Source organism: Cnephaeus nilssonii, assembly GCF_951640355.1.
Source record: "Cnephaeus nilssonii genome assembly, chromosome: 16".
Taxonomy (NCBI): domain Eukaryota; kingdom Metazoa; phylum Chordata; class Mammalia; order Chiroptera; family Vespertilionidae; genus Cnephaeus; species Cnephaeus nilssonii.
Window position 1 is genome coordinate 42,029,451 of NC_137087.1, and position 242,438 is coordinate 42,271,888.

The 242,438-nt window shown below is 49.7% G+C and overlaps 2 protein-coding genes across 3 annotated transcripts; one reads left to right on the forward strand and one right to left on the reverse strand.

The window, feature by feature from the left end:
- Positions 1-3,070: 3,070 nt before the first annotated feature.
- On the forward strand, positions 3,071-15,473 carry GOLGA7B (golgin A7 family member B; the record flags this gene model as incomplete). The annotated part of the gene is made up of 5 exons (XM_079793266.1): positions 3,071-3,082; positions 10,024-10,149; positions 12,687-12,839; positions 12,922-13,023; positions 15,360-15,473. The coding sequence occupies 5 exons, from the start codon at positions 3,071-3,073 to the stop codon at positions 15,471-15,473; spliced, it is 507 nt and encodes a 168-aa protein (XP_079649392.1).
- A 13,232-nt stretch (positions 15,474-28,705) lies between these two features.
- Positions 28,706-161,773, reverse strand: CRTAC1 (cartilage acidic protein 1; the record flags this gene model as incomplete). Of its 2 annotated transcripts, XM_079794201.1 has the most annotated exons (15): positions 161,636-161,773; positions 145,790-145,989; positions 80,501-80,697; positions 67,307-67,443; positions 62,110-62,266; positions 53,033-53,167; positions 49,682-49,827; positions 47,014-47,150; positions 42,767-42,849; positions 41,928-42,028; positions 41,318-41,486; positions 33,116-33,261; positions 31,727-31,769; positions 29,286-29,429; positions 28,706-28,824 (listed from the first exon to the last, which is right to left on the reverse strand). In XM_079794201.1, exons 1-15 carry the CDS (start codon positions 161,657-161,659, stop codon positions 28,706-28,708), a joined length of 1,938 nt encoding a protein of 645 aa, XP_079650327.1. In that variant the 5' UTR covers positions 161,660-161,773. The 2 variants fall into 2 exon arrangements, with proteins under 2 accessions (XP_079650327.1, XP_079650326.1); XM_079794200.1 differs by lacking the exon at positions 28,706-28,824 and having other exon boundaries at positions 29,117-29,429.
- Positions 161,774-242,438: the final 80,665 nt, after the last annotated feature.

Here is a 242,438-nt window from a genome sequence, read left to right on the forward strand (position 1 = left end):
AAGCCACCACCATATCTGGCCTGGATGATGCTATCAGTCTCCTAATTGGTCTCACTGCTTCCATCCTTGCCTTCCCCAACACTAGTATCCAGACTAATCTTTTAAGAAACTGCAATTAGATAAGGCCTTGCCTCCACTTTAAATCTTCTAAGGCTTGCCACCTCACTTGCTGAATGAAATCCTAAGACCTTATCAGAGCCGACAAGCCCTCTAAGACCTGGTTTCAGCTACCTTTGTGATCTCAGCTCCCGCCTCTCTCTCCTCCCCTTTCCCACACACCAGTCTAGATGCTGGTTTCCCTGATAGTCTTTGAAGATGCTAAACCCATTCCTGCCTCAGGGCCCTGGCACTCTGTCCTCTAGTCCTGATCACTCTTCCCTCTGTATCTGCAGGGTAAGTTCTCTCACTTCCTTCAGGCCTCACCACATTGCACCTTCTCAAAAAAAAAGCTGTGGCTGTTCTTTCTAAAAGAACCCCTCCTCTGTCATACACATACTCTTTCTCATTACTATGCTTTATTTTTCTTCCTACCCATGATCATACCTGGACATATTTTATTACTATTTGCTAATGTGTTATTGATTGTTAACCACATTAATATGTAAGTTCAAAAGAACAGAGTCTTTGTGCATTTAGCCATCGTTGTATCCCAAGCTCCTAGAAGAGTGTCCGACAAACATATGTTGAATGAATGGATTTACTGAATAAACTCATCTAGGTCTCTTGTCATCAGGTGAAGAGCGTGGTTTCCAGACATTGTCTAATTAATATGATCAAAATCAAGTGTGAGGAACCGGGAGCGTTATATGTAGAGATCATCAGATTATGCATTTATTTAGTACCCGTGACCACCATGGGATTCACAGTTATTTTCAGGGTGTTCCTTGATGTTAACTCATTCGTCAAATTCTAAGGCAGAACAAAACACCTGCCTGTAACTACTTTGGCATGTCACTTATCCTCGGGGACTCAGTGTGTTCATCTGTGAAATAGGCAGTTGGAGACGTGGTTACTGCTCGGCTAGTTTATGGTCTACAAGGTGCTGGAGGGAGGCAGTACCACCACACAGGCCCTGGAGCTTGACTGCCCATCTTTGAAGCTTGCCTCCATTCCTCACAAGCCACACGACTTTGGGCAGCTTACTCAGTCTCCTCCTTTGTAAAGTGGGAATAAGAAAAGAATATTAAGTCACTTAATTATTTATTGTTAAATAATTCAATAATTTTTAATTCAAATAATAATTGTGAGGATTACATATATGGTAATACATGTAAAGTACATAGCATATGGTCTGGCACATAGTCAGTGCTCAATGCATGTTAGCTACTAAAAATGAAAAGTTCTGGGGGAAGTTTTGAGGGGATCATCACTATGAATGTGTTTTAGGAGCAATAAGCTAGGATATTAGATGATGCGAAATCTTTAAAGGTGTGTTAGTAATGTTGTGCTTGTGTAGGAGAATGCCCTTATTCTTAGGAGACACATGGTGAAGTACTTAAGAATAAAGCCTCATAATGTCAGTCACTTTCTAGTAATCTAGTGGAATGTACCTCCATGTTCCTATACATGTCTATTCAGCAAATATGGTGCGATGTTCACAACTATTGAAGCTAGATAGAGAGTACAGCTTATCGTATTATTCTTTCAGCTTCCCTGTATGTTTGAAAATTTCAAAACACAAGGTTGAAGGGAGAAATAAAACCACTAGAAGTAGTCTAGCGAAGTCCCACACGTTTTACAGAAATATGCTCAGAGGGGAAGCATTTGCCTCAGGTCACACAGCTGGTGAGGCCTGAGTCAGAGCCTGGTTCTCCTTTGTTTGCTGCTCTTGACCCTCAGGCAGCAGCGCGCAGCAGAGGAACAGGCCCAGCTTCCCCGCAGAGGGACAAGGAGTAGTATGGGTGGGTGAAAAGGCACCTGGGTCGGTGTTTCCTTTTTGTTCATTAAGCCAATAGCTCATCTGGTTGGAAAGTGTGATGTCGAAAATGCGAAGGCAACAGGGGAGCCAGACCTGCCATCCTTGGAGAGTGGGCCTACCAGTTTGGCACCACCAGCTTGTGGTTTTTGAGTGGGGTGTGTGTGTGTGTGTGTGTGTAAACTCTGGGGGTTCAGGGGCCAGAGGAAAGCGGGGCGGGGCCAGGGCCAGGAAGAGTGGCAGGAAAAGACCGGCTTCAATGCTGGAGCTCCTTGACAAAAAGGGACCAGGGTATCAGGGGAGGAAACTCGGGAACGTATTTAAAGAAAAGAAATGATTCTCTGCGGCCTGCAGTATCCTCCGCTAGCTAATAGGGTTCACGGCAGTGAAAAGGAGAGAAAGGGGGGAGAGGGAGGGGAGCACAGAGAAGGAACCGGAAAGGAAGAAGAAAAATATACAGGAGAGGCAGCCTGGACCACAGAGGGGGAGGGCTGGAGAGGAAAGGGTGTAGGAGAGGAAGGGAGCCGCGGACGAACGAGCCGAGGACCCTTAGCCTCTGCAAGGGGAGTGCCTTGCCCCAGAACTGTCCTGCCTCTCTCTCCTCCGTGTCTGTTGGTCCCGGGAGGCCTGAGCGAGCGCGGAGCTCCAGGCGCTTTACTAGGGGGAAGGGCAGGAGAGGCGGAGCCTCCGCGCCGGGGCGGGAGCCGAGCCGCTGGCCGCGGGCGGGCGGGACTCCTCTCCGGCGGGCGGGCGCCGGAGCCTGGGGGCCGCCGCTTCCCCCTCCCGGTCGGCGGAGGCGCCTGCCCCCTCCTCCCCCCGCCGTCCCCACTCGCACCCCCGCCGCTGTCAAACCTAAACCCAGCCGTTGCCTGCAGGAGTGGCAGCAGCCGGCGGGCCGGCGAGGAATAGCCTGGGGCGCGGCCTCGCCTCGCCTCGCCCGCATCAGCACCGCGGACAGCACAGCGGCCAGACCCAGGACCCAGGAGCCTGCGGGGCCACCTGCCCACCGGCGCCCGGGACCCCGGCGCCCGCATCAGCACCACGGACAGCGCCCAGGACCCCATTTCGCCGCCGCCAGCCCACCTGCGGACGGCGCCGCGGACAGCCGCCTTGCCCAACCCCTCAGTAGGCTCGAGCGGTCAGCACCCCCGGAACATGGCCACCGAGGTAGGGGGGCGAGCACATGGCAGTGCCCGACTGCTGCGGGAACAGATCCCCTCTAGGGGCGTACTGGGCGGGAAAGGAGGCGGGGGTGGGGTGGGAGGGTAGCGGGTGAGGTGGGGTGAGGTGGTTTCCAGGGTCGGTGGGGGCGGAAGGGGTGGATGGTGCAGTGGCCGAGTGGAAGGAAGAGCGGGGCTCAGCTCACCCCTGGCTTGTCAGTCTGCCCCATTTGAGTCCCGGAGCTGTCCGTGACACTTGTTGGCACTAGCGCCAGGGCTGCTCCAGCACTTCAGCTGGGGGTTCCCCTTCCCCTCGACTGCAAGTCCCGAAACCGCTTCGCTACCCTAGAGGGTTGGAACTGAGCCTAGGAGAGGGAATGCGGCTGGGTGCTGTTGCTATGCGGTGCAGCCATCCAGCTTCTGAGCCAATAAAACCTGGCTAAGGCATGGCAGACCTACCTCCACATCAGCATTTCCTTCGGGGGCCAGAGGAAGACAAGGAATCTCCAAGCCAAAACCCCAAATGGTTGGTGTTAATGAGCTGCCCTTGCTTGCTTTTTTTCTCCCCACTGGAGTTTCCTGTACCAGGGTGTCCACATTTCTCCTGGGTCTGATGGGAGGAGCTTGCCTTCCTCGAGGTGTGCCTATAGGTGTGTTACTTTCAAGGGACTTGAAAGTTGAACCAAGGGACCTGTTGGCTGAGGTCAGAATCTATGTGCAATGCTTAAGAGGTCAGGAATGACCTCCTCTACCCCTCATTTCATCAGGGAAATGGGGCTCTTTATGTTCCCCTTGTAAGTGGTGAAGGCAACCCATAGAGAAGGGGAGGGTCTGCTTGAAACTCACACAGCATGTCAGCAGTAGAGCTGAAAGTTTCTTTCTTTGGATTTTTGGAGTGGAACCCAGGACACCCCGTTCCGACGTTGACTTCTTTTGTGGTGTTTTCCCCATTTCCGACACAGCTGGGCCCTAAGCCATGGGGACAGCAGACGCTTTTGAATGGCTCTGTGCGGTGCCTCCGGGCATCCTGGTGAGCAGCCTGACATCAATACTAAGTGTCATTGTTATTCTGCTGTTGTCACCACCACAGAACCAGTGCAGTTGCTCAGCATCACTCCGGTTTCTGACCAGGCTCAGGCTTCGCTAGAGGAGCTTGCCCCCAGGACCCTGTGAGGGGCAAGCCCTGAGCAGGCCCACGGAGCTTGATTTCTAGGGCGGAGGGATGCAGGATGCTCAGAAGGTGCCACAGACACCGGGAAGAGCAGGAAGGACAAGGAGAAATGGCCACGGAGCAGGTCACCTTCCAGATAGGGCTGTCAGACTGCAGCGGAGGCTGCAGGTGTTAGGCAGGAAGGAAACGTCAGCCACACGGGCACCATTGGGCCAGGGGCGTGGGCAGAGGAGACAGCTGCATCGGTGATGCCATCTGACAGATTCCAAGAGGCCCACCTGCCCCAGCTTATCTTCCTCTCAGGTCTAAGCTTCCCAGACTCCAAACAGCAGGCTCACGTCTCCAGGTCGAGGCCCTCTTTCCAAGAGGCTGCTGGTAGGCATGTGTGACTCTCCCCATCACACTTCTCGAGTCTAGCACGTTCCTGTGTTCAAAGCACTATCACATGCATGCTTTCCTCTGAGTCTTAGAGCAACCCTGTGAAGTGGGCAAGAATGGTGTTATTATTCCCAATTAACTGGATGAGACAGTGGAGACTCAGCAGCTTGCCTGGTCCCTGTGAAGGAGCCAAGGAAGGCATCATTATCTCATTTTACAGATGATGCAACTGGAGAGCTGAGACTTATTCAAGAAAATATGGCTAAAAATGAGCAGGGCCAGGACTAGAACTTGAGTCTTCTGCCTCCCTGGCCAGTGGGTTTTTGGCTGTATCCAGGTGTATCAGTTGGCCAGCCTTGTTGCCCAATAGAGAGGTGGGCACTAGGGGGTCTTGACGTGAAGCTTTGATGGGTGCAAAGGACTTCCGGAGTGTGGGAACCGGTCTGGCTGGGTCAGCTTGAGGGCAGAGGGACAGAGGAATGCCCAGAAGGGAGGGGGAGCGGAGGGCAAACATTGCTCATTGCCCAGCTTGGCCTTGGGTGGACTCTGATGGAGCACCAAGGGAGGAAGCCTTCGCCCTGCCAAGGCACAGGACGCACACATTATCTGGGCTGCAGAGTGAGTCATCCTCCCCAGGCTGTTTTTAACGTGAGGAATGAGTGAAGATCACCAGGAAAAACCTGTTGGGAGAAGGAGACCTCATGCCAACCTCCTGTGGCCATTCCCTTAGGATTCTGAAGGGGGAGTCCTTGGCTCCAGCAGAAGGTGTTTTGAGGGGAAGAGAAGGGAAAGAGAGAGAAGGAGGGAGGAAAATAGAGAAGGAGGGAGAGGACAGTGAGGAAGAGCAAGTAAGAGAGAGATGTAAGGAAGATGGGCTGTCCCTGGATCCCTGGAAGAAAGGCATGGAAACAGGACCCTTTTGCTCCCCAATTTCTGCTTAGGAGTCAGCTTTAAGGGAGGGGTGTGTGTAAGGAACGCAGAGGAGGGAGACGCCTCCTGAGTGATACACTGACCTCATTTGGAAACTGAGCCCGTATCCTGAGCGACAAATCTCTGTGAATGTGTGTCACTGGGAGCAGGGACTGCCCAGGTGGCCCGGGCAGCGAGGAAATGCCTGGCTGAAAGGGGCTTCGCCAAGAGGTGGAGTTTGGCTCCTGGGAGACTTTAAAACGTGTCCAAATAGCACTGCCCAAGGTTTGATCTCTGAGGCATGGAATCAACGACCAGCGGACAATGGGCTGGGCTTGGGCTCTGAGACGCAGGGAGGCCTTGTGCCCAGGTTTCCATCCTGAGGCCCCACTTGGCTGCCTGTGACTCATGGTCCTCACTCCCCGACAGCCTGGCCAGGGAGCACGATGTTGGCTCATCAGCTGCATTTCCTGATTCCGGAGTTGAGTCTCAAAAGCATCCTCAGCATTAGCTGTTTTTTAATGAGGATAGAGAGGTGGGCCAGAAGGGGCCTCCGGTGTGTCTAGGGCAGCCCAGGCCTGGGAGTGCTTATCTGTACTCCGTGCTTGCTCCTTCCCACCTCCACCAGGTTGACTCGATTGGGAACAGTGATGGGAGAGAGGGGAGGGTTGAGGAAGATAAGAAGTGGATGAGAAGCCCAGGTCTCTGGGTCAGTGTCCAGGGGGACCGCCCAGGGGAGACACAGCAGCTGTGACCCCCGGGGAGAGGTGTGTGCATGTTCTGGGACCCTCTTGTGGGGTTTCAGAGCATCACGATCTTGGCTAAAAACCTTGGCCAGCCTCCTGAGAGCTGGCAAGTGGCTGGACACCTGGCTCTTGCTCCGGTCCCAGGGCCCTCTGCCATGGAATGGTGCTGGTTCACAGGTATGCCTTATTTGGTCTGCTTAGTGCGTATAAATGTAAAACATTTATTTGAAATATTTAAAAATCATGCTATTTGATGTTAAGGATATCTGGATTTATGGCTTTTAAAAATCAGAATCACAACCCCGGCACACCTCAGAATCAGGTGAGACCTGAAGACATGAGTTCTCTAATTAGCCACAGTCCCCACCTGGCCCAGTTACATGCTTAGTCCCCGTAAACATTTGCATTCATAATCCCTGATGAGGCGTCTAGAATGTCAGAGTTCCAACCTTGTCAGTTTCTAGTTGAAGAAGTGGAGGCCTGGAGAAGGAAAGACTTTCTAGATTCATGTGGCCAAGACGAGCACCTGGTTTCCTGCTCCTAGACCAGTGGCCCATCTTTCCATCAGAGCTTTTTGGTATTTCACAACCGAGCCACCAGGGCTGGAGAGGGCCAGGAGACACTGCCTTGCCTTGAATCCTGCTCTTCACCAACTACAGATGAGTGTGTGATGTGTGTGCTTTAAGTAGATCTTGGAAATGAAGGCTCTGCCACATAAAGTGTATCTGATACTGTCCTCAAGCAACTCCTCAAGACCCCACAAACACTCTCCAGGGAGGGAAGGGGATCCCTGGTCCCCCAAAGCCAGGACAGTGTCCTAAAGCTCAGGATATTGTTAGGGCTGGAAAGGGTGTTGGCCCCTCCCACTGTGGCAACTTTGAGAACCTGTGGGTAAAAGCCAAGAGTAAATGGGACTGCATTATGTAAGGTAGCACCCTAAAATCTTAATGGCGTGATACAATAGAAGTTTATTTCCCATCACGTGCTCCCGATCAGCAAGCAGGTGGATCTCCTCTGGGCTGGGATTCAGGGACTCAAGCTCTTTCCAACTGTGGTTCCACCATCTTCATTTCCAAATGAGTCTCCCTTGGTTTCTGTGGAAGGGGAAAGATTGCAGAGGAGTGGCTGGTCTTTATTAGCCAAGCCTATAAATGATATTTATCACTTCCACTCACATTTCATTCAGTCCCATGGCCACACCTAACTAGCTGCAAGGGTGGCTGGGACTTAATCTAGCTGTGTGCCTAGAAGGAAGAAGAGGTGGCTGTGGTCAACAGCAAGCCAGTCCTTGGAGACACATACCTTCCTGGTAGCTCACAGGGCATGTGTGTGAATTCAGACAAAGGAGGATGTTGGAGGGGAGGAAGCTGAGTCCATGTCAGAATGGCTGAAGCACTGGTATTTCCTTTTCTTTCCATTTTCACCACATTTTTCTGGAATTGGACCCACTTTAGTCAACCTTCCAAGTGGCCCCCTACCCCAGTGATGCCCACTTCCTGTGCACCACTCACAAAGTTGCCAGAATGATCCTTCCGGGGAGGGGAATCCATCCTCAAGATGGACTGGCTCGTGTCAGTGCGTTAGGAAGGTGGAAAAAGGCCACCACCCTTTTCTTTAAAAAATAAAACAGTATAAAAACCTTAACCAGCTAGAGCAGACACCATGATGAGTAACTTATTTATATAAGCAAAGCATTCTTTATTTTTCAAAGTCATCATAGGATCCTAGTAGATGTCAAGGAGACATCTCAATGGAAACCTTGATTAGAGGAATCAAGAACTATTTTTTTTAATATATTTTATTGATTTTTTACAGAGAGGAAGAGAAAGGGATAGAGAGTTAGAAACATCGATGAGAGAGAAACATCGATCAGCCGCCTCTTGCACACCCCCTACTGGGGATGTGCCCGCAACCAAGGTACATGCCCTTGACCGGAATCGAACCTGGGACCCTTGAGTCCGCAGGCCGACGCTCTATCCACTGAGCCAAACCGGTTTCGGCGGAATCAAGAACTATTAAGACTAGAGGAGTATTTATACATTATTTAATCTAATCCCAATCCTTTGGGATCGCGTCTCTTTTGCAAAACAAGGCTCACCTGGAGTTAGGAAGGTCTTAAATAATGGTCAGTCTCTGATTTGTACCTTTCAGGACCTTGATCTACCAATTATTTGCTCCTACTACCATATTGACAATCTTTTTCACGTTACTTATTCTTTCCCCCGCTTTTAAGCAACTCTTTTCCATCTTAAATCCTCCCCTCCAAAACCCCCTCCAGTAATTTTTTTAATCTGATTCTCCTCTATATTATTCCCATTGTTCTTGTCTGATTTGCAAACCAACTCCATACTTGCTGAAATCTGCCTCCAGTGAAGTCTACTCATTGGAGTAGACTACCTTCTCTGCTATCTTCATTACTTTGCACAAGCTTCTCCCTCTGTCTGGGTTGCCTCTTCCTTCCTATTATTCCCCGCTCCCCTGCCCCTGCCCCTGCCCCTGCCCCTGTCCCTGCCACTGGTAACTCCCGGCCTTCCTTTATGACTCAACAGGATTCCAGGAAGCCTTTCTGAGTCTGTGCTTCTGGGTAAGAGGTTGCTTCTCCGTAGCATTTATCACAGTCGAATTCATTATATATTTACCTGTCTCCCTCACTGTAGCTCACAGACTGTCTTCTGCTCGGCATCCCTGGAGCCTGGCAATAAGTAAGGACTCAATAAATGAAAGCTGAGTGACTGAGTGGATTCACTTTAATTACACTGGATGAACTGGTCGTGTGTTCACTCTGCCTTTGGGGCTTGGTCTCCACGTGGCTCTAATGTCTGGCATATTTCACCCAGTGGGTTGCTTGTCTGGGACGTGGATGGGAGGCTGGGAGTGGAAGAAAGAGGCCCTGTTCGGTGGAGTTGAGTCCACTTCCCACAAATGCTAGTCTGTGTCGATGTCAAGTCTACAGGTGTGGACAGGGGACGGAAGTCACCCCCTCCTTCCCACCAGGGCAAGGAATTGCTTCTATTTCTGGCTTCAGCCCACTTTACCCACAGTTTTCTCTGGGGCCTTGGACATTTGTGGGACTCCCCTTTCCTATGGTGAGAGGTGCTGGACCTGAAAACCACTCATGGTGCTCTCCTCCCCAGGCCATAACTTGACTTGGCCTGAACCCGAATCTCCCTGAGTTCAAGGGCACATCAGGTACCTCTCTGCCCCACACACGCCCCTCTCCCAGACCTGCTGTAAGCTCCACTCAGAGTTTGACACTTCAATCTGGTTCAGTACTGGGCCCCCTAAGCCAAGGCCTGACAAGTTGTGACCATTTGATGCTTGCTGAATGAATGGAAGTATGGAAGGCCTCACCAGGTGTGTGTATGTGTGTGTGTGTGTGTGTAGGGGTGGGGGGGTGGGGGGTGGGGGAGGATTTGGGCCAGCCACCAGGAAGTCTTTCCCTCTATTTAAAATTTGTTTCTGGCTCTGTTGATGGTTCCAGAACCTCTCATTTTGGCTCAGTTTTGGCTCTGCTTCAGGCTTTTTCTAGATTTTCCTGGGCTTGCTGGGGGCATCTCCTGGGGTGAACTCTACAGTCCTGCTTCCCCGTGACCTTCCTGGAGCACATGTAGGAGCCAACTTGTCCCAGTTTCCCAGAAACGTTCCAGAATTTAGCGCTGAAAGACCCACATCCCCAAACGCCCTCCGTCTCGGACAGACCTGGAAGGGTGGTCACCCTGGATGGTCTTCTCTCCGTCTGCTCAGGTGCACAATCTGCAGGAGCTGCGGCGGAGCGCGTCCCTGGCCACCAAGATCTTTATCCAGAGAGACTACAGCGACGGCACCATCTGTCAGTTCCAGACCAAGTTCCCCCCGGAGCTGGACGGCCGGGTAAGGACGTCTGTTTCTAAGCTGGGAACACAGGCCGGGATGGACCTGAGGGGCTTATTCAAGTGTATTTTTTTTTCCAGGATAAAAGTAGTGTCTGACACATCACTGATTCAGCCACTTCACACGGCAGAATTAAAAAACACATTCTTAACACGGTCTTGCTGTCGCCTCATTGAAAGTCAGCGCCGGAGAAACCTCAGTTTCTAGTCCAGCAGCTCTCAGATTTCGGTAGCAGGAGAGCCACCCGGAGAGCTAGTTAAATGTAAACTTCCCAGTCCTGGTGGATGGTATCAGGTGTCGTCAGAGAGGCCGGCTCCGGTTTTGGACTGGGTTCAGGAATCTCCACTTTTTAGCAGCATTTCTCACCCACACTAGTATTTTCTGGGGAGCCCTCAAAGATCCTGAAGCCCGGGCTGTTCCCCGCAGCCCTCCCTGCAGACTCAGCTTCTGGGTGTCTCATGGACCGCCGGCCCCTGACAAGGCATCAGCTCTTTCGGCGGAGTTTTGCTCCTGGTTCTGGGGGCGTGTGTAGCCTCCATCCCAGGCTGCTTTGAATGCCCTGGGTTTGGGGGAGGGCAGAGGGCAGAGGGCAGACCATGACCCTTTCATTCAGCAGCCAGGCAGATCTAAACGGGGTTGGGAAGGTGGGACAGGCCTGGCTTTTGCTGATTTGACCCCCTAACCGGCTTTTGGGGAGCCATGTGGGTCTCCTTATCTTAGCATGCCTGTTCTTTGGGGTGGGGTGACCCTGGGGTAGAGCAGTAGGCCTTAGGTCAGGGGCCAGATGGACAGAATTTTATCTGTGTTCACTCCGGGTCTGTGTAGGGAAAGTGGCTGGGAACCCCAAAGCTTCTCTTTGTGGGAGGTTCCTAACCTGTGTGATGGGCAGTTCTGGTCCTGTGGGGGTGCGTGGGGAACAGGGTACTTTGAAGAGTATAAAAATGGGGTGACAGACTCTTGGACATCTGCGGGGTTTGGAGCATAACCTTCCAATCCAGGTGTCCAGTGCAAGGTGGCACAGTGAAGGGCCAGACTTGGGTCAGAGCTGTGTAACCTTGGACAAGTCCACTCAGCATTCAGCAGGTATTTATGGAGCATCTATGAAACGGGCACTGGGGATATAGGAGCAAACTGATGGAGCTTATTTTCTATCAGAGGGTACAAAAATAAAAAACAAACAAGTAAATATATAGTAGCTCAGGTGATCACAAATACTGGAAAAATAAGTGGGGGGGGGGGCAAGCTGGATGGAGAGAGCTAGAGATAGGGAACCGTCGGGGGTGGCCTGTGGGGTAAGGTGAGACCTGAGGTAAGTAAGGGAGGAGGGGGCAGGGGACAGTGGGGTCTGGTGGGAGAGGTTTGCGGCGGAGTGTTCAGGAAACAGCAGCATGGTGGTCAGTGTGGCGGCGTGGGGCCGGAGTGAGGGGCAGAGTGGGAGATGGGCTCAGCGGGACCCAGGGCCAGGCCTTGTAGGACTCCCTGGATCCTGCTTGGAAATAGATGGAAGGCTCGGGAAGCTCTTGCTCAGAGCTGTACTGGCTGGGCTGGGGGCTAAGAAACCAGTTGGGAGGCTGGAGGGCCAAGCAGTGCTCCCCTGTGGAAGCGGATGACAGTCCTGCTTCCCCGATAGAAGTATGAGGGTTAAGTGGAAGAATGCATTAAGAAAGCCGGGCACAGAGGGAGTGCTGAGTACATGTTAGCTATGATGATTACCGATGAGGGTGGGACAGCTTCCAGTGGTCCAAACACACAGGACTGTCGAGTTCTGCGTGAACTCTCGTCTAGAAGGAAGTGCCCCTTCCTGGGAAGACACTTCTGAGGTCTCACCCAATGCTCTCATGCCGTTGAAGTCCCTTCCAAACATGGGGAGCCCCTACCCATTAGGTCCCGAGCTCTCACAGCCATCAAAACGGGGGAGGGGAGTGACAAAGTCAATGAAATTCCTGCCTAATGCATTCACATTTAGGATATTGTAGGAGTTTCCTGTTTCCAAGGGAAGCCAAGTAGGATTTAAAAAAAGAATCTTTATTTATTTGTTTTAAATACTATTTATTTATTTATACTGATTTCAGAGAGGAAGGGAGAGAGAGAGAGAGAGAGATAGAAACATCAATGATGAGAGAGAATCATTGATTGGCTGCGTCGTGCTGAGAATCAAGTCTGCAACCCGGGCATGTGCCCTTGACCGGAATTGAACCTGGGACCCTTCAGTCCGCAGACAGACACTCCATCCATTGAGACAAAGCAGCTAGGGCCCACGTAGCATTTTTATTCCCATTTTATAGATGTGGAAACTGAGGCTAGAGTAGTTAGTCCAAGGTCACATAGCTAGTTGATGGCCAGGTCTGAACCCCAGCTCTCCTGACTTCCAGTCCAGTGCTCTTTCTGCTCCACCGGCGCCTGCAGCCCCTTGGTCTTGCCTGTGTGCTGCCCCCACCCCTGGTGAGGTCCTACTACTCCCCCCACCTCAGCTGGTGACTGTTCACACCCCAGGGAGGCTGACCTTGGCCTGGCTCTCTGACCCTCTCTCCCTCCAGATTGAGCGGCAGCTCTTTGAGGAGACTGTGAAGACGCTCAACGGCTTCTACGCAGAAGCGGAGAAGATCGGGGGCAGCTCCTACCTGGAGGGCTGCCTGGCCTGCGCCACGGCCTACTTCATCTTCCTCTGCATGGAGACCCACTACGAGAAGGTGCTCCCTCCCTGACCACCTTGCACCCCCTTCCCAGGGCTCCCTGCTGCACCTCATCCTCAATCGGCCCCTCTCCTTGCAGGTTCTCAAGAAGATCACACGCTACATCCAGGAGCAGAATGAGAAGATCTTTGCCCCTCGAGGCCTCCTGCTCACGGACCCCGTTGAGCGTGGGATGAGGGTTGTATCCTTTCTGTCTGTTCTGAGTGTGTGTGTGTGTGTGTGTGTGTGTGTGTGTGTGTGTGTGTATGTGTGTGTATGGGGAGCACAGAGCTGCCAACCAGTGGGGTCTGTGGTGAGGCTGCCAGGAAATGGGACCACATTAGGGTTTTTAGGGAGCCCCACATGTCTGGTCACCAACCCTCTCCCTTCACCGTAAGTTATTGGTGCTGTTTGTGAATTTCAGGGTTTGCTTTTATTTTTTGAGCTGCATTTACTCAGTGCTTAGTACATGCCAGGTAGCAGAGTAAGTGCCTTGAAACTATGGGTCCATGTAATTCTCACAACACCCCTATAATTTGGGTAACTTATTATGTCCCTTTATAGATGAGCACACTGGAGTTAAGTCACTGGCTCATGGATTTGAGCCCAGGCCCAGTCTTAACTGCAAGGCTGTACTGCCCCTCAGGGAATATGCAAATCGCCACCACATTTACATGTTTACAATCTATCTATATAAAAGGCTAATATGTTAAGTGTCCCTCCGCCTGTCTGACTGGTCGCTATGATGCACACTGACCACCAGGGGGCAGATGCTCAATGCAGAAGCTGCCGAGCTGCAGTGACTTGGCAGTGGCAGTTCTCAGGGTGACGCACCCCGAAACCAGAGAGGAGGGAGCCTGATTCCGCCCAGGGCCATGTGATTCCACCTTTGGCCGTGGGTTATGTTGTTGCTGGGGCACTGTCCGCCCCGAATCTGGTTTACTGCACACTTGAGTTTGAGTTCCATACCCTGTACGACATGCACTCTGGGACCCCTCAGGGGATGTTGGAGAGCTGGTTTTGGCCCGATCCCCGCAGGCCAGGCCGAGGGACCCCACCTGCTGGAGGGACCCCGCTCACTCTGCAGACGCTGGGGAGGGACCACGGAAGGTTGGCTCCAGGGCGTGTCTGGCCCGTCTCACCCAGTCCTGCCCCACCGGCCACCTGCTAATTAATTTCCTTTCAATGTGCACAAATCCATGCACGGGGCCACTAGAATCAGATAAACCTCCTTAATCCCGCATGTCCCCCTTTCACAGATGAGAAAAATGAGGCCGTGGTGGCTGCCTGGCCGAGGGGTGGGTTATAGGTCTGCTCACTCCACCTGGTCAAGTGTGCACACTTCCCTCCCCAGTCAGCAGCAGCAAGAATAGAATGGTTAAAAAATAAATTTTAATAGAAAATTGAAAGAGCAAAGAAAACGCAAATACCAGAGTCTCACGTTTACAAAGCCCAGCGAGAGGTGTTTGTTATTACTGAGCCTGTACTACGTGCCAGGTGCTGGAGCATTTTACTTCATTTAAGCCTCACAACAATCCCAAGATTCTATTATTATACCCATTTTACAGACATGAAAACGGACAGGCAACAAATGATTGGTTTAGAGTGAGAGAGGTGGAATTTGAACTCAGGACACCAAAGACCTTCCTTGTACATCCTATCTAATAAAGAGGGAATATGCTAATTGACCCTCATGCCATCGCAAAGATGGCAGCGCCCACAGCCAATAAGGAGGGAATATGCTAATTGACTGTCCCGCCCTCAAAGATGGTGGCACCCACAGCCAATAAGGAGGGAATATGCTAATTGACTGCCCTGCCCTCAAAGATGGCGGTGCCCACAGCCAATAAGGAGGGAATATGCTAATTGACTGCCCCGCCCTCAAAGATGGCAGCGCCCACAGCCACAAGATGGCAGCACCCAGTCCCCTCAGCCCTGCCGGGCACCTGCCTCCCGAGTCCCCCATTCCTCTCAGCCCCCCAGCCACCCAAGGCCGGCCCGAGGCGCAGGCAAGCCTCAGATGGTGGCTGCCCAGCTGCCCAGTGCCGCCTGAGGCTCAGGTAACCAGGGCCGGCCGAGGCTTGCGCTGTCGGCAGTGGCAGCAGCAGAGGTGCGATGGGGCATCACCTTCCCCTGATCGCCGGGTTGCCTCCCGCCCCTGAGGGCTCCCGGACTGTGAGAGGGGGCAGGCTGGGCTGAGGGACCCCCCCCCCCCCCCGCTCCAGTGCATGAATTTTCATGCACCGGGCCTCTGGTCCTGTATAATAACACCGCATCCCCGGCACGGGCTGTCCTGGGATTCAGTAATTAGAACTAGAACGTGAGCTCCAGGTCCTGTGCACCCTCACAGTGCCCGGCCCTGCGAGTCTCCATAACCGAGCTGAGTGTGCCGATGGGCTTGGGGTCTAGCTCCCCAGACTTCAGGTTCTTACTGTCTAGGCAGCAGGACCAGCCGTGCCTCCTGCTCCCCAGCTGGCCTCCACCAAAGGTTCCTGCCTCCCTGCGGGCAGCCGGCAGCCCTCCTTAACGCGGCCCCAGATAGAGATCTCCATCTACGAGGACCGGTGCAGCAGCGGCAGCTCCAGCAGCGGCAGCAGCAGCAGTGCCAGCGGCAGCAGCAGTGGTGGGGGCGGCGGGGCGGGGTCCCGGTGACTGGCCGAGACTCCCTGCAGGGAGGTGTATGGCCGGACCGAGGGCCTTGCAGACCTGCGGCGGCTGCGCTACCAGAGCACCCGCTTCTGAGTCATTCTGCGGGCCCACCTGCTGCCCAGGGCGGGCGGGAGGGTGACTGGCCAGTGTTGGCTGCAGGCCACCAGCCGCGCACCCCGCCATGGCCCCGGGAAGGACGGTCCTCTTCCCGACCGGGCTCTTCCCCGTAAGGCTGGTCCGGGTCACACGGACGCTGGGGTGGGGACAACACAATCTGGACAACCCATTTCTTCTGCAGTAGCTCTCTCAATGCCCCGGGAGGGCTCAGGTGTGTTCCATAGAGAATTCCCACCCTGCATGATTCCTCTCCCCACGTCCCACGTCCCCAGGACACTCTCCCCTGGGGGCCCTGTGCCCCACGGCTGACTCCCCGTGTCTGTGCTTCCTGATGCCACGCCAGGCCTCTGCCTGTCTGTGATCCTGCCTCCACCTAACTTGAGGTCTGGGGAGATGGGAGTGGTCAGACCATGGGCGCCGTGGTGGAGAGCTAGCCGTTCAGTCCCCTTCTGAACTCCTTCAGACCTGTGGCTCCCTGTCCTCCACCCAAAGCCTGATGCCACGTTGGCCTTGCCAAGAAGCATCCAACTCCCCAGACTCTGTAGGCAGCCAGGTGTTGGTCCTGGGACACAGCCTGGGCTCTGGGAGGGTATGTGGGGACTGGAGAAAGGCTCCATGGAGAGATGCAGCCTTGGGGGCTCGAACCTCCAGAACCGAAGCCAACTTCCAGAGGCTAGAACCCGCATGTATGTGAGTGTGAGTGGGGGCGCATGGTGGATGAATGTGAGTGCACTCTGTGCGGGAATGCATGTGTGTGCAGGTGTGTGACTGCATGTGAGTGCACCTGTGTGAGTGTGTGTGTGCCCACATGTGAGTGCACGTGTGTGTGAGAGTGCACTGTACGTTCCCCCTGGCTGCGAGGCCGATGACTGCCCCTCTGCATCCTGTCTTACCTTCCAGCGCGACGGTCTGTGGCTGCTGCTCTGTGTGGGCCCAACCTGTCCCCTGTAAATACATGTCCTCAAGCCCCTGCCCCTGCCCCTGCCCCTGCCCCGTGGCTGCTAGCTTGGCTCTTCTTCCAGGCCTTTTCCCTACCTGCAAGGTTCTCCTCACCTTCTGACTCCACTGTGTACATTCTAGCAGAAGGGAAGTCGGGGTTCTAGGAGAGCAGAGCCCACCGGGGGCCTTCCGTGCCCCTGTCCCAGCCCCCATGACAAAGCAACAGGGCCACAGACGCTGCATGCTCAGCCCGCCCACGCTTCGGGATTCTCTAAGGCCAAGTGAGGCTTCCTCGGACATTCAAAGGAGCCGGCCACCTGCAGGGGAAAAGGCAAACCTCTTTCTTGAAAGGAAAGAGGGACATCCAGCCCATACGTCCCTGCGGCCAAGGCTCAGGGGTGCCCGTGGGGAGGAAGCTGCCTGCTCTGGTGCCCTGAAGGTGGTGGACACTGGAGGCTGCCTGCCTCGGGTGGCAGGAGGTGCTAGGAGGAGAGAGGAGAGACCAGCCACCGCAGGCAGCTTTCTGAAACCGGAGAGGGGCCTGATTTCCTTGGACACAGGAGCAACATGTGGGAAGGAGATGCCCACCCAGAGGGATAGAGAGGGTGTCCCAGCTCCTGAGCCCAAGTGGGTTCTGATCCAAGAGTCACCTGAGAGAGCTGCAGTCCAGTGGGCTCCTCCTCAGCCCCCGGACCCCGGACCCCGGCCTGAGCCCACCCCGGCCCACTGTGTGACTGGGCCTTGCGCTCGCCTGTGCCTCTCCATGGGATGGCTGGGCACAGGTGATGCGGTGGCCTTTTGTTATTTCTTTTTCCAATAAAAGGACTTGCTGAGCTTGAGGCTCTGTGCTGCTTCTCTCCTTGCTGTGAGGGAGGACAGTTCTCTGCCCCAGGATCGCGGGGAGGGGAGGGGAGGGGAGGTGCCCGCCCACCGCACGCCGAGCAGGTGGGCTGAGTGTGGCCTGACGCTGCAGGATGGACCCTGTCTTCTTAAGCTTGTGGTCTAGTGGGGAGGCCGCATTCCAGATCCTCTAATCCAGGCGTCCTCAAACTACGGCCCGCGGGCCACATGCGGGTGTTTTTGCCGTTTTGTTTTTTTACTTCAAAATAAGATATGTGCAGTGTGCATAGGAATTTGTTCATAGTTTTTTTTTAAACTATAGTCTGGCCCTCCAACGGTCTGAGGGACAGTGAACTGGCCCCCTGTTTAAAAAGTTTGAGGACCCCTGCTCTAATCTGTAGCTTATATGGGGCACTGCGGTCTCAGGTGGGGATCAGGTTAGACTGAAAGCCAGGTCAAAAGTAAGAAGTGAATTAATTCAATAGATACCCATTCCTTGATCTCTTACCTTGGGTTGGGCCGTTAGGTGTTGGATCACACAATTCATTTAGTTTTAAAGACTAACAAAGTATGTGGGTGTTGAAACCCAGCAGAGTTGTGTCTTGGATTTCATAAAATAACATTTATTGAACACCTACTGTGTGCTACACACTTAGCTAAAACCATATGCTAAAGCCGGGAGGGGATTTCAGGATCATCTAGATGAGGTAGAATAGAGGCCCAGAGAGGGTGAGTGAGTGGCTCCAGGTCACACAGCTGGTTGATGATGATGCTGCCAAGTTTAGAACCAAGGTCTCCTACCCAGTGCTCACTCTCACACTGAGGGTGGCACCCAGGTGGAAGTTGCCTGAGGATGCAGGGAGGCGGGGTCACACACAAGTGTTTGGGCCGGAGAGGCTCTCACCCAAGGTTGGGAACAACAGCTCCGGCCTCTGGGTAGAGGTTTGGGAGGGGGGGGGAGGGTTCCCCTCAGGGTTGTGCTGAACAATGCTCTGGGTGGCTTTCATACTTACTCTTCCTGAGGGGCAGCTGGGCCTTTGCCTGAGCCATGGGCAAGCTGGACTCACGGCCTCTGCTCAGACCTGGGGTGTGTGGGGATTGTTACAATGGAGGCCGTTCCTCTAGGTCCGTGGTCGGCAAACCACATGCGGCTCTTTGGCCCCTTGAGTGTTCTAACGCCACTTCTTCAAAATAGACTCACCCAGGCCGAAAACCGACTTCTGCGCCTGGGCCACGAAGTTTCAATCGCACCGTACGTGCCCGCCCGTATTTTGTGGGAGAGCCACACTCAAGGGGCCAAAGAGCCGCCTGTGGCTCGCGAGCCGCGGTTTGCCAACCACTGTTCTGGGTTCATTGTGTCTGTTCTGTTTGCAACCACATTCTTTATATTGTTAGTAATGATAAAGTAATAGTAGCTAACATTTATTTAGCACTTACTGTGTGCTAGGCACTAGGCTAAGACCCTACATATTTCATCGTTCAACCCTCACAACAACCCTCTATGTTGTGGACTAGTACAGTATTCCCATTTTACAGATGAGGAGACTGAGGCTCACAGAAGTTAAGCAACTTGCCCAAAGTTACACAGCTAGGAAGTGCTTGGCATGGAATCTAGACAGTCTGGTTCCAGACTGTGGGGAAGATGATAGATCCAGCTTCAGAGACTCCCTGCCTGCCCCCCCCCCCACCCCGCCACCTGCCCCCCAGCAGCTTGAGATCCTCAGCCACCCTAAGGTTGGGGTTTCCCAGGTTCCCAGGGAAGGACTTGGAGCTGTGCCTGGACTCTGAGGCAGGTCTGGTACCTCCAAGCCCAGGCATCCCAGGAGTGTGGGCGGACTGTACTCCTCATGGACCCCCCACGGGGCAGCCTGGTGAAGGGCAGTGTCGGGAGCCGCCACACCTGGTGTGCTTTCTTTCCGCCTGGCGTTCCCTCTGCTGGCTTCGTTATGGGGGAGTGGCCTCTCTCCTGGGTCTGGTTGCAGCCTTGTGCCTGCATCCTCCCAGTCAGCCAGAGACAGGCTTCATCAGGCCCCAGGAGCAGAGACACCCCCCTGCCCCGGCCGCCTTCCCCCTCAGTATCCCGCGACTCCACTTTCTGACTTACTTTGGCCAAAGGCGGAAGGGGGTGTGTTGAAAAAAAATCAGTTTACAGAAGCTCGTGGTGCCCCCAAGTGGCGGAATCGTGCACTGCACCCGGAAATAGGGCTGGGTCAGAGCTAGTCCTCAGCTGTGGGTAACTTCCCCTCATATGACCCCCAACCAGCAGCTTCTCCCACCTGCAAAGACTGTACTGTGGCTTCCAGAGGTTCCCGGCAAAGGTGGAGTCTGGACGCCCTGAGGTGAGTCTCCCACAGCCAGCCCCTGGGGTGCTGCCTTTCTCCTGGAGGTGTGTGTAGCCTGGGAAACGCCGCCTCCCTGTGCCCCAGCTGCAGAGGGTCGTACGGGTGAGGAGGGTCTCTGCAGGGGCACCCCCACCTGGCTTTGGCCTGACTGCTCACGAAGGATGAAGGCAGTGCACGCTGGGTCGGATCTGAATGGGATCTGGCTTCATAGCTGCAGCATGCGGTGGAGACTCCTGGGGCCTCAGTTTCCCCAGTTGCAAACAGGGATACCGATGCTTCACAAAATTGCTTAGACCCGTGCTTCTCATGCTTGGCTGCGATGGGTGTCATCCGAGGAGCAAGAGAAACTGCTGATGCCTCGTCCTATCCCCAGATTTCATGGTTGTGTGGGTGCAGCCTGGGCATTAGGGTTTTTCAAAGCTCCCCTGGAGGTTCTGGCGCCAGATGGGTACTACATGTATTGGGGCGGTCACTTAGTAAGTTATATATAATGTCCAACCACTGGGTTATACACCTGGAAGGAATATAATATGGTTTGTCACGTGTAATGGAAAAATAAAAAATCATTAAAAAAAAAAAATAAAGGCACGGCCGAGAGCCCCTGGTTTGAGCAGCACCTGGAACCCACGAGCTTTTCACAGGCCTCTGACGATGTCTGACACCTGAATGTGGTCCCATGAAAGCAGCCAGACTCAGAATGAGTGTGAACTCGGCAATCCCACTCACAAAAACATTAGGGCACAGGCAAAACTAATCTACGGTGTTAGAAGGCAGGATAGCGGCTGCCCTGGGCGGGGTAGGGGGGGTGCAGTGAGGGGAAGGGGACCTGGTGGGCTTCTGGGTGCTGTACCGGGGTGCTCGTGAGAATCCACTGAGCTGTACATTTAGGATCTGTGTCTTTTTCTGAAGTCTGATACATTTCAAGGACATTTACTGAAAAATGTTTATTGGCTCCAAAATAGAAAAAGAAAGCACAAAATTGAAAATGTTTTATTACATATCTGCTGGTACAAAAGACAGCATTGTGCCAGTCAACTACAATTCAACAGACTCGTGTATGTGTGTGTGTGTACGCGCGTGGCTGTGGATAGATAGGAAAGTATTTGATATGATGAGGGGTGGGATGTCCAAGAGAGAAGGTCCCTAGTGTTTTAAGAAAATCTTAAAACAGCCCAGGCTTATACCAGGAGCGCCTAACCTTGACCCTCCTCTCCTGCGCTTATATGCAGAATGATGTAGCCTTATCTGGGGAAGAGCATCCACAGCTTTCAGGAGGTTCTCAGGGGTATGTAACCTCCCACCCCCATCCCAGCAAAAGGCTGAACACAACTGGTTTGGAGAGGTGGTGAGACGCTGGCTGCGGATGTGCCTGGCATGAAACAGGTGTTCGGTAACGTCAGATTCTTCCCTTCCCCGCAGGGTCCAGCCTTCTGAGGTGCCCACAGGACCCTGCTCAGGCGACTGCGGGAGGATTTGTTCCCTTGGCAGCGCCCGGGGCCGACTGTGCCGAGCTCACAGCTCTTCCTCTGAGGGGCCGGACCAGGGCCTGTCTCTTCAGCACCTCTGGGTGGCTGAGCCTGGCGGGCAGCGTCCTGGAGCAGTGCTGGGACTTGGGCTTCCGAGTCAGGGATGACGGAGGAGGTGGGCGAGCGTGAAGGCGATCAGGGGGCTGCACCCGTTCGCAGACCCCCCGGTACTTCCCGTAACCATCCTGGGCCTCAGCTTTGCCATTTGTAAAGTGAGAGCATTATGCCAATGCATCTTCACAAATGGGAGTGTTTCTCCAGCGTAAGATATTATTGTTATTGCTGAAGTTATACTAGGACCTCATTATGCAGTGGCCTCATAATATAGATTTATGCCAGGTTTCGGATTCTTACATAGAATAAACAGGCATTTATCCAAGGGCTTGCTGGTTCCCTAATATGTGCCAGGAATATTTGGGCACATTAGTATTCCATTTAATTCTCTAACACTCTGATGGGCGGTCCAGTCCCTATTTTATAGAGGAGGACGCTGATGCTCCAGGTGGTTAGGCAGCTTGACAAGCGCCACAGCTAAGAGCAAAGACTTGGACCTAAGTGTCTGACCCGGGTCCACTCTCCTTCTTCCAGGGTCTCAGTCAGACGGAAGACTCTGTTCTGCCCGGACTGACTCCTAAGGACAGATTTCACACCCAAAGAGAAGCATGTGGGCAAATGCCGACACAGAAAAATTAGCTTTGCAGGGCCACGAAGGGGCTCATTTTTTGGAGTAATTCAAGTTATCGATTTCTGTAATGGAAAAGCGATCGGGGACCAGTTAGCACCTGAGAGCAGTGCTGAGCGAGGCCCTGGAGTGGAGATGGGATACGCAGCCTACAAGACGGCGTGAATGTGACAGCCTTCTTCTCTCTGCGCCCAGGTCCTCAGTAAACGCTTGCAGGTTGGGGAGCTTGTCTTACTCATTTCCACCGCCGCCCTCGCCCTGTGCCCACGCCTGTCACAGTGCCTCGCCCTCGGCAGGGGGGTGGGAAAGGCAGCCCATCGCAGGCTGGCAGGAAGAGATAAGCATGTTCAGGTGTGTGATCCTCAGGCTCCGGGGCAATCAAGAACAGCCTTAGCAGGTGCAGACAAGTGAGTGGTCACTGAATATGATTCATCGGCAGGTGGTCACCAAACGCCTCAATTAAAGGGTAGCAGCAGTGACCTGGGCCGTCCCCTGTGCCGGAAGCTGCTTCCAGTACCGTTGCCGTGGCTGTGATCTGGCGGCTCTGCTCATGATCTCACCTGTCCTGGGAGGGCAGGGAGGAAGTGTGTCCCACCCACTCGGCCCCTGCCCGTGATCCCTGAACACCATGATTCTGGGGTGGGTACATCCTTGTGGGGCTGAGTGTTATGCCTGGGAAGTCTGGGCCTGGAGTCCTAGAGAGTGACGTACCGTAAGTGGATGCATGGACAGGCAGACGGATGGATGGATGGATGGGTGGATAAGTGGATGGATACAGAAGATGACTGATGGGTCACAGGTGATCGAGAGGGCTGCCTGGCATGAGATGGATGCTCGCAGGCCCTGGAGCGGCAGGTGAATGGATGGGTACTGACGGGCCCTGTGCGCCCCAGCGCAGATCCAAAGACAGGGCCGCAGCTCTCCACAGGGAAGGTGCTGTGTAAGCCGGTCCCCAAATGAACCCCACATTTGTAACTCTGAGTGATAGATGTGTCTTGTTGGGAAGGATTCTTATCGGTCCAACATTGCCCCAGTGAGTGACTTATGGGTTCTTGTCAAAGCAGGCACTGCTAGAAGTGGAACCAGGAGGTCCTAGGGCCTGGAACCGATTTTACAACATCACCTGCATTTTATCAATCCCGGCGCCGCACTGAGCACCCGACAGGGTTTACCTCACAACAGCTCTGTGAGGGTGTCGGGGCCCTGTGTTTTGGGGAAAGAAACTGAGGGTCAGAGAAGTGAAACAGCTTCTGCGGAGTCCCTTACAGAGCGTGTGGGCAGTGTGTCTGGGATTCAGTGTGTCTGGGATTCAATCCCAGAGATCAGCTGGACTCGGGCTTGAAGAGAGAGAGGGAGAGAGAGAAGCATCAATTGGTTGCCTGCAACCTGGACATGTGCCCGGATGGGGAACTGAACCGGCCACCTTTTGGTGCATGGGATGACACTCAACCAACACACTGGCCAGAGTGGGAAGAGATGATTTTAAGGAGAGAGGACGGAGGGTAGGGGGGAGGGAGAGAGGGAGGGCGCAGGGTTTCTGGCTGTGCTCCGCGGCCCAGGCATGGTTCCTCCGGCCACGTGGTGGGCACGGACCCTGACTCTGATTCTGGGAAGAACAGGTGCTGCCCCATGTACCTGAAGCTGTGATACAACTGTGCTTCTGAGACACCTGAGCTTTCTGGCCAGGAGGCAGGGCGGGCCAGGAGGTGCCCGGGGCAGGAAGGAGTCAGATTCCCAGCGAGGCTGTGTTCTCGGGAAGTCACTACTCCTTTGGGGGGGCTCAGTCTCCTCATCTGAAAAGGACGGGGCAGGAGTAGAAGCCTTCTCAGGTGCCTCTGGATTTAGTGATGGCCCAGGGCTGGGTCCCCAGGGCACTTGACTAGTTCCCTGCAGTGACTCCTGCTCCGTGCAGCCGTCGAGGCCACGCCCTCCCTGCCCCGTGTACCTTGTTTTATGATTATTCTCCCTGGGAACGGCACGGCATGAGAACTGAGCTGAGCACACACAATAACTCTGCGAGGTGGGTGTTATCCTCATTTTACAGAGGAGAAAACAGGTTCAAGGTCAGCTCATCCACTCCAAGTCTTTGCTCAAAGGCCTCCTTCTCAGGGCCCTGACCCACCCTATTTAAAACGGCATTTGCGCCTCTATCCCATCACCCCCAATTTGCCTTAATGCTGCCTCCCTGACCCCCGGTAGCACGTATCTCCTTCTGATACACTACAGACTTATTGTGCTGGTCAGGGCCTGCCACCAGTCATCAGAGGCATCAGGAAGCTTTGCCCACGTTGCTCACAGATGTCTATTCCCAGCCAGCCAGTGCGTGCCCAGTGACAGCTGGTTAAATAATTTGCTCAGGTGCCCGTTACCTGGAGGTGGCTGCCCATAAGGCTTAAGAACACAGGCTTTGGAGCCAGACAGTTGTGGGCTTGAAGCACAGCTTTTGCCACTCAGAGAGTCATGCGACCTTTGCAACCTATTTGTTTCGGATCCTTATTTTCTTTGGCAGTAACATAGACTCATAACAGTTCTCTCCTAGGATGGATGTGAGGATTAGTGGAGAGACAGACGGAAGGTTCTTAGCATATGGTAGGCGTTCCATGAATGTTAGCTTCTTTCCCCGAGGAAGGTTGCTTTTTCTCTTCTTGCTTCTCATTTTTCTCTGACGGTTGACCCTTTTGACCAGTTTGCTGTTCAGCAGTAGTTCCTTAAGAGGACAAGCCGCTGCAGGAGGGGCTGGCGTTATCTGTGGAATTAACCGGCCCATGCTCCCCCGCCCTCCCTCTTCCTCCTTTCACGAGGTGCCTGTTGCCAAGGAGACGCAGCATCAGCCCTGACAGAATGTGGCTGGGGTCTGGCCCACACCGAAGGAGAGGGACAATGGCTGACCCTGGGGAGGTTTGCCTCCTGGGCTGACACAGTGTGGGTGGGGGCATCGTTCTGGAATCTGCTGGAAAAACCCAGCTGGCTCCCTGAGGAAATAAAGTTCATTCACCCGCCTCCATGCGGCTCTGGGGGGGCTGCAGTCCAGTGGTGCTGGGAGGGTGTGATGCCCAGACCCCGGGAGGGGTCCATAGCAGCCAGAGTGACCATAACCAAACTCCTGGCCCTCAGAGTGGCGCCTCCCCAGAGCAGGGCTGGCCACCGAGTAGGTGAGTCACACTTCTGTGTCCTCGAAGGCTGGCCCCGTGGGCCCAGCGAGAGAACTCAACACGGGCACTGCCATCTCTTCTTGCAGCTTGAACGAGACCGTGGGGAGACTGTCTCAGACCCCAGGTCCTCCAGGGGCTCCATTCCTTCCTTCCTTCCTTCCTTCGCAACCCATCCCATGATCCTGGGCAGCCTGAGAGATGGTGGCTTTTGCCGAACCAGTTAGCCACCCCACATGGAGAAGGGAGAAGCAGAGGTCCGAGCACAGGCTGGGGCTGGACTGCCGGGATCAAGCCTTGCCGCTGCCTGTCCCAGCTGTGTGACTCGGGAAGAACCATGCAGCGTCTGCAAAATCAGGGCGATGAAAGCACCTGCCTCTTGGGGTTGTGGTGAGGATGAAACGGGTTGACTCTTGTAAAGCGTTTAGAACCGGTACAGACACTCCGAGCTCATTAATGTAAGCTGTTGTTGTCATTTTACAGGGTGCATTCCCGGGAAGAGGAGTATTCTTGGGCAGAATGAAAATGGAATTATTTTTATTATTTGGTTTTTCTTGGAAAGAAAAAAAAGAAAAGGGACGTTCTGGCAATGCTGGCACCTCCCGGCTCTGCTGGAGTGAGTCCTGGCTGCCCCCTTCAGAGAGGCTCAGCTCCTGCATCCGCATGGGCCCTCCCAGGCCCATTCCATTGCTTGTCAGCCCCAAGGCATTCAATATTTCTGTTACAAACTCAAATCCAGCGTAAGCCAATAAAGATGTCAGGAGTGGGGCTAGCGGGTAAAGGAAAGACTGAATTGTCTGTGTTTAGAAGGGGAAGGCAAGAGTTTGCCCCCACCCAGGGCCTCAGAGGAGGGGGTTGTTAGAAGCCCGAGCCTGATAGCTTGGATGCCGTTCTGCGCCCACCCATCTGTGACTGGTTCAGCACAGCACAGTCCATGTCCCGGACTGGGGCGCTGGGCTCCTGGACCACTGGGGAGGCCTGTTATTTCAGAGCAGATAATGTTGAGTTGGTTCACTACCCACTTGTCCTCTGTATCTTTTAGCCTCATATTTCTTCCAACACAAACATCTTGGGGTCAGGGGACTTGGCCACGCATTGGAGGGACCCTGTCATATTCCTTGTTGTGTGTATGTGTGTGTGGGGGAGGAACTGATGATTTCACACAGGAGGTTCTCAATGAATGCTTGTGAAATAAATATATGAACGAATGCAGAGAGCTTGCTTTCTGGTATACTGGTAGCAACCCCTAAATTTAGCTAGAGCTTTTATTTATTTTATTTATTTTTAATATATTTTATTAATTTTTTACAGAGAGGAAGGGAGAGGGATAGAGAGCTAGAAACATCGATGAGAGAGAAACATCGATCAGCTGCCTCCTGCACACCCCCTACTGGGGATGTGCCCGCAACCAAGGTACATGCCCTTGACTGGAATCAAACCTGGGACCCTTCAGTCCGCAGGCCGACGCTCTATCCACTGAGTCAAACCGGTTAGGGCTAGCTAGAACTTTTAGAAAGCCCCGCTGAGTCCCATTCCTATCCCATGCACTGGGCTATGGTTGGAGGAAGGCAGGGTGGAGACAGCAACTTACCACCGTATGCCAGAGCCTAGCTCAGTACCTGGCACATAGTAGGTGTTCAACAAACATTTGATGAATAAGTGAGTGAATGAATGAATCTAACGAAGAGCCTTCAGGATACTGTAGTTGTGCTCTTAAAAGCTGGAGGGATTTTGAACTCCCCTTAGTAACTCATCTGGCCTCACTGACCAAGTAGGATAAAACAGCACACATATGCCCTCTCGTAAGAAACTCCAAGTGCGGGGATCCGTGGTTACTGCCGATAAGCCATCCTAGGAAGTTTGCTGTCACCCTGGATCTCGGACGTCCTTGGCAGGCCGCCTCCCCAGCTGTCCTGTCCCTTTTACTGGTGTTGTGTGTGCGGCCGGTCAATGGACACTATTGTCTTGTCATTTACCATTGCATTTGGAGCCATCACCTGTGTGTTTTGGGTTTTACTTATCTTATATCTTAGGTCCATTTGTTTGTTTCTAAAAAGGCTGCATCTTCCGGAATATCTAGGGAATAGTCTGAACGGTGACAGTGCTGTCTGATACCTGCCCTGACAAGACGGTGTGTGGGAGAGCGCTCCGGTCCTGGCTCGGAGACCAGCCTGCTGTGACCTTGGGCAGAGCACTTCGTCTCGCCGAGCCCCATCTCTGGGCTCTTTGAGATCTTTAATTCTCTCTCAACACACAGGAGTGGACTTCCCGAAAGTGGAGTGATTTTTAAGTTGACGTACGCTTTTCTGTGAAATTGTAGCTATTTTTATTGGAAAACTTTTCATTTAAGCTCCTGTGCTGAGTGTAAAAACAGCACTAGCTACAAGGCATTCGTATTTTGTGATTTATTTGGAGTATTAATATTATATCAGAAAACGGTAGTTTTTTGGTTAAATATATTTTAAAAAGGCTTCTGCATTCTTAAGCGTGATTTTATTGTAACTTGGGGTGACGTTTTTTCCCCCCATGAAGAGTAGATCTGTGATTTACAATGAACTTTCACCCCGAGGCCGGCCATGAGACTACTCTGTGGCTTTACGTCCTTCCCAAAGCCACAGGAGCTTCTAGTTTCCAAGCATGTTGCAGAGGAGACCAGGTTGCAAGGTTCTTTCTAGAACTCCGGGTAACCTGAGACTAGCCATGCCTACGTCCAGCCACACACTGGGGTGTCTCAGGGAGACACCAGCCCAATTCTTCTTTTGATGAGGAAAACCGAGGCTCCGAGTGGAGAACTGACTTTCCCCAGGTGAAAGGCCTCGAGTCCTCCCTCTGTGTCTAGACCTTGATTATCCCACGTTCCTTACCTGGTGCACACCCCGTCGCCCAAATGCGATCATCGATGCACATACCCAATCCATTGTTCATGCCCAGGGACACGGTCCCTTTCCAAGCACCACCGGATGGAAGGGCCGCTGCTAACTGGGCACTCCAACCAGCATCTACTTTGCCCTGGACACATTTCTTCCCCCCGCCAGCGAGGCAGAGAGTTTATTGGCATCATTTCTCCAGAAAGAGGCTGGAAGACTTAGTAAATTCAAACTTCAACATTTTTATCAAGAATCCCAAAGGGCCTCCCTTTTCTCCTCCCACTGTCACCGCCAACCCCCCTCAGGCTTCCTCTACCGTAGGAAGCCAGGGCGCACAGCGCAGAACAGCACAGGCCAAACCAGCAGGCGCATGATGCATTATCGAATCAACTGAGCAACAACCACCTGAGAGCCATCTTTGTGAAGGGCAAAATGAGCCGCTCATGACACAGGAGGGCACAGGAAAGACAGGACTATCTGGATTCTTCTGGAGTGAGGGAGGCTGGATTGGGGTTGAGACGGGGGGGGGGGGGCTTTCCTTTCCTGTTTTCTCAGAAAACATGCAAAGACAGGCTTCACACGCAACTAAGGTTACACACAATATTTCCAAATTTCCAAATTTCCCTTTTCAAAGATGGCCGCCCCTGCTGTCCATTCAGAGGGAGCTTGCAGCAGAATCTCTGGGCGTGGAGAGAGAGACAGGCGGCAGGAGAAATTTAGTTTTCCACAAAGGTTGTTGGTTTTTTGTTTTTTTTTTCCTTTATTGTTGGGATTTAAAATGCATATAACTGAAGGCAAAGTCCAAGGCCTAGAGAAAGATATGAGGCCCGAGAGAGAGGCTCTGAGATTCTAAAGGCGGCAGAAGGATACCCACCTAAAAAGGCCACTTGAGCTGCAAAAAGGACGGAGCAGAGATAAGAAAACGGGAAAAAGAGAAAAGGGGTGGGGGTCGGGTCGGGGAGGGGGAAAGTGTTTGGGAGGAAGAAGACAAATAAGTACCAGTTCAGAAATTCAGACCAAGATATGGAGCAGGAGCTAGTTCACACCCCAGGTAAGAATAGAGGGGCTGGCCTCCAGGGAAGAGCATTTGTTTCAGAAAACGTGAGAAGGGAGACGTAAGAAGAGCAATGGCCGGAGAACACAGCACCCTAGGGGCCCTTCAGTGGGTGGCAGTAGTGGTTGAGCTTCTCCAAGCCTCTCTCATGTCTTCCTGGAGACTCAACGGGGGTCTAAGGAGACTCCATCCGGCCAGGAGAAGGCAGGGACTGGGGACCTTGATCTGGGGCCTCCCCAGAGCTCCCCAGCAGATGGCAAAGTCTTTTTGCTACTGAACTGCGGCCAGGGCTGACTCACCCACACAGGCTGTGCCATCTTCGTTGGGCTCGTAACCCCGACTGCACTTCTTGTTGGTCCGACATCTGTAGCTTCCATATGTGTTGACACACACGGGCTTGTCTCGAGGGCACACGAATGGGAACTGGATGCATTCGTTGGTGTCTGAGAGGGAAGGGAATCATTCACTCAGGAGGGCGTAGGTCCCTGCTCAGGCTCTGCTGTCCCACCCACTCTGGGACTGGGACCTGTCCCTTATCTCTGGGCCTCAACTTCTTCACGTCAGTCCCCTTGGCTGACTCCTGCTGTGCTTGACCTCTCCGTGTTAGGGGTGCTCAGGCTCAGTCCTGGGTCTTCTATCTACCATCTTTTATCGAGGTGGTCTCTTCATACAGGAATGATTCCAGACTTCCCATCTCCAGCCACAACCTCTCCCTGGGGCTCCCGACTTGTGAATCTGTCTAACACACATCTTAAACCTAGTAGGTCCCAGATGGAACTTTAGATTACCTCCAGTCCTCAAACCTCTCCTGCCCCCTTTTCCCATCTTCCCTAACTCAATCAATAATCAAGCAGAAACCAGTGATACCCAATTCTTCCTTTTTCCTTATCAATGTAACAACAGATCCCATCAGTTCTGCCCCTACGGTATCCCCCTTGTCTGTCCACCTGCTTCTCAGTCTCGTTCTTCTGCCACCAGCCATTCCCAGCCCGCACCGTCTCTTGCCTGGATTTCTGCAGCTGCCTCCTGACTGGCCTCTTGGCTGCCACGCCTCCCTCCAATCCCATCTGCAGTTCGGCAGCCAACGTGATCTTGTGAACATGTGACCACGTCACGCGACTCTCCTGCTCCACTGTGCAGGGCCCTAAGAACAAACCCAGACACCTTTCCGGGGCTCCAAGACTCTCCCGGACTTGGATCTGGCTCCTCTGTCCTCTCTGGGCGAATCGGCCTCCTTCCTGTACCTCTGACATTCCAGGCCTTTCTCCTGCCTCGTGGTCTTCACTTCCCTCAGGTATTTCCATGGCCAGACCCTTCTCATCCTTTAGGTCTCAGCTCAAAGGTCCCCTCCTCTGAGACCCTTCCTGACCACTCTGTCTAGAACAGTCTCCAGAGAGCACCTTGCTTAACGGGTTCTTAACTCATCTAGTCCAGCTGTTGGGTCACGTGTGATGGCCTGTCTCCCCCCACGAGGATGAGCACCCGCCATGGGGAGGTGTTTGGCCTGCATTCCCAGCTCCACACATAGGGCCCGGTGTGTGGGAGGCACACATATGTCCACTGGAAAAGGAAAAGGAAGAGGCGGCTGGATTGGGGATCTCACAGGGACCTTCCAGGGCACAAGGAAGATGCTGGAATTTCTGTGTGTGTGCACCGTCTGTTTGCAGTGGCTAGAGTGGGGACATGGAGAGTGGAGGGGACTCATTTTCTTCTCAAGCCTCTTAGAGCCATCCTCCTCCACTTTCTCACCTGTGGTCCTTGGTCCACACAGTGCCCTCCACCGGAACACTGTCTCCCTGTTCTTGGCCTGGCAAACTCCTCATCACCCCTCAGGTCTCAGCTTAGACCGTGATCTCTCTGGGGTGTCTTCTTGAACCCTCCTTAGACTGGTTTGGGCCCCTCCTCTTTGCTACCTCACAGCCCCTTCCCTCCCCCACCCCAGCCTCTCACACTCACTGTTAACTTGTGTGCCTCTCCCCTGAGCTCTAAGCCCTGGAGAGGGACTGTCTGTCTTGTTTACTCTTGTGTCTCAGTTGCAAACACATTTGCCTGGGGCGGACGGACATCTGCAGAGTGAACTCGGGAAGAATGCTTCCTGTGGGCTGAAAGGCCGGAGGCATCCTTGATCTGACCCCTTATTGTCAGCCAATGGGATGGAAGACATTTGTGAGCCCTCTGGATGCCGAGCCTCCAGGCTGCCCGCCTCCCACTCGTCCTTGGGGGACCTTCCCAGAGCTGCCTTCCTGGCAGTGCCCCAGCTCCCTGCCCACCTCCCCCCATACTGCTCAAGGCTGCCACCTCCTTGTACTGAGACCATACCCCACACCCTGGTTTGCTCCGATGCCCTTGCAGTTCCACCGGCTGGCCAGGCTGAAAATGCCAGCTCTCCATGGGGCCCTGTGCCTACCCAGCCTCCACAGCCCCCAGCAGTCAGGCCTCCCTGTGAACACTGTCCAGGCCGTGGTGCGCCTCGTGGCCACTCTCTCTGTATTCATGGCACGGAAGCTCTGCCAGTTCCCAGAACCCTGGTGATTCAGCCTGCCGGTCGCTCATGTCACTCCCACCTTAGTGAGTCACATGGCGGTTGTCTTGGCATCTGGAGCCCCAGGGACAAACAACAGGCTCCCCTCCCCACTTTCGACCCCTTGTCTGCAACCTGAGCCCTGCCAGGACGCAGGCTGACTGTCCCCAGGGAGATCCTGGCCTCTGCTCCATCCCCCGGTGCCTGCAGGCAACTCACCCATGCAATGGCCATTTTCCTGCTGGGAGAATCCTTGGCCGCACTGCAAAGTGGGCAGAAGCAGAGACACTAGTGAGTTGAGAAGATGGCATCTCAGGCCCTATCACAGCCACAGAGCAGCTGTCACCCCGGCCCCAGAATGAGGGATGCTCTTAGCTCTGGGCCTGGAGGGGCCCCTCCCTGCCAGGACGCCTTGCCTTGCACTGAGAATAGGACACTGGGGGGAAGGCCAAGAACAGATTCAGTCCAAACTCCTGCTCATTCCCCTCACGCGGGACCCACATGTCTGAGCGGGACGGGTAACAGAAACTGGCCCTCCCGTGGCCTTGCCCTGAGCCCGAGGCTGGGTCTCAGCTGGGGCAAAGGGTAATGAGGGGTGGGTGAAGCTTTCTGAGGTGTCTGCTCACTCCCCACACCCTCTTCTCTGAGAACCTTCCCCACTCCCAGGGGTGGCGCCTGCCAGCCAGGCTACCCCCCATCTCTCTGGGCAAGGCCAGCTGGACCAGGGGTGGGCATCCCAGCAGGAGGATGAGTCAAAGACGTGGCGGCTAGAATTTGAACTGAGGCTGAGACAGATTTGGAAACCTGGTGACTCCAGGCTGTGGGGGCTTTGCTATGTCTATATGGGGGTTTCGGGGACAGCAGACTGCTGGCAGGCCAGGGAGACTCAAAACAACACTTTACACAAGACAGAAAATGTCAGCTGTCAGTACCGAGCATGGGGCGGTGGGGATTATTAGGGAAGGGTAATGACCTCCTCACCCCCAGGCCAGTGCACGAATGACAAAGGTCCTTGAGCTCCTGGGGCTGAGGCCACTGAGCTGCATGGTTCCTGCGCATCCTTAGCTTTCCATTGGACGTTGTGAGCTCCCCTACAAGTTTCCTTAGAGGTCCCCCCTTCGGTGTGAATTTAGGTGGGTTCCTGTTATTTGCAACCAAGTGACCCCCATCAGAGTTAGAATCTAGAGCTCTTTCTCCAGAGCTCCCAGGGGCCTGGCCCCACCCTCAGAACTAACACAAGGCTTGCCAGAGGTTTGGAAAGAGCTGGGAGGGAAGCAGGAGACCTGGGGTCAATTCTTAACTCTGCTCCCAATGGGCTGCACAGCCCGGTGGGGTCTCCCACTTGGTCTCGGTTTTCCTCCTCTGTAGAATGGGTGCAAAAATACTTGTCCTGCCAATACCCCCGGATTTCTGTGAGGAGCAGAAGAGATGTGCACGTGGTACTATTGTGCAAACTACAGATGGTGGGGTCATCAGGAAGCCTGCCCTTTGCTAGGATTTCCATCACTCTAGAGGCAAAGTCTGCAGATTCCCGGGAACCCAGCTTCAGCCCATGGGTCTGTGGATGAGGCCTCTTTTCTGGCCATCAGGCCCAGGTGCCTTTCTCACCTCCAGTGGGGCTGGGTCCTGAAGTCTGTCCTCCTCCCGGGGGTAGGGGATCTCTAGCACCGAGTTCATCTCTCCGCTGGCCACGTTCCGGCTCGCCACCTTGCCATCCGGCCATGTCACCTCCACGCTGCTGGCTTCATCCTTCCCTGAGGGGCAGACGGAGAAAAGGTCAGCAGCGGAGGAGGGCGGGAGGGGGTTCTCGTTCACTTCCTCACTCACGGAATAAAAAAGACACGAGTTGAGCATTGTTCTAAGAGCTGGGGGAGCAGCGAGCGAGCAGAGTCCAGCGGAACTGCCACGATGGTGGTGTCCGTCTGTGCTGTCCAGCACGGCGGCCGCTCGCACATGTGGCCGTGGAGCAGGGAAGCGGGGCTGGTGTAAGAAGGAACTGAACTTTACATTCGATTTAGTTTTAATTAAGTTACACTGAAATAGCCACCCCGGCTAGTGGCTACCAGATTGGACCGTGGCACTCTAGAACTTTCAGTGGACAGGCCAGTTAGCATGAAGCTGTTTTTGGGAGAGGGTAAAGCCTGGTGATGAACAGCTGACGGTGGAGTCCTGGGTTCGAATCCTGGCTGTACCCCTTCTCTGGGAGGTTGGAAAGAACATGGTGGGGGTGGCTATCTGGGAGACCTGGGGACACGTCCCAGCTCTGCAGCCGGCTTGCTGCATCATCAGGAGCATGTCCCATATTTATGTTTATATTTGTATTTATATTTATGTTTATATTTATGTTTATAGCCTGCTACGGGCAAGGCTCTGTTTGTCACTGGGAATGTCCTGGTTTTCAGGGAGCTTCCACTCTAGTTGGGATAGACAGGCAAACAGATGAACAAATAAGTAATGTCAGCTATTGACAGGTTCTATGAAGAAAATGAAAACGGAAATGGAGTGAAGGGGCACTGGGGTTGGCTGGGGTCAGGGCAGTCGGGGATGGGCTCCTGGGGAGAAGGCGTCTGAGCTGAGCTCTAAGTGAGAGCTGAGGCGCTTAAGACCGAGAAGGCGGCGGGCGCAGGAGCAAGCCCGCTCTGCGAAGCTGAGGTGTGGACAGAAGCGGGCAGAGAGGCTCAGAGAATATTCCCGCTGCCTCCGTCGCACACGTCCACGGAGCCCTGCATTACATCATTGGCAGAAAACAAGCTGGAGAGATTTGTCAGGTGTTTAGGCATTGTCAGAACCGGCCCGGCTCCCTGCTGAAGGCACCGTGGCAAGGTCAGGCTAATGGTGATGGATTGGGGTGGAGAGGAGAGGGAGCTGGGCCTCGCCTGCGGAGAGAAGCTGTTCTAGTCAGTTCCCTGGGGAGGAGGGAGCGCTCGGCGGGGAGGGGAGAGGGTGCAGCCCCGTGTCATCACCCAGCCGAGCTGACCGAGCTGACCGGATGTGGGCGGCTGCTCAGGAGTCCACACACACACACTCCCCCGGCATCACTCGTGGGCGGAATAGATAACATCTCACGTGGAAGTGCTCCTTTCCCCTTAATGCCTGCAGACACTGCGAGGAAGCAAGGGGGACCGAGAAGTGCCTTTGAATTTAGAGTAGCTTTTGGCCATCCTTGTCCACCCGTGGATCTTACAGGGACAGACACTCTGGGGCAGAGGGTCGTTGGTGAAACATCTTCATGTGTAAAAGGGTTCCCATAGTTCAGAAAAGGCGTGGAAGCCACACCCAGCCTTTGGGGAGGAATGCTGTGTAGACTCCTGTGCTGCGTGGCTCTGGGGGTGGGGCTGAGGCAGCGTGGGGTGCAGGGAGGCCCAGTCTCCTTGGACCCTTCCAGCAGCCCTGCTTCCAGTAAGCGAGGGCAGGACCAGCTGTCACTCCGGAGGGTCAACCTGAGCGGCCCCTCCTCCGTGGGCAGGTGGGCGGCAGTGCCCGCGGGAAGCGCCCGAGGGAGCAGGGACCCCCACGTGCAGCGCAGCCCTCCTTCCCACAGAGACCCTCCCTCGCAGGCCGGCCGCCTTCTGGTTCCGGGGTTTGCTTCATTCAGCTAGAAGACATTTCTCAGAACGCCTCGGCGGCCGCACCCCCTCATTCTGTGATAACTCCTTTGGGGAAGGGGGCAGAATTGGGATTGGGTGGCAGCTGCAGACTTCTTTTGGTTTTGAAGTAGGTTCTGGAGGCTCTGGCATTTGTAGGGTGTGCAGTGTCCTTATGTAAAAAGTAAACATTTTTCCATAAAAAAAAAAAAAGGAGACAAAGAGAAGCAACTGTTTGTCACCTACGCCAAGAGAACAGCTCCATGAATACATTCCCAGCCTGGCTGAAGTGCCACAAATAACTCAAAAGAGTCGCCGAATATTCATGGATGATCACAAATTTACATCCTGGGTTTGCCACACACATTTCTGAGTCCCGCTTCCTTCCTTCCTCCAGACCCAGGGAGGGGCCGGGCCTCTGAGGTAAGAAAGCCGGGCGAGCACATCTCAGCGGGACTTGCTCCCCTGCCGGTGATTATTTTGCTGACTTGGGCACTCTCTGGGGGCCTCAGTTTTTCCATCTGTACGATGGGGCTATGACCTGAGCTCTAGCACTTCTGGGAAGCACCGTTCTTCCCTGGAATGTGAGCCCTGCCCCGGCTGTCACCGTCAGCATCTCCACCCTCATCGTCTCAGACATGGGGGCACCCTGCAGTTCCCAAAGGGCTTCCACTTGTTGGCAACAATACAAGAAAATATGTTCACCAAACTCTACCAGGGGACTCTCCGAGATAGCACATCAGATCCTCTGGCAGCTCCATGAGGAAGGAAGGAGATTCAGCAGGAAGGAGACAGACCCCGGCCCGTCCTGCAGGAGCAGAGTCCTGGGCGGGCAGGGGTTATGTTATAGGCAGCTGGGAAAGTGCAGCCAGAGCATGGGGACCACTGGGCGAGAGAGGCGGGTGTTAGCAGTCATTTCAGTTGGGTGTGGTGGAAGTGTGAGAGTCTGTGAGGCAGCAAAGGAGAGGAAGGAGCGCGCCAGGTGGAGGGTGCAGCCTGGGCGAAGACATGAGCTGTGGCGAGGGCCCGTGTGCTTGACGATCAGAAGAAGTGCAAACTGGGGGAGCAGAGCCTGAGAATGTGTATTGGGAGGGGTGGGTGGGAGAGGAGATGGGGAGGGACTCTGGAGCCTTAGCACGTGTGGCCCACTTGCACCCTCCCAGCGACTCTGCAGGGGGGCGTTTTATCCCCACTCCTCAGATGCAGACACTGAGGCTTGGCGAGGCAAAGCGAGCTGCAGGGGTTCGCGCGAGGACTGGAAACGCAGGCTCCGGCCCCCAGGCCCGGCTGTTCCCTCTGCCCCAGACACTGCCGACCTTCATGCGGCTGCACAGCCAGGGTTCCCCCAACCCCCAGACGCTGCACAGGGCGGCCTTTAAGTGGCCTGCGTGCCAGGCCTGTGGGTCTGTGAGCAGAGGTGGCCCCATTAACCAGCCACCGCCCTCTGGCAGCTTTGAAAGGACAAAGGCCAAGGAGGCAGGCACAGAGAACTGTGCTTTTCAGAAGAATTACAAGCGAAGCAGATGGTGGGGATACAGTTGGCGGAATATTTTTGCACTTTAATAAAGCAATTTTCATGTGGGCCACTGAATTTTCCTTCCCTAAATGAGCACCAGCCGCATGAAGGCAGCTCTGAGTCACTGGCAAACAACTAGCTGAAAGGAAGGCGGTGTGTGTGTGTGTGGGGGGGGAGGGCGGGGGGGTACCCTCAATGCCTGAGGTGGGCTGGCCGAGTCGGGGAGCCCCTGATGGAGGCTGGCGGGGGGGCAAGTAGATTACTGGTATTTGTTTTCATATTTTGGGTTTTGTTGAGCCGCCTCAGCCCTCTGCTGGCTAGGAAATGAAGACCCAGAGTGTGGGATACGCAGGAGTGGGTGTGCAGAAGAAACCGGGGGCACTCAACAAGGGCTGCGAGTGGAAACACTTATTTATGAGCCTGGCGGGCCCTCTGCACCAGGAGGAGCAGGGAGAGGCCAGGGCAGGGTGGAGAGGGGAGGAGGAACAGGCCAGGGGCCCCCTGAGCAGGGGTGGCTGGGGTGGAGGCTAATGCCTCCAGGAGGGACAGTTCTGCAGGATGAAGCTGAGAGCGCTGTGTGCAAGCGTGGGCCCTCTGGGAACCCTCCGGACAATGAAAGACCCAGCGAGGTACCTGAATTTGTATGGTGTGATTCCACTCAGCCCAGATCCCCTGGATTTGGGAGCACATGGGAGGGTCCGAGAAGCTGAGTCCTCTAACCACACACAGCTCAGGGCTGACTGAGCAAGGCCTGCCGCTCCTGCCAGTGCAGAGATGAGCTGGAGAATGTGCTGGGGGGTGGGGAGAGGGGGTGTGAGGAGAAAGAAGCACCTAGGAGGCTGTCTGCTGAGAGGCTCACGTATGCACCCACGTACATGTCCACATGCTCATCGCCCCTGGCTGCAAAGTCAGGAGGAGGCCGGGGTGACCCATGGAGGGAGGAAGGAAGCAGGGGCAGGTGGGGTGCGCAGGCGTGCTGTGAGTGCTGGATGGGGAACTCCCTGCAGGCCTCTCCCCGAGAGACCTCTGCCTTCAGCACAGCTTCGGGCCCCACATCCACTGCTCGGTAATTCGCACCTTTAAGGCAGGACTGTCGTGCCTTCATGCTCTGGACATGCCCCTTCTTACCCAAAACGTCCCAAAACAAACTGCTCAGGACTGAGAAACATCAAACTATCCATCAAGAGGGGACTTGCTAGATAAATTATGAATGCTTCCACACAATGAAATACTGTGCAGCAAAAAATTAAAAATAGAGCTGCCATACGATCCAGAAATCCCACTCCTGGGTATTTAACCGAGGAAAACAAAAACACTGACTCGGAAAGGTATATACATATGCACCCCTATGTTCACTGCACATTATTTACAATAGCCAAGAGATGGAAGCAAACTAGATGTCCATCAATCGCTAATAAATGAAGATGACGTGTCACACACACCCCATGGAATATTACTCTGCAGCATAAAAGAATGAAGCCTTGCCATCTGTGACAACAGGGAGGGGCCTAGAGGGTATTACGCTAAGTGAACTAAGTCAGACAGAGAATGACAAATGCTGTACCTGGGACCCCTGCTAGTGGCCCTGGGCGCCTTCGAAGCCCCCCCCCCCCCCCAGGTGCACAGCAGAGCTTGGCTTTGGCTTTCCCAGTTCCCCAGACCTGCTCCATTCCACCTGCCCTCAGCCTGGCCCAGGTGCTCCGACAGTCTGACCCTGGCCTCCCTCTCCAGGCTCTGCTCCCGCCAGACCATTCCCTTTCTGTGGACACACTGAGCACCCTCCTTTCTGGGCCTTAGTTCAAGCCAGCGCTGCCCCCGGAATGCTCTCCTCAGCCCCCTATCCACACCTTCTAAACGCCCACCATCCTTCTGGACCTAGTTCTGGGCCCACGTTCTTGGGAAAACTTCCCAGAGCAAAACGAATGTCTCCTTCCCGGGTCCTCTCGCAGCCACTGGGCCAGGATGATGGCACATGCAAGTCTGCTTTGCACCGAGTCCCTGTGTCCATCTGCTTCTCTCACTGGGCTGTGAGCTTGGAGGGCAGGGAGACTTTCCTCTTTGCCTAATCTGCCTCTTTCCCCGTCTCTGTGTCTCTTGGTCTCCCCCAGGCCCTGTCTCAGTCTATCTCCACCCTGTTCTCTTTCCTCAACCCTTCCTTCCGCCCAGCCTTCCCCACGGGCCCCCTCTTGTCCTGCCCCAATCGCTGGCCCCTCCATCAACCAGGAGGGCCTGCGCTATGCTGGGCCCATGTAGAGCCTCATGAATGTGGGAGTCTTGGGGCTGCAGGGATGGAGCCTGTTTTCCCCTCGCTGTGTCCCAGGCTGCTGGCCCTGCTGCCTGCTGAGCTGCCTTGGGGAGTCTCACTGCCAAGCCCAAGGCTGACCCAAAGGGCCAGTCTCAAAGAGCAGCCTTCCTTTCATTGCCTCTCTGGCCATGGATCCGGGCAATAGAGAGGAGTGTGCAGGGGGCCCGTGGAGCAGTTTGAGCCAGAGTTCAGACCCGGAACAAATCCCATGGCTTGCAAGATGCAAAGATTGGCAGTCAGGAGGGGCTCCCACTAGGTGCATCATTCATAATCCTGAGCATGGGAGGCAGATGGTCATGAAGGGGCACAGAGGCTCTTGGGCCCCCAGGATCCCACCAAATGACCTGGCCCGGGCTGCCCAGGTAAAGAGCAGGATTGTTATCTTGAAAGGGTCCCCTCAGCCCAGCCTGCACCCTCTCCAATCCAGGACCCCTAGGGGGATGTCCGACTGCCAGTTTAGGCCCGATCCCGGCAGTCGGACATCCCTCTCACAATCCTGGACCGCTGGCTCCTAACTGCTCCCCTGCCTGCCTGCCTGATCGCCCCTAACTGCCCCCCCCTGACAGCCTGATCACCCCTAACCACCTCTGCCTGCTAGCCTGATCGCCCCTCACTGCCCCCCTGCTGGCCTGGTCACCCCTAACTGCCCCCTGCCGGCCTGATCACCCCTAACTGTCTCTGCCTGCCGGCCTGATCGCCCCCAACTGCCCCCCCCTGGCCTGGTTGCCCCCAAATCCCCCCCCGCTGGCCTGGTTGCCCCACGCAGCCTGCTGTTGGGTCGTTTGGTCGCCTCTCACTGCCCCCCCCCCCGAGGGTGGCCCCACGTGGCCTGCTGCTCGGTCACCCCTCACTAACCCCCCTGCCGGCCTGGTCGCCCCATGCAGCCTGCTGCTGGGTCGTTTGGTCGTCCCTCACTAATCCCCCTGCTGGCCTGGTCGCCCCACGTGGCCTGTTCGGTCGTCTGTTCTGTTGCGATGGCCGCTTAGGCTTTTATATAGATAGATTATAGCGCCTCATGAGGTGCTAACACAGGTGAGAGGATGTCTGATTTTGAACCTAGGTACACTGGACTCAAATGCTTTTCTTAACCATTGTGTTTCAGTAAAGACACTCTTGGATTCCCACCTCCACCCTCAGTGTTTCTCAACATTTTTTCCATGATTGCCCCTCCTCCTCAAGAAGCCTTTCTAGAGTTATATTTTCCTAATTCCCTTCCTCAATTGTGTTTCTTTAAAAATGTTGTATTTTGAAGTAATTATAGAGCTACAGGCAGTTGCAAAGACACTACAGAGAGATCCCGTGTAACTATCGCACAAGCTCAACACCAGAAAGTGGATGTTGGCACAAGGTGTGTGGGTAGTTCCATGTCATTTTATCACGTGTGCAGATGCGTGCAACCGCAACCACAGTCCAGAGACTGGACCGCCCATCACCACGAAGACCTCCTGGGGCTACCCCCGTACAGTCCTACCCACCCCTCTCCTTTTCACCATTTCCACCCCCCAGCAACCACTGATCTATGTTCCATCTCTACAATTTTGTCGTTTCGAGAATGTTGTATAAATGGGATCAACAGTATGTGACTTTCTGAGAATGGCCTCCCCCCACCGCCCCTCACTCACCATATCGCCCTTGAGAGCCATCTAGGTTGTTGTGTGTGTCAATAGTTCATTCCTCTTTGTTGCTGAGTAATAGTCCATAGGGTGGGTAGACCACAGTTTGTTGAACCGTTAACCTATTGCAGGGCATCTAGGTTGTTTCTAGTTTGGCCCATTACAGATAAAGCTATTATAAACCATCTTGTATAGATTTTTTTGTGGACATAAATTTTCACTCATCTGGGAGAAATACCCAGGAGTGCAATTGTTGGATCTGATAGTAGTTGTGTGTTTAGGTTTTTGTTTTTAAAAGAACTGGCAACGTGTTTTCCAGAATAGCTGTGCCATTTTACATTCCCACCGGCAATGTGTGAGATCCAGTTTCTCTGCGTCCTGGCCAGTGTGTGCTGTTGTCACCAGGGGTTTGGTGAGGCACTTTAGTCACCGAGCCAACTCTCAAGAGGCCCAGGAAAGAAATAGTCTTGTGGAGGCCAGTGTTTGAAGCACAAGGCCACAGCCTGGACAGATGGAGAATTAAACACTTTGACCCCCGGGTGAATAACCTGACAGAGGCACTGGGGTGAGGACCTCTGTAAGAGGCGGGGCACTCCCTCTTGAGCTCATGTTCCCCTCAGAGCAGGGCTGCCTCCCATAGCTGGTGTCTCCACCGCTGTCTCAGCACCGTGGTGCCTGGAAGATGCTCGAGCTGTGAGTCCCGCATCACTCAGCATGATGCGGGGTGCCGTTTCAGGACCCGCTGTCCCGTCAACTGCTCATTGCCCACCCTCCCCCCTGGCCCTGACTCACCCAAGCCGAAGTGTGCCACGGGCTCCATCTCGCACAGGTAGCCTGAGCCCCCATCGATGATCCTCAGGTGGGCCCCGCTCTTCTTGGTGTAGAGCACGACCTTCGCCCCCCTGGCGAAGGCCCCAAACCGGGTCCGTGGGACCACTCGGAGCCAGTTGTTGTTGAAGCCCTGTAGGGAGGCAGGAAGGCAGGCCAGGCATCAGCGGGGTGGGCGGCGGAGCAGGGACCTAGGGCAGGAGAGGGAGAGAGGGAGGAAGAGAAAGAGAAGAGAGGGGGCCGAGGAAAGAGAGAGGAGGAGGCCGGCAGGAAGGTGAGCGAGGCAGACAGGTTGCTAAAGTTTGGAAAGAGAAACAGCGGCAAAGAGGGGGGAAAGCCAATAGCCCCAGGAAAAACCGTGTGTGAAGGGCCGTGGAAGGCAGAGGGGCAGAGGGCTTCTCCCGGGAGGCAGCCCTTCCGGGGGTTTATGATGTTGCTGGGAATATTTTTTGCCTCCTCCAGGCCCCAGCTGTCCATTTCCTGCCATGAATCCCCGGCTCCTCTGCCCTCATCCACCCTAGGCCCAGGGGACCACCCCAGGCTGGGCTCCGTGGGTCCCCACGTCCATGCACACCTGATTCCCGCGGAAGACAGACAGCGGCTGAGCCATGGATTCCCCGTGGGACAAGATGAGGTCCAGCATTCCATCTCCATCGAAGTCTGTCACCACACCCCCTGCAATAACACGGATTGCGCTCTGGCCACCAGCCAGGAGACCCCGGGGCAGCCCCGAGTGGGGAGGTGCTGGGCCCGAGACTGTGGCTGCCACCCCCGCCCTCCCCTTCCTAACAGCCACCTCGTGCTAGGAATCCACGGAAGAGGGTTCCCTTGCCTGCCCTGGGACTTCTGCACGGGCACGGGGGCACTAATGATTCAGACCATGAGGACTTCTTTCTGGCCTTTGCATTATACACGCCTGTTATATTGGCACAGTTTTCGTCAGTCTACTAAGTCTTGGCATACACACGGTCTCCTTGGGTCCTCACTACACTCCAGAGAGGTGAGAAGGGCAGCTGTAATCACCCCCATTTTATGGATGTGGAGAACAAGACCCGGACCTAGTACCTTTTCCAAGACCACTCTTTCTCTGACACCAGGCTGAGCGCCAAGAGGGGAGGGGTTAGACTTCAGGACGCCAGCCTCTCCTTCCTATCCCCACCCGGCAAGGCATCGCCAGAGAACCCACTGCCCACAGATTCTCCGCCCGGCCCCGCCCCCAGCTGCCCTGGGACTGGGAGAATGGACCACCCCCTGCCTGACACTCTCAGGGGGTCCCCCTTCTCCTCTCACCCCTCTGCTCTAGGGTGTTAGCCCTCAGAGTGGGATTGGCTGCCCCAGCCCTCCCTCCCTCATCCCAGACAACGGGAAGCACTGAGACAGGGGAGTGCAGGCCGAGCCCTTGGGTGCCCTCACCTGTGCCCCGGCCCTCAGGCTCCAAGGCATCGCCAGGATTGAGCTCCTCAATGAGGGGGTCACCGTGTTCCCTGCGGATGACGCTGTAGGAGAAGAGACAGGCTGTTCATGGACGAGTACCTGGCTGCTGAGGCCTGAGTCGGCACCTGGACCTAGAGACCTACTTCTTACTCCAGTCTGAGCATCCCCTGGTCCCACTGTGCGTGGGCTGCCACCTGCATGCCTACGGAGCCACTCCTGGTTCACAGACCCTGTCCACACCCCGCCTGTTCTCTTCCTGGGTGTGAATTCACGTTGGTAAAAATGGACTTCTCCTTTTCGAATGGATGACTTACAGACAGCCTGGGGAAGGGCAGTTGATGGATGGAGAAGGGACAAGGACACAGCTACCTTCAAATGACCTTCACTTTCCTTCAGGTGGCTCTGGACTTTCAAGTTCCGGATGGTACCCAGGGTTCAAACCCCACTCAAATGCCACCCCCACCCCCCCAAGTTCTCCCTGGTCGTCCCGCTAGAGGCAATGCCTTTCTGCTCTGCCTTTATCGCTTGCCTGGCCTTTATCACTTCCTGCCTTGTGTTAAAGCTTTGTATGAATGCGTCTTATCTCCCCAGTTAGACTGCGAGCCCTTTGCAGGCTGGGACCATGTATTATTCATCTCTGCATCTCCCACAGCATCTAACATCGTGTCTGGCTCTCCGAGCGCTCCAAGCACACGGCTGTGGGATACACAGATGAATTCCGGAGGCAAAGGGAGGGAACGGGGCCCTTGGGCTGCAGGGGTTCTGCCTATTTTGACTGTGAACCACAGTAATATTTGTTCCAGAAAAGTCCACTGTGGAAGTCCTGCTCTTTCTCCACACCGAGCTGACTGCTGCCGATGGCCGTGAGCTCTCCTCTCTAATTTTACTCACTCGTTAGATTCTCCCAGCCTTGGGTGCTCTACATGTATGGAACAAATCTGGGGGCAAACCAGGGCCTAGGGGGGTTCTTAATTCCCCCCCCCTCCACACTGCCACACACATTGCAGGTGACTGTTGTCCGCCCAAATCACAGAGTCACCAGAGGGCTGCGATGTGGCCAGTGCTTTCAGGAGGGGACTGCGTCCCCTGAGCTGGAGCCGATGGGGTTTGGGTGGCAGAGAGTGTTGGTACAACTGCAGGGTGTCTGCAGGGTTAGCAGATGCCCTGAGTGATGTCCTCCACCCACACGGGGCGTCTGTGCTGACGTCCTGTGAGCAGTGTGCCGGGTGCACTTGGCTGTGTGCACACCTGCTGGAGGTGTGTATGCCTCAGCCTGCTCCCACCCACTGTCCCTTTGACTACCTGGGTCCTGCAGACGCTGCCACATCTGGGCAGAGACACCCCTGGGTTCAGGCGACCAGGCAGCTAAGGGTTCCTAAGGATGAAACCCAGCAGTTCCATTGCATTTATGTATTCGCCGAACAAGTTCTTCTGCAGCAATTAGTGTGTGCGGGGCACGGCGCGGGGGCCTGCGGCTATGCTGTGCATTGGGGAGGAAGGAGCCCAGGACCCATGACGACAGGAAACCTCATGCAGAACGCCGAAGGCCAAATGGGAGAGGGGCTGAGGGGGAGGGCAGAGCTGGGCAAGCTCATCCAGGTTCGGGTAACCAGGGCAGGCTTCCTGGGGGAAGGGCTAACGAAGCTGAGACAAGCATCCTGAGTGAGTCCATGTCATCCAGACGTAGAGGCAGGAGCGAAGTAGAGGGTGTGGGCAGCATGAGGGCCCAGGGCTGGCACAGCCCAGAACTGAGAGAAACTGGGGGTGCCTAGTGCCTCGTGGTAAATGGGGAAGTGAGAGTGTGGAGGCCGGGGACCAAACTGGTTAGGTGTGGGATGTGCCAAAGAGGAGGCTTCTCAAAGGTTTCCAGTGGAAGAGGGGTGTGGCCAGATTTGCATTTTCAGCTGCTTGCTCTGCAGGACTAGACACAGGGAGAAGGCTGGAGGTGGGTACAGGAATCCCCTGGAGAGAGAGTGGGGGTGGCAGAGGGTGGGGAGATGAGAACAGATCGGAGGCGTGTTTAGAGGGATAAGGGGTGTGAGCACGTACGTCCCAGTGGGTGCCTGTGGTCCTGCCGTTAGTAACAGGGCCCCTTGTGCTCTCATTAAGCCTCCAGTTTGGGTGCTGCATTCGTGGTCACCCTGAGCGTTGCTGGAGGACGTGCAGACGGTGACGCTTTGAGGCTCCAGTGCCTCCTATACGGAGACCATGTTCCATTCACGACAGGGACAGGTCGGGCTAGATTTCCAGTTTCCAGCTGTGCGGGGGCCTCAGATGGGTGCTCAAGACCCAACCATCTGCCACAGGGATTTGGGGCATAGCCATGTCCCTGGGAAGTGACTTCCATTGCTGCTATATAGAAGTAAACACACTAATTCATGGGGCAACTGCGTGTCTAAGGACAGCCCTGTGCCAGCCGGCCCTTGGGGTTGCCCAGAGGGAGGGTGGGAGTGGGGCCGGGCAGGCAGGCCAGTGGGGAGAGGAGGTGTCTGGGTTCTTGGGCCTCAGAGATGAGAGCACTGGACTCCTTGGTGATCAGGGGCCCTGGCAAGTGACACTTTATTAGCCAGAGAAGGAAAGCAGTGTCTCTGTTAACGAGTAATTGATCTTCCGCAATTAATCTGGAAGTTGTGAATAAGCTTTTTGCAAGGCACCTAATTAGTAAATCTGGTGCCTCTAGGGGGTGATTACATCCAGTCAAAGATTGATGCTTTGTTAATACTTATATTTTAAATGCACTTAGTCACAGCTCTCACCTTTTATTAATAGTTGGGACCCTCCTGGAGGAGGGGATGGGACCTTGGGGAGCCCAGCAGGTGATCTGGCCCATTTCCCGAATCCAAGGCCCCAGGCCTACCCTTTTCTCCCCACCTGGTCCTGAGCCCCATTAGCATGTTCTATACCAGGGACAGGGCCATCTCAGGCCACATGGGTTCTGAGGCTTGTTCGCCAACAGTGGTTCTCAAACTTTATGCCTGATGCCTAATGCGCTTGTTAAAACTAGAGATTCCACCTGGCTGGTGTGGTTCAGTGGTTGAGCATCGACCTATGAACCAGGAAGTCATGGTTTGATTCGGGTCAGGGCACATCCAGTCAAGGTTGCAGGCTCGATCCCCTGTGTGGGGCGTGCAGGAGGCAGCCGATTGGTGATTCTCTCTCATCACTGATGTTTCTATCTCTCCCTCTCCCTCTCTGAAATCAATAAAAAATATATATTTTTTAAAAAAAGAGCTTCCTGGGCCTCACATCCTGAGATTCTGATTCAGGAGATCGAGGTGGGCCCTGGGCTTCTACTTTAAGTAAGAACTCTGGGTGATCTGATGCCAACCGCCTCCGGACCCCTCTTAGACAAGTGTCCCCTCCAAAAAGCCAGTCCTGCCTGCCTAGGCACATGCCCAGATGCTTGCAGATCCCTTTCACTCAGTTACTTCATTTACTTGTCTACCATTAAGGTCTCATCGGGCATTTCCCAAAGGATGTCTTGCAGAGCACCAATCCCAATAGAAAAATCTTTGGAAAAAAAAATGTCTTGTGGTCAAATCTATTTGGAATATTCCATCCACCTTTTGGGAAGTAAACATATTTATGGTCATGTTAAAGGCTTTGAGAAGTCCTGCAGTAAAAAAAAACACCTGCCTGGCCAAAACCGGTTTGGCTCAGTGGATAGAGCGTCGGCCTGCAGACTCAAGGGTCCCAGGTTCGATTCGGTCAAGGGCATGTACCTTGGTTGCGGGCACATCCCCAGTAGGGGGTGTACAAGAGGCAGCTGATCGATGTTTCTCTCTCATCGATGTTTCTAACTCTCTATCCCTCTCTCTTCCTCTCTGTAAAAAAATCAATAAAATATATTAAAAAAACAAACAAACAAACAAACAAAAAACCTGCCTGTATTTGCTTGACTCAAGCGTACTTAAACAGATTTGACTTTGTAACCGCTTTTTGTGTGTTTTTCTGGGCACACTTTGGGCCATATCCCTCTGCCCACTATCCCCGCCCTCCAACCCCCCCCCCCCCCCGCAACACCAGGAGGCCCGCTTGTTACCCAGAATTCACCCTCCCTGCCTGCACCCTCTTGCTCAATCTCTGTTCTTCCCTCCTCTCCGTTCCTTTATCAGGGTACCATCTTCCACCTCAGCCCTCGGAACGCCCCTTCTGAGTCCTGCACCTCCCTCCTGACCCCCCAGCTGCCAAAGGTGAGTGGGCAGGAGCCTAGCTGAAGCGTCTACCGGAAGAGGCGGTTGGCTGAGGAGCTTCGGTGGGCGAAGTTGTTGAAGAAGATCTCTAGCTCCTGGTCATTGTCAAAGTCGGCGGCGATGACTGTGCGGACAGGGGAGGGCATGGAGAACTTGGGCGAGGCGATGTCCTGGGAGGAGAGAGGGCTTCAGGTCAGCAGACAGATACGTGGGAGGATGGGAGTGGGTGAGAGGCCGGCTGTCCCACTGGGTGGGTGTGCATGCACAAAGGTAAGGCAGCTCGACCTAGCACCTCCTCTCTCACCTCCCAGGTAAGGGACCTGGGGGGCTGTGTTGAGGACCACAGAAATCTCAGGCTGCTTGTAGAACATGGAGGTAAGAGGGATAGTTCCAATTCACATCAGCGAAGCACTTGGCTTTTCCTAATGGTTATCACCTGTAGCCTTCTCCTCCTCACCTGAGGAAGCACCGACATTAGCATTCCCATTGTACAGGTGAGGTAACTGAGTCCTGGAGAGCCCATAGCTGTAGCTAGTAAGTAGGGCCATGGCCCAGGCTTCCGATTCCAGATGCTATGCCCTTTCTGGTACACATCCTTCCTTCTCCTTAGTGAGGGTCAGAAGCTGGGTGGATACAGAAAAGGGCTGTGCGTCTGAATCCAGACTTCTCTGCTGATGAGCTGTGTGATCTTAAGGCAAGTTACTAAACCCGTCGGATGCCACTTTCCTATAAGCGAATAGTAACAGTGGCCCAGGTTCCAGGGCTGCGTGTAAAATGGCTGGCACGGAGTGGGCAGGGATAGATCTCCGGCAGCCTGGCCTGGCCTTGCTCCTGCTCCCAGCCTCATGGAAGGGGGCAGAGGCTGCCTTCGGCTGTATTTTTGCTGCCTCTGTTGGATTATGTTGTTTCTTGGGCGTCTTTTGATGTTTGTAAAAAGACATTTGCTTTGGAAGGTTGCAGAGATGCTTGTCCCTGGCTCAGGGGGACCCCAGGCTCTGGATAGCCCAGCCAGGACCCCAAAGTGTGGACAGGGCCTGGAAAAGGGTCCCAGGTGGGGGACTTGCCTTTGAAATAGAAGGAGTGCTGTCTAAATCCCAGGGCCCAGGTGGAGAGGGCTGGGAAGGGCACAGTGGTGTTTCTGGGGGTGCCCCTCTCCCCCTCGCCTGGGCCTGCCCCTAGGCCTCGTACCGCAGGCCCTACCCGTTGGCTGCAGGAGCGAGCGGCCTGGGACTGCTGGCGAGCTGCCTGTGGTGGGGAGGCCAAGGAGGGAGGCTGTCCCCATCAGCTCAGTAATGAGGCTGGTTAAGAGCCCGGCCAGCTGGCCAGGGAGGGCTGAGCAGGGCCTTAAGAGCTGGGGAACAAAGAGGACTCAGTATCTCCAACTCGTTATTATGCTATCGATCCTGTAAAGATGGAAACCTGCATGGCCCCCATGGGGCTGACCCACTGGACGCCTGGCTTCCAAGATAATGTATGTAAAGTGCTTTGTGCAGTTCCTGGCCCATGGAAGGCACTTGATAAACGTGGCACCTGTATTATTTATTATTATTATTATTATTATTATTATTATTGCTCCTGTGAGCTCTGGGGAGGAGCCACCAGAGGGTTAGCAGGGTTCGTCACACTGACACTGGGGCTGGAGCGTTCTTCGCTGGGGGGGCTGTCCTGTGCATTGTAGGCTATTTAGCAGCATCCCTGGCCTCTGCAGACTAGATGCCCGCAGCACGCTCTGTCCGTTGGTGACAACCAAGAAGACATCGCTCAGTGTCTTTGCCTGGGGTCACAACTGCTACTGGTTGTGAACCTGAGCTAGAACAAAACGCTGAACAAAGGCGGAAATCATCCACATCCCAGGGTCCGTGGCCCCGAGCTCGGGGCACACCTCCTCCCCCCGCAGAGAGCTGGCTCTCCAGCCTCTGCAGGGAGCGAGCAGCTGGGCCTGAGCACCCCAGGGCGGCTGCCGACGGGTAGGGAGCTGGTGGAAGTCACCCAGACACAGGTGCCTAGAGACGTCCCTGGGACCATGGAACCTCAGGCTAACGCTGAACTTTCTCACTCCCTTAGGGGTTTTTGGCAAGACCCAGGTACCTCCAGGGCAACCCTGACTCCCCAAGACCGGCTTCAGCCATCCACTGCCATTCTCGAGAACGCCCCAAACCCCAGCTCCTCAGGCTGGTGGCACCTCCATGACCTTCAAAGGATTCTTGGCAGCCCAGTCTGTTTGACAGCTCGGAGAGGGCGCACAGAGTAGAGGGCTTGCCCACCCTCTGCCATTTGTCCTGAGGGGGCAGCTGTTGGGTCTGTGGTCTCACCCTCCTCCACCCCTACTCCCCACTGCACCCTGGGCCGGAACCTCATTTTGCAAAGCTCAGGCAGGGGCTACAGATGGGGTTTTCTGCCGCACCCAGAGAACCAAGTGCCCCTCAGAACCTCCGCTGCTCTGCCCACCTTGGGGGGCTGCTCTCCCTCCTCTGCTACCGGCTCTCTCTGCTCCGGCCCCTGGAGCTGCTACAGCAGCCAGGGCCCGAGTCCATCGCTGTCCCCCAGATGCTGCCTCCCTTGTGGCTCCCCACCCCCACTCCCAGGCACTGCAGAGCCACACGCTCCTTCTCAGCCTGGTGGGAGGCACAGGCGGGGCTGCCATCCCAGGACCTGCAGGGCCACTCGGTGCTGGGGGGCGGAGAGAAAGACCCCTTCTTACCCGGAAGCGGACCTTCCCGTGGGCGCTCATCTGCAGATAGAGGCGGTGGGGGCCGTTCCAGTTGCCGTAGACAATGTCCACTTTGCCGTCGCGGTTGAAGTCCGCCAGGGCCACCCCTCGCCCGTGCTGGTGGGGGTCGTCCACACCTGGGAGGAAGGGCAGGAACCCTCAGGGCAGCGCCCCTGTGGCTCCAGAGACACCCACCTCGCAGGGGCTCTGTGATGAGCCACAAGGGAGGTGGCCCCCTGCTGTCCCCGCCCCCACGGGATGGGGAGACGCAGTGGCAAGTCTCAGAATTGTTCCACAGGGGTGGGAGGCGGGACAGCCGTCCGTCCGGCTGCAAAGGAATCAGAACCTTGTCTTCAAGCACCGTTTGCCCAGCAGGCACATTATTTTTACTCAGTTTGGGGGCAGCCTGGAGGAGACTAGGGACAATTCTGGAACACTGAAGCTCTCCCCAGCCACCCCCATACTGCCGCTGGGACACATTAAGTGGACCAGCACTCTTCCGCTTAAGTCTCTCCGTGGCTCCCCAGTACGTTTGGGTCAAGTTCAGATTGCTGCGGGGAGGACAGGTCCCTGCCCACCCTAGCTGGTCTGTATCTGGTGCTCCTCTCCCTTCGACTCCTAAGCACTGGCCATGCCCTGTTCCTGTAGTTCCTCAAATGAGCCAAGCTCTGTCTAGCTGGTGGGTCTTTGCTCAAGCTGGTCTCTCCTCCTGGGATGCTCTCTTCCTGGCTCTTGGGCCCCTGGCTCCTTGTTTTTCTTCTGCTCTCAGCCACCACGTCACCTCCTCAGGGGAGCCTTCCCCGGTCACTCCCATGAAAACAGCCCTTCCACCCACTCTGTCATTCTCCCCGACAGCCCCCTCCCCCATTCTTTTCCTGCACGGTGCAGGTCACCCGCATAATCACGTCCCTCTGGGGTTTGCTTGTGTAGGGTCAGTTTTCCTCCTAGTCCTCAGACACCGTCTTCGTACTCACCTGTGTTCACCCGGCATCTGTCTCAGTGCCTGTGGTGACTTAGTCGTTTTCAGTAAATACTTACTGAATAAATAAAGAGGCATAAATAATTTACCAGAAGGCAACTGGGGATGTTGGTGACAGCAGAGGAAATACCGCACCCTGACAGAAACCCACAGCGTGCCCTGTGAGGTCTGGGGAGCGGAAGCTGGTGTGTCCAATGTCGCCTGCTCATGTTGACCTTGAATCTGCCAGTGGCCAGCGGGACAGAACTGATCCTGGGGGAGGATGGAGGGTGGCTTTGCCCAGGCGGCCTGACCTGGCTTGCTCAAGGCAGACACGTTCCCTCGGGCCAAGCACGGAGCTGAGAGATGGTGGATGCGGCTCTAAATACCCACACTGACTCTTTCAGGGGGCAAACTGCTGTTGATCATCAGGCCGTCAGAGAGGGCAGGCGACAGGACAATACAATGGGGAGTGGGAATCCCAGACCCTAGGACACAGGGAGCTCTTGCCAGCTGCAAACATAGAGAAACTGAGGACGGGAGCCAGGAGAAGGGGGTGCCGCCCACCCAAGGGCCTTGGAGGCTGAGCACCCTCTGGGAGAAAGGATCTGAAGGATGGGGGTGGGAGATGCGGGCGAAGAGGCAGGGAGAGCTTGAGAAAGGGGGTTTGCAAAGAAATGGGGGTGGCCTCCAGCCTCTAGGATTAATAACCCATTAATTCTCTGCAAAACTCCCCAGCCCTAACGTCAGTGGCCTTTTGTGTTGGCCCATTTCTCTCCTACCTACGAGGCACCTTGACAAGGAGCTGGTTCCCTTTCACGGGAATAATCGGTACCGGCTGCATTTCACAGCAGCATCTGTTTGGGTGATGAATGCCCTCTTGACATGTCTTGTTAAACCCCTGCAATCATTCTGACTTTCAATTACGGGGCCTCGCACCTTTCCTCTCTCCTCCCGCCTGATACCTTCTCCCACTCCAACTCGCTGGCTCACCTCTGCTTCCATCTCTTTAACACCTTATCAAATCCTCTAGGTTTTCTCCACCACCACCTCGCTTTCATCTTATGATTTCCAGCAATGAGAAAATTTGCTGCCAGAGTATACAGCTCTAGGAGGGGCGAGCTGATGGGAAAGACAGGCCAGGGGAGCTGCCTCCAACTTTAGCTTTGCCTGGAAGGAGAGGGAGAGGCAGGATGGGGAGCTGACCAGCTACCAGGGTGTGTGTGTGAGGGGGTGGGGGGCGGGGCGGGGCGGGGATGGGGCAGTGGTCAAAACGGGGACTCTGAGCAGAGACCTGGGGGAGAGGTACTCATATGGATTGGCGCAGGCGCAGGGATCTGATGCTCCTGCAGGCGCTGGAGCTTGTAAGACCTTTGATCTATGACTCTAGGTCCCTGCTCACCCCTTCTTCTGGAGGCCAGAGATCGTCCCTAAGCTACCGAGAAGGAGGTGCAGGCAAATCTTTCATTCATGGGCAAGGCAGGAGGGCCTGAGCAGGGAGAAGTGGTTGGAGGGCAGACTGATTATATCCATCGACTGTTACCGTGTCCATTCTATCATTCAGCAAAACGTACTGGGTGACCACTGCAGGCCGAGCGTCGTGTCAAGAATGAACAGTACAGAGCCCGGTCCTCGTGGACAGAGCTCATTACAGCACCCGAGGGAGAGGTACATGCCAGGGCAGTGGGAACACAGAGGAGGGAGTGCCAAGCCCTGCCGTGCGGCACAGAGAGGCTTCCCCCATAACACGTGAGCGGAGTTCTGCAGATACCGAAGGGAGAGAGGACGGCAGGTGCAAAGGCCCTGGGGGAGAAAGGGAAGCAGAACTAACTGGAAGCCTGGAGTCTTATCTTGAGTGGATTTTATCCTGTTTCTTATTACAGCTGTTTGTTTCTTTGTCTGTGTCCCCAGCTAGAATGGCAGTGCCTGGTGTGAGTGTGTAAGATAGGGTGGGGTATGGTGGTCTTCGCCTCATTCAGGTCAGCATCCCCAGCTCTCAGCACCAGCCTGGCAGTGAGCAGGAGCTCAATAAGTGGTTATTGGATTGAACTGAATGCTTAAGGTAAACGTGGGGAGGGGACCTGGAGAGAGGGGAATTGATGCTGAGACTCAATCAGGGCCCAGAGGGACATGGGCCAATTCAAGCTGCTGGAAAATGGAGAGTGATCAGGGGTTCCAGCAGCAAACACCTGCTGTGGCCTGAACCATGGCCAGGGGGTAGGGGGTGCAATTGGAGATGACAAGCAACGTTCCCCTGTGTGGGGCAGAGGATGACTGTCCCGCTCGCTCTCCCTGAGGCCTGTGGGTCATGCTGGAGGGGGCGGGGCAGCCCAGAGTCCCTGTGGGTCGGGGGGCTGAGGACACAGGGCAGCGGCTACACTTACCAGCGCTGGCAGCTGCGTCCACGAAGGTGCCGTCGCCCCGGTTGTGGAAGAGGAAGTTGGGCCCATTCTCGTTGTCACAGAAGATATCTGAGGCACTGCTGCTGAGGATGGGGCCCACGCTGACACCCCGGCCCCCTGGGGAGGACATGGACCACAGTGAGTGGCAGAAGCAGAGCCCCAGGTCTGGGTGGAGGACTGGCTGCCCGTGAGGCCTGCAAAAAGCTGGGCTTCCCTGAGCCCAGATCGGGGCTTGAGGTTCCCCAAACCCATGTGGAGGGGACCACACGGATGTTGAGACAAGTGAGGAGCAAGACCAAGTCACTCTGTGCTAAAGGAATGAGTCCATGGACAGAGAGATGCTGACTGACCATCACCCCTAAACCCAGCTCTCACCATGCCTGACACCCCACCCACACCCCAAGTCACAGAGATGCGGGGTGAGTTCCTGCTCTAAGAATTCACAGGCATCGGCTCCAGCTATAGGTGCAAGATGCTGGCCTTGCTTTGTTCGACATTGGGAGCAACTGGGAGCAACCTGCATGTCCGTCAACAGCAGCTGGCTGTTGGATTATGGTACACCCAGATGGCGAACCCTTCGGTAGCTACTAAAAAGACGGTGTAGATCCATATGTATTGACTTGGAGGAGTGCCCTGGACACATTTTTAAGTAAAAAGCATTTCAGCCCTGGCCGGATGGCTCAGTTGGTTAGAGCTGTGGTCGGCAAACTATGGCTTGCGAGCCACATGCGGCTCTTTGGCCCCTTGATGCGGCTCTTCCACAAAATACCACAGCCTGGGCAAGTCTATTTTGAAGAAGTGGCGTTAGAAGAAGTTTAAGTTTAAAAAATTTGGCTCTCAAAAGAAATTTCAATCGTTGTACTGTTGATATTTGGCTCTGTTGACGAATGAGTTTGCCGACCACTGGGTTAAAGCATCGTTCTGTACACCAAAAGGTTACAGGTTTAACACCCAGCAGGCAATTGATCGATGTTTCTTTCTCATCTCTCTCTCTCCCTTCCTCTCTAAAAATCCATGGAAACATGTCCTTGGGTAAGGATTAAAAGGGACAAAAAGCAATTCACCAAGTAATTGTATTGTGTGATCTTACTTTTCTTAAAACTAAAAAAAGTAAAACACATGATTTTTCTGAACATGTGTGTGCAAACTTGTTCTTGAGTGTGGGAAAAGTGGGAAAAGCTGCACCCTGAGCCACCTTGGCTACTGGCTGGGATCAAATTTGGGGAAGGAAGAAAAAAATGATAGTTGGCCCTTTTTGTGAATGTCTTTATATTGTTTAGCTTGTTCTAACAAGAACTGTTTCTTTAGTTTAAAAGGAAAACATCCAATGAAGTATATTAAAAAAGAAAAAAAGAAATCAAGCCAGCCAACATTAGGATCTGAAGTCTCCAAGATCAAATTTGAGCTACCCATGTCAACAAGTCCAATCTTAAGACATCTTGAACAAACCACCCCAACTGGTGGAGTTCAAATAAAGCCTGAAAACCACACCCCAAAAATAGGAAATACCATGCAGGAAACAGCCTGACCAGGACCAGGACATGGATTCTAGCCCCAGCGTGGCTTTTTACAAGACTTTGGGCCATTTGCGTTACACTTTTAGCCTCAGTTCCCTCATCTGCAAAATGGGAATAGCGTGACCTGCTTTGGTTTCGTCTGGGTTTTTTAGGGGATCAGGTGAGATGAGCTACGTGGAAGGTCTTTGTGAGTCCTACCGCCTTGCTACTCAGAGTCAGGCGCTTGGACCCGCCGCGGGGCATCACCTGGAGCTTGTTGGAACGCAGATTTCAGAACGGTCAGGCCTTGCATTCCAACAGGACCCAGGGTGGTGTCTGCACACAGTGAAGTCAGAAGTGCTTGGACTTTTCAGTGCAGAATAATTACAGGGGGATCAGAAGAACTTGACTTGTTTTGAATAACAGAGCGCTCAGGCAGACGCGAGCGATGCGGAGCCAGGCGCTCCCTGCCTGCTGCCTCTGGGTGCAGCAGAAGTTTCCACAAAGGGACCGTGCCAACTTAGGATGTAGGTTTTCTTGGTCTCGGGGCTCCTCCAGTTCTCCGCGAGATGCCCCTGAAGGAAATCAGTGGGCCTTTCTAATCTGTGCACACACGTGGAACCTAACCACCAGGCCAGTGTGTGGGGACACTGGGCCCGGTGCCTCCCATTCCTCCCAGGTAATCTAATGAGCTCTCAAAGAGAGCCCGAGCCTCATAAAAATTAAGCCACTAAGTCCACGACGCTGCTGGGGAACATCATTCGAGATGCGGCCAGTGCTTTTCATTAGGAGAGCCCCAGTGCGGGGCGGGAAGCTTTCAGGCACCTTTCCTAAAGCCAGCGGGAGGGGTGCTGGGCCACAACCTGGGCACCACGGCCGCCCGTTCCGAGGAGCTGCTGAGTGGCTGTTGGCAGCTGTCCCTGCCCGGGTCCTGCCAGCCTCCGGCCCAGCCGCAGGCCCCGCCGGGGCCCCTGGAAATTCCAGGTGGGGCTCCGGGACTTGCCGCCATAACTGCATCCTTCTTCCCCCAGCACCGTCCAATTTCCTCTCCGCCTCTGGCTCCCAAGCGGTGACACATTCCCTTCATTTTCTACAGAGCAGGTTATTTCCCTCTTGGACAAATTTCTAAATCTTTCTAATTAACTAATTGGGTTGGGTTGAAGCCTTCCACCATTTGTAACCTGTAATTACTAGAAAATTGCCATGGTAACCACACTACTAATTAGTGACAATTTATTGCCATGGCAATCAGACCATAACAGAGATGTTACCCACAACTCCTCCTTGGCAAGTTTGCTGCACAGTTGGGAGCAGGTGAGTGGACCGTTGGGGAGCTGGCCTCTTGGGCACTGGCTCCAGCAGCCTCAGGTGGTGGGGGGCGCGGGGGGCAACTTGGGGTCTGAGGCAGGGGCAGCCAGATGTCTGCACCCCTCACTGGTGCCGCAGGGGAAACTCTTCTCCCAGGTCGATCATGTAAATCTCTTTTAAACCAATAAAATCTATCCATCCTAAGTACAGCCTGACACCCCTACTCCCAGCCCGGTCAATGCCAGAGGCCCTTACTCAGCAAGTATCTTCTTCCTGGACCTTCCCTCCTCCCCAGCCTTCCCCCTCTCTCTCATGCCTCCCTGTCCCCCTCCCTAAGGTTTAGCACACACCTTATGGGGCTGCCAGAGGGCAGCTAGGAGCATCTTTCTCTGGCCTAGGAGAATGTGCCCCAGTAGTGATGTCTACTTGACATCATGAATTCGTATCTACCGGAGGCAGGGTGTCCTCTTGGGGACAAGCAGTTCCCCGTTGGGGCTGGAGAGGCAGCACTGCTGGTGGGAAAGACGGAGGGTCAGAGAGTTCAAGCTGTGTGACCTTGGGCACGTCCCTGGGCCTTTCTGGGCATCTCCTTTTCTCACAAGAGAAAGGCTGATGATAATAGTCTTTGTCAGGGCTGTCATAGCTGGTTTTCGGAAGGTACCTGGGAAAATGTCAGGTGGCACACAGTCATTAGCTGGGACTATTTCCCACCTGCTGGGTGAATAATATCCCTTCCAAGTTCTCCGGGTTCTGCTGTGGGGTGTGAATGCTGCTCCCTGCCCATCCCTTCCTGAAGGCTTCTCCGCCCACCAGACTGCGTGAGAGAGGTGGAGTCACAGGGGAAAATGTGTCCCTATCGCTCCCTCTCTCTCCTGCCACATTCTGGCACCCCCTTTGATGATTTGCTCATTGGGCCTGAGATCCATTCACCCTCAAGAACTGCACCCCTCAACCTCTGAACCCTGTACGTGGGTGATGCTGACTCAAGTCCAATTGGGGTATAGGTCATCCACCTCTCAGACCACATCTGGGTCAGCACACAGGGGTCCAGTGTGTAGGGTTGTGGGGTGAGGAAGGGAAAGAGGTTTGGGGAAGAGGGTGTAAATATGCTGCTGAACCACCCCATACTACGGGACTGAGAGGCAGGGGGACTCTCGTGCTAAGGGAAAGCCTCTAGGTTCTTGCCCCGCCTCCGCACCCTCTCTGGCCACAGGAACTTGGAAGTGTGTTCTCCAGACCTTGGTCCCACTCCCTGGGAAAGGGTGGGGGAATGAGATCCCCAAGGCTCCTTCCACCTCCCTCCTCAGTGCATCATCCTTCAGGCTGGGCTGCAGGATAAACATGGTTGGGAGTAGAATCCTGGGCCCATCTAGACTGGGCACCGTGGGGCTCGGGCGAGGCCTGTCAGGAACTTGGACCTGTGAGAGCGGTCTGCTGAGACCTTGACAGAAATATGATGCTGGTGGACGCCAAGGCCTACAGGCTGCCAAGCACATCCAAGATATTGTGAAAGAGTAGCAAAGATGCTAGAAATGTAGGCGTGGAGGAATGGGCAGTGTGTGTGTATGTGTGTTGGGAAGGGGGTGTGAGGGTAAGGACAGAGTCTCTCACCCTAAATTTCCTGAAAGTTCTAACACGTAAATACACTGTGTTGGCGCTAGAGTTGTCTATCTCTCCCCCGGAGCCTCTGTGAGCTATCAGATGCTGGGCAGGGTTCTGAGTGTACAAGTGAACAGGGCATTAGACAGGGACATTCCCATTGCTTCCCCAGTCCCCCCTGCCCATTCCTGCAGGATGCTGAGGGGCAGGTGGGCAGGAGGACAGGCTCCAGCATTTGTCTGCTGGGATCCCCACACTGGGGGCACCCGGCGGCTACAGGAGGGGCGCTGATCCTCACTGTGCACTGCCCCCCTCCACCCCAGGCAGTGAGGGGGCTGGAAGAAGCTGCTTCAGGAGAGAGGACAGGTAAAGGAGTGGCAGGATTAGCTCCGCTGGCAACCTGTTGGTCAGTCCTGTGTACCAGGCACTGTACACGTTTCATCTCACCTCACCATTTCTGAGGTGAGGAAACCGAGGCCCGGGGAGGCATGAGAGCAGCCAGCAGGCAAGAGATCACAGTGCAAACCCGTGTCTGCGTGCCCCCAGGGCCTAGCTATCCCCACAGTGCTCTCTCCAACACTTTTACTGAGTTCCCCCTTGGCAGGGGAGCCATCTGTATTTCGGGAGGGACCCAGAGTAGCCAGGCTTGACATTTCTTGAAAGTCTCTTATTTTAGCTAAAGAAAACGTGTACCAAGTTACATTTGTATTGTGTAACATCTCTGTGTTTGTTTCGAAAAAAAAAAAAAAAAAGTGATGTCCCTTCTTGTCAATCATCTAATGCATCTGATAGCCTGTGTATCTCAGGGCTTTGGGTACCCCTGGCAGGGTTCCCGGGCCCTGGCTGAGGGGCCTGTCACTCCAGCCCAGACTGTCCCTGGTTGTCAGATCTGGCTGCACTCCCGCTGCAAGGCCAGTCCCCCCTCCCCGCCCCCGGGAAGCTGGGAGGCTCAGCAGCCCCCGCTCTGCTGCCCCTGGTCACCTCTCCAGAGCCGGCTGGTGGGGATCCGCCAGAAGGCCTCAGCTGGGCTTTAGGCATCTCCGTCTCCTCCAATAATGACTTCCTATAAATCAGATCTGCCCTCGCTTTGTTCTGCACTGCTCCCAGCCAACAGCGAGATTCCCCACCCAACATCATAAATCCACCTTCATTTTCTTTCCAAATTTCTTTTAAGGCTTCTTTAATCACCACCTTGCAGCCCAGACAGATGCTCCCTTAAAGGGTGGGGCCAAAATGCAGAGTTCCTGGGGAGGGGTAGAGTGTGGAGGGAGGAGGGGAGGCAGGGTCAGGGAAGAGGGAAGAGATGGATTCAGGTGGAGACAGGGATGAAGAGGCCCATGTCTGTGCCCAGGGCTGGCCATCTCATTTTCTCACAGCAGGGGCTGCAGGGTAGAGTTGGGGGGCTTGGGCACACATGGAGAATGCCCCCAGGGCAGGGGCTTGGCCTGCTTGCTTTGTGCTTCACCCTGTGCCCAGCATAGCGCTCCTTACACCCAGGAGATGCCCAGCAGAGGGCCCTGGCATCACTGTCGGAACTTCAGGGGAGCAGCGTGTTGCTGTTTGCTACACTTGGCGGGCACGGCCTGTGTGCTAGGCCAGGTGCCTGGCACGTCCCATGTTTACCTCCTTTCATTCTCACAACACCCCCATTTTGCAGGGGAGAAAACTGAGGCCCACAGAGGGTAAAATCCTGCCTCCACTGTCGGCTGGAGAGGACATGGTGGAGGCAGGATCTGCACCTGGGGCTCTGGCTCCAGACGTTGTCCTAGCAGCTGTTAGATGGCTAGTTCAGCGTGCTCACAGGGGCTAAGAGACTTGCCCAAGGTCACCTGACCCCAGAGGCAGTGCAGACCTCTTGGTCCCCACCTCCCCGCTCCTTGAATTCCATGCCAGCCTCTGCGATGGGGAGCACTAACTCAGGATTCCCATGAAGGGTAGTTCCCCGCACTGTCCAGGCTCCAAGAGGCTGTGAGCAGCTGAGGAAGCCAGGGCTTGGGATTCTCATTGAACCGGAAGCCATGGGGTGTACTCTTGGCTCTCCCAATGTCCCTCCAGGGACCCTCGAGTCCCCCAAATCCCCCGAGAGGGCACGCTGGCCACTAGATGGCACTGTGACCCAGCAGAGCAGCAGCCGCCCGCAGAATAGACAGTCTGGAGAGGTCTCCCCGCCCCCTCCGGAGGAGCCGGACAGCTAGTGCGGGCAGTGCCATCACCCGGCCTGCTGACCTGGTTGCTGGGCCTCCCCCTGCTGCCCTGGGCACCCCAGGCCAGGCGGCTGCTTCAGCCACAAAAATCAGGGACCATATGAAAGTCTGAGTGGCAGTCCCTGGGGCTGTGTTCCCCGAGTCTTGCAGGCTTGAGCAGGATTCTCAAGCTGGAGGTCATCGGAAAGGTCAGCCAGCGGGGGCGGGGCTCTAGCTGCTAGTTTCTCTACACCCTCCTGGGTGACCTTGGGCAAGTCCCTTCTGTCCATGGACTCCGTTTGCTCTTTTGTAAAATGGGAAGTTCTCTGAGGTCTGCCCAGCAGATGGGCGTTGTGTGGCTTGGCTCCTGGGACCTGCGGCTCCCTGACTGCACGTCTGGCTGTGGCTTGCGACCCTCCCGGCCCACTCAGGGCCCTGCACCTACTGCCTGCTTCCTCACCCCTTCCAAGCCCCATGGCACTGGCCATGTGCCAGAGCCTCGGCAATCAGGCTGGGCTGCGGTGGTGGACCTTACATGTGGGGTCCATTCCTGGGACTCGGGGAGGTGGGGTGTGCTCAGGGCTAGTGTTCTAGCCAGATGTCCACGAGTTGTTAACGGAATGACCACAGGGGCTGCAGGGTAGAGTTGTTGGGGGGCTTGGCAGACAGGGAAAGGGTGGGCTGCGGAAGGCGGGCAGACATCGTAGTAACTTGGTGGGCCAAATGCGTTCTCGTCAGCCAAATGGCTTTTGGAGGTCTGCAGAGCTGCTCTAACGTGTCCTCTGGGCATGCCAGCTGCCCCGGCCTGCCTGTGTGCTCCACAGAAGCTGCCGTCCCTTCCCCGAGCTGCCCGGTCCTTCCAGCACAGCCCGGTACAGTTGGCTGGTGCTCCCATCCCCACCCGTGCTCCTCAGCTGTCTCTTCTTGGTCCCCCCCCGCCCCTTCTCCTCGGTTCCTGCCAGCCTCTGCCAGCCCAGCCAGCGTGAACAACGTCCCCTTCATGCTCAAACCCAGCGACCACCTCCTGAATTCTTTCCTTCTGTGCAGAACCCTCTCTCCCAGACCTTGCCTCCCTTCCATCTCATCATTTTCAAGTGCTACATCTCCCCGGCCCACCCTCCTCCTCCTGCAGATCAAGGCACTTAATTGCCAAGCCAGCCCAGTGCGCAGAACTGGGACCTATTCAGGAAAACAGATTGTACAAATCTAGGCTGGAGCTCCTGCATGTTTATTCCTTTTCCCGGGAAAACATAGTTTATTACTGACACGCAGCCTTTCCTCTGCACATGCACGTGTGGAGCTCTGGAGGGCTCTGACGGCTTGAGCGGTGCAGACTAGTTTATTGTCTAGTCATATGTTCCCACAAACTTTGTCAGACAGGCCGCCATCCATCTCCCCCTTTCACCGAGGTGGAAAGCTGGCTAGAGGAAGGCATCATAAACTCAGGGGAGGCTGTGACAACCCTTTCTGGGTAGGAGTCTGGGATTATGCCACCACACCAGTGTCTGGAAGCGGGGGGTGGGGGGGGGCAGCCCAAATGACCCCTCCAGGGTCTTCCCAGGCCCAGGATTCGGACTCAGGCAGGCTGCCGCCTTGGATGTCTGTGGTGCAGACTGGGATGGCTATATTGGGAAGGTCGACCAATGAGAGAATGTCTCCGTCCAGAGGGCGGATGCGGTGTGAGTGAGGCTGGAGTTCACGTGAGAAGCTGTTGTGCACAGCTCTGGCTTCCTGATTTCTGGCACCCAAAACAGGAAACTGGATCGCTCTGCCATCAGCAGTCTATTGGCAGATTGTCAGAGTTTAGTCAGCAGCCGTGATGGAATTAGAAAAACAGCCTTCCCTAGAAAGATCTCCCTGTCAGAGACTCTGACAATAGGTCCCCCATCCAGAAAGATGTGGGGTTGAGGGGGCGGGGGGGGGGGGAGCGGGCGGGGAGAGCTTGCCTTCCAAAAAAGTGCTGGAGAGGTTTTGGAACAAGAACACAATTCTTTGAGCCCAGTTATCCGAGACGGGACCCAGCTGAAGCTCAGGGATTTAGCTAGCACTCAATTCCTGGCTGTTTATGTGCGAGTAAATAATTTCATCTGCTGCTTGGCAATAAAGAATGCTTTAAACCTCAGCCTTTGTGACTTGTCCGTTTTCTCCTGCAGAACCTGTGCACCCGTCATGTGGGTCACAGCAGGGAATGGGGCAAAGGTTCCAAGGGCAGGATGATGTTACGGTATTCACACCTTATGTCCTCGGTGCCCCAACGGGCCCCCTAAAGCCCTCACCTGCCAGGCATCTCATCAGCCCTTGGAGAGGCACCGCTGGAGGAGCCCTCTGTGGGTGGAGGGATGGCGTCAAGTCTTCATCCCCCCTCCCCAGGGACACCCACTCATCCTCTCCTGTGGTCTCTGATGACCTAGCCCCTCCCCGGCCCCAGCCCCCGACCCCTCCAGCTCGCAGCCTCCCATGTCACTCTGCATACCTGTATACTTGCTGACCCCAGCCTCAGTAGCCACATCTCTGAGCGCCAGAATGCCCCGGGAGAGGTCACTGGCCTCGGGGTCCATTTCAATGAGGGCATCAGGGCCCACGTTACCGTAGGCATAATTGGCGATGTAGATAGAATAGCGTCCGGAGCCCTGAGGAGGAAGGGAAGGAGGTGAGCAGGCCCATCTGGGCTCATCGAGGTCCCCCAGAAAGCAGCTCTCCCCCTCCTCTCGCAGGACCACAGCTCTTTTACGGGGTGGGGTTCTTCCCCTGGGTGTGGTGTGTGCCCTGCCCAACTCCAGAGTGTTTCTCACGGAGGCTACGGAGGGCATGATGCCCCTGGAGTCCCACAGAAAAGCCACCCTCCTTCTCTTTCTATCCTGTTCCAGAAGAACACATCCCTCCCTCTCCCCCAAACCACCTTTTTATAGACAATTTTCTAATGTGCCTCCCTCCAGCTGAGCTCTCTCCAGCTGCCAGCCAGGGTAGCTGCTCAATAAATATTTGCTGATTGATTGATCTACCAGTTCCCATTATTCTCAGTCTCTCTCTCCCTCTCATTCAGGCTCACTCCAGCCAAGATGACAAGCAAATTCCTGAGACATCTCCCTCCCCCTGCCCACCCTATACTTCTTCATTCCTCTATCTTGGTAGCTCGGGAGGCTCGGATATGCAGGGGGCCTCCTTCCCTCCTCCATGCCTTTGTTTTCCCCACATTATACAGAAAGACATATTATACTGCTTCTGCCTTTATAACGCCGTCTCAAATGTTTTCCCTTTGCATGCTCCTTGTTGCCGTAGTCATTCTCGTCTGTAGTCCGCACCACTGCTGATGAGCCGGTCTGTTCTGCCCGTCATTATAATGGTGTTATTTCTTCACTGGATGCCTCCTCTCCCCCAAGAGACCCACACGATTGCTAAATCAGTTTTCTAGCTTTCCTCTCACCCCTTTCAACAGTTCCCTCCAATTAATCAGATAGTAGGTATTTCTTGAGCTCTAACTACGTGCAAGGCGCTCTGCTCTATGCACTTCAAGTCTTCAGTCTTCGGTTGCTTATCGTCGGGTTTAAAGGCAAGCCATACACACAAAACAATGCCAGGGAAGCTGCTGAGTTCAAGACAAGAGCGTGCTCTGTCAGCCCCTCTTTTCAACTCTCCCGCCTACTTCTATTTCTTACCCACTGACCCCATGGGCAGAACCCCATTCCAACTAACTGGTCACTGACGTTATCTCTTCTCTGGGACCACTTTCTTCGGGAAAGCTAATGAAGAGCCACTTGGTGGGTGAGGCCAACAAAGGACCTCAGGGTGTCCTGGGGGATGCGGACACATCAAGAATCAGACAATTATATATACATTTTATTTATATGTAAACATAGGAATACCTGGTATTGCATACTTGCTGACCCCAGCCTCAGCAGCCACATCTCTGAGCGCCAGAATGCCCCAGGAGAGGTCACTGGCCTCGGGGTCCATTTCAATGAGGGCATCAGGGCCCACGTTACCACAGGCATAATCATATCTATACTAGTATGATTGAGAATGTGTGTACAAGATTTCCTGGGTACACAGAAGCGGGGATCCTACCCCAGAGGAGGGTACCTAGTCGTTGGAAATTCAGAAAAGGTTTTCTAAGAGGAGCATCAGCCAGGTGAAGTGCAGGGGAAAGGACCTTCCAGGCAGAGACGAGACAGAGAATGGTGTATGTAGGGAAACCACGGCAGTTGGTTGAGTGGTGCTGGAATGTAAGATGTAAGGCAGGGCATGCCAGGGGACAGCGCTGGAGGAGGTAGCGATGCTGTTCCCTAGGGGCGTGGACACCCTCGCGTTTTTGGTTTTCTGAGCCTCTCTCCTGCTCCCTGGGCATCGATGCTTTACAAGCCTCTTTACTCAAAGGGGCCCCTGGAACAGCAGCATGGGCGTCATCTGAGATCACACCAACGTTAGAGCTCTCAGGCCCCACCCAGATCTGCTGAAGCGAGACCCTCAGGTGATCCTATGCACACGGGAGTTTGAAATGCACGGCTTTACAACATGGCTTCGTGGTGAGGGGAGAACTGGGAGGAGCTTGGCATACGGGGGTGGAATGACTGGGTAAACAGTGAATGAACGGGGCCAAAGGGGGGAGTCACCATCACTGTCACGGCTCCTGACCCTACCAGCTGTTAGCAATTTCATGCAGAAATGTGCAATTAGAGCCTAAATAAATTGAGATGCACTCTGCTAGAAATTAGGATATTTATAAAATTCACTTATACCTACTTCCCGGCTTCAATGTATTGGGGTGACTAAGCTGGCAAACATAGGTGCGTGACAGCTGCAGGAGACGGCAGAAATTCACGTGTGGACTCGAACACAGTCATTCTGGGAAGCTGAGATGGAGGTCATCCCAGGAAAAGGAAGATGTTTCTAGAGCTTTGGGTCTAGGACAGTAGGCCTCACCATTTAGCCTAACACGTGGAGGGCTTGTTAAAATGTGGATGTAGGGCTCCGTCCTAAGAGTTTCTGATTCAGGGCGTCCAGAGTGGGCTCCGAGAATTTGCGTTTCTAACAGGTTCCCAGGTGAAGCTGATGCTCTTGGTCCAGGAACCACACTTTGAGAACCGCTGGTCCAGGGCTATTAGCCTGGGTCCTAGTCCAGGCTCTCCCCCTAACTGGCTCCTGGTTGGTCCTGGGGCAGATTCCTCACCCGCTTCAACTGCATCCCCTCACACGTTAAACGGGGATCATATTCTCCCTGCTTCCTGGCAGGGCTGTTGAGAAGATAAAATGAGACAATGTATCTGAAAGGTCTTTGAAAGATAAAAATGCTATATAAACATGAGGCATAATCATTATCGATCAGGGAACGCTTCTTGTAAGAGATTGGCTTTGAGTTGGATCCAGAAAGGTGGGTGAGTGACGAGGCAGCTGAAGATGAAGGGCAGGCAGTGTTCCAGGTTTGGGGCTGAGAACAAGTGAGGGCTGGGAGGGGAGAGGGAGGGAACGGCAGATGGGAGGGTTGAGGCATGTATCTGGTGAGATGGCCCTCAAACTTGAGCCTGCATCACATTCACCTGCAGAGCTAGCTGAAACCCAGATGGCTGGGCCCTACCCCAGGGTTTCTGATGCGGCAGGGCTGGAGGGTGGACTGGGTTGGGGCCTAGACATTGCGTCTAATAATGCTGATTCTGCTGGTTGGGGACCACACTTTGAAAAACCCTGACCAGGTAGACTGAAAGGCTGCAGCTAGGGTCTGGGGGACTGAGGAGAGCGCAGGGTGAATGCCATAATAGGACTCGTGGTTAGAAATTTGTGCCTGATCCTGGTTCACTCCGAGGCAGGGTAGCTGAGGAGTGAAAGGGTACCCGATTCACTTTCAGGCAGGCAGGACTCAATTCTTGGCTTTGCCGGCCACTCACTATGCGACCAAGGTCAAGTTGCTTAATTGTTCCCAGGGTTAGTTTCCATATCTGTAAAATGGGGATACTGAGAGTATCTACCTCATAGGCTTATTAGAAGGATTTAATAAGATGATGCTTATAAACCACTCAGCACAGGGCTGGGCATGTTGTTAGTTTAATAAATGGTAGCTATTATTGTTATGATTGCTCTCGCATTTTTCTACACCACGCTGCATTCCTGTCTCTCAACTTCCAGGCTGGCGTTGACCTCTCCCTCTCCCCCCTTCCACAGATCCCAGGCCCCAGGGACTGCACGGTGGTGGCGGACTCAGAAAGCAACCCCTCTGCTGGCGGCAGATGGGCTGAGGCCTGGGCTGAGCAGGGACTGAGTGAGCAGCTAAGTGCCCCCTATTGTGCTGCGTGCCAATGCTTTTTTTTTTTTTTTTTTGCATTTCGCACGGTGCCTTTGTCCTGTGGTTAAATGTGTGGGTGTGCAGATGACCTTGTTAGGACAGAGAGTGCATCTCTTTGTGATTAACCTTCAGGCCCTCCCACCAGCTCTGAGAAGGTTCCCACCTTAGCAGAGTGTGGAAAACCTTGTTCCTGAAAGACCGAGACAGGAAGCCAGCAGGAGACGGAGTACAGGTCCCCAGCAGCAGCCGGCCTGGCACCTCTTAGACCCTCCCCACTCTCTGGGGCCCGCTCACAGAGCTGCCTCCCCTTCCCTCCCACCAGGCAGGAGTCCAGGTGGCACTGATTCAGGTCAGGGCTAAATGTGGCTTCACAGCCCAGCTTGGATCCTCTTCTCAGCACCAGCTTGTTAAGAAATAAATATTTATACCTGGCACCTGCCTTCTCCCAGGTCCTGGAGCCCCTGCTGTGAAGGTTCACGCTGAATTCCCAATCCCCTCTGTGCCATCTCATTCCTGAAATGAGCCAGCCCCCTTGCCCCTGCCCAGCCCCTGCCCGCTCCGTGGAAGCTGGGCAGCAGCTGGGTCCCTGATTTAGAGACGACTGTTTTGTAAAGTCAAGGAGGGGGCGGCAGGGGAGCAGGTGACAGGAGGGATAAATCACCTCCACAGGATGCCTCCAGCTCTGGCCGGGGCTACTGGGATGCATGCCCAGTGGGGGTGGTCGCCCAGGGCAGATGGCTGCAGCTGCTCCTCCTCCTGCTCCCCACTCGGCCTTTCTTCCCAGGTCCTTCTTGTAGGGTGGACCAGCAGGGCAGAAAAGTATTGACAGAGCTATTGATTCACGGAGGTACTTGTGCTCTGTGGCAACCTCCCACTCACCCACCCGGGAGCCCCTTTGTCATGCTTTCATTTGTTGGATAACTATTTCCTGGGGGCCCTATGGCTCAACGCTTGGCACATAGTAGGCACTTAACAAATGTTAGTTGAATGAATGAATAAGCACAAGGTTTAGAGCTAGGAGATTCCAGTTCAGGTCCTGGCCACACCACCAATCCAATCTGGGTCCTCAGGCCAGTCGCTGCCCTAAGCTGGGCCTTGGCAACACTGTCCAGCGGATGACAGCACCTAGCCAGTTGCCTCACTGGTTGCTGGGAGGGCCTCATGGGAGAAAGGCTGTGAAAATATAGTGTCACTCATCCTGCAAGTCTCGGTTGTTACTCTATAGCACCTACTACGTGCAAGACACTGGGAGCGCTGAGATGGTCCAGCCTTTGGCTCTGCTCTTGAGAGCCACCCTCTGTCTGGGGACATCTGCCTATTGGCTCCCCTCCAGCTCTCACATTGCTGGGTCTCCCCCACCCCCCGGCCCAGGTCCTCCATGCACCCCTGAACTCACCGTCCTGTCCACACAGGCCACAGAGCGCCCGGCAAAGAGGCTGGCCACGCCGCGGGCCACGTTGACCTCGTCGCTCAGGATGTCTTCCCACCTGCTATTGCGGAACTTGAACAACTTGTCTGTGTACGTGGCCACCCCTGGAGAGAGGGAGGAAAGGGAGGTCGGTGGGCCAGGGCCCAGCTACGTCTCGGAGTACCTGCCACAGGGTTGGGGCCACTAGTGGAGGGGTCGTCTGCTCAAGGTGAACACTCTTGCCGTACTCACTCAGGCAGGGAAGACTCCTTCCTGTGTCTGGGGGCACTCAGGTATTTTCAGTTGAGAGCAGAGACTCTGAGTCTATGAAAATGGCCAGCCCGGCCTCAGAAACTATGGAAGTGACGTTGCTGCTACTATGTGTCTGAGGTGAGCCTCAACATTGGGATGTCACTGTCTGCACATGCTCCTACATCATCAGCAGGGAGAGCCGGGATTGCCACTATTTCAGGACCCAAACTCAACCCAGAATGTGTCTTTCTCCAGGAGCTGTTCCCTACATTCTCTGCTGGATTGCAGGACCTGATTGGGGTCTCAGAAGAAACTGGGTGTGTCTCCAGGTTCTGATCAAGGAAGGGGCTGGAAGTTTATCTCTGACAGGTCTGTCACCTCCACCCTCAGGGAACCAGGTGGCCGTAGGGTCAGCACTCAGGCAGCCCTGGGAGGCCCCTGCTCCCAGGACTGGGGAGTCCTAGAGGGTAGTGGTCTCCATCTCTTTGGGATCTTGATCCCCTCAAGAGCTGGATGGAGGCTAAGGCCCCTGAGCTCAGGGAGTCTGCACCACACAACATGCCATATACTGTTGGAGGTCCGTGGCCTCCTGAAGCTCCTCCTGGGGACATGGTGAGGGACTTCTGGTGGTGGGAGCTCAAGTCCCTCTGAGACCATGAAAGCAGAGCTCTCCCCTCTGCCCTCACCCTTAGCTTATTTCTTGCAAACGTGAGGCCCAGAGCATTCCCATTTTAGGAGGGATCATATTCTACCCTTAAGGACTTGCACGGGAAACACAGGAGAGGAACAGCTAAAGGAATCGGGAAGGGAGCTTGGGGAAGAGTGGACTTGGGGACAGAGCTCCTGGACTTGACTCTCTGGCTGGCCCGGGGGAGAGGCAACGGGCTTAACATAAAGGGAGAAGTGTGGTGCAGTGGTTAAGACCTCAGGGTCTAGAATGAACCAGCCCAAGGCTCAGTCTCCGTTCCATCCAGATTCTACTTCTAGGTTTTAGTTGTTGACTTTGAGGAAGATGCTTAGTGACTCTGAGCCTCAGTTTTCTTGTTGGTAATTGGGGATGACAAAAACTGCATTCAAGCCCTAGCTGGTTTGGCTCAGTGGATAGAGTGTTGGCCTGCGGATTGATGGGTTCCAGGTTCAATTTTGGTCAAGGGCACATGTGTGCAGGAGGCAGCCAATCAATGATCTCTCTCATCATTGATGTTTCTATCTCTCTCCCTCTCCCTTCCTCTCTGAAATCGATAAAAAAATATTTAAGACAATGAAGCAACTGCATTCAAGTTTACCATGAGGAATAAATGTGATGATGCACATTAAAAGTTTAGCCTAGCACCCCCCAAAGTGGTATGTATTAGCCAGAAATAATGATTCCAATTTCATAAATGAGATGTTCTTAAGGTCCTTTAGGGACATAAGGCCTGCACTGCAGGGGTTTGTGAGAATCTGAGTGGGAATGAATGAATGAATGAATGAATGAGAATGAGTATGTGAGAGTAACCAAGTGAGAGTGGGAGAGTGACTGTGTGAAGTTGAGGAGAGAGTAAGAGTGAGTGTATGTGAAGGGAGTGTGAGTGTGACAATGAGTGGATGTGTGAAAGTGAGTGTGAGTGTGAGTGTGTGTGGGTGAGGGCAGTGTATAAAGGTCCCCACCAGTGGCTCTGCCCAGGAGAGGACAATAGGATTTGCTCTCTGGGTGGCCTAACACCACAGGAGCCCATGGAGGCTGGTGCATAGGCTGCGGGGTCTGGAGTTGCTCTCAGGGATGCTCTCCAGATACCGGGAGGGAAAGGCCCTTTGTGAGCAGAGCGGGAAGCAGGTCCAGGAGGCCGGCAGGTGTTTGTTCAGGTGGAGGCTTGGGCTGGGAGCTGCAGCGGGCTCTGCGCAGAGCTGCTGTGGGTTGGGCGGGATGCTCCTGGGGCAACTGCGGAGCCGAGTCCTGACAGAAGCTCAGGTGCAACTCTGACTGGGGAGCCCAGGGGCCCGGGCCGGTTCTTTCTTTCCTCCCAGCCTTGGCTTCCTCTGTGAGAGTCGGGGGTGACAGCTGTGCACCCTCCCCACAGTGTTGCTATGGGAATTACAGGAGAAATCGCACTGAAGTCTGGCCCCAGGTCCGGCACCCCGAATTGCTCACCAGAAGCTCTGCACCCCCAGGTTCACAGCCCCTCATTATAATCCCTGGGGGTCAGTCAGAGGCATTTAGAAATTTAGATTTTTCCTTCCTGGTTTAGAAATGTAACCGTGCACACACCGTTTATTACATAACACGCCCAGCAGGGACCAGGGTGGCACCCCATAATTAAACACATTAATATTTTTGCAGTGAAATATATGAATATTCACACCAAGTGGGATAAATAAAGCCATAAATAGCTCACGTCAGCTCAGGACAGGTTTTGCTATCAACTCTCATTTTCCTGCAAACTTACAAAAAAAGCACTTGAGGCTTTCAGAGCGGTCTGGATTTCAGGACTGCGGACAGGGACTGGGGACCCAGACTGCCATCCTCGCGGCTCTACCGGAGGCAGTGGCAGCCTTGTCATCGCTTCCTGGTGCCTGGGGGACCTCCAGTGGCCCTGCAGGCTGCCGCTCTCCAGCCTCCCCCAACACTCAGTGACCCTTGCCCTTCTCTGTCAAACCAGGGCCCCTATAGACTCGTCCTTCCAGCTAGTCTAGTCCCCCTGAAGCACTGAGGTTCCGTTTGACCAAAGCCTGGGCCAGGTGAGAGAGCAGCTGCCGGCAGCCGGGGCTCCGCATGGCTCTGATGGGCACCTCTGCGTTCCGTGGCTGAGCTCCCGCCTCAGCTAGACGAGTGGAGAAAACGGGCCCAGGGTGGCTCTAACCCGCTCTGTTTGCCTCATCGCTCCAAAGACAACATTTCCCAAAGTGTGCTTTGTGGAACCCTGTTTTCTGTGAGCTGCCTGTAGAAAAGACCTCGTGATCATTGGAGTTCGGCGAAGACCATACCTACCATCCCCCCACTTGGAGTTTTCACAATGGACGTGAGTCTATTAAAGCTTTGAAAAGTCCTGCCATAAATTACCTGCATCATTTTATTGAATCCAGCCTTTCCCAAGTGAGCTTGGTCACGGAACCCCTTTGTGCAGCTCACCTATCAGCATCCTGTGGAACGAGGGCTGTTCTCAGCAAACTGCTGTCCTAGGGTGTTGCTGTCTGGCCAGAGGGGTAGGGCGTCCAGTGCTGTTAGCCTCTTCCTCCGTTCCAGCCCCCTGGCTTCCGGGCTGACCGGGGACGCCCAGAAGAATAAACTAATTAAGGTAAAATGTGCAGCAGCGATGCGGAGCCTTGTAGATCATAAATGGGAACGGCAAAATCAATGGCAGCCCTTCTGCAGGCAGAGGCCCGAGGCCTGGGCGACGGGAGGGATGGGAGCCCGTGATTTAGGAAGAGCAAACGCTCTGGCAGCTGCAACCTGGGTAATTAGGTGTGTCAGGAAGACAGATAAACAGCGAGCTGTGCGGGTCGATGGCACTGGCAATAAACACCCAGCACTGGCCCCCCGGCCCATGTCAGCACCTAATCCTGCCTCTGGCTCCTTGTAGCTGCACTCTGCCCTGGGTCCCTCACTGAGTCGGGGTGGGGGGCAGCTGCTTGGGAGAGGAGAGGCTGCTAGCTGCATAAGAGAGGCATTCTCCTGAGTCCCTGGGGGAGATGCTGAGAGGGCAGAGGCCTGAGAGAAACAGGAAGGTATTCAAGGGCAGGGCAGGAGGCTCTGGAGGTCATAGCCCTTGTGAGAGCCACATCTGGGGACTTCCATTCCCCCCCTGACTTTGGCATCCTGGCATTAAAGGAGGCTTGAAGGTCTCAGAGTCCAGTGGAACTGCCAGTGGCTGTAGGCAGCCAGTTGGGAAGGCCCAGTGGGTGAGGCTCAGGTGCCCACCAGGCACTGCTGAGCACCGGCTGCTGTGAGAGGCCCCGGGGAAGTAGGAGTCTCTGCCCAGGACCCAGGGCACTTATGGTTCATTTGACAGCACGAGGGACAGACAGGTAGAGGAGATGCCATGGGATCGTAGTAAAACTACTACTACCTAACATTTCTACAGCACTGTCTATATGCTAGGCATGTCACATATTAACCCTCACTCAACCCTAACACAACCCACAAAAGATGGGTACTATTTTCATGCCCATTTTACAGATGAAGGACCTGAGGCACAAGAGACAACGGGACTTGCCTAAGATTCCACAGCTAGCAGAACCCCTCAGGGCAGGGCAGGACAGCACATCCTGGAATTTCGGTGAAATCAGGATGAAATAGGCTACAGTGATCAGGGAGGGCTTTGTGACGGAGGAGGCACCTGAACGGGGACTTGAAGGGCCAGAGTAACAACAGCAATGACTCGTTTATGGAGCACTTAGGATAGCCAGGCTTTACAGGAAGCATTCCTTTTTTACAACCATCATCTTGACTACATCCTGTGGCCACCCTGAGAGACAGTGTACTTCATTTTACAGGTGGAAAAATGGAGGGGCAGAGAGGTTAATTGCCCAAGGTCACAGAGCTAGTAAATGGTTGAGACAGATTCAAACCCGGGTCTGACCCCAAAGCCTACGCTTCTGAGTCTTGCACTGTATGGCTTACCCAGGCAGAGGAGGCAGGCAGGTAGCACAGACAAAGGCACAAAGGGGCACCGAGTCTGCCTAGAGAGGAGGGTTTGTGCATGGCAGGGCAGCGAGACCCCCTACTTCTAGTCCTGAGGGCGGACGGGTCATTGGTGGTTTCCGATCTGGGGAAGACAGTGTTTCCAGAAGATTACCCTGGCAGTGGAATGAGTGGTGGGCAAGCAAGGGAGCAAATGATGGGGTGGTCACTTTTGTAGTAGCTCATGCCTGATCCAGGGTGATGACAATGGGAGTGGAAGCGGTGCTGGGAGCAGGTAGGGCGGAGCTGGGTGTGGTGGGGCAGAGCAAGGGAGTGGTCCACAATGTGGTGGCAGGAACAGAAGCAGGGGCCTTGGGCCAGCTGGGGGTGGCAGGAGCTCGCCTTCAGACAGTGTGCATTTCAGGTGGCCGTAGGGTGGCTGCGGAAGGGATGGTGAAGAGGTCACTGGCCATGAAGGATGGCAAAGTGCAGAGTGGTGAGGCTGGAGCTGGGGCAGAAGGGAAAGACCAGAGCCACAGACTGAGTCCCAGGGAGCAGCTGCCTTGGAGTGTAGGAGGAAGAAGAAGGGGCAGAAATGGAGGAGTCATCAAACATATACAAAAGGAGAAGGTTCTGCACTGAGGGCAGTGGTGTCAATCAAGCAAATGGCACTCAATTCACCATCCCTTTATCCCCTCCACACCCAGCTCTGCCCCCAGAGGGCAACTTGGAGCTACTGGGAGAGTAAGGTTGGGCCATAAAAGGCTCTTCCTAAGGATCACTGGTCTGAGTGCCTCCTCCCCCAGAAGCTGCCCAACCTCAGGGAGATGTCCTGACTCATGGCCTGGTATCGGTGAGTAAATGTGTGTGGCAGGGCAGAGGCTCAGCCTCCAACCTCGTTCATAAGGCAAAGGGATTACTGTCAAACAGTAGGGTTAGGGAGGCAGCCTAGGTTGACCTTAGGCCAGTGATGGGCAACCTTTTGAGCTTGGTGTGTCAAACTTCGCCAAAAAACTGAGCATAACTCGGGTAGTGTGTCACTTTGAGGAAAAAACATTATTTCGCAAATGTTTCATCCTCCGCATGCGGCCGCCTCAGCGGCCGCGTGTCATCAGAAATGGCTACACGTGTCAGTGTGACACGCGTGTCATAGGTTCGCCATCACTGCCTTAGGCAATTCATGAACTTGTATTTTTCTTCTTTGTAACATGGGATAATGAGAATGGCCACCTATTCATCAGGTTGTTGTAAGGATTAACTTAGATAATGTAAGTAAAATATTTAGATCGGTATCTGGCACGTGGTAAGTTCAATAAATAACAACAACAATACTATTATCATCATCAGCATCCTTATCCTCACAATCATTACCTTCTTCATCCTCTTCCTCACCACCATCATCGTCGAGGGAATTACAGGGCATGACCACTGAAGGTCCTCATGAGTCACATCCCAGGAGGCAACTGTGACATTAAGTGTAAAATGCTTTACATGACGTAGTCAATGAAAAGTAAGCAGTGATGGCCCCGGGGAAGGAAGAATGAATTCAGGCAAAGGACAGTTTTGAAAAGAATGAACCCAGCCTTCCCTGGGTCCCCCGATATAATTTCTGAGCCCTGTCTTCCTTTCCACCCCAGGATGAGGAGGCAAATCTGACCAACCCCTGCCAGGTGCTTCGCTCACATGAGCTTATTTAACCCTCTCCACTGCCATGTCAGGAAGATAGAGTCTTCGTTTTCCAGAGAGGAATTGAGGCTCAGAGGGTAAAATCATTTGCCTAAGGTTGCACAGCTGTCAAGTGGCAATGCTGAACTTCAAATTGTGGTCTGACTGCAAGGTCCCCCGTTTGCTCCCCTTCCCCCATATTAAAGACCTGGGGTGGGGGCTGGTGGAGGGAAGTCCTCAGTTTCCTAGGATCTTAGTTCTGTGTTATGACTGAGGAAATGTCCTCTGGGGCCCCAGATTCTTTATGGTGCTGCTTTGACGGCCTCACCCATTCTTGCTGCGTATGGGGCCCTGTGTGAATGAGGCACAGTAGGGGTGGGGGCAGGGAGCCTGAGTTGTTCATGAGCTCATCTCCCCCAGTGGGCCATGCTGGGCGAGCTGGAAATCAAGATTGTGCATTTAAGGGAAACATCACTGGGGGAACAGGGGACCCTAGAACCTAGAGGATTCTAGGGAAAGAGGGCAGAGACACAGGGCCGTGTATCCGAGGCCTTCCCAGGCACAGGGAGTCCTGGACATCCTGTTAAAATGCAGGATGGTTCAGTGGGTCTGGGGCGGGGCCTGAGATTCTGCGTACACATGAGCTTCCAGCTGTTGCCAGTGCTGCTCAGAACACACTCTGAGTAGCAAGGGTACCTGGATGCAGCTGGACCTGGGTCTAGGTGAAGGAGCTGCTGGACAATGGGTGTGCTCGCTCTCCAGAGCAGATGGCTCGTCTGCTGTGTAGGCAGAGGCGGCTGGAAGTGCATGCCGCCCCCAACTCCCTTTCTTCTCTCTGGCACAGTGACTGACGCCTCCTCTCTGAGAGGCTACAAAAGCCCCTGCTGAAGGCCTAAGTATAACACAGAGCGCAGAAGCCATCAAAGAAAAGGGTGATAAATCCAAGTCCATAAAAATAAAAATTTTCCGCATTGCAAAACCCACCATGAGCGGAGACAAAAGAAAAATGACAAACAAGGGGGAACTATTTGCAACTTGTATTGCAGACGGAGAGCGAATTTTCCTAATTTATAAAGAAGTGTTACAAATCAATAAGAAAAAAATGGGCAAAGGCTATGAGCAGACAAGAGATTCAACTGTACAAAAATATGTTCAGCCTCATTCATTTTAAGAACGATGAAAATTAAAGCTACACATAGGTACCAATATTTGCTATCAGATGGGCAAACATTTTAAAAAGCGGTGACACACTGTGCTGGTGAGAATGTGGGGAAATGCTCGCTTGCATCAGGGCTGATGGAATGTAATTAGGAATGTCCCTTTGAAGCACAATTTGGCAATGACTATCAAAACTGCACACGTATATGGCTTTGATGCAGCAATTTCATTTCTACGAACTTACAGAGAAACACCTGCAATTGTGGAAAATGGCCCGTTATACAAACTTATTGATTTGGTGGCACTGTTTGTAAGGGCAAAAGATGGCAAGGAATCTAAGTGTTCATCAATAAAGGACCCATTCAATGAGTGGAAAATCTATACAATGGAGTACTCTACAGCCACAAAAAATGAGACATCTCTTTGTGTGCTGCCACGAAATAATATCCAAAATTTATGTGAAATGAAAATAAAAAAAAAGAGGGGCAGCACTGAGTAGAGCATCCTACTATTTGTGTAGAAAAGGAGGGAGGTCTGTGTAGATTGAAGACAGCAGATTGGCAGGGACCATCTTCCTCAATGGGATGAGTAAAAATGGATGAGGCAAGTGATGGGGCTCACAGCTCATGCCAACTCATCCAGTACCCACACTCCTGTAACCCCCAGATCACATGAGCAGGAGAGCTCAGGGCCGGGCAGGGCAGCAGCTGGGGGCCAATGCAGGCCTCCTGGGGGATGGGCTCTGACTGGGAACTGTAGGAGGCCCTGGGTTCCCGGATGTGGAAGGAGGTGCTGGGACCAGCCTTTTCTCCCCCTTGGTCCTGCACGCTCTTCTGCGTGGTGTTCACCAAGTTAGGGTTGCCTACAACAAACTGGCTTGTATTTTTCCAGGTCAGTTCAGCCATAGCTGGTTTTCGGGCCCAGGCCTTCCTGGGATTGTGGTCAACCTTTCTCTGTTCCCTCCCTCTCACCCACTCTCCAACTCTTAACCCTTGACCCATGCCCATCTGGAACCACCATCTGGGCGGCCAGTTGTTTACACTATGGCCCTTTTCTCTTTCTGCTCCTAGAGACTCTCTTCCCAAGGGCCAGGAGGGAGGCCTATGGAACCTCTGCCCAGGACACTGCTAGAGGCTCTGGCTTTCTTCATGCCACAGAGTTAGAACAACCACTGCTTAGAGAGCATTTCTTCAGTCCTAGACGCTGTAAGTGCCTTTCCTTCATTATCTCATTTGTTCATTCAAATATATGTATTAAATGTTTACTAAGTGACATAAGAACATTGGTCCTGGAGATACAGCAGCAAACACGACAAAGTTTCCATACCCGTGGAGTTGAGCAGAGGTGAACCGCAAACAAATGCATCACATGCTTTCGGACAATGGTAAGGGCCATGAAGAGAAATAAAGCAAGGAAGGGTATAAGGAGTGATAAGGGTATGATTTTAAGGTGCTCATCTGAGGAGGGGCCTGAGTGAAGGGAAGGAGTGAGCCCTGAGAACAGTGGTGGGAAAAGCAAGTAAAGGGAACAGCATGCTCGAAAGCCTCAGGTGGGAATGCAATGAGTAAAAGGAGGAGTGGAGGAAACAAGGTCAGAAAGGCAACCTGGCTCACGGCAGGAGGGGTTTTGTAGGCCAAGGTCAAGGCCTTGGAGAGAGTCTATGGAGCCATTGTAGTTGAGCTTATGAAAAACAATTTTAATGTATATTTTTTATTGTTCATAGTATTATAGATGTCTCCCGTTTATCCCCTTTGCCCCTGTCCTCCCAGCCCCTATCCACCCCTGCCAGGTCTTCACCACCCTATTGCCTGTGTCCATGGGCTATGCATATCTACATATATAAAAGGCTAATATGCAAAGTGTCCCCTCGGGAGTTTGACTGGGAGACTGGGAGTTTGATCGCTTGCTATGACATGCGCTGACCACCAGGGGGCGGCACGGAATGAAGGAAGGCCCTGGCCAGCAGCCAGAAGGCCCCCGATTGGCCCAGATTGCCGGCCAAGCCTAGGGACCCTACCCGTGCATGAATTTTGTGTACCGGGCCTCTAGTAAGTATATAAGTTCTTTGGTTTATCTCTTCTTGTCCCCCAAACCTCACATCAAAGCTTATGATATTGATATGATTTTTCCTGTTCTACAGATGAAGGGTTTGAGACTGAGAGAGATCAAATATCCTGACCAAGGTGCCCAGTAAGTAAAGGGAGGATCCCAGGTGGTACAAACTGACCCCCTCGTGGCACTGCCAGGATGCAGGTCTCGGCCCTCTTCCAGGCACTCCAGTGCTGACATTCCAAGGGCTGGCTGAGCGAGAGGACAGGGACTGTCCTGCCACAGGTCCTTCTGATGCTCTGCCACAGCCTAAAGGAGCCCCCAGTCATATGCCAGGGCAGGCGGGGGCTGCTGGAGAGGATCTCAGGTTACCGCGGTGGGTAGGGTGGCAATGGCTGAGTGTCATGCCAGCTGGACCCTGGGAAGTGCTGACACAGCACAAATGTCCGGAGTCCACACCCCGCCCACTGTCGATGAATCAATTGAATCACTCAACTGAAAAATTAACTCAAACCCACAGACATCCCTCAAACCCACAGAAGGTCACTAGGAGGTGCACGCCTGAGGCTGGGGCTGCGGGGCACCATCTTCCTCACCCCAGCCCTGGGGGCCCAGCCCCAGCCCCAGCCCCAGCCTCTTTAAAGAACACTTGTGACCTCAAACCCAGGAAGCCCAGGACCTTGGCGGGGGGAGGGAGGACTCCATTTTGCCTGTCTCCCCTATTTTGCCCTCTGTTGGCAAAACCATCTCTCAGGCCTAGGCCTAATGTCTGTTCTTCTGGATTCACTTATCAAGTTTTAATTGTGCTGTTAGGATGCTCAAGGTCTGGCTGGGCCAGAGGAATGCACAAAATGACCAAGACAGGGATTTTGCCCTCAAGGAGCTGAGAGTCCAAGGGGCAGGGAAAGGGGAGTCAGGTACCTAGAGAAATGTAAGGTCATGTTGGGGATAGAGTGTAAACTTCATAAGGGCAGGATTTTTCTGTTTCATTCACTGGGGCATTCTCAGTGTCTAGAATAGTGCCTAGCACACAGTAGGTGCTTAATAAATATCTGTCCAATGAATGAATGCATTAGTGAAGGAAAGGGGCTACGGTTAGGCTGAGCATGGAACTAAGGTGATTCTGGGACAGTGGCCCCCCTTCTCCAATACACATGGAAATCTGATAACTGAGTCCCATCCCCAGAGGTTTGGATTGGGCTGGACCGGGGTACACACTGGGCACTGCGAGTGATAAAAGCTCCCCAGGGGTTCCTAATGTACAGCCTTGGCCTTGCACCACTGCTCTAGGATTCACAATGGAAGACTCTAAGGGAGTGGGAGGGGCTGCTGCTTGAGAGACATCTGACAGGTCCCATCCCAGGTGCTGTGCTTGGTGAGTAGGGAGGAGAGCCCGCCCCTTCCTCTGGCGTCCTGCCTGCAGAGCCCGTGTTGAACACCCCCTCCCAGAGTTCTCCGTTTCTGTTTCCCTGCCCTCCAGCATCTTCCCGCGGACTCACCCTTTCCTCAGCCGTCCCTTGCTGCTGCTCCCCTCCTGACATTGTCCCACATTAAAGGGTTGATCAGCCCATCAATTAATTGTGTCCTAATCCAATCTTGGCTTGGTTGGAGAGAGGGCAGTAAATCCAGCTGGGTAATCATGCCCTGATATTTGTGTAGGGATAATTACTATCTCTCAGGCCTCACTTGGTGGCAAGATGAGATGAAAACCCATAAAACACCACGAGGGGCTGTGGCTCATTGTTTCTTGGCTGCACAAGGCTGGCTGTCAGCCAGCCAGCCCTGCCCGCCCCTGCCCCTGGCACCAGCCCCAACCTCATCTCCAACCTCGTCCCCTCCCATTCATGCAATTGGCAGGGCTCAACATCAGAGGCAGTCTGGGGTCTGGATCCTGGCTTGGGCTCAACAACAGGGCTCAACATAGGAGGCAGTCTAGGGTCTGGATCCTGGCTTGGGCTCAACAACCAGCAGGGGCCACATCATGGGCCCTGGGAACAGCCAGTGTGGGGGTGGGGGAGAGGAAGAGAAGGTGGTTCTCATAGCCAGGCAATCACCTGCCCCCAGGAGGTTAGGGCCGTGAATACACAGCTATGAAGCGTATGGTATCATTCAGACCAACCCAAGAGCCTGCTGCCATCTGGAAGAATCCAGTGCCTCACAGGGACATGAGGTCCTGCATTCTTCAGAAGGACGCCCTGGCCTGGGACTCCCCTGCAGATGTGATGGCCCCACAGGAGAAGACTTCATCCTAGTGGATCCAGGGCAGCCCTAGAGAGTGTGAGCGTTAGGGGCTGGGAACCACCTGCAGCCCAAAAACACAGCCCCGCAACTCGAGACATACTGAGTACCCAAATGAGCCAGGCTCTCTGCTAGGCCCTGAAGATACAGGGTTTAGTAAGGCCATAGAGTGTCTTGGTTAAAAGGATAAAGCTGGAGTCAGACCCCTGGGTTTGAGTCCTGGTATTTACAAGTTGTGTGGCCTTGGGAAAGTCATGTGATTTCTTTGTGCCTCAGTTTCCTCAACTAAAAAGCAAGATACACCAGTACCTAACCTAATCAAGCTACTGTGAGGCTTAAGTGAGATAATTATTATAGAGTGCTTAGATCAGGGCCTGCTTCAGTAGTTGCTATTTAAGTACTACCTGTTATCATCATTGTTACTATTATTGAGCCTTCTGTGCATCAGTTTCCTTCCTCCATTCCTTAGGACCTTGCTACTCAAAGTGTGGTCCCTGGACCGTCAGCATCATCAAAGCCCAAGAGTATGTGAGCAGTGAAGGATCTTGGACCCTATTTGACTGCTGAGTCAGAATCCACATTTATACACAAGACCCCCAGGTGACTAGGATGGACGCTCTGGGCTACAAGAGGCTCCATGAACTCAAGGTCTGTCTTCCTTAAAGTTGTACCCCCATTGCCCAGCACCTCTGGCATGGAGTAGGTGCTCAGCAGGAATTTGTGGTGTGAATAAACGAGCTACGCGCGGAAAGAAATGAGCTACGCCGAAAGCCGTGGGGTCAGTGAAGGATTTCAAAGCATTTTAGAAAGGCCCCCTTGAAACAGCATGGAGGGCAATTACGGGGACCATTTGTTGCTATTGTGGCCACCTGGGTGAGAAGTGCTGCGTGGTTGAGCCTGGCCGGAGCAGTGGGGAGGGAGGGGGAAGGAGGGGCCAGGAGGACTGGAGGCCGCTCCTACAGGGAGGCCAGAGGACAAAGCCTGAAGGTAAGGACCAGGCTTTTGCTCAAGGCCCTCCATTTCCAGGCCCAGCAGCCAGGAGATGAGGGCCAGCTTCATGCCCAAGAGGAGAAGGGGCTCGCCTGCTGGGACAGAGCGAGGTCCTGGAGGCAGCAGGGGACGATGTCTAGGGGGGCCAGGGTCCCCAAGGCCCTGCCCCAGTTGGTGCTGGGAGGAAGAAGGTGGGAAGCAGGAAGAGGCCCGAGGCCCCAAACCCTTACCTGAGAAGGCATTATTGGTGTTGAGGAAGTAGATCTCCTCACGGCCATCCCCGTCGATGTCACAGGCTGTGACCCCGATGGCGTTGCCCTGCCGGTCCCGCAGAGCATAGTAGGGGGAGCTGCGCTTGTCCACTGCGATGTTCACCAGCCGCTTCTGGGCCCGGTCGTACTTCAGAACCAGATTGGGGCCGTTGTACCTGGATGGGGGAGGGGAAGGGGACATTGGGGAGGAGCAGTTGGGCCACCTGCCTCCACCTGACCAGCAAAGGGCTCGGAGGCCTCCCGGAGAGGTCAATGTGGGCCAATTCAGCCCCACAGAATCCCTGGGGAACCCTCAGCAGCTTGCCTGGGGGTCCCTGGGTGTTTGATGAGCGTCCGTGCATCAGATATGGGCCCTGGCCAAGTGAGAGTCAACTGGGCCCACAGGGAACACAATATAAGAAGCAGGGGAGTGGAGGGGAGTGGGAAACCAGTGACAAGCCTTTTACCAGAGGCTACCCTGAAGAAAACAAGAACCTCCCAGACATTTAGCTTGCCCGTTTCAATGTAAAAGCCACTTTCATACTTAGGATCTCATTCTTTTAAATCTAGCAACAATTAGGGGAGGGAGGGGAGGAAGGCTGTATAATGAACCCATTTTACAGATGAGGCAACGGGTGAGCTTCATCAGGGAAACCAAGGCTCAGGGAAGTTCAGTGCCCTTCCCAAGGTAACACAGCTAATAGGCGTCAGGTGCTGGGGCTCGAACCCGGGCCCTTTCTGCTATCCCAAGAGCCCTTGTGTGACTGAGCCGAGGAGGAGCAGAGGCTTTGTGGGTGAGGTTTGGAATGACTCTCCCCTGACAGAAGTCCCAGCATTTAAACAGTATGTATGAAATCCGCATCTCAGACGGGAGATTACGAATACATCTAAAGGCATTAGCTGAACCTGCCAGGCTTCTTTTTCTATGAAACTCAAAACCAAAAGATTAAAGTTCTCATCAGTCCTCATCGCTCCCGTTTCACTCCGGCAGCCCCATGGCCCCAGGCATGGTCTTGCCTCAGGGCCTGGGCTCTTGCCGCTCCCTCCGCCCAGGATGCTTTTCCCGCAGATGTCCACATGGCTGCCTCCTTCCTTCACCTCCCTCAGGCCCTGGCTCAACTGTTGCTTCTCAGTGAGGCCCTCCTGCCCACATTCCTGAAACTTGCAACCACCTCCACCCTGCCATCCTATTCTTCCCCCTGCCTTTCCCCATGGCCGTTACCACCAGCTGACCATCTGTCTCTTCTTGGTCACCTGTTCCTTCTCTGTCTGATCCCACTGGAATGTCAGCTCCATGAGGGCAGAACTTCCTGTCTGTTTTGTTCCCCAGGGCCTACAACAGTGCCTGGCACACAGAGGTGCTCGATAAATATTTGTTGAATGACTGAATGAGTGAAACCTCAGAGCTCACTGCTAAGTCATAAGGGTTTCGGTACCCCATGGTTGATTTCTTTCCCTCATGTTTCCACCTGGAGAAAGTGGCATGCCCCAAGGTCACCCCCCCCCCCCCCGGGACAGCACAGCCATGAATGTGTGAAGGCCTCTTACTGCTCCTGGAAAACCAGCTTGCCAGGCTCTCCAAAGGAACCTGGCCAGCCTCCATTCACTAGTGCGTGGTCTCCTGCCTTTGTTTTAACCTGAGCATGAGCATCCTGAGTTCAGCTGCCAGGCTCTGGATGGTCCGGGGCGGAGAACACGTAGAGGGCGGGAAGAACTCCCCAAGGTCTTTGAGAGAAATCACTTCTTGCTTTCTTGAAACAGATCCAACTTGGCCCTCTCCTTCATCACCAAGTGCAGAGCCAGTAAAATTTGGGGGATGCTGAGCAACTGGCCGGGAGCCTTCTGGCACCCACAGTGTGTGAAAGGGGAGACAGAGCTCACAGGGGGCTGAGTCAGCACCAGTGATGGAAGGTCGCACATTAGATGTCGTGACAAAGATTGTCTGAGGGCTGTGTGAAGGACATGACATGACCTAGGGGCCGCTTCTAGGCAGGAGAGACAGTACCCTTGGGTCCCAGCACTGTCAGCAGCTGGCTCCAGCCCCCAGGGACAGGAAGTGCCTTCTGGGTGCTCAACACTAGTCCTCCAAGCCTCTGGGTCTTCTGTTTGCCACTATCCCTACTGCTCCTCACAAGACACTTAGTCCTAGGGTTCTGGGCCACGTTAAAAGCACTTTCACAAGCATTGTCTCACCCGAACCCCACATAATCCCAGAAAGAAGGTAGGTAAGGCATTTTTCTAGAAAAAGAAACAGAGAGGCCAAGTGAGCTGTCCAAGGTTACACAGCTCATACGGCAGTGCTGGGCCTCTAACCATCTCCAGGGTCCAAATCCTCTTTCTTTCCATGTTGCCTATGATGCCAACACTCTTAGTCCTCTGCATTTTAAAACATATATTTCAGATGGGAAGGGAGAGGGAGAGAGAGAGAGAGAGAGGAACGGAGAGGGAGAGAGAGAGAGAGAAATATCAATGATGACAGAGAATCATTGATCAGCTGCCTCCTGCATGCCCTCTACTGGGGATCAAGCCTACAACCCTGGTATGTGCCCTTGACCAGAATCGAACCCGGAACCCTTCAGTCTGCAGGCTGATGCTCTATCCACTGAGCCAAACCAGCTAGGGTTGCATTAAAAAAATTAAATATATATATATATTTATTGATTTTAGAGAGGTAGAGAGAGATAGAAACATCACTGATGAGAGAGAATCATTGATCAACAGCCTCTCACGCTCCCAACTAGGGATCGAGCCCACAACCCAGGCATATGCTCTGATGAGGAATTGAACCGTGACCTCCTGGTTCATAGGTCAACGCTCAACCACTGAGCCACATTGGTCGGGCAGTTCTGTGCATTTTTAAATTTTTTTCTGACAGCCTCCCCCTGAGTAGTGATGGTGATAAATGCCTGAGGATTTCATGTAAACAGCAGCAATAATAACCCTACATTTCTACAGCACTTTACAATTTACAAAGAACCTTCTCATCCTTGATTTCATTTGTTTCTCGCAGGTCTTGACTCTGCCAGAGATTAGTTTTGTGACTTTGGCTGGTCAGAAACCCATGTTCTGGCTTCTCTTCCACAAAACAAGAGATTTGGACTAAATCAGAGAGTCACAAAAAGGATGTCAGTTCCCACATCGATCGGCCTGGGGAGCTGGATGTACGGTATGTGAGATTTCATGCTTCTTCTCTGTGACACCTGCCAGAAATTGTGGGGCAACTCTAGAAGTTCGGGAGGCTTTGAACCTCGGTGAAATGAGCTTAGGCAATGGGACAGGGTCCATCCTCTTAAAAAGCAGATGTGACTTCATAATCTCCAAGGCTGGGCCAGCAGGCAGAAGTGATGGGCTTGGAGGCAATTGGAAAGTCTGCTTGAGAGGCACCAGCAGGGCACAACCCACAGTTATGTGAGTGCCATCCAATGTTGGTGCCAGTCTGCTGGGACAGGAATGCTATGGGCAGGGAGGGGCCTGGGAGTTGGGTCCAGAGCAGCCTGGATGGGCTTCTGGCCCTGCCACTTTCTGGCGCTGACCTTGAGCTTGACACTCATTTCTCCAAGCGTCAGCTTCCTCATTACTTCTACTACATCTATTGCTACATAACTCACAGGATGGCTGTGAGGATAAGAGTGTGTGACAACACTTGGTAAACTGTGAAGAGTTACACAGTTGTATGTTCTCATCATTATTACAAAAACAACCAAAGCACAATCTCGAGAACTCTCCAGTGATCATTTTGAGAGTTTCCAAACACAATCCAGTATTTCTCTTCCAAAAACATCCCACCCTGATTGCTCATCCTCTGTGGGTATATTTCTTTATTGCCCTTTATAACTCAAGTTCTCAGAGTTGTCTTCACAGGCTGTCTCCAGGGTCTCTCTACCCATTTACCCCACCCCAATCCACATCCTCCTCCCCCCAGTTCCAGCCAAGCCACTCTAGTTACTGTCATTGGGAGCTTTTGTGTGGCCACATCCAAGGACGCCCTTTCCAGTCTCCCGCAGTCTCCACCACACCACTTCCCTCTTAAAACACTGCTCTCTTGCCCCCGAGGTTGCCACCCTCCTCTGGTTTTCCTTCTCTCTCCTTGCTTCCCCCTCCTTTTCCCTGTGTAGGTTCTTCCTCCTCTCTCTGCCCTCTTGATGTTGGAGTCCCAGGCTTGGTCCTGGGTCCCCTTCTCCCCTCCCTGTCCCCTTTCACTAGGGCAGTGGTTGGCAAACCGCGGCTCGCGAGCCACAGGCGGCTCTTTGGCCCCTTGAGTGTGGCTCTTCCACAAAATACCACGTGCGGGCGCGCACGTACAGTGCGATCGAAACTTCGTGGCCCATGCGCAGAAGTCGGTTTTCGGCCTGGGCGAGTCTATTTTGAAGAAGTGGCGTTAGAACACTCAAGGGGCCAAAGAGCCGCATGTGGCTCGCGAGCCGCGGTTTGCCGACCACTGCACTAGGGGATAATATTCGTTCTCAAGACTGACAACTCCCAAATTTATATCTCCTACCCAAATCCCCAGTCCAAGCTCAGACTCATATATCTGACTGCCTACCTGACATCTCTCCTTGCACCCGCACAGGCATCTCTGATGGAACTATCGATCGCTCATCCCCCCTGCCCTGCATTGCACAACCAAGTACTGAAGCCAGAACCCTGGTGCCAGCCTTGGTTTTCCCATCCTCTTGTCTTCATATCTAATTCATCAGTCAATCCTGCCATTTCTACCTCTTCAAATCTTTCAAATCTTTCTCTTTTTTCTTCTCCCTCTGCCACCATCTCTGAAGAGGCTTCTTTCTCTCTTTCATCAATCTAATACCCCCATACCATAGCCTCAGTCATCTTTTTAACACACAAATCGGGCCAGCCACTCTCCTGCCTTAAACCCTTTGGTGGCTCCCCATTATGTTGGGATGGAACCCAGACCCCTTATCATGCCTGGACTGGGAGTCCAGCTTGGTTGGTTGCCTGCTTTGCTGACCTCCTCCAGCCACACTGACCCCAGCCCCTGGCCTCTCACAGAACTGCTCCCTCTGACTAGGACACTCTCTGCACTTCCTTCTGGCTTCTTCTCATCCTTTAGTTCTCACCATCAAAAGCAGCTCAGAAAAGTCTTCCCCTCCGGGTATCCACTGTCCCACTCTTGTTTGGTTATCTATGTATTGCCCATGTCTCCCAGTAAACAATAAGCTTCATGAGGGCATGGTCTGTGTTTGCCTTGTTCATTGCAATCTTCTCATTATCCAGTGCATAATGAGTGCTCAATAAATACTTGTAGAGTGAACAGAAGAGAAATAGCCTATAGAAGGTACCAGTTCACCACGGGGTGGCTGAGCAAAAGGCTGACTGAGCCAACAGTCTCTGGATTGGTGTTTCGACCTACACTTTTATTGTTCCTCAAAGATATACATATTGACAGAGAGGAGGCCAACACCTGGTGTCCTGGATAAGAGTGAGAAAGAATAACAAAATGTTATAGATTCAAAGAATCAACCTTTTTTTTTCTGTTCAGAATCATTGACCCATGTGAAAAAATAATCTTAGACAGTTACATAAAGAGAAGCCAGATAATAGGGTGTAATAATTATTGGGTACCTACTATATATGTTTGATACTGTGCTAAGTATTATGCATGAATAAAAATTTCTAAATTTGAAAGATATATAAACTATGTTATTTTGAAAAGTAAGAATTGGAAACTTTTTTCATTTAAAAAGGAAAATAATGAAAAATATATAGCTATTCAACATTATAGTCATGAGAGAGAGGCAGGGCAGAAAGAAGAAACAGATGTATGTATACACAAAGAATGAAAGATACACATAAAATAAAAAAAGTGGAAATTGAATGAAACCCTGAGCAGAGAGAGAAAAACACATGCAGAAACATAGACAGACTGGCTCATACAGACACAGAGACACAGAAAAGGGGACATAAAGACCTGTAGAGACAAACGGAGAGACCCCTGGGAATATCAACAGGAACCCAAGATATTGTCATAGAGAAACAACCCATCTCTGTGGCCATTTTCAGCATTTCCTCTAAAGGCATAAGGAGGTATTTTATTCTTGGTCACTTCAATACCCTTATTTTATAGATGAAGAAAGTGAGTTTCAGAAAAAATGACTTTCTGAAAGTCAAATACTTCATCGTTAGACAAAATAAACCAAAGGCAAACTTATCCCTTAGCAGGGATCAACAAAAGTATGGTCTTTGGACCAAATCTGGCCTGCTGCCTATTTTTGTAAATGAAGTTTTATTGGAACACTGATATGTTCATTTATTTGTATGTTAAGTATGGCTGCTTTTGCTATACTGTAGAGTTCAGTAGTTATGATAGAATGTATGGCCCAAGAGTTGAAAATATTTACCATGTGGCTCTTTGCAGAAAAAGATTTCCTATCCCTGACTTAAAGGGTATCAGCCTTATATGAGAGGTATATTAAAAGTTCTAAGTGATCATTATCAGAACAGAATTCAAAATTAGAATAGTGTTAGTAAAAATTAGAATAGTGGTAGATACAGAGAATCAACCTTTTAGTGGGAGTCAGCACTTGGAAATACACCGTTTTTTTGAGACAAGTATTTCAGGGAGAGTATAGGTTGAATGCAAGGAAGACGTTAGGTCTTAGGATGGAGACTGTGAATCAAAATAATCTGCAGATAAAAGAGACAGAAAAGTTGCTTTAAGAAAGAACAGTGTTCTCTACATGGGGCTTATCTAAGGCTTAGAAGTAAGAGCGTGTTCCTTCCCTCGCAATGAATAAAGTGGTTAAAGGGGTGTGGTAGAGGATCTCCACAGAGGGCTGCCATCTTCTCTTTTCTCTGTGGGCACTTCTTACTCCGAGCAGAAAAAGGTGGAAGCTATTTTGCCTCCCCTTGAATGAATCTGGACTTGCCTCAATTAGCAGCATATAGTAGAAGTGATGTTGGGCCAGTTCTGGATCTAGCTTAAGAGACCTACTTTGTGTTTGGTAAAAGCAGGATTCTTTCGTTGCAAGTGGCAATCACTCCACCATGATAGAAACTTCACTACCTTGAGATCACCATGCTCTGACACAGCCCAATCTAGCCACACGGAGAGGCCCTGGGCAAGAGCACCGAGGCACCAGATCTGGGAGCGAAGACTTCGCCAACAGTTGAATGCAGCTGAGTGAGTGATACCAGCAGGTGTCACGTGGAGCAGAAGAACCATCCATGTGAATTTGCTCAAATTTTTGACCCACAGAATTGTGAAAAATGACAAATTCTTTTTAAGCCACTACATTTTTGGAAAAGAAAGTACATAATGATGACCTATGATTTCAGACCTAAGGGGAAAAGGAATTTTACTACTGGAAAGTAAGAAAAAGTATTGTTCATAAGCCAGTGAAATTCTCTAGGATAGCCATTTGAATTTCCAGTAGGCAGGTCTCCCCAAGGGATGCCTGGATCTGTTAAGTTGATACTTGCATCTCAGAATATCTGAGAATCTGTGCAGAGCCTGAGGGTAGAAGGGTAATAAGAAATACAAGGATTCCAGATACCTGTTTTCTTACTCCCCATTCTCATTCTTCATTCCTTTTTAGCCACATCCATTTCCCATTTTGAATGTACAGCCTTTAATATAGATGATTTTTTGGAGATGTGTGTCATGCTCTTTTTTCTTTGCTTACATATTTAATTCAATGAAAGCCATCGAAGTTAAATAGGACCAGAACACACATGGGAAAGCATTCAAACAAAAGATTCACGTATTGTATCCTAGGATAGGATATATCCAGAGGCCAGTTTAAAGGAATGGAGATTTTGGTAATGGGAAGGTTCTAGGTGTGGTGAAAACTCTGGGGGTAGGGATTTTAAAGGGGAGTAAATTGGGTAAGTCTGGAAAGGGCATCCATCCAGAAAACAAACAAACAAACAATCAAACAAACAAACAAATTTGACTCTGAATTAGGCATAAGGATCTAAAGCAGTGATGGGCAACCTTTTGAGCTTGGTCTGTCAAACTTCGCCAAAAAAACTGAGCATAACTCGGGTAGTGTGTCACTTTGAGGAAAAAACATTATTTCGCAAATGTTTCATCCTCAGGAGCAGCAAATGTTTCATCCTCGGCATGCGGCCGCCTCAGCGGACGCGTGTCATCAGAAATGGCTACGCGTGTCAGTGCTGACACGCGTGTCATAGGTTCGCCATCACTGATCTAAAGGCATAAGGAGCTAACCAGGGTGGAGAAGACCTCACAAATAGAGGGAAAAGAAGGAGAAAGTAACTTTAAGGTGAACGATAAAAACCTTTTGTCCTAAGGGGAGGGTGGTTTTTTAAGAAAGGAATGTTTGGCATCAAAAGGTCAGAATAATCTACAGTGATGAGTGTCTGTAAAAACTCCGTGCAGGCTGACTGATTTATACCTTGTTCTAAAAGAGATCTGTGCTCAGCATGAGCTCTGTGCTCTTGGAATTTCTTATATGTTGATGAGCATGGAAGCACCCAGACGACCATTTGCCGTTCTATCCCCCACCATACCTGGACAATGCCAGAAAAAACAGGTGCTCTGGTCGTGATGTTGTTGATGATGATGATAAAGACCATAACTCCATTCCTCAATACATGTTTATCTCAATCAACGAGGAAGTCAAGGAGGCAGGAGTTCCATAAAATATCAAAGGAGGAATTCAGGTGACAGATGGAGGCCATGGAAAGCAGGATTCTTTCGTTGCAAGTGGCAATCACTCCACCTGCACTAGTTGAATAATTTATTGGCTCATATGTCCAAATGACCAGAACATCAAGGGTACAAGTAGGCTTCTGGGTACAGGGAGATTGGAACCAGGGTTCTGACCAGAAGGTTTCAGGACCTCATTTCTCTTCCCCTCTTCCTCTTTTCTCTGTCTCTTGACCTCATTCTCTCCCACCATCCCGCTTCACAAGGCTTGACCTGGATTAACACTCTCAGCCTCGTACTTCAGCTTCAGCATGGAGTGGAGATGCTATCTTTCCTCAGTTCCAATGGGAAAAACTCCAGGGAAGGGCTATGATTGGCCCAGGTTGGGTCAAGTGTCCATCCTCAGAGCTGGGAGTCTATGATTGACAGCCTTCAACTAGTACCAAACCTAGTGAAAGCAGCATCTCAGGAGCCACGTGTTTTCAGAAAGAGACGAGGAATGTTTCTCTAGATAGACATTCATCTGGGTCTGTACATTCTGGAGACAAACTTGCCAGGGCCTACTGATGGAAGGCAAGGACTCCCTGGAACCACCGAGTACCTGTGTCCTGGAGATACATCTCAAGATCCTCCCATCCCCCTGTAGAGCCCCAGAAAGAAGCAAACACAGAAAGTGGATGCACAAAGGGTTCTTGGCCTCCTGCCTGCTCCTGAAGCCTCTGTTCCAGGCAGCATTGCTGGCTGTGGGGAGGCAGGAGGGCACTGCGAGTTGGCAGCGACAAGCCCCATGTGGGGCATGAGGGGACACAAGGTGAGCTCTGGCCCAACTCTGTGATCAACTCTCCACGGACTCAGGCAAATCACTTAACTGCCTGGTCACAAAATACTTTAAATCTCTATTCAAACTTTCTTCCTTCATGCTATCACTATCTAGAAGCTTTAGCTAAAAAGCCATTGGTCTTTCTCTCTCTTTTGTTTGAAGAAGTGGGCCAGTTTAGTGGGGCAAATAGCCAATGGATACTTCAGTCTTCTTTAAGAGTCAAAAAGATAAACCAATCATTCTGCACTGAGTTCATTCTACCCTCTGGAATCCTATTTCCAGTCTGGACATGCTGTATGGCACAGGACGTAATTCTCCATTCACAGATCCTCCAGCCTAATGTGGCAAATAACGAGTGTCCCCAATCCCAGACTTTCAGAAGAGGGATAGGTGATCACTTCTCCTGGGGTAAAGTCTTTATAAAAAAGATGCATTTGATCTAGAACTTGAAGGATGCTTAGGACTTTAATACAAGATATAGGAATTAGGCATTTACAAAAGAAATAATGTGAGCTATGAAGCAGATCAGGGAACAGAAAAATATGCTTAGGGAGTAGACTAGGTGGAGAATACAGAGATGAGTGTTGGACAATAGTGGAAATGAGTGGAAGGCAGACTGGAAAGTACATGACATCCAAGGCTGTGGAAGATGTGGCATGTAAACCAGGACTTTAGAGTTTATCTGGTAGGAAATGGGGAGCCACTGAAGGATTCTGAACAGGGTACACCATTATATCAAAAGTACTGTTTTGGAGGGCATTGTTTGGTGGCTGTGTGGTGAGAGAATTGAAACAATAGTGCAGAAGAATGAACATTTCTCTGAATTTTTCCAAAAACTTCTGAGCTAATTTGAGGAGGTTTATGTTCCTTGCAATCCAATGACTCCTAAAGCCAGGCAGAGGCAAGAAAGTACAGAAATCAGGAAATCAGGGGTTAAAAAGAAGGGCATGGCCAGCAGTGCTAAATGCTTTCCAGAGATAAAAAAGTTGAAACAAGCACGTGGAGTTGGTCATTTGGAAGCCACTGATGACCTATAAGGAAGCTGTTTCCTTATGGAGGAAAGAGGAACTAGATTGAGGGCATAAGATAGTGGATGCACAACAATGGATGCACAAGTGTAGATGACTCAATGAGAAAAAGAAGGGCTCAGGAAGGCGTAGGTCTAGGATACTGGCCCTGGGACACGGAGTTAAGTGATGATTTCGTTAAGCTCTGAGGCCTTTGCATGTTTGCAGGCAAGAGGAAAAGACCCAGGAGGGCAGTGGATTTAGAGTGCACCTAGGCAAGATGTGTAGAAGGTGGATGGAAACTACCAGCAGGTGGGTTAGGCCTGAAGTCAAGAGAAGAGGAGAGGAAGCCAGGATAGGGTAAGAAGACAGGATGAGGTGGAAGACAGTGACTATGAAGTTGATGCCCAAAGACCTTGGTCTGCTCATAGGGAAATAAGAGGTGAGGTTCTTAGCTGAGAGGAGGGTGCAGAAGTCACAGCTTGAGGAATGAGGAAGTTAGAATAGCAACTGAGGGGCTAATACATGGCCCCTTTCCATGGTAAATGGGGCATGCAGAGTGCACACCATGAGGCTGAATTTGAGAAATGCAGAGGGCAGGTGGTGGGACAGGATTAGTCTTACAGGTTGCACAGAAGATACAGGAATGAAGCAATCACAGCAGGGAGGCCGGAACAGGGCCCAGGGAGTCAACCTGGACCAGAAGGCACAGGGTAAGGTGGAGTAGAGGCAGGGCTGCCTCAGGGAGCCGAGTTCCGGGTGGAAGCAGGTGAGGGCAGGTGTTCAGGGCCTCAGATCTGAAATGGGAGCTGCCTGCTCTTGGCCCTGGAGAGTGGCTGAGTAAAGGAAGCGGGAGCATCTACTCTTGGGAGTGAGGCGGATTCTGTGGGGGCAGCACAGGGCAGCAGAAAGTGCCCTGGACTTGGAGTTAGAACAGAAAGGCTGAGAGGCAGTAGAGCTCCGTGGTGAGGAAGTTAGCTCAAGAGTCAAGGGCAGACCCCTACTCTGCAACTCTCCAGCTGTGTAGGTTTTCTTGGACAAGTCACCCAGCTTTTCCAAGCCTCAGTTTCCTGATATCAGCTCCCCTGCCATAGGGTTTTGCTGAGAATTAAGATAATTCCTATAAAGTCGTTAATACAGTACTGGGCACAGAGAAAACACTCAATAAGCACTAGTTAGTATGTCTGTCTTCTTCTCCCATATACACTCAGTCAATGGAAACTCGATAAATATTTTTGAAAGAATGAGTTATTATGATTATTACCTGTGTAGCCTTGAGCACAGGAGACTGTGAGCTTTATGGAGATCTGGACTATATTTTATTCTTCTAGCTCCTAACACAATGTTTGATAAAGGAACCTGATTACATTCACTAGAATTCAGTTTCCTCATCTATAAAGTGGGGCTAATAATATTTGCTCTACCTCAAGGTCAAATGAGATAACGCATGCAAACCGTGACAGAGCTGTAGGTTTTGCACGCATGCATATACATACACACATGCGCATGCGCGTGCCCACACGATATATGACTGCTGTCTGCAGCAGAGGCAGTGCCTGCCCCCCCTACCCCCCGGGAGCCCAAGCTCTTCTACCCCATTTGACAGGAGCTGAATGATAGGCCCATTGAGCTGCAGGAATGCCCTGTGAAAGGAAGATGCGTGGAGTTTGTTGAGGACCTCGTCAGAAGGCGGCTGTGGTTTTCTCCAGCAGGGAAGAAGTCTGGAGCTGGGCACTGGGCTGGACATGAGGTATGCAGGAGCCTGCTTTAAGTCAGCCTGGTCTGATGCCTGGGTTGGACAAGCAAGGAGATAGAGGTCACCAGACAGGTCACAGGCCCTGGGGAGGGAGCGAAAACAGACAAGTCTTGCCTGGGGAAGGGCAGGGCTGTTGTGTGAAAACAAGGACCAGGTGGACTCTTGCTGGTCCAGCTCATGGGGGAATAGAGATGGCCATCGTTAGCTTAGAAAAGGCCCATCCTTCTAGCCCAGGATTGTGTCCAATTAGAGTCTTAGCTCAGACTCTCTAGCTGGGTAGCAGGCCCCTCTTTGTGACAATGAGCTTCCCCTATGATGACTATCTGCTTGGAATTTCTTATAAAAGTTATTGTTGGAGCCCCCCGTCCCTTGTGCCTATCAGGATACACGGGCCAGGCTGTCTTGGCCACTGTCTGGATCTCCGTACACTCTCTCCAGACCCTGTGGATATGCTGTCCTGATTGCTGGCCTCCACTCCCTGTTCACCCTGGGATCCCACCCCAATGGGAAAATCAAGTTCCTCTGGTTCCCCCTCATGCTGCAGCTCCTGGGGGCATGCCTGGCTGTGTCTTGTGAAATAATGGTTGGAGAAAGCAGCAAAAGCCTCCCAGTGGCTATGAAGTGTTAACTGATGAATTAAACTCTTCATTTTGATTTGAAGGAAATAGTCCTAGAAGACACTCTTGCTTTAAAAAAATATTAAGCTGCCAACTATGAAAGGCATTCATTCACAGGGGTCTTTGTTGCCAAGCTGGCTTGAATTCCCTTAGCCACGCATTAATACTAATCAGAATCTGGCTGTGCGAGCAAATGTGCACTCGAGTTTAGGGGCAGAAAATGTGTGCAAAATATTAGTGAGAAAGTACCAAACATACCTATTTATTCTTTAAAGTGCTTGTAGTATAAAAATGACCTATCTGACTGGCAGTTAAAATAAAGTTATTTTAATTACAAATGAAAGGTACATGACTATAATCTAAGATATTAGGTATCACAGACAATTTATATTTGAACCATCCATCTAGATTAAAGCCCCGCTAGAGCTGGTGCATCCTGATTACACAAGACTAGCAGGCAAATCCTTGCTACTCACAGTGGGGGTGGGGACATGTGGCACTGACAACACTGGAGAGCAGGTTAAAAATGCAAAATCTCAGGCACCAGATCTCTGAGTCAGAATCTGCATTTTAACAGATGACAAGGTGATATACATGCACATTCAAGTGTGAGAAAGGCTGGTCTGGGTCAGTGTTTCTCTAAGAGTAGCCTGTAGACCATTTACATTAGAAGTACCTGGAGAGCTTATTAAAAATGCGAATTCCTGAGCCCCACCCAGACCCACTGAACAGAAATGTCCAGACACAGAGCCCAGGAATCAGCATTTCAAACAAACTCCCAGGTGGTTTTTATTTTCACGTAACTGTGAGACCTACCCCTAGTCCTTCCTATCTTATCGAGATCCATTAAGGACCAGTTGACATTCGATGTTCTGAGTCCAGTGCAAAAGGGTTTGGATGGATATCATGTCTGCCATTTAGGGGTTTAACCTTTTGCACTCGGATGTCGAGATTAAAATTACTCTTTGAATGTATCAATAATTTGAAATATAAAAAAATCCAAATAATTAAGTTTGTATGAAAAGAAACTCGTTTTTTATTCTACTGCCGTGCTTTGTAAAATCTGGGGTATTTAAAAAATTAAATCCCGAGTAGAATAAAGGAATCGAGAAAAAAAGCAAGCGAGTGCAAAGGGTTAAAGCAACATTGCTATAGCTGAACATGTAGAGGACAAGCTATGGCATAAATACTGAGAAGGATTATGATATTGACTAATTCACAATGCATTTGAGTCTCCCTTCTGCACTGAATACATGGTCTTCCTGAGGGGGAGAAAAACAGACGTATTGTCCTCATCCTTCCTAGTTCTCCTGGAGCCAGGTGGGCTTCCACCTAAGGGACCACTCATTCTTTTGGGCTACTGGGCAGAGCCCAGCCCATGGCTCAGCATTTTGTTCCTTCAGAAAGAGAGAGACACGAACCATAACATTCTCTCTTAGAGATAAGAGAAAAACAGCCAACATCTTTTGGAATTCAATGTATGACAAGTGGAGATGGGGAACATGTGATAGGAGCCTAGCTGGAGGCCTCTGTTGACTCAGAGCTTAAATGGCACGAAGACTGGCCCTTAACCTTGGTCCTTTAGTGAAAGAGTGTCTAAGTTGGGCTAACCTGGCCCAGATCTTGGGACTCATATTCAGTTACATAGTGCCTTCTGGTTCACCAACATTATGACTTTACTAGAGGCCCAGTGCATGATTGAATCATGCACGTGTAGGGTCCCCTACACGCTTTCGCTTTTCACGGTGGGGCTGGGTGCCTGTCCGCTGGTGCCGGAGCAGACAGGCACCCAGCTCCCCCACTTTTGATGGTCCGCGGCCGCTGAGGGGGGCTACCCTGCTGTTGAGAGGCGCAGGGGGCGGGACTCCCGCCCCCTGCGCCTCTCAACGGCCTATGAGGGGGGCTGCCGCGGACACCTGGCTACCCTGCCGTTGAGAGGCGCAGCTGGGTGTCCGCGGCAGGCCCCCTCAGCGGCCGCGGATCTGGCTGTTGAGAGGCACAGGGGGCGGGAGTCCCGCCCCCTGCACCTCTCAACAGCAGGGTAGCCCCCCTCAGTGGCAGCGGATCGGTGCCTCTCAATGGCCGGATAGGCCACCCCGAGTCCCGCCCGCCGCCCAATCGTGGGCGTAGCGGAGTGATGGTAATTTACATGTTACTCTATTATTAGATAGGATTCCCTCATCCATCCAATCTGGTGGGGTCATTACTTATCTCCCCTCCCCCTTTAATGCAAAACCAGAGGTTAGTCATGTGCCCATCACACAGCTGGAGAGTGGCAGGGCTGAGCCTTGAATTTGCTTCTTCTAACTCCAACCACAAGCCTTATTTGTCTTCTATTCGTGAACTAACATATTATTTTAACTAGACCAGGGACTCCTTTTGGCAAAGCTCTCTCCATATTATACCAGCAAGTGCAGCATGAGCACGTGATCACCCTCAGCAGGTTTAGTGGCCAAAAAAGAGTTACTGCTTCTTTACTTTGCAGCTCTGGCAAATTCTCAGAGGTGTAGGTGAAAAATCAATGCCAGATGGCTCTCGTGGAGAAGACTCCACGGCTTGGCTGCTGTGGAATCAATCGCCTTGGGAGGAACATCATTGCAGCTGAAGGATATGGCAAGATCAGGCTGGACTCTGGACCACAGGAGCCCAGTGTGGCAGCCCAGCCCTAACGCGGCTCAGCTCCACTCTCCATGTTCACGGCGAACAGTGAGGTGAAATGAGGGAGGAGGAGCTTCAGAGAGAGCAGCATCCAGGAGGCATTACTGCTCGCCCTGAGAGACCCCTCCAGGCCTGGATGTGGATGGTGATGAAGCTCCACGGTGACAGCACAAATAAGGCTCCTGTCCACACCATCATTGGGCTCAATAGATAAATGCAGACCTGTTGTCAGAAATGACAATCTGGGTGTCACAAATAACTGACTCAACGTTGTGATCGCTGGAGCTGAGGTTCAGGAGCCAAGTGGAAACCTGAGTGGAAATCCACAGTGACCAGGAGGGATCTTGAAAGAGCTGCGAGGACTTTTCCAAAGCCTGCTTGCCCGCGTCCAGGAATGATGTGTGCACCTCTGATGTATTATTATCCTCAGGATTCCAGCATGGGCTCCTGCATCTTTGTAGGAAACAATTCCCATACTCACAGCTTGGGCTGGGGCCCAGCTGGGGCAGTGCGCCCCGTATTCGTTTCCTAAGGCGCCATAGCAAATTAGCAGGAACTGGGTGGTTTACAACAGAAATTGATTCTCCCACAGCTCTGGAGGCCAGAAGTTCAAAATCAAGGTATGGGCAGGGCCGAGTTCCTTCCAGATGTTCTAGGACAGAACCTCCTCCAGCTTCTCGTGGCTACAGGCGTTGCTTGGCCTGTGGCCGTCTCACTCCACCTTTGTCTCCGTGGTCACATTGCTTCCTCCTCTCTCAAAACCCTCTCTGCCTGTGTCTTTTAAGGCAATACGTGATTGCATTTAGGGCCTATCCAGATAATCCAGGATAAGCTCTTTTCCCCAAGATCATTGATTTAATCTCATCTTTTGTCATATAAGGTAATGTTCACAGGATCCAGGGATTAGGGCATGGATGCATTTGGGGGGCGGGGGGAGGTTTTGCACCATTCAACCCACTACAGGCCCCTCTGAATTAACTCTTATTTTCCCAATAAACTATCAGTTAGGATCACAATAACAGTACCCGAGAAGTATGCTAGGTGCTTCATATACTCATTTAATCTTCCCAACAACTCAGGAAAGCCAGTATTTGTATTCCCATCACAAAGAAAGAACAAAGCTCTGAAGTCCACACTCCTTCAGATTCTCCAAAGGTTTTTGGTTTGTGTGTTTGGGGAAGAGGAGAGGATGAGCCCCTCACCTTCTTCAAACACAGCATGTCCACTCTGATCTTATTTAGATGGTAGGAGGTTGCAGATTTCCTTTATCTTCCAAAGGGTTACACCGAGAGAAAGTTTGCAAGACACAGCTCTGCACTTCACAGCCTTGCATGGTTTGGGCAGGGACCCAGGTTCAGGAGCCCCACCTCTGGAGGCAGACACACCTGGGCTCATATCTCTTCTCTATCCTAACCTTGTTCTCTGTCCTTGGGCAAGCTACCTAACCTCGCTGAGCATCATGTTTCTCACCTGTGCAGTGGAAATGATAGTAGAATCTACCTCAAAGGGTTGTCGTGAGAACTGAATGAGAAAATGCACCTGTAATGTTTGGATAGTGCTCCATAAAGAATAGTTATTAATTTCATTGTTATCTTCATTGGCTTATGCATTTCTTCTACTGATCAGTCCCCCTTGATCTTCAATCTGGGATCTCTTGAAGGTGAAAATGTTTATCCAGAATAGGTGGGTCCAGCTGTTTTCCCCTCACTTTCAGAGGAGGGGTGGCATCAGTCCAGGGCAGTGATATGCAATGTCACTCTTCCGGTTCATGTAAGAGGGCGCTGCCATCCATGGTCTGAGTCACATGCATGGTGATGAATTCCCGGTGCAGCCACAGACTCACACAGGAGTCCCCAGAGAGGCTGTGATGACAAAACTTACAAAGGCTGGGCCCTGGAGCGAGGTGTGGGACTTTATTGACATCTGTAATAATTGCAAAGACTTATTTATCAACATCTGTGGGTTTCCAGATGACCTTAGGCAACTGCTGCCGCAGTGGCCAAGCGCAACTCACCGTGAGGCGCTACATAAGTGGCAAAGGGACGCTTATATGCCTCTGTGAAGGGCTTATGATTACATTTCCTTCCAGATGAATGAAACATGTGAGTTCCAGGAGGCAGGCTGACTGACACCAATCTCTTCAACATATTCCAAAACAGCTGCTTTAAGTACAGGTTCTGATTGAATTTTGGAATGTGTCATAATGAGAGCTTAGCATTTATTGACTGCTTACCACCTGCCAGGCACTGGGCTGAGGGCTTTATCTGCATGTTCTCACGTTCCCCCAAATGAACCTATTATCCCTTTGTACAGTCGAGGCACAGGAGGTCAAGGGACTCCTTGAAGGTCACTTAATTGTAAAGTCGAGGTGCATGGTGCAGACTGGGCTCTGCGGGGGTCTCTGGAGACTCCACTCCAAGACCCGGGCGGAGAGAATGCACACTGCCTGCTCTTGTGCATCTTCATGTTGGACGGGATCTTATCCTGATCATTAAAAATGAATGTTCTATTCAGTAGCTGTGGTAATTAAGCAAAACAAAACAAACAAGAAAACACCGCCACCATCAACAAAACCCAAACTAACAAAAATTTGCCTTGGGCCAGTCTTCTCTAAATCACATAAATCTACAACTCTAGGCTCCCAAAAGGAACAAGCACTAGCACAGACCTAACCCGTTTCTCTGAAGGCACATTTGAGTGCCAGGGTGACAGATATGCTCTCAGATGAAGGAGAACTTTCTAGAAAGTGCATTCTGGGAAGCAGGGCACTCATTGTAAGAAAAGAGGCACCACTCTGAGAAAGAGAAGGAAATTTCCAAAAAGACGTTGGGACGAGGGTGTGCCGGGCATTGGCGGGCCCTCTGCAGGGGGCAATGGTAGACATCTTAGAATGAGGACAAGGGGGTAACAGAATTGAGATGTGGCGAAATGCAGTGAGTGAGAACAGAAGGACTATGTTTTGACTGTGGCCCTCGGAAGGTGGGCTTGTTCTTAACAGCATCAGTGCTATCTGTCAACAGTAGAAGCAGCAGTTGTTATTCACTGAATGCTTATTGATGAGTGACGTGCACATCAATGATCTTGTTTAATCTTCACAACAACTCTATAAGGTAGGAACTATTATTAGTCCCATTTTACTGATGATGAAACTAAGGCTCAGCAAGGTTAGGCAGCTTGGCAGAGGTTGCACAGCTGGAAAGCAACAGAAGCCCATACAATGAACCTGGGCCTGTGGGACCCTAGAGCTCATGTTCTTACACAGCTTTCTTCTTTGCCTTTCACCTGGCTAGTCGCTGGACTTAGTCTCCTGAAGGTGGTACGTTTTTGATGCAGTGGGGACTGTCTCCTTGCACTGACTACGTCAATTGCATTATAGCGTGATGGGCTCTCCACACACAGGAAGTGGGTTTAAAGTGCGTGAGAGACTCACTGAGTAGGGGGTGGGTTAGGAGGTGATGGGGGACAGGCTTAGAAACAGGAAGTGACAATGACATTCATTAATATGCATCATAACCTCTCACCACTTTCTGTGTCAATCAGAAGTGGATTTGAATTTGGGGGGACTGGGGCAGGCCCTATGAGGCTCTCTTCCCTCCCATCCCTGTACCATCACCAAGGCTGCATAGGGGAAGCTCTCCCTTCTTTGTCTCCTCTAACCCCTGCAAGGGGCCTGTGACAGCCCTAGCAGACATGTGGGGGCTACTGGAAACAGGGTACTAATACAAGTGGTAATTCCATGGTAAACCTCTGGCTCCCTCAGCCCAGGGAACCTTAGGGGAAGGATGCGTTTTAAAGACAGAGAACTGGGCATGCTGTGCCTTCTCGGGCTAGAGGAGAAGATGGGCACATCACATGCCAATTGGCAAAAGAAAGGGGACAATTTCTTCTCTTTCAAAGTCATTTCAGTGCCTTTATTGGAGATAGCAGTGGGGGACATTAGAAATTAGTCACCCTTTTAAGTAAGCAGCGGTCCCTTGCTGCCCTAATCCACATCCTAAATTACACTTGGAGAGCTAGAGCGTGTCATTTTTTAAAAAAAATTAATAAATTTTATTTTTTAGAGCAATTTTAGATTCACAGCAAAATTGAGCAGAAAGTACAGAGAGTTCCGATATACCCTCTGTCCCCAAACACCGACAACCTCCCCCATTACCGACATCTGGCACCACAGCGGTGCATTTGTTACAATCGATGGACCTACACTGGCGCATCATCATCACCCAGAGTCCATAGTTTACATCAGGGTTCACTCTTGGTGGCACGTTCTACGGTTTTGGAGCATGTCCCTTTTTTATCTGATAGGAAAACGCATAAAATGACTGGCTCGTGGCCACCTAGTAGGGAGAAGCTGCAGCTCTCATGAGCCCCTAACCCCTCATTGGTGCTCACACTCACACCTTCTTTGCCAGAAAATACAATCAACCTCCTCCCAGGGACCATATAATGAGAAGAGAGGCAGAGAGAATCCACAGGGATGAAACTAACAAGAATCAATTCCACGGCTTGAAAAAAAAAAGGGACCACTCCCCACTCCTGCTGCTTCAAGGTGGACTGTTCAGTGGTTTATTCTCACCCCAGAAGACACTGCAGATGAGACTGGAAGACTGGAAATCCGGCAACAGCAGGACTGTCCATTCAAATCTCAGGGCCTGTATTAGCAGCGAGTGTAAAGAGCATCGGGTTACTCTGCGAGTCTGCAGATCAAGGGAGCCTGGGCCTCTTCTAGGTTCAAGCCTTGGATCTGCAAGTTACCAGCAGTAAGTGTAGGATTGCTATCAGAATGACATGATGTAATAAGCACCAAGCCTGTGGATCAGGGGTCCCCAAGACCACCCCCAGTTCAATGATTCCCTAGGAGGAGTCTCAGAACTCAGCATACAGAACGCATGGCTAAGATTTATGACAGTGAAACAATATAAAGTGAAATAAACAAAGGGAAAAGGTGCCCAGGTCGAAGTCTGGAGGAACAAGCTTCCAACAGTCCCCTCCCAGTAGAATCACGCCGAATGTGCTCAATTCCCCTAGCAACAGGCTGTGACAACATGTGTAAAGTGCTGTCTGCTCAGGAAGCTCATTAGAGACTCGGCGCCCAGGATTTTTATTGGAGGCTGGTCACGTCGGCACACTCTGCCTAGCACATACCAATACTCCAGACTCCCAGAAGGAAAGCAAGTACTTGGCATAAAGCACAGTTTGTGTAGATAGTTTAGGCACAGTGAGCTACTCGTATCAATCCTGGGGATAGTGGGAACTCTCCCCAATTCCAAGTTCCCATCCACGGGCCAAAGACCAACCTTGAAAGTGGGGTTTACTAAGGATAAGGGCCTGCTCTGTTAACTCTTTTCTGCACAGCCTGCTTCACTGTTTGACACGTGGTAGATGTTCAATAAATTGCAATTATCATTACCAGCAGCAGTGCAGTTTTGCACCTTTCTCTACAGGAAGGAGAGCTCAGCATACCAACACTAGTGCCCTCCAAGTCCAACCAGGTACCACTTAGGAAATGAAGAACACGTGCACACACATATCTGTACACGCAAGTGTGTATCTAAGATAAAGTAACTGCTTACATAATAAACCTTTTTCTCTTCAACTGTCGAATCATTCTTCTTTCATCTCTGGTCTTAGTCTGCCATTTACAATTCTGATTAACATGTTTTGTTTTGTATCTTCAACTGAGTCATTGGTAAAAAACACACAAAAAACGGTTCATCAAGTCAGGACCAAGGACAGAGCCCTGGGCACTTGACTTAAAGCCTCCTTTTACTTGAAACTCTTGAATCCTCCTTTAGGATGATTCTGCTAAGAGAATGATCATCTGCCTCATGGTAGCTACAATAGTGTGTGAGGAGGCCATTAACTGCTTCATTAAAATAAAAATAAACTTTGTCTCCAGCATTCTGCCAGTCCACCAGGAAACAAGGTTCGTTGTGTCTGCAGCCAGTGCTGGCTCCTGGTGATCACACACTGTGTCTTAAAAATTTATAAGCCATTTGTTTGAACTTAATGTTCTTTAATTGACAGATACACTCTTTTTAAATTTTCTCTGTTTGAAACAAGCTGCCTGTTCTCGTCTTCGACCGTGGATTCCCCAGCCTCTGGGATGCACCTTGTCTTGAGACTTAATGCAGATGATCAGATGTGCACCTCACCTGCCTTTGGCTGCAGTTCCCTTAGTAGGTTATGGGTGCTACCTGTTCAGGTTTGAAGGCCCCCTTCATGGAGAAGATGGAAGTCAACAGAAGTTCTAAGTTCTACCTCCTTTCTATCACTTGAACATTATACTCTACACCCCCAACAACCTATCCTTTGTATGTCAAAGAAGAAATATAACAACATGCAACACTGCATTCCAGGACATCAGTAATTAGGAAGCACAGTAATTAAAACCCACCAAAACTGCAGGGGGGTCATCATACCATTCTGCCTACTTTTGCATATGTTTAAAATTCTTCAGTATAATTTTTTTTCCCCCAAAAAAACAAAACCCAACAACAATGAAAATGGCCCTAGTCAGTTTGGTTAGTAGACCGAAGTGTCCTGGGTTTGATTCCAGCCAGGGCATGTACCTTGGTTGCTGGCTCAATCCCCAGCCCTAGTCGGGATGCATGCGGAGGCAACCAATTGATGTGTCTCTCACATCCATGTTTCTCTGTCTCCGCCCCTCCCTTCCACTCTCTCTAAAAGTCAAGGGAAAAACATCTTGGGGTGAGGATTAATAACAACAACAACAACAACACAATGAAAATGATTTCAGCAATATTAGAAAACATAAGTTATCAGTCTGGATCTTGGGTCAGAGGGACAGGAGGGGAGAGACTAGGCATGTAATGAGGAAGTAAATAAACCAAGTAGACACGAGATCTTGGGAAAATGATCAACTTCTCTAGGGCTTTACAATCCTAAACCCCAAAGCCGAAATGCACTTTTTCCTAACACTCCCTTCCCTTAGGGGGGTGATGACCTGAGGAATAGAATTCTGACCCCGTTTAAGCAACAAACACCTCTCTGCTCACAGGTATTGATCTTATGCCTTCCCCTACAATATAAGCACCGACCCCAGGCTTGCATCTAATTTTAATAGGAACTGGTTCATCTCCATAGGTACCTAGTGCTCCTGTCTCCTTTGTGTCTACCCTTGGTGCTGGTATTCTTTTTAGCATACAAGATCCAAGAAGACAGTTCCCATGCCTTTAACTTTCTTCGGAAAGCCCTGGAACTAAGCATCCCTATCCTGGCCAGGCAGGCTCCACGCCTGCGGCTCTCCTTCACCCAGGGCCCGTCTGCAGTTGGGCCTCAGGTCACAAGGGCTGGGGCTCTCTGCCCAATTTCCTGGTCGACACCCCAGACAAGAGAAAGGAGAGAGACGGAGAAGATCAGAAGCAGCCTTCCCGAACAAGACCAGGAGGGGTGGGTCACAGCCAGCCTCCCAGGGGAAGTCTCTGATCCACGGAAAACAGGACACTCTGTATCGGTAAGAAACACTCAGAACCATTTTTCAAAATTAGCAGCTGTAAAGGAATGAAAGCCGATCACCGTCCAGTGCGCACAGACTCATTCCACCCTCAGAGAGCCTCACAGTCATTATTAAAGAACACATTTCAGAACATAATATTACGCTATTGATTGCTGTTTGTTTCGATGTTTAATTCAGTAACAGCTCGGGTTGTGGAGAGTTTTAAACGGAACGGATGCTCTGAAGACCTGCACGAATGTTCCAATTTTCCACGGGGTTTCGCAAGGAGCTTTGGTGATGCTGTGGGGACCAGGGGCTCCTGGTGCCCCCAGGTTCTTACAGGCGGGGAAGTCAGGGGCGGCTGCTGAGCAGGGCTCTGCGGTCTTTCTACAGAAAATGGAAAAGGTGGAGAGTTTCACATGAATCCAAGCAACATCCACTCCCTCTGCCACCACGCATTAAATGATCTGGGACCGAAATTCAATACACACCTCAGGCACTCTTGCGGAACGTTACCAGCGCATCTCACCAGCATTAACATCCCAGGAGGAATAGAAAAGAAAGAAAGAAAGAAAAAAAGGCTCTCCTCTGAACATACACAGAGATAAAGGGAGACCACAGTGGGAAACCCCACTTGGATGACAGGTCTGAGGGTTCCAAAGGTACAGCCAGGCCCACACGGCAGCTGCTCCTCCTTGCCCTGAAGCTGGTAGATAGGGAGGACCCCAAGGGTGTGCAGAAAATCCAGGGACAAGCAGACCCTGAGGCCAGACTTAGAGGTGGCCCAGTCCTGGTGTCCCCGGGGCCCTGTCATCACCACTTCCTGTCCTCTCCACCCCTAAAACCTGCCTCGAACCAATCCCCCAACGACTCTAGTTCGCATCTTCTTTATGTTTCCGTGTTCTCTTATTTGCTGGACCCATGGTTCTCCTATTGTGGTCCCCTGACCAGTGGCATCACCATCATCTGGGGACTGGTTGAAAATGCAAATTCCTCAAACTCCACCCCAGACTTCCCCCATCAAAACTCTGAGGATGAGGCCTGGCCATCTGTGCTTTTAAAAAGGCCTCCAGGTGATTCTGATGCACATTCAAGTTTGAGAACCACTGACGTGGACTATTGCAACAGTTTGTAAGTCTCCCGCTTCCAATCCATTTCCCACTCTGCCACCAGAGCCGCCTTCTAAAACGCAAACCTAATCAGCGTAGGTGCCTGGCACAGCCCAACACATAGTAGGTGCACAATAAATTCTTACTGACTGAGTAAATGAAATATCACCTCTGCTTTTAAAACCTGGATGGCTACTGATGGGCTATACAAAATAACCTAGAAACTCCTCAGTAAGGTAGATTAATATTTATCTGATTGTTATTTCTTGTTAATCCTATTTTTCTTAGTAGTTGTCATTTGTGGAGCAATCGACTCACAATTTAGTAAGTACCCTGTATTATGCTACCCTTTTTCTTTCTTGTTTTAACCTGTCCACCCTGACAGAGCTGGGCAGGTGCCTTTCATAGATGAGGAACCATCAGAGAGGTTATGGAACTTGCCTAAGGACCTCCAGGCACCAAGTGGTGGGCTGGAGTTCAGTGCAGGTTTGTTTATCTCCAAGGCTCATGCTTTCAACGTATTTCCTTTCAAAATCAGACCTCAATGACCCTTCTAGGCTCTTCCCACCTCTCTCAGGCTTTGGCTTGTGCTCTAAGTGTTTCGAAGTCTCACCCAATACTCTTTGAAAACAGAATGAACTACTTGCTAATTATGCTAATGGGCCAGTGCATTATGGTGGGTGGCTGCTGGGAGCCTAAAAACCCTGCAATGTGTATCTCCTGAAATGTGGTCCTCAGGTCACCTGCATCAGTATAACCTGGAGGCATGCTAGAAATGCAGAGCCCCAGGCCATGCACCCCCAACCCCAATTCTAACACAAGGGACTTGGGGGACAGTCTGGAAATAAGTGTATCCTAAGCGTCCTGCTCCCCCATAGTTATTCTGCACAGTGATGTCTGAGACCCACTGCCCTGGAGTGTGAGCTCATCTTGCCCACACTGGTCCCTGCAGCAAATCCACAGGCTGCTGCGTGACAGGCCATCAGAGAATGAATGAGTGAGCCCTTTTCTATGGAAAGGATTGAGGTGGGGTAGGGTGTCCCATAAAACACTCACAGCAGAGAAAGGAAGCCATGGCAGAGACAGGCTTACCAGATGTGGCACCAGCTGTTGGCACACAAGAAACAAGCCTGAGTGTGAAGAGAAGACAGAAGTTTCGAGCCACAAAAACCTGACATATCGACTTTGGCAAGGCTTGCCGACCACGCAGTGCCGATAACGTTATTAACACTGAATGTATTTGCCTGACCTTATCAGGCCGTCTAAAGAGCACAGGAGTCTAATTAAGTTCAGATGCCAGCACCTCTAACTTCTTTCTCGATAGCTACCGAGCCCATCATTTACCCTGATGTTCCTGAAATGATTGGTCTTTAAAACCAAAGGAAGTTGGTCATTAGCATGTATAAGGTGCTTGTCATGATTTGTGGTGAGACCAGTCTGGCAGGCAGACATGGAGGGTATTTCATTCTGCTTGGCACAGCACCAGCCGGCTGGTAGGAGACCCAGCCTTATCACCCCATCACGCTCACCGCAGGGCGCTGTGCCTCCATCGCCTTCTATTCAACATGCACACAGATGGATTGAAAGGGGACACTGATGGGCCTGCTGATCAAATGGGCAGATGACATAAGCTGGGGAGGAAGCCAGGATCCAAAAGGGATCTGTGAGTCAGGAGTAATTTACAGGGGCTGATGGCAGATCTTACATTTGGGCCGTCTCCATCCTCAAAACAAATATTAAATAGTAACTTAAAATAACTGCAAACACTTACAGAGGGCTGTGGCCAGAAACTGTTCTAAGAAACTTTGAACACACTAATTCATTTACTTCTCAACACCCTGTTCAGTAGGTTCTGTTGTTATCCTCATTTTTAAGACGAGGAAACTGAGGCAAGAGCAATTAAGGAACTTGTCCAAGGGACTGTAAATATCATTACTATTTTTTTTGGTTATAGTAATGATTGTTTATTTTCATTTTTTAAATATATTTTATTGATTTCTTACAGAGAGGAAGAGAGAGGGATAGAGAGTTAGAAACATCGATGAGAGAGAAACATCGATCAGCTGCCTCTTGCACACCCCCTACTGGGGATGTGCCCGCAACCAAGGTACATGCCCTTGACCGGAATCGAACCTGGGACCCTTGAGTCTGCAGGCCGACGCTCTATCCACTGAGCCAAACCGGTTTCGGCTATTTATTTTCATTTTTATTTGCTTTGCTGGTTGAAGATGCACTGGGGTCTGGACTGGGTGAGAATGGGATTGGATCAAATGTGTCAATGTTGCATTAAAAGTCAGGGAACCCTAAGGAGTACTTTCCTCTGCTTAGGAGCCTCCTGGCGTGAGGAGGAGACGAGGCCTTTCCCACATTTAGGCTTAATCATACATGGGAGAGTCTGATGGATAGTAGGGTGGGTTGCAGGACAGGTGCCAGAGCCCCTGAGACAGAATTCACCCAAAGGAAAGGAGTCTTTCCAGGAAAACCAGACCCAGCAACAGAGCCCAAGGGTTGGAGGAGGGTGGGCCTTTGGTGCTTCCCCAGCCTCTGGGTTTTGATCCTGTCGCAGGATACTCGTGTGACATCTCTTTTCCAAATCCTATGTAATAAAAGGCTAATATGCAAATTGACCAAATGGTGGAACAACCGGTTGCTATGACATGCACTGACTACCAGGAGGCAGACGCTCAATGCAGGAGCTTCCCCCTGGTGGTCAGTGTGCTCCCACAGGGGGAGCACCGCTCAGCCAGAAGCTGGACTCACGGCTGGCGAGCTCAGCGGCAGTGGCAGGACCCTCTCCCGCCTCTGCAGCAATGCTAAGAATGTCCGACTGATGGCTTAGAGGAGTGGGCCTAAGCCATCAGTCGGTCATCCCCCGAGGACTCCCAGACTGCGAGAGGGCACAGGCCGGGCTGAGGGGACCCCGCCCCCCCGCCCTGAGTGCACAAATTTCGTGCACCGGGCCTCTAGTATATCTATATATTAGAAGTTTTTCTTTTATTTATTCATGCAGACATTTCTCTATAACAGTAAGCCTTAGAGAATAATCCATGAAAGTACTGCAGTTCTGGAAGCTGGAGTCCTAGATCAAGGTGCCCGCACACTGGTGTCTGATGAGAGCCCTTTTCCTGGCTTACAGATGCCATCTTCCTGTGGTACCCTCACAAGGCAGAGGGCACAGAGTGGGAAACTTATTGCTTGAACTTCCTTCTTCAGTTCCACCCACCAACTCTCCCCTTTCTTTGTAGCTGCCAAGGGTGCTTGACAAAGACTCCATCGATGGAGCATTCACTACTGCCCCCAGAGGCAACACCCCTACCCTCATTTTTTTTTGGGTAGGCTTCAACTTTAAAGGAAGTTATTTCTTATGTCGATTGTAGTAAAGCTGTATTTTAAAAAGGGGTAGTGGAGTTGGAGATATTAATGTAAGGTGCCTGCTCCCCAAAGTGCCAGTCATTGAAATCACTGTGGGCTATACTAACAGAGATATAGTGTATGAATTGAAGGAGGTGACAGAGCCCTGTTCTCCCCTGGGCTGTGCATCCACATCATGCTATGTTCAGTTCTGGGCAAGTCAATGAACTTGGGAGGCAATTGTCTAGCTGAGATTTTTTTGGAGAAGGGTGATCTGGTCAATGAGAGACACTGCAACCAGGACTCAGAAGATCTGATGAAGGAGATGAAGATATCTGACTTGGAAATGAGGAGACAGAGGGTGTGTGTGTGTGTGTGTGTGTGTGTGTGTGTGTGTGTGTGTGTGAAGGGTGAATAAGATGGCTGTGCTGGAGAATGGATTCAGGCCAAGGGCAGAGCCAAGGTGAATAGGTGGGCAGGAAAGGCTGATTTTCTTTTTTAAGTCAACTTTTTAGTTTGAGATAGTTTTAGATATACAGAAAAATTACAAATACAGTACAGAGAGTTCCCATATACCCTACACCCAATTTCCTCTACCACTAACATCCTATATTAGCATGTTACATTCGTTATAAGTAATGAACCAGGATCAATACATTTTCAACTAAAGTCTATTCTTTATTCAGATTTCCTTATTTTTCACCTTGGACCCCTTTCCTATTTTAGACCCAATTCAGGTTACCACATTACATTTAGTTGTCATGTCTCTACAAAGACATGAAGCTCCTCTTGGCTGTTTTTTACTTTCCTTGGTTTTGATGACGTGGACAGTTATACTGGTCAGTTATTTTGTTGAATGTCCCTCAATTGGGATTTTCCTGATGTTTTTCTTGTGGTTAGACTGGGGTTATTGGTTTTTCGAAGGAAGAGCACAGAGATAAAGAGCCACTTTCATCCCATCTTATCAAAGGTATGTACTCTCGACGTGACTTGCCCCTGTGGGTGTTGACCTTGATAACCTGGCTGAGGCAGTGTCTGCCAATCTCCCTTCCCCCCTTTCCATGCTGCATCCTTTGGAAGGAGGTCACCACGCAGTGCCCACACTTAAGGAGCAGGAAGTTATACTTCACCTACTTGAGGATGAAGTATCTACATCTACTATTTGGAATTCTTCTACCTGGGAGATTTGTCGACTCTCCCTCATTTATGTATTTGCTCAATCTTTATTTCTATCATATAGATTCATTGAGATTTATACTTTGGCTTATAATCTAATGCTACTTTATGTTGTTCAAATTGCTCTAGCTTTGGCCATTGGAAAGAAGTTCTTCCAGTTGGTTCCTGACCTCTTTGACATACTCCATCATTATGGGTTTTTTGACCACTTCCTCAAGTTCTACCACTACCTGATGCTCTGGGTTCATCTTATACTTTCCCCGCCCTAGTCCCAGAATCAGCCATTTCTCCTGGAAGCCCTGGTTCCCTGTATTGGAGAATGGTTTTAGAAACCAAGATCTGGGGGCTAGGTGTGCTTGTTGCTATTGGGGTGTCCACTGCTTCTAGGCCCTTTCAGATGGCAGAGCAAGAAAGTATTCTAACATATATATATATATGTATATATGTATATGTATATATGTGTATATCATATATCTATACATACTAGAGGCCTGGTGCATGAAATTTGTGCATGGGGGGGTGTCGTCCCTCAGCCCAGCCTGCACCCTCTCCAATCTGGGACCCCTGGGGGATGTCCGACTGCCCAATCCCAGGGATCAGGCCTAAACCGGCAGTTGGACATCCCTCTCACAATCTGGGACTGCTGGCTCCTAATTGCTCACCTGCATGCCTGCCTGATTGCCCCTAACTGCTCCCCCTGCCAGCCTGATCACCCCTAACTGCCTCTGCCTGCCGGCCTGATTGCCTCTAACTGCCCCCACTGTTGGCCTGATCACCCACAACTGCCCACCCCTGCCTGCCTGGTTGCCCCTTACTGCCCCCCGCCAGCCTGGTTGCCCTCAACTGACCCCCCCGCGGCCAGCCTGGCTGCCCCTCATGGCCCCCCCTGCTCGCCTGATCACCCCACTCAGCCTGCTGTTCAGTCATTTGGTCATCCCTCACTAACCCCCCTGCCGGCCTGGTCGCCCCATGCAGCCTGCTGTTCAGTTGTTTGGTTGTCCCTCACTAACCCCCCTGCCAGCCTGGTCACGCCACGCAGCCTGCTGTTCGATCGTTATTGTGAGGGTGTCCTGACCAATTTGCATATTACCCTTTTATTAGTATAGATGTGTGTGTGTGTGTGTGTGTGTGTGTGTGTGTGTGTGTGTATACATATACATATATATATGCACACTAGAGGCTCGGTGCATGAAATTTGTACACTGGGGGGGGTGTCCCTCAGCCCAGCCTGCACCCTCTCCAATCCCCTGCAGGCCCAGTCGCCCCCAACTGCCCTCCCCTGCCAGCATGGTCACCCCTAATTACCCTCCCCTGCCACCTGGTCACCCACAACTGCCCTCCCCTACAGGCCTGATCCCCCCAACTGCCCTTCCCTGCAGGCCTGGTTTCCCCCAATTGCCCTCCCCTGCTGGCCATCTTGTGGCAGCCATCTTTGACCACACGGGGGTGGCCATCTTGTGCGAGGGCATGAGGGCCAATTTGCATATTAGCCTTTTATTAGATATGTTAATCATATGTATCTATATTAAGCTAAACATGAGTTTACACTGATGTCTACAACTCAAATGCATTACCACATGAATCATTTTATCCCAGGGGAGGCAGATTGTTAAGCAACAACAACAATTCTGTAAGGTGATGAAACTAACTTTATTATGGTAATCATTTCACAATATACACATATGTCAAATCATCATGTTGTGTACCTTAAAATCACACAATGTTATATGCCAATTATATCTCAGTAAAGCTGGGGGGAAACTACATTAAAAATAACATTTTGCAAAAGTGGAACGGGTTGCTTCTGGGGGTGGTGGGTATTCCGCCACTGAGTGCATTCAAGCAGACTGGGCAGCTACAAGGAAAGGGGAAATCTGGTGGTTGGAACTGGAAAAGTTAGTTCAAACTTGACTATATTCAAGGTCCCTCCCAGTGCTATGGCTGTTGAAACAGAAGGAGAGGGTATGTATGGCTTCCTAGACAAATTTACTGTTTTCTAGCTTCCAGAAGTCTAAGATTTGGGCAAGGAGAAAGAGCTGGCATGCATGACAAATAAAGGAGGCACTATTCAACAGGTAGGAAATTTATGGCATTTGTAATCCAAAGAAGAGAAAACAGTCTTAAAATATAAATGAAACTCAAAGAGATTTTAAATTCACAGATGTCAGCCAGAATGGATTGTGAAAGGGGAGTGATGCTGGCTACACGTGCCAGGGGACTGACATCTAAGGAGTTAATCCTTCTGTTTCCTTAAGAGTCTTGGGTGTCCATAGTCAGAGGGAGGATTCCTTATATTTTATGACCGCAGCCCAGGGAAAATGCGTAGCCCAGAGTCCAAGAGAAAGAAACAAGTGATTGACAGTCCTGAACACACAGAGAGGGCTGAATTTCTCAGCAAGGTGCCGCACGCTGCCCCATTTTAGGGTGACAAAAATGGGATGGCTACCCCACTGTGTGAAAGAGGAACCCCTCCTCAACTAGCAGGTCTTCCTTCCAGCCACAGCCTTGTCCAAAAAGACCATAAATCACCTCTGGAGGAAAGAAGAGAGATGAAGGGATAGAGAGGGGCGATTGGGAGCTCAACCGTCCCACCCCCAAAGATTCTGAACCAGTACAACTGGAAACAGGCTCAGAGATTTATTTTTAAAATAATCTCTCTTAGGTGATGCTGATACTGGGATTTCTCAACCACATTTGGAGCTACACTGGTGCTTAGTTCTAGGGTTTGTCCAGGACAGCCCCCCCCCCTCCTCCCATGTCAAAAGTGACCTGGTTTGAGTGACAAATTATATGGTCACCCTTCTTAATACGGATGAGTCCCTGAACCACACAGGGAAGAAATCATATATCTGCAAGGTATCCTTCTGGCCAAGCATTGCTATTCCATCCCTGCTCCAATGGGAGAGCATATTCACCACTGAACAGGAGGGTTCTCCACGGGGGATGGGGAGAGGTTCAGATTGGGGCAGGGAGAGGGTCCTAGAATCTTCTGGGGCCAGGGGCTTGGGGGGGGGTAAGGAAAGATAGATGGATAAAGCTCCCCAGGTGCTCTTCCCTTTCCTCAGGCCTTTAAGAATCACTGCTTAGGGAGGGAGCTTGCGCATAGCGGCACTGCTGCCATGCCAGCCCAAGCCTCCCTCTGGGCCCCGTGCCCTTCCTTTCTATTTCCTCCTTTCTCTTTTTTCTCCTACATTTTCCTGTGTCGATATCAAAGGGCTGTCGATGTGAATCGCCCTGTTGATGATGGCTCTCGAGATTAAAGAGTTAGCTGATCTTTGGTCAAAAGTAACCATGGAAATCTGAGACATTAACCGTTGCCTGCTGGGGACCTCTGATGGGAAGCTCTCAGATTCTCTCCACGCTCAAGAGAGATGGGATAAACTGCAGGCCCACTCTGCATAGCCACTGATCTGAAACACAGACGTGATCACATCTTTGTCCCCACCCCTGCCCGCTCCCAGACTTGTAACCCTTGAGATGCCAACACCACGCTGGAAGGTGCAAATCTCGCCTGACTCTGGAAGCAGCAGGCACAGTCACTGGGCTTCTCCTTTCTCTTCCGTCCACTTCCCACTCCTTGGTGACCTCACACAGTATCAGGGCTTTAAATACCATCTCTACGCTGACAACTCCCAAATTTATATCATCTCCACCCAGGACCTCTTCCCCTGAACTTCAGACTCATATATCCAACTGCCTGCTCGACATTGCTCTTGAATGTTTAATAGACATTTCAAATGTTACTTGTCAAAAACTGAGCTTCCAATCGCCCCTCTAGATTCACTCCTACTGTCTTTCTTTTTTCAACTCCCGACCTCCAGGGGCTCAGGCCCAAAGCTTGAAGTCTTGCTTGACTCCTCTCACATGCTACATCCCACTCATTAGCCAATCCCACTACCTCCACCTTCAAATGTATACAGATTCTGGTCCTTTCTCATGTTCAAGGAGGGACCTGGAACATAGTCAAGTTTGAATTAACCTCTCCTGCTCTGGTCTAACCCCCGTCGTCTTTCATATGGAGTAATGGAGGAACTTCCCAACGGTTCTTACGGTTTCCCTCCTTTCCTTCCTTCAGTCTATTTGCAACATAGAATTAGAGCTAGCCTCTCAAGTGTGGGTCACATCACCCCTCTGCTCAAAATTCATCTCTCGGGCTCCTTCTCATTAGGAGAAAGAAGCAAGCAGCCCTCAGGGCTGGCACAGTCTGCCGCTCTGGCCACACTCAGACCTGACTCCTCACTCCGCTCCCCTTCCTCACTCTGCGCCAATCCCACAGCCCCTGTGTTCCCGCCTCAGGGCCTTTGTGCGAACTGAACCCTTTGCCTGATGACCACGGCTCCCTCCCTCACCTCCCCCACAGCTGGCCTCAGACTCCTCAGTGAGGTTTCCCTGACACCCAGCCCCAGCACTTTACCTCTCTTCCCAATTTATCTTTATCCCTTAGCACTTACACCATCTAACCTATGACATCACTGGCTTATTATCTTGTTTAATGTCTCATTCCCTCACTGGGATGTCAACGCCACGAGGGCAGGGGGTTTTGTCTGATGGTTCACAGCAGTATCTCTAATGCCTACACAGTGGCTGATGCAAGATAGGTTTTCCAACAATACTGGTGGTTGTTCAAAGGAACCATTCATCTGTGAGGAGCACATATAAAGTAATAAGTAAAACACTACATCTTTAATAGGAAAATGATCAAGGACACAAAAAGACAACTTATGAAGAGGAATCACATCTGGCTAATGAAAGTGTAAGAAGAAGTTCATCTTCATTAAGAATACTCCAGAAACTGCATACTAAAACAACGATGTTGTTTTTCTAGTATCAAAAATATACCAAATAACAATATCCAATGCTGACATGCACGCCTATACACTGATAGAGGGAGTCTACATTTGTATAAAGTTTTTGGAAAGCACTTCACATATGTATCAAGAGCTTAAATTTTTTCATATCTTTTGATCGATGGACTAGAGAAATCTAATCTAGACACAGAGTCCAAAACTCAGATAAAAGCTTATTATGCACACCGATGGATGAATGGATAAACAAAATGTGTTCTATATTCATACAACATAATATTATTCAGCCTTAAAAAGTAAAGAAGTTCTGACACATGCTACAACATGGATGAGCCTTGAGGACTTACACTGATGAAATAAGCCAGACACAAAACAAATATTGTATGACTCCTCTTTTTTTTTTTTTTTAGAAAGCGATTTCTTTCTTTTTTAAATATATTTTATTGATTTTAGAGAGGAAGGGAGAGAGGGATAGAAACATCAATGAGAGAGAATCATTGATTGGCTGCCTCTTGCATGCCCTCTACTGGGGATCAAGCCCACAACCCAGGCATGTGTCCTTGGCCGGAATCAAACCTGGGACCTTTCAGTCCGCAGACTGAAGCTTATCCATTGAGCCAAACCAGCTAGGGCTGTATGACTCCTCTTATATGAGGTACCTAGAGTAGCCAAATTCATAGAGACAGAACAGTGATTAGTAGAACAGTGATTACCAGGGGCTGGAGGAAGGGAAGTTGGTAGTTACTGTTTAGTAGGCAGAGTTTTAGTTTTGCAGGATGAAAAGAGTTCTGTGGGTGGTCAGAGGTGATGGTAGCACAACACTGTGAGTGTTCAAATGCCACTGAACTGTACACTTAAAAAGGGTTAATGGTTTAGATGCTAAGTTTTATGTGATGTGCATTTACCACAATTAGAAAAAAAGCTGCAGGACTGAACACAGAGCTACTGCTAAGTTCACCAATAGTTTATTTATATCTCTCGGAGAGAGAAAGGGTCACATTTTTGTCAAAGATCAGTCTTAAACCATTACAGTGTTTAGCGCACAGTGTACACTTATCTCTGATAAAAATATAAAAATCAAAATAGTAAAAACTTAACGCACACTGGTTTTCACTGAGGTAGTGAAAGAAATCAACATAATACCTATTGGTAGGGTAAGGACTGCAGGAACTGTGAAACATTCACACAATGGAATATTATGCAGTTGGTAAAAAAATCATCTTTACAAATACTTTTACAACCTGAGGAATTCTGAAGAAGTAGGATACAAAATTTGAAATACAATGAGAACTTAACTGGGAAAAAAAGACAGCCTCATTTCATCGATTCCAAGGCACAGATTCATTTCCCCCCACATTTTTACTCTCTGAAATGGAACGAGTCTCACTCTCTCTGAAAAGCAGCATTGTATCAAATGTAATTGCACATTCTTAGTGGCACATCAAGTAACAGCATGCTCCCCAATGATGGTGTCTCGGATTTTAACGCAACGCAGTGCACGGGAAGAGGACTGAAAGTACTGTGCCAAACGCTAACAGGGATCTTGTGTGTGTGTGTGTCTCAATAGTTTCCCTTTTTTAAAGGAAGTTTATAATGAGCTTGTATAGCTTTTGGAATCAGAAGGGAGGGACGTTTGTTAAAAATATCTCTTCAATGACTGCTCACTGCCAGACAGGATGGAGCACAAACTCCTCGGCCCCAGTGCCCTCTGGCTTCTGCCTGCTTCTCGGTGATTTCACCCTCCCACGCTCTAGCACCAACACATTATCCCTGGATCTCCAACACAGCCAGGTCTTCCATGCTGCCGTCGCAGTGAAAATGATCTTCCTCCTGCCTGAAATGCCCTCCCCAGGCCCCCTTTCGGCCTGATGAATTCCTGCTCATATTTCAATGACCCAACTAAAAAAAAAAAAAAAAAATCCCTCTTTTCATCTTCTCGTTACTCCCCACCCAGAAAGGAATAGTTCCCTCCTCTGTGTTTTCAAAATGCTCGTTGCTGTTTCTTCCCCCTCTGGCCCAGGAGTGTGAAGGCGGAGTCTACACGTCCCTTCCCCACCATCTTGCTGGTGGGCCACACCTTGACCATGTGAATATCGACTCTCTCCCCATGGAATTCTTCGTTCTGATGAACACGGCTCAGTCCTCTGAGCATTCCGAGGCGTCGCCTGGGCACCATTTGTAGCCCCTGTTGGCCTGTGGCTTCAGTGACACCTCACTCTTTAGAAGGTTCTTTCTTCTCCACGTAACTTCTCCTTCCTGACCACTGTCCCTGCATCTCCTTTGTAGACCGTCACAGCAGTGCCGGTGTCCCCGGCCTCCCACGGCTGGCCCCACGCTTCTTGCTTGGAGGTGCAGCGGCGAGTCTAAGGACAGGCGCGATAGGGGTTCATGGACCCCTCCAAAAAACGAAACTATGCAGGATTTTGTGATTGTGACAGAATTGGGGAGGCAGCCACAGCATTCTTTGTCTCGTAAAAGACCCGTGACTGAGAAAAAAATAAAAGGTTAAAAATGACTGCCCTACACATTCTCCCATGACCTCATCTACCTCTGATTTGAAGATAAAATGCCACTTACATTTTTATCTGCCCTCAAAGAACTTCTAAACGGTGGGCTCTGCATGGTGTGTGCGGGAGATATTTTTGCTTGGGGAGGAGGCGTTTCTCTTAACTCACAACTCAGCCTGCTCTGCCTACACACTCGAGGAGGAGGGGGAGAAGTCGCAGACTCCCAGGAAGGGGGTGTCTGTGTGTAGTAGGGAGGATCGGATCTAGGGAGGAACCGCCGTGAAACCGTGACCCAGGAGGAGGGAGCGGCCAGGGATCACCCCGCTGTGCAGCACGCATGCTAACTTGGCGGTACATTCCCTCTCATCTCCACACTGAAGTCTGGCGGTTCACCCCCGGTTACTGCTCAGGCAGCAAGGTCATCTGCTTACAACGCAGACAAATATCGGAGACAACAGCGCGTAGGGCATCCCAGTACAAGCCCTTCTCCCTGACTGGCAAGTCAGCCTCTTCTAACACTTCCCATCTCCTCAAAAATAAAGAGAAATGATCTAGAGGGAGAAATAGCTCTGGTGGAAATGATCTCCAGAGCTGTTCAACACTGGAAGATAGAAAATAGACTTCATCTCCAATTCTCGGCATCTCCCCGGCATCCCCTGCACCCCGCCCTGCTTCACCTCTGGCCCTCTTCCGGGGGTGGGGGTCTCCCCCTTCCCTGTGGGTGGAGGGCTGGGGCGGCTCTGGACTCCTCCTGTTAGGGATCAGGGAGGACCAGCTCGGATCCCGAGGCCAGCATTATGCTCCCTGCTCCGAGATAGGAAAAAAGACCCCTTTCTTCTGCTTGATATATTTAGTAACGACCTTAAAGAGTCTGCGAGGCTGAATGAATTGGTGCATCTCGCTGCATTGGAAGCAGCTGCCACGCGCAGACAGGAGGAGGGAGAGACTGAAGAGGGGCGGGCGGGCCGGAGACGCTGGGAGGAAGGAGCGGGAGGCAGGAGAGGAGAGAGGGAGAATGCGGAGAGTGGTGGGGAGGAAGAAGCCAAGAGGATGCGCTGGCAGCGGCAGAGAAGGGCTGGAGTGTGCCTGAGCCCGGGCTGTCTCCTGCGCTGGCCTGGGATCCATTTGGGGTGATTCTGGAGGGGGTCGGCCTAGGGAGGGGTGGCAGTGGGGGCTGGGGGGCGCACAGCCTCCTGTTACATCCGGCTAAATGGCAGCACTTAAGGGCTGTGTGAAGGAATCCTATTTGCTCACCAGCAACGTCTACAAATTTGGATGTCGGCACTTAACACAAAATGCTCCTGGACCAATCCCAGGACAGACAGGGACCTGGGGCCTGGCAGGCTGGCTGGCTCTGGGCTGGCCCTTGCTCTCCTCTCAGAGACTGTGGGGTGGGGGAGGGGGCAGCTCCTGTGCCTGACCTGCCTCCTGGCTGGAAGGTTCAAAAGCCTTCAGGCCTCCCAGCTCCTGGGTACAGAGATGCTGGCTTGTGGGGGGCCAGAGGGGTGGGCATGGGGAGCTTGCAGACACTGCTTTCTTCCTTTTCTTCAGGGAAGCAGCAGAGAGATTCAACATCACTTGGCATCCGAGAGGAGGAAGAGGCCCAGGTCAGAACTGAGCCACCTCTTCTTCTTGAAGGACAGAGGTTTGTCAGTGGCACCATTTCTGTTCAGCCTGCCGGCCACATCTCTGTAGAGTCCCAATGGACCCTCGTGCCAGTGACGGAAAGGTGCTCCTTCCAGGCCAAGCCGGCACAGCCTCACACAGGGGGCGGGGCGGGGAGGATTTGAGCCCCAACACACATGCAGAGGCCCTTCTGAAAAGCTGCTTTCTCCTCTGCACCAAATGGCTCCCCCAATCCTCTGAGGGAAACAGGGGGGCACCCGGCTGAGTGTCCTGGGTCCATGTGGTGAGGAACCTCCTCGCGGCTGCCTCCTGGGCCATGAACAGCCCCAAACCATAAAACCAAGGAATAAAGAGCAATCACCTCCCTCGGTGTGCCTCCCCCCACCCCACCCCAACCACATCTTACAGCCCCAGAGAAAGAGAGACGGGCTTAGCTGGCCTCTAGGACTGGAAAGACTCTCCAGGGTGGAGGAGTGGCCGGCTGGGAGAGCCCATCCTTGGTTTTCTGGAGCTCAGAAAGGTGGGCTGCCCTCAAAGAACCTCTAAACGGTGGGCTCTGCGTGGTGTGTGCGGGAGCTATGTTTGCATGGGGAGGAGGTGTTCTCTTAAGCTGAGCTCCCCTGGAGGGCCTTGCTGATTAGTTGGCTGAGAAGCCCACAGCGAGGGAGTAAACAAACATTTTCAGTAGGTCCTCAGTGCTTACTCTGCTCCTAACAAAGCTCAACAGAGTTGATTAGTGATTTTAAAATGAGGGAAATAAAAAGGAAAACCAAACGTCTTGTACTTAAGAGGCAACAGACTTCGGTAGTTTCCAACCTGGCCACGGGTTCCAGGCTGCCTAGGTTGATTCCACTCCTCCTCTCCCCACAACACCCTCCACTAGGACTTGGCCCAGGGCAGGTTACCTGACCTGTCTGTGCTTCACCTGTCTCACCTGTGATATGGGGGTGATAATATAGGTCCCTTCCTCATGGGGTTAATGAGATGATCAAATGAGCCAACACATTTAAAGCACGTAGAACAGCATCTGCTACGTGGTAACAGCTTAATAAATAGCAGATATTGTTCATTTCACGAAAAATGTTTATCTCCAGGTTGAAATTCTGTCTATCCTATGGGCAAACCGGATTCAGGGCCACCCCTTCCATAAAATCTTTCCAGACTTCTCCAATTAGAATTAATCTCCTTATCCACCCAGCTCCCAACCACACTCTGTTCCTGCCTCGAATCCTTAATTTATCGCATTCTCCGTTGCATGCCAGATATTTGTGGATGTGTCTATGGGCTCAACTCTAATAGATTGCAATCTTCTTGACAATAGGGACTGCACCTTATACATCTTTATTTCTCCTCAAGTGATTAGCAAGGTTCCTTCATACCGCTCAATAAGTATTTGCTGAATGGAATGAAATGTAGACAAATACAGGTCAGCCCAGTCATTTTTGCTAATTTAAGCCTATGGATCATCTCAGCGAAAGGTGTGAAATAGATAATTCCCTGAGTGGCTCAAGAGTCTTTGCCAGACCTTCAGGGATGTCTCTGGAGAAGTGGGAGTATTTGCCAAGCGTTATTCCGCAGTTAGTATTCACTTGCAGTTTCCTGCCGAATTAGTATTGGTTTGCCTGGAATTTATGGGTAAGTTGGAAACAGCTGGGCCAGGTGGGCCCATGACAGCTGAACGGGCCCAGGGTGACTGACAAAGGGACCTCCTCTGAGGCATCTTTTATGACAAGTTCTAGAAGTCTTTTGGCAAGTTACTCATCAGGGCTGGAGCTGAATTGCGATGTCTGGAATGCTATGGTCGGGGAGGAGGTCAGCAGTTCCAGGAACACTGTCGGGCACGTGAGTGAGACGGGAGCAAGGCTTAGGAGCTGCTAATGCATCTCCATGGTTCCTTTTTAGGTTCGGCCCTGCTCACCCAAGGGGGCAGGCCACTGTGAGGTCTCCCAGATCAAATCTTGTCACTTCCCCCCTCTCTGGATAAGAGTAGCTGGTTAGTGCAATGCCATTCCTGCGGTTAAAAAGAAAGCCAGATGTTGACCATCTATACAAACCCTTTTCCTGGGAGAATTTAGTGGGGACTCTCCAGAGTACTGATCCAAATTTAAGCCTGAAGAACCCTGGGGAGGGACATCCGCTCTGAGGTCCTGACAGAAACCAGATCTGGTTAGCAAGGCAACCAGAGAACTAGAGGCAGCTATGCCATCCTGGGAAACCTAACCGCGAAATGTTGGCTTTCTGGAGCTGATTTTTGCTATCACAACTGAAAACCTAAAATAACTCAAGAAGTTGCCTATGGGAATTGATGAGCACTTCATGAGTGTAAATCAGAGTGGCAGGGAGCCAATATGCTGCGGTCATCAGTATGTATGGCCTGACACAGAGGCTTTGCCTGAGACAAAGGGCGGGTTTCACAGCAGCCAGGACTCTGGCCTTTCTGGTGCTCCTGAGGCGGCAAGGCGGCCCCCAGCTGTTTCCTACGTGATCCATCCGTGTCTGGGAGAAATTCATCCTCTGACACTGGACCTCTGGGTAGGTGGGCGGTGGAATTCCAGGGACACAGTCCACCTGATCAAATAGCCGGAATACAGAATAATGCCCTAAGGCCTTGCTACTCCCCAAGTGTGGTCCACGGGCCAGCAGGAGTGACATCATCTGGGAGCTTGTCAGAAATGCAGAATCTCAACCCTGCTCTAGACATACCAGTAAGACTGCATTTTAAGTGGGTTCCCAGGGATCTGAGGTGCACTGCCTGAAGCTCCATTTCTTACCTGGCCCGTCACCTGGGGAGTAACCCTTGACCTCAGTTTTCTTTTTATATATAAAAATGGGGATATAGCCCTAGCTGGTTTGGCTCAGTGGATAGAGCATCAGACTGCGGACTAGTGGGTCCTGGGTTTGATTCTGGTCAAGGGCACATGCCTGGGTTGTGGGCTTGATTCCCCAGTAGGGGACGTGTAGGAGGCAGCCAATCAATGGTTCTCTCTCATCATTAATGTTTCTATCTCCCTTTCCTCTCCCTTCCTCTCTGGAATCAATGGAGATATATTAAAAAAAAAAAGGGGGGGGGGAATATATATATATATATATATATATATATATATATATATATATATATTAGCATTCCCGTTGCAGGAAAAATCCTGCAATAGGATTTCCTGCTGCACTCTATCCCGCCTCCGCTCCTCCCTTGTCGCCCACCCCGCCTTCTCGGCCAGCCCGCCTGCTTTTCCCTTCGCCCCCGGCCCTGCCTTCGCTCCTCCCTTCTCCTCCCCCCGGCTTGCTTGCTTCTCCGAAGCTTTACTCCCTTCTGCAGCTCTTGGGTTCTTTGACGCTGTCTTGATATGCAAATTAGCCGCCATCTTTGTTGGGATAATTTGCATACTTGCCCTGATTGGTTGGTGGGCGTGGCTTGGCTGGTGGGCGTGGCTTGGGCATAGCAAAGGTGTGGTCAATTTGCATATTTGTCTATTATTAGATTATATATATATATGTGTGTGTGTGTGTGTGTGTATATATATATATATATATATATATATATATATATATATATATACACACTAGCAGCCCGTTTGCACGAAGATTCGTGCAATAGACCTTCATTCACCTGGCTGCCTGCACCAGTTTTCTGCCAGCACCTGGGACCCAGGCCTTGGCTGTGGCCACCGCCTTCTGCCTTCTTTCAGGGTCGGGGCTTGGCCCCAGGCGGCGGCCTTGGCTCTGCTGCACCCCAGCCTCCCTGCTACGGATCGTAGGAGCCGACCCCCGTGGTTGCCTGCGATCCGTGCAGGCTCCCTGCTGGTGCCCAAGGCCGGGAAAGCCTCCACCCGAGGCTTTCCTGGCCTTGGGCTCCGCCACACCCCAAAGTCCCTGCAACGGTTTCCTGGTGGGCGTGGCTTGTGGGTGTAGCGAAGATACGGTCAATTTGCATATTACTCTATTATTAGGTAGGATACACTCTTATTCCTCTTACATCACAGGGCTGTTGTGAGGCTCCCATAAGAACGGATGTGAAGAGCTTCAGAGTGCGGGGAAATGCAGTGGTGCTGTGCACACATCAACCACAGCTGCTTGCTGTTCTTCACATGCACCAAGTCCTCCTGCCCCAGGCACTTCTGTACACACTGCTTCCTCTGCCCTATGACACTTGGATTTGGGGTTCTTCTGTGCCCTCATTATTCTTAAGCACCCAGGTGTGACATTCTTGGTACAGAGACTCTTCTCTCTGATCCTTAAAACACTAGGTCCTCTTGTCATTCAAGTCTCAGCTCAAACGTCCTCCCTTCAGAAAGGCCTTCCTACTCCTTCCAATCTCTAGCTACAGTCTCTATCACATCACCCTGATTTGCTTGCTCCATCTCTTACCATGCTCTGAAATTTAGTTTCTACCTATAACTATACCTATACCTATACCTATACCTATACCTATACCTATACCTATACCTATACCTATACCTATACCTATACCTACACCTACACCTACATCTGGTGGTTCACTACAAGAGCTCCATGAAGGTAAGAATCTGGTCTGACTTGTCTACCATTCCCCCAGCTATTGGAACACTGCCTGGAATTGAGTTTGTCGAATAATTTCATGAATGAACATTTGTCTCTGGAAGTGTGTGTAATAACCAACTGATGACTGAGGGCAGGATGGGGGGATGAGGCTGGTCCTGACTCATCTGTGTGGATGCCTCAGTGATGTCTCCTGCAGAAGTCACGGTCCAAGGGGCTAAGACCCAACAGAAAGCTCCCTCAGAGAAATTCTTCCTCTAAAGCACAGTCTCATACTGGCCAGGGAGCAGGGCTGGGTCATCCTTATGTCCACGTGGCACGTGGATTCAGTGACAACCAAAATGCTAAAGCAGTAGTCCGAAAAGGGTGATCTCCTGACTAGCTCACCAGCCCCACCTGGGCCTGCTGCATCAGAAACTGTGGGACAGGGTCCTGCAACCGCTTCAGCGCACCCTCCTCGCGACCGCCTCACACCAGCTGGAACCCCACGGCCGGCCGTAAAGGAGGGAGGCTTCCCCTCTCTGTCTGCGCTCTGGCCTAGGAAGCACCTTCAGGGCATCACATTTTGGTGTTCAATCAGGAGCTGGGGAGCAAATGGCTGAAAGGACCCATGCCATACCCTGCTGGGTATTTTGCTTTTCTTCTTTCAGGCCTCACATGACTTCCTCGGGTTGCTGGGCTAAAGTGGAAGCCGGTTGGTGAGTGATTCTTCCTTTACCAGTGATTTTTTAGAGCAATGGTTTTCAACCTTTTTCATCTCATGGTATGCAAAAACTAATTACTCAAATTCTGTAGCACACCAAATATATATATATATATATATATATATATATATATATATATATATATATATATATATATATATATTTTTTTTGCCGATCTGACAAAAAATAGGTACAACTTTGGTTTGTTCATATTGGATGGCTACTGTTGTGTCATTTTTTTTACTTGACAATATAAGGGAAAAGAGGTCACTGCCCCTGACTAAATAGTCAAGGTATTGCATGTTTTAAAAATCCTTGCAGCGCACCGGTTGAAAATCGCTGTTTTAGAGAGTCAGACTGATTTAATGTTAATCAGCGAAGGCGGCAGAGCAGTGGTTCTCAGCCCGGGCTTCACTTTAGAATCACCTGAAGTGAGTGCTTTAAACTGCTGACGCCTGGGTCCCACCCCAGTCCGATTAAATCAGAATGTCTCCGGTGGAGCCAAGCACCGGGATATTTTTTTATAAGCTCCCCAGGTAATTCTAACTTGCAGCCAGGCCTGAGAACCACTGCAGTGTTCTTTGATAAGAATCACCGGGGGCACTTGTTAAAACTACCAATTTCCAGATCTCTTCCCAGACCATCCTATTAGAGAAGCTCAAGGGACTGGGGCCGTCTCTTTAACAAAAACTCTGGGTGCTTCTTCTAAGCAAGCTCGGGACCAACTGATCAAACTGCTTTGCAATTCAAATCAACCTCAGGAAAGTTCTTAGACCTCAGTTTCCTCATCTTTAAAATGGGAGGGGGATAGTTTTAATCTCGGAGGATTGCTGAGGAGTACACGAGAAGATTCATGCGAAGTGCTCAGCACCAGGCACACAGTAGGTGCTCAGTAAATATTACTTGCCACCTTCACCCTCATATAAGGTAGGTTTTGGGAATCTGTATCTAGCAAGGCACTTGCTTCCATTTCAGTTGTGGGCAAATGTTTGGGTCCTGCCTTCCCTTTAAGTCAGAAACCTTGTCTACCATTGCTTCTAAGCACTCAGGACCTCCAATGCTATAGTCTACACCCCAAGTTCCATTCTTGCCGATTGAAGGGTGGGCTTTAATCCACTATCAGTAGTGCCTGGGAGGAAGTCCTGGGATTCACTTCCACAAAACATCACACTTTCTTAAGAAAAATGAGGGGCTAGAGGAAGCGGCCGACTCAAGTGTCATAAAAACAAATCAGGTTGGAATTGGAAGACACCTTAGATCATGTAGTCCAACCTCCTCACGCCACAGCCAGGAGGGAGAAAGCTTTTAATTTCCAGCACACTGACACCAACTCAGAGGGAGAGAAATTGAGACATCTATAAACCAGGGCAGAAGCTCAAAGAGATTTGGCACAACGAGATGAAAAAATGACTCCATGGAAACATCTAGCATTCCTCCAACATTTTATAACACATGTAGATTTAAGTGTCAGACACACGCGCGAAGCCCATGGAGTAGCCACCAGCCCCCTTGTTGTTCCTGGGCTCAGAGCTGCTAAATAAGAATGAAGCTGTCACCTGGCTCCGGAATGAGCCTTTTGGAGACCTTCTCAGTTAAGACAATTATTGAGGAACACATTTTTAACTCTATCCTGCAACAGCAGACAAAAGAAATCCGCAAAAGCCCTCTGATTCTTGACAAGGTGCAGAAAATCATCAAGCAGCTGCAAAAACAAGTAAGGCATCATGAGCCCATAGAATTTCTCCTAAAATTTTCCAAATTAGGTAAAGAGAAACACGTAATTGCTCTCCCCATTCTCATCTTGAGGATCTAAAAAGCTGAAAAAAAATTCTTGGGTGACCCCACGGATGCTGTGATTGTGATTGTGATCATTACAAGTTTTTCCTGCTTATAAAAAAAATATGTGCTTTGTGCAAATTGTACAAAAATGGAAAATACAGAAAAGCTTAAAGAAGAAAATTAAAACCACCTCTAACTCAACCACCTAGAATAATTAATAGTTTTGTCTATTTCCTTCTAATATTTTTTTCTGTGCATATTTCAATGTTTTACAAAGCTACGACCATACTGTATGAAGTCTTATATTATGCTTCTTTCTCTTAATTGTGATATCATGAATATTTCCCTCATGTCCTTAGATATTCTTTGAATATAATTTTTAATGATCACATAGTATTTCATCATATTGGTGTTCTGCAATTAACAACCATTTTGTTATTAATGGGTAATAAATTTGCTTCTCTTTTGCTATTATTAAAAGGTGAAACAAATAGCCTTACACATAAATTTTTGATCATATATTTCTGATTATTTACCTAGGACAGAGTTATAGAAGTAGAATTATAGAGTTAAAGGGTCTGTGTATTTTTAAGGATCTTAGTACCTTTTGACAAATTTATCTTCAGACTTTTGAACTCCCACTAGCAGCAGTTCATGAAAATATCCATCTCTTAACATCTTTGCCCACACTGAGTAGTATAATCTGCCTAATGTTTTACCAGTTTTGTTACTGAAAAATTACAGTCTGATTTTATTCCCATCTTAAAAATTCTTAGTAAGATTGCATATTATTCTCTTGTCTCTTGTTCATTTGCGTCTATTCTTTTGTGAATTACTGGTTATGATTATATTAAAAATTCTTATATAGAGTGAAATTACACATATCACCTTATAGGAAATTCCTATACAGGACTGCTCATGAGCTTTCTCCTAGCATCTGTGGCTTTAAGTCACGTAGTCTCAGACTTATAAATGGTTACTTTTACCTCTAGCCAGTGGCAAGAAAAATCCAGAACACATAATCCTATTCTTTTTCACCTTATCTGATTTCACAAAAGCCTCTGACTCACTCAAATGATAGCTACTGTTGGAAGATGCCCATCAATACAAAGGTCCACCAACATGTCAACATTTATTTTCTCCATGACGCTCTACGGGCAGAAATCTTTGATCAAAGGTACATTTTCAGCCCCTTCAAGGTCATCTCACTAAAGTCAAAAAGGTTGGGTTTTCGCCTCAATGCTCCCTGACATTTCTCTTTCTGATGGTAAGTTGTGTCACTAACCATCTTCTAGCATGAAGTTGAATCAGTCGGTGGGCAGTAAATCTGTGCTGATTCTGAGGGGAGAAGTAAAACCCACTCCGATCTAATCAAATTTAATCATCAAGCTCAACAATGCTGCTGCTACTGCTGCTTTAATTTCAGTAACAGATCTTCACCCAACTGTCAACATCATTACCAAAACATATCAGAAAATTGGATGAAAGTGCAACACGTAGACAATCATAATCCCCCATCATCAATCTCTAGCTGTCCCCAGTTGACAATTCAGATTAGGGGTGAGCCTCTAGGGGACACACTTTGTAATTCAACTTTACACAAGAACAATATTAACCCCAGAAACACCTCAATTGTATACATTCAGGCACTGGCCAACTGAGAAATAGGAAAACAAAGAACGACTCTACATTTGAACAAAGTTTACTGTCTTGCCTATCTGTTATGGATGACATGACATAGCTAAGAATTGAAGGAAGTTAGCTAATCTACATCAAAAGTTTTTCAAATATATAGAATAAATGAGCAAACAACTTTTGACAATCAAAAGCAGGGGCATTGAGCAATAGTGGTCAATAGCAATTCTGCTCATAAACCAGGTGGACTTTCAATTCTAGACTCCTAGGATGAACTATATATGCGTAGAGCAGTACTGAGCATGCTCAGGAGGATGGTAGGATAATGCTTTCAAGAATAAATGTCAAATGACTATGAAACATGTCAAGGAGCAATGGTGCTGTTCACCGTGGGGAGGGAGCCCATCACTAGACTCCACTAAAAAACCACAGGGTGTTAGAGCTGAAAGGGACCTCAGAAATAATCTCATTCACCCACAAACACTTATTGAGCATCTACGTCGTGTCAGACACTGTGCCTACACTCAAGTAAACAGGTCCATGGAGGTTAAATAATTTGTGCAAGGTCAGACAGATACTTAAAGCCAAGACATCCACTGAGAAACTAGCATTTCAATTTTTTATGACAAGAGATAGAAAAAGAATGTTTGACAGAAATGAGTTGCAGAACAAATAAATAATCCAAGACGGTCTTGGAGCCTGCTGAAAGTAGAGATTCCCTCTCTGTCCCTTTGTTGGCTGTGATCTTTGATCACAAAAAAATGGAAATTGCCAGATACCAAGATCCAAAAGTCAATTCACCCTTCCCTTTTTTTTTTTTTCTCCTATCAAAGGAAACTTCAAGAATGACCACATTTCTCCTGCCGCCTGCCTGAAAGTGTCAGGGTGCTCTAGGACCCTGGACCTGGCAATGGCGTGGGGCTGGGTGACAGCGGACTTATCCATTCCTCGTGTTTGAATGAGTCTGGACACAACCAGGTGACCACATCAAAGTGGGAGTGGGGGTGGGGGCGTGTTCTACCTATTCTAATGTTTCAATTTGGGGCCCATAGTGTCATCCAAACATACGTGCACGCGCATACACACACACACACACACACACACACACACATTTTTATTTTGGGGAATGTAAGGACAAGCCTTTCCCCAATCTAAGAGAAATTTACAAAGCAAGGAAGCATGACGCCTCTACAAGAGGCACTAAAGCAGGATTTGCTGATGGATGTTATGCGTTCTCTTGTTTTAGATTTGCAGCCCATCCTCCGCCCAAGGACACACATCCTCTTTAAGAATAACAGGTAAGAGTTACTGCCTGTTAAACCTCACCTCCTTCCTATGTGAAGGGTGAAAAACCTTACCTGGCCATGTCTACGGGATGAACTTGAGGGGAGAGTATTCTCAGGTTGTATGTAGTGGATTTTCCGAAGGGTTTTTAAAAGGAAGTCTAATTTTTAGGCTTAGAAACGTGTTTCCACCATGGAGTGTGACTTTTAGATAATGAGATGGGCTACTTAAAAAACATACCAGAATATAGCCATGCAAATGAGTATCTTCCCCCTTCTAAGCAGTCATCCAGAGATGCCAGATATTATATCAAGGCTGCTGCCATTGTCCCAGAGACTTTGGGAACTCCCAGGAGGATTTTCTCCAAATCAATGCCACGTTATTTGGGATAAGCACAATGGTGGCAGAGCCTCATCCTGTGAGGCTGGATTTTATTTTTGGAAACAGTCAAAAGGCTTTTTTGGCATTTGTAGCCAAGTCTAGTGAATAACCGGCTGATTGAGCTTGTCATGTTGTTTTGGGTCCAAATCGAGGCATAGTTATAAGGTCACGTGTTGTTGTGTGGCATAAACAGCCCCCCAAGGCCACTTCAGATGAGGAGGCTCAGCTCTGTTGGAGTGATGGCAGCGCCAGGTGTCTGACCTTCCAGAGGGCTACCGAGAAGAGGAAAGCACTGATTTGGGCAGGTGATGCTCAGTAACAGAAACGGACTCTGCCTAACTTATGTGAAAAGGAAACGGATTGGTAGACAATGGAGAAGCTTGCTGATTCAAAGGGAAGGGTAGGTCCAGGCTCAGAACAGTCAGGTCCAGAAGGAGCCAGAAACCTCTGACAGCCTAGCTCAGGTGCTACCGCAAAAATGACTAAATTTCAAACGTTTGTTCCATCCTTGCTTTGCTCTTCCTAAAATGACAGTGTCGGGGGATGTTCCAACTGCATGTGCTTAGGGCTGGTGCCCACCACTTGGCTCTACTCCTTGGCATCTGCTGGAAGGACCTCCAGGGATCTTTTTGTCTTCTGTAGAGTGAGGGCAGGATTCCCTGGTTACCTTTTCCCAAAAACTGCCCACAAAAGGGGAGAAACAATTTCTCACGAGGCAGTGTGAGTGTTTTTGGGAAGAGAGAGTAAATACTAGGCACCAGAAAATGACAAACAGGTACCATAGTCAAGTCCTGCTATTATTATTAACTAGAGGCCGGGTGCACAGATTCATGCACCAGTGGGGTCTCCCGGCCTGGCCTGCGGGGATTGGCCGAAACCAGCAGTCCTACATCCCCGAGGGATATAGTAGTACGTGAAGCAGCAGGTGGCTGGGGAGGAGTCCGAGCCCAGGCCGGGCGCCACACCACTCCTGCTGATCCGGCCCCGCACCACTCCTGCTGGCGCCACCGCTCGGTAGGCTTGCTGCCCCTCCTCTGCAGTCTCCGCGTGCCCATGCTAGGGTGATACCGGCATGCCCATGACCAAGAAGCGGCACTGGGCTTGCGTCCAGTCAGTCCTGATGCTGGTCCCAATCCCAGTCCTGGTCCAGAAACGGGGGGGGGGGGGGGGGGGGGTTGCGCAGGGGGAGTGTCTGAGGGAGAGGCTCACCAGCCATGAGCCAGGTGTCTGGCGCCCGTTGGCCAGTTGAGTGGCTGTCCTGCTGTGGGAGCGCACTGACTACTTGGGGGCAGCTCCTGCATTGAGTGTCTGCCCCCTGGTGGTCAGTGCATGTCATAGCTACCAGTCAATTGGTCACTTAGGCTTTTATATATATAGATACTTCTGCATAACGTTATGTATAAGATTAAGCTTTGCTCTATTTGTCAACATTTTTATCGTTTTGTAAATTACAATGGCCTCCTTAGCCATCTCCAGTTTTATAAGCTGATGGAGACTTTCCCCTCTGTCCTTTATTGCATAAAAACTCCATGGGTCTGCGGTCTGAGCCAGACTCTGTCCCTCTCCCTTGAGCACTCACGAGTCCAGGGGACAAGCTCGGTTCTTCTCCTCTTCCCAGTGAAGAGAACAGGCGCTCTCCTGTCTGCGTGTATGGCTGCCACAGCTGCATCTGGCAGTCACATGAAGCCACACTACGAGGCTGTGACGATGGATGAGCTGGGGCAGGAGTGAGAACAGCCTTTGGTCAACCCAAAGGCACATTTGTCTCTGCAAAGTGCCAAGGTCCCCTGTGCAGACCGAGTGCACAGCTGGTAAGAAAGCCAGCCCCAGCCTGTACGTGGGCAAACCATCCTGTAAGCCCTGCACATGGGGGACAGCCATGTGCATGCACCAAGACCATTGTGAACATGCAAGGCCCTCTGGGCAGTGGCTGACCCTGCGTGAAAATAAGACGTCATCGTGAACTGCCAAGAGCTCTGGGGAACTCATTTGACCTCAAAGTTCCTGGCCTATAACTCACTATCTCCCTGTTGGGTTTCTCCACGAAGTTCTTCCAAGCCAGAGTACCAGCAGAGTCACAAAGCTGGCCTCCGTCTCTAAAATGCTGTCTACGGAGGCCCTGAAAGCAATCAAAGCTTCAGCGCATGGGGAAGAGATGGGCCCTGGGCGAGAGGAAGTGTGAGGGAAGATGCAGCTGTACCCCAGTTAGGAACATTAGGGCCTCATGCAGGGGCTCAGGAGTGGGAAGAGGGCTGCTTGGGGGTGAGCTGCACAGAGGGCAGGGAGACCCGGTACACAAGCAGCCTGCCACTATACAAGAGAGAGCGAAGGCGGAGGGCTGGAGCCGGAGGTCTCGGCAGGGACGTCACCTCTCTCAGCCTCAGTTTCCTAATCTGTAAAATCAGGGCAAGACTTCCCTTTAGTGGTTTGATCAGAGGTAATGTATGAAAACCATCCAGCCCAGTGGGCACGCATGGCAGGCACCCGATGGAGGGCAGCTCTGCCTTCTGAGATGCCAACGTTATACAGAGCAGTGCTTTCCAAACTTTGAGATTTCATGGCACAGTAAAATTTCAGAACACAAACTTTGCCACACTCACATGGGATTGCCAGTGTTTTATTTTGCCAACTCAGGACAATAAAAAAATCAACAACTACCACCTACAACGCGATAACCATAAAAATATTTTTAATACAAGAAAATCTTAGAATTAAAGACATTAGTCCTGTAGATGGAATATTTTTAGCTTATGAAAAAAAAATTACATCATCTTTATTTAGTTAATTTTGCTACAAAGTGAAAACTGCTTTGTTCTAGACTGGCCAGGCTCAGGAACCAGTGGCAGGGAGGAAAGAGTTTGGGTCTTGGAGCCAAATAGGCCGTAATCTCCTCCCAGCTCCGTCCTTAATAACTGCGTGACCTTTAGCGAGGGACCAGCCCTCTGGGTCTCACTTTCCTCCTTTATAAATACGAAACAATAGCACCTCTGCAGATGAGAATACATGGAAAGGACAAAGCATAGCGTTTGGTACATAGTAGGTGCTCATTAAATGCTAATGCCAGGCCCTCCCAAAATTTGAGATGACTGGGCCACTTCCAGTTTTTGAGACTCTTAGTATATTAAAAAATGAAGGAAAAAAAAAAGCTCAAACAGGATTGGCAAAATCATTCACATACTTTAAACAATATTTACATTAGAAAGACATATTTGGAACACACCCACACACAAATACACATCCAACGCATCCAATATGAATACACGAATCTCACATTTGTGAGGTGGAGGCCCTGTCGCCCTTTAGGCCCTAGTTACCTCCCTTCTAAACCACAGTTCTCGTGAATGTCACACTCCAAGAACTCTGACACACCAACTTTACTCATCCCCTTTCTCTTTTGTTCTTCTTCCCTGGCTGGAGTTCATCTGGAACATTTCTCCGGACCTCTCTACCATTAGTTCATAATTCTGAGCATGCAAATTTTCTTGGAACTCTAGCTGGTGTCTTTTTTTTGCATCACTGGATCTCAATAGGTTTTTTTTATATGTTAAAAAAAAAAAACCCCAGCTGAAATTGAGGGTTAGAAAGGAAGATAAATGGCTGCTAACGTGGATGGTTTAACTGAGGGATTATCGGGTGACCTGGAAAGGGGAAGGGGTCTGTGCCCGGGGCCTCTGGGGGCGGTGAGGTGATGAAGGCTTCAGTTTTTAATATACTAAGAGTCTCAAAAACTAGAAGTGACCTAGTCCTCTCAAATTTTGGCAAAGCTGTGTGAGATTTTTCCCAAGTGGTGTTTGTGTGTGTGGGCGTGTGGGCGTGTGCATGTGTGTGCACTTTGTTTCTCAATAGAAATTCTAATTTCCTGTTTCTTTGTTTATTGCTGAGTGCCCCGTGAGAATGTCAGCTCCATAAGAGCAGGGACCGTGAATAGGTTGCCCACTTCTGTGTCACTAGTGTTGAATACAAGCGTGGTCACACAGTAGGTGTTCAATGACTGCCAAGTAAGTGACTGTATCGTTGCTGTGTGTATGTGCTCAGCAGTTTGCCCTCTTGGATCTATGAACAGAAGCTATTATATTTGGAGGATCAGCATTCTCCCTTTCCCATCCAGACAGTTTCCTTGAACCACAGGGATGGGCACATACCATTCAGAATCCTTCTCTTATAATTAATTGGAACTTTCTCTCTGGTGGTCAGGCTGGGAAGACACATGCCCAGAAGCTGCTGGTGGTTTTGACTCCAGACTTAGGGAAGAAAAATGCTCTGAAATAATTAAGCTGACAGGCCGAGATACAGAGGCAGGAATGAGAGGCAGAATGTCAGAAGAAAGAGAATCAGCCATGTCTGGACTCTGTCTCCTGTCAGTCCTGACACCCCCGTGCTGCCCTCGGGCCTCAGTTGATCAGATTGTCTTTGTTATGGGAGTTACCTCAACATATCTCCACTAGATCCTCTCTGTTTTCATGGGGGAGGAGGAGAAGTTAACAAGTGTTAGTGTCTATTGCAATCAAAAGAGTTCTGACTGCCCTGGCCAGTGTGGCTCGGTTGGCTGGAGCGTTGTCCCCTGCACCAAAGGGTCGTGGGTCTGATTCCCAGTCAGGAATTCTGTAGCACTTCATGAGCTACAGGTTTGATCCCTAGTTGAGACACGTATGGAAGGCAACTGATGGATGTTTCTCTCTTACATCCGTGTCTCTCTTTTCTCCCTTCCTTTCTCTAGAATCAATGAAAAATATGTCCTCGGGTGAGGATTAAGAAAAAAAAGAGTTCTGACGAATCCAGTTTGTTAAAGATGAGAACTGACCAGAAAGTAGTACTCAGGTGTTTGCTGAAAGGTAAGACTGAAAGATCTCCTGGGTGGATGTGAGGTGAGAAGATAAGAAATAATGACGATGGTAATGGTAGCTAATATTTGAGCACTTTCCATGTTTCAGACACAGGACCAAGCACTTGGTGCCATTATTTTGCTTAATGAAGTTAATGAGGTTACTGTTATGACCTCTATAGATGAGGAAACCAAAACGCAGAGACGCCAGGGAACTTGTTCTAAGGCCCCACAGCTAGGAAGAGAAGGAGCTGGAGTTTTAATGCAGGTTTGCATGACTCCATAATTTCCCTCTCTGTCCTAATTTTCCTGTCTTTCTTCTCCCACTTCCCTGCTCTCTCATCCTTTCTCTTTCTCTTGTCTGAAGTCTCTCATACGCTCTTCTTTTAATGACCTTTCTCTGGCTTCTTTTAACCCCATTTTTTCAACAGTAAATGAGCACATATTTTAAGACTGTGGTTTTCAACTCCTGTCAAGTATGAAGATACCTTCTTAATGTTAAAAAATGTCCATATAATAGCAGCTATGTTTTATTGCCTATTGATAAAACGTCCATGCACAGATGAATTCTCAGATGCCTTGTAATAACTCTGTGATCTCTAGTTTGGCACTCGCTACTTTAAAATATATGGAAGAATCCATATAACCATCCCTCTTACTGCTACCTGGTTGGTTTATTATAATATAGAAAAGGCTTATAAATGCTACCACAGAGCTCTTTTTTTTTGCCCACTCTCTGCCTTAAGGCTACTAATTTCTTCAGAAATGTGGTCTTTTTATCCCTCTTTTAATATGTTTAATTATTTAAGAAGGCATGAACTATGGTACTTACATTTTATATATCACCTCTTGATTATTCAGGGGCTGATTAATTCATAGGTTGCCCCAGTCATGTCCTTTTTTTTTCTATCTCATTTGTTTTATTATTCCATTTCTTATTAGCGTCTTTTGGCACGAATGGACAGTGGGAATGAGAAATGATCCTGGTTACAAATTCTGAATTCTGAAAAAAGATTTGGTTGGAGGAAGTTGAATTCTTTCCCAAAGTATGAATTTCTTTAATTCATCAGGCATATTGATTCTCTCTGAGCACCGTGAAGGCAGGATTTGCTGTTGTTCACTACTGACCTCCAGGGCTCAGCAAGGTGCCTGGCACATGTTAGCTTAATAAAAAATTGTAGAGTGAATGAATAAGAGCTGACTAACATAATAGGGGTAAATAAACTTCCTCTGAGGTGGGACATTGATTTATAGGAAGCCAAGTAAAATACAAGACAACTTATTTTAGAATTGCATGCCCGCAGACAATACAATATAAAAATGTTTAAATGACTGTGCTAAAAATTAACAACAGATGATATGTAGTTCTAATTAAAAAACAAAAAATGTTTCACAGTGCCATATTATTTCATTGATGGAAAAGTGGGATAGATACTGGTTTTTCTAAGATGAGGGTTGGTCTAGATAAATTGTTACTGTTACGTTAGGCATTACATAAATATAATCACCTTCAACAAACTAATAAATGAGCATTTAGTATATGCCACGTGCTGTGATAAACAATTTATGTGCCTAATCTCATTTGTTTTCACCACAATCTAGAAAGTATTATCCTTTCATCAGCATTGGAAAGTAACTACTGTCCCTGAAAATTTCTTTAATGTTCTAGGTTAAAAGAAAAATGTTAGGTGCTTTTTAAAAATTATTGATTTTTTAAAGAGAGAGAAACATTGATGTGAGAGAGAAACATGAATCTGTTGCCTCCCGTACACACCCAGACTGGTATTGAACCCACAACCTAGGTATGTGTCCTGACCAGGAATCAAACCTGCAACCTTTTGGTGCACAGACAATGCACAAACCAACTGAGCAACCTGGCCAGGGCTAGCTCTCTAGATTTTTGAACCATGCATAAACTTGTCTTTTTTCCCTTAATTCCTACTTTTTAAATTAAAGATTTATTTTCCCATAAAATGTCAGATATGTTTGAAAAACTGACTTAGATTTTAAATAATTTTAAAACATTTGATTTTAGGGAGGAAGGGGAAGAGAGACAGAGAGATAAACATCCATCAGTTGCCTCCTCCCCAACACACCCTGACTGACGGGGATTGAACCCGCAACCTGGGTATGTGCCCTGACCGGGAATCCAAACCATGACCTTTCCATGTATGGGAAGACGTTCCAAACAACAGAGCTACACCAGCCAGGGCTGACGTAGATTTTAAATATGTCCTTGGAAATTGGAGATATCTGTTATGTCACTAGCTCTTGCCTTTTGACGTTAACAAACTGTCTGGAAAGGAAACTTTTATAATGATACTTGCCATACTTTTCAAAGTCGTCGTAATTTGTGGAAGCAGAATGGTTTGCATGTTGGTATTCAAGGTGGGAAGGACAGGGTTCAGCCTCTGTGCCTATTCCATAGATCTGGTGCTGTCCAGGAATCAGGTGCTGAAATGTCTTTAACCAAGGCCCTCCGGGGCCAGCCAGATGGAGTAGTGGCCCATGGGAATTGGGGGAGTGCAGCCACTCTATAGGCTGGGGCAGCTGCAGCTTCCCAGACTCGGGAAGCAACTTGCAAAGATTCTGGAGTGACTGGAATTATGGCCTATCTTATTTGGAGGGGGTTGGAGGAAATGGCTAGATTTCTTCACCCTCCTTCTTCCATACTTTGCTTTAGCTTGGAGGGAAGGATATGAACAATAGATGACAGATGGAAAAGTATAATTTTTAAAATGCTGGCATTTGTACAACTGGGTAGTGGTGCATTGTGGAGCATTTCACTGCCTCTCTGAGGTGTTTAACAGGAACCAGGAAGAACCAGGACTGGGGGCTCAATGATGGCAGTTCCTTGGGACTACTCAGTCAACAAACAATGATTGTGGTTTCATGAAAGGGAAATGAACACAGAGATAAGTAAGAGAAGATCAAACCTGTAACCTCATAGAGAAATTCCATACAAGGCAAAAAAAGGCCTATTGCCACAATCTCAGATGCAATGCAGTGTTTATAAGAAACTGGAATATTCACTGGGTAATGAACCTGATAAGTGTGCTGACCGTGAAGTGAGCATCTCCTCTATAGCTCTATGCCATTCTGCTCTGTTATTTCCACACATGCCTTATCTCTCTCCTGACTAAGATGGCTTGAAGGAAGGGAATGTATTCTTGTATCTGCCAAAGCACTGAGCACGTAGCTATGCACATGCAGGTAGGAATGTAGGATTTATTTATTGAATTGATTGATGCTGCTCTCAAACCTAAGGCTCTTGAAACAATCTCTTCTGAGCATAGCTAATGCTTAATTTTTTTTAAAATAACCTAAGATCCTCCATCCATCCATAAGACTCTGGCCTATTTAATTTCATTCATTCACTGAATACTGACTCCGTGCACAGGTGAGGAGAAAGTTCCTACCTTTAGGAGTCTGCAAGCTAATGTGAGAGGGGGAAATTTTGAAATAATTCTTAGTCAATGTGTGTATATAGAAAGTTTACTGTTTAATTAAATAACATTGCGACATTTCTTTGGTTTGAGGTCCAATAGTATCTAGCTAGCAAAACTCCTCCAGAAACATAGGTTAACACTAATCACAGATCATCAACTGCTCTTACATATTCTTAAGAATCTTTCATCTGACTAGGTAGCCACAGAATCTCCTTTGGGGCTAGTGTAGTTATACTCTTGTCTGCAACACACACCAGATAGGGTGGTTGCTCTGGCCTGCAAAGGGTCTGCCCTTGCCCACATTTACAAGTCATTAATTGGGGCATTAGATGAGAAAAGTAGCTCTAGGAAAATGAGGGGATGGGAGGATTTTTTAGACTTTAGAGTATGCAAAGTGCTCCCAGAACTAAAGAAAGGTTGCAGGAGACCTGTAGGTCTGGGGACTTCAGGGACAGGAACCATGGCTTTGATGCCCCCAGGATTCCCTCCTCCTCTTATTTATGGATGTCATTTCCATTCTCTCAGGTTCCTCCTGGGTAAAGGACATGAATATACCCATGGTGGCTTTGTGATATATCCTTACAAATAACGATTTAAGAACAAAGATAGAGGCAAAAAGTGGGATTTAGAAAACAAGAATCTTCCCCCAACCCCCCCCCTTAAAAAAGCCCCTCAACCAATCAATTTCTTAAAAAGCAAGAATGCACTACCACAGTAGGGTATTGCAAAACAAGTCTCTTAGTTATTTATAGGAAGAAAAATATTAACAAAGATCGTGGCCTGAACAACACAATTAACAAACTTAGCAGGCATATACGGAATAACAGTTACTTCTCACCATCTCTAGGACCCTCAGCGGGTCTCTGGGCCTCAATTTCCCCAACTGCAAAATGGGGACAACACTATCTACAATGTTTTCATCAAATCTGAGGTGTCATCAGTGATAAGACGCACCATTATTTTTCATACCTCTAAGGAAAAAAAACACAATTAAATGCAAGCTGCCAAGTGTAGGTCACATCTCGATTTTAGTGATGTGAAAAAAAGTATAACTTAGATTTAACTAAATGCTACATACCATATGGGCTGCTGTGATAGTGTAAAATTAGATGATGTAAGTAAAATACAAGACATATGTTCTTCTGCCCTCTGTCCCTTTATCACTTTAGTCTGCAAACAGGTACACGAGGGAGTGCATGGTAAAAACCTGAAGTGGGGAAGGTTTGTTTTAGCTTCTTCACATCATTGGATGTTTTCCTAGATACCTGCACCACAAAAGTCACCTCTTCCTCAGAGGGAAAATTGTTGTAACTACAGCATTCTTGAAAGAAAGTGACTCACCAGGTCAGGAGGAGACAGGAAAGAAGGGGTATGTGAGGGAAAATGCAAGAAAGGGAGGCAGGGTCAGATTGGCCACCCAAAGCAGAAGTGATCCGCCTGGCCGGTATATCCATGTCCTTTACGCATGAGGAACCTGACAGAATGAACCAGGAGGTCACGGTTCGATTCCTGGTCAGGGCACATGCCAGGGTTATAGACTCTATCCCCAGTTGGGGATGTGCAGGAGGCAGCCCATCAATGATTCCCTCTCTTCATTGATGTTTCTCTCTCTCTCTCCCTCCCTCTCCCTTCCTCTCTGAAATCAATAATATTGAAGTGATCCTGGGAGTGGAAATGGCATGTGCTCCAAAGAGAGCTATGAGGTGTGCTTGCAGTGGGGCAGGAGGTGGTGGGGGAAAGAGGTGGGAGAAGGCCTGTGGGCTATAAGACTATGAGGTGGGGAAGGTCGCCCTATTCTCCAGCCTACTGTGTGCCTGTGCCTTCTTTGGGAGCCTGAAGAGGGACTCAGGGGACAAGGAAGGTCTTCCAGCCAGCCCACGACTTTAAAAAAAAAATGAGGAGAAGAGAGACTTAAAGGAAAGTGACTGGAGACAGGGCATGCATCCACGTTCTGAATGGATGACAAAATCAGACTACCCAAAGTAGCTTTGCGTTTTCAGCAGAGGTAATTTTAGTCTTAATTGTATTACTATTTTGGAATGGCTTTTTATAAATACTCTTCATTACTTTGTGAAAATCCGTTTTTTAAAATGTTATCTAAAAAAAATAATTTAAAACAAACACAAAACCCAAATAAGCCTAAAGGTCTCCCTGACCTGGAGAGAGGCCTCTGCCCCCGTGAGACAGAGCTCAGGCCACCTGTCCCTCCAAGGCCGCACTCCTGCTTCTCATCCGACGTGGCTGTGTTTTCCCCACCAAGGGCAGGAGAGCTTTAAGAGCTCTGAATCACTGTCCCCACCTCCAACCATCCACCACATCGGGTGTCACAGTGAGCGGCAGGGTGAATTGATACAGGTGGCCAGCAAGGAATAAAGTGTGGTTTTAGGGATTCTTCCCCAAACTTCACATGCTCCTAAGACAGGGGATTGTCATTGGTTAAAAATAACACTTTAGTTGGTGGTTTATTAATCTTAAATATATTCTTTTAAATAATATGCTGTGGGTGGCTTATTTATGTTACCGCTGCGAAGTTATTAAAATACTATTATTAAATTCTCTGAGGTAATGGCCATCACCTCTCTGAAAAATGACACCAAGCACCCAACCTTTCCCTACTATATTAGTTTATTATTGCTGCTGTAACAAATTACCCTGGGCTTAGTGGCATAAAATGATACCAATTGATTATTTTACAGTTCTGTATATTAGAAGGCCAACCTTGGCTTCACTGTGCTGAGATCGAGGTCTGGTGTTCTAGAGGCTCTAGGCTATAGGAGTAAATCTGTTTCTTTACCTTTTTTAGTTTTTAAAGGTCGCCCACATTCCCTGGCTTGTGGCCCCTTCCTCCACCTTTACAGCCAGGAATGGTGGGTTGAGTCTTCCTCACATTGCATCACTATGACCTCCTTTTCCACTTCCCCTTCTCCACTTTAAGGATCCTGTGATTACATTGGTCCCACTGGGCTAATCCAGGATAATCTCCCCATCTCCATCTCAAGGTCCTTAACTTAATTATGTCTGCAAAGTCTCTTTTGCCATGTAAGATAACATATTCATTGGTTCTGGGATCAGGACATGGCATCTTTGGAAGACCAATATTCTGACTACCACACCTTGCTCTGAGCATGCGTGTGTGGCCAGGGTAATCACATAGAGGCCTCAGACCTTTGAGCTGTCTGTGACTTGGGGTGGGGGTGGAATTTTTGTCCATTGCTTATGGTTGCCCAGGGCTGGAGAAAGGGTGGAAAACCAGCCATGCTTTGTTTAGTAACCTTTTTAGAAGTTTTAAAAATGGGATAAAAAGCCCTGGCTCCTGCTCCAGCTCATGTCTTATTAGTATTTAGAATCAGGGGCAGTCCCTGCCTAACCAAGCAGAAGAACTGGCACCCCCCACCCAACATCATTCTTCCATGATACCGACAACAATAAATTCCAGGGTTAAAGGTGACTGATTTAAGAAATATATTTTTGCAGAGGCGGCTTTAGAGGAAGTTTTTCTAACAGTTTAAATTAGAAAGTATTGAAGTTCCTCAATCCAGTTAACAGAAGCAGCTCCTTTTGCAGATGAAGAATGGGGTCCTCGTCCCTACCCGCTTCTTGAACTATTGGATCTAAACAGATGAAGTTCAGACACTGGCACATATGTGGCTGTACACACAGTATGTGCTTGAGCAGCAGTTGAGTTCAATAATCCCAAAGCTCACCTTTTATTTCTAGGTTATGACTAAATAGAAAAAGATTAAGATTGGAAAAAAATTGGTCATATGTATTAAGATTTGAAACATACATGTCATTCCCAGCATTTCCACTTATTGGTATTGATCCCAGAGAAATAGTTGCATATGTGTGTAAGGATGGACATACAGCCATGTTTGTAATGGTCACAGATTAGAGACAGTTTAAAGGTTACTGGAGGAGGGGTAAAACGAATGTGGTACATTCACACAGAGCAACTTAAAAAAATAAGCCACAGCTATATGTTTGAATCATGAACATATTATACAGTGAAAAAGGCAAGTTTGGAACAATATACATCAGTTTGATTCCTCCAAAATTATTATATATTTTATAAATATATATGTTACATAGAAATTTCTAGAAGTATAAACACCAAACTGAAAACAGTTGTTATTCTGGAAGAGGACAGGGATAGGCTTAGAGTAGGGGTCGGGGCCAGTAAAGGTAGATTTTTACTTTTATCTATACTGTGTGCATTTTTTTGCAATAAAATGTATTTAAGTGCTATCAAAATATAAAACATATTTTAAATTAAAAAAGAAAGATAAATAAAATAATATAACATCTTAAGCTGTAGAAACTGGTGTGAAATCTATTAAAATGTTATATTTCACAAAGCAGCAGTTAGAACTGGAAGTTCAAAACTATTTTTCCTATTTCGTTAGAAGTGTGTGTATATATGTGTATATATACATCTATACTACATATATCTAAATATATTTATATGGATGTTACATCTATCTACTACATACATACTATATATGTTATATTTATATATGTTTCATCTACCTATATATACTTATAATAAAATGTATAAATGCTGCTTTGGTTAAATCACAGGCAAATATCTTATTCTTTATCATTGTTTTTATTATTTATCATGAAAAATATCTCCTAAGTAATTATGATTAATCTAGTAATTGAGTACAATTTTCCTTTTAAATAATTCAATTAACTTCAGTAAATTAAAAAAGTTTTCTGACATAGCTGCAAAATTAAGAAAAAAATGAAACACAGCTTTCCGATACGAAGCATCCCTTTAAATGAAATCCTTCCAAGTGTGAAGAATGCATTAAGATTTTATCAAATGAATGCTCTTTGTGGAAAAAAAAAAAAAAGATCTAAATTGTGATTTAAAGTTTACTACCACGACAACCTCTCCATTTGAGCAAAACTCCTGCTGGAAACTGAGAGGGCAGGGAGGGTTAGGGGGGGCACCTCAGACCTCTGGGGATACCCCAGGAAACAAAAGCTGCTCTAAAGGAATTATGCAAGGTTGACACCAACAGGAATTCCTTTCCAGACTACAGGAGACTGAAGATCGGGCGTTTAGTTCCACTGAGAAAAGGGGAACCAGTCCTGAAGATCCTCCACGGTCTGTGCATGCGCACATTTCTCTGGGGGTGATCAAACCCTCCCCTGACTCTGCAGGGTGGAGACTGTAAGCAGATTGAAATCACGCACCTGCTGGTCAATGGATAAGCTCTCCACATGCGGTGACACTCGCCCAGCTGAGGTGCGGGGAGCAGAGCTGGCCCATTCCCTCTCCCTCTCCCCTGCCGCCCCCACAGAACCAAGGGCGGTCAGTCTCTGCTCCTCCCAGAGTCAGATGTATGCACACACCGTCCATCACAATTAACTTAAGAATCAGAAACACAATACAAACTCACCCACAGCATGCTCAGAATCAATGCCATCAATACCCAGAACGAGGATACCGAAAAAGCAAAACAAAACAAACCTATTCAAAGAGTAAATACTCAAAGCAACAGGGCTTGAATCAGACACACCACAAGGTCAACAAATCCAAGACAAGTTCGAGTGTGGGCACCTTATAAACTGAAGAGCTGGACATTATCCCGGGAGGAAAACGTAAATGCCTTCTGGGGCCAGCGAATGGAAAGGTCTATGAGATAATAGAGAGTGAGCCTCGATTGAGCTGGACTGCAGGTGCCCCAGGTAAAAGCAGTCACATTCAATTTTTTAAAATTTCAATCCCTGCTACATGATTCTTAAACAGAGAGTCTATAATCAAAACGGAGAAGAAACAGAGTTAAATATGGGTGTAGAGTAGACGAAATAGAATAAAAGTCAGTCAGAAATGTTGCCAAGGAGTGCATAGGGAATGAGAGGCAGGGCAGTGACCCTAGCTGCCATTATTTGAAAGGATGGTGGCCTCTGGTTTATATCTTCAAAGGCAACAGCAAAACTAAAGTTAAAAGAAATGGCTTACTAAGCTCTACTATGAGGGATTCAGATTAGTCAAGTAGAGTCTTGACATAAGTAATTGAGCCGGATGACAGAAAGAACACACATTCTTATGGAAGGCGCTAAATACCTACAGGGAGCCCCAAAAACTATACAGAGTGGCCAGATTATTATGATCTCTGAATGCATAATAATCTGGCCACTCAATGTGTGTATGTATGTGTATACATATATATTAGAGGCCTGGTGCATGAAATTGTGCATGGGTGGGGTCCGGCCAGCCTGGCCAGGGGGAGGGGACATGGGCGGTTGGCCGGCCTGCCTGCTGGTCGAACTCCTGGTCGAGGGGACAATTTGCATATTAGCCTTTTATTATATAGGATATACACTGAGTGGCCATATTATTATGCGTTCAGAGATCATAATAATCTGGCCACTCAGTGTAGGTGTGGCCTAATTGGAAGGCAAGGAAGGGGTGAACCGAATGACCTCCGAAGGTCCTGATTTAAATACGTCTATATAGTCAACCCGTGGTTATCCAGCCCAAAGAGGAAGACAGTGACAAATCATCCTAAGCTGAAGATAATAAAAAGTTATATTTGCCTTTGGAATGTATTTTGGTACTTAAATTAGAACGTGACTTTCCGATGCCCTGAGAACTCACAATGCTTCATAATAGTCACAAAGAAGGCCTGACCTGGGGCTGGGAGGCTGCCCAATTTTGCCATCTTGTCCTCCATGTAACTCTTCTTCTTTGCTGGGGTGAGCAGTATCATCTTCCAGAACACCCAGCAACCCAGGCTTTCTCAGACAGGGGCTGCCCGGATCACCCAGGCCCAGGGAGAAGAGACAGGGTCTTTCCCGGATCTCAGGATGATCCAGGATCAAGACCCAGGATGGTGTGGTTCTGGTTTCCAGAGGATGGGTCCAAAGGGCCACACGACCCACAGTGAGCAGCAAGCTGGACAAAGTTTAGACATCCACTCTAGGCTGATTACAAATGAGGGCCTACTCCTCTACCTTAGAGGACACGAAAGCCCATTTCTGGAGAGAAAGAGCAGAAGACTTAGTTGAAAAGGAAGGTGAAACGAATGCCTGGCGTTTGGAAAGAAAGAAGCTGCACATGCGGGAGGTGCAGTGGCGTCCAGTGCTCACCTAAGGCTGGTGGGATGGAGACCCGCACTCAAAGCCCCCTGTCCAAGGAGAAAGGAGAGCATGCTCACAGCAGTAACTTGTGGGCCCAGGAGGAGGAGACAGATGGTTACCCGCTGTTCTCTGTCCTCTGTCAGGCCCTAGGCTCTGCAAGGGGAGGCTGGTGTTACCTAGCAGGAAGCAGGGCCAACCAGAACACCTCGAATGCACCAAAGTCCTTTAACCAGAGACTCTGGCAGAGTGGTACGTGGCTGCAGGAGGCAGGACTGGGTCAGGAGCACGTCTCTCTGATTCAGAGAGTGGCTGGACAGTCACAGGAACATAGACAAGCTGCTTGGCCTCAAACCTGCTCAGGTCACCTCAGGCCATAAGGGTCATTATAACCTTTTCTATTTTTCCTTTTCCTATCACACTCTGCTCTTCAGTTTTTCCTTCTGAAAGCCCAGACCTGTGCTGATTTAAATGTGGCTGTATAATTAACATGAAATAAAAAATTTACAGTGCAGTTCCTCAGTCACAGCAGCCACATTTCAAGTGCTCAACCACCACATGTGGCTAGTGGATACCATATTGGACAGCACCAACACAGAACATGTACATCATCACACAAAAGTTCTACTGGACGGTGTGCTAATCCAGACTTTTAGGTCTAGAATGTAGTCCCTTCCACTCTTCACAGGGTCGAAGAAAGTAACAGAAAGAAGAAATACACTTTATAAAGTATCTTTTTTATACAGCATCACGACTGATCTTCACCACTGTCCTGTGTGTAGGCGGGGGATTTCAACACGTTCCAAAGGGCCCATCAGTGATGGGCTATCAGGCTATAAGGTAGGGAAGGTCAGCCTATTCTCCAGCCATACCTTGTGGGAACTACATAGCTAAGTAGTTTGCACAAGGCTCACAGCTACTGGATGATATGGTTATAATTAAAACCAGATCTTCCATTTCTAAGGTCAATGCTTTCTACTGGTACATGCAACTGCCAGTTACTTTGGTCAGTGCTGCCATAAAAGCTCAGGCCTCCCAGAAGAAGGCTGACAGCTCCCTGTAGTGCTTTTTGTTGATTAAGTGATTTTTGAAGTGATAACTAAACTTTGTACAATGTAGTTTAGCAGCTGTTGAGTTGGGGAGCCTTGGGGTTCAAATCCCGACTCGTCTACTTACCACTTACTGGACAGAAGGCATGTTACTCACCATCTTTGAACCCAAATTTCCTTTTCTCTAAATGGGGATGATAGTAACTTACTTTATAGTGTTGTCAGGAAGATTAAATAAGGCAATGCATGTGAAAGGCTCAGCACAGAGCCTGGCACATATCAGTGCTCAGTACGTAATAATTATTCATGTAATTGGCAGAATTTATAGTGCACTGTCACATGCAATAAGTGGCCTACTGATGGAGGCTTCCGGGCGAGAAGGCATTACAGTCCCCATTCTTACAGATAATCTGAATCGCAGCAAATAAGGGAGTGATCAAAATCATGCAACTAGAAAGTTGTAGATCTAGGGCATGAACTCAAGTTATTTGGACTCCAAATCCTATGCTCTTCTTGCTACACAATGTTGCTTCTCAGGAGAGAAGGGAGCAGTGGGACCAGGGCATGTTTTAGAGGAAGTTTAGCTATCCCTCCTAATCCCATATTCCTCCCCGCTTCTTTGAAATGGGCAATTCATGTTTCCTTAGTGTTATGTAAAATGCTGTGCAAAGGCAGACTGAGCATCCCCATCTCTTAACTGTCGCCATTAAGCCCCTCCGACAGAGATTCTAGAATTCCACTGATAAGGAAGTAACTACACCTGCATAACTAAGGATATGAAGAGAGGACCTTGAAGCAAAGCATTCATATCTTCTCCCTGGAAAGCGTGGAATGAACACCTTTCTTGGATCTACCCTCCATGCCCCCACTGCTGTAACAAAAGGCAAAGCAGCAGCATACCAGCATCCGCTGAGCCCAGCTAGGACCTATGGGTGAGGACGTGTGTTGTTGCAAGCCACTGGATTCTGGAGTTGTTACTCGGCCTCATCACAGTAAAAGCTGGCCAGTGTATCTATCAAACTCAAGGTGGGAGGCACTTACCCTGCCACGACGATCTCGAAGTCCCCGTCATGGTCCACATCAGTAACTGCCACACCATAGTTGAGCTGGGTGGGGTTGCTGTCATAGTCAGGGGGCAGAACCGAAGTGGTGACTGCCGTGAACATGGGTTCAGCTCGCTGGGACCCCTCAGTGGGGGGCAGGAACCACAGCAGCAGCAGGAACAGAAACATCCTGAACACCTGAAACCAAAAGTTACAAATGCTACTGAAACGTAGAGTCAAAGCGGCCGAGGAAACCCTAACCCCTGGTAGACCCAGCAGCGCCTTTCCCCCCGTTCACGAAGGGCCTGGCATTTGCTAGACTGCCACTTCTCCACAAGACTGTTCTGACCTCCCTCTTTAACACTGCCCCCTGCCCCCATCACGCCTGGCCACCCTTCCCCTGCTCTGCCTTTTCTTTTTCGATAGCACCTATCGCTATATAACACACTGTGTAACACCTTCATTCATCATGTCTATTATTTGTTGTCTGTCTCCCTCTGCTAGAATGTAAGCTCCACTAGGGCAAGGATCTTTGTCTGTTTTGTTCACTCATGTACCCTAAGCCAAGGACAGCACCTGACACATAATAGGCCCTTCATAGACATTTGTTGAGTGGGTGAATGAAGGAAGGGAGTGTAGAGTATAAATACACTGGCCTCTCCCATATTCTGGAAGGAAGATTGGAAGAATGAAGAAAATAACAGCTTCTAAGTGGTCCAGGGGTGGGGTGAGACTCTCACGAGTGTCCAGGTCTAGAACAACAGCGAGGCGTGAGGGGTTATCTTTCTGTGGATCATACCCCAGAGGTAGTCTGGAGGGAACCTGACTTTGCAGGTTTCCCTGGCCAAGGTCCCTCCCTAGACAGCTGGCCATGGCCTCCAGACCAGCAGGGAGGCAGTTAGGGAATGTATCCCAGCAGGACCTGGCGGGCAGCACATCATTCACTTGGAGAAATTAAAGCGTTGCGTGCGTGTTTTATTGTAAATTAATTATGTATAGTCCACTGTATAATTCATTATTATATCGCTAACATAACTCAGGGTGTTGCCGAGCAGCCCGGGGCCATGGGAGCCTGTGGCACACGCCCAGGAGACGGATGAGAATGGCCAAGGAGTTGGAAGGACTCCACCCCCTCCTCGCTGGCAGGGGAGACACTCAGCACGCTACAGATGGCACCGCCCTGAGACTCTGCCCGCAGGCTTCGAGTCACAATCGCAGTGTTGTTGAAAAGGCTCCCCTGGCACGGGGCCCGCACAGGCTGAGCAGGTCCACTCCCGCAGGCAAGGCGGTGCCTTCCTCCTTCCGAAGGCAGCACCCCCCACTTCCTGATGGAACTTCTCCTGCTGCCTTGTCAGTGCGTCTGGCAGCCGAGAGCAAGGCTGAGTGTGGCTGATGTCTTAATGAAGAGAAGATCTGAAGACTGACTCCCCGTTACAGAGACGGATGCTCCCGCCAGCAAATCAGCTTGCTCCAGTTCAGGACTCAGAGATCAACATGAAGGGCGCAGGCACTTCAGAGCTACCGTGACTCGGAAGCCTCCTCACTGCCTCCTGGGAGAGGCTGGAGAGAGACGGGGGCAGGGTCCCAGCAGCAGGGCAGAAGCTAACCCCGGCGAGCCTTCGTGGGAAGGAGGTGCCTGGAGTGTCCTCCTACGGCGCATGTTGATGTAGCACGATCAGAGTGAGGTCAGTCCAAATTACAGAAACGTCTGAACAAGACAGCATCTTCTACTGGGCTGGCTAATTACCAAAGGCAAACGCGTCGCTAGGAGAGTTTGCAACTCGGCAGGAAGTTTGGTTGGATAAAGGAAACTCATAATTGGATTAATGAGCAGCTGGAGGGGTCGGAAATGAGAAGCCAGAGTATTTACTAACCAGAGCAGACATGCTGAAATGTAGTGAGGAGCTGAAGGTCACTCGGCTTTTCAAGGTCTGACCTCTATTGTAGGGATGGCAAAAGCGTTTCAACTTGAGATCCAAATCCAATGGATTGGCAGTGGCTGGAAAGGGCACTGTGATCAGCTTACAGCGTTTGCAATGGGCATGAAAGAGGGAAGTGGCATCAGGTAGGCCTTCCGGAAGCTAGTCAGTTCCTTCCGGGCACCATACCTGCAATTTGGGTCACTGCCCCCAGGGAGGCAGGCCCTGTTAGGGTGACAGCAGTCACTGGTAGGAATTTTCTATTGAAGGCCACGAGGGGCGAGAACCATGATCCAGCCTCTTGATTTTTACCTTTTCTGTGAAAAGTAGAACTCTTAATTAAAGGAGCCGTATGAAAGAAGTAACTACTTCTTATCCATTTCTAGAAAAACAACCTGCAGCAAGATAAAAAAGAAATACTGCACCCATGGGCTGACCCCTGTTTTGCTTGGTGACCTTGAGCAAGCCAGTGTCATTGGGTCCCAGCTTTCTTCTCTAAAATGAAAGTTTGGGACTAGATCTCTCAAGTTCCTTTTCAGCTCTAAAATCCTATAATGGATTAAAGGAGAGATAAAGAAAAGCCAGCCTTCATCGGTTTTTCTCCCCAGTTTCTTCTGTAAACTTCAGACCAACCCGTGGGTTTTCCCTTTCTGAGCATACTAGACATATTTGGAACTCAGTGGCTTTTCAGTAGTTCCCTCGTGGGGCCCAAGGTCAGAGAGGAACCAACCACCATTGGTTGGAACCTGAAGTCACCTGTCCTGGGCAGAGCATGCAGAACCTGAAGTCACCTGTCCTGGGCAGAGCGGGGCTGGGTGAATCGGCAGGGAGGGCGTACACTTTGCATTTCCATCCTCTGCCCTGTCAGAGGCGCCCGATGCACCCACCACCGGGGCTGCTCAGTGCTGGCTAGTTAGAGGGTAACCGTGGGCCTGTGCTGATGGTGGATCAGGGAACAGTGATGGTGGGGAAACGTAGGAAAAGGTCTGTAAACATCCACCCTCTGCTTTCAGGGCTCAGATGAAGGAACTCATTGAAACGCAACTCAACGTCCTGGCTGCTCAGAACGGTCCCCACACCCGCATCAGGGAGTTTGTTAAAATGCTGACTCTTGGGCCTCACCCCAGACCTACTAAGTCAGGATATGCGTTTTAATAAGATTTCAGGTGATTCAAATGCAACTTGCCATACAGTTATTTAAAAACTGTTCTTTGCTTGAAGCAATGCTTCTCAAGTTGTAACATGCTTACAAATCACCAGAGGGTCTTGGTAAAATGCAAATGTTTTATTTTTACATTTAGGAAAGCGGGGGACAGTGAAACCAGGAAGGGCTTAGGGTAGCGGCAGGAGAGGGCCTCGGTGCTGCTCTGCTTTGGCCCCCTAGAAGAGTTATGGGAAAGAATGAGCGAAGGCGGGACTGCTTTGGCTCACTGGGAAGTCAGGGAAAAGGGGGGGTCTTGGGGACAGGTTCAGGGGGTCAGCCCGGGACGAGCTGCCACTGCCCATTGCTCCCCTGGTTGCAAGTCCCATGGGGACCCTTAGAGTTTAGGAGATGCATGCCTGAGAGGGCGTGGGCGTACCCTTGGGAGGAAGAGCACCAGTAAAATGCAAATTCTGACTTGGTAGGTCTGGGGCGGGGCCTGAGATTCTGCATTCTAGCAAGCTGCCCGGCGATGCCCAGGCTGCTGGTCTGAAGGCTTCACTCGCAGCAGCAAGGCTAGACCAATGGTTCCACACCCGAGCTGCCCAACAGAATCACCGGGGGCATATTTAGAAATATGCTGCTGCCCAGGTCCTTAATTGGGTGGGTGGGAAGTGTGTGGGGGGGAGGGGGGTTGAGTGCTGCCTATTTTTAGAAACTTCCTAGATGACGGTGATGGGCAGCCTGGGGCTGAGAACCACTGCCCCAGACTCACGGTCCCCAGATGGGAGTGGAAGTTGCAATCTGATTTGAAGTGAAAAATGTCTCTGCTACTAAAATTCATCACCAGCTTGTTGAAGTATATGAAGAAAATCTATTTAGCTAGAGAGCGTCCGAGGAGGAGGCGGAATAGGGAGTTTGGGGAAGAAAGCAGAGCAGGACGGTGCTGCCTAAGGCAGCACGGCAGTGGGCACCCCAAGTGACCTCTCATTTTACACAGCTGGCTCGGGGAACCTCCTCTCACATCCCCGTGAACATCTGAGTCTTCTGGAAGAAAGGTTAAAAATAGAATTAAAAAGTAGGTTGGACTGAACTTTGTTTTCCTGAATGCATATGTGTCAAGCACCTGCATCAGAGCGCGGTGAGCGGTGCTCGCAGGCACCAGCGTAGTAAGGAGTGTAAGTGTACGGGGAGGACATCCAGGGCAGAGCAGCCTGCAGGGGGCGAGGCTACACATCCAGAGCGTGGACACAGGGGTGCAGGGCCAGCGTGCCAGCGCCCCAGTAAGGAAAGTGGTCTGCTCTTGCGGGGGAGATGGGGGAGAGGGCAAAGAGGGGTCTCCACGAAGGAGAGAGATGGTAGGACTTGTGTTTCAGGCAGTGAGAAGAACTGCTTTGTAGTAATAATTTCTTAAAAATGCTCTCTTAGCAAACTTCTTGAACACGCCTCAGTGGGATGAAGAGAGAAAAAAATAAAACGCAAAGCCCGGACCTAGGTTTGGATCTTAACTCCACCATTAACTCTCTGGTGACCCTGGGCATGTTCCTTAATCGTTTTGATCTTCACTGTCCTTATCTGTAACACGGGAACCCTCTGATGTACCAAGGGTCCTAGGGTTAAGTGAGCTAGCGAAGGCCTCAGGGGGGTCCAGGCAAGAAGGCGCTCACTGCGCGCCTCCTCTCCGTCCACAGAGTGTGCTAAGGTTAGAGAGCCTTTAGACACTGGCTGTGGGTCACATGCAGCCAAACTCAGTTTTCTGTGGCCTCGGGACTTTCCTGAATTGGGTCTGAAAACTGGTAACCAAGCAACCTAGATCTCTGATGTGGGGCCAGGCAGCTGTGGGGAGAGGCTTCCAGGGCAATTTCCAGGGCAAGCAGTTATTTAGCAATTATCGAAAGAGCCAAGGACACCACCTTGAGCTCTCACAAAGGCAACAGCCCTGAATGCTTCAGATACTGGGAATGAGCAGGGGGCGCAGAGCCTTTCCAGACGCTGCAGGAGGGCAGGGGCTCTCGGGAGAGAGGCAGCTGCAGGAGCAGCCCGCCCTGCCCGTGCTGGCCTCCGGATATGCACAGAGGCCCACAAAGGAATGCCCAGAATGAAGGCATCGCAGGACAGGAGCTAAGCGAAGCGGCCCTGGCTCATTCGCTCACAGCTCACTTCCTGTGGGTCCTCGATGAGCCGGGATTGTGCTCAGCCGCACGGGGGGCACAGGGAGAAAGCTCGCCAACGTTGGCAATACCGGGTGAGGGGTGCTGTGGAGGAGGGGGCACGGATATCTAAATTAGCTGGGAGAGGCTTCCTCGAGGCAGGGGTATAGCGAACCCTCAAAGGATGCTCGGAAGTTAGCTGGACAGGAAAGGCAGGCGGAGAAGAGGAGAAGGAAGGGAAGACAGGGAGCAGATTCCTCAAAGGTCTGAGGAGCCAGCTGTCACCCCAACCCGCCCTTCCAGCTCTGCCTACTTAAAGGCCCTGATTCCTGGGATGAGAGTGAGGGGGGAGCATTCATTTCCCACTCCTCGGGTTTCCATCCAGAGGAACTTCCATTAGACCAGAGCAGAGGTCCTCAACCGAGGGTGATTTTGCTCCCCCTCCCTCCCAACCCCAAACATCTGTCAATATCTAGAGACATTTTTGGTCGTCACAGCCAGGGAAAGGGGGGTGCCACTGGCATCTAGTGGGCAGAGGCCAGGGATGCTGCCAAACATCCTACAATGCACAGGACGGCCCCACAACGAAGGATTATCCAGCCCAAAATGTCAAGAATGCCAAGATCGAGAGACCTGGATTAGTGCAGCATTCTGGCCTCCTTCCTTCCCGTCCACCCTCCTCCCCAGGGCAGGAGCAGGGGCTTGTCAGTTTGGCCAGTGTGGAAGGAGTGGGCATGGAGAGCCCTTTCTGCACCTGCCTCCCTGCAGACCACTCTCTGCCATGTACTGAGCCGGGCCAGGCAGGGTCAGCCCCGCCCCCACCCACCAGGAGCACTGCAGCTGGAGGTGCAGGCCCAGCAGCAGGCCCCATGGACCCCACTCCAGAGCCTGGCCTTCCAAACAGCTGTATCTGTAATGATGCATTTTAATCTCCATCTGCCCGAGCCCCTCCTCTCTCCTCCCTTCTCCCTCCCCCTTTCTCTCTCTCCATTGATCCTGGTTCTGAAGGGAAGTGGGATGCTATTCCCTGGGCCCCTTCAAAGCCCAACACTGCCACTCAGGTTGGAACTCTGGTGTCATACTTGGCACTTTCGTCTCCCTCATTCTTTGCAGCCACTGGCTCACTGAGTCAATTCTGCTTCACGAACCTCCCTCAGAACTGCCCCGTGTGTCTGTCCCCACTGCCAGGGATTTGCCCCTCTGTCCTTCACCCGACAACAGCAATACTTGCCAACTGCTCCCCCCTCCTCTCACCTCTCTTCCACACAGCTATCAGAGCTCCCTTCCCAAATCTCAGAGCTGACTGTGTCGCTCTTCAGCCTAACTCATGGGACCCTGCAATTTCATGTAACAAGTCTATATGAGGAACAGTTCACGTGACAAGTACTATATTATGTGAGGAATGGGTAGTAATAATAACCTACCATATGTGCCAGATATCACTGTAACCCTTCATATAGGTTTAATCTTCATAGTAACCTTGTGAGGCAGGTACTACTATTGTCCCCATTTTGTATTAGAGAAAACTAAGGCACAGAGAGGTTAAGTAACTTGCTCAAGGTCACACAGCGAGTACATGGTGGAGCCAGGGTTTGTGCCTAAGCCATTTGGCTCTAGAATTGGTATTCTTGGGCACTAAACAGTCTCCCTCACTACACCAAACTTGTCTTAAACCATGTGAGATGGGAAGACAGTGGAAGAAGCAAGCACCTCTGCTGGGGCAGCAGGGGAAGGCCGGAGAGAGAGGCGGTGGGGAGCTGGCCAGAGGGATAAGGTGGAGAAAGTGCTCCAGGCTGAGGGGCCAGTGTGTGCGCAGTGGCCGAGCAGGACTGTGTGGTTCAATGAGGCTGGAGCACGGGATGGGGGCAGGACAACTGGTGGAAGGAGCGTAGCTTAGGAGTCTGGGACGGACTGTGGAGGCCTCGTGAGAGACACGAGCCAGAAGGGCTAGAGAATGACCTGGCAAGAGTGGTGTGTAGGGAAGAACATTGTAGCAGCAGGGTGTGGACAAGGCCATGGGGGGCGGGACTGGAAGCAAATGCCATGGCCAAGTGGGAGAGACAGCTGGAGGCTGCCACACAGTCAGTCAGTCACTCACTCACTCATTCATTCATTCCATATTCTTGTGCACCTACTCTATGCCAGGCACTGTTCTGAATGCTGGGAAAACAGCAGGAATAAAATTAAGTCCTTGCCCCCGCGAGTGTACATTCTAATGTCTCAACCGCTGGCATTAGTCACTGGCGTTTCTCCATCCTGTCCCTATGCTGGTCCTCTGCATGGCCAGCCCGGAAGACAAATGCGAGACCTTCTGCACCGTCGCACCTCCCAGGGGCACCATGTCCGATGCGTCTTCCCAGCACCGAGGAGATGCACGGCTTCCTTCTCTTCCCCTCTACCTGGAGAGAGCTCCAGGCGCTGCCTGCGGCTGCACTCAGACAGAGAGGAGACTTGGTCCTGCTCCAGAAAAGGCAGATGAAAACTCCAGGGACCCAGGCTAGGAGGTGCCACAGGGACCAGCAAGCTAATGAAATGGCGTTTCTGAAAGCGAGAGGACAAATGCCGGCTCCTAGCCTTATGCACAAGGCATAGCAGGTCCTTAATAAGTATTATTAACTGCTCAGCCTTCCTGGTCTGTAAGAGGGGAAATGAAACGAGACAGTGTGAAGTGCTGAGCACAGTGCCTGGCAGACAGAAAGCCCGTGCACGGCAGGCAGCGGCAGCATCGACAATCGGACTATTACTACAGCTAATCAATGTTGGTTGAATGAATGAAGGCATCTCAGGAGGCGGATCCAGGCCCACCAGGTGCTCCCCTTCCTGGAGGAGCTGCCAAATGCTGAATGGAATGCAAGGGCCTGTAAGACTTTGAAGAATAGGCTTGCTTCTGTTTCTAATTTGTCTGGGAACCTAGTGGAGTTCTTTGACTTTCAAAATACTGCTTTTCAAATGAGGAACCCCTCAGTTTACTGTAATATACACATCCATTCTTCAAGCATTTTGTAGGAGCCTGTGGGCCAGGTGGGAAATGATAAATAAGACATGGCTTCTGAAGCCAAAGAGGCTGCAGTCTACCAGGAGTGAGCCACAACACAAGGGGGAGAAGTTCAGCGTAGGAACAGGGGACAAAGTCCAGACAGAGCCCACAGGAAGGAGGCATGAACCAGCGAGGTGGGTGGGATGGGCAGGTAGGAAGGGCTCCCTGGAGAAGGGGAACAGGGATTCCAAGGGGAGCTGCATTCCAGGTGGCAGAGACCTATGGATCAAGGCATGGCTGTGACAGGGCGTGATGGGTGCCTGCCATAAATGCAGTTGTTGCTGCGGTAATGCAGTGTTGGGATGGGGGGAGGGGGTATGAAGTGGGAGAGAAGGTAGGATGCAGGAGGAGACAGAGACCGTCTTGCATGGAGGCAGCCGTTGGGGCCTGGGGAGCCTGCTTTGCCAAGGTGCCAAGCCTGGAGTCATGCCAGTGGGGAGGTTTTGAAGTCGGGCCAAAACATGATCGGACTTGCATTTTAGAAAGGGCATTTTAGATTTGGGGCAGCCGTGTGCAGGACGGCCAGGCTTGGCCGAGTTTCCGGAGAGTGAGTGAGATCTGGACATCCTGGGGTGGGGGTGGGGCAGGGTGTGGGAATGACCTCCAAAGTTCCTTTCCAGGCCTGCGTGTCTACGGGTCAGATTTTTTCCTAGATCATTTAAAATGCATTGTGGACCTTGCTATTTAAAAGCATCCGCCCGCAATCTTTTTGTGAAGCAGTTATCTACTCCCTATTCTGTCTTTATCGGAAATCCAAATGATCACCTATGTACTAGTATCTGCTTTAGCTAGGGAACCTGCACTCAGCCCCTGGCAGCAGCCTGGGGGGAAAGGGAGGGGGTGGAGAGGGGGAGTGCAATGAGCATCCAGGGCCTGGCTTTGCTCAAGGCTAAGCGCTGGCCACCAGCTCGTGGGATGGGATTCTCAAACGCTGCTTGATCCGCGGGACCTGTGGAGGTTTTTAGAGCCCTGATGCCAAGTGCTAGCTCTGGGGAGGAGGAGCCAGAAGGAAAACTGGCCTCCCTGACCCAGTCCGGATTGAAGATCCGCTTTAATACCAAGAACCACCTCTGCCCCAGAATGGCCACCTGCGCTTACTTATGCATTTGTTCACCCTCTGAGCGCCCAGGGAGCCCCTTCATATGCCGAGCACCGTGCTAGGCACTGAAGTTAGAGTTGAGAGCACAGACACAGTGCTTCCCCCCCACTCTGCTTACAAGGCAGCATCTCTCCCGCTGGGACCCTCATTCCCCCACCTGGATACAGAGCTTCTCCGATGTGAGGTGCAGGACTCCAGTGCAAAGCCGAGACTGCTGGTGATGAAAGGGCCTCCCTGCCCCACTCCTCTGCTTACGAGGACCGGCCTCCCGAGGCCAAAGGGCCTGCCCCGGACATGCAGGACATTCATGGAGAAACAGGAATGGGATCAATGGCGTGACCTCCAACCCCCAATTTGGGAAAGGAGAGGCATAACCTTGGTCCTCTAAGGTGAGTCTCAAGTGACTTCCTACATCCATTCCTGAGTGCAAGACCAGGGATAGGCCGTCTATGAAAACACCAGCAGAGGCTGCTCCCATCAATCCTACAAGCCCCCCATGCGGGGGCGGGGAGGATTCGGGGTCCCAGCCTGGGGTCCCTCCTGAGAGCTGTGTCTGGATTTGCATGTCATGATGTGTCTACCAAAGGAGGTCAGAGCAGGGGTGCCAACAAGACACCTCCACTTGGGGCTGCTCTCCACGTGGGTGGAGGCTGCTGGTAGAGAAGGGAGTCCCTGAAGTCCCTCCCCTGGTCAGTGGGACACCCTGAGCTCAGCAGTGATCCCTGTGACCTTGTCACTGTACGTGTCGGGTGCAAACAAAGATAAGAGTAACTGGGAACAACAGCAAGGGTCATTTTACACTCTCTGCACTCTCGATTCTTCTGTGGCTAATTAAAGTAATATGTCAAAACGTCCCTTGGAAGAGATCTTTACGTATATGCCTGTTAAATAAACAAGGTTTTACTAATTAATAAACACACCTTGCCATCCCTCCACGAAGTTCCTTGCAGAACTTTCTGGTGCCAGGAGTGTTGAGCAGGAAAGGGTGGAGGGGAGCCGCCACCTCCCCTTCCCGGAGGAGTGGGGACAAATCTAGTCGCTAGTCATTTGTGGAGCTATCAGTTTCTCCTCCGGATGTTGATCAGATTTCCTGGGCTGGAACCATCTTACAAGGCTAGGGTACTGGAACTTTTCCAAGAAGCAAATGCTTTACTTCTTACCAAGTCAACATGATTTCTTTCAAGGAAAATTTTATCTTTTAAGCGCCTAGGGTTTTTGAAGGGCAAATCTTTGGACTTTTCTCTAAAGATAGTGATTATGATATACTTATCGTTTGCTAAGACCCCCCCACCCCCCCAGCACACACACTCACAGAGGAGCATGGGGGTGCATGGGGGTGCGGGAATGGTGCACCCAATAGTCTGCAATGAGTCAGTGGCGTAGCTAGAAATAGAACTTTGCAAACTCCCCAATTCTTAATAATAGCAATATTAATAGTCTCTTTATCCGTTTCTAAGTGTTTTCACAGCTCACATTTAATCTTCATAACAATTTTGGGGGAAGTCCATCTGAGGACACAGCAGATCCGAGTTCCAGACCAGCTTTGCCACTTGCTTGCTGTGTGACCCTGGCTAGTGCCTTCACCTCTGGATCGCAGGGTCCTCAGCTGAGAAGTGGGGCAGTTGGATGAGAATACTTCTCAGACCCCTCCCACCTCTCACGTGCTCTGATTCTGTGCTGCAACGCTCGTCCAGTCCCGGGTTTCCCAACCTTGGCACGGTTGGCATTTTAGGCCAGACATTTCTTTGCCGGAGGGCAGTCCTGTGCACTGTAGGATGTTTCGCCTCATCCCTGACCCCTACCCACTGCAGGCCAGTAGCCTTCCCCTACCCCAGTAGTGACAACCAAAAATGTCCCCAGAAATTGCCAAATGTCTGGGATGCAAAGCAGCCCCTAAAGCCACTGCCCAAGGACTTCAATAAGGTCAAGATCTTGAGTGATTTAGTGGGAAAATATCTTCCTCTCCTTTCTCTTCCGCAACCCCTTTACACCTTTACACACACTTTTTAAACACAACCTCCCAGCCCTTCGCTGCTTCCTATTTCTTAAATGCCCTACGTGGTCCAGGGTGTGTTTGGTGTGATAATGAGCCAATTGATTTCATATTTTCTCCTAAGGAGAGTTCATAGGTTTATGTCCCCAAAACAACCAGCCAGGCTCCCCAGAAATCCCTCGCAGAGCCCCAGCTGGCCTGGAAGCCTGTATCTGCAGCCTGCAGGAGGCTCGGTGAACACGGATTTGTCAGCACTCTTAAATCACTGGGCTCCGAGGAAGGCTTCTCCCAGCACAAAGATCCTTCCCCAGGAATCAATAGCTCAGGGCCTTCCATCACATTCAGAATTATCCTGGGACTTGTAAAATTTATTTTCCCCAAGCACGGCAAAACCCAAAAACGAAAGCCCCACGGTGGGGGAGGGAAGACAGCAAGGGAGGAGCCCTGCCAAGAAGGCCTTGTCCGTCAGCCCAAACGTTGCTGTGAGCAGAGGCTGATGTACAAACCTGGACACTCAGCCTCATCTGCTGGGAAAGGTCCCAATGTGGTTCCCAGTGGTCCTGCCAGAGTATCTCCTCCCAACCGATACCTCTGTGTATTTAACCCAGGGCAGAGGCATGTGAAAGACGGTCTTCCTTGATCTTCGCCATCCTACCCTCATCACAGGGTTGCCAGCTTCAGCATTTTGCAGAGGAGGAAGCAGACGTGCAGGGGTTGAGCGGTGTGTCCAGGTCTCTAAGCCAGGAAAAGCAGGGGAGCCAGATTCTAAGCCTGTATCCTATCCGCTACACTGGGCTGCCTTCTCAGGGAGAGTGGGGTACGGGTCATTCTCCAGTGGGGCTCAAGAAAGAGGCGACTTCTTGTTTTCTCGACGTCTAAGGCCACTTCTCAAACTCTAAATCCTCTCCCCCATTCAAACAAACAAACAAAAAAGCCACCAGAGGTCCGGTGCTATCGTTGCCGTCTATGTAATTATATTCCTCAGACCTTGTCCAGAACCAGACCAAGCTTTGGGAAAGCTGGCACAATTCTTTAGCTAAAGCTGGGAGCTGGCCCGGATGGCAAGCACAGCCTCTCAGACCCCGCTTCAGAGGAGGAGCTGTTGCTCTCTGGTGGTTCACGTTACCCCACTGCCTCCCTCATCCCCCGGAAGGTCAAGACCCAACTTCCCTGTGAGCCTGAAGGAGATGAGGAACAGCAAGCATCTTCCCTGGCAACTATCATCCCCCGGGTGAGCCTGAGGGGCAGAAGAGGATCCACCTCTTGGGATTCTGTGCGGCAGCACTGGTTCCTCCTGGGGGTCACTGCCAAGTCCAAGGGGAACTTCACACAGTGTGCAAAGGAGCAGGGTGGAAGGGGAAACAGAGGGGGCGGGCCACAGGCCACCCAGCAAACCTCCTTCCCAGGCCCAGCTCAGATGTCGACAGCCAGATTCACAGAACAGGAAAAGGGCAATGGAAAATGGTAGGATCTTCCAAGTCACCCAAGAAGTCCTAACACAAGGATTTTGCAAAAATAGAACATCCTAGCACTCCGACCTTGAGCTGGGAGCGGCGAGATTGGGGAAAGGGGCAAATACTGGTTGGAAACTCTCCGCTTCACCCAGTACTGGGGGTCCCATAGGCTGCGGTGTCACTGCAAGACAGAGTGACCCCACTCCAGCACACCTTAACGAAAGAAAGGAAGAGCTGCAGGCCTGGGTTTCAAGACACTGTGAGGCAGTGGGCACTTCTGATTCCTAAATGTACACACAGAAACTGGAGCGCGCTGCTTTTGCCTAAAAAACCCACCTGGAATAATGAGGTAAGGGGAAATAATAATTAGGAATTTCTATTACCTGTATATGTACATTGTAAGAACTTTATCTGCTGCTCACCTCCTCATTCTAAATAACAGGTTCAAAGGAAATTTCCCCAAATTACTACATTCATTAATTGACCTATTTCTGATCAATCAGCATTATGAGTACCTACTGTGTAGGGAACACATGTCCATCTCCATAGTAAAGAGGAAGCAGGTCACAGAGTGGAAAGAGCTCTGAGTAGAGGACTGGGAATCCCTAGGATCCAGTCCTATCTCTATCGCAAAATAGCTACCTGCTACTTGCCTTTATTGGGTTTCGGTTTTGTCATCTGTAAATTAAGTGTGCAGGTGAGTGTTGGAGATGAAATGAGGCTGGACTAGATGCTCGTCAAGATTTCTCTCTTCTAGCTCTAATGTTCCTTGGCTTTGTGAGCTCTTAATGAGTTCAAAGAACACACCACCACCATGCACACGGGCAGGATCTCAGAGGGCGGGTGGGGCTGAGGAGCTGTTTCCTTGGAATGTTGTATTTGCCTCTGCCCCATTGCACCTGAGGTCACAGGAACAGCCGAAGTCCAGGAAGCATGTGGTAGAAGGGTTTCAGTCATGAAGGTGACCGCTGGGCGCTGTGGCCTGAGCTTGCTTGGAACATTAAGTTACTATGGCCAGTGAAGGGCAAGAAGTGAGGCCCTTGCCCTGAGGTGGGTGCCTTTGGCGCCCCCTACTGGAGACCAACGAGCCCGCAGGACAGCTTCGTTCACCTTAGCAGGAGGCAAGGAAGACTGAGAACAGGAGGAGACTGTCACAGCTTTTTAAAAAGACGACCTTCCTGGTTCGTGGTCCTCTCTCCATGAAAGTCCATGTTCCACTACTTAGAATTACAGTGGCCACTGGCCCGCACATGCACAGGGACACTCCTGTGCAGCGACAGGACCTCTTAATCAGACATCAAGGTGCCAGATAATAAGCATCAGGGTTCAAAACACCAGGTGCAGCCCAGATGGAGAAAAGGGAAGGAAGAGTAACAAGCAGGTATTTTGCTGTACAAATCCCCAGTGGAGGAAAAAGTATTGGGAAATGCAGCAGGAAAATGTTGACTGTAGGCAGAGGATAGCTGGGTTTGGGGATATGGCTTGGTAGCCCCCATAAAAGATCTCCAGGCTGAAGTGGCTACTGTAGGAGTTCAAACCGCCCCCCCCCCTTATTCAGGGATGGGGTACAGGTGAAGGATACAGCTCCAACTGAGCAGCCCGCCCTTTGACCTTCTCCAGAGACCATTAGTGCCAACTGGAAACCGGAATGTTCAAACCGTGTTCCACCGCGCCAGCACCAAGACCCTCAACGCTCTTCGCTGCCTCTTAAATTAACTTTAGGACCTGCTGCCAGAAGGATGTTTTTAATCAAGTCAGAGGGAGAGAAAATGCTTCCTTAAAGGCCATATTGGATCAACCGCCATGTTCCCACTTTCCCATCTTCCATCTCCCCTTCCTCATGGCTGGGAGTGAGGTCCAGTGCGACTCTGAATTTGCTCCAATCCAGTCTTGGGTGTCTCCAGCCCGAGTCACCAGGGTAAAAAAAGCCAACAGCGCTTCTCTTCCTGCACGAGTTCTCTCCTGATTCCAGACAGCATCACCGAGCTGTCCCCTTCCCTTCCTTTCCACATGGCTCCACTTGGGAAGTCCTACACCCCATCCCAGAAAACATTTCAAGTGTGACTCAAGAATGTGTCCTGTCTGGAGGGCTCAAGCACCTCCTGGGACGCACGGAAGCCACCCCCGGTGCACACCCTACCAGCAGCAGCCAGCAGCAATACTCATTAGTCATGCCCAGAGGAAGGGGCGTGCGCGCCCCGCTGCCCCGGGGGCATTGCCCAGCCACCCCGAGAGCCTCCCATCCAGGCTGGGATGACTTGGGATTCTTGAGTTGGTTTCTGCAGAACTGGGACTAACCGGGGCTCCCAACCACTGTCCTGTACAGAAGTGCGCTGCATTGCTGGGCATGCCCCCAAGCCTGGCCTGCTACCCCTCACAGCCTCCATGTGTCCCCGCGGGGTTACAGGAGGACCTCCGGCTCCCGGGGGGAACCCTGGACCTGGCTCGCCTGAGACAGGCTGAACGCAAGGAGACCACACCTCTGTCCAGCAAAGGCAGCTACCAGCGAGGCGAGCAGGGCTGGCTCCGGGAGCTCTCCGCCACCCAGCGCTGTGCCGGGGAGGTTGGCTTCCCCGGGGAAGAAGCGCCAGCCCCCAGGTTCTTTCGCACTCTGGAAGCTCAGGCACAGTAGCTTCCCCGGCCCAGAGCTGCGCCTGCCTGGCTGGGTGATTGCCCAACACCCCCAGCACATCCCTCCTCCCCTGCTCCGCCCCTCCCAGCCCCAACGCCCCCTCCCCAAACCGCTGACCTCCAGTGCGCCCCCAGTTGCGAGCGCTGTCGCCCCACACCTTCGCTCCCACCCCTCCACCACCTCCGGCCCCGTTCCCGCCTCGCCCCCAGCCCGCGGGGGAGGCTCTGCGCGCCAGTCCAGTCCGGAGCCTCTTGGCAAGTTAGGAGCAAAGCCTTTGCCACCGTGGCGGTCTCTATCTCCCCGGTTCCGGGCGGCATCCCCGCCACCGCTGCGGGCAGAGCGGGCGGGGAGCCTAGGGCGGGAGAAACTTTCTCCGCCTGAGGGGCCTGACGGGGTGGGGGTCCGGAGCGGGTACTCACGCGGCGGCCAGCGCTGGGAGTCATCCTCCGGCTCTCTCACCCCCACCGCCTCGGGGCGTCGGAGCGCGGGCGTCCGCTGCCGCCTCTGCCGCCGCCGCCGCCTTCCTGCGCCCAGCCGGTCCCGGGCTGGCCTCGAGCCTCCCGCCCCGACGTCGCCCGCCCGCTTTATACAACTCCACTCGAGCGCGCCCGGGCTTATGTAAAGCCTGGCGGAGCCCCGCAGCCAATGGCGCTGCGGCTGGGGCTCGCGGCCAGGGGGTGGGGGGCGCCCGCGCGACCAATCGCGGCCCGGGGAGCCGGGGAGCCGGGCAGCCGGGTGGGGGAGGGCGCGCCTCCCCGCGCTGATTTAGGAGTCGGGATTGCGGTGGCAGCAGCCGGCAGCACGGCCGGCCCGGCCGGGCCCCACGGCAGGCGCTGGGGTGGGCGGCGGCGCAGGCGGCGGCGAGGGCGGGTGTCCCCTGCTCCCCGCTGCTGCGGCGCGTAACCTTCAGGAGGCAGCGGGGCCGGGCAAGGGAAGCGAGGGCGCCCGGCAGGACTCTGGGGACCCCGGGCCCGCGGGAAGCTGGGGTCCCTCGGGAGGAAGCGCTGGGAAGGAAGGCAAGGGGGAGGGGAAGGAAGGGCGGCGACCCCCTCCCTCCCCCGCCCGGGCCCCGCGGCCACCCCCGCGCGCAGGGCCGAGGGTGGCGGCGGGAGCAGCGGCGCTGCCTTCGCGTTTCCCCCCAGGGAGCGACCTGGCGTCTCCCGGCCGGACCCGAGCGGCCGCTCGAGCCACGCAAATGGCGAGATTTCGGGCTGCGGAGCGAGCGAGCGCCGAGCCGATCTTTATCGGCGGGGAACGTGTCCGAGCGCCTCTGGGACTGCTCAGTATGGAGAGCGGAGCTTCGCGACGGCCCCGGAGGGCGGGGAGCCGGCGAGCACGGCTCGGAGATCTGGCGCGGCGGCGGCGGCGGTGGCGGAGGTGTCCGCGGCAGCGCCTCCTCCCCTAGTCCCCCGCCCGCCCGCCCGCTGCGCCCCCACCCCACCCCGCCAGCCCCGGCCCACCCGCTCTGGTCCCACGCGTTCTTCCAGCCTCCCTCGCCGCTTTGCGCACAGGTACTGCTGCCCCCTCCTCACCCCAGCCGCTGCCACCGGCCGGATGGTCTCAGCTTCTCAGGCCCGGGGTCCTGGGGACTAAGCTTGGGAAGAGCGCTCTCGGTCAGCAGTGCCCAAAATGCCCCTGTGCCTGGCAGGAAACCAGCCTAGGTCGATAACACTTAATTCCTTTCCTTCGCGCCTAGAATAGAGCCTGGCACATAATAGGCGCCCAGTAAGGGTTTACTGAATGAATTTTGAGCTTCTGTAAGTAAGGTCTTTGGGTTTCTGAAAGTTGGGGCAAGGACAGGGCTTTGGAAGAGAAAGACCTGGTAATATGCCACCAGAGAGGGAGGGAGCAAGGACTATTTCCCATCTATTGTCATCATCACCCTGGCATCAGGACACTTCACTATTAAAATGACTCCAGTGTATTTTTATGGAGCGCCCGCCAGCCCCTGACCGCAGAGCCTCCAGGGCCTACTTTGGGCCCTGTTTTGAGGTCTCTGTGATTGTCCTCTGGAAAGAAGTAGCTAAGTAAGCACAGGCAATCCTTCTAGCTTTTTTTTGGGGGGGGGGGGGCGGGGGCTGGGCTTGGATCTAGCTCAGGTTCTTAACCCTTTGAAGGTTATGGGCCCTTTTGAGAATCTGGCAAAAACTATTGAATCCTTTCTTTAGAAAAATACACATTTACACACACACACACACACCTCGAGTATAATTTCAGGATCATTAGGGACCCTGAGTCTCTCTTAGAGCTCTCTCTGCCTGATGTAAACCTGTTTCTCTAGGGGTCTAAGGCAGTAGTTTATAGTTGCCCTTCTTTGGGGGATCACAGAACCCTTTTGAGCCGTTCAAGAATCTGATTAATATTATGAGTCTGCTTCTCAGGAAAAAGAAATGCTCCATCATACATGTTGACATACAATTCTCAGGGGTTTATGGATCCTTTAAAACTTAACCCAGGGTCCCCAGATTATACCTCATCACCTAGCAGCAGACCGAGTCGGCACTAAGGGCTCCCTCCAGGAAGAGTTCGGCTGCTCCGCACCTGCTGCGTCATGCCGCCACCCTGTCGGAGGGCACCTGAGTCATGTGATGATGGCCCTGGCACCTGAGAGACCATCTCCACACTTGCCTCTGCGCCGTGGTCCCCACCACCCTCTTTGTGTGAAAATAAGTTGCAGGTTGTCATGTTCTGTCTGATCTATGAGCGTTCCTTACCCAGAAACTCCAACTCAGGGTGACAGCAAGTGACTGGTAATTAACCAGCTTCACTCAGTCCCAAGCATTGGAGCACACCTTCCTGGGTTTTTGTTCTCACCTCTCCTTCTGCGGGTGGAGCTGTGAGCAGCAGCCCCAGCTGTGGAGCCTCTCCCCACCTAAACCTGACAGATTTAGTGACCAGCAGGGTAACGATCAGTATTAGCCACCCAGATGTGAATAGGCCTTCTGCACAAAACAGCTTTGTACTGATCTCACACTTGCCTGCAGCTAGCCACGGAAGGGTGCAACAGACCAGAGGCGCTGGGGAAGGACAGAGGAGTGCAGGACATGACGGACACATTCTCTCCTCGGAGTTCTCCAGGAAATGCAGTCTGGTATTTGCACTTGAAATTGTGAGGGCTAAGCCGGGCTGTCCTGGTCCTGTAATTCCTAGTTTCTCTAATGTCCTCCACGCCCAAGCGCTCAGCTCATGTCTGTGTCCACTCGAAGCTCCAGCCCTGCCCGGTCCATCTCATGGTAGAGGTCTTACCCTCACAGTTGCACAGACACACCCTGCTTGCTCAGGGCACATGAACACTTTATAGACTGAATTGTGTCTCCCTCCTCCAGACCTGTATGCTGAAGCCTTCACTTCCAATGTGACTGTATTTATTTGTTTGTTTGTTTGTTTATGTATTTATTTATTTTTGCTGCCAAAAGCTTTATTGTTTCATTTGGTCCAATGCATGGGAGAGGGCCTCAGGGTGGTTAAAAGAATGGCTAGCAGTTTGGGGAGAGGCTCAGGTAAAAGCCAGACACCAGGGGAATGCAGAGGGCCCCTCAAAGGCCTCAGGGCTCCAAAGGCTCCTAGTCGTGCTGGAGGGTGAGCCTTTCTAAGAGATACTCTCCCAGCCCAGCCCGGGGGTCCGGCCAGCTGCTGAGGTGAGCCAGGTGTCGCCCATCTTCTTGATGAGTTTCACCTCCTCGCCCTGGAAGTGGTTCCCGGAAGTCACGAGTTGAGAGGCTGCTCAGGTAGAACCGGGGCCTGCAGCTCCCAAAGGGCCTGGTCAGGTTCCCCTCCAAGGCCAGGGCGGCTCCCATGGCGCCCTGAGTTTTACCCACTTGTCTTGGGGAGACTTCAGCACGTCCTGGAGAGAATGCGGCCGCCACGCTGGTTTTGCAACTTTAAGAGCCGCTCAGGGCCCCTCTCGCTTCTTCTTATCTGCCAACTCGGGGAAGAAGTGGTTCGTGCCCTGGAGGGCCACATCATCGTGGTCGAAAAAGAAGCCCAGAGAGAGGTAGGTGGGAGCCAGCAGATGCAGGCCAGGCTGTTGGCGGCAGCCTCCCCCGGGGTGGAATAATTCTGACGGGTTTGGGAGCTCATGGTTGTTCGGCAATAGGAACTAAGGTAGAAAAAACAACAGTTTGTTGGCTGGTCCGGAGGTGGTTCTGAAGTTGGTGACTGAAGAAGATGCAGGAGCGTGTGTCTGTTCTGTCCAAACACTGTTGAAGCAAGAGGCAGGTCCCGGACTGCCGAGGGCACTGTCCCAATGTGACTGCATTTAGAGAGAGAGCCTTTACGGAGTCAATGAAGTTTAAATGAGGTCAAAAGCATAGGACCCTAATCCTCAGGATTAGTGGCCTCATAAGAAAAGAAACGCTAGGAATCTCCCTCTGTCTGTGCACACAAGAAGAAAAGGCACACGAGGACACAGAGGTGGTGTTTTGTTATGGTAGCCCCAGCGGGAAGATTTCCAGCACACTCCTTACCCCAGCCAGCGTGTTCAGTCTCCTCCCCAGACTTTGACTCCAGCCTTTTTCACTCCTGTGAAGTCAGGCCTTATTGATTCTGGCACACTCCCCTAAAATGTGTTTTTCATCTTTTGATACCCAAACTAAGTCTCACCTCTCACGCCACTTTCCAAAACTGCTCTAGGCAGAGAGCTTCGCCTCCTCAGCTCTCCGGCACGTGGGCAACATCCTAGCATATTATTCTGTTTTCTCCCTAATTGTGTCTTACACATAAAACTTGGCCTTCCTGTCAGAATGAAAGCCCCTTTAAGTCCAGAGTTTGTAGCTTATACAGTGGCAACCTCATAGAACCCAGCATGAAACTGGGCAGAGGGAACACACAATTAAACAAATATACTCCTCAAAAAAAAAAAAAAAATCTAAAAAGGTTATGTAGCACTTCATGTTCTAAAAGCTCAAGTCATTTTTGTGGGTGCCATTCCAGTCATTCCGAAAGCCTGTTGGAGAGGGGGCCCTCAGGAACTAGTTCTCTCCTATAATCCAGGCCCAGAGGGGCGTCCCAAATTGCTCAGAGTCACACAAAGTCTCCAAATCAGAAGACACGCTATGCTTGGTTCCCGCTTGGCTATCTTCTCTCTCCAGATGGAGAGGAAAGGTTGGGGAAGCTCAGGTCTTTGAGATACTTCTGTCCCAACAGATCAGTTGCAAGAGGAAAGTTGGTACAGTCCCTCCAGGCTTGAAGCCAGAGGTGTTTTAGAATTTGGAAGGTGCCATATATTCTGAAACATCCCCTACAAGGTTTTGGGCAGTATCTCATAATCGGCCACGTTAATATTTCTGCAGTAAAATACAGTATGAACCTTCACACTACGTGGCTCGAGTGCCTTCACATCAGTTTAGGTCTGGCGTTTGTCGCCAGGTGAGTTTGGGCACAACACTTGCAAAAACAAACTAACCAACAAAAAAGCTTCAAAATCCACCTCCTGGTTTTCCGAGATTTGGGAACTTGAGAATTACAGAGAAGGGCCTGGGGGGTGGCATTTTAGGCGTGGTTGTCCCTAAAGCAATGGCTGTTTGTGAGGGCGTGGAAAAGCAGCAGTAGGAACAAATGAGAAGTCATAAACTGTGAACGAAGTAAGGAGTTTAAGGGGGTACGAGCAAATCACTGTTCTCGGACCAAGTTGTATTGGATTGTAGTCCGTTTTTTTCTAAGGAGTAAGTACACGTGTGTCACATGACTGTGAGTTTCAGGTGCACTTGTGTTAACAGTGGCTTATAAGTGGCAGACATAAGGAACGGACTTCTGAGGGGGGCAGGTGGGGGTGAAGTTGACAGAAGCTTGTGCAGGGAAGCCACAAACCATGGTGGACTTCCATGTGGTCAGAGGCGTTCAGAAAAGCTTGAATTTGGAGCACTTGCTACAGGCGAACTTCTCCAGGTAGAGTGAGGGCAGGCCTGAGAAAGGAGGCGAAGTAAAGCAGGGCATGATGGAATCCTAGGAAAGTCTGGTTGGAAAAGTCAGCACTTCTTGGGGCTGGGAGTCTGGGGCAGCCATGCAAGTAGATGTCCTCTCATTGTGTTAATCTGTGTCTAGAGGGCTTGGGTGCTTTGAGGTTCTCCCACACTGGAATGGGTGGCTTTGATATGAAAGAGGAGGACAGTAAAAGGAAAGCCACACTGAACCCCTAACTACTTGGCTCTCTATGCCTGCTTACGATGCTCAGCCAGCAAGACCCTCCACAGTCAGGGGGCTCCCTGGACTCCAAGGTCAACAGCAGGGAAGCTGCATCCTGAATCTTAAGGCTAGCCCTGTTGCTCACTTCGGTCCTGCTTTGCTTTGTCCCAGAGTCCTAGTACATGCTCTTACCTTTCTCTTCTGACAGAGTTCTCTGTCTGGTCCCCCTAGTTCCAATAACTGGGTGTCTGTATCATGTTCCCATCTTGCTACCCTCCTCTAGGATCCAGGCGCTTGGGGACTAAGAGTCTGGGGTCCAGATACTCTCCTCTCCTCCCCGTGGCTGAGTCTCCTACCACCTGCTGCCTCACACTCCTGATTATCAACTGTCTTCTTGAGCCTCTGCCAACTGCCTCATGCCAGCTTCCTTTGACATGCCCCCAACCTGGCCTCACTTCCTACCACTTACAGCTGCCAGGACCTCCCCAGATCTTGGCCCTGCTTGGTGTATAGGTCTTGATCCAGGTTCCAGCCCCTCGTGGTCTGGCATATCCAGCTACCAGCCCAGCCAGGTGTCTGACAGACATGGGCTCACAGTCATGGCTTAAAGAAGGAGAAGGGAAAACCCTGTAGCAGGGTGGGAGGAGTGGTAGCTGGCATGAGGCAGAAGCTGGCATGAGGCAGTTGCAGCAAATGCCAGGGAGCTCCTGGGCTAGGGGTGCCTTGGCCAATTTCAACCTAAGGGGGGAGAGGGGAATGGGTGAAAAGTGAACCGGAGAGGAAGTGAACAGGAGGAAGTAAATAAAGGGAGGAAAAGAATCAGGAGGAGAGAGAAAGGGAAGGGCGGATGTTAGGGAAAGAAGCAAAGGGGCGTATGGAGAGAATGTTTCTAGTCTGAGTTGAATGTCTGAACTGAGCATGAAGATTCTTCTCATCAACAAAGAGTCAAGCATTGACATAAAAGAAGATGGAAAGGATAATTGAGCTGGTGTGTGTTTGTGTGTATGTGTGTGGGGTGGGGAGGGGCAGACAGATAAACAGGTAGGCAGACAGACATAGGGGAAAAAGAGAAGGAGGAGGGAGAAGGTAGACTATCCAGAGAGTGAGTAGGGTAGAACTGGAGGGCTAAGGAGAACAGATGGGCAAGAATTGATGGCATCTGGGAAAAGGGATCCATGTTTGAAAATTGCCAGGGATCTCATCAATCAGGGATGGTTGAACACTCCCTTCCCCCACCACCTAACTCTGCACCTCTTGGTTCTTCCCTGATTTGTCCTAAACTCCACCCTCATCTTGACACCACATTCCATTAAAGATAGAATGGATTTCTCACAGGTTCAGCTTCAGGGTGCGGAGGTATTGTGATAATCTGCCAGATGCAAGGGTAAAACGGGGATGATAAAACCCATTTGGGGGCTTTTCTAAGAAGCACATGAGATGATATATGCAAAGCACTCGGCCGAGCGCCTGGTACGTGGTGAGTGTTCCACAAACGATAACCATTGTCATTCTTCTCTGTCCTCCAGTTTCTGTTCCCAACCTGTCCCCTCCGCCTGCCTGTCCTTCCTTTGAAATGCCACTCTTTCATCGCTTTCTCTTTACTCCCAGACCTCTAGCCCCTGGAAGTTGTATTCTTACAATGACAGATCTGTAGGTGTCTCTGCCTTCATATTCTCCTCACCCAGATCTATGGTATTCCTTTCATTTGCGTAGCATTCAACAGAATAAAAAAAAAAAAAATCCTAAGTGAAGGCTCAGAAAGGTGAAGTGGCTTGTCTAACGAGGCACAGCTAATAAAAGGCAAAGCTGGGACACAAATTTAAGTCTCTTGGGCATTGCCCACTGTCCACAGAGTCGACTAATTGCTTCTTTCATCGTGATATTCTTGAGGATAAAGGCCTGGCCTTATATTTCCCATAAACATATTTAGGGTCTGGCTCACAGGAGGCCCTCAGCCAGTGTCCATTGATTCATTTCTTCCAGGCACCCAAAGAACTGCGGGGTCACCCTTGGCTCAGCCCCACCTCTGCTGGCAGGGTCCATCGGCTTCAGTGTCACTCTGCTCGGGCCTCTGAGGCAGGACCCAGCCCTGCCCCACGGCTGTGCACGCAGTAAATGAGGGCTGACCAGCGCAGAGCCAACATTCCACCCTCTGGTAAGTAGGGAGAAAATCACGAGGAATTATGGTTGTTTAAGTGTAGCTCAAACTAGTCGAGAATAAAAGCAGCTCCATGCTCATAGCAACAGAAAGGAATTGAGATTTCATGAAAAGAAGGCTTTCTTCTCTGTGAGAGTTGTGAGATGTTAGAACGAGATTCCTGCAGAGGTTGTAGAAACTGCTCCCCTGGAGGTCTTTAAGAGCTGGAGCACAATTCGCTTTTCAGCGAGAGGTGGATGTGATGGCTGTGAGCGTGGAGCTGGGGCGCAGGCAGCAGGGAGGAGGGGTTAGATACTCGGGAGGCAGGCAAGGGCTCCAAGGCAGGGCCAGGGCGGGGGACAGGGAGGGGAGGGCAGGCCCCAGGGACACAGGGGGTCAGGGTCAGGCAGCAAGAACAGAGTTCTGCGTGGAGAGCCCCGCAGGCTGTTGCCTGATCGGTTCCATTGCTGCCTGCCGGCTGGGGCTGCTGAGCCTGCAGCGTGGAGGCAAGGAGCTCCTTCTGGACCCTCAGGGGTCGATGGGACCCAAAGGCCAAAGAGCTGGCCCACCCAAATATTAAATACAAATGGCTGAACCTTTCTCCATGTTCCTCACACAGGGTGTTAGGGGAGGACTCCAGGTCCATGAATTACCCCAGATAAAAGTGCCACATCTTCCTGGAGTATCCATTTTTACTAGACGTGCTAGGGATTGGGGGCAAGAGGAGGAGTGGCAGGTAATTTCACAGATAAGAAATGGAAAATGCACGTTTCATTTCAATAATTCTGGGTATTTCATGGAGGCGAACGCAAAATCGTGCAGGCATCTTTTAGACAAAGCGTGAGCTCTGAAACGATGGGCGTGTGTGATGACCCTTTCTTTGGCTTTTAGAGTACCTGTGTGGAAAAAGTTTTACCAGGAGTGCTTTAGTATTTAAAAAGCATTGTCTCATGCGCTGTCTCGTCCGGTCATTCAACAGCATTTAAGCATGTTTTGTGGGTCAGGCGCGATGTCCTTGGTAACAAAGAAGTGGGTATTTATGTTTTCCCTGTAGTGGAGCTGAGGAAACAGGCCCAAGATGGAGTGCTCCCTCCCTGGCAACAACACTCACATGTGGCAAAACAGGATTAGGGACGTGGGTGCCCTTTTCCCCATGCTGGGCCTATTCCATTGTGCCTGCCGCCCTTCCCCATGACTCTGCGATTCCTCCCCACACTTGTTCCCTTCCAGCACACAGCACTCCTTGACATGTGCTCCCTCCTAAGAGCCTTCAAGGCAGGAGGGGCAGGTCCAGGGCAGGTGGGAAGCCCAGGAAATCCAGCCGGTGCTGTGCCGTTCTTCCTGCCTGTGATTTTGACGCGCTTCGCACACATTTACAGATAAGGACATTAGCACGGTCGCCAGCCTCCCCAGGTCACGGGCAGAGTGGGGCTGGCAGAGTTCTGGCTCAGTGCACAGCCCAGGGGCGTCGGGGATGTGATCAGTTCTCAGCATGGCCAAGGATAGATGGGTCACCAGCCAGCATTTATCCGGGACTTGTTAGGTGCGGGCTCTGTGTTAGGCCAGTGGGGGAACAACGATGAATAAGAGCTTTTCTGCCTCCAAGGATCGTACAGTACAGCAGGGAATTGGTGCCCAACTCATCAGAAAGAGGGAGGGATAGGAACGGGCTGGGGACATATGGCCAGCAGGTGATTCCCGCCCCTCCCCCCCCCCCCCCCCCGGCCCTGCATCCTATACTCTCCGCCTGGGAACAGGGGCAGGGGCAGGAGATGGCTCCCTGACTTGGTTACTGTGGCCATCCCTTCTTCAGCTCCATCTCCATCTTCATCTCCATCATCTCCACCTCTATCTCCATCTTCATCTTCATCTCCATCTCCATCTTCATCTTCATCTCTATCTCCATCATCTCCATCTCTATCTCCATCTCCATCTCCATCTTCATCTCCATCTCTATCTCCATCTTCATCTTCATCTCCATCTCCATCTTCATCTCTATCTCCATCATCTCCATCTCTGTCTCCATCTCCATCTCCATCTCCATCTCCATCATCTCCATCTCTATGTGGGACTCTCTCCTCTCTCTGCTTAATCATGATTCTTGAGGAGTCATCCTCTGACAGCTGTTCTCCTTTCTCTACAGTTCCCCAGCAGTCACCCAACCAAAGCCACCAAGGCCTGTGTTCACAAGCTGACCCACCTAAACGATGTTTTACAAATGGTAACAGCACACACTTGGCAGCAGTTACATGTGCTGCATGCTGTTCACTTGCTTCAACTACTTTAGTCATCCCCACAAGCCTATGATTCTATTTACTAGGTCCATAGATGGGAAAAGCCGAGGTTAAGTGAACAGAAAGCAAGTCACTCAAGCACACTCTAGATAGCCTCTAGCCATTCCATACACAGTACCTCAGTTGGGCCTCACGATGGTACCATGGGATAGGTAGATGGGGAAATTGGGGTCCAGATGGACCAAATGCATTGCCAAGCTCTGTGGCAAAGTGGGGACTAGAATCCAGGTCTGACTCTCAGCCTGGTGTTCTCTCCATTACATGTTGTTGCTGAAATCAGAAAATATTCCTGTATATTTCCCATAACCCTGTACCCAACCAGTCTTGGGAGGATCGGGTCTTTGTATCTTCCTATTGGATGAAAACAAGGACAAAACAGTCATGACCAGGCACTGATGCAACTAGAAAAGCTTGAAAGACTGCCACCTGGTGGCTTCCTCAGCGGTGGTGGCTGACACGGCCCGGGGCCTGTGCGCACTGGCCTTGGGAGTCGGTGATATGAAGTTCACAGTAGAAGCTATGACTTATTGAGCGTATGCTAGTGCTCCACTAAGTGCTTTGAATGGCTTCTCTCATTTATTCCTCGCATTAACCATGTGAGATGGGTCCTATTATCCTCACCCCCATTTCAACGATGAGGCTCAGAGGTTACGTAGCCTGCTCAAGGTCACACTGCTGTTAAATCTCAAAGCTGAGTTTAAAGTCCAGGTTTGTCTGACCCCAGGAGCTGTTTCTCCTTCACCACTCCTAACCCTGCCTCCCCATGCTTTATTCCTTTGGGCCACTGCCTACCTCTCCCATCTCATCCCGCAGCTCGTCACTGGCTCCTCATGATACGGGTCTCAGCTCACAGAGGTCACCTCCTCAAAGATGCTGTCGGTGCCAGCCATCCATCCAAGGTGCTCCCATGCAAGCCCAGCTCCTCACTGTCCCAGTAGCTCACTGCATTGCCTTCTCAGGGCTCACCACGCTCTGAGATGAGCTTATTTATCTGTTTGTGTGCTTGCCTGGTACCTATATTCCCCACTGGGAATGTCAGCGCTGTGGGGGCAGGGACTGCTCCATCCCAGTACCTAGTACCATGCCTGTGAAGAGTGGCCATGTAAATATTTACTGGATGAATGATTGGAGTGTCAGGGGAGAAGAGGCCCTTGGACTAGTACTTTATGCATTAAACTCAGAGGTCTTCTTATCCGCTCTTGCCTCCTTCCTCTTTGGACCACTCCCCTTTACATCCGGGACCAGAGGTAAACTGAGGCCAGAGCTAGGACTTGGTTTAATTAGACAGATAGGCATTCAAATAACAGGATGCATTAAAAATAAGATGCTTTCTCTTTCTTGTCCTCCGTATTTGATATAGTTGAAGTGTCTGGGTTTTTTTTGGTAGTGGCTGTTGTTAATTCGTGTAATTAGTTTGTACCTAATACATATGGCTCTCGGTCCTTTAAAAAGAGGCTTAATTGTTCATTCAGGCCTGGAACCTATTCTGTTCTCCAACTTTATTACTTCCGCCACCACATTCAGGACCTGGAAAGGTAGATTAGCATCTCGGGATTATAAACTGCCTGTTCTCACTCACCCACATTTGGATGTGTGCCAGGCAACAGGCGCGGGCCTGTGCATTTGAATAGAGTCCTGTGCTTGTCAGGGGAGGCCCAGACCCAGGCACCGTTCCTAAGACGGGCTGAGAATACGAGCAGAGTACAAATGCTTACAGATGAGTTTATAGCCGAAGACACGAGCAGCCTCGGAAGGGAGAAACCACAGCGGCTAATGGTCATTAGAGCTCCACTGATGTAATGTCAGAGAATGAGGAGAGCCACCGCCCCAATTAAACAGACCAGGAAAATTGAGCTCTGCGCCAGCAGCCCCACCAGCGTGGTATGGGGGGTGAGCAGCATTGGGGGGTGAGCGTGGACTTGGAGGGGGCCACCTGACCTCTCATCTGGGCTTACCTCTGTCTCGCTGTATGTCCTTTCTGAACCCGGAAAAACAAGGCAGAGCTGGCTGGTCCTTCAGATTCCCTGCAGCTCTGATGTTCCAGGCCTTTCCTGGAGGGTGGGGGACAGGAGAAGGGGCCGGCGGAAAGGAAGCTAATGTTGATTGAATTCCTACTGGACATCAGGTCCTCACTGATGTGGTCTCTGTTTTGCAGATGAGAAGGGAAAAAGGAGGTTAAGTGATGTGCCTACAGTGACATTGCTGGGACATGACGGAGCTTTGCCACAAGGCACCTGGCACTCACACCCCAGCTCCACCCGTGCTCCAGAGTATCGAATTCCTAGAAGTAGCACTCGCCTCCTAAGGAGCACGGCTGGGCCTGCACAGTGACCGGGGGGGAAGAGGAGCACAGCTGGGGTTGTCAGATTTCTTGGTTTATTTCAACACTATTCTCTAGCTCCTAATTAGGCAGCTCAGGGGTGAGATGCTAACGTGGATGTAAGTAATGAGCAGCAGACCTTGTGTCACAGGCCGACCCTGGATACAGGACACAGGATGACTCTGTAATTATACCGGCCAGGGCTTATCGGGAGCCTCTTATGTGCCAGAGACTGACAACAACAGCAACAATAGTGAAACAACAGCAGAAGCAGCAGCAGCAGCAGCGGAGGGCTCACTGTGCACTAGGCAGAGTAACGTACTCATCGGCGTATCTCCGCGGAGGGGAGTATGATGCCTCTCCCGATTTGCCTGTTGAGGAGATCAGGACTCAATTCCTGAGAGTTGAAACAAGTACCCCAAAGTCAAACCACCAGGATTGCCACGTTTCTGCTTCTAGGTGGCGAAGCAGCGGTTAACTCCCAGAAAAGCCAGGAGCCATGTTTTCTGAGTGAACGATTAGGGCCTGTGGTCTGATGCATTGACTGGGGAGGAGGAGCAGGCTCTCTGAACAGTCCAGGGGCTGTGGCTGTCAGTGCGGTTCTCAGCATTGTTACTTCCCTCTCGGTGCCCCCTCTGTTCCCTGTCCACCACACCACTCTCCGGCTGCCCAAAGCCCCCCTGCAGAGGCTCATCACTCTGGCCTCCCTCCTGCAGAGCATTCTGTGCTCCAAAATTATGACCTATTTTAATACACAACTAAATTGACCATGCTCAGGCTAAACAATCCCCCCACGTTGTAATTCATACTAAGGTGTGAGTGACTAATGAGCCCCCCATTACATGAAGATGTTTGTTCTTTTAAAGAGAAGCCGGTTTATCCACCAAACAGCTCTCCCTACTAGAATCCCAGCTGACTGGCACTCCGGGCTCTGTGGGGGCAGGCAAAGAGAGGCCATCCTCCCCAAGGGGCTATGTTCTGACGGGAGCTATTTATAGCCTCTTTCCTGTATCTGAACCAAGCTCAGTGGCACAGCGGAGCTCTTGGAAAACCCAAAAGGCACAGCACCTATCCTGTTGGCATTATCTCACCCTTTGAGACCCCTTCTTTGGTGAAAAACCGTTTTAATAAGGCTGTAATTTTGTTACAGAATTTTGTAATTAAATATCCTTAAAAATAATGAGGTTGCAGGCCTCTATCTCCCAATTTATCACAGACTTAATGCCCCAAGTTACACAGTGTTTAATCAAGACTGTATCCGCATTGTAACTCCATGAAGGCCTTAGAGATAGGAAGTGCTCTGAATTTATCATGAAGGTTGCTCTCTGTTCTTGAGATGTTACTCTGTTTACCAAGTTGCAAAATAAATGGTGGTTTCTTAGTCAGAACAATCTCTCTCTCATCCCGGCCTTCATCCTAGGCCCAGGGGCCTGTCTCATCCTCAGAGGTAAATCCATCCATCAGCTCCCCACAGGTTCAGAATTGGCTTTTCCTTTGAGGGAGCAAAGTGCTCCCCCTGCTGGCGTAGGGCAGCCACTACAGCAGTGTGCAGCAAAATCGCAACACTTTTTGGACTTCTTTCAAACCACAGGATGAGCACCTACTGTGTGCTAGGTGCAGTGCTAAGGGATATAAAGATGAGAAGGACCAGGACCCTGTCCTCAATGAGCTTAGTATCTTGTTGCATAATACATATAACAACCTATTAATTGCAGGATCATAAGGAAGGGAGAAATTCTGTCCACAGAGATAAGAGAGGCTCCCTGGTGGTGATAGTGTTTTATTTGCATCCTGTAAAAAAACAGTTGGATTTCAGAAAGTGAAGAGGGAGAGAATGGGCAATGTAAGGGGCCCTAGAATGTTAGGGTGAAAGGGACCCAAAGCATCATGTACTTTAAAATCTCCTTTTATTTATTATTTTTTAAAATATTTTTTATTGATTTCAGAGAGGAAGGGAGAGGGAGAGAGAGATAGAAACATCAATGATGAGAGAGAATCATTGATCGGCTGCTTCCTGCACGCCCCCCACTGGGGACTGAGCCCGCAACCCAGGCATGTGCCCTTGACCCAGGCATGTGCCCTTGACCCAGGCATGTGCCCTAGGACCCTTCAGTTGGCAGGCTGACGCTCTGTCCACTGAGCCAAACCCACTAGGGCCTTTAATCTCCTTTTATAAGTGGGGAGAAAGGAGCTCAGAGAGGCCAAATGCCTTGGATGTAAGAGAAGGAACAGAAGCTGGAACCCACGTTCGGGTTCACCAAGAATTCCAGGCTGAGGAGGAATGAAGGGCGGGGGTGGAAGTCTGGATATGTTGGGGAAATGGAGAATGGAGTCTGAGTCGCTGCCACAAGAAATTCAACCCCATTTACAGAGGAAGTGAAATGGTCTGGTTAATTTCATTTCCTAATTAGATGAATATTCAGCAAAAAGGCTGTATTGTTAAAATGTTGATTTTTTAAAACTTCCTGAAATGTTTTATTTTACTTTTCTGCCTTAGTGAGCAAAGTAAGAGAACAAATCATTCATTGATCTTTCTGGATCTTGCAATATTTTAGACATAGAGAGTATACAAGCTTGTAGATAGAGAACCATCAATGGATTCTTTACATCTTTCATAGCAACATACTTGCCTGCCATTTGTCTCTTTATCATCAACCATAGTATTCAGGCTTATGTATCAGTGTGGGGAAGTTGAATAAAAAAAAATACGATTAAGTGATGGTCCTGGCTCACTTTGCTCTGGTTAATTGAGGTTTTGCTGGGTTGTTTAGGGTGGTCCTGTGAGCCTCCTGCACCGCTCTGACCTCCCCCTCGCAGGGCGCTCCGGACAGGGGGGTTTCGGTTAGGAGCCTTGCAGAATTCCTGGGCTTGCTTTGGAAAGGTGCCGGGAGGCCATTCCACTGACGATACTGGCTGGCTTATGCCCAAACTCTTCCCATTGAGTCCCCCCCCCCCGCACAACCCTGAAAAGTTATGTACAGTGGCCTTGTCTAAATGGGTGCCTGGTGGGATTTGGCCTGGGTGTGGTAACCAGCCTCCCACATGGCCCTCAATGCTCCCCGCCTCCCAACATTCATGCCCTGTGTAGTTCCCTCCTACATCATACCAGGATGGATCTGTACAACCAGTAAAAGACAACTTCAGTGATAGGATGCTACTTCCTAGCTTAGGTTATAAAAAGATGTTGCAGCTTTCATCTTGGTGACTCTCTCAGGCCACTTGCTCTGGGGGAAGCCAGCTGCCGTGGCATGAACATCACTGGGAAGAGACCCAAGGTACTGAGGCCTCCAGTCAACAGCCATGTGAGTGAGCTTGGAAGCAGAACTTCCGGCCCCCATCGAGCCTTCCGATGACTGCCACCCTGGCCTGCGTGACTGCAGCCCTGAGCCAGAACCTCCCAGATCCCCGGCCCTCAGGAACTGTGTGAAGTAAGAAAACTTATTGTTGTAAATTGCTAATATTTAGGCTATTTTTGTTGCACGGCAATAGAAAACTAATAATATACTTCTCAAGAGAACACCCTGAGACAGGGAACCCCTAGGCCCTGCTCTTTCCCAGAGCCCATCTGCATGACCTGGAGTAGTCTTGACATCCTGGTATATTAAGTCCAGAAGGGGCCTGGAACGTGGGTAGTCTAGTCCCCTCATTTCACAGATAAAAGAGGAGCGTTCAACGGGGAAGAGGCTGTGTGTGGAGCCACGCTGAGGCAACAGCTCGGGTCTCCTGATATGAGGTTCAGCTTCTTCTCTCCATAGTCCCAACTCCCGGCATCTAGTCAGCTTCCCAGTTCCCTGTTTTAGTCACCAAATACATATAGAATGCCTACTGTGTGCTAGGTATTGTGTCGGACCCTGGGGCATTGTTGAGACTCTGGGCATTTGTGGAATGATTGGTCAAGTTATTTGAATGTCATATCATTATTATAATGAGTGAGTGCATGATTGAATGTAAACATGAATGAAAAAGACTGGATCGCATCAGGAGATCCATGCGCTGGTCCTTGCTTTGAGGAATGTCCTGGCTCTCCTTTGTCATCCTCTGTAAGTGAAGGCTCCAGGCCGATGTGCAGGACAAAGACTTAGGTTAAGATATAGAATCTCAGAATTTTAGAACTAGAAAGGACCTTGGCAGGCGAGTGTGGAAGTTACACAGGAATAGTGGAGCCCTTTGAAAACCAGATGAATCTGTGTTCCCCCTTTAACTACATTCATAAAACACCACATACAATTTGGGGAGATTCCTAGAACATTTGAAGCCCATCCCTGGATTCCCTAGGGATCCACAGGCCAAGAGCCTCGGAGCTGGTCTACCCACCTGTTATTGTGGGTGAGAAAGCTGAGACCCAGGGAAGGGGAGGAACTTGCCCTCTATCACACAGCAGTTCGGCAGCGAAGCCCGCGCGTGAACCAGCTCTCCCGAGGTCTGGTCCAGGGCTCCCCCACAGAGCCCTGACTTACGGGAATTACACTGTCACCAGGAAACCAGCCCCAGCTCCTGAAATACAGAACTTCAGGAAATCACACACTGGTATTTGTTTTCTGTTAATATCTCTTGGAGACAGACAGAGTGGCTCAAATGACCAGCTCTGTCTCCAGCACTAGGCTGAGTGGCCTCTCTGCCTGCTTCCTAAAACTGAGCAATGAGAAAGCACTAGAGAAGGGAACGACAGACCCAGTGAGTGTCCCGGATGGGAATGTGGTGGGAAGTCTGGTGGCTGCCCCTGAAGCCCAAGGACGTTCGGCTTTGCTCTGCCCAGTGGCTGGTCCCAGGTGGTCAGGGGGTCCCTCTGCTATGGAGCGGACAGTCCATGTTTCTCACGATCACCTAATGAAGCAGCTTAGCACAGTGTCAACGAGCAGGAGCTCTGACGCCAGCCTGCCTGGGGGCAAAGCCACGTTTTGCTACTTTTTAGCTGTGCCATCTTGGGCTACTAGCGAACCTCTCTTCTGATCTGTAAAATGGGGGCCAGGATAGCCCTTTCACAGGCTTGTTGCCAGGATCAAATGATTTTTTTATAAAGTGCTTGGAGCAAAGCCTGACATATAAGTGCCATATCAATGTATGATAATTAAAGGCATAAAATCCATACTTCTTCAGGCATTCGTTTTTGTCTGTTGGGTCCTTCAGAACAGAGGCCACTAAACTTACTAAAATAGGACATATTCTAGCCCGGCCAGTGTGGCTCAGTGGCTGAGCATTAACCTATGAACCAGGAGGTCACAGTTCGATTCCCGGGTTGCAGGCTTAATCTCTGGTAGCGGGTGTGCAGGAGGCAGCCAATCAATGATTCTCATCATGATGTTTCTCTCTCTCTCTCTCCCTCTCCCTTCCTCTCTGAGTCAATTAAAAATATCTACACTAATAAAAGAGTAAGATGCAAATTGACCATACCCTCGCAACGCCCACCAGCCAATCAGGAGTGAGCATGCAAATTAACCCAACAAAGATGGCAGGTTTATTTGCATATGCAGGCACCGAGCGGCTGGGGGCGGGGCGGGATGCTGGTGATGACGCAGGTGTTCTGCACCACCCCAGCCGCTCCAGGCCTCTGGGCAGCATGGAAAGGTGGTAAGGTGGCTCCGGGCTGGAGCTAAAAGGCAGTGCCGGCAGCCAGGGGAAGAAAGGCCCATTCTTGCACAAATCTTCATGCATCGGGCCTCTAGTATATATATATTTATATATATAAAAGGACACATTCTAAAAATCAACTTTATTGAAGTACAAATTGTCTACAATAATGTTACCTATTGTAAGTACACATTCAGATGGATGAGTTTAGACACATTTATATTCGTGTGTAACCACCACAGCCAGCATATAAAATGTTTTCATTATCCCCCAAAGCTTCCTTGTCCCTCATCCTAGTCAACCCCTTCACCCTCAGCCCCAGGCAGTCATGGTCTGTGCCACTGAAGGTTTGATAGCCCATCTCTATTAGGAAGCAGGTGTTGAGCTGCCAAAACATGTGGGTACATTTACTTATATGTTACATATGTCCTGCTGTCAGTCACACTAGGAAAGCTTAATTCCTGTTTTGTTTATTTTTTTTAGATTAAAAAAAGAAAAGAAATATTAAGCAAAGAGACAAAACGTGAACAATTGGTGAATTTGGTTAAGGGGATTTGAGAAGTTTTTAAAATAAAGTTCTTGAAACCTCTCTGTAAATTTGGCATTATTTCAGAATAAAAGTCACGACAAATCAAATTAACTTATGTAGCATAGATAGAGCTACCGCTGCGCACTGGGAGTGCTGTCCATTCTCAGAAGCCCCCGGAGAGTTTTCTAAGCCTGCCAAGACCCCAGCCTCCCCCCGCTCAAAGGAATCAGCGCTGCAAGGGGGCGGCCTAGGCATCTGCTTGGCACCTAGTGATGGGGCCAGGCCTCCTCGGGGCCATGAGGCCTTTGGCAGGAGAGAGACCCTCCAGCTGGCTGAGCCCACACTGGCCTTTTGGGGTAAAATGGGCCAAGCTTGAGTTTGGCGGGCAAAGAGCTGGCTCAAGTTTGGCAGGACAGATGTGTTTGTGAAACGCTTTGTATCCATAAAGCACCTTATGGCTTAAAGCATCCTTTAGGAACAAGGCAGCTTAAAAGCGAATAAATATGATATAAATATGATATAAAGCACCAGCTAATTATAGCTGCTGCTGCTGCTGCTCTTACTGCTACCAGCTCGGGTGATCAATCGTCTCAGGTGCCCGAGACTGTCCCAGTTTTAGGGCAGAAAGCCCTGCCTGCCCGGAAACCCCTGGGCTCTGGGGAAATGGGGGCAGTTGGCCACCCCAGAGCCTATTACGAGTGCTTCCATTGCCACGATCCCTTCCCTCGCCACCATGTTAGTCTGCTCTGGCTGCTCTGAGAAACACCAGAGACTAGGTAGTTGAAACAACGATTTATTGTCTCCCCGTTCTGGAGGCTGGGAAGTCCAAGATCAAAGGGAGAGCTCACCTGCTGCAGACAGCCACCTCCTCTCTGCGGTCCCACGCGGCCTTTCTTCTGTGTGTGGGGGTGGGAGGGAATGAGGGGACTCCCGGTGTCTCCTTCTCCTATGTGAACCCCTATTGCATCAGGGTAGGGCCTCACGCCTACGACTTTATTTAACCATAATTACTTCTGTGAGGTGAGGGCTTCAACGTGTGCGCTTTGAGGGCACCATCTGCCAGCCGGTCTGACTGCCACCATCACAGCTATAACCATGTCACCAGTCCCTCCTGCGCTCGGCTTTGGCTTCAGCCGTACCTGCCTCCTCCAGGGACAGCTCCTCCACCGCCCCAGACAGCCTCCCGCCTTTACCCCCTTCCATTGCTCTCCCCGCTTCCTTGGGCTCTTAGCATGCTGCTGCTCCCTCTTTGTGTCCTATCTCTTTGAACACGCTTCCCTCCGTGGTTTGCCTTGGCCGAGGGAAATCAGGCACCTGGCTCTCATAGGAGCTGGCTCTGGGAGCCCAGAAAAGGAATTCCCAAGAACTGGCTCCTACCAGAAGCCTGTCCCCCCTAAGTCACTCCCCCAGGCTCCCCCTTCCCCTGGACTCATCACGACAGTGGCCATAACAGCAGTGGGCGGCCCACCAGGGCTGCATGGGGGTTGGGGGGCTCATGAAGGTTAATGAGGCTCAGGCTACCACTCCTCCTGGAGGTCACCGTCACCCCGAGTGCCCCAGAGCCCTGTGCTGGCCTCTTCCTGTCGCCAGGACATCATTAGAAATGTTAATTATTAATTATCACTAAAAGCTCTTTTTGCTGCATTGATGATCTCTATTGCTCTCACTATCTCTCTTTTCCCCCCTTATTTTCTGTAACCGGATCCTGGTTTCTGCATCTCCCATTTTTTCTTTTCGTCCTTTTCCTCTGACCACCTCTCACCTGCAGGGCGGGAGTTGGGATATCCTGGGCCAGGGTCCGCCGGCAAGAGGCACCTGTGTATCCTTCTGCTGTGTCGTCCTGGTGAGTGCCCACTTACGTCTTTCACAGCACGGAGGACTTAAGGACATAGAGACTGGGCAGAACCTGAGCAAGAACTGGGTTCTGATGTTGTGACGTATTTTTTAAAATATATTTTTATTGATTTCAGAAAGGAAGAGAGAGGGAGAAAGAGATAGAAACATAAATGGTGAGAGAGAATCATCGATTGGTTGCCTCCTGCACACCCCACACTGGGGACTAACCCTCAACCCAGGCATGTGCCCTGACCTGGAATCAAACTGTGACTTCCTGGTTCATCCGTCAACACTTGACCACTGAGCCACACTGGCCAGGCGTGCTGTGAAGTATTTTTGATGAATCTAAAATCCTCCCATTCCCTGCGCTTTCCCTATGCCTTCAGCTCGGGTGCCGAGGCCCAGTTTTGTGGGCAAACTCAGGGAGCCACCTAAAGAGATGTCATTTGAAGGGGTCCCTGGGAGGATCTCCTCACCAAAATGCCTCCTTCCCCCTGTCCCGGTGCCACCCTTCTACCCTCGGGGAGGCAGATCGCTGGGAAAATCAGAGGCAGCTCATGCCCCAGAGTTGTCACTACCTGCTCTGAGAGGTGGGGCTACCTCTTTCCAGGCCACGTAAGTCAGTGAAAAGAAGAGTTTAGAATCAGGAGAACTGAGTCTGAATCCCTGCTCTGCCATGCACCTACTGTGTGGCCTTGGACAAGTTCGATGGCATCTCTGAGCCTCTTCTTTAAAACATGACAGTAGTCTCTCTCTCCCTCTCTGGGTTATTGGGGAATTTAATGAGAGCATGACCTCTGTCTCTGAGTCTGACATATTGGGGGGCTTAAGTAAATGTTCATATCTCTCTCTCTCTCTCTCTCTCTCTCTCTCTCTCTCTCTCTCTCTCTCTCTCTCTTAAGTTGATGAAAACTCCTGCCTCTCCTTTATGCGACAGGGCTGGGAGGGTTGGATTTGTGAGCACCTGCTCTGCACCAGCCACACTTCTATATACTTTACTCATATTAACTCATTTACTCCTCATAACATCTCTATGAGGGAGGCATTGTTATTGCCATCACTGGTTATGAAGAAGGCAAGAGATAGAGAAAAGTTGAATAGCCTTCCTGAGGTCATGTGCTAGTCAGCAGACAAGCTAAGACGTGTTTAGGATATAGTTTAGGAACTGGAACTGTGTTGTCCAGGAACGTAGCCACTTGCCAGATATGGTTATGGAGCTCTTGATACGTGGTTAGTCTGAATTGAGATGTAATTTAATTGTAAATTACAACCCCAGTTTCAAAGATCGTATAAAGAGAGAGGGTGTAAAATACTTCATTAATAATTTTTAATATTGATTGCATGTTGAAATGGTAGTATTTTTGATATATATTGAGTTAAATAAGATATGTTATTAAAATTAACTTTACCTGTTTCTTTTTCTATTTTTAATGTGGCTGCTAAAAACTGTTCAATGACCTATGTGGCTCACATTATATTGTTACCGGACTGTGTAGCCTAGAACCCCTGCTCATAACCACCCACTATATTGTCTCCAGCAGAGAGGATTTGTAAAGACTACAGTGCTAGGTTATGCCATGATAGGAAAGTCACTGTCAGACCCTAAAGATGGATTCGTAGGGTTTTGTCAGTATTAGGAGTCCCCTTATTAAGGCGTAGACACCTCTGAGGATGCTCCAAGCCTTCGCCAGGGCGGTCAAGGAGTGGCCTAGCAGAGACTGAGCCTGGACCCACCTCCCTGCCACCCAAATTAGACGAAGCAGTGAGAGAAAAGCGAGCTTGTCCAAGGCAAATTTTGCTTCTTAGTTCTGCCCCCGGAAGGGATGAGGTTCACATCTAATTCACCCAACATCCCAACCAGCTGTTTAGAGACCCCAGGGGCGGGAGAAAGAGGCAGGCTCAGCGGTGCCCGCACTCCTCAGGAGGACCACCGACCTGCTCTGCCTGCAGGTTCTCTGGCAGGTCCTCGTGAATATCTCCAGTAATAGGGAGATTCTGCCCACTGACAGAATCTTCTACTTCTTAGAAATGTCTGCTTTTTCCTGAACTGCCCTTTACAGAGTGCTTCAGTTGCACAAATTCCTGGGTCTATTTTCTGGAGCTGTGCCTGTCACAGTTCCAGAAAGCATGGCACACAGCCCAGTGTCCCGCAAAGATCAATGGAAGCCAAACCTCCAGGGGTAGGACCCAGGTATTTGCATCTGTCTCTCTCCCTCTCTGTCTCTTTCTCTCCCATTCCCATTCCCCTTTCTCTCTCTCTCTCTCTTTCTCTCTCTCTCTCTCTCTCTCTCTCTCTCTCTCTCTCTCTCTCTCTCCCTCCCTCCCTCCCTCCCTCCCTCCCTCCCTCCCTCCACATTCTCTCCCCCTTCTACCTCCCTGTCTTTCTCTCTTACACACACACACACACACACACACACACACACACACACACACACACACACACTCAGTGCTGTAAGAACCAGACAGACCCACAAGCAAGGCTGTCAGCATGGTGTCACAGTGCCCAACAGTGTGATCAGTTGTGACATACGCTGTCAGTAATTTTTCCTAAAAATAAAATGGCTAAGTTTGCAAATTACTTACTTCTTTTAAAAAAATATATTTTTTATTGGTTTCTGAGAGGAAGGGAGAGGAAGAGAGAGACAGAAACATCAATGAGGAGAGAGAATCATTGATCGGCTGCCCCCTGCACACCGTACACGGGGGATCGAGCCCGCAACTCATGTATATGCCCTGACCAGGAATCAAACCATGACCTCCTGGTTCAGAGGTGGGTGCTCAACCACTAAGCCACACTGGCGAGGTGCAAATTATTTACTTCTTAAATTGTGCAGGTTCAAGATTACTCATATAATAGTGTCACTTTTACTCACTTGCATTCCTGGACACGTTCTTGATTGGAAGAAAAGAGTGTGGTGTTACTGCCACGTGATGGGCACTGGGCACACCCGTACCCTATTTTATCTTTGCCCAGAATGGTCAGTAATTGAGGAGAGGAAAGAGCAGGACAATTATGCTAATATTGAATACTTACTTTGTGACTGATGGTGTGCTAAGAACTTTACGTGTATTATCTCATCTGATCCTCACACTAATCTTTGAAGGTAGAAACCATTATTAGCTTCATGTTACAGATGAAGAAACTAATAACAGAAGTTAGGTAACTTGCTCAAAGTCACCCAGCTGGCAAACAAACCAGAGAGGTCCAGTAGAGGTAGGTAGGCCTGTCTATCTTGGTAGATTTTAATTGTCCCAGACAATCAGGAGACTTGTATAATCCTAGTCTAGGGACCCAAATAAGGGGTCTCCACTGTCTCCATGAGTGGTCCCCAGAATCTTAGAACACAGGGAACAAGGCAAGGCAAAGAAACAGGGTTATTGCCCTTGGTACTGCAGCCCCAATCTCCAGTGTGGAGTGCCAGTGAGCCACGCTGGACCTTTTGGAGAACTCGCTACCTCATTAAAGACAACCTAAAACCAAAGCCAGCCATAAGGCCCACCCTGCCAACTTCCATGCACAAAACTCTACCCAGTTTTTGGCTTTTAAGTCAAGGGAAAAACCATACATGCCAGCAAGAAGTAGATAAAAGTATTTTTGTACACTGTGGATTCATTTATTCCTGTGCCGCTCAGGCTCTGCCGTAGTCAGCATCCTCAGACCTGATGGTCCGTAGAACACTCTTCCTCCTGAGCTGTATGCGGGGGGCGGGTGGGGGGCAGGAAGAGGAGCTGTGACATTTCCTCAATCCCCAGGCCCTTGCTGGAGGCCAGTCACCACCACTAACATGACTTTGTTGTGACAATGACAACCTGTTGTAAATTCTTTACTTTTCTACAAGTGTGGATGGGCAGTCTAAAAATAAGGGTCTTCCATGGGGATGTGTGTGTCCCGTGTGTCCCAGCAGGTAAGGGTAGTCAGGAATGGCTGGTCTGGAGGTGTCCACTGAGGAAGTTCACACCAGCTTCCACATGACAACCCATCACATGTCGGAAGCAGCACTCACATGCCCCTTGATTTGCTCCTTCTCCTGGTCCCAAGTTTCCTCGCTCCCTCAAGACTTCTTTATGGAGACGCACCATCTGGCTGCTGTTCTCAGGATGCGCTCCAATTTCTCAATGTCCTTCTTCCCCTGTAAGGCCCAGGGTTGAGTGTTGTGCTCCAGGCAGGGTTGGCCAGTTCTGAGCACACAGAGGCCAGGTGATCATCTGAACCAGAGACACTCTACCTCCCTTAATGTAGCCAAGACTGTGCTCACTTTATGTATCATGTATCAACCACATAACATAGTTGGGCCCGGCTGAGCTAGCGGCCAGTTTACAGAATAACAAACATAATTTTTATTTTCCCATGGACTGCTGCCAAACCAGGTCTCCCCCATCCGGTACTTGTGCAATTAATTTTTAACCTAAATGCAGAACTTTGTATTTCTCCCTTCTCGCTCCATCATGTTGGTTTCAGCCCCGTGTTCCTTCCTGTTGAGGTCATTTCTTATTTCCATTCTGTCATCTGTGGTGGTAACTACGCTTCCCAGCTTTGTGTCTGCCGCAGACTTGATTGGAACACCTTGTAGGTTGTCTTCTGAGTCACAGGTAACAATGCCAACAAGGTCAGCACCAAGGGCAGAGCTCTATGGCGTGCCATTAGAGACCTTTGGGTTGACACAGAAAAACTAATCAACATTCTTTAACTGTGGTTGTTCATCCAGCTATGACTCCACTTCCTGTCCTCTGACCCAGTTCTCATTTCCCCATCTCATCCTCAAGGGCACCAGGTAAGGCATTTGTCAAATGCCACGCGGAAATCAAGATGCATTGGGTCCATATCATTGCCTTGATTTGCTGCCTGAATGAGTAGAATTGCTGCTGACATGTGATGGGCAAGACATTTATCTGTCTGGGGGGTGAAAAAGAAAAATAAGTGTGTTAATGACTGAAAAGATAGGGATTCACTGTGGAAAATGCAGGGAAGCCCATTTAAGTGGAAAGGTTAGTATGTAGACTTCTACTAGCATGTATCGTCTTCCTCCCTCAAATGTTCATATTATTTTGTTATAACAGTCTCTCATGTATGTAATTATTGCATGCACTTTGTCTCCTCCATGAACCTCTGAATTTTTTTTCTTTTCTTATGCCAGTTTTATATTTCTTGTTACCAAATGTTTCAAAAGCTACATACCTTAAGTCCAAGGTTATCTTAATCATTGAATAAGAATACATGAAAAGCACCCAGACCTAGGTTGGCCCAATATAGGAGCTCAAAAAATATTAGTTCCTGTGATATACCCACAACACTATAGCTCAGGGCCTCGCATTCAGTAGGTGTTCAATAAATGTGTGAATGGATGTACAAATAACTAAATGGCTCTCATATTCCCCTGGCATTCAGGCGTGAGACCTGGTACTCAGGTTTATAGTTGAGCTGCGTGCTGGTTGGAGAATGTTGACCAAATAGGATTGATTAGGTATTGGAGAGGGAGGAGACATTTGATGGACAAGACATTTATCTGTCGGGGGGGTGGGGGTGGAAAAGAAAAATAAGTGTGTTAATGACTGAGAAGATAGGGATTCACTATGGAAAATACAGGGAAGCCGCCCTAGCTGGTTTGGCTCAGTGGATAGTGTCGGCCTATGGACTGAAAGGTCCCAGGTTCTATTCCAGTCAAGAGCACATGCCCAGGTAGTGGGCTCGATCCCCAGTAGGAGACATGCAGGAGGCAGCCAATCAATGATGATTCTCTCTCATATTCTCTCTCTCTCTCTCTCTCTCTCTCTCTCTCTCTCTCTCTCTCTCTCTCTTCTCCCCGCCCCCACCGCTTCCTCTCTGAAATCAATAAAAATATAAAAAGAGAACACAGGGAAGCCCATTTAAATAGAAAGACAGCATCTGAAAGAGTAGCCAGGACTCCAAGAGAAGTAAAGTTCAGTTGGTCATCGGGTTTGAGCATCAGGGACAGAGCTTCATGTGGCAGAGAAGCCAAGAGAGCAGATGCAAAGTGAGTGATAGAAACACCAAGGAGTAAAAGTGGGCATGCTCTGAGAGGGTCCAGGGCTTTGACAGCAAACGTGTCTGCTGTGCCCAGAGCTTGCTGGTATTGGGAGTTGCATGGGGCCTGGGGTGGTTTGGCCTGGTTAAAAGACCCCAATCTGGGCAGGCTGTTATGATAGATAGGTTAGTATATCTAAATACACATTTTTTTCCTGCTCTACATTGGGGAAATGCCAGTATATCTACATTATCCAAATGCTTCTTTTAGGCAAAATCCTTTCCTTTGTTAACCAAACAGCCCTATTATTATGAAATAAAATGTTTGCTTTATGTTCCAAGGATCCCTTACATGCCAGGATGGGCTTTGTAATCAGGCAATTTGGGGTTCAAATCCCAGCCCTGTCACTTGTGGCTGTGTGATATTGGGTACGTTATGCAGTTTTCCCAAGACTCAGTTTCCCTGTCATAATAATGTCTACCTTATGGTACTGTTGGGAAATTAGATTTAACATATTTAGATATTTAACATAACTAAAATGCCTGACAGGTAGTTGTAGTCAACTGTAGCTATCAGTAGTAACTGTGTACCCTTGGGCAAAAGCCACCTACCTCCTCTGAGTCTCATTTTTATCATGAACATAATGGTGTAAGAGCTGTGAGAATATAAATGAAAACTGTTCTGTAAAGTGTGGATCACTTAATAAATGTGAAACTTCTTGTGACTTACAGGTTGCTCAGGAAAGCCTGACTCTTCTATGTACCCACTAAATCCAAAGATGTACCCTGAGTTGGGGATCCTGGGACAGTCTTTAGAGGGGACTGTGATACCTTCAAAATGGTTGTGAGAAAACTGTTGTGAGCATCCATACGCTCCTGGGGAGAGAGCCCATTGCTTCAATTACATTTTCAAAGGGGTCCTCAGTCCCCAAAATGTCAAGAAATACTGCCCAGAGATCATGAAACTGGTTTCCCAATATTGTCATTAAATGGGAGTGTGTGGAGTTTCTTAGAGTGTGGAGAGAGAGTCAGCACTGTGACCATCTGGGGAAATTCCAGGTATGGACCCATTTCCTTGAATCTTCCTCCAGCGCCCAGGAATCCACGGTCCTACCTGCCTGACCTCGCTTGTTTCTAGAAGCACTGCACATGAGCCTAAGCTAGCTATTCATTCAGTCCTAATAGTCCTTCCCGTCTGCAAAGGTCTTTGATGCCATTCCCAGAGTAATTCTAAACAAACCTATAAGCTCACATAGACTGATGACCCCCATTTTGCCAATGGTAAGAAAAGGCTCAGAGATGCTCAGGACAGTGGCCAACAGAGCTGATGTGCAGAGTGAAATTAGCACTGTAGACAGGCAAGAGTTAGAGGATCTGAGTTATAGACCAGGTCTGCCTTTATATGGCTGATGGAACAGGCCAATTCAAGGACTCTGACCACTACAGAGGCTTGTTGAAGAGGCGGAGGGGCAGTTGGAGGTGAGCGGCTTGTCAGATGATGTATATGGTCCTGACCACCTCACTTTTCCCTCGCTCCTGAGAATGGTGAAGTTGGGTTATGGTCTAATGCCAGCAACCCTTGTGAGAAGATGCTATTACCTATTCCTCCCTTTCATTTCTCCCTGAAGAAGTCACACTTGGGGTTACTCCCCAGGTCTCAGAAGCCTTAGGGAAGAGGGTTAGGCCAGCTTCACTAGACATTTGGGACAAGGCCCATCTCTTGCTCTTTCACCCTTCCTTTGGCTTGATGTGACTTTGTAGCCCATAATGTTCTCAGACCTAAGTTTGGATGTTGAATGGAATAAATGGTTTCCTTTAGTATAAGGAAAGAGTGTCCTTGCATAGTCCGGCCTACTGGGATATGAATTAAAAGCTCCACCTAATCCTGGCAATAATAACTAACACATGTGTAGTACAGTGCCGAGTATTAAATGCATTTAATTCTCCCAACAATCTAGCAAGTAAATCCAGTTATAATCCCTATCTGGGAGAGAAGGAAATCGAGGCATGAGGAGAGGAATGATCTGCCCAAGGTCACAGCTAGTGACCTGCCCAAGGTCACAGCTAGTAATCGTGCTAGGATTCAAATCCAGGAAGTCTGCCCCCGTATTCCACGCACTTAAGCACCGCACCATGTTGCCTCTGTGAGGGGAAAGCACAGTTCCCGTGACCCTGCCTTGTTTGTGCATGTAACTATGTCAGGGTCTTGCTGGGAGGAGGAGTGCCTGGGCCAAGGCAGAATTTACAAATTCGCGGTTTGAATGTCAGATCTGGCCTCAGTTTCCTCCTCTGTAAAGGTCATGCCCTACTTACTTCCATGGCCCTCTCTCCTGTTGTTCTGAAGAGTCATCGGGGGTAGCTTTGTGTGCTTCACGAGGAACAGAGAGCCAGGCACATCGCAGTACTGGCAGCAAAACAGCTCTGGGTGTTAGATGGGTGGAGTCAGACTGGATCTTGGTTCAGCAACCTTGGTACTTGAGTTGTGGCTAAGAAAGAATTCAGAGCCAAGACTCAAATACAAAGCAAAAGTTTATTTAGAAAGCCATAGAGGTAGAAGAAGTGAGCTGTAGAAGAAATGGGCTCAGGAAGCAAGTTACAAGGCAAAAGAAGGGGCCCTTGAAGCTTAGGTGAAAGGCAAGGAAAGCGTGCCTGGGGGACGGGTGAGGAAAGGTGCGGGCGTGCTCCATAGAGGAAACCACACCAGGTTCTCCATCGTGAGGGTATTTATCTGGAGGTCTCAGGGAAGGACCCTAATAGAGCACTCATCAGGTTTCCAGGTGTGTCCTTTCAGGGTCATGGTCTCTACTGATTGGCTGGTGCCAGGCAGGAAGGGTCCCTGCTCTGCAGACTCACGCATTTCTTAGTCAGTGCAGCTGGTCCTGATGTCAGCCAGTCAAGGGATCTCTTACCTGGTTTTGCTGCTTTTCTGGGACTGGAGCTGAAACACAACAGAGGCCTAGATGTTATCCTTAGGGGTTCATACTTAAGGGAATGATTGTGACAGGGGCCCGCATGGAAGTAACATGAGGCCACTTTTAGGTCCCTTGTTCTTCCAACAAGGGGGTCTACTGCATGACTAGGAACATGCCAGGGGAGGAAAGGTCAGGGAGGATCTGAACCACATGGCCAGTGATATGAGAGGTCAGGGGATCTAAACTGCATCATCAGTGATATGACCAGTCAGGGAGGGTTCAAACTGTATGACCAGTGATATGCTAGGGTTGGAAAGGTTACCCTGAGGGGTGGGGGGATCCTTGTTGTCCAGTTTTACCTGTTGCTAGGCACCTGGGGCTTTCTGCCCTGGTGACCTTGCTGTGCTCATGCCTGTCTAACTGCTACCACAGTAGGAGCTCAGAAAGATTTTCTGAAGAAATGTGGGTAGACGGGTAAATGGATAAGCATAGCTTCTTGGAACTGTCTGGGCGAAGGCAGGACCAGTGATCTAGTGATTTGCTTCGATGAGCGTGTCTGGCCATGGCAGGGTTACTCTCCCTTCCGTGGGGGACTGTAGGGAGGACTGAGTATGAGCTTCCTCCTAGAAACCTAGTTGTTAGCCTTCCCCGCAGCTGCTGGGGTTTACAAAGGTTTTTAGGAGTGTCTAGGTAGGAAGGTTCTGCCTGCCCGAAATGCTATTCTCAAGAGCAAACATAGAACAAGGGAAAGAGAGGCTGTCTGTTGCTTGTGCAGAAAGTGCCTATAATCTATTCAGGGAGGTGAACCAGGGCCTTATCCCTCTGAGCAGGAGATTAAAGGCCTGAACTTGTGATTGCTGCTCAGCTGGGGACCTCTGCTGTACGCTGCCAACAGGGAGCCCGAGAGCACAGAGAGCACAGCTGCCACTGGAGAAAGTCAGCGTGGGGGGACCGCCAGTGGCGGGCTGTTGAAAACAAATGGGGCAAAGAAACGATTCTGATGCTATCGATTGGAGCTGATGTTTGCAGAACAGCCGGAAATGACTTACTTGCCTTCAAAACCAATGGGGAAACCGAAGTCAGTGAGCCTAGGGTAGACCTCCCTGAACCCTGCAAAGGGTTTTCGTGTCCCCAGTCCTCTCCTCCCTCCCAGAAATACCCGCACATTAACCCACCCACCACCACATGGCCCATCCAGGGCCTAGGAGGTAAGATTCGTACTCCCTGCTGCCCCTTCTGTTTCCTCCTCTTTATCCTCGGATGGCCTCCAGCGTTAATGTCTTTCTCAGCCTCCAACCCGCCTGGCTGCTGCCACCATCACATCTGGCCCCTGATCTCCCCTTGCCGCTGTCTCAGGGCTTCTGCTGTGTGTGTACCAGGATGTGGATGAGCGCCTTCCCTCCTCCGGTTAGCTGAGAAAACACTGGAGCTTTTGTTGTTTACTTAAAAGGAACTCCACTAGTAAATTACCAAGACAAACCAGGAAAAGAAAGTACAAAAGCCTAGAAATGCTTGAGTCTGCAGAGCAGGGACCCTTCGACCAAGAGAACTCAGTATTAGCTCAGTGAGCATAGCCTACTGGAAGCCCAGGACCCAAATTCTCCCCTCCCCTTCCCTCCTTCCTTCCTCTCCCCTCCCCTTCCCTCCCCTTCTTTCCTTCCCTTCCCTTCCCTTCCCTTTTCTCTTTTCTCTTTTCCCCTTCCTTCCTTTCTTCCTTCCTTCTTCATTCACCCTACCCCACCCTGTGTTACTCTGGGTCTTTCAAGAAGCAGATGCCAAGATGGGATTAAAGGGACATCAATTCTATTTGGGGAAACATCCGTGTGGAAGAAAATGGGGAGGAAGCTAAAAAAGAAAACAAAAAAAAGGTTGGAAGAAGGCTGACCTCGAATGCAAGAAGGAAGACTGAGCAAAAGCATGCTTGACTGCCCTGCAGTCTAAGGAAGGTTCAGCAAGGCTGTCGGCAACCCTGAGCAGGGTTGGCTGTCTGAGGAGTGCACTGTCTCCTGGGCATGGGCCTGCCGAGCATCCCCACGGTGCCGTCATGGGCAGGAGCAGCCCGTGGGAAGCAGGGCCTTGGTGGCAACTGGGTGATGGGTTTCAGAGCCTGGCACTGGGAGCCTTGGCCAATCCTGTCCCTGCAGTTGGCAATCTGTCAGGCATCCTCTGGCTGCCATGACGCTCTGGTTCAGCATGCTGGACGCCAGTCACAGACTGATTCTACCCGTCAATGGACTCTGACTCTTTTTCTCTAGTCTTCCTTTCCGTATCTACATGGCTTACTTCACCACAGCCTTCTCTGCAGTGCCTTCTCTGGCTACCCCATCTAGAATTTCAACTTTGTCTGACACCCCCCGGCCTCCTCCCTGCTTCATTTTCTAACCCATCATCTATTTTTTCTTATCTGTTGTGTTTATTGTCTCTCACCCCTACTAGGATATACGTTTCACGAGGGCAGGAATTTTTGTGTATCTTGTTCAGTGTTGTATGCCCAAAGCCAACACATCGCCTGGACTTAATATTTGTCGAATGAATACACAGGTGTCTGTTGTTCAGAGTAACTTTGAGCTCAGTTTCTGCAGCAGCTGTGTGGACCTCGGGGAAAGGGCTGCCGCCCTTACAGCTTGAGAGCTTCACCTCCCTTTCTAGGCCCTGGAGAGGTAGGTGCTACGGTGCAGGGGTTTATAGCATGGGGTTTGGCACTGGACAGACTCAGGTTCTGGTCCCAGCTCTATCACCAGCTGTGTGACTTCACCTCTCTGAGCCATAGCTCCCTCCTGGGTGAAATGAGGACAACAGTATAACAGTTAGGATGGTTTTAAGGTTGAGAGAGTTCTGGTTACCCCAGCTAAGTCTTGAAGACGTTTCCTACTTAAAAGTCAGCTCTCACTAAAGGTTTATCAGCAAACTATTTCTTCTACTGAGGGAGAACTTCAAATCTCAGCCCACTTCCCTGGGTCTTTTGGGGTCTCATGCTTTCTCCTACTGTCACCCCCCTTCTCCTCACTCCCCAAATATTGGTAAGTTTTTAGGATTCCTAGGTTTCCATCATTACTAATAACTACCATTTCCTGTGGGCAGTTACTTGGCATACACTATTACGTGACTTAAATAATTATATGACTTAAATAATGTGATGACAGGGACCCCATATCTAATTCCCTGCTATACCTCTGGAGTCTGGCGCTGAGTAGGTGCTCAGTAAATATTTGTTAAATCATCAGAACCAACTGGTAGGTTGTTGTTATCATCCATATTTTACAAATGCAGAGACAAAGACTTGCCCACCAGTCACAGAGCAAATAAGTGGTAGAGCCAGGACTTACACCTAGATCTGTCTCATCTCTAAACCTGGCAGTTTTCAATTCTGTGGTGCATTTTACAATCCCCAGAGGAAGAGCTCAGGATGCAGGCATGGGCTCATGGTGGTCTAAAGACTCAGCCAGCTATAGAAAGTATCAGGAGACTCCAGTTTAGTGTTGGGGGACAGCATGGCCTCACGAACACTTCGCCGTTAACTTTTATTGCGAGCACATAATTTTCTAGGTTGAGTGAATCATTTTTGGCTGGCAAAGACACCTCTCTTCATTTTTTTTTAGCTGCTCCTGAATTCTTGACAATGTTGAGTCATTCCTTGGCAGGACATTGCCAATATTGTGGCAGTCGGGACAATTAATGTAGGCCAAATAGCTTAGTTAGCTAACCCATTGGTTTTCTTTTAACATGGTGCAGAGTTTAACCCTGTTTTAGGCAGTCTAGAAAGAGTGGTCCAAGTCCCTTAATCCTGCCAGAATGCTCTCGAAGTCTCAAGGGTGGCAAAAGGTAGTTGGAAGACTGGGGATATATTTGTAAATTTGCAAATGATGAAGTCTTTTAGCGATTCAAGCTGGGCCATTTGTGCTTGAAATAAGGCTCAGGCATGCACACAAATACATAAACACCCTATGATGAAAAACCTGAGTTTTTATTGTACAAACAGCTGTGTTTGCTTTTAAATGATGAAATTAAAATACCTATAAGTAGAGTGTGGCATTGCCTAGGGACGTTCTTTGAGGATCAGAGGAAGAGCTGCTGATGGGGTATGGTATTTGAGAGGCACCTCAAAGGCTGTTCTTTCTCAAAGCCCCCGCCCCCATCCTGCTTTGGGCGTTGTGATTTTTTCACCATTGGTCACTGGAAGAAGGTGTGATAGTGGGCCTTTCATTAAAGAGCAAGGATGCAAATATGTGGCAACACATTAACACACTGGTGCACAATAACACTTCAGTCATTTTAGGTGTCAAGCTAGCCAGCTGATGGCCTAGATAAGCTGGGAGAGTACAGTTAAGAATAAGGTGTAGTTTGGCTGTGGAGTGGGTATTTGTTCTTGCCTGCCCAACATCTTTCTAGACACAGGATCCCACTTTTCCTTTAGGGAACCATCCATTCTCTAGTCTTTGTCTAAGGAATTTCAGTGGGCATGTGATAGGCTTAGCCAATCAGAGCATTGCGTTCTCCTGGCCATTGCAATTGGTTCAAGAATAGACATGTGACTTGAATCAAGCCAATAGGAGGCCTACCCTCAACTTGTGCTGGAACTATTAGACTGGAGCTATATTTTTTTGGGGGGGGGGGGTTGCTAAGCTAGTAAAGTGTGCTATAACAGACCATGTTACATTTAAAATAAGCTCAGGACACTGGTATCCACACACTGCTGATCCTGGCGCTACATATTCGTCCATCAGCAGACTCCTGGAATCTGTTCTCAAGTCTCTATCTCTGAATGCAGTGCTTCTGACCAGAGGCAGGGGAAGGTGTCTTCATGTCTGAGGTCAGTTGAACGCTGAGTAAAACTGAGCCTCCAGTGTTTTGGGGGTGATGGAACAGGGACTAATAATCAACAATTGTCCTGTTTAGAATTCCTATCCACATTCTATAGGAAATTTTGTTCCGTCTCTTTCCTTCTTTATTCTGTGGCTCCCCCAAATCCTTACTCCGACACCAATCAGAAGCTGGGTGGCAAAGGCAAGTCAGTATAGTCTTTTCCTATCTTCAGCTCTTGGGGTTCCTGGCTCCTTGATGCCCTCTAAAGGAGGGAAAGGGCTGCGTGGCAGATTCAGGAGGTGTCATTGTGAGCCAGTATTCTAATACTGTGTCATTGTGTCATTGTGACAGATGGCAGCCAGGTGTCATTGTGAGGCCTGTATTCTAATTCCAGCTCTTGTAGACCTTCATTCCTTGGTCTTGGGAGAGTCTCCCTCTCTGAGCTCCAGTGGCTTGTTGATTCTATAATTCTGGAAACGGATAAAACAAAACTCTCTCTCTCTCTCTCTCTCTCTCTCTCTCTCTCTCTCTCTGTGTGTGTGTGTGTGTGTGTGTGTGTGTGTGTGTGTGTGTGTGAGTGAGATCTGGGAAGGCTGAGCACTTGGCCTCTGTGTCTGGGTCTCTGGGTCTCACCTTGTGAGATGCTTACAGTCTCTTTGGGCTGACCCCTGCTATTCACACATACCCTCTCAGCCATACCTTCCAGTACATGCCTGGAGTTTTTAGTTGGGAAATCTAAAGTTGGCAATAACTTTAGAGGAGACCAAAATATTGGGTCACCAGAGACCAACAAGGGATTCAATAAATGAAACTTCAGCATTTAAAAGATTCAAGTTCAATTCCCTCAGAAAAGTTCCTGAAAATAAAGATTATCTACTTAAAACACCCAAAGATAGCATTTACGAAAAAGGCACTTTGCAGGGAAATCAATCTTAATGTTGCCTTTCACAATTCCAAGTTCCTCATGCTCTATTAAGAGGTGGCCCCTTCACCTTGCCTTGGGTCTCTACTCACCAGCACCCTCCCAGGTGGACCCACTTCTGCTTGGGGCTTGTCTTCTTTTCTGTAGTGATGGTTATGGGAAAACTGGAGGATGAGCTGTGGTATAGCTGCCCTGAGCTGAACACTGATATCAGGAAGGACCCTGGTCATTTAGTTCCCATCTTTAAGCAATTATAGACAGAGGGAAAGGTAGCGAGAGGAATGCACAAACTCCAGCTCAAAACCCAACTTGAGGACTTTTCTCTCAAGACTCTTGTGCAGAGAATGATCTTTTAGAATCTTTTTGCCTACTACTCATGGAGTTTCTCAAGGAAAAGGAATCAAAACCTTCTCACTGCCTTGGACTAATTTTTTTGTAGCTTACAAGTTGGGAAAATATCAAGTGATAAAATAAACAATGATATTCTTTTCTTATCTAAGATCAGCTTTTTTTTTCCATTATAGCAGCATTTATATCCATTTTAAAAATAGTGAGACATATGTGTAAGAGGCATATTATTTATTTATTCTATAGATCTTACTGACTTTGCAGACTTGGAGTTCCCCTACAATAATCCTGGAGCCCATTAGGATCTATTGTCTACAGATTGGAAATTGTTGTTTTACAAAAAATAAAAAAGGTATTGAGTGTTTCCTACATGTCTGTTGCTATCCTCAGTTGCATACATTCCATTTGATTCTCATGACAACCTCATAAAATAGATACTTGTATTATCCCCACTTTATAGATGAGAAAATAGGCTTAGAAGGATAAAATAATTCACTTAAGCACACTTAGATAGTAAGTGGCAGAGTCAGGATTTTGAGTCACATATTTCTGATTTCAAATCCATATTCTTAATCACAGAACTAGAATATGGCTTATACTGCTATATATCCTTTGTAGCTGACTACTTTTAATTTAATTATTTGTATCCTGTTTATATTCTGGCTCACAGAAAAAGCTCAATAATAGTTTTTTAATTAATTGATTAGTGTGAGGGTGGTTTTTTTTCTTTAATTTTGATTCCTATGTTTATACTGCTTATTCCCAAATAGAGACATTTTAACCTTCTTGAGCATAGGCCACCAAAGTTCTTGGATGGCCTTGGTTGACAAATATAATTTTGAGTTTTGAATTCCAAATCAGAAATTAATAGATAGATGTCAGAGAAGGAACTGAACTTGGAGACTCTCCATCTAATTAGAGAGCTTGATGAAGATTATTTTGTTTGCAAACCATGAGTCATCTATCCTATTCCCCAGAGCATTCAGTTAAGCTTCTTCATTATCACCACCACATCATCATCACCAAAATCATTGCCATTTAAATATATTTTCAGAGCTCCTTTTTCTTACAGGGGACTTTTCTAGATTCTGAAGATAGGTATATAGAGGTATGATATAGGTTCTGTCCTCGAGAAGCTTACAACCCAGTAGGGAAACAGGGAAATCTTCCATGTGGAGGTGCATTTAGCCTGGGCTTCAGAGGAGAGTTGATTGGACAAGCGGGAGAGCAGAGTTAGGATTTGTACTATTCTAAACAGAGGGAACAATCTAAACAAAGGCAGTGAGATATGGATGTTCATGCCTAGAAAATGTAAGCAATAAAATAGAGGGTGTTTAAGAGTTATAACCCATTGGAATATATTCCATGGGGTGTGAGGTAGGGATCTGACTTTATTTTTTTCCATAGAGATGATTAATTTTTCCAACACCACTTAATGAATTGTCAATCCTTTCCCCATTAATAAAATATAACATCTCTTTCTTGTCCTTAAATGTCCTTAAATTCTTGGGTTTATTTCTGGATTCTGTTCCATTTCATTGTCTTCTTGCTCTGTATCTGAGCTAGTGCCACATTATTTAAGTTCATATAGCTTTGTAATATGACGACATCTGGTAGGACAAGTTCCTCTCTTTGTTCTTTTTCAAAATAATTATGGCTATTCTTGCACATTGACTCCTCTGTATGAATTCTAGAAGTTTCTAATCAAATTCCCTGAAAAATCTTAGGGGGCATAAAAGGAATGCCATGAGGCATAGAGGGAGCGTAATGGGCCATGAGGCTGGTAAAGTAGTGTGAAGGTCAAATAATGAAGACTTAGATCATCGAGCCAAGATATGCAGAGTCCATAGCATGTCTAAAGAAGCTAGGAGAACTTCTGGCATCTTGGCCTCTCTGTTAAGAATCTTGTCTGCCATGCCTTGCACATAGGTTGCTGCAAGCTGGTCAGAACACCCATGTTCCCAGAGCCTTCTATGTCAGGGCTGAAGAGAGAGCTCAGCCTGTGTTGGAAGATCCAAGAAAGCCTTGTCCATCTTGCTTACTCAGAACTCAGAAGTGACCTGAATTAGAAACCCTGAAGCAGCTCCTTTCTCTCTGCCTTGGTCTTTTCACTGCCTCTGCCCCTTTTCACAAGCAGCCCTCCCTGGCTGCCATCTGTCATAGTTACAGATGATTGGACAAGGATAAGGAGAGAGAGTCAGCCGCCCATTGTCTCTTCCTCGGAAGACTAATGTCAGCCCTGGACCAGAAATCACGGGAAGCAGCCCTGGCCCTCGAGTGAGGGGAGGGCCCTTTGGACAAGCCTCTGAGGACAGGCTGCCCTCTCATGCATCCCATTCCATTAACTACAAGACAGAGACGTGTGCGCAGGGAGGTACCCCTCTCTGCTCGCCTTTCCACTTCCTCTTCGTTTTTTTTTTATTTCTTCATTCAACAAGTATTTATTGAATACTCGCTATATGTCAGGTGTTGGGTAAACAATGTGAACAAATCAGTTTGGTGTTTGTCCACATGGAGCTTGCAGTCTGGCGGGTGAGCCAGCCAGCAATAAGCTAGCAAACAAACATACATCTCTGCTCTCCTTTCCTCCAAGCACAGTTCTTCCTCAGGAAGCCTATTCTAGAGATGGATAGAGGTAGGTGGGGGTGGTATACCAATATAAAAGGGCACTCCAGCCTCGGTGTTGGAGTGGGAGGGTAATGGGTGATTTCTATGTGTAAGGGGCAGTCTGAAAGGGTCCTGAAGATCTTGCCTTTGTTTGCATTTTTCTGACCTTACCAGATGATTCTTGTCTCCTTTTTTTGAGAGTCAGATATATATCCCATGTCTGATGACATAAACTGTAGGGAAATGGAAGAGTTTTTCTGCTCTATGTAAGGGAGAGGAGAATGGTGAATAATTCTATATCCAAGGTGATGGGGAAGAGGACAGGATATTCTAGCAGAGATAGTCTACAAAACATCCTCCCTCAGAGGGGTTCCTGGTTCTAGTAACTATGATATCATGTGTATGATTGACGTTTTGGGCCAGCTCTGTAGGTGTGGCCTTGAGCACAGGTGACCTTCTGGAGAAGGTAGAGGGAAAGGAGCAGTGTAGACCCATGGCAAGGAGCATCAGACGGCTCTTGACCAGAGGGAAAAGTATGAAGAACGTTGAATGGAAAGCTTTGAATACTTGCGCATGTGGAATTTGTTTTAAAAACAAATAGCAAACTAGAAGTGTGGACTTAGAGAAGTCGTGAGCTATCGTTTTTTACATTTATAAATAAATTGTGATTGGGAAGGTGGGATGGGGTGCCGAGAGTGATATTTAATGATTTCTAAGATTTTTGCACCTTTGGTATGATGTGATTCTGTTTTTATCCCCGCGGAGCAGACACTATGTTGTCTAGAAATGTGTAGACAAAAGTTTTTGCTTTTGTACATTTATTTTTGGAGCCTATAGGCTCTTTGAGAGCAATAGATACAGGAACTTGCATAAAGTTTAGTTGGAAGAGTGAGGGGGAAAATATAACATATGAAAAGTTCCCTCTTCCCAAGGAGCCTACTTCTGAGTTAGAGAGACCAATTAATATACTTGAAATAGTTAAAGAAGTCTGCTAGGCAGTCCATATTTAAGTTCTAAATTCTGGCTTGACTCCCTGGTTCCAGAGAGCACTGTGGACAGCTCCATAGTGCTGAAGGTAGAACGATAATGAAGTGAATGCACTTTCCAATTCAGTGTTCACCTACTCACTCATCCCACAAACCGTCACTGAGGGCCTATTACACTCAGGCAGCATCCAGGTACAGTAGGAAAGAAGTTGTTTTTGAATATTTTAAAGTTGAAGATAACCTCAGAAGAAATGATCAAAAACTATTACAACACAGATTTCCAAGAAACATAAAAAAGGAAACACAAAAGAAAATTTCAGTTTAAAAAGTTGAAGTCAGAAATATTAGGAAACTTTTCATACTATGTACCATTTGTTGAGTGTCTACTATAAGCCAGGCTCTGTACATACATTTTTTCTAAGTAGTTTTATAAGACAGGAGCCCAGAGAAGGTCTGGGTCCAGAATCACATGGCTTATAAGTGGACCAGGACCAAGGCCCACATTTGTTTCCTTCCAAAGCCTTGGGTCTTTCTCGATCTCCGTGTCTCCCCCATAAGTTCACCATGGGAGGAAGAAACGTTTTAGTCTGCACGCAGCTTATGTAAGCTTACAGGGGGAAAGACCAGCTCCTTTGTTCCGCTTCCTTCTCTCAGTGTTTTCTTGCTATCTTGGACCTGGGACAGCACCAACTGGTGGAGAGAGGGAACAGGGAGTTTCCAGAACTATTTGAGGTATAATAGGCAGAGATCTTTCAGTAGGATAATAATTTCTCCAACTCTAGCCTAATCAAAAAAGTAGGTAATTAGCTTATAAGAGTAGGAAGTCTAGGTATAGATCCAGCTTCAGATATACTGAATCTTGGCGGAGAGGAGAAAAAGAGGGATGTGCGTCACATGACATCATCATGACTCTGCCCCTTCCTTCAGCCCTCATCTTCTGCTTTGCTTTATTCTGGAGATAGGCTCTCATCACATGATGACAAGGTGGCTTCTGGGAGTCCCAGAATCACACTGTCTCTGATTTGCAACACCAGCAGAAAAGTACCTTCTACCTCAATTTCTATGTGTCCGTTACAGATAACATTCTGATTGGCCCTGGTTAGGTCATGTGCCCCTACTCTGACTGATCAGCCTGAGTCTCATGGTTTTACCTTGTGGAGAGAGAGGGCGTACATGGCATATGAATGATGGGTCACATGGCATCAGCTGAAGAGAGGTAAGACCTTTCTGAAGAACCAGAAGAAAGATGATGGGGACTCGGACTGGACAAATGAAAGTGTTAAATATGCTGGATCCCTGTAGTAGAAACACACAGCCCAAGGCACTAGGCCAGGGGCTCCTTAGATGGTCTTATCTTCTGAGATGGAAATGGGGAGGCTGTGGGAAACGGGCCCAGGAAAGGTGAGCAGCCCAGCTCAGAGGGGTCTTCAGACAAAAAAAAAAAAAAAAAGTCGGTTCCTGGTTTTACCTGCAGAGTTCACCATTTTAAGGCAGAAAATCAAGCTTAGCCACAAAAACAACGGCCCCTCTCTTCATGCAGTTCTCTGCAGATTACCATCTCCTCCTCAGAGCCTTATAACCACTCTGGCTGGTAGTAAGGCAGATGGTACTTCCCTGTGTTACAGGTGAGGAAATTGAGGCTCTGAGGTGCTAAGTGACCTGCTCAAGGTCACTCGGTTAAGTTGCAGAGCAGTTACTATCAACCAGCTCGCCAGCATCCAGAATTAATTAAAGGCTCAGGAAGAAAAAAACCCAACACAATCAAGATTGGTAAGTGTTGAGGAGAAATCTCATTGGCCAGACAGAAAGCTGCAGAGAGAACAGCTCTGCCAGTTGGAAAGGCAAAAACAGGAAGCTTGGCCCAATTGCCCAAGAAGAGAACAAAGAAATAGCCAGAATTTATAGGTGTGAGAAGAGAAAAATCAAGGAAAGAAATGAGATGCAGCCTGCAAAACACATAAAAGGAAATAGAAAAACATTCTTTAAAATACACTAGGAACAAGAGGAAGATAAGGGGGAATGTTTCTTCCTAATAGATGATGAGGGAAGGCTGATAATAGATGACACCAGAAATGCATAGGTTTTTAATGCTTTATTTCTCGGGTAGCTGGAACAAACTGCATACAGACTAGAAGGCAGGGGAAAAAAACTGGAAGGTGGAAGGTAAAGGAAGGTGCCTGCAGGGAACTGAAGATCTGGGAACCCTAGAATATCAAAGCTGGAGGGACTCTAGATGTCATCGGACCCCACCCCTCACTTAACAGATAATGAAACTGCGTATCAGCGATAGAGGGTGAGCTGCCCAAGGTCACTCAGTTAGTAGAAGAGCCAGGCTTCTGGCTCTTGGTCCAGTGTATTTTTCTGGCACCTTTGGGAGGTGGAGAGAAGGGGAGAGACAGTGGTGGATAAACCAGGACATAAAATCCAGTATGGGAAGTAGGCAAATGTACAAATAAGCTTGGTTGAAGGCAGGGTGACGGGCAGGATTTGGGCAGAATCATGGGTGTAAGGTAAGGAGGAAGCTGCCTTCACATTAGGGTTCAAGTCTGGCTGTTGCTCTGGCCTCCAGTCTTCTGCCAGTCTGGTTTTTTAGGGTCTCCAGTTGTTAGACTCTCTCAGATCTGCAGTCTCTGGATTACTGACTGTTGTCTGATGCTTGGATGCTGCCTGTCTTGCTTTGTCTCTTGAATCAGTTTTCTTTAGCCACAATTATACTGTCTAACAAACCACCCCAATAATCAGAGGCTTAAAACAATATGCATGTATTTAGCTTGCTGTGGATAAGTAATTGAGGCTGGCCTCAGCTGGGAGATTTTCCTATAATGGCTGGATTCATTCACATTTGTGGAGTGGTTAGTTTGCTGTTGGCTCATCTAGAATGGCTGCCACTGGGTGCGTTGGATGACTGGGATGTATGAGATGACTCAGCTCTCTGTCCAGTGTCTTGAAGGTTAGCCCAGACATATTTTCATGACCAACAACCCCCATCATACAAGGAATGGAAACACAGAAGTACCTTGAAAGTTTCTGCTTGCAAATATGTTTGCTAGCATTTTGTTGGCCAAATCAAATTACATGGTTGAGTCCAGAATCAGAGTGGGAAGCACTACAAAATTACAGGGTAGAGGGTGTAATTCAGCAAGGTTATTAACCGGAGGCATTAGCACAATCAGTCTACCACCAGGCCTCCACTCCCAGGGTCTTTGGTTCTGCTGCCATTCTCTACTTCCCACCATCCTGGTCCTGCTGAGTGAGCTGCTTTTCTGGCTCCCAACCCTCATTGTAAAGCTCTTGGCTGCCTGGGCTCCCTCAGCCCATTTGCCAGTGGGACAGTAAGCTGAGTGCCACACCTTGATTCCGCCCCAGTAGACTTTTGGATATCCCCAGCGAGGACAGTGACGAGGACACTGCATGCTCAGAACTGGTCTCCTGCAGCCACAGTCTCAGAAGTGGTGCCCTCTAAAAGCTCTTGAACTGGGAACCCCTAAATCTGTGGGAAACTATCACTGTTATTCACTTTCAAGTCTTCCCCGCCCATGGACACATGCCAAGGGAAAGCCAGGTAGGTCCCCTGAAGCCTTTATCCTGTGTCCACAGCACCCTGGACTCTGTCATCTGAGAGGGTATTATGGGCTGAATTCTGGTTCCACCAAAGTCATATGTTGAAGTCCTAATCCCCAGTACCTCATCATATGACTGTTTTTAGAGATAGGATCTTTAAAGAGGAAGAGAGAAGGAGAGAGAGATAGAAACATCAATGATGAGAATCATTGATCGGCTGCCTCCTGCATGCCTCCTGCTAGGGATTGAGCCCGCAACCTAGGCATGTGCCCCTGACTGGAATAGAACCTGGGACCCTTCAGTCCACAGGCCGACACTCTACCCACTGAGCCAAACCAGCTAGGGCCACAACACACACTTTCAAAAAAAAATTAATGCCCCAATAATTTGAGAAAGGGGGAATGGTATGTTTCAGTACAAGGCAATAAAGAAGGACCTGTGTTAAGTTCAGAAGCAGAATAGCCAGTCAAAGGAAGGATGTGGAAGCACAGTTTAGATTGCAAGGGATGGACTGGTGGCAGGGAAGAGTCCGATGCCCACTGCACCGTCAGAGTGAAAGAGCCCTGGACCAGGAGTCCGAAGACCCAGCTCTGAATCTGGTTCTGTCGGTCGAGCATGTACCTATTGCGTAGGATGCTATGTGCCACTTTGCCAGGTGCTGGGAGTACAGAGTCGAATATGGCAGACATGGACACTGCCCCCAAGGGACGTTCACTCTCTCTCAGTGTGACACGGGGCAGTTAGTTCACATCTGAGCCTCAGTGTCCCCATCTCTAAAACAAAAGCTTAGACCATGATTTCTAATGTTCTTTTCTGCCCTACCATTCCATAAGGGCTGTCATCAAGTATGAGGTGTTGAGGCCTTGATTATGACAGTGGCAACTCTAAAAATGGGAAGGGAGGGATGAGTCCAGGAACATTTCCAAGAATGGATTGACATTTTGGCTATGGGAAAGCAGTGAATCTGTAGAGGCAAAAGTACCTGAGATTTTTTAACCTGAAGGTGTCATCAACGAGGAAAATAGAAACTGGATAAGCAGTGAAGATGAATGCTGGCACAAATTAGATTATTTTTGGTAATTATACAGACAAATGGGTCAAAACTATGCTTATGTTATTTCCTCCAAAGAGGGAAAAGTAAACTGTATAAGTGAAAAGGTGTGTGTGGAGGTGGGGGAAGTACTCAGTGGCGACATTGTGCGTTTGGATGAAAAAGATCTTGCGGTCCCAGTAGAAATTAGTGCTGCTATCGAAGACAGTGCGACGACAGGTGGGAATTGCACATGGAGGGGCCGTTCTGGGTGTACGCTGGCGGCCGCGGGGCTGGAGAGGAAAATTGCCAGCTCATTGCTCCATCCTTGGGGGATTGTGAACCTGAAGCAATGTCCTTCTTAACAACATAATGGTTCATCTTTTTAGGGAGCTGAGCGCCCAGTAAACCAGCCAGACAACAGTGGCCACCATTTAGTCAACATTATTGTAGTTCCAGGCAAGGATGCAGAGATAAAGAGAGGGTTCCTGTTTATAAAATTAGAGTAGGGGTGGGGTGGGGAAGTAGACACATGACTGAATCTAATGCAGGCAGCCGGTGACTTGTGCTTAAAACATTATTGTATGCACAGTGCTGGTGATTAATTCTTATGGCCGAGCTCTGGGAAGACTTCATGGGAGGAGGTGGCATTTAAGCTGGGCCTTATATGCAATCAATATGGGAAGAAGGAAGGTAAATGAAGGGACTCGTGGAAGCATCGTCTGTAGACTTTGGCAGGAGGAGAAGAGTGGAGGCTGGCATGGAATGTACTAGACCAGTGGTCGGCAAACTCATTAGTCAACAGAGCCAAATATCAACAGCACAACGATTGAAATTTCTTTTGAGAGCCAAATTTTTTAAACTTAAACTATATAGGTAGGTACCTTGTTATTAACTTAATTAGGGTACTCCTAAGCTGGCCTTTGCTAAAAACTCAAGGGGCCAAAGACCCGCATGTGGCTCGTGAGCCGCAGTTTGCCGACCACTGTACTAGACTATTAGTTTGGAGGTGGCTCTGGGGGGGAGGGGTCTTTCCTAATATGACCTGGATATCTAAGCACCCACACAGGACAGAACCAGATACACTGATTTAATTTAAAACTAAGTGGGGCCACCACACAAAAGATGAAAGAAGCTACGGGAGTGGGGGAGAGTCAGTAACAGGCCAAGGAAGAGGAAATTTCCAGCGGACAGGAGGATGTGGGTTGTTTCAGACAATGCTGCTCCTTAGGAAGGGTGAAGCAGGCCAGTGCGGCAAAGGCATGGACGGCTCCGGAGCCTGAGGGACCACACGCTGATGAGCTGCTTGGTCAGTGAAGCAAGGAGAGGAGCTGGGATGGCTGCTGCAAAGATCCATGGGGTCAGAGGAGGAGGAGGGGGGCAGTAAGTGGCCTGGGAGTTGCCAGCTCCTACCTACGCTGCCCTGCCTGAGCCTGGAGCTGGAGGTGAGGGGGCTGCAGGCTTGCCAGAATCTGCAGGGAGGGGTTGTGGACCAGCTGGAGGCCTCTGAGCAGTGTGGAGAGTGATCAGACTACATAGCACACACAGCTGAGCTTCTGAGCAGTGAGTGGCTGAGCAGATGCAGACTGCTTACCTGGCAGGTATCGCAGACAGGGAACAGTTGCGAGCCCAGACCCCCATTCTGCTCCCACTGCTTCCTCCCGTAGAGTCTGCCTTCCTTCTCCTCCTCTCCTCCTTGCTTCCCTCTCATCCTCCCTATCACCTCTCTGCCTTTAAAAACAAACAAACCCACCCAGGCTCAGTTACAGTTATACCCACCTGGCTCCCACCCCAGAACCTACCTGCACCCTGCATAGGCCATGCAGGGCAAACCTTGTTGGCTGCTCCATTCTTGTGCTCACCCCCCTCCCCCCACCCCCCCACCCCCCGCAATTGATGACATGCCAAGTGGGGTTTGGGGTAGGGTTCTCAAGTTCTTGGTAAAGCCTACTCCCGACACAGGCCTATATTCTTTTCAGCCATAATTACCTTCCTAATATCAATGTCACCTTCTTTCTCTTAGTATGCTTAATTTAATTCCTGGCCTTCTTTCTCAATAAGCTACCACTTACTGAACAGTTATTATAACATCAGGCTTTAAGTTAAACAAGTAACTTTAATCCTTACGACAACTTGGTAGATAGATATTATTCCCCCCATTTTTCAGAAGAGCACACTGAGGCTCAGAGAGGTTAAGTAACTTGTGCAAGGTCATATAGCTTGGCAGAACCCATGCTCCATTCCATCCCAGGCCTACCTGATTCTGCACCTGCACTGATAAACACCACCTTGGACTCCCTTTGGCCTGTAAAGCCTCATAGGTTGTCTTTCACCTGGGAAGAAAGGTCAGATGGCCTCTTTCCTTCAGACCCATCTCCCCTCGCCTGGAGTCCAGCCACCTTTAGTTTCAGCACCATCCACACCCTTAATGCATCCAGCAGAGCTGCATTACCTACACAGAGGGGTCATTTCACCACCAGTTTTTCAGAGTGAGGGGAGCAAAGGTAATTTGGCAGCAAAAAGGACAGCTCAGACAGAACACCCGAGGACAAGGGCAAGGGAGGGAGTTGGTTCTATTTTTCAATGCTGGTGACTTTATTGGCAGGACAAGGTAACCAAGCGTTGCCAAAGCTAGTTCATCAACCTCCTGCACTTCCCTCTCCAGCTCCCGTCCTGATCCAAGCTGGTTGGTGTCCCAGGGGCAGCTGCTGGCTCCTGTCTGTGTCTGCTACCTCATCTTCCTCCAAAGCTCTGATTTCCTTCCTTGATAATCCAGAGATGATGATAATTATGATACGTACAGCAGTCTAACACTTAAGATGCGATTTTCACAGGCAGCATCTCACCGCCACCTTAGTAATGAGGCCCTATTCCAAGAAGTAGCTTTCGGGGGAAAGGCCTAGACTGCACTCTGAAATGCTGCTCCCCATCTCTCCACCTGGATTCAAGTCTTCATCTCTCTCCTTGGGGGCAAGTTTGAACCCCAAGCTCTAGCTTTTGCCCAAATACGTAGACTCTACTATTACCTTGGAGGGAAATGGTGCTACCTCTATTTAAGATATGGAGAGACAGCTTGGCTGGTGTGATTCAATGGTTGAGCATGACCTATGAACTAGGAGGTCGCAGTTCAATTCCCAGTCAGGGCACATGCCCAGGTTGCGGGCTTTATCTCCAGTAGAGGGTGTGCAAGAGGCATCATCATTGATGTTTCTTCTATCTATCCCTCCCTCTCCCTTCCTCTCTGAAATCAACAAAAACATATATTTTTTAAAAAAGATATGGAGAGACTGAGGCCCAATGTGGTTATATCCTGAGTGAGGGTACACAGCTATTAAGCAGAGAAGCCAAGATTCAAGCCTGGGACTCTATCTACACTGTGCTTCTCCATCGCTGCAGGGCCTCCTGGGGCAATGTTTGACCTGGGCCACGATGCACAAGCAGGATTTTGGTGGTGAGAGTGGGAGTGTGAGAGGCATAAAGGTGGGATAGTGCATGGCAAGCGGTTTTGTGCAGCTGGAGGACAGACGGGCTGGAGGCTTGGTGTGAATGTGGGGCCCCACTACAAGGGCCTTCTCTGCCATGTTAATGACTTTGAACCTCATTACAGACATGGCCCATGGGGAGCCATTGGGATTCAGAGGTGGAGTGTGGGAGCATCTAATCTGGACTTTAAGGTTAAGGTGGAATTTCTGAGGGGAATATCTGACACTCCAAGGAAACAGCCGATACCAGTCCTTGGAGACTCTAAGGAAAAAGTGGAGTTGAGTCTAGTGGTTTTGTCCAAGGAGAATATCACTGGAGCTGGGGTGAGTCTGAGGCTTCTTGGTCAGCAGTAGGGGAACTCATATGTCCCAAATGGCCCTTGAAGCTGGCTCGCGGGGGCTGGGTTCTTGCCTGGACCAGGGGGCATAGAGAGAGGATGGGTTCATGGGGTTCCCATCAACTGAAAGACCAGGACTTCAAGGAAGAGCCATAGGGGTGATAAGAATTACTTTGTCCTCAGGACCCAGGAGGGCAGGTGCGCATAGATTTGGGGAGAGGGGCCCGGGCTCTCAGGGCAGTGCTGCGTGGACTCTGTGAAGCCTTTCCAGGGAGCCTGGGGCTGGCCTCCAATGACCTTCCAGGGAGCAGGAGGAGGGCCTTGATTTTCAACATGAGAGCTCTTGAGAGAGAAGACTCAACGGATTCCAGGGTTCCAGCCCTCGGAAGAGGAGGCCAGGATATACCTCTGGGATTCGGCTCCCTGACTTCAGTTAGGCATTCAGTCAAAATCAGGTAGGTTCTCAGTTGGGGAGCTGGAAGCAGTTTGGAATTCTCTCCATGAGTTGACCAGGCCCACCTCCCCACCCCAAACCCTTTTCCTGCCTCGTAGCTCACTACACTCCAGCCACACTGGCCTGTTTCCTTCCTTTTGCTCCTATGCCCTTCCCTGTGGGGATTCACACAGCCTTCCCCCTACTTGTTCCTTTCCTCTCGTTACCCCTACTTGTCCTTTGGCCCTCTGGAGCTTGGCTTAGACCTAAGGGCAGCTGCTGAGCCTGAGGTGCTCATTGGTATCCCCTACGCTTGGCACATTGTGGGTACTCAGAAGGGTGATGCTCTCTAGGGTCAGAATTTCCTGTTACTGCACCAGATCAGACACGAGACTACCCTGAACCATCTTGTTAGCCTTGGATCTGGATCTGGCTGGGCAGGAGTGCCAAGGGTGGCAGCCCCAGCATCACTGTTACTCCTTCAACAATCCTATGAGGTAGGGCTGATGTTGGAAACCCTTTTTGTGGATGAGGAAACTGAGGTCAAATGAGCATAAGTGACTTGCCCGAGGTCACACCGTTGGCAGCACAGCTGTCTATTTGACTCCAAAGCCCATGGGCTTTCCACATCCTCACATTGCTTCTCATTACCTTGTTCTCTAGGAAGAACCTGAGAGGAAGATATAATGCAAATGTGGGTAATGGTTGTCTTTTACCTGAGCCAGGAGTCAGCTGTTCTGGGAGATGTGATTGGGTCCTTCATCCTCTGGACAGGGTTGCAGATGAGCTGCATGAAGAGGATTCTTCCCCAGTCATTACCTAACTCTTCCCTATACAGGGCAGGCTGTACCCAGAGACCAGAAAGTTTATTTAGAAGCTTCAAGCATCTCTGCCCCCAAAAGAGATACTAACAAGCCATGGGGCATTTGTCAAAGGTAAAATACAGGAAAGAAGAACAAAGAGAAGTCAGTGGGAAGCAGGGAGAGGAAATAAGAGTCCAGGGGATGGTGGACGTCAAAGAAAGACAGAATGACTCAGGAAGAGGGATGGGTGCCCTGGGGGAGGGCTTGGGAACAGAACTGGATTGGTGAGCTGCAATTTGTGAAGTTTACAGATAAATCTTGGTCCTTTCAGCAAAGCTTATCTGTAATGGGCTCTGCTGGCTGAGGCCCTGTCTCCTGTAGACATAAATCATTTTCTAATTTATAACATGAATAATTGATTTTGCCTCTGTAGCCTCAACAATAAATCTCCCGATCACACATGCATAAGAAAATAATAATAATGAAAGCGATCAGGATATGCCGCCATCGATTAACTGTGAGAGGGGCCACTTGACTCGCAATTCATGCTTTAAGTATTCCAGGTGGCACTGTGCCCACAAGCCACTTCTGCCCCTTGCCCCTGGGCTCGCCTGTCACTCGTGGGGAGAGGAGGGGAGGGAAAGCTGGGTCTGGCCATGACTGGATCAATTCAAAGGTTTCCTCAATGGTTATTCATTCATTTAGCAGCTATTTACTGAGCATCTTTTACCTTGAAGGTCCTGGGACAGGTGTTGCCCAGGGCAAAGCAAGACCTGGTATATGAGTTCAAGGAGCCTATGATCCAAGGAAAAGGCAAAGCGTGGAACACACGATTTGGTTTTCCGGAGGGACAAAGGGGAAAGAGGCTTTCACTGTTCTGTTGTGGTCATCTGCAAGCCAGGAGCCCCGGAGCCCTCCCAACTCTTCTCCCTCTCTCCCTCTCCCCAACCAGGTCCTGAAGATTCTGTCTCCCCAAGGCCCTGGAATCTATCCACTCCTCTTCACTTCCTGCTATAGCCTCCATCATCTTTCTCCTTAGCAACGTAATGACCTAAATGGCTGCCCTGCATCCCTCTTTTCCCCCTGCCCCCCTGCATTCTCTTGTATCCAGAGTTTATCTTTCAAATGATAAGTGGGCTTTCCCACAGGCCCTTGGTCCAAGCCTCCCCCCTTCGCTTCTCCAGCCTCACCTACCAGGATTCCTCTCCACTCAAAGCTTGAGACGTATTCAACTTTTTAAAGAATCCAAAGGTGTCCTGTTCTTTCCAGCCTCAGAGATCGATCTTTATGTGTATTTTCTTTGCCTAGAACACTTCCTCCCCACCCCTGGCACCTCCTGTCCCATCCTTTGGTCTCAGTGGAAACATCACAACTACCCCATCACAACCCTGGGTGAGATTTCCCCAATAAGCACTCCTACCACCCCTGCACTTCTTCACAGCACACATCACATTGGCAATTTCATGTTCAATATTTTTCCTTTCTGTTGAAGATAAATTTCAGGAAGCCAAGATGCATATCTTTGTTTGCCACTGTTTCCTTAGGACCCCTCAGTGTCTGGCACGTAACAGGTGCTCAATAAATGCTTGTTGAATAAATGTTCCTGCCTCCAGCCTAGTTCCTGTCTGGGTCATCCTACATAGAATTTTTTTTTTTTTTTTTTGGTAAATACCATAGCCAGATTATCCTTCTGTTTAAAGATCTTCACTGTTGCCAGTGCCTGTGTATGAAGTACAAATATCCTGGCCTGGCCTTGATAGTCGCAACCTATCCTATTCGGTCATTCCAACTTCATATAACATGAGTCCTCTCAATGGACTCTCTGCTCGTTTCCTGAAAAACTTGGCTCTGATGCCAACTCTATTAGAGCACTTATTTCCTTGCTTAAACCTCTGATGGTTCCCCTGTGCTGCTGGATGGAAGAGGAGGCATTGAAGAGTTTTAAGTGGAAGAGTGATGTGGCCAGATTTGGGCTTGGGGTTGATTTGTTTCTAAAACTTCATGGGGGATGGATCTGAGGGGCGGGGGGTACTGCAGGGAAGCAGGCCTTCCACTCTGAACATGACCCTAGCCCTGCACCTCAGATCCATGGGGCTCGCTAGGGGCCTCACAGTGATTCATCATCAGACTTAGATTTATGCCCAGTCAGTGCCAAGATGCTGCCGCTTTATCCACTCAGTTATACCGCTGGTCTGGCCCCTGGGACTGTGGTTTCCCAGCTCCTTGGATCCCTGGCCTGAGTCCCAGGGTCTCCCTTACAATGGAAAATTAAAAATAGAAGCTGTTTTTATAGTAAAAGGGAAGAAGCAGAGGACCTAGGCAGGGTTTGAATAGACAGAAGTGGTACCTGGAGGGCTCTCTGGGAGCATGGGGACTAGCCCAGGAGGCTCTGAGCACATGGGGGAGCAGAGGCCGGGCCCTCTGGCAGGAGACAAAGTATCCCTGGTGGCATTTGAGAAGGCTTGGCTTCCCTTTCCTCACCCCTGACAACCTCTGTCCCCATGCCTTTACTGGCTCTGAGCCCATGCCTTGCCCCATGCTCCGTCCTCATCCCCAGGGAGGCCTTGTGTAGCCATCAATCTAACACAGAAACATTAGAGAGAGCTAAGGAGTCATCAAAGCAAAGCTGGACAGTAGAGCAGAGGATGGGGGTGCCGCGGGGACAGGGGAGGACAAGGATAGAGACATGGTCCTGGGTATCTGAAGTGACCGACCACCATCCAGGGCCACCCGCAGCCCTTTCTGGATGAGATCTCTGGACATTACTGCTCCCACCCTAAGGCCACTGAAGGTGCCTAGGTGAGCCCATGTGCCAGGAGGACTGAATCACAAAGTTTAGACAAAGTCCTTGTCTAGATCTTGACAGTGTGATCTAGACAAGTTATCTTCCAGAACCATAGTTCCCTCATATTTACAATGATAATTCCTTAAAATTGGGGGATTTTTTTAAATAAATATTTTATTGATTTTTTACAGAGAGGAAGGTAGAGAGATAGAGAGTTAGAAACATCGATGAGAGAGAAACATCGATCAGCTGCCTCCTGCACACCTCCTACTGGGGATGTGCCCGCAACCAAGGTACATGCCCTTGACTGGAATCGAACCTGGGACCTTTCAGTCCGCAGGCCGACGCTCTTTCCACTGAGCCAAACCGGTTTCGGCAAATTGTGGGATTTTAAAACCTCAGGTATAACTTCCATGTAATAAATCACACAACTGTTAAGTATACAGCTGATTAATTTCTCATATGTGTGCACCCACCTAACCATCACCCGGATCAAGATACAGAGCGTTGCCAACACTGCACAGGGCTCCCTCAGACTCCTCCCAGTCAGTACCCACCACCCACTCCATCTCTGCTCCACTGCTATTTCTGATTTCTGTTAGTATAGATGAGGTAGAATATTTTTAAAATTTATATAAAATCATATACTATGTGGTCTTTGGGTTCTATTTCTTGGGGGAATTTATATGAAATCATATAGTACGTGGTGTCTGGGTTCTTTTCCTTGGGGAGAGGGTTTGATAATGATCCAATGAGTAGTTCATATCAAAGCACTTACTGTACCATCTGGCATACAGTAGGCACTCCAGGAATATCCAAGGAGGCATGGGGTGGTTTGAATCAGAGAGACCTGGCTTCACAACCATCTCCATACCTCGATGGCTTTGTGACATTCTGAGCCTCAATCATGCCACCTGTATAAGTGAGTAATAATTGCTACCTCCTGGGGTTGTCATGGGCATTGAGATAAAGAAGGGATAGCACGTGAAATGTCCATTCTGTGCTCCTCTCCACTATGGTGCTGAAACCAAAACCTCAGACTTTGTTCTAGAGAGCCAGTTACCTTGTTATATCCCAGTGGTTTTCAAATTGCATTTCCTGGGGCCTCAGGACCCTGCAGTGACGAATCAGAGGTTGAGGGGAAGGGAGAGAAGAACAGGGGAAGGAAAAAGCTTAGCAGATGGGATTCGATTTTTCTACCCCAGGTCAACCAGAGCAGCTCTGCTGTCATCTGTTTGAGAAGTTGGGGGGATGGCATTTGCAAAGAAGAATTCTGCTTCTAAAAAGGGCTTGAAACCACTCTTCTATTCTATAACCACAGAGTGTTGCCCAACATGCCAGCCAGATGTTGTATAAAAGGGAGGACAAATGAGAACATATCCATGCTAATTGGTTAGACCTTTCTGAAAACCTCTCCAGAAAAATGCCCTACACTTCAGTACAAGGACACTGTAAGAGGCAACCAGAAATGAATAAAGCAGTTCCTTTTTTTAAAATTTTGCTCAAGTATCAATTGCTTCTGAGGGACATCTACAGTTCTATTTCTTTTATGAACTGAAATACAGCAAGATAAAATTTTAGAGGAAAATCTTTATGATTGCATTGCTTTAATATGGCAACAATAAACCCCATTTAAAAAAAAAGTCACAGTGCACCTCTATTGTTTTTGTCTGCCAAGCAAGCATTTGCCCATCTCTGGCACCAGCACCTCATTTTCCCTTTGTGGAGCCATCCCTTTCCCACTCTCGGTCATGTGGGGTACATTTAGTTTCAAGAATGCACACCTGACCCAGGCCTTGTCACACAGGGAACTCCATCCCCGTGGCCATGGTGATTGTCTAGGGAAGGGCATCACACAAGCCAAGCCAGTAAGAGCACAACCTGGGGCTTTTGTTGAAACTGGTGGGAAAGTGAAGGGCTTTTTTTCTATTGGATTTGAATTTTGAGCTGCTGGGGGCCACCATGGTTGGAAGGCCTGCTTGAGAACACAAAGAAAGCACAGGAGCCCGGCCAATGGAGCTCAGTGGTTGAGCGTCGACCTGTGAACCAGGAGGTCACAGATCGATTCCTGGTCAGGGCACATGCCTGGGTTGTGGGCTCAGTCCCCAGTGTGGGGCATGCAGGAGGCAGCCGATCAATGATTCTCTCTCATCATTGATGTTTCTATCTCTCTCTCCCTCTCTCTTCCTCTCTGAAATAAATAAAAATATATTTAAAAACAAAGCAAGCAAGCGCAGGAAAAGAGCTGAGAAATCAAAAAAGGCCAGATCCTGAATACATTTCAGCTCCTGGATGCAGCTATGCCTGAAACAAGACCCAGTGGTGCATGTTTCAGTCCCTGGGACAATAAATTATTTCCCCCCTTAGAGATTTCCTTCACCTGCCACCAAACAAGTCCTATTCAACATTCAAGGAGATCAAAGCATAATCATGTCAGTGCATTTGCCTTCAAAGCTGTCACTTTGGGAAGCAACACTTATTCCAAACTATGTTTTAAACCTTCTCATTGAGATGACCCTTAGTACCAATTTAACAATAAAATCTATCCTTACTTTATATCATTGCAAAGGAAGGCCAAAGGTATTATGTTGGATCACTTAGTTTGTTTACCAGACTTAATTCTGATTCACCATATTCAAACTCACTCTACCCTCAGAGGATGGAGACTGACTGACTGGGATGGCAGCTAAGAATGGACTGCAGTCACATCTGTAAATTGGCATTTAGCTTTTCAAGGTGAATGAGAGAAAATTAATTTGCATAGATGTATTGTACTATGAAATATCAACCTCATTATCTTTGGTCTTACCTCAAAAATAATAAGCAGTGCTTGTTCCCCTGGCCCCTATTGCTCAGTGAACCATATGGACTTCATCTCCCTCTGGTCTTGAGAAGAGAACTCATATTCCCATTTCACAAATAAGCAAATCAAGGCCAACTTAAGTTCAGAATAAGGATTTTTATGAAGCCCTGTATGTATTAGGATCCAGAATACTATATGGAATCACTCAACAAAGAGACCACCAGAAGTCAGGGCCAGAGCATGGATCTTGGGATCGGGGCAGGGACAGAAGGGGCCAACAGGAGGCAAGATGAGGAACATGGGAGGGGACAATCAAGCAAAGACAGTACTCATTAGGAAGAGGCTGAGATCAGTTAAGATCCGAGGAGACACCTAGCTAAGTCTGTGTTCCCTGCAGGGTCCTTGTTAGTGTGTGCATGACCTCAGGAGAGAGCCAGGAGGAACCCCAAGGCTCCTGGCTTCCAAGCTCTGCCCAAGAAGATGTGTCTCACTCTGTGGAGAGGTTTACTGTATCCAAGCTATTTAATCCTCCCCAGCAGTTGGGCAGGCTCTGGAGATAATAAAAAAATAAGAAGGTAACAGAATGGATCTGCAAAGCCTTTAATACACAGCATTAAAAGGTAATGGGAAAATCGATGGGACTGTTCAACAGGGTCACCCAACTGTCAGCAGTGCTGTCATTAGTGGGACAGTTGGTGCTCCAGCCATGGCAAAGCTGCGGGGCAGGGCGCCATCATCGGGGCCTAGCTTGACCTCTTCGGAGCTCAGGTGGCTTCATGGACTCTTGGACTTCTTACTAGAATCCGAACACTAGGGGATGGCCTTCTTTTCTTTTATGGGCACACCCCACTCTCTTCACCGGAGCCAACTGACTTTGTAATAGCTACCATTTATTGATCACTTTCTATGGCCAGGCTCTAGGCTAAGAGCTTTCTGAGTTGTTGCATTTAATCCTTACAACAACTCTATAAATTAGCTACTCTCACCATAGTTTCCATTTCACATGCCAGTACAGTAAGGTCCAGAGAGACCCATGTGCCCTTGGTCATTTGCTAGGAGGGAGGGTGGGTGGATTAGCACAGAACACAGGACGTGAGAGCTGGGAAGGGTCTCACAGAATATCTGACCTGACCCCTCAGGACAGAGAAGTGGAGTTGTCTTACTGGCCCAGGGTCACACAGCTGCTCAGTAGAAAATGTACAATTACAAAGCAGGCGTCCTCCCTTTTAGTCCTGTTGTTCTTTGTCCCCATAGATCAGCTGATCATTTCCATCCACAAAGCACACACTCCGCTGGCTTTGGACTTTGGAGTCATTCATTGTAATTAAAGAGATGGTCATTTAGGAATTGTTTCAGTTCAATGCAAAGTTACTAAAGCCACTCTGTGTTCTGGGGGAAAGGATGTCGGAGAGCAAGAAGGTCTGGTTATTGTTCTTAAACATCAACGGCATCTGGCTGGGGAGAGAAAAATATACAGACCTGAAACAGGTCTTAGAATAATTCTAAGACAAATAAGTATGAGGGTGTGTGATGCCAACCACGCACGCTGAGTACTAGGGAATTAAAAGTAATGGAAAGTAGGCTCAGCTGGAGGAGGTTTTGTGGAGGCGAAGAGTTGGAACTGGGCTGGTGAAGGAAGGGCTGAGATTAGAGAAAATGAGAGGCGGGGTCTTGTCTGATGACAGAAATCACGCAAACAAAGGCCTAGGGGCTGGAAAGAACCTGGTGTAAAATGTTGGAGCTCCAGGAAAGGAGGATTACTGCTGCCGAAGCTGGGAGACGTGGGCTGGGGTGGCAGGGGAGCTTAGACTCCGTGTGGAAGGCAACGCTGAGCCAACACAGATGGTTAAGTAAGGTAATGCAAGATGACAGCAGCGGATGTAGGAAGATGTAACTGACGCGGCCATCCTAGACTATTGGAAAGCTGGAGGACGGAATTCTATCTAGACAGGTAATGAAGGAAGTCTTCCAGGCATGAAGTGGTGGAGGTGGCGGAGGCTGGTGTGTGGGCCAGGAAATAAACAGGAGGTGAAGCCCAGAGAGGCTGCAGGGAAGGGGTCCCCGGGGTTTGGTGTGAGGGCTGAAGGAGAGAGGGCGTCAAGTGGAACTCACATGGTACAGGCTGAGAGCCGGGGGGAATGAAGGCACACTGGGTAGTGAGAATTTAGTTCAGGGGTGCAGGGTGGAGAGGGGAGAGTTATTTGGGAGGAGAGATATCAGGCCAAACAGAAGGCCGAGGGAAAGGGAGGCAATTGGGGAAACAGGCTTTTCTTCCTTTGGACTTCTCATGGGAAAAGAAATATCCATAAAGGACATTTCCCAAATGGTTCCTCTCCTGTGACTTACCTCCAGTGCGCTTGTTGTGTGAGCAGTATGGAGAAGTAGAGGGGGATGGGCCCCGGACTGTCAGCTCAGGCCTGGGACCCTGCTCTGCCTTAACCAGCCTGGAGCCCCGGGGCAAGTCACTTAATGTCAGTACAGGGAATAATAAGACCCACCTTACGGTGTGGCAGGGGGATTAGGGAAGAGGCATGCAAAGTGCTCACCAGAATGCTCTGCACACAGATGCTCCATAGATTACAAAACCAGCTTTTACATACCACACCATTCAAATCCCAAACCACCAAAATGGCTCAGGACTCCTGCCGATTGTTGAAAACAGGCGGAGTTGGAGGCAAGGCTCTTGGATGGGATGAGCGGGAGCTTCTGGGGCAGCAACTTGTCGGAGCTCGGAGCTCGCCCCTGTGTTTCTCAAAGAGTGGCTGACCGCCTCCTGCCTGGGTCTCCCGGGGAAACGGCAATGCTCCGGCCCTTTGCAGACCAGGAGAGCCAGGGTCAGGGGCTCCGCTTGGAGCTATGTTTTTAATAAGCTCCACAGGTGATTTAAAGTAAACTGAAGTCTGAGAATCACATTTTATCTGCTCATACCAATCTCCTCGGTAAGGCCTCCGGATTAGGTGATCACCGCCGAGGTGATGGGGATCGCACTCCCCCACTGGCCCGCCCATCTCTTTGGAGCGAGTTTCCTGTTAATAAGGTTCCTCCCAGCCTCACGACCCTCTCAGAGAAATGAGAAGGCTGGGAGGGAAGAGAAGGGAAGTGGAATCTGGCAGCAGGGAGAAGAGAGAGACTGAGGAAACGAGGACGGATGGGAGCTGGGGGGCAGAAGGCGGCGTGCCACCGGGGCGAGGAGAAGGGAGCAGCCGGAGCTGGCTCCCTCCATGGTGCAGCCGTGCTGGGTTATTAAAGGAAAGAAGAATGAGCCTCTATCTCTGCAGAGCAGGGCAAGAGTCATCAGCAGACGTTATTAAAATCCTTTCCTCATCAGTGAAAGGCACTTATCGCTCTTCATCAGCAAAGCTCTCTTTTTTTTTTTTTGAAAAGGAAAATCAACTTAACAGGTGGGGACTGTCCTTTCAGGCCTCCCGTGAAAGAGACCAAGGCTGTCTCCTGACAGCCCCCAAACTAATGTGGAGCTCAGAGAGCACCCCCAGAATGGCAGGAGAGGGGCCCTAGGCGTCGTGGTACTGTATTCCCAAGAGGGACTTCTCCCCTGCTGCAGGGCCTGTGTGGGCAGCAGCGACAGCAGCACCTGGGGGTCCGGGTACCAGTGATGACTACCTGCTGCAGGGGGGCCCTGGCTCCCTCAAGAAGAAGTCGTTTAGAAGGAGCACCGCAGCGTGGATGCAGGGAAGAGGGCTTGATCTGAGGAGCAGCCTCCTCCCAGGCTCCTCCTCCCTGCACTGGCTCTCACTGCTTCCTCTGTCTCCCGTCCCATCGTCCCATCGGAGGCCTCTCTCCTGGTCATGTCACTCCCTTGCTGACAAGAGCTCAGAACTTGCTCACCGTGACAGGAATCCATCCACACACCCGAGCCCAGGCCCTTAGCTCAAGGCTTTTCCCAGAATGGCCCCAAAGGAGCCCTCCAGCCTTCTACCCACCTGGCCCGGCCAGGCTGCCGGCAAGCAGCACCCCTCACTACGATTCCCCAAGCCCACACGGCCCTTGCATGCCTCCCTGTGTTTGCTCAGTGCGGTTGCTCTGCCTGTAACGCCTTTCTCCCTCCTCTCTGCCAGGTGATCTGCTTAATGGCCCCGCTCAAATGCCCCTTCCTCTGGGAAGCCCTCCCTGACCTCTCCAGGCAGAACTAATTATTTCCTCTTCCAGGCTCCCATAGCAAGCCTGCTACTGTTTTAACAATTAACACATTCTAGTCTAGTTGATGGCAATCCCTTGTTTTCATATGTCTCTCCTCATTACAGGGATTTCTGGCAGGAAAGGGGGGGGAGGGGCTGTATCTTGCTTCTCCGTGCCTTCCACAGAACTGGGCAGAGTTCTTTATAAAAATCCCGACTAGCTGATGATGGCTCACCCAGCACTCTGAAGGTCCTTCCTCTGCATTAGTCCATGTAATCTGCCAGATGATTAAGCTGGTTCACAGGTGAGGAAACTGAGGCTTGGGGAAGAAAACTGACCTGTCCACGGACCCATGGCTAGTCGATAGCAGAGCAGGAATTAGAAACCAGGCTGTCTGAGCTTCATAAAGGTTTGTTAACGGACTGAGTGAACCCCACCCACCTCACCTCAGGTGCCAGCAGCCCCTTGGATAGACTGGCAGAGAGACCTGGAATGCTGTCCAGCTCCGGAGCCAGGTCCCATTGATCCATCTCCTTCCCCATGTCTGTGAGCTCCGACTTCCTCTGCGTCCAGGGCACCACACTGCTTGCTCTGAAGTCCTTTGTCTATTTTCTCCCCAGCAAGGTAAAGCTCTAGAGAAAGGTCACTGTCACCTTCCCAGAACTAGCCCCCATCTCTCAACCATGCGCACTCTCCCCAATCCAGCAATCCCTTCAGCCATCCCGCCCCAGCTCCCTTCCCAGTCCCCTCCTTAATCTCTGCGGTGTAGTCAGCATTTCAGCTTCTCTCCTCTCCAGCATCCCAGTCCCCAGTGCTTTCCGGGCCTCCAGCTGAGCCCTGGAAAAGCCGCCCAGCAGAGTGTCCTGCTTCAGTTAGCTCTGGAGGGGGCCAGAGCCCTGAGCAGTGGCCACAGCGTCTTCCTTCACTGGGGCATTCGGGCGTAGCTCCTCTCTTCTTATTCCCTAGTCTTCTAGACCAACTCCAACTTTACAGTTTTGTAAGGTTTCTGAGAATAGCAGCTGAGTGTTTTCCATCTCTACAGGTCCCACAGTCCTTAGTCCAGTAAGTGGTGAGTGAATGACTTTATAGAAAACACTGAGAACGTTGCACGAATACATTCTCAAGCACATCACTCTCCATCTTAATCTATCCCATCCTGCATCAATCTGCTGCTTGCTCCCTCTGGTTCTAGAAAGGATGATGTCTCTTCTCCTCTGTAAACCTGACCCCTCCATCATTATTGTGCCCACCTCGTTGGGCTGCACCTCTCCAGCTGCTCGAGGGCAGGCCAACAGCTCTGACGCCCTCCCCACCAAGCCCCATGTGTTTTTCAGGCTCTGGCACACTGAATGGACCCTGCTTTAAAAGACCAACAGAATTCATGTCATTTCTATACTTATTTAGCAAAAGGTAACTGCACATCAACCACATGTTAGGACCTGCAATAGAGAGGAAATATGGTTCAGGGCCACCGGGTGGGGGGCAAATCACATTGTTTTGTTCACTGTTGGTTCTCCAGTGCCTAGAACAATGCCTGGTACATGACAGGCACACAATAAGTATTTGTGAGGTGAATGAATGAATGAATGAATGGCCCTTGTGTTTACTGTACTGTCTATTCATTCCAAATATATTTACCTAATATTACTATCCTTCAACCTCTTTTACTCCTGGGACCTCTCTCCATCCTCCCCCTCAACCACCACTCAATTATTTCTCGTCTTCTCATCGTCCTCAACTCTGTAACACCCCTCTGGGCACCAAAGCTCCCACTCCTTCATTCCCATTAGCACAACCTTTCACCTCCCTCCCCACTCACCCAGTATTCAGCCTTTCCTCCTCCCAATTTCCTTAGTCTTCTTGTCTGTTCTGTCTTTACTCATCTCCTTACAATGCACCATCATGAAGCATTTCAGCCAAGAAGTTGGTCATCTCTTAGTGACCTCTGCCTCCTGACACACCACCTTAACAGTCTTTGGCTCAGAATGTTCCAACTCATTTTTTTTTTTTCTTGCTGCAAAGAGAGATTTTCCAAGAGCCCTGCAGATCAGCCTCATTACAAATGCATGCTTACTTGCTTCAGCTGTTTGGCAACTCTTTAAAAAATGTGTATTTAAACAATTTTCTAAAGGGAAAAAAAAATCTCTTCACCTTCTCACACCAACTGTTTACATAATTCAGTGACCTTTTATGAACCCCATCATTGTATAAACATCATTTTTCAAGGTAGAAATCAACTTATCCATCCTATTTCATACTCTACCTTGTTCACCTAACATTTTTCTGCACGCACTTTCTCATGTATTGACAGAAAACTCGTATTTATCATTTGAAATGGTTATATAGTATTCCATCACATTAATGTTCCATAGTTTGCTTAACCATTGCCCAATTGTGGAGCATTTGGGTGGTTTCCAGGATTTTCTTATTATGAACAGGGCAGCAATACACATCTTTTTACAAATAGCTCATATTTCCTTTTCAGTTATTTCCATGGTATATATTCCCAGAAGAGGGATTAGTGGGTCAAAGGCTAGAAACACTTTTATGGCTTTTGTTGCAAGGTGTCAGACTGTTCTCCAGAAAGACTGTACTAACTTGTAGTTTTCCAGTCTCTTTACTCATGTTTTGTACTCTCTGAATTAATTCCTCCAGCAGTTGTTCCAAATCTTCTGGGCCTCCTGGGGCACGAGCCACCCTCACCCTGCAGAGGTGATTTTACTGAGAAAGTTACAGGCACCGGTCCCTGAGTTTCCTCAACTTCCTTCCACATCAACATGTCTATCTTCACCCTGGCTCCCCCCGAGGCTGATCTCTGATGCAGAGGCGTCCAATTTTCTTTCCAAACAAACCTCTCTGCCTACGCATTTGACCTCATTCTCTTCTGTCTCTTCAAAACCATGCCACATTAGTTATTCCGCTCTTTTACGTCATCCATCTCTCCCTTTTCTCCTGCTCTTTCTCCACAGCCTGCAAATATCCTCAAGTCTCTCTTTTCCTAAAAGCAATAAGCAATTTCCCCTTCTACTTCTGAACTGCTCTCTTTTTCCATCACCATCCATCTTCCTGAAAGAATAGTCTAAACGACGTCTTCTCATTTTGCAGTTCCTCCTCAGTCTTCGGCTCTTTCATTAATGACCAACACTCAACTAAAGCAGCCACCTCAAGGCCACTGATAATTTTCTTAAATCACCCGAACAAATGACCTTTTATCAGTCATTGTCCCCACCATCTTGTTGGCTATTGTATCCTCATTGAAACGTTCTCCTGCCTGGGGTTCCACTGGCAGTGCAATTTTCTTAGAGTCCCTATCCTACCAATGTTGTAGCTCTAGAAGAATCTGTTCTTGGACCCTTTAATGCACTTTAAATGATCTCTATCTCCCATTGTATAACAGACAGCAGAGCTGGGTAAAATTGATCCCACTTCCAGCTCTGACTGACCTAGGCCCATTAGTATAAACCCATTCCTCCTGTCACAGTGATGGTTCAGGTGAAAGCAGACCAGAGCAATCAACATGTGATATTTACATGTGACCTGTGGTGACTCGATTAGGGCGGAGCTCAAGACTTTACACAGTTGAGAGAAACCAGTTCTTTCTCTTCTCTCGAGTGTAAATGATAAAACATATAAACCACATGGCTGCTGGCCACCATATTATAACCTTGAGGGAATTTAGTATGAAGATGATGTCAAAACACAGAACAGAGCATAGAGAACTGAAGCATCATGGATCCAGATCCCTAATCAAACCATGCCTGAAGCCCACTCCACTGGGTTTTTCAGTTCTCTATGAAAAATAGAGTCAATAAATTTCTTGGATTATTTAAATCACTAAGTGTAGGTCTTTAAGTGTATAATATCATTGCTTTCACCCTCTCCAGTAGCTTCCATGATCACATCTATGTAGGTGATTCCTCTACACCCCTAGTTTACACCTGTCTCCTCACCTCCAACTCCAGCAATGCTAGCTCTTTGTTGAGTGGCTGTATGTGGTCTATGAAGCTTTAATCTTAGCACTTAACACCAAAATTTTCACCACCACCACCAAATCAACCTTACTTCCCTAATTCCCCATATTTCATTAGTCAATTGCTCAAGTTTGAAAGTTTAGAGTCATCGACCTACTTTTCTTTACATTCTACAGCCAATCAGCTACTATGAATTCATACTTTCGCCTCTGGCTGCAGCCCGACCTTCATTAGTTCTCAAGTTGATTTATCTTCCAGTTGGTCTTCTTACCTCTTAGATATCTCAACTTTTGGCCTTCCTACACAACATCGTTATCAGAAACATCTTCCTAAAACACCAAAGCAATCAAACTAAGGATTTCTCAATATGCTTCAGATTGAACCCCAACTTTTAATCCTAAATCTAAGTCCTCTACTGCAGGGTCTTTTCATTATCTTCCTAGTTTTATAATCCCATTACTCTCTCATTGGTGCCCCAGCTACAGCCCAACTGGGCTATTTACTCTTTGTTTTTTCCCCCCACACCTTGCTGCTAATGAGTTGAATTGCACCTGGACCACCTTCCCTTCATATTTCATATATTGAGATCCTACTCATCATTTACAACATCTCAAAAGACATTTCAATAATGTATACCCTGACTGATTTCCCTGAATAGATAAGTGTTTCTTTTTTTGAACCTGTAGTGTCACTCATCAGAATAGAAAAGCTGACTTTTATTTTTACAGCCCCTAAGCACAGAGTACAGGACCTTGAAAATAGTAGGTGCTCAATAAATACTCATTAAATTAGTCTGAATCAAGGGCAACCTTATGGAGACAAGATGATATAGGAAGATGCCTAGCAGTCTTATTTTTTACCTGAATATTCATTAGAACTGCTTTTTTTCTTTTTTATATTCCAACTAGGGATTTATCAAGTTGACCAATATTTATCTAGAGCTAACTTAGTGCAAGTTAACACTGGGATCTGAAAGAAACTTGCTTTGAAATCCTGTACCCTGAGGTGACTCAGAATTATGGCTTGCAGAGCATGGCCCATATAGATGTTCCTGGAAGCCGAGGGCTAATCTTCCTTTCTACAGTGTTAATATTTAGGACAAACTTTGAGCTGTATAGCTATTAAGGCTAATGGGGGTGGGGGGTGGGCATGGACTAAGAGTCCATAGACCCAAGTTCTGCACCTGGATCTTTCACTAACTAGCTGTGTGACCTTGAAAAGTCTTTTAACCTATTGCTTCTTCACCTGTGAAGCAATACAGTTAGATTGCAGTATTTCTCAAAAATGCAGCCCTCAGAACGCTTGCAACAGATTCACCAAAGTAATTTTTAACAATGCAACTTCCCCGAACTCCAGCCAGTGCTATTGGAAATGAATCTTTGGGGTTAGGGCCTAGGAGTCTGCATTTGAGCCAGCTACCCAGGTGATTCTTATTCCCACTCAAGTTAGAACCTCTAGAATTTTAAGTTACAAGGTTCCTCTGTTCTGAAATGTGGGGGTCACTGGATTAAGTAACAATTTTAGTGTTTGGCAGTGATAAGTAGGATGGACGAGTGAGTAATCAAAGTGTCTATGTAGAGAGAGGTTAGAGAACCCCTATTCCAGGGCCTGCTACCTAGGCCACAACAAAGGACTACGCTGCAGCAGCTCTCCTGTCTGCTTGCTTACCTCCTTTCTTATCCCTGCCTCCCTCTTTCCCTTTCCTTTCTCCCTTTCCCTTCTTTTCATTCTTCCCTTCCCTTCCCTTTTTTCCATTTCCCATCCTGTCTTCCTTTCCTTTCTCATCCTGTCATCCTTTCCTTCCTTCCTTTCTCCTTTACTTCCTTCCTTCCCTCCTTCCTTCCTTTCTCCTTTACTTCCTCATTCTTTCCAAAATCCCTTTGGCACCTGGGTAAATACATCATTAACAGTACATTCATTTGCACTTACCTAATATGCTTTTTAAAAGATGAAGTCTTTCCGGCTCCCTCCATCAGATGTGAGCATTTCCTGATCAGAACTCTCAGAGCACTTTGAACTTCTCTTAAGCCATCAATCATACTTTGCCATGTAGCATTTCTAGGTCTACTCTACTGTATACCCCTGAGGGAAAAAGACTATTTTATTCCCCCCTTTACAGTGCCTAGCATAGTGCTTTGTTCATGTTAATAATATATTTTACATTTATGTAGCATATACTGGTTTAATAAGTATTTTCACAGACGTCGGTGAATAGCAGACACTAAATAAGAATATGCTGATTGGATGAAGGAACAAGTTCCTCTATTTTCCTTATCTTATTCTTGAGCTTGTCTTAGCTCCTTCCCAGAGGCAGGATTGTACAGTGGCAAGTTCCCCTGACCTTGGAGTCAGAGGCTCGAGTTGGAAATCTTGTTCTCCCTCCTAATAGCTGGGTGGTCTGGACAAGTTGTTTACCCTCTCTGAACCGTGACTTTATCTATGAAGTACACATACTAATGCCTTATTCCCATGGTTGATGATAATTAACTGCAATTACGTGTGAAGACAGGTGGCACGCAGCAGATAATTTAAAAATACTAGTTAAATGAAATTCTCCCCTTCCCCCAACGCTTTACCTTCACTACACTGTCCCTCAGGACAAACACTGGCTTTTCAAATTCGTTCTCTCCAGATTTGTACGCTGTGTCTTGGTGCAGTGCATACAAAGACGTGCAGAATACATTTTGTGGCCTCTTAAAAATAGTCAATGTCATAAGGTGAAACACATATGGAGAACACTCAAACTGAAACGAACAGACTGCATTCCTCAGGATTCTTTGTTGTGAGGCCCATAAAACCAATTCAAATAAGTTTAAGGAGAGAAAAATTTATCGACTCCTATAATTGGGAAGTTCTAAAGTGGGGTTGGCTTTAAGCATAGCTGCATCCAGAGGTTAAAATACTGAAGCCAGGATGCTGTCTCTTTTTCTGCACCGCTGGGCCCTGCCTCTATGGCTCTGGTCTCAGGCAGGATCCCTCCAGTTGGAGAGAAGAGTGACTACTGGCTTGCAAGCCAAAAGGGAGAGAGGCCCTTTCAATCTTTGTGTCCACAGGCAAATCTCAGGAGCATTCTCATGGGCCCTGCTTGGGTCTTGTACTCACATCTGGACAAGTCATTGGGTCCAAAGGTCATGCCCAGCCTGGGTCACATGCCCATCCCTGTGGCCCGTAGGGGAGGACACAGTGGTTGACAGCCCCTCAGAGCACAGGAATGAGGGAGAAGTAGCTCCTCCAAAAGAAGGGGTGTCGGCAGACAAAACCAACTTGCTCAGCGCACAAGTAGAAAGTGTACCATTTCCCATAAGATGCTTCATGCTTAAAACTGCCTACTTTGTATTATTTAAAGGGGCCAACTTCATTTACTCATTAATTTATTCATTCACGGTTATGGGAAAAACAAAACCATTTTGAGTGTGATCTAAGCCTCAGGCCCAGTGCCAAGGGTTGGGGTAAAGCAGTGACTGTGACGAGGACGAACACAGGCTTCCTCTCCTGGAGCTTCCAGTCCAATGACACATCTCAAACCTCTTACCGCACGGACTGCTGCGGTTCCTAAATATTCTGCGTTAAGTGTGAACCTCGACTTCCAGGAACGATTTGCAAAAGATTTTGGCTATGGAGTCTGACCTGGGAGGAGTATCACCCACTTAGCACAATCAGTGAGTTGGCTGAACGGGCCTCTCCTGGTGGAGATCAGAGACTCCGAGAGGGTGCGATGAAAAGCTTGTAAGGCCAGCTCCCCGCAGAAGCTTGTGCTCGGTTCTGGAGGGTGGCACAAGTGGGAGATTGGGGTGGGTTTTTTTTTGTTTTAGTAAAAAATTGTTTAATTGTGATAAAGTACAGAAAGCATAACAGTTAGTATTTTAGCCATTTTTAAGTCTGTGGTTCAGTAGTGTTTAGTGCATGCACATTGTGTAACCAATCTCCAAAACTTTTTTATCTTGCAAAACTGAAACTCTGTACCCATCACACAGCTCTCCATTCTCCCCTCCCCCTGCCCCTAGCAACCACTATTCAGCTTTCTGTCTCTATGGATTGGACTACTCTAGGTACCTCATGTAAGTGGAATATACAGTATTTGACTGGCTTATTTAATTTATTTTTTTCAAATATTTTTTTTATTGATTTCAGAGAGAAAGGGAGAGGAAGAAAGGGATAGAAACATCATTGATCGGCTACCTCCTGCATTCCCTTACTGGGGATCAAGCCTACAACCTGGGCATGTGCCCTTGACCAGAATCCAACCCAGGATCTTTCAGTCCACAGGCCGAGGTTCTATCCACTGAGCCAAACCGGCTAGGGTGACTGGCTTATTTAATTTAGCATAATGTCCTCAAGGTTTATCCCTGTTAGAGCCTGGGTCCGAATGTCCTTTTTAGAGGCTTATAATATTCCATTGTCTGTATACGCCACAATACGTTCAACCATTTACCCATCGATGGACACTTGGATTGCTTCTACATTTTGGCTCTTGTGAATAATGCTGCTGTGAACATGGTGGGGAAATTGGTTTGGATAGTAGGAACCTGGGTGTTCGGGAGCTTAGCAGAATTCACATAAAGTAGGACCTAGGTAGATCCCGGAGCAAACCTGTGTTCTCGAGAGCAGAGTAAGGCTCAGGGTGCCCTCCTCTGACATAGGCTGGGTTTAGAGGGAGGGAGGGTGTCCTGGGACAGGGGAAGTGTCTCCATGTTTCAGAGAGAGGGTCCAGAAGAAAGAGGAATGCCAAACTTCATCATCCTCACAATTTGTCCAGTCCTGGTGCCGACTTCACACTTTGTTGACCACTCTTGGGAACTCTTGTCAGGGTCACGAGAGGTGACCCCTGAACTCTAGTATTGTACTGATTACTTGAGGAGAGATCTTTACTCAGTCCTCAAGACCCACCTCCTTCCTCTGCTGAGACTTCCATCAAAGCTCTCCCAGCAGCTGCTGGCCACCCTGGCGCGCCGCCCACACCCCCCCCCCACACCCCTCAAGCAGAGCTCTGTCTCCCTCCTTCGCCATGGCCCAGCCCCAATTACACTCTTTTTTATTTTTTTTGCCAGAATTGCCTATATCAGAGTCGTTAACTTATCTGTTTATCTGTTGTCTACGCCAGACTGAGGTTTGGAATCAGCCTTATGCTGAGTGCCTACGCCGTTCCTGGCACTGAAGAGGTTCAATGTGGCTTTGCTTGAAGGTAGAAAAGGAGGGTTGCGCTGATTAAACGAGGGGTCCTCAGTGATGCCCAGCATCAGTAGCCTGTTAGCTAGAGGCTGAGCCAAATAGAAGAAGAGTTTCCAGGGATTTTTGAAATGGCTGCCGAAGACAAGGGAATTGCTTGTTGGAACTGGGCGACCCAGGAGCAGGTTTCAAGGTGCAGTAGATCAATACTGCTTCTTCTCAGGAAACAAACAGAATCGATGCCAGCTGCCCCAGCTCTCTGAGCAGATCTGAAAGCCACGGGCCCATGCATGGACGTTCCATGCTGATTTTGTACACTGTAGCAATGTGTCCCCGCTTGAGAAACTGGAAGACACTCTATTGTATTTCATACATGCAATTGTACCTGGGCCACTGAAGGCCTCATAGCTAAGTACATAGCAGCAGAAGAACATGCAATTGAAGGGTTGAGAGAGTCCTGAGATATTGGGGCTGACTTTCTTGCTGCCATTCCCTAGTCCTCTACCCACAGCAGACATTGCCCGTTGGCATCCACACGCTGGCTTGCCGAGCAGCCATGCAGCCTCTAAATGTTCTCAGTGTTTCAGACTGCCCCTGCCAAACATTCATGGCTGGGACTTAATGTAAAAGCTTTGCCTCTCCTGAGCTAATCCAATACACCTTATTCGGGTAAGGCTCCTTTCTATGGCTTTCTGGAGCCGACTTATTGTTGAATAGCTGGAATTGTTAAACCTCCAATTCAATGAAAACACATTGTTTTTCTAGTCAGGAAAGGGCCGGGACTAGGTGTTACGAAGGTGTTTCCTTAAGCAGGTCAGAAATGTGCTCCTTGTCATTTCTCCCACTGGTCCCCCACCTGCCTTCTGGACACACATAGTAAGGCTCCCCCTATGTCCTGTGACAGCTCTTTCACTACCTGAAGATGGCTGTTGTGCCTCCAATACTCCCACCCTCCCACCTTAGTCTTTCCTTTTTTCCAGGGGAAATCTAAGTGTTTTCAGCCATTTCTTGATAGTATTTTGTTTGTAGACCCCTCAACTCTCTGGTTGGCCTCCTGTGGCCATGCCCCAATTTGTCTACATTCCTCTTAAATTGTGTGGCCCCATATGCGCACAGTACTTTATTTGTGATCCTCCTCATTCAGAGTACAAGCCAACACAAAGGGGCATTCAGGTGAGTCTTGGGAGGTGAGAACGAGTTCACCAAGTTGACAAGGTGCATCAAGGTGCCTCTAGGCAGGGAGAACCTCTATGAAAGTGTGACCATGACTTTTTGGGGTTAGAGCATGCAAACACTTGTATGGACTAAGTTCTATTATTTTTTCATGACTTAGCATTATTCTTCGAATTATAAAGGCTGAGAGTTCCAAAGCTCCTTAAAAGGCACAAACATCCATCTGGTGATTAAATTGCCAGCTACAGCATTCCTTGTGAAAGATCGGAGGTCTCGTTATAATATTGGTCATTTTCAGAGTTATTCTAGGCATTGTGTGAGCCAGCAGACATGAGTTCTCCATCGGAGCAACCAAGGTAGAGGGACAAGGACAAATAAACTCAGATTTCTGTTTCCAAGAAGACTACACTCTAGTGGGTGGAGGGTGCACATAAAAAGGTAAAACAAATGGTATAATAGAAGATGGGCTAAATATTGTGGAATTATAGAAAGAAAGGTAGTATTTCCAATGAAGAGAGCAGAGATGGCTTATCCTGTGTCTAGACAACAGCCAGAGCTATCTCTCTAAAAACCAAAGCAGATCACATTACTCTCCTGCTCAAAGCCTTCCTCTGAGACTTCCCAGCACACCCAGAAATAAACCCAAGGTCCTTACGTGACACGTAGGCACCTGGCCACCTCTCATGGTTCACATAAACTCTTGCACTTTCTTTTATATATACATATATAATATATATATATATGCACATATATATGTATATATATGTGTGTGTGTGTGTATATATATATATATATATATATATATATATATAGTATATAGTATATATTTCAGAGAGGAAGGGAGAGGGCGAGAGGGATAGAAACATCAATGATGAGATAAAATCATTGATTGGCTGCCTCCTGCACGCCCCCCCACTAGGGATTGAGCCCGCAACCCGGGCATGTGCTCTTGACCGGAACAGAACCTGAGACCCTTCAGTCCACAGGCCGATGCTCTATCCACTGAGCCAAACTGGCTAGGGCTGTACTTTCCACTCTGATCCTACAGACCTCCTTGCTGTCCTTTCAACCTGCAGGTTCCTACCTTAGGCCTTTTAGGCTGGGTGCATTTCCTCAGGCCTCCCATGGCTTGTTCCCTCACTTCATTCAGTCTCAGCTTAAATGTCAGTTTTACAGAGAGACCTAAAATCTACCCCAGCCTTGATTTGTCACTTGCTATCCTCTTACCCTGCCTTATTTAATAACATTTGTTACTGCCTGAAAATATCTTTATTTATTAATTGACAGTCTCCCGGGAGAATGGAAGCTCTATGAAGGCATGGGTTTCATCTGTTTTGTTCCTGTTGTATCCCCAGTGCCAAGAATAGGGCCCCTGGCACATAATAGATACCAAATAAACATTTGTGGACTGAATTGGTGAGTTAATCTTCTTGATAGCCTATTCTAAAATTATCGCAGATATTAACATTTGGTATACTTGACTATATTTTATAAAAATAAGCCTAATCTCTTTGAAAATGAGGCCAACTGTGGTATTTCCCACTTTTCATGATTTCTCAAAGATTTTTGACTGTGGGTCTGAGGTCTGCAAATTCTTTCAGCTGTCTGGGGGATTTTCCACCTAGGTCTAGGGACCTAGACAAATTGCATGCACGGAGGATTTACATCCAGCATAAGAGTTACATTCTCAAGTCAGGATTGAAAGCTAAAAGTGACATGTCCCCAAAATTGTCCTTGAATATCCTTAGCATGGCAGCAAATCACTGATTCTTAGTTATGCATCCAAGGAATTGGTTTGTTTGCATTAGGAGCCCCGCAGTATGAAAAATAAGGATCTCTAAACGCCCAACTCACTCTTCGCTGCCTAGCTGCTCTTCCTATAGGGGGCGTTTGGGAACTGACTCTAGTGAGTACTGGAGCCAGACTAATTTTGAATCCTGGCTCCACCACTTACTTACTAATTACAGGCAGTTACTCAGTCTCTCTATGCACCAGCTTCTTCATCTGTAAAGTGGGATCATAACAGTACCTGCCTCATGGGGTTATATTGAGGACCAAATTTATAAATTCATGAAGGTCTTTAGCACTTGGCACATAATAAGTATTTGCATTGCTATTACAGTTATTTTATTATCTCCCATCTCATGTTCACACTGGGGCATCTGCTCAGTGGGTGGAAAGGCAGGCAGAATGCTCTAGACTACTTAAATTGTAACTACTTAAATTGCTCATTCTCTCTCACTCTCTTTGTGTCTTTCTTTCCCAAATGCCAGTGGTAGAATGTATGACCTCACTGTAAATTGCTGAGGTCCTTTCCTTCTGTTGGAAAGAATTCCAGCTATTCATCCTTCTGTGATTGGCATACAATTCCTAGTTGGAACACCTGTGTAGGGACTGAAGAAGGTGTGACAGCAAACATGGAATAGTTTGATCTCCTCGTCTGTGCACACACACATTGCCACACCTTCCACAGACAGTGGGGTTAGCCTTTGCTTGAAGTTCCTCCCCAGACATCACTGTTGAGTCCCTCGGGTTGCTTTTAGCTTTTCCTGGAGCACTGGCTTCTTCTCTAGATTCAGCTTTTTGGACACTGTTCTTACAGATTCATGTGCTTCCCTTTCTTTCAGTGCCGAGAAAGAAAAAAAGTCGGAAGAAAGGCAACACTGCAGAAAATTCATGAAATATAGCCAGCCAGTTTTTTTTTTTAAATGTGAAGAACCGAAAAGAGAGGAGGCCTGCGAAGTTGGCATGAGGAGAAAGGAGCATTTGTTGTTATATACGGCAGAAGCGGCTGTCCTGCCCGCAGTGATGGATTTCCCGAGGCCAGAGCTGCGGGAGACGTGCAGGGAGCAGTCCACCCGAGATGCCAGCTCACTGCTGGGGTGTGCAGGCAACTTTTGACCACACCTGGAAAGTTCGGGTATTACAGGTATTTGTTTTTCTCCTACGTCCTGGGACAGAATTCCTTAGTTCTGAGTTGATACTGAGAACAGTGAGCGAATCCTTCTAGAAGAACTCAGCAACTGCCAGATATTATTACTATCATCCTTGGGCTCAATACTCCATTCATTCATTCATCCAACAAATATTTACTGAGCTCTCATGTTCCAGGTAAGATGCAAAACATTGAGGACAAAAAGATGAAGTAGGCACAGTCTCTTCCCTTAAGTTGCTTATGTCTAGTGAGAACGAGAGGCACAAACAGATAACTCTCCTGCAGCAGGGCAAGTGCAGTGTCTCAGGCTGGGGGCCTCAGGAGTGGTCCCCAGGCAGCAATCTTAGGAAGTGCCAGGAGAGGGGTGAGAAGCTGAGACAGAGAAGAAGGAAAAGAAACCAAAACAGGGTGTGTTAATGAGCAGGTGATTGCTGTGTGCAGCTGGAGCTCGGTCCCACTGGGGATTGCTCAGAGCAAGTGCAGAAGCTGTCTCAGTTCTGTCTCATCTGAGGGTGAGAATCTGAGAATTGCCCACGAACTCCCACCTTCTGGCCTGCCCTGAGGTCTGGAGGAGCACATGCATGGCCATAGGCAGTAGAAAACCATGGGTGTGTAGGAAATGATGATGCCAAAGGATGTAGGCAGAGCACTGGCAGTGTCTATTACAATGCACTCATAGGAACAAGCACAGAGCACTACGGGGGGCCCCAAGGGGGAGCTCCCAGCTCAACTTGGTTGGGTACAAGAAGCCTATCTGGAAGAGGTGACGGTTGAGCAGTGTCCTATGGGATGTCTTACACCAGAGATGTTTAGCTGATGTCTGGCCACACTAAAGATTTTGAACTGAGAGTTTGGCTAAAGTTAAATCAATTTCTACCTATCACCCTGCCTATATGGTTTTGGAGGTTGAGAGCAGGATAAGAATTCAAATGGCTGCCATCCTCACAGTGCTGTCTTCTGCAGAACTGAGAAATGAGAGAGGGAACAGCAAGCAGTGAGCTGATGTTTGCTTTTTTGTGAAAAAAAAAAAAAAAAGTTCAAGGGCTTTTCTGGGTTCATCCAAAACCTACCCCAGGTTTCTGTCTTTTGTGGGTTAGGTGCTTCCTCAAGAACATCCTTCCTTCCAGAGCTGCCATCCACAGCCCTGCCCAGCCCCCACATGCTCGCTGCACTCACTGCTCCTTCATCAGCACCACCTCCCAATTAGACCAAGGATGTGGCAATCGGGCTGCCCAGAATTGCTCTCCCCACCTTCAGCTTGTCCTGAGCAGAGTTCAGATTGCACATTTCCCGACACTCAGAGAGACCCATTAATATTTAGCATGTTACATTTCCAGAGCACTTTGCTAACACGAATTGATCTTTCCGGCACCCCCTTGTGAGACAGCTCAGTACTGCTGGCCCTACTAGGGACATCAGGCTTTGGAAAATAAGCTACTTAGGCAAGAGCCACTGCTGGTGAGTGATAGATCCAGATTAGAACCAGTCGATGACACCAGTTATCTGAGCCTCCAGACAGAACTCCAGAATGGCCCAACACTCCCTCCCTGGAATAAACCCAGCCATCCGAAGATTGAAATAGAATGGGTTTGTCATCTTTAAGTTTGGACCTTTTACAAACCAGTTGCCATTTTTGGAAATGCTTGTTATGTACCTGGAACTGGGCACTTTACATAGAATGTATCACCGAGTTATCACTATCCTTGCCCACCTGCTGTGATGTTGCCACTATTATTATTGAATGCATCAGAAAACCGAGGCACAGAAAGATAACGTAGCTTGCTTAAAGTTGCACAGCTAGTAATTAGAAGAGCTAGTAGGATTTAATCCCAAGCTATTCATAAGGGTGGGTAGAGGGATCAGGTCAAATAGAATTACTCTTTGTCAAGTTCTTTCTGTTCCCAGGTAATTCATCAGATGCTTTGCTAGATTATTTTTAGAGGTCAGGGAATTGGGGGGCGGGGGGTGGGGCACGGAGAGGTGCTATCTGCAAAAGTGTTCTTGAGGAATGAGAGTGTAAACTAAAGTTATTGGTTACTTGATTTCCTCCAATTTTACCGTTGGCTCCCCATTCCCACCCCTGCTTTAAAGAACAGAGAGAGGACTAGTTCATCCAATAAATAAGTGTGGGGCCATATGCCATGAATGGTGCTTGGTTATGACACTTGCCATGGTGGGGTAGAGGCATACAAACAGTTATGATTTGGTGGGAGCTCTGTAACCAAGGATTATTGGGAGGAGGAGGCAGAAGTGACTTGTTAGTCTAGTGAAGTGGGGGTGTTTTGTGGAGGCTGCACATCCTGAGGCAGGTGTTAAGGATGTCAGTATCAGGGCATAGATGATGCCGTGTTGGAACCCAAGGTCCAGTTCTAGATACCTGACTGGTTCACTCAGAACTCAGCTGTGAGATTCAAATTGGCAGAAGTTGCTACACTATTTTAGAGTTCTCTCTCTAGGAGTCAAGTTGTTCTCAGATCATGATGACTATGGGCATAATATCACAAAGCCTTCCCTCCAAGCAGGCATGGTGGCATTAGATAGTTTAGCTGTACAAGTCCTGACATCAAGAGATGGAAACTAGTGGCGGGATATGTGGTGTGTGTGGTGGTGGTATGGTGGTGGGGTGCTGGCACAACTCACAGCTGCATAAGAGCATCAGATGCTGTGACCTCACAACCCAGAGACTCAACCAAAACAATAGATGTGTCCATGCCCTCTTTAAGGTAGCTTCACCTAGAGTTCTCTGGCTCCTAATTTAGGCTTGGGGGCCTGGAGTCATTGCTGCTCATGAGTTCTCTCTCCTGCTTTTTCTGAATTAAATGGGAGCTGTCCATTGATACCTTGCCCTCCTATTGTCCTGAAAAGTCTTATAATTCCTCCAGTTGATGCCCAAGACCCATACAATTCTGGATAGTACCACTTGATGAGGGAAGGGTCCAAATACCCAAAAGCTCAATAAAATTTGGATGCTTCTGTATTTATTGGCTGAAAATCACAAAAGCAAAGAAATTTCAAGTGAGGAGGGACCCATCAGGACCCACATTTCCAAGGGGCAGGCTCGGTTAGTCCCTCTCTCCTGGTAACATTTTCTCCTCCATCTTCCATGCCAACCGAGTAATTATGGTATCATAATGGGAGGCTATTAAAACTCCGAGGAAATTGTGAAATGTCCCCCTGCAGGGTTTTTCTCTTATGTATGCCTTGTTCAAACTGTCTACTTTGAAGCTAGTCTGAGAATCATTGAACAGACAGGTGACATGGAATCCCTAAGAGTCTGAGAACCAGATATCCTCCGTTAATTATCCCAGGACTCCAAAGGGTCACACTATTAAAACAGGTGAGCTGGCATGAGAGGTGGTATAATTTAGTGGCTGGGAGCTCAGAATCTAGAGCCAGACTATTTTGTTTCAAATCTCAGGTTTGTCACTTATTAGCTGCATAGCCTGGGGCCCCGGTTTCCTCCAGTGTAAAATGATGGTAATAACAGATTGTACCTTGTACTGTTGTGCAAGGATTGACTCAGATGGAACATGTAAAGGGCTTAGCACAGTTCCCGGTACACATTAAGCACTTGTTAAATGTTAAATGCTATTGTTTATTAAAGGGAGAATCTTTTCCTCTAGGGCATTTCTTTCTCCTCCTTATGTCCTTGACCTCCATGGTTGGGAGTTCAAAGGCAAAACAGCTTGCACGTGGGCATTATTCCTCCCCCTCTCCATTGCCTTAAACCAACATATCACCATTTTTATCCAAGAGCTAAGGTCCCTTTAAGCAGCCATTCCTTATTTAGTCTATTTAAAAAAGAAAAAAATCCTTTGGTTTCATGTTCCTTTATTGTATTTTGTAAGGGACTGAGCACATATTGGATACTATGTAAATGTGAAATACTCTAACAATAGCAACCGAGACAGATGAGAAACTCAAGGAAGCAAAGTCACCATTTTGAATTTAGCGTTTTATTGATGGGCTGAGTGATTTGGGAGAGACAATGCGGCTCCAAAGCTAAAGAGCCCACAGGGATTCAGAGGGCAAAGATTTGAATTTCAGTCACAGCAGCAGGTCTGGTGTCCCCAGGCAGGCAGCTTCCTTCCCCTGGAACTCAAATTCTCCCCATGCATACTGGGCTTAATGCCACAGAACCATCTCTCAGGGATGTTAAGCCAGGGCTGCCACATGTGGTTGTGCAGACTGTGCACTGCACAAGGATGCCAGCTGCAGAAGCAAGTGGGGGCAAAATGCAGCCCAAGCTTGCTCATTGATCTGTGCACCCTGGTGATGGGCCTGTCTGTCTGGAGGAAGGGGCACTTTTCCCTCATTTGCATGAAGATACCATATGGGCTAGTGGAGGCCCTGTAGGAATGAAGCAAGGTGACAATGACAGAGCACAGAGCTTAGCACATTGAATGGATACCTTCACTCAACACAATTATTGAACACCTACTATGTGCCAGGCTTTATTCTAGAAGCTGCAGATATGGAGATGAATATAAACAATTTCTGCCCTTGGGTCCTCTTTCCTTCATCAGCCCATTCTCCCCTACATTCAATCATCAGCAAGTCCTGTTGGCTCTGCAAAATATTTGTCAAATCCACCCATTTTGTTTTAGCGCCAGTGCTTTGTGTCATTATTTCTTACCTAAACTACTGCAGTAAATGGGCTCCCACTTCTACTCTGGTCCTCCAAACAAAAGCAAGAGTGATTGGAATGTGGATCGGATAACACCACCCCCTTGGTTGCTCTAATTTAATCTGTATTCCTCACCATGGCCTTAAGGTTGTGCACACCTGACTCCAATTACCTCATCATCTAGATCACCTAATTCACACTCCTGCCATCTGTATTAGGGTTCCCCAGAGAAACAGAACCATCCTAGATGATTGTTTTAATACACACACACACACACACACACACACACACACACACACACACACTACATATGTTTACCTAAATAAGATATATATCCTATTATATGTATACTAGTGGCCCGGTGCACGGATTTGTGCACATTGAAAGGAAATTAATTAGAAGAAATATTTTAATATCGCTATTCGCCCTTTCTCTATTATAGAAGTGTCAACCAAATTAACAATCGACAATGACAGATGGAACCACACATGTGCGATTGGCCCCAGAAAGAGCTTTGTATATATAGAATAAACTTGCTTAATTAGACCTGCTTTCTGATTTAGCTAAACTTTTTCCAACCCAGTGAAGCACCCCAAATTCTCTTTCAGGTAATTGTCAGCAACACAGCAGTAAATATCAACATGAAGCAGATTATTATTGTAGATCACGCAGGGAGAACAAAGGGTGAAATATTTAACTGTAGCATTGTTTGACTATATTCTGTGCAGTGAGAAAACCTGAAGTCATTTTCAAGTTCCACCATTTTTTACTACTTTTCAGTTGGGTCAAGTTTCTAAACTTTCTAAATCTTTGTTTTCCAGCTAATGAAAAGAAAATAGGATTCTACCGAGTCTCCTATCTAACTACTCCAGGACTTATGTGAGGGTCAAATGAGATGAGGCACGAGAAAATGCTTCACAGACATTTGGTTAAAGTGTAAAATGTTTGCACCTGGCTATAAAGCAAGTCGTGTTCCTGGGCTGAAGAAACTCCAAGGAGGCTAGTCGATAGGGAGAGGAAGCCAGGCATTGCTACATGATGTCATTACCCGGCGCCCACAGCCACTGTTTCTGGGCTAGGCTGGGCTGTGGGCCAGATTTTGCGCCATAGGGTCTTGGCAGTGTCAGCTGTGATTTGGTGAGCTGTTGCTCCAGGGTGGTGGTGGGGCCTGTGTCCCACTTGGGGGAAGCCAAATGTTGGTTTGTCGGTGCCAGGTCCGCGGTGCTGTTTCTATGTAAATGACCAGTGCCCATCACGACAGCTCCTGCATTGAGTGTCTGCCCCCTGGTAGTCAGTGCATGTCATAGCGACCAGTCGGATGGTCAGACACTTAGCATATTTGCCTTTTATATATACACATATCATATATATATGCTATATCCTATATATAGGATATATATTCTATATATGTATGTATATACAAAAGGAGATTTATTTTGAGGAATTGGCTCATGCAGGTGTGGAGGCTGAGAAGTCCCACAATCTGCTGTCTGCAAGCTGGAGGCCTAGGAAAGCCAGTGGTGTAATTCTAGTCTGAGTTTGAAGGCCTGAGAACCAGGGGAACCAATGGGATAAATCTCAGGTCAAGGATAGGTGAAGACTAACAGACAAATGTCCCAGCTCATGTACACAATCAAGGAGGGACTGAATTCTCCCTTTTCCTGATTTTTATTCTACTCAGGCCTTCAGTGGATTGAATGATGCCCACTCATATCAGAGAGGGGAGCAATCTACAGTTGACTCTTGAACAATATGGGTTTGAACTGCACTGGTCCACTTATACTTGGATTTTAAAAAAATAAACATAGAGTCACCTCTCTTTATTCCCGGGTTTCGTTCTGCAGATTCAACCAACCACCAAGGATCTAAAACAGTATTTTTGATCCGTGGTTGGGAACCCAGGAAGTGGGGCTGACTGTCTGCATTATTCTATGCCATTTTATATAAGGGACTTAGGCACCGATAGATTTTGGTATCCTCAGGATATTCTGCAACCAATCTCCCATAGATTCTGAGGGAGATGACTGTGAGACGACTGTGGATGAGTCAAAAGCTATACATGGATTTTCCATTGCACAGTGATTGGCTCCCCTAACCCTTATGTTGTTCAAGGGTCAACTACTTTACTGATTCCACTAATTCAAAAGATAATTCCATCTGCAAACATCCCCAAAGACACACCCAGAAATAATGTTTAATCTGGGCATGCCCTGACCCAGTCAAGGTGACACCACATAAATTTAATGATCACACCATGCCAGCAAAACTGACCATTCTGTCCTTCAAACAACCTAGCTCTTTCTTTGTATAGTCTGATCCATTTGGCTGGAACACTCCCCCCCTGGTTCTCCTCTTGACTATCTCTTTCTCATCCTTTGTTGCTCAGTGGAAAGATCACTGCCTCAGAGAGTTTCCTGGACCACCTTGTTAAAGTAGTCAATCACCACTCATTGCCAGGATGTTCTATCACAAAGCAGCCAGGCTGAATTTGTACGTATAGAGTTCTTTGTTTATTTTCTGTCTTAACTGCTAGATTGTAAGCTCCATAACAGTAAGAACTATGCTTGTTTGTACTCCACTGTATAACTCTTAAGCATCTTGCTAGTCTCTGGTACATAGTAATAAATATCAATAAATATTTGCTAAATGACATTGTTGTAAGGAATTCATCTAATAGGGGATTCATCACCACAGTACAATGAAGAGATGTGTGTTATGACAAAGACAGTGGTGCCCTGGCAAACTGACACTCAAAAAAAAAAAAAAAAAAAGCCCTAATTTGTCATTTGCTGATTTCCATGGTGGTATGAATACTCCCATCACAGCTGATTTCAAGCCACCAAAGGTTTAAGAACTGAATTGCAAAATTCCTGAGAGCTTAAATTGGCTTTTCAAAGTTGATACAAGCTGGCTCTGGCATATCAATTAAAGAAAGATCAGCATGGGTGCAATGAGTACCCAGGAAAGAGGCAAAAGTTCATCCTGGGGGAGCTCAGCAAAGACTTCCTGGAGGAGGTAACACTTGATCTGTGTTTTGGATGATGGGTGTGTTGGCTCACGCCCTATACCACTTAAACTGGCTAATGTAGCCCTGCTCTCAGTAGCCCACATTCAACTGTTCTTGACTCCCCTACTCAGCTCACTTTTGCTGGGCTGGGAGTTATCGCCTAACTCAGTACAATCCTCAGGAAGTCCTTCTATATGGCAGGTGTTCTGTTGGAGAGTGGGAATTTTTGAGCATGCTTCCAGAGAGGCCGTGGACTATGCCCCAGATAGAGCTGTCAGTGCTGACACCAATCCAGGCCTTGAGATAGGGTCTCATGGCCCCTTCCCAGCACGTAGGCCTTCTTTCATAGAACACTGTCAGCTTTCTGAAGAACAGGATGACCCTGTGGATAACATGGTCATCATTGCCATGATCCTGACGTTGCTTGGGAAAAACTGTTTTGTCTTGGGTTACTTGTTCTGCAAAAACCGGATGTGGTTAATGTGCTTAAAAGCGGTCCTACACAAAGGGTCGCTGCTGCTCTCCAGGCTCCCTGCACGGAGAATGGCAGAACAGTCACCCGGCTAGTCACTCGCCTGGCCGGCCGGCTAATAAAGGCTCCCTAAATTTTAAGTTGGTCTGGGCTCCAGTGGTCATTCACTTGCGTCCGCTCCACAACATGTTCTATTGGGTTTGCTTTGAATCCGATGAGGAGAATAATATAGAGTACACTTAGTGAGGGGAGAAAGAGGAGGATTTTCCAAACAGAGGGACAGCTTATGCTAAAGTGAGAGAGTGAATGCAATACAGCAGTTTGGTAAATCTAGATGTATAAGGGAGGGAGTGGAAGGAGATTAGCTCCTGGCAGGCTGTGTTGATAGGCTGAGGAACATAAACCGATTCCCAGACTGGGCAGAGAAAAGGGGAAAGAGACTGCTTACTTTTCCTGTGTAATTCTTACCACAGCTGGTAATTGTGGGTTTTTGTTGTTATCGCTGTGTCTCATTTTTGGTATGGAGTCATTTGATTAATATCTGTCTCTTCCAAGAGACTGTAAACTCCACAAGGGCAGGGACTGCCTTGCTTGCTGTTATTTTTAAGCAGCAAAAATACAACCTTGTTGAATAATTGAATCATCTGGGGAATTTTTGAAAAAAAAAAAATTCCTCACACTAGGGTGTGCTATAATCTTTCTCTGAACCTCCCAACCACAATATGGGGGGTGGGAAATAGTAGGGCTGACTTGCGTATGTTGCAAAAGCCACTCCAAAGGATTCACCCCTGTTCCCCTTCTCAAACTTAATCAAGTGGATCCTTCAAAAGATTTTACCCAAAAGGTGACAGGAGTAAAATTTTCCTTTGCGTGTACGGGCCTGATGGTAGTAGGGAGGACTGGATAGAGGTGCTGAGGAACTGAGACCAGTGGGGAAGATCATGAGTAATCAAGTAAGAAATAATGCAGGTCTGAGTCAAATCACTGGCATTGGGTTTGTAGAGGGAAGAGGTTCAAGAGATACTTGGGCGATAGATTTGGTGACTATTTGGGCATAGGTGGTAGAGGAAGTGAGAGAGAGGGAGGAATCTAGGTTGAAGATTAGAGTTTCAATTTTGAAACGTCTGTGGG